This window comes from Nothobranchius furzeri, chromosome 3 (genome assembly GCF_043380555.1).
Source record: "Nothobranchius furzeri strain GRZ-AD chromosome 3, NfurGRZ-RIMD1, whole genome shotgun sequence".
Lineage (NCBI taxonomy): Eukaryota > Metazoa > Chordata > Actinopteri > Cyprinodontiformes > Nothobranchiidae > Nothobranchius > Nothobranchius furzeri.
In genome coordinates, this window is record NC_091743.1 from 88,093,679 (window position 1) to 88,351,457 (window position 257,779).

Here is a 257,779-nt window from a genome sequence, read left to right on the forward strand (position 1 = left end):
ATGTCATTCAAATCCCAGGTTAAACAGGTTTGTAGGATTTCCTTTTTCCACCTTCGGAATATTGCTAAGATTAGAAGCATCCTTTCCAGGAGTGATGCTGAAAAACTAGTTCATGCATTTATTACATCAAGACTGGATTACTGTAATTCATTACTCTCAGGAAGTCCACAGAATGTGGTTAAAAGTCTTCAGCTTGTCCAAAATGCTGCCGCTAGAGTTCTGATGAGAATTAAAAAGAGAGATCATATCTCTCTTGTCTTAGCTTCCCTACATTGGCTGCCTGTTAAATTCAGAATAGATTTTAAGATCCTACATATTATGGTGATCCTTGGGTCGTGATTAGGGCTGCAGCTATCGAATATTTTTGTAATCGAGTACTCTATCGAATCTTTTTTTCGATTAATCGAGTACTCTAATAAATTACCCTTTTGTGTTTGTAAACCTTTATATCATATATTGATGAGCCAAGATGGCGCCGAGTATGGCTGCCTCGTCGCGAGCTCCACCAAGTTCCAACATTACACGCTCCATACTGTACATTAATGCCACTGTTTTGCACATACCAACCTCTGTACATTTTATATCTCTTATCTTATTGTTTACTTTATTCATTTGTATACTTAGATTAGCCATTTTTATATTTTACTTGTTTTTACATTACTGTATTTTTGCACAACTCTGTTGCTGTGAAGCTCGCACACAAGAATTTCACTCGCATGTACTGTACCAGTGTACCTGCACATGTGACGTGACAATAAAAGTGATTTGATTTGATATCAAATAGCATGTTATAATTATGAAAGACCTCTTAAAATGAGCAAGCAATTGCCAGTTATTCAAGTTTTATTCAAAATTAGTTTGCATAACTTCAGCACTTCAACTTTACTTCACAGTAAACAAATGCCTGTGCAAAAAATAAGCAAACCTGAGCCGATTTTCCCCTTGTGCGAGAATCTGCTAGCCTGCAAGTCAGACAAAAACTAGGAGGATAACGCTGCGAGCGGCTGCGGCCCAAACAGAACCAGAACCGCTCACGGCGCAAACAGCTCGCCGGCTGTTTCCCTATTAACACACGTCCGTTTTAATTTCCACACTTTTTTTCTCACACTAACAAGGATTGCCAAAAGCATGTTTGCTGTGGTTTTGTCAAATTATACTGATCACAAAACATTTATTTACTTTCTTTCGTTTTCCTCCGCCACTCATAAATACCCGTGTCCTCCTGCAGAAACCCCGAGGGACAACAGACATCAATAACACAATAAAAAGTCCAACGTGTTGTGTAAAAACTGCTATTTTTAGCACATTTTAAGCCCGACGTGTTGCTACCAGATGTACGGTGTGAGCTGAAACTGAGCGCTACAAACGAAAAAGTCGCAGAGTCCGCAGAATATATAGAAAAACAGGCTAAAATGCATTATCTTGTAGAGGCTCCGAGTCCGCTTGCAGAAGTGACATTTACAGGTGCTGCAGCACGGAGGATGTGGTGTTGTGCTAGGCTAAATCCATTTTACTGTATTTATACTGGACTACGTTTTCCACCTTACGACGTGAAAAATGGTTCCACAACTTTGACATTTTCTGTCTTTTTCGCACTCCACCGGGGTTCAAGTTGTCCGCCATGGCTTAAGAGAAAGTTAAGTTATATTCGCCACTCGCGTGTGCATTCAGTCCAGTGGGCATGTGCGTCACTTATTTCGGTCCGGGTGAAACATGACCCCGGGCGATTGCAAAGCCATGAATTAATTAAATATGAATTAAACGAATCCTCGAGGCAGAGAATTTGACTCGAGGATTTTTTGTACTCGAATTATTCGAGGTACTCGAGGAATCGTTTCAGCTCTAGTCGTGATGATGGGGCCCTTTAATACTGTTGCCCAGGGTACAACAAAGTGTTAATCTGGCCCTGACCATAAACAATGTGAGAGTTGCTGCCTTCCATCAGTGAGGTGCTCATTTAAAACTTTTGAGTTCAACAGTCTTTCCCTATGCCTCTGCCAAATTTCATTTATGTCTGACAGTTTGCTGTTGCTGCTGCTTGCTTGGTGGAGGCTCAACACAATTTTCATACATGACTTACCTTTTACCAGGATCTGAGTGCCAAGCACATTCGATGTTGTAGCACAATGCGAACCAATCGTATTGGTTTTCCAAAAACTCTGCTAAATGACCTGCAGCAAAATAGGTAAAAATGGCGTCATCATAGAGCCGTTGGGCTAAGCTGGCCAAATTCTTTAAAAATCATACAAGGGGGTTTCTTTTACATTCTTATAATAATTACAGATCTATGTAATGTTTGGACCAATGGAACAACATGCAAAATTGTTGGCTGCCAAATACTGTTTTGCCCTTCACTGGCCTGGCAAGTCTGTATGAGAATAGTCTGGCCATGGTCCATTGATGGCTCTCAGTCATAGGGCAGGATCTACAGTTGTCTTTCAAACTGCCTCTGCGTGCTATTGTATAACAAAACATGACTCACTCACTGCTAGATGAGGCTAGTCAGTCAACGGGGCAGTCCGCTGTGCTTTGTCAACGAAGATGCAAATACATCCTTTTTCTAAATAAACTTAAGTACCTCTATCTGCTCTTGACTCAAAGAAAAGTTGAAGTCTAAATAGTCCAAAGTTGATGCAAAAACCGTTTCAAATGAGCTGTCGCCATCTTTGTTTTTTCAGTAACATTCTGCCCACCAACACAGTGCTGTGATTGGCCCTCTAAGTCCGTAAAGCGCCGTCATTGGACTGCTATGGATGTCAGCGAACAGGGCAGTCTGCCATTATATCATGGAAGAAGCAGGGTAGAAGACAAAAATAATAATCGTCTTTCTAAATAAATGATGCAATTGGCCCGCCACAATACTGGTGGCGGTTCCATGGAGCGTTGCTACACCGACTTGCAAAGCTAAATTATTTAGCTTCATCAAATGATGGTCTAGATTCCAGGCTACCACCACTGATGTTGGTGATATTGATCCAAACAGCCCACATCCTAATGATGCATCTTCTGTGTTTGGTGTTTTTCAGATTGTCAACCTCATTGAGGAGACTGGCCATTTTCACATCACAAACACAACGTTTGACTTTGATCTTTGCTCCTTGGACAGAAGCACTGTTCGAAAGCTCCAGAGTTACCTGGAAACCTCTGGACTATCCTGAGGCTCGCCTCAGCTGTTCCTCTCGATCTCTGGTTTCTTTTTTACTTTTAAATAAATATGCCAAGACTGGAATGAAAAGCCTCTGCTGTGTGTCTGGTCTGTTGGTTGGACCAGGCTCCCTGAGTGAAGAGGTGGTACTGCTGCACAAACCAGAGCCAGGTCTTGTGTAAAATTAGACCTGTTATCAGGAGATTACCTGGAAAACCTTGAAATTTCACATTGATTTTAAAAGGAGTGGTTGCTTTGCTGCTCTTTATGAATCTGCATATGTTATCATGTATGTTCTTTTGTTTAGTGTGAAAAATACATGGTAAACATTTCCCTACAGCATTCTAAGTCTCATTTATTGGATTTGTTTACAGGTGTTTGAAATCAAAGTAAAACTTGGTAGACGGAAACATTTTAGACCTCTTAGATTTGGGGTGTTTTCTGATCACTGTTGGAGTCAGAAGACTGACTAGTTTTACTGCTGTAAGGGAAGAAAAGTCTGCCTAGGTACGTTTGGGGTTAGTTTTCTATTTCAGTATGTTTTAGTCTAGGCCAGCTTTGCAGGAATCCTCTTGGATGGTGAAGGCGACTATTCAAATCTGGTGTAAAACTCAAAGATATCTGATGAGGCTGTTGTGAGTTCATCACAGCCAGTGTGTGTTCAGATTGGATTCAAACAAGGCCGACTAGTAAACCCTTTAATTCAACACACACAGATCATTGTCTACCATGTCTTAACGCAACCGCATTGGGTAGTTTTTAGTTTCAGCTTTAAGCTTTTAGACTTTTTATTTTTGAACAATTAGTTACAAAACCAAAACATCAGAGGTCATCCGTCTCACAAGATTATAGGGGTGGGCGATATAACCTAAAATCTATATTGCGACATAATTTGAAAAATGTGCGGTAACGGTATATATTGCGATATATGACTTTCTTTTGTACATGTGTCAAAAATGACTGTTTCTAAACATACTCACATACCAGATACATTGCAGCAGCAGAAAAAACACACTTCAAACAGTATAAAATGCCATTTTAAGAAAATTTATTGCGCAAATATCTAAAAGCTTTACGAGTAATATTTAAGATGTGCAACAGATCTTTTTCCAAAAAATGGAATGCACCATTCTTTAATAAAAAATAAAATTTTGGATATTTTAAATAAAAATACAAGTAAAAGTTAGCTAAACACAAAAGTTTTTAAAATAAAGTGAAAAATGTCTTACCGCTCGACTGACTGGGCGTTTGTTGAGGACGCAGTTTTTGGCTTTCTTCGTATTCCACAACGTGCTTCGTTTTGACGTGGTAAAACATGTATTCCCTCTATTCGCTAATACTTTCTTCTGGCATACTATGCAGATTATATTGTTCTGCTCCACATCCGACTCTTTAAAGCCAAACCAAGTCCAAATGATCGATGTTGCACCGGTCTTCTTTACGAGAACCTCCTCCTCCTCCACCACAGGCTCCATGCTTTCAGCCTCAACAGACGCCGCTTGATGACATCATCAACATGCGCTACCGCGATAGGCCGATATAGTCAATATCTCTACCGTTGGCCAAATTAATATCATTTCTACCGTATACCGTTTATACCGCCCACCCCTACAAGATTATATCTATTCTTTTTAAGGAAAGCCAAGTAGTCATGATGTGGTGCAGCACATACCGCCCTAAATCATGCTAAACCCATACATACATTCAAAAGTGGGTGTAAAGGACAGCTTTGGGTTTTTTAATAGTGATAAAGGTTGTTGGGGAAATTCCTTTAATGAGGAAAATTTTTGCTGCATTTCTGGGGTTTTTGAGGAAATATTTTTGTGGAAGTGACGAGTCAGAGGGGTCAGGAACTGTTTGGATGTAAAAAGTTTTTTATTATTTATTTTTACAGTTTCTGTAAAAGCCAGTTGCTAGACGGAGTGGCTGGAGTGGGGATGGTGGTTTTCTACGTGTTCTTAAAGGGTTTCCCTTGTCCTGTTCTGTCTTTGTGTCTTTTGTGTTTTTGGAGAAAACTGAATAAATGTTCTGTATGATGTACACATCAGTCATCTTTTTATTGGGTGTCTTTTTTCCCCACACCTGCATAGATCATTCATCCTAAAACTTCTGCAGACACAGAACATCTAGCATGGGACAGCAGCAGCTCAGGAGGTGGAGTGGGTGGTCCAGTAATCAGAAGGTTGCAGGTTTGATCCCAGCTCTGACCAGAGAATGCTGCTGTTGTGTCCTTGGGCAAGACACTTAACCCATCTTGCCTGCTGGTGGTGGTCGGGGGACCGGTGGTGCCAGTGCTTGGCAGGCCTTGCCTGTGCCAGGGCAGCTGGGGCTCGTGGCTCATCACCAGCGTGTGAATAGTTCAGTTACTAATAGCTAGTAGTGAGGTCCTTATTCTGTATCACAGCAACTGGTCAATGCACAGTTTCTATGGTGCTCCTGACTTTAAAACCACATCTACATTGTTGTTGACAGCTTGGGGTGTCAAACACACCATACCAAAAACTTGGTTCCATCTATGACCTGAATCGGCTGCAGGTCGTCCAGAACGCTGCTGCCAGGTTCTTTACGAGTACACACCGATGTAGCCATATTACCCCTGTCCTGTAACATCTTCACTGGCTCCCTGTCATTTTCAGAGTACAGTTTAAGTTACAGACTTTTGTATTTAAATCACTCAACGACCTGGCACATCCCCATCTCTCTGACCTGCTCACTCCATATGTACCCACGCGCACGATGAGGTCAGCTGACCTTTTGCTGCTGTGTACGCCGCGGATGCGATACAAGTCGCGGGGTGAACGAGCATTTGTGCATGCTGCCCCAAAGCTGTGGAACTCGTTGCCCATTGGAGTTTGGCAGCCTCCATCACTGGTGGTTTTTAAATCTCGTTTAAAGACCCACTTTTACGATTTGGCTTTTAGACAGTGACTCGTTTGAGTGTTTTATTGTGTCATTGTTTTAATGTGTTCTTAGGATTCATCATGTTTTATCTGCTTTTGACTGGTATTTTTATCTTGCTTTAGTTCCTTAGAATGGTCACATTTTGTTTTAGCCTGTGCAGCACTTTGGGCAGCTCCCATGCTGCATTTTAAACGTGCTATACAAATAAACTATGGTATGGTATCCTAAATTAGTCATTTTATAATGGCCACTTGGTTACTTGTGAGAAAAGTCATCAGCTTAGACCTGCCACCTTTTTTTTTTTTTTTTTTTTTTTTACCGTGTCCTGTCTGGCTGTGAAGCAAGCAGAATTGATGTCTGAATGCTGGTAACAAGCCTTACAGATTTATTCTCAGGTGGAGTATCAAAGCGTCCGCTTTTAATGTCACGCCTAATACTTAAAACTTTATTGTTATTGTTTTTGAATGCTTTGTAATTCCGACCAGACACGGAGACAGAGGTGAAAGAGAAAGGAAAAGAAAAGGTGGGGAGAGAGGGGGGGTGGGGTGGGGGGGTTCCACAAAAATAAACAATAATGAACAAGAGTCTGCTTCTAGACCTGCAGAAAAAGACAAAAAAACGCAAAAGGGCAAAAAAAGGGACACAACAACAGACACGCCACCTTAATGTCCCAACTGTGTGTGTGTGTGTGTGTGTGTGTGTGTGTGTGTGTGTGTGTGTGTGTGTGTGTTCTTCAGAGTTCAGGCAGACCAGCAGGACTTCCTGTTTTAGCTTTCAAACACCATTTCCTCCAATAAAGGGGAAACCTTCAAAAGTAATCCTTCACAGAAGAGATGCAGAGGCATTGATTGTCACCCTGGCACAAGGCCAAGGCTAAACACACACACACACACACCACCCTGAGCCTCAGGACCACAGTCAAGCAGCTCTCTGAGGACGTCATTAAAGCTCAAGGTTGGCGAGTTTCTCCTGCCTTCATCTTAGTTTTCAGATCCATCAAAAGGCAAACATGTTTAATGTGAAAGTGTACGGCGCATGATGGATCTGTCCTTCAATCCTAAATCCAAAAAGATCAGGACATTATGGAACAAATGAAGTAAGTTAGCTTTACAATGACATGAACTTTGGTTCCATAGAAGATATCAGAATGTTGGCTAGTAGTGGCACACGGTGTCACGTTGCAGGGATGTTTAGGACCCAAATATGCAGATTACCCATGACTCAAGGCAGAAGTTGGTAAAAGTAAAAATCCTTTTATTTAGAACAAAAATAAATCCAAAATGGCAGCGGTGGCAGCGGGCCAAAAGTCCTGGAGAACAGGACACCCAAAGCTCTCTTAGAGCACCAACAACCTGGAGACCAAAAGCTCACTAAGAGCACGAACAAACGCTGACAAATACACAATGGACCGACAACCACACAGAGACAAGACAGGGCTTAGACTGGGAAGATGAGAGGGAGATGAATTACAGGTGTGTGGGGAGAGGGACCAGGTGAACACAATTACTAAATCAGGGAGGAGGAAGAAAACACTGGTGGGAAAAACACACTAAATACTGAAAGTCTGTAACAAAGGAAAATGACCTAAGAGAGAAACAAAAGACCAGAAGGCATGCACCATAACTAATATTCTAAGGGGAAGCTGACACTAAAGGAAAACACTACAGAAAGAAACTACAGGGGCGTGGCTAAGAGGGGGCCAAGAGGGCACAGGACCTGGGAGAGGGAAGTCTGAGGGGGGAAACCTAGAGGGCAAATGGGGATCGCCAGGAGACACACGAGGAAGACGCAGACATGACACGTGAGGGCGCTAGAAGACACAAAAGGAGCACCTAGAGACGAATGAGGACAAAAGGAGACACATGAGGTGAGACGCAGACACAGACCATGACACACGGCTTCTATCTAACAAGTGTGGCTACATGAGCTGCAGATAGGCCACAGCTGCGTTGACTCTACAGGACTGGCTGGTCTCTAATAAGTTTATATCTTTACATAAACCTCAGCTACATCAGCTTGTTGCTGTTTTGACCGCTAAACGAATGATAGAAGAAAGAAGACCAGTTCAGGTCCCTGAGCACTTGGCTGCTGTCGTCACGTTTGTGCAGATCTGCAGTAATTCAGACGTGTTTGTTTTGATTGCTTGTGCAGTTTCCCCACCTAGGCCCTGTCCACACGTAGCCGGGGATCTGCCAAAACGTAGATATTTTTCTACGTTTTGGCCTGTCATCCACACGAAAACGGATCATTTCAAAAACTCCGGCCAACGTGAAGATCTGCGTTTTCTCCGTTTTGGGTGTCTGCGTGTGGACAGACACAACTGGAGTTTTAAGGTCCGCAACGTCACTTTCCGCCACAAAAAAATGCTGACATCACGTGTGCGACCTGTGTTTACACTAGCCGACAGCATGGATGCCCTCAGAGCTGCGCTCGCTTTATCAATTGTCCAAGCGCTCTTTGCTTGTTTGTTTTTGCAAGCGGAATTACTGCTCCTTGCGGAAGACCACAGACGAAGGACGAGGTTAAGAACGGGGGAAGTACTGCCGCCTACAGGTCTGGCATGTCCTTAACAACGTATTCATCCGGGTACGTGTGGACAGAGTTTTTTAAATGAGGTGATGTGGATGCAAGTTTTTGGAGGGGCGGATATTCGTTTAAAAAAAAACCCGGCTACGTGTGGACTAGGCCATAGTTAGACTCAGCTCCCCTGTGGAACTCTGGGAAACCAACTCATCTGCCAGCTTTCCTTTAACACCCCCCAGACATCAGATAAAGTGATGTAAAGGCTAAAGCAAGCAGATGTGTGGCTGCTTTACAAGCAGCCGAGGCCTCACTGACACTCTGCTGCATTTGACTGTTTTTAACTCTACCCCTCTCCGCCTCCTGCTGCACCCAGACGCCCTGCACCACCTAAACGGGTCCAGTCTTTTCGAGCAAATCCCAAACCTGGTCTTTGATTTCTGCATGAGTGACGTTTCTCCTCTACTAGCTGCTTTGTTCCTCCTGATGGAGCTGAGAGGGCTAGCGAACCGTGACCCCTGGCAGCCCTCCCCATCTGTGTGAGGCAACACACACACACACACACACACACACACGCAATACCAAGCTGCTACAGAACTTAGTAAGAAAGAAAGGGGAAACAAATGTCAACAACTGTTCCTTAAAGCCTCATTTACACAACGTCTCATCCCTGACAGAGATTACAGGATCGGAGAGGGCTGCTTGTTGTGTGTGTTCTGATGAGTCGGCCATGTGTGATGGCTGAGGAGGGGAAGTCTGGACTGCTGCCTGTTCAGCTGTACTGAACCACCTGCTGCCAGATGGACCTGAATGTAAGCTTCAGCAGGAGACTTCCGTTCCCAGGCTTCCCAGTGACTCCTTCTTCCCAACTGTTGACAAACGTAGCATCCTGATATTGGAGGAGCAATACTTATTTAAATATGTTATAACATGCTTAATTAGTTAAAGATCATCATTTCAATGCATTCAATGTAGGAACAATGTGTGACATTAAAATTCTTTATTTGTTTCCTTTCCACGTGTAAAATATAGATACAGATTTAGATTAATTTATAGTTTTAGATATAGGTATATCATAAAATAATTTAAATAAGAATTATTGAAAATATCAGCCATAACAGCTAATTTAATATCGTAGCAGCACAAATTTCCAATATTGTGCATCCCTGCTGTTTGGCAACAAATCAGTCTGTTTAGTATTTCTCTACCTCTTCATGCACATTAAACACATATTAATGGTTTATAAAGTGTTAATAACATGTCAAAAGTGTATTTGTTAGTCATTTGTTAAGAGAGCCTTATTAAATGATCTAAGGTTACCTGTGAAGATGAACTATAGTTGTACTGTAATTAAATGCAGTTTTCAGAACTGACTGATGAAGCTTCTGTATCTGATGAGGCCGCCTCTTCCTGTTGAGGAGAACAGAGTTCAGGAGATACCTACAAGCACATGGAGAGTGTAGCTGGACATTTGTTCATTGCCTTGATTTGAGGAAAGAAAATATGTGACTGTTCTGTATTGCGGAACATTTTCCGAATGTTCATTTGAATGCTGCCCCCCCCCCCCCCCCCCCCATAAGTGTTCTGCTGGTTCTTTTAAATGTCTATTCGTATGATGGTTTGTGTGTCATTTGACAACAAAATCACATTGTGAGGAGAAATAACATTGTTTTGAATGTGAAGTTTCATTTTGCAGATTAATTGAGGGGTTTTGCCCATTGTGTGTGTTTTTTGGATTTGTGTGTAGAGTTCTGAGAATATGAGGCATGCTTTCAGAAAATGTGTGTAAACAATTGAGAAAAACTGTAAGACCCAGGGTTAAAACAAGGTCCAGAGTGTGTCCCCTGGTGTGTGTGTGTGGGCCAGAAACATGCTGTGTAAAGCTGAAGGAGTCCATGAGGCTGGAGAAGGTCGTGGCAAAGTGGGATCATCAACGTGGATGTTAAAGTCAGCAACAATCACCAGTCTGGACAGCTTCACAGTGGAGGATAAACCACAGCACAGTAAAACGGGTCATTATATACGGAAGCACCAAATCACCTTGTTCTCTGATGATATTATGATATACCTTCCTCTTCTCTAGAGCTCATTACTACGTTATGGGAAGACGGATATTTGTCAGGATTTATACTCAGAAATCCCAAATTTTGATATTCATTTACTGTCCCAACCTACCGATTAAGGAAGAATTTAAGGTGAGTTGGGGAGCGAAATGCATTTACAGTTTTTCCTCAATTGTTTACACTTTTGTTTAAATTAAATCCTTACAACACACACAAACCATCATATGAAAAGACATTCATAAGAACCAGCCGAACACTTATGTGCTCAATGCAAAACAGTATGATGAGTGGAAAACACTTCTTCTCCATTCATCATAATGACTTAAGCCTTTGTGATTCAGTGTTACACTTACTTTAGACAGTATATACATACTTTGACTCTTTCTGAATTGCGTTCAAACGGCACCCTGTAGACCTGCTTCATCCTGAGATGATATCTGCGCAAGACATGGTCCAGTGTTGATAGGCTGACTCTACCAATACTTTGAAACGTGTCATTGTTTTCTATTACCTTTCTTTGTATTTGCCGTAATGTTATGGCATTGTTTTCTAGGACCATGTTCATGATCTCAGTTTCCTGTTCAGGAGACAGAAGACGTTCCCGACCACCTCGTTTTGGTAATCTTTCATCCATCCATTTTCTGAACCCGCTTGTCCACGTAGGGTCGGGGGTAGGGTTATTTCCTAAATACTGGAAACATACTTTACAGTATTTTTACTGTCCAACTAAACCATCCACAGGCAATACTACTACTATACTCATTGAATACTGATTGTATTGATATGCAGTACTGCCATTTTCTGGTGAGAGAAGATTTCTTACCTATTCTCATTTCGGAAGGTCCGGATGATGGATGGTACAGTGTACCTGCTCAAATGTGGCTGTACTCTTTGCCCAGCCTCCCTCATTGTAAGACCATAGTTGACCACATGATCAACCAAAGTGGCTCGGATCTCATCAGAGATCGCGGTCCTTGTCCCCGTCCTCCTCCTCTTATACTCTCACTCCTCTGGATCTGCCTCTGTTTCCAATGTTGGCATCCATTGCAGCAAAACAGAAGAGCTCACCTGTTGCCCTTTTATGCTAAAGCTCTGATTGCTGATTGTAAAACTGTGTGGCGGGTGTTTGCCCTTGTGATGAGTCAGTGTGCATATATTTGAATAGCAGTGTCTTCGTTGTGAAAATGTGGCAAGGTGGAGAAACGAGGGCTCGGGCGGGATTCAATCCCCACACTCCTGGGTGAGAGTCACGCGTGCTAACCAGTCAGCCAAAGGGACATCCCCTTGGCCAAGTAGCCAGGGCGCATGATCAATCGGGACATTGTGACAGGACGCTCACACTGTCACAAAAACAAGATATTTTCTGCATGAAAAGTGTGCCAACAGCAGAGAATTTTGTAGTATTTTGAAATAAGTGTGTTTAAGATTTGCAATTTGAGTGCAATGCAGGAATTGTGCTTGTAGTTTAGCAGAATTTAAGGGGGTTGGTGAATTGGTTACATTTTGTGGTCATTTTGTCTCAAGTACCAGAAAATGTGTGTAAACAATTGAGAAAAACTGCAATAGCTAGAAGTTAGGATCTCAAAAAGTTTTATTCACAATTGTAGCAGAAAATTATGACCCCCTTAATCTCCACAATCAACTCAGACCTAAGCAGAGGTAATCTAGTGACCCATTACAAAATTGGATAGAGGGTGGAAGCTAAAGAAATGAACATGCTACCTAGACTGCCACATCGGTTTCAGAACATATAGAGCTCCCCAAAAAACATTCCAAGAAGTAGATAATTTGATTTCATGTTTCAAGTCTGCTTTAAGGCACTCCAATGAACAAAAAAAAAAATAAAGTGGGCCTCTGTATCCCAAATCTGCAGAATTACTATCACGCTGTACGAATAAGTCGTAAATGCCTGTATTTGATTATGGGTGACATCAATCCTTTGTATGATGCAAAGTGGAAATCTCATTTGAAGCTATTATAGGGCTGAACATCTGAAGATGGAGAAAAAAAAAACCCTCTTGAATGCCACAAGATGAGGATCAAATGGAGATCCACCCATTTTCCTCCACTCATGCAGTCGGGTTGCAGGGGCGGCAGCCCAAGTCAAGACGCCCAGACTTCCCTCTCACAGCCACTTGGGCCAGCTCCTCCAGGGGAATCCCAAGGCATTCCCTGGCCAGTTGAGAGCCATAGTCTCTCCCAATGTGTCCTGGGTCTTCCTTTAGGTCTCCTCCCGGTTGGACATGCCCGGAAAACCTCACCAGGGAGACATCCAGGAGGCATCCTGACCAGATGCCTGAGCCACCTCAACTGGCTCCTTCTCGATGGAGAGGTTTCAGATTTCCTACCAAACTAGATAGATCTCAAAAGTAGACCAAGAACAATCTTTTTAAGGGAAGCTCAATATAAACCTGTCATGATCTTAAGGTCAGTTTGCACTTGTATTTACTCATTTTCTTTCCATTAAAGTTTAAATAAACCACAGAAGAACTAAATTCTTTGATAAGGGCAACAGCAACATTAAAGCCTATTTAAAAGGTTTAAGTACATTTTTTTAGCCAAAATGTGACTCATTTTCCTTCAACCATCTTAATCTCTTCGGCTGTATGTATTTTACAAACCACTCTGGTGTGCCACAAGCAGCAACAAAAAGCTGATGTCACAAAATGTTTGCTTTGAACAGGTTTGTATGCTTAAATTTGGGTATTTATCAATTAAATTTATTTTAAAGTCACTTCGTGCTTTACCACAAAAGCTACCCCTTTTTAATTAAGTTAGGAAATCAGAATTCACTTTTTACCAAATCTTTTGTCAGAATCAACCCCATGTCTAAAAAAAAAAATAAATAAATAAATTAAAAAAAAAGCACAACTTCCTGATCCTCAGCTCGTGATCTTGTCATGCCCTCTAGTGGAGAGCCAAGCCGGCCTGGAAAATAGATTTTTGATGGGACTATGCAACACACACACACAATTTCATTTGAAACACAAGAACTTTAAAAATTACACATAACTGCGGTTGGGTCAAAAAGAAAGGAAAAAGGCTTTATTAAAACACCACTTTAAAATGGGAATGCCACAAAAGCTGTATTTAAACACAAACTGCAGCACCAGAAGGGAAAAAAAATAAAGCTTCTTTGAAGCCACATACAAAAAAAATAATCAAACAGGTGAGTAAATGCAAGCTCTGCCATCAAAATCCTAAATGTGTTTGAATCTAAAACATTTAACCACCTAATGCAGACTTCAATCCTGAGACAACACACACAACACTTCCACTTTATACAGTTTTCTGTTGGCCCTTCTTTCCAATCAAAGACTTGTGGATGTGAGGAATGACACCTGGAAAACAAAGAAAACGTTAAAAACCTCGAGCAGCTTTACAGCGCGCAAACACAGGTGGAGAACCATTTCTTTACCTCCACCAGCGATCGTGGCTTTGATGAGAGAATCCAGCTCTTCGTCTCCCCTGATGGCAAGCTGCAAGTGGCGGGGGGTAATTCGTTTCACTTTAAGGTCTTTTGATGCGTTTCCAGCCAACTCAAGAACCTGACAGAAAGTCGAACTTTAGCTCTGTGCACAAGGCCAGATGTCGCAAGCCATGGTCAAAGTTAAATGAGCGTTACCTCGGCAGTGAGGTACTCCAGGATAGCGGCGCTGTACACGGCGGCCGTGGCTCCTACTCTGCCGTGGCTGGTGGTTCTGGACTTGAGGTGTCTGTGGATTCGGCCCACCGGGAACTGAAGAGAGATCCAAGTTAGCAAACACGGCACATGGGAGAACCAACGAGAGGGCTCCCATCTTAACAACACTAGATACGTGCAGCAGGGATGCTAGCTCAATGAATGAGAACTGGACAGACCTGAAGCCCTGCTCTCTGAGAGCGCGAAATAGCCTTTGTCTTGGTCTTCCCGGAGTCTTTCCCAGCCTTCCCACCAGCCTGAAAAACAAATTCGGTTAGTTACCAGCATCCTGATCACCGAGTACCGTTCGCTTACGTGCACAAAGAAAATAACAAAAGTGCTCACTTCTTCCAGACATGCGACAACTGCTATCTGAGCGCGCCCATCGTGTTAGCTAGCATGCTAAGCTAAGTAGGAGGCTAATACGAACGGCTAACAGATAACACAAAATAAACCCTACAACTAGGGTTTATTAAATGCCCTGAATCAACATCCCGTAGTTGTGTGGTTGACATAACACGTTCCACAATATATAAAACCCACCATTTTAAATTCTTCTCAATTAGTTTCTTCGCCGCGAAACACTAATGGCCTTCTTAGCTGCCGTAGTTACTTTCACTACGCCGCTTTCTTGAACGTTTCTCAAACCGTCTTTATCCGGGTAACGGATATGAGCCAATCATACGTCATTACAACTTTCAGCCAATAAACGCCAATATCCATTTCCGCAAACAGGGGCTGAGCTCGCTGCAGACCCGCTACTGCCATCTTGGATCGGTCGAGCCCTTTGACAGAGGCATGGAAGTGTGAGCATGTTAAATCAACCATAACTCCTTGAATTCTCAACCAATTTTGATGCATTTTTTCCCCTGCAAACATCACACATGCGGCTTTGATACAGGACACATGTTTTAACGTTTTTAATCATAGTGGGTTTGCTGTGGGTACATATGTGACTCTTGTCCAGGCTTATAGAAAAAGAGGATCAATCACTTTAAATCAAACAATTTCAATTCAATTCAATAATTTATTTCACTCAAAGTTTAAATATACAAACTTCAAATTAGAATATAAGCATTCAAGTGAAATAGGGGAGGAAGAAGAAAAAATCTTATATGACCTACCCCCTTTAACTAAGACAAGATAAATAACAAAGAGTACAAAATAGCCTTATACACAAAAAATAAACCGCTCTCTTACTTCCACAAATAATATCACTACTAAAAAATTAATCCTCCATCCTCAACTCACCAAATCATACGATTTTAGCATTTTATCTTCATACATTTTTTTAAATTGATCAGTAGTTGTACATTTTTTTAATTCATCATCCAGGTTATTCCATAATTGCACACCATATATTGAAATACACATTTGCTTTAATGTAGTACAAACAAATATCCTTTTAAACTCTGGTTTCTATCTACTCTTATCATTTTTTGGGATCAAAACAAAGAACCTTTGTAGATTAGTTGGCAGTAAATTATTTCTAGCCTTAAACATAATTAGTAAAATTTTCAAGTTAACTAAGTCTTTGAATTTCATAATTTTAGACAGAACAAAATATTTGTTAGTATGTTCTCTCGGATTTGCTTTATATAGAATTCGCAAAACTTTCGTCTGTAACAGAAACAAAGGATTAGTGTTTGTTTTATACTTATTTCCCCAAACCTCAATACAATAAGTTAAGTATGGTAAGATAAATGAATAATATAATGTCTGAAGCGTTGAAATTTCTAGAAAACAATGAGAATCTAAATAATTTTAAAACGTTCATACAACAAGTGTCTGACATCTATGGCAGTATTTAAAAAAAACACACTTAATATATGATGGAGAGACAGAGAATTCTACTTAGCCAATTTAATAAACAATATAATATAGATAACAATAGAAGTGTTCATATACATATAGTGTCAATATAATTCAAAGACAGGGTGACAGAGAACAACTAGAAGAAAATCTGGATGACAAGAACACTGTAGCACCTACAAACACAACTAACCATCCATCAGAACTGACTGTTAGGGATGTTCTGGTTCTGTTTGATTTTTGTCTTCCTCCCTTTCTGCAGATCTAGAAGCTGCTTCTTGTTCATCCTTTGTTTATTTTTGTGAACTCTCCCTTTCCTCTCCTCCATTCTCTTTCATTTCCATCTCCGCGTCCTTTGGGATTAAAAACAATCAAAAGCATATCTAATTACGTTAAGACCCCCTTAATCTTAAACCACCTGACCTGGGAGCCGCGAACACTCAGGCAGACCAAGGCACCACACTCACCACCAAATGTGGCAGGGGGAGGGCAGGCGAAGATGTGTAGTAGCACAAGAAGTCCCAGGAGAGGGGAGGAGTCAAGATCCCACCTGACATGTACAGACACAGTCAGACACTCCCTTCCTCATGCTCACACATACACATACAACCTAAGACGTACAAAAATGAACCCTAGACACCCACTCATGCTCCCCATACACACCCTATTCACTCTGGTCCTGGTACTGCTGCACATGGGGTACAACCATCACCGGTTCCCAGAGTTTGCCCCTTTCTGCTGGGGTGATGATGAACAGGCACCCCGCCCAACTCAGAGCAAAGCATCCCACCACCCCAGACAGCCAGCTTCCCCTCCTAGTCTCCAGCCCCGGGAAGCCAAGCGATAACAGAGGTGTGCTAAGACCCTTAGTCTCCTTCCGCCTGCTCCAATACAGTGTTAGTGCATGTTGATGAGGTGTATTCTATGGCTGTGGTAAGCAGGCAGTGCAGGCATAATCTGGCCTATGCCAGCTAATGCCACCACACAGCCCCACTTCGCCCCACAGCCCTCTGTGTCTAAGTGACTGTACTGGAATGTTTACTATGTGAAGTGCCTTGAGACAACTCTTGTCGTGATTTGGCGCTTTATAAATAAAGTTGAACTGAATTGAATTGAACCACCAGTAGTCCACCCCCCGAGGCAACCCAAGCACCTCCAGAGCGGGGCAGCAGCCCCCTAGCCCCAGACCCCCCCCCCCCCCCCCCCCCCATTGAACCCACCTCCAGGGAACATCTGGATACTCCAAACTCAGACCCTCCACCTCATCACCCAAATCATCCCGCAGGACAATATCAATGACCCCCCATCATCGCTATGTGGCAGAACCGATCAAAGGAGCCCAAAGAGAATGACTTGAAGTGGAAGCAGAGGCTGTATCAAGTGTAATATGATCTAACAAAAGATTTCTATACTGGTTCATGCAAAGAGTATCTCTATTTTTCCAATTCATGAGGAGAGTTTTCTTTGTGATGCATATGGCAGTCAGAACCAAATGAATCAAAGGTGTTTCAATCGGGACATCATCCAGGTTTCCCAGTAACACACACACACACACACACACACACACACACACACACACACACACACACACACACACACACACACACACACACGCACACACACACACACACACACACACACACACAACATAAATACCAAGTAGTGTTTCTATGGTTACGTTGTCATTTCTTAGTAAATATTCTATTTAGAGTCCCGGAGTTCAGCTGCGTATTAGCAGTGGCTGTTTACATAGCTCCTAGCTCCAACGCTAACAACAATGAAGTGCTCTGCCCCCTTCAGGAGGCTATCAGTGAGCTCCTGACAAAATACCCAGACAGCTTTGTGTTGGTTGCAGGGAACTTCAACCACACCTGTTTAAAGACTACCGGTATGTTTCTCAGTGTGACAGTGTGAGCGTCCTGTCACAGTGTTCCGATTGATCATGCGCCCTGGCTACTTGGCCAAGGGGATGTCCCTTTGGCTGACTGGTTAGCGCGCGTGACTCTCACACGGGAGTCTGGCGATCGCATCCCGCCCGGGCCCTTGTTTCTCTACCTTGCCACACCAGCTTCAAGCAACATGTGAACTTTAAGACTAGAGGAGAAAACGTGTTGGATCTGGTCTACTCTAACACAGCAGAGGCATATAAAGCCATCTCTCAACCCCGTCTCGGCCTGTCAGATCATAAATCTGTGATGCTTGTTCCAGCATATTAACCCATGCTGAGGAGGGCCAGGGCAACCCGGATACACACCAGAGTGTGGCCAGAGGGGGCCGCTTCTGCGCTGCAGGACTGTTTTAGTTGCACTGATTGGGGGATTTTTAAAACAGCCGCAGCCAAGGGTGGGCACCCTTTTATTGAGGAATATGTGGAAACGGTGATGAGCTACATTGCAAAGTGCACAGGGGATGTTACTGTATTACAAACGTATACAGTACGGAACAACCAAAAATCTTGGGTGACTGCAGAGGTCTGTCAGCTGTTAAAGGCCAGAGACACTGCCTTTAGAGGTGGGGACAAGGCTGCTCTCCGCTCAGCTAGAACAGAGCTCTCTAGAGGTATTAGGGCAGCAAAGAGAAGGCATGCTGAGAAAATCCAGGAGAATGTCTGCCACACGGGGGACACCAGGCAAATGTGGAAGAGGATCCGACAATTGACACAGTATAAGAACAGGCAGGGAATTGAGGACAGCGATGCTTCTCTCCCAGACAGACTCAACAAGTTCTTTGCCCGATTTGAAGAAAGGGGGGAGGCACCAGGAGGGGAGAGTAGACCCCCCCCCCCCTTTCAACCTGATCGGCCCCCAGTGGTCATCAGCCGAACAAAAACCAGGAATGTCTTGGCAGGGGTTAACCCAAGGAAAGCGGACGGCCCAGACAGCATACCGGGGCGGACGCTTAAAGAATGTGCAGATGAGCTGGCAGATGTCCTGACAGACATTTTTAACATCTCTCTCTGTTAGTCCATGGTTCCAACCTGCTTCAAGACATCTGTCATTGTTCCTGTGGCTAAGAAGTCTGTTTTGTCTTGTCTTAATGACAATCGTCCTCTAGCACTGACCTCTACAGTCATGAAGTGGTCTGAACGGTTAGTCAAACCACTTATCACATCCAACTTACCTGCTCCACTGGATCCACAACAGCTTGCTTACCACTCAAACCGTTCCACCGAGGATGCTATATCCCTCACCTTGCACACAGTACTCACCCACCTGGAGCAGAGGAACTCCAATGCTAGGATTTTGTACGTTGATTTTAGTTCTGCTTTTAACACCATCAAACCACAGAAATTGCTGGAAAAACTTCTCCTTCTGGAACTTGACCACACCCTCTGTCACTGGATACTGGACTTTCTGACTGAGAGACCGCAGACAGTTTGTGTTGGAAATAAGACCTCCAAATCCATCATACTGAGCACAGGTGCCCCCCAAGGATGTGTGCTCAGCCCACTGCTTTATACTCTGTTGACCCACGACTGTGTGCCAAGACATAAGAACAATCTGATCATCAAATTTGCTGATGACACCACAGTTGTGGGTCTGATTCACAGGAATGATTAATCCGGTTACAGAGAGGAGGTCAAGCTGTTTGAGAGCTGGTGCAGAGCTAATAATCTGGCGCTCAACGTGGACAAGACCAAGGAAATGATTGTTGATTTTAGGAAATCCCAAACAAAGCACACTTCCCTCTACGTAAATGAATGTGAAGTTGAAAGTGTGGAGAACATCAAGTTCCTGGGCATACAGATCTCTGACAACCTCAGCTGGGCAAAGAACACCTCAGGTCTAGTAAAGCGAGCTCGTCAGAGACTGTACTTCCTAAGGAATCTTATACAGGCCTCACTTCACTCCACTATCCTGACCTCATTCTACAGGGGGGCAGTGGAGAGTGTGCTGACCTATGCAATCTCAACTTGCAATATGACGGACAAAAGGGCCCTCCAGAGAGTGGTGAGATCAGCAGAAAGGGTTGTGGGAATCTCCCTCCCCTCTGTCCAGGATCTGTTCCTGTGCCGCTGCAGAGGCAGGGCCCTGAACATTGTGAAGGACCTCACACATCCCCTGAACTGCTTCTTTCAGCTTTTACCCTCCCGGAAGCGTTGTCGCAGCATAAGATGCTCCACTACGAGGTTATTGAACAGCTTCCTGTCTCAGGCTGTACGGCTGCTAAATACAACTGGACTGTGAGCAGGAGATACTAGCACTTTAAAAAATCCCGCAAAGTCCAGTGGGACTTGTTTTCGTTGTGTTTGTACTCTGTTATGAACATAATGACAATAAACCTGATTTGATTTGATTGATTTGACAAAGAGAGGGGAAAATTGGGATATGACATTTCAGACACTTCGACAGGTCTTCACACACTCTACCCCAAAATTCCTGGACAGGTGGACAGGACCACAGTGCGTCATTGTCATTGTCAGTGTCATTGTCAGGAATGTTCCTTGTGCAGTGTCAGACGACACAAACCCCGTCCTGAACATCCGATGACCTGTATAGTGTACTCCGTGCAGAATTTTGTACTGAATTAATTGTAAATTGGGGGTGTCTGATCATTTTAAAAGTTTTTAAACTAGTTTGGGACCAGAAGTTCTTCTGGAAAAATGAAAAGGTGTTTTTGCTTTGACCAATATTTAAGATGGTTTTATTCAAATGTTTGGTTTCTTTTGCATCACAGTCTAATTAATCTAACCTAGTACATCTGTGACATGTCCCCTGGCGGTAGCATGTCCCTTGTCTGCACTGCAGCACGCCTAGCCACTGGAAGAGAAATTACCAGAAAAGATAAAAATCGGAGTAGCATTCTTTGTTCAAATCATGTGTCAGAGAGTTAGTGCATAACCAGCTCCAGTCATTGTGTGTGTGTGTGGAAACTTGATAAGACAGTCCATGTGTGTCTGAGACAACACACAGCTGGTGGAAGGCTAGTCCAGTTTAAATCACATACCAGTCATTCCAAGTTACACTCCCTTTTCTTTGGTCACTCACTCCACCTCTCCTCTGGCCTCTGCCGCATTCAATAATTTGGCTCTCCCTCCGTCACCTCCACAAGGTTAACTTTAGTGTTAAATGTAGTGCTTTTTCAAGAAATAGAGATAAAACATTTAGAATTTTTGGACATTAACAGAAGTGTTATTGAAAAGTTGGCACAGATAAAGGGAAATGACCTTTTATTATACATCTTCTAGTGAGTCACCTGTTTGACAGCTCATCAAGCTCTACAGAAGCCTGTAATAACCTAAAATCAGGTGTGTTGAGCAGAGAAACAACTAAAACATGCTGGATAGCAGCCCTCGAGGACCAGGATTGTGCACCCCTTTTCAATACAGTGTTACTAACTGCCTCTGATAGAAAGTAGCTGAAACTGACCCAGAAACACACACTGATTTGCAAATTAAAGATTTCTTCAAATTCTTCTATATTCCCAACATGGAAAAAGGCAAGGAATTAATATATAGGTGTGTGTGTGTGTGTGTGTGTGTGTGTGTGTGTGTGTGTGTGTGTGTGTGTGTGTGTGTGTGTGTGTGTGTGTGTGTGTGTGTGTGTGTGTGTGTACAGTGGAAGCGTCAGATTTGGCAAAAACCACACTTTTAATCAGTCAGAAGACCAGTTTTGGCCATTTTGGGGTTAATTAGGATGATTCAAATGACTCAGTGTGCTTTGATGTAAAGATTAAATTTTTTATAAGCTTAAGTAAAAGTAAGGCTGATTTTATGTGGTGATCCAAAAAAGCTCAGAAACATTGAACATAGTCAGACCTCCTGCTCTCTTCGTGCTCATATACACTGATTTGAGCACTTTTAACAGCATTTGAATGATTGGTAGAACGTTTTTCTCATCATTTTTTTGCTCCTCCATTGCATTTTCTCTTCATCCACAACTGCAGAGGACAAAGAGCATGGGAAGCCATTATGTCAGTCAATCTACTGGGACACTGGTAGGACGAAAATAAGACTAAGGGTTTGTGGGAAAAAGTTGTGTGTGACACACTGAAGACTAGATATATGTGATCTTTTCTCAAATATCTCAGTCAAACACACAAATACATTGACCTAATGAGTTTGAATCTGAATCAACAACTGTAAGTTTTTACCAGGTTTTACTGATAGGTTTTATAGCACAGGGTCAATGAGGAGCATCAGTATTCAACCACCTTAGTAAAACGCTCAGAGCAGTGGTTCTCAGTCCTGGTCCTGGATGGCTGGTATCCAGCGTGTTTTAGTGGTTTCTCTGGTCCAACACACTTGATTCAGTGGTTGAATCACTTATGCAGCAGCTCATCAGGCTCTGCAGAAGCCAGTTAATCACCTACTGATTGAAATCAGTTGAACTGAAGCAAGAGTTAAAATTAAAATGTGTTTGATTCTGGCCCTCCAGAGCCAGAACTGAGTACCACTGGCCTACCAGCTTACTTACTTTGCTACGGCAAAGGGAAGCCAAGACACAAGGTCAGAGGGGAGTTAACATCAGCTCCCCATCTAGAGATTGGGTACGAAGCCCCAGTAAGTGAAACAACGCTGAACAAGGCAGCAACTGACCTGAGAGACAGATAATGGCACAAACAAACAATAGGCAATCTTGAGACCAGCTACAATGGCTAAGTGAAGTACCATCAGAAATCCTCGAAGAAGTGAATGCAGCATTGAGAACGATTTCTACAACCACCATCACTGACACCAATGAGCTGATATGAGCTTTAGCAGCAGTGATCCTTGAGCTGCTTGGCTATAGGGACAAGAGCAACCATATACAATACCCTCCATGGAAGAGAAGGTTGGAGGCCAAAATCAAGGCAGCACAGAGAGAAGTGAGCCAACTATCAGAGCTCCAGAAAGGCACTTCTTCCGGCTCTTGGAGAGTACAGATGCTTTTTTCTCTCCTCTCCCTCCCTGCTCCTCCCAAGGCTCTCTGTCCTGTCTGCCTGTGCACTGTGCGTCTCTGCATTTTTTCTGGAAACTGGAAATTACTAAACATGGATCTGGTCAGTTGGTCTCGCAACGTGATTGACAAAATTTTTTCAACAATGAGAACGGGAGAAGGGGCTCCTGGATGCCCCTCTGGGATAGAGCCAGCTGGGTATATCATGGACTCCTGGAAACAGTGGAACTTGATCTGCCTCTCTCAACTGTTGGTAGAGGATTCTGAAGATGTTTGGATATTTGTCGTTTTGGTGTCGGGATTCCTGCTGTTTGGCCTTAGTGGTTACACCGGAAAATTAATGAGCTTTCGAGGAATATTGGCTTAATCCCGGATCTCAGGGCTGGAATGCATCGTGCTGTAAACTCACAGACTCATATGATTGTCGAGATGAGTCGTAAGCTTGGAACTTTGGCTGAGATTCAGACTCTGGCACAGAAGGTTGATTCGATCAAGGAGAGAGTTGACGGATCAGCACGGATTGGAATAGTTTGATAATGCCATTGTTGGATCTAGAGGGGTTGAAGACCAACAGAACTCTAAGGCAGAGAGGAAATTATCTCTGCCTGTACCCAAAACAATTCTTGTTATCTGAATCTGGTGCCCTTGAAGCCTGTGAGGCTGAAGTGAAACTCCCCTCAGAAGAAATGTGGAATGCTGCTGTCGCAATGGAAACTCTTACTCCCTATCCCAGCCTGGGCGGGACTGTGACCGGTGAAGGCTGTGGAACCGTATCTAGTAGTCAATGTGCTCTCTAACCCATTATCTCCCTCCCCTGTCCAAACGGAGGTGATGAGCGCTGCTCTTGCGGTGAAGTGAGGAGAGTCCCAACCCTACCTCCCCACCTAGTGGACACTAAAGCTTGGTATGTGCTTGACGCATTCACTTTCCACGCGGTGATGCGGCTCGCGGATGGAACGCGCTTCACAACTTGCAGCTTTTATAGTTCATGCAGCTTGTCTCTGCGGTGAGCCAATATTCTCCCAGACTGAACGGGGCAGCATGGAGCCCTACGGCATGCACCCAACACTACACCATGGTAGAAGTAGAAATTACTGTTTACAACATGGCATTTCAGCATTTTTAACAGCGTCCTCGTCTTTTCTGACAGTGCGAGCTATTTTTCTCCAAGAATTATTAACTACATGTTGATCACGGTGATCTCTGAGAGCTGAATCATACAAATGTCTGTATTTACGAACCTCTGCCATACTAGTTCTTGCCGGTCCGCCATGTTTTTCCGCGTCCGTCCGTCCGCGTGGTTAGAAATTTTCCGAGGTGCGCGTTGCGGAAATTCTGGGCCGTGCGGAGACGCGGTGGAGGGGCGTGGTTGTTAAAATGACGCAACTTTTCCGCGCGGACCTCGCGGACGCGTCAGGCATAAACCATCCTTTATGTTGTGTATCGTCTGAAGTCTGTGTGCATATCTGTCTGAGGTGTTTTTTTTGCATAGCAAAGCTATCCTCTCTGTCGGGGGTAACTCTGAAGTGCCTTTTTTTCCCCTCCCCCGACTATGCTCATATCAACCCTCTTGGTCTATAACGGTAGCGCGATTCATGTTGCAAATGACCACAGTCACCAATTCTTGTCATGTGTCTATGCATGTATATCTGATCTTGGAATTGTCTGTACTGAAACAATTGAATTTCCCTCTGTGATTAATAAAGTATTTTTGAATTTGAATTTGAAGAGCTACAGCCGTAAGCCCTTACCTGAAGCACTGGAAACTGCCAAACAAAGGCTCCAAGCCTTGGCCAGCTGCCTAAAGAGATGCACCAGAGAAAGTGAAGCCAGACGAACAAACCAGCTCTTCTCGACCCAACCAGCTAAAGTGTAGTCTCAGTGGCAGGGTAATAACAGCAGAGTAGACCCACCAAGGCTGGAGACTGACCACAGCAACCGCCCTGAGCAGACGTCAGTTTCCATCACTGTGGCAAACATCCAAGAAAGAGTCTCAGGTATAACAAAGTGGATAGCACCGGGACCTGACATAACCCACACCTACTGGTTTAAGATTAGGCTTGATTTGTTTTAAGATTTTACTTCATTTGGTGCTATATAAATAAACTTGAACTGAATTGAATTAAGAAGCTCACTGCCCTCCATGAATGCCTGGCAGCACAAATGAACCAGCTGCTAAAGGATGGGACTCACCCTGAATGGCTAACTGAAGGATGCACAATCCTGACCATGAGGGAACCCTCCAAGGGTACAGTCCCATCCAACTATCGGGCAATAACCTGTCTCTCTACAACATGGAGGCTCATGTCAGGCATCATAGTGGGCACATGGATCAATACATGAGCACAGCACAGAAGGGCATCAGCAAAGATACCAGAGGAGCCATACACCAAATGCAGATAGACTGAACAATTGCCCAAGACTGCAAAGCCTGACACACCAAGCTGTGTATGGCCTGAATTGATTACAAGAAAGCCTATGACTCAATGCCGCACTCATGGATCACTGGATGCTTAGAGTTGTACAACACCAACAGGAGGTTGAGAGCCTTCATTGTAAATTTGATGGGGCTGTGGAAAAGCTGTGGAAAAGCACCCTTGAGGCCAATTGCCAGCCAGCTGCAGAAGTCTCCATCAAATCTACCGTATACCAAGGAGACGCCCTGTCCCCACTGCTGTTCTGCATCTGAACCCCCCTCAGCCAAATAATCAACAAGACTGGCGATGGATACCGACTCAAGAATGAAAGCAAAACCAAACACCTCCTCTAGGTAGATGGCATAAAGCTGTACACTAAGTGCGAGCGAGGCATCAACTCACTGATCCACACCACCAGGATCTACAGCACTGATATTGGAATGTCATTCGGACTTGAGAAGTGTGGTCAAATGGTGACAAAGAAAGGGAAGGTAGTCCACACAGAAGGGGTCTCACTCCCAGAAGGAACAATAGCCAACACAGGACAGCTACAAGTACCTTGGTGTCCCACATGGAAATGGCAACCTTGATGAAGCCACAAGGAAATGAGCCACAACCAAATACCTACAACAAGTGAGGCAGGTCCAAAGAAGTCAGCTCAATAGCAAGAACAAGGTCTGGGCAATAAAGAGCTACGCCCTGCCAGTAATCAGATACCCTGCAGGAATAATAAGCTGGCCAATGGAAGAAAATCAGACCATAGATGTTAGGACATGGAAGCTCCTAACTAGGGCTGCCACAAACGACTATTTTAGTAGTTGACTAATCTCCAGTTTTGTTGACGATTAGTCGACTAATCATGTCATTCATAATAGCTTAGCTTATTGCACCAGGATGATATATATATATATATATATATATATATATATATATATATATATATATATATATATATATATATACATATATATATATATACATATATATATACATGTATATATATGTATATATATATATATACATATATATATATATATATATATATATATATATATATATATATACATATATATATATATATATATATATATATATATATATATATATATATATATATATAAACAAACTACCAGTCAGAGGTTTCTTTCTGTTAAATGGGAGTTTTCCTCTCCGCCATCGCTACATGCTTGGAGGATTGCTGTAAATTCTCGGACTCAAAGATTCAAAAATTCTTTATTCAAAAATACTTTATTAATCCCAGAGGGAAATTTATTAAGTGAGTTGAATAAATTTACTGTGTTCCTCATACAGGACACTTCTATCTAACTGGCATAATGAACTGAATACGAACGTTAACTTTGTGATGCAATGCCTTGAGATGACTCTTGTTGTGATTTGGCCCTATATAAGTAAACTGAAACTGAAATTAATTGTCTGATCTATCGTGTGAGCCCCAAATAAAAGTAGAAGTTTGGTCAGCTTGCTTCTCTGAAGCGTTTCTGTGTTTGTGATTAGAAGAGAAAACGAGGATATTGATTTTAAACAGGCAACTGTAGCTGCTTATCAAGCTAAATGGCTAATCTGTACCTGTACCTTCAGATAAGCGGTTCCCAGAGAAATAATTTAGAAACAGGGCTGCATTTCAAATTCTAAATAGTTGAAAGTAATAAACAGATTGTCCATCATAGTACATTTATTAACCCTCTCAGGCTCTAAATAAGTTTTGATAAAAAGATGAACAACTAAGTCCTTTAGGGGTACTTCTGAGTAAAAATATGCTCGTGAAATACATACGTGGAGTAACCAGGTAGGCGGTACACACACACACACACACACACACACAAAGAATTTGACAGATGGTCCAGTGGGGGTGGGGCGTTGAGAATGAATGGTAGGGAATGATGCAAAGTGCATAATGTGGTGGACTTTCATTTTGTTTGTGTAGCTCCTCAGTCACCCAGTGCATGATAATATTGAAGGTTTAGTTGGAAACAATGGTAACTTTCTTATTTACGTTGAAGATATTTCGCCTCTTCGGCTCTGAACTCAACAATAGTACTATTAGTTTGTCCGTTTTTTATTAAAGGTGTGGAACACTGAAAAAACATTTTTAAGGATTATTTCTGATCCTATCAGGTCACTCTGAGGTTTTCATGCAGACTGAACATGATAATAGTCTCCTACACCTATCTCCTGCATTAGCTTCTGAAAATAAATGATGAAATGCTAGAATTTGAAAAGCCTGTCAGCTCTACGTCACACTTAACGTTCACTCATTTTGACTCAAGACTGTTGCTGTTTAAACGCCCAGGAAACATCAGACATCGTCCCAACAGGTAAAAGCTGACCGTTAGCATTTGCAACACCCCCACACAGAAAAACTCCTCCAGGCTTGTGTTATTTGTGGAGACAAAGCATCCACGTTGCATGTCAGCGGTAGAGTCATGCTGCTGTTATCCAATCTGAGGCAAGATGACAAATATCGGGAAAATAAGCCACTCTTTGCGGAAGCAGACTTGTCTGTGCTGATCTGAGCAATTCTGGGCTTTTTTGCCCTGAGTACGGCTTGCATGGCATTAATTCCTACCAAAAACCACTGCAAACATACTGATTAAATGAGTTTCCCACACCTTTAAGTCTTACCTGTTTATGTAGACCAGGGCTATTCATTTCCGGACCTTAAAGGCCAGTGTCCAGCACATTTTGGTTTTAACTCTGCTTCAACACACCTGAGGAATTAGTAGGGGATTAACAGGCTTCTGCAGAGGCTGATAAGCTGCTGCACAGGTGATTCAACCACTGAATCAAGAGTGTTGGACCAGAGAAACCACTAAAACATGCTGATACCGTCCCTCGAGGCCCAGAATTGAATAGCCCTGCCAGATGAATTTGTGGAGATTGTTTCTCAGGGCTGGATTCTGATTGCAGGGACCAATGCTGGCTCCACCCAATCTGTTGCCATGGGCAAGATTACTCCCCCACTTTGTGGAAATTCAAAGTCTGATGATAGCTCTGTGAACGAACCACTGTCATTTTACTAGACAGGGATGGTCAGTCAGCAGGGTCAAAACAGTATTGACTTGAGACACTCGTCATGAACTTCAGGATGTATTGACAGGGTGTTGGCGTCCTCATGCTAAGCTACCGTTACATTATTTGAACCGTGGTAGCTGGCAGCTAGCTACTGAGCTAAATGAAACATCTACACAAACATCATTAAAAAGGTCACATGAATGAGCAGTCAGCACCTTTTTTTTTATCATACTATTACATTATTGTTAAAGTTTTTTATTTAGAACACAAAAGGGGTGCCGCAGTGGCCTCATTATTACTAGTTTACTAGTCAAGTGAAACACTTGTTTTCTTCCTCCATTTGTGGCACCCCCATGATGGATGACCCCCTTAGAAAGAAAAAAGTAAGAAAGAAGAAAACTATCTTTTAAATAGCGTCTCTCAAGACAAATATGAGGCGCTTCACAAATACACAAGATGTAAAATAAAATAAAAAATGTTTTTAATTGTTAAAAATTTGTTTCAAATGACTACAAATGAAAATTGTGATAAAAATTTAAGGAAAAGAAGAAAGAAAGGCGGAATAAGTAGAAAGAGCAGAATGAGGAGAGGGAGGTGATGAAGGCCCCACCAAAGCTTGAACAGGTGAGTTTAAAGGAGACCACTGAGTCCACTGATCTCAGGCTCAGGGGGAGAGAGGTCCAGAGTCTGTGGGCCACAGCAGAAGATGATCTGTCACCTTTGACCTTTAGCCTGGTGCTGCACAACCAGTAGGCTTTGATCACTGGACCCCAGGGACCTGCTGGGGGTGTAGGGACTAAGAAGATCACCAATGTAAGATGGTGCTTGTCCATGTAAGGCCCTATAGACCAGAACCAGGATCTTGAAATGAACCCTGAAGTTGACTGGCAGCCAGTGAAGCTGGAGGAGAAGCGGGGTGATGTGGGTGTGTTTGGAGGACTTGGTCAGAAGCCGAGCACAGGCATTCTGAACCACCTGTAGACGGTTCAGGGAGGTTCTGCTCAGACACGTGAAAAGAGAGTTACAGTAGTCTAAGCGTGAGGAGATGAAGGTGTGGAGAACTGTCTCAAGTTCAGAGCGGGACAGAATGGGACTCAGCTTAGCAACGTTCCTGAGATGGAAGAAGGAAGAGCGAACAAGAGAACTGACATGAGAATCCAGGGTGAGAGCTGGGTCAAAGGTCATGCCAAGATTCCTGACAGAGGGTTTGGTGTGAGAAGCAAGCTGACCAAGAGTCTTTGACTTTGGGAACCAGCTTGTCTGGGGCACAGATGAGGATCTCAGTCTTATCTTCATTCAGCTGAAGAAAGCTCCCACCATCCAGGTTTTGATAGAGTCTAAGCAGGTGTGTAACAGCTGCAGCTTAGACATCTCATGGGGCTTAAAGCAGATGTATAGTTGGATGTCATCTGCATAAAGATGGTAGGAGATTCCTTTGAAGGAGCTCAGGATGTGCTGAAGAGGAAGCAGATAGGAGGAGGAAGAGTAGAGGCCCCAGCACAGAACCTTGTGGGACACCAAGGGTGAGGGAGGTGGTGGAGGACCTAAACTTGGAGATGGCCCCAGAGAAAGACAAGAGGAGAACCACTTCAGAGCAGTTCCTGATAAGCCTACCCAGCCTCTGAGCATATCCAGTAGTAGGTGATGGTCAACAGTGTCAGAGGCTGCAGTCAGGAGCCCTTGGGCACAAAGACTTTAAAGGAACTGAGTTTTCAAGTGTTTTGGCAATAGGTCATGCCATCTGAACTGAATCAAATACGCAAATATTACACGCTAATAAGTTATTGCTTTATATTGTTAAAAAGGTATAGAGGGGATGAATCCACCACACATTTTCTTTTCAAGAACTTGGTTTTGTTTTCTTGTTTTTATTTGACTAGTTGCCAATCATCTCTGTCTCTCATCTTCCTGGCTTGTTAAATAGATTTGGTATAAGAGCTTTAATGTTGAAACCTTCAATGACAACACTGTAATGTCCACAGTCTTCTGAAGACACGGGAACAAAATCTTATCACCTTTCTGTTTGTTATTTGGTTTGGATTTTTGTAGCGATAGCTAGCAACCAAAGATCCTTGTGAGTGCTGACAGCGGCTTGCTGGACTGCTCACACCAAAGTCCTTTTGGGACTGGGATTTAGGGCCAGGGTTTATTTCAAGTTACACTTGATAAGATGAGGTAGCACATGGGTTTGACACACAGTTGTGGTGGTTATTATAGGATGTAGAATGGATTGTGCATTTAGATAACAATACAATACCCTCTTTAAAAATGATTTAGTTTTCTTTCATTAAGTGTCATTTAAAAATAATTGTACCAACTGGACCAAACATGTTTTAATACGTGGTTTGTAACGGTGTTATAAAAGTGTAATAAAAACAACAAGCACTGAAAATAATAGTCTCGTCATAGGTTCGATCCACAGACCACGCCCACTTCCCGTCGAACCCTCGCGCAGGCTGCACCCTTCCGAAACCTAAATGTAGCGGACTGACATGTAGCTGAGATTAGTTTCCGGTTGTTTCTACCAAAATAAAACAGAAATAAAGCGCCTCGAGTTCTAATCCAGAGAAAAACTATAAAATCATACACATTAATAAAGGACTGCATTATCTTGCCTTGATGTGGGCAGTTGGTATTACTGTCTGTTACTTTGAAAATAAACAATTTACCTCAGGGGATTAATGAACAATACTTCCCTCCTAAAGTTACTTTATAATGCTGATAGTCAGATTTTTTAAAGATTTCAAAATTTGTCTTTGTTGTTTCTAAAGCGGTAGGGACAACGATAGTTCAGGAAGTAGAGAGGGTTATTATAATTGGAAGGCTGCAGGTCCAATCCCGGCTCCCGCCAGAGAATTCTGCTGTTGTGTCCTTGGGCAAGACAATGAACCCGACTTGCCTGCTGATGGTGGCTGGATGGACAAGTGGCACCAGGCAGGCCTCGGTCACCTTTGAGAGCTGTGGCTACATTATAGCTCATCCCCACCTGTGTGTGAATGTGTGTGTGAATGGGTGGATGACTGATTATGTTGTGAAGCACCTTGGTGATTGTAGAACCCTAAGAAGGTGCTTTAAAAATGCAGGCCATTCAAGTACTTATCACGTACAACATATGTTCAAAATGCCATGCTGAAATTATTAGCTTCCTTTCATGTTTGTGAAAATTTTCATCTATTTTCTTGAAACAATGTTAAGTAAAGTGAAGTAAAACCTATAGTGTGTGGACAGCGATGAAGCAGATTCAAATCAGGAAAAGAAACGCATCTTTTTGTGAAACTTTTATTTTGAAGGCACAGAAAGTCTTGAAACGGATGTTTTTGCTCAGCTTCGCTAGCTTGGAACAACTTCCTGAAAGACTGACAGTTCCTTCGTTTGGTTCGCTGTTGTATGAAGGAAGAGAACAAAACCCACCATTAGGCGATTCTTAGTTCATCTATTTTTGTACTTTTAAGTAGGTTTAAATCAGGAAGAGGGACTTTGGGCGGATTTACGGACCTACTGGGGATGAAAGTGGAGCGGACGCAGCAAACTAAGTAGAAGAGGAGGTAGACCTGTCCGTTTGATGGCTGCTGGTGATGGAGCCCAGCTGCCGGCCACAGTAGCGGCCAGCCGGAGCGTGGAGAAGGCTCTGGAGGAAGCTGCAGCGAGCGGGGCTCTCAACCTGTCCAACAGAAAGCTGAAGGAGTTTCCTCGCAGCGCCAGGAACTACGACCTGTCGGACATCACGCACGCAGGTCGGCTAGCTTTGCGTTTCCTCTAACTTGCTGAGCTCGCTGCTGCGAGAACAGTCTTTTGTTTTATCGCCACCTGCTTCTTCTAACGGGAAGGAACATCCTTTCGGATTACACAACAACCAAACAAGCTGTTCGTTCTTCCTGTTTTATTGTTAAACCGTTCACTCGTCTCGCGCCACAGCTCTGTCGTCGCGCGATGCTGTCGTGCGCAGTTAGCTGTTTCTGTGTCAAGTTTTCTCCTGTTAGATGAACTACTTTCGGTTTAATTTAAACACACACACACACACACACACACACACACACACACACACACACACACACTAGTGATGGGAATTCCGGCTCTTTTTAGAGAGCCGGTTCTTTTGGCTCAGCTCACCAAAAAGAGCCGGCACTTTCGGCTCCCAAGTGGCTCCTCAGATTTTCTGTTGCGTAGAGTCCATTTATAACCAAAATAATGCAAAACTATATGTAAAATGATTTACTAATCTAAAAAAAATGCAATATTTCAAATATTTATCAGTTCTATGGATTTAATAACTGATCACTTTGAGAAATGTCCACTTTCCGACTGCTGGCGCTCTCACCGCCTTCGTCACACACACACTCTCTCTCTCTCTCTCTCTCTCTCTCTCGCTCGCTCGCTCGCTCGCTCGCTTGCTCGCTCGCCTTTTTCCTCCTCCTCATTCCCTCTAGTCTCCCTCCACCCGCATGTGCTCTGCTGTGTGTCTGACTCTGATCCTCCCACTTCCCTGCCCCTACTGCTCTGTGTGTGGACAGTCTGGACACGCAGTTACACATGTTGACCAATCACCTGTAGCTTTCACCAAAGCAAGAGGGGAGGGGGGAGGGAAGGGGACGGCTCCCAATGACGAGCCGGCTCCCATCGTTCACTTCAAAGAGCCGGTTCTTAGAGCCGGTTCGTTCGTGACGGACACATCACTAACACACACACACCTCAGACATTGAATGGTAAATGACCTGTATTTATATAGCACCTTCTAGGGTTCTACAACCTCCTTAAGGTGCTTTACAACACAGTCATCCACTCATTTACACAGACATTCACACGCTGGTGGTGATGAGCTACAATGTAGCCACAGCTACCATGGGCCGGACTGACAAAGGCGCCACCGGTCCCTCTGACCACCACCATCAGGCTTAAGTGTCTTGCACAAGGACACAACAGCAGAGTCCTCTGGCTGGAGCCAGGCTCGAGCCTACAAGCTTCCGATAACTGGAAAACCTGCTCTATCTCCCGAGCTACCGTTTCCCTAAATACAGCAGAGTCCTAGCCTAGCGAACTAGACCAAATTCTTGCTTTGCAAAGTTTGGTCTAGGCTCGCTCCATTGGAACCTCCGCAGCTCCTACCAGGACTCTGGCTGGCCAATCACAGCTCTCTAGAGGGGTTTCAAATGCATAAAGATAAAGAGCTGTGATTGGTCCATAATGGTGGGCCAATCATAGTGCTCTATCTGCTTAGTGAACAAATCACAGAGCTTTATCCGCTTTGTGGGCCAATCAGGGCACTCTATATGCCTGGTGGGTGGGATGAGGCAACAGAGTGAAACAAGAGTATGTCACATTCATTGTCCAGTAGCATGCAGAGATCATTTGAAAGACAACGGTAGAACCCGCCCCCACAACCGAGAGCCATCAATGGAGCGTGGCCAGACTAAATAATACATTTATTATTGGGGCAGCAGTAGCTCAACAGGTTGAGCGGGTTGTCCAGTAATTGGAAGGTTGCAGGTTCGATCCCGGCTCCGGACAGAGAATTCTGCTGTTGTGTCCTTGGGCAAGACACTTAACCCCCCTTGCCTGCTGGTGGTGGCGCCTGTGCTCGGCAGCCTCGCCTCTGTCAGTGCGCCCCAGGGCAGCTGTGGCTACATCGTAGCTCATCACCATCAGTGTGTGAATGTGTGTGTGAATGGATGAATGATACGCTGTAGTGTAAAGCACTTTGGAGTCCTTACTCTGAGAGGCGCTATACAAGTGCGGGTCATTTATCATTTTAGTCTGGCTTGCCAGGCTAACGGAGTATTTCTTCACCAGAGGAAAGGGGAACTGAGGGAGGATTAACGGTGGAGGAGAGAGGCTCTGAGCCGTATCGCGGCATCCGGAGGCGTGGCCGAGACTCTGCTCTAGTCCAGTGCAGCTAGGCCAGAAAACTGGCTAACATAGGTGATACCAGCTTAGCCAATAGTGATAACTGATTCAGAACAAATGTGGAACGCACTTTTAAGCTGAAGAGGGTGCAACACTGACCGTTTTAGGCAGAATATTCATTTTGCAAAAAGATGCACTGAAATGCCAAAATAATGAGTCCACATGTCTACAGCACTAATAGACACTCATTTATACACATTTTCAGCAAAAAATAAGTTGCTGTACTTTGGGTTGTCACGGTGTGAAAATGTAACCTCACGGTTATTGAGACCAAAATTATCACGGTTTTCGGTATTACTGCGGTATTTTTTTAAACGTGTTACATTTTCAGACCGCAAAATAAACCCTGTATATCAGGAAAATATTGTCCTCAGTTTGTGTCTAAATTTTGCCTAAAATCTGTTATTTTGTAATTATGTTGTTTATTTGATTACATTTTTCCCCTTTAGTCTTTAAAATACCAATATTTGCCCATAACTTCTTATTTTTTGTCTGTTTGATGTCATCATTTTAAAAACATTAGATTAGATGATAATAAGTACTCAAGTAGCCTTCTAATCAGATACTTTTTTACCCTTACTTGAGTAATAAACCCTATATCAGGAAAATATTGTCCTCGGTTTGTGTCCTTCCAGTGAGCTTTGCAGATGTGGGAAAATGTCATCAGGCAGTAATCGTTGTTAAATTCATAATTATTCTCGGAGAGAGACCAACTCTTATCTGCCCCTGGGAGCCCCGTAATGCATAGCGTCATTTCAACATGGGGGTGTCCGCGACACGGTTTATATGCAGGTAGCGGCGCTGCGGCTGCTTTATATAGCGACTCGTTGCTTTCTCCCTTAACCTAAATCCTCGGATCACGCATTTTAGCTAAAACGCTAACGTTAGCTTGCCTTGCGTTGACTGTAGAGTTGTGGGTGATGGTCACGCAGATGTGTCATGAGATTTGAAGCGTTGCTGCCTTTCACAGACACTTTTTCTGCACGTGCTGCAAACAGGATAGCAGCCTTCTATAAACTGTCCCTCGGCATTCTTCAAATATCCAAAAATGCCCGTACTTCCCACTTTGTCTTCTTTGAGGGATAATAAATGTCCTGAGCGCTGCCGTCTCCTCCTTTGGCCATTATTTCAGCTTTAGCTTCAAGAAAGTTTTGGTCGTAAACAACAAAGTGCTTCATGTGCCGCCGGCAACTTCAGCAGATGATACGGTGGCTGGTAAGGGTCACCATGCCTACACCGCAGCCACGTAAACCCACCGAGATTATATATTATTTTAAATAAACAAGACGGTTATTGTTATTGTCAACTTCTTTACCGGGGTTTACCGCTACACCGGTTACCGTGACAACCCTAGCTGTACTGAACGATGCACATTCCTGTAACACAGCTGGCTCCTTATTCTCTTCACAACATCTGTAGGGCTGCGAGTGTAAAATAGTGGCAAGAACAAAAATTATACCACGGCTGCAGGAAACTGAAAAACCGGACATGTTTGCATCCATAGACAGTCATCTAGTGCGATGAAGACTGCTATCTTGGCTGTGACCTTTTTGGTGTGCGTAGGCAATCTCTCTTTGTTTTTTCACATACCTCTCAGTGTTGGCTGGCTCCACGTTTTTACGAGTTACTGCCGTAAACAGAGCAGGGTAGGGCTGCTCAATTAATCGAATTTTAATCACGATTACGATCTGAGTTTTGAACGATTATAAAAAACTAAACAAGCCGATTATTTGCTCCTCCCACTTGCACTGCCCTGAGTTGCAAATGAAGCGCTCCTCCCACAGTGTTGCCAACTTAGCGACTTTGACCCTATTTCCAACAGCTTTTCAGACCCCCTTCTTGACTTTTTAAATCTTAAAAGTACCTAGCGAACACCTCAGAAACATCTCTGGTAACCCTTAGCTACTTTCTGGATAACTGTCATCGACGTTTCCTGCAGGTTAGCTAAACACTCCGCCTGCGCTCCGGACCGTTCTTCAGGACATTAGGAAAGGGAATGATGTAGTGATGTGTCAGTCGCTAAAGAAACAGTTATATGGCTCACTGTTGGATTAACCAGAGTGAGTGACACACACACCGTACCTGCGGACTCCTGAGCCGCTAAAAACGGCTAAATGTGCGTGTGCGGCGTGCTAAACACACGTGCAGCTTGCCCCTGATTGCTGTGAGACTGGGGTGGGGGGTGGGGGGTGCAGCTGTGGTTGGGACAATTATTACATTAACTGATGGACTTGTAAATAAATAGTTTATAAATAGGTAGAAATAAGTTCCTCACGCTGATAAATAATAACTAATCTCTCTGAGGACACGGTGCTAGTGCACTCTCCTACAGCACCTTGACACGACTCAATAAATGTTATGCAACATTTTGTGAACATCAATTTATTTGCATTTATTTGTTATAAATGCTACTGTATAATTCTTGCTGTCAGTATTTGCAAGATATTGGTATTTGGGTCTGTACTGGTTAGACTTAAACCAAGGTCTATAGCCCTTGGGTCATAAACTATGAGCTGTAAGTATACTGGTTTTTTTATACTGGGAATCAGGAGTTATTTTAGTGATCATCTTGTTTCTTATTTATTTTTGTCCTGATTGTGCCCTGAGCAATTTTATGACTGAATAAAAACAAATAAAATCAGCATAAATAGAAAAATCGTCCTAAATAATCGTGATCTCAATTTCAGTCACCATAATCATGATTATTATTTTTGCCATAATCGAGCAGCCCTAGAGCAGGGTTTAGGGTGATGGACTAGCACTAAACGGAGACAGGTGATTCGCTGTGGGGAAAGCTGAAAGAGAATGAGAAAGTTTGTTTTTAAGGCAGAATATCAAATTCATATAATTAACTGCAGTTCTGTTTTTTCCACCTCATGAAATACCCAAATTACAAGTTTCTGTTGCGCTGCCTTCACTCGTGAAAATCCCTATTTCAGGATGAGTTTAAAAGGTCTTTGCTCTTTCTGCTAAATCAATCTTAAAATGTATGAGATTTTTTGCAGAAATTTGTTCATTCACAGCAATCTTGATCTACAATGGGCCCGATACTCTGGAACTACCCAGTGTTTCCCCTACATTGTCGCAGCGCCACGCCTGAAATTGTAGAGCCACGGCTATGAAATCAACCCCCCACCACACGACACCGAAACGTTCCGCTCGCTGTTACCCCTTCCACGCTCTCATGGGCAACGCACGGCACAGAAACAGTCTGAATGTACTCTCTCTATTAATTTGCTTTTGCAGCCCGCCGTTGTTTGTTTTTTGTCAAATTTATAGAATAAAAACATCGCCACACGGGTGAGGTACTGGAACCTTTTTGGGACTATTTCTTCCACCTCTCTGTGCTGCAACATCTTGTTTAAGTCACACTGAGTTTGTTTAGGTCTGGGAGGGGAGGGCTTGGTGACGGAGCGTTGTTGGATCTGTCATTTTCATTCGTTGGGTGTAGGGTCGTCACGGTGTGAAAATGTAACCTCACGGTTATTGTGACCAAAATTATCACGGTTTTCGGTATTATTGTGGTATTTTTTTTAAACGTGTTACATTTTCAGACAATTAAATAAACCCTGTATGTCAGGAAAATATCATCCTCGGTTTGTGTCCTTCCAGTGAGCTTTGCAGATGTGGGAAAATGTCATCAGGCAGTAATCATTGTTAAATTCATAATTATTCTCGGAGAGAGACCAACTCTTATCTGCCCCTGGGAGCCCCGTAATGCATAGCGTCATTTCAACATGGCGGTGTCCGCGACACGGTTTATATGCAGGTAGCGGCGCTGCGGCTGCTTTATATAGCGACTCGTTGCGTTCTCCCTCAACCCAAATCCTCGGATCACGCATTTTAGCTAAAACGCTAATGTTAGCTTGCCTTGCGTTGACTGAAGAGTTGTGGGTGATGGTCACGCAGATGTGTCATGAGATTTGAAGCGTTGCTGCCTTTCACAGACACTTTTTCTGCTCGTGCTGCAAACAGGATAGCCGTCTTCTATCAGCTGTCCCTCGGCATTCTTCACATATCCAAAAGATGCCCGTACTTCCCACTTTGTCTTCTTTGAGGGATAATAAATGTCCTGAGCGCTGCCGTCTCCTCCTTTGGCCATTATTTCAGCTTTAGCTTCAAGAAAGTTTTGGTTGTAAACAACAAAGTGCGCATGTGCCGCCGGCAACTTCAGCAGATGATACGGTGGCTGGTAAGGGTCACCGCGCCTACACCGCAGCCACGCTAATCCACCGAGTTTATTACATTTTTTTTTAAAACAAGATGGTTCTTATTATTGTCAACTTTTTTACCGGGGTTTACCGCTACACCGGTTACCGTGACAACCCTAATTGGGACTTTAAAAGTGTAATTTTTACAGATATAATCTTGGTAACCTCAATCTCAGTACAGAGAAAATTATGGGGACTCCTTGCAACTCTGTGGGGCCCCCCTTAGGGGGTCACAGACCACGGGTTGGTAACCACTAATCTAGAATGTAATATGGAGTCACATCATAAATAATCGGTGTGTCCTTATGAGGCATGTCAAGACAAATTTTACTCATATTTAATAAAAAAAATCAAATGAACACACACACACACACACAACAACAACAACGTGTGGTGCTCCACCTCCTGTGTTTCCTGGTTGCTTAGGGAAGAGGAGAACAAAGCTCAGCCACTGTATGTTATGTGCATATTATGGACCTAGGGCAGACTGGTGTTTGGTGAACGTTCCAGCCCCCCTGGGGACAAAGGCTTTGATTGCTTACGCTGTGTGGATTTAGAGGGATCTGTAAGTAAAACTTTAAAAGTAGTGCTGATGTAGAAGCAGTTTGTGTCTGTAAATCTGACTTCATTCATAAAAATGGAAACACAACTATAAATTAATTTGTAGATTCAGGCTAGAAGGGCTTGTGGTAATCGTGTTTGGGTTAAAAGGAGGGTTTAGTGTTAAGTTCCACAAATGTGGAATGACCTTCCAATCACCACCAGAACAGCGGCTTCCTTTTCAATTTTCAAGAAACTCCTGAAGACCCTGCTCTTCAGAGAGCATCTTCTAAACTAGCACCCTCCCTGCACCCGTCCCCCCTCTCTACCGTCCACTCCTTGCTCCCTCCTCTGATTGATGTCAAGTTGTTGTTGTTATTGTTGTTGTTAGCCTCAAGGGCAACATGCCGATAATCACTTGTAAGTCGCTTTGGACAAAAGCGTCTGTTAAATACATAAACATAAGTTCCAAACATGATTTAAAACAAGCAAACACACATTGATTAATGCAGTGTAATTATAGTGATAGGATTTTTTCATATTGCCCAGCCTAAATGTAATTCAGTAAATCATAGTTGTTCTGACACGAAACATGTATCTGGTGTAAATGATTGAGGATTTATTTAGAAATTTTTTACATTACACACACACACACACACACACACACACACACACACACACACACACACACACACACACACACACACGCACCCTGACCTACGTGTGTCTTGCTCCTTGCTGCACTTTAGCATTTTACTGTTAGCATTTAGCTTGTGCTAGCCATCGTAGTAGTTTCACAGATTTGTTAACATGCACGTTTGATGCTTAGTTTAATTGATTTCCTTTGCTCTCGTTAGTTTTAATATTTGGAGGAATAACAAGTGAGACATCCCGTCTATCAATGTTCTTACGACCTCTTTAATGTTTTATCGTGTAAGACATTTACGCATTGTATTAGGTAGTGATACTTGATAGTGATGCAGTAAATATATCCCACCCATTCGTTTAGGTTGTTGCAAAAGCCGGTGGTCAGAGGAAATATCTAAGCTCTTCTGTGCAGCTGATGGTGTTTATGTGTTTAGTTTGAAGTCAGCATATGGCGGTAGACTTTTCCGTTAGATGTTGACATCTGTTCCTTGTCGTGTGTGTATGCGTGTGCTGGTGCTGTGTGTGAGCATGCGTGTATGCTCGTGGGAGGCTATTTCCCCACATGTTTAATTTCCTCTGTGCTGCGGATGTGGGCTGTCTCTTTACACAGTATTTACTTCTTCTTTGGTTGTTCTTTGTACATTCGCACTACTTTGCCTCTCTCTTTACCCCACATCTGAAAGTCTCTGTGTTTTAATGCATTACCAGATGATTATTTCAGGCTTTTTCCTGCTTATATCAAGGAACACGTAGCTCTTCATTATAAGACAAGAGAAAATGAATGCATTCCTCCAAACAATAGTAAGAACTTGTGGGGTCAGTCATGGCTCAAAGGCTCGCTTAAAAAAGCTCACTAATGTTTTTCAACACATTTGCTGTGCTCTGTCGTCTTGTATTTTTTTGCATTTTGAGTTGATGTGTGTGAGGAAAAATAAGCATCGTCACTCCTGTTTCAGGAAGTAGATTTAGCGGCAGCGGAAAACGGCAAGATTTGGAGTCTTACTCATTATTTTATGACATTCAAACATCTCATTTCTGGTCAGCAAAATGGCTCCACCACTCACGATCCATGTTTTATCTCCACAAATAGCACAAGACTAAAGAAGTTCTGCCATGTTGTGGAGTTGCTAATGCTAACTGTTAGCCTCTACTTGTCGAGGTTTCCTGCTTTCTCCTGGATGCTAAACCAACAACAACATTCCTCATCATGAGCCACGGTGGTTTAGTCCACCTGATCCACCAGTGTTAGTGTTACGTAGATCTGTGTGGCTTTTTCTGGCCTTAGCGTTATCCCATATTTTTTCTATCTGCAGGAAATAAGGGTGGAAGACCGTTTTTACATTCAGCCTGCATGAGTGCCAATCATATTTTAAAGTAAACAGGTAACAAAGGTTTCTCAGTGAACTTGCTCTTTAGTCTCGCCCCCAATAAACTTAAAAACTGCACAGCTTAGTGTAGGGCAGAACAATACTGCAGATATTTTATTTTAAAGGGACATTATGGAAGTTTGACGGCCAAAAACATGTATAGAAATAATAAATGTCTTCTTCATTCATTCTCCTGCAATGCCCTGGTCCTGTAGAATGAGCCGTGGCATTTTTACTATGATTGCCTGTTTTTCTGTAAAATCACAGAAAAAGAGAGATGCTCGGGTCGAGCAGGCTGCTTCATGCACGTTCACGCTCAGGCATCGCCCGTAGCATTTGCTATCCGTAGCTTTAGCAGCAGAGAGAGAGGCAGTGCCACTTTGTCGCTGTTCCTAACGCCTAGTGACAAAGCTAGCTACATTTCTGAGGACCCTTAGCTACTTTCTGTAGAACTTTCTTCTAGATATTTCCTGCAAATTAGCAACAAAATAGCCATTTTGCACTCCGAACCGTTCTTTGAACGTTGTTTCAGCTGTCATCAAGGATATAAATGTTACAGATACCAAAAACCTCACTGGCACTTTAGCTCACCTAGTAAGACGTCGGACTCTCGTGAGAAGACCTGGGTTTGATTCTGGATGTGAACTTAGTTCATTTAGAGTTTATTTTTACATTAATGGTATATTTTTACAGTAAGATGCACAAATTTTTATTTGAGACTCGCTGAACAGCATTGAATTCACAGATAAAAAAGATGTGGGTTCAACTTTCATTTTGGAACAATTTTTCAAGCAAGGGAAGGGAATGATCTGAGCATGCAGGAGGACTGACCCATCATAAACCTTTGTCGGCTGTGCTGAAGAGAAAGGTACAGAACCACATTATTTAATTAATTAGCTGTGCGTTCTCCTGTCCTCTGTCCTCCGACACACACACACACACACACACACACACACACACACACACACACACACACACACACACACACACACACACACACCCCCACCACACACACACACACACACACACACACACACACAAGGGACTGTCTCAGCTGTTATTTTCCTTAAGGAGTGTGCACGTACAGCATGCGCGCCTCGTGCACGAGCCTACTATTGAAGCTGCCGTTACGCTTTTGGCCTGAGGGGGCGATCACGAGCATAAAAATTCAAAACTCCGTAAAGTCCCTTTTAAGTAGAAAAAATGTGATGACCACTCGCAATCAGAGAAACTTCTTAGATGGTGAAGAAACAAGCTAGCAGAAACCAGAAAATGGAAAGATTCACCCTTTTCTGGTAAAGCTCTTCACACCAGGGATGAGGTGGGGTTGCAGTAATGGACAGCTTCATCAAGTCCACCTATCTGGTTCCTGTGAACTTTATTTTCTATGGGTAGGGCTGGTACTACGGACCAAAACTTATCACCCTTATCTTTTGGTTAAAGTCTGGTATGATGTATATCTCAATGTCTCAGTGTTCTTCGTCTTCGTCTTCGTCTTCTTCCGCTTATCCGGGTCCGGGTCGCGGGGGCAGCATCCCAATTAGGGAGCTCCAGGCCGTCCTCTCCCCGGCCTTGTCCACCAGCTCCTCCGGCAGGACTCCAAGGCGTTCCCGGACCATATTGGAGATGTAACCTCTCCAACGTGTCCTGGGTCGACCCGGGGGCCTTCTGCCGGCAGGACATGCCCGAAACACCTCCCCGGGGAGGCGTCCAGGAGGCATCCTGACCAGATGCCCAAACCACCTCAACTGGCTCCTTTCGATCTGGAGGAGCAGCGGTTCTACTCCGAGTCCCTCCCGAATGTCCGAGCTCCTCACCCTATCTCTAAGGCTGAGCCCGGCCACCCTACGGAGGAAACTCATTTCGGCCGCTTGTATCCGCAATCTCGTTCTTTCGGTCATTACCCAAAGCTCATGACCATAGGTGAGGATTGGGACGTAGATCGACCGGTAAATCGAGAGCCTGGCTTTCTGGCTCAGCTCCCTCTTCCCCACGACAGATCGGCTCAGCGTCCGCATCACTGCAGACGCCGAACCAATCCGCCTGTCGATCTCCCGATCCCTCCTACCCTCACTCGTGAACAAGACCCCGAGATACTTAAACTCCTCTACTTGAGGTAGGACCTCTCCCCCGACCCGGAGGTGGCAAGCCACCCTTTTCCGGTCGAGAACCATGGTCTCAGATTTGGAGGTGCTGATCCTCATCCCAGCCGCTTCACATTCGGCCGCGAACCTACCCAGCAAGAGCTGAAGGTCAGAGCTGGATGAAGCTAGGAGGACCACATCATCCACAAAAAGCAGAGACGAGATTCTCCTGCCACCAAACTCGACACACTCCACACCACGGCTGCGTCTAGAAATTCTGTCCATAAAAGTGATGAACAGAACCGGTGACAAAGGGCAGCCCTGGCGGAGTCCAACCCTCACTGGGAACAGGTCCGACTTACTACCGGCTATGCGGACCAAACTCACGCTCCTCTGGTAAAGGGACTGAATGGCCCTTAACAGAAAGCCACCCACCCCATACTCCTGGAGCGTCCCCCACAGGGTGCCCCTGGGGACACGGTCATAAGCCTTCTCCAAATCCACAAAGCACATGTGGATTGGTTGGGCAAACTCCCATGCCCCCTCCATCACCCTTGCAAGGGTATAGAGCTGGTCCACAGTTCCACGGCCAGGACGAAAACCACATTGCTCCTCCTCTATCTGAGATTCAACTATCGATCGGACCCTCCTCTCCAGTACCTTGGCGTAGACCTTTCCAGGGAGGCTGAGGAGTGTGATCCCCCTATAGTTGGAACACACCCTCAGGTCACCCTTCTTAAAGATGGGGACCACCACCCCGGTCTGCCACTCCCTAGGAACTGCCCCTGATGACCACGCAATGTTGTAGAGACGTGTCAACCATGACAGCCCTACAACATCCATAGCCTTGAGATACCCAGGACGAACCTCATCCGCCCCCGGGGCTCCGCCGCTGTGTAGTTGTTTGACTACCTCAGCAACTTCTGCCCCCGAGATCGGACAGTCCATCCCCAGGCCTCCCAGCTCTGGTTCCTCCTCGGAATGCGCATTGGTGGGATTGAGGAGCTCCTCAAAGTATTCCTTCCACCGTCCGACTATAGCCTCAGTTGACGTCAGCAGCTCCCCATCCCCACTGTAAACAGTGTGAGCGAGTTGCTGTCTTCCTCTCCTGAGGCGCCGGACAGTTTGCCAGAACCTCTTTGGAGCCGATCGATAGTCTTTCTCCATGGCCTCACCAAACTCCTCCCACGCCCGAGATTTTGCCTCGGCAACTGCCACTGCTGCACCCCGCTTGGCTATCCGGTACCTGTCTGCTGCCTCCGGAGACCCACAGACCAGCCACGCCCTGTAGGCCTCCTTCTTCAGCCTGACGGCTCCCCGAACCTCTGGTGTCCACCAGCGGGTACGGGGGTTGCCACCACGACCGGCACCGGCCACCTTACGACCACAGCTAGCAACAGCCGCCTCGACAATCGCAGAGTGGAACAAGGCCCACTCGGACTCAATGTCCCCCACTGCTCTCGGGACGTGGTCAAAGCTCTGCCGGAGGTGGGAGTTGAAGACCGTCTTGACAGGTTCTTCTGCCAGGCATTCCCAGCAGACCCTCACTATGCGTTTGGGTCTGCCAGGTCTACGCGGCATGTTCCCTTGCCATCTGATCCAACTCACCACCAGGTGGTGATCAGTTGACAGCTCCGCCCCTCTCTTCACTCGGGTGTCCAAAACATACGGCCGCAGGTCAGATGATACGACTACAAAATCTATCATCGACCTGTGACCTAGGCTGCCCTGGTACCAAGTGTACCGGTGGGCATCCTTATGTTCGAACATGGTGTTCGTTATGGCCAAACTGCGGCTTGCACAGAAGTCCAATAACAAAACACTGGTCGAGTTCAGATTAGGTGGGCCGTTCCTCCCAATCACACCCCTCCAGGTCAAGCTGTCATTGCCCACGTGAGCATTGAAGTCCCCCAGCAGGACAATGGAGTCCCCTGATGGAGCACTATCTAGCACTCGTCCCAGGGACTCCAAAAAGGGTGGGTACTCTGAACTGATATTTGGCCCATAAGCACAAACAACAGTCAGGACCCGTTCCCCGACCCGAAGGCGCAAGGAAGCTACCCTCTTGTCCCCCGGGGTAAACCCCAACACACAGGCAGAGAGTCTCGGGGCTAACAAAAAGCCAACCCCAGCCCTCCGCCTCTCACCCGGAGCAACTCCAGCAAAGTAGAGTGTCCAACCCCTCTCCAGGTCTCGGGTTCCAGAGCCAATGCAATGTGTCGAGGTGAGTCCGACTATATCTAGCCGGTACCGCTCAACCTCTGCCACAAGCTCCGGCTCCTTCCCCGCCAGCGAGGTGACGTTCCATGTCCCAAAAACTAGTTTTCTTGTCCGGGGATTGGACCGCCAAGGCTCCCGCCTTGGTCTGCCACCCGATTCGCATTGCACCGGACCCTTCATGTTCCTCCTGCGGGTGGTGGGTCCACAGTTGGACGAGCCCATGTATCCGGTTCGGGCTGGGCCCGGCCGGGCCTCATGGGCGAAAGCCCGGCCACCAGGCGCTCGCTCACGGGCCCCAACCCCAGGCCTGGCTCCAGGGTGGGACCCCGGTAACCCTCCGGGCCGGGTACTCCGACTCTTCGTTTTAACCGCCATGAAAGATCCTTCGAACCGTTCTTTGTCTCACCCTTCACCTAAGACCAATTTGTCATGGGAGACCCTACCAGGGGCACCAAGTGCCCCAGACAACATAGCTCCTAGGATCATTAGGGCACTCAAACTCCTGTCTCAGTGTTACATTTCCAAATCATCTTAAGAATCCTAAAAGGATTTGTTTCTGTGATTGTTCTTTATTTCCCACTAAAGGTGTAAAGGATTGGTCTTAGACTGGCATTCATTTTACTTTCAGATCTGTCGAGGAATCACCTGTGTGAGCTTCCAGACGAGCTTTGTCACTTCATCTCTCTGGAGACACTGAGCCTGTACCACAATGGAATGCGCTCATTGTCTTCCAGCCTGGGCAACCTTCAGGCCCTCACCTACCTCAACCTCAGGTAAGTCAACATGTCTAATTTCACCACGAAACACAAAGTAGTTATTGCTGCTGGTGGATAAGTTAACGAGCTCATTGTTTCTATAATTAGTATTTATTTACGTTTATTTTGTGTTGTACAGTTGAAGTTGCACTAATTGTCCAGGTCAGGTTAGCACTTTAAATTCACTGGTGGGTTTATGTCTCATTCAGTATCTTTCATGGAGGGTTCCTACTATCATTTAAAGCTGCAAAAGTAAATTTGGAAAACGAATTAGCTTCAAACTTTTATTTCATTAGTCAAATGACATCAAAATTCACTTATTTTGTCCATTAGGAAATTTGTTTGTAGATAAAATGTCAGCACAGGCCATAAAGCAATATCAAAACATGCACGTGTGTACAGTTGATTAAAAGGAATACTAAAATACTTTAGTCTTCACTATAATTTTAGTCTGATCCACAGTCACTTGGACTGTGGTTTAGCATTTAACAGGCAATGAGTAGGAAACACGTTCCGTAAAGTTTATGAACGTGATGTCATCACGTGACAGCGCAAATGAGAAAAATGGCCGACTTGGTTATTAACCCTTGGAGTTTCTTTAAAAAAGCTGCACTGGGGACCCTTGCACAGAAAAATGCATTTTGGCAAAAGGTTCAATAAAAATTCTATATTAGAAATTTTCTAATATAGATTATAGAAATAGAAAGAAGAAGAAGAAAATATCGTTTCTATAGCGCCTCTCAAGATAAAAATCAAGAGTCGCTTCACAAAAACAAAAACTGTAAAAATATAAAAAAGCATTTAGAAAATGTTTAAAAATATATTAAAATGAGCAAAAATAGACAATTGGAATTAAAAAAATGTGTTAAAGAGAGAGAGTGAACAGGAAAGAGGGAAACCAGTGGATCCTGAGGAAGGTGGAATAGGTGGGGAGAGCAGAATAAAGAGAGAGAGGTGAAGAAGGTCATACAAAAGCCAGCTTGAACAAGTGAGTCTTCAGCTGCTTTTTAAAGGAGACCACTGAGTCCACTGATCTCAGGCTCAGGGGGAGAGAGGTCCAGAGTCTGGGGGCCACAGCAGCAGATGATCTGTCACCTTTGACCTTTAGCCTGGTGCTGCACAACCAGTAGGCTTTGATCACTGGACCTCAGGGACCTGCTGGGGGTGTAGGGACTAAGAAGATCACCAATGTAAGATGGTGCTTGTCCATGTAAGGCCCTATAGACCAGAACCAGGATCTTGAAATGAACCCTGAAGTTGACTGGCAGCCAGTGAAGCTGGAGGAGAAGCAGGGTGATGTGGGTGTGTTTGGAGGACTTGGTCAGAAGCCGAGCACAAGAATAGATTTTATTGATACCACAGTGAGGAAATTCACTTAGTTCAAATGTCAAATTTTTTTTTACACAAATCCCATCTATAGCTTCGGTCCTCACCAAACAAAGTAAAATATGTGTGTTTTTGAGATTCAACACCTTTAGCAGCATGTTTTGTCCCAAAATAAATTAACATTATAAAAACTAAATAATTTTTTGTGCGTTATGTCCAGAGGACTTCTTTTGGGGGTGAATTGTGAGGGCTCTAGAGTCTTGGAAGTCACAAATGAGCATAAAAATATTTTTGTTTACGCCGTATTTGTTGTGTTTTTCAGGCAAAAAATATTTTTATAAGCTGCATTTTTTAAAAGTTGTTAATATTATGTGTGTCATGTTGCTATTGTTTAGTGATCGTGTTTGTTATTCAGTTTCTGAACGATGGAGGTCCAAACTAACACTTGAGGCTTACTTTATCATTTTTAAATCAGTCCCGGTAATACCGTACTCTATGAATGCACGATATTAGGACAACCTTGCGATATGTGATAACAGTGATTAATATTGCAGTGACGATATTACTCGCGATAAATAAAAGCTTAACTCAGGAACAAAAATAATCAAAAACAAAGACATAAGAAAATGACAAAAAAATCATCAAAGTGAGGAAAGCAAAAGATGTGAGGAAAGGGAAAAAGCAATCGAACAGGGAAAGGCAATCAGTGGATCCCGGGAAAAGCAGAATCAGCAGAACAAAGCTAACTCAGGTGTTTTTGCTAACCATCAAAATTCTGTGCCGTCCGCCTCGGGGGTGGGCATCTAACTAATGAGAACCCACCCAATTGGCCAAATGGGTGAAGAGCATCATGCTTCCGTTGTTGACAGAATGAATTATGTGTAGCAAACATTTGAGCTGACCATTCATTGCAATATTTATCTGTTCTTTGCGATATGCATATTGTGCATGCTGATATCGCGATAACGATATATTTGCGATATATTGTGCAGCCCTACCTTACACTGTGGTAATACGTGGAGGAGGTTGGACAATATTAACATTTGGATACCACCCAACCCTATTAACAGCAATGTGATATATTGTGCAAATTCTACATTTTGGCACTTTTTATTACGTTTTATTGTTATTTCCCACAAAGCGGGTTTTGACTTCACACATGCAGTTTTCTCTCAGCTGCTGCTTCCCTTCAACTCTGCAGATTTTTGCAAAACTATTGGAGATGGCTGAAATTATTATTGCTTCGTCAACATTGCAATGCTCCTCCCCATACAGGGAGTCTGGAGTCTGGGTCCTTCCTCACCTAAACTGTAAACACACACACACACACACACACACACACACACACACACAGTCTTTCTGTGTAGCTAGTGGGGAGTTCTTTTTCTCCATCATTTTGAAGAAGGCAAGGCAAGGTAGCTTTATTTCTAGAGCACATTTCAAACACAGAGGCAATTCACTGTGCTATGCAACTTTCAGGACATGATATGACAACACATAAAAACACAAATTAAGGCCTAGACCACACGTAGCCGGGGTTTTTTAAAAACGAATATCCGCCCCTCCAAAAACTTGCATCCACACCACCTCGTTTAAAAACAAAACTCTGTCCACACGTACCCGGATAAATACGTTGTTAAGGACATGCCAGACCTGTAGGCGGCAGTACTTCCCCCGTTCTTAACCTCGTCCTTCGTCTGTGGTCTTCCACAAGGAGCAGTAATTTCGCTTGTAAAAACAAACAAGCAAAAAGCGCTTGGACGATTGATAAAGCGAGCGCAGCTCTGAGGGCATCCATGCTGTCGGCCAGTTTCCCCCCCCCCCCCCCCCCTGAACTTTCCTCATGTAACACCCTTTTCATCTAACTATTAAGGTAGCGCGACTCATGTTGCGAATGACCGCAGTCACCAATTCTTGTTATGTGTCTTACCCACGTATGTCTGATCTTTGAATTGTGTGTGCTGAAACTGAATTTCATTTCTCTGTATGTCCTGCACATGTGGAGAATATGACAATAAATGACTTTGACTTTGACTTTTGACACGTGGTGTCAGCATTTGTTTGTCGCGGAAAGTGACGTTGCGGACCTTAAAACTCCGGTTTTGTCTGTCCACACGCAGACACCCAAAACGGAGAAAACGCAGATCTTCACTTTGGCCGGAGTTTTTAAAAAGATCCGTTTTCATGTGAAAAAACTCCGTTTTCGTGTGGATGACAGGCCAAAACGTAGAAAAATATCTACGTTTTGGCAGATCCCCGGCTACGTGTGGACAGGGCCTCAAATACACACAAATGGAATTACAGTTTAGAGCTAAAGGAGAAGACAAAGTTGCAGCGCAGATTACAGTGGAGACGATTAGAGCCCTGCACTGGAGCCCTAGGCCCGGGGGTCAGCCCAGCTCGACGGCCCGAGGGCCGGGCTTCGGGCCAATGACTGTGTAATTACCTCAGACACGGGCCGGGCCGGGCGCCTTCATTTTTAATCAAATTCATTAATAAAACAGAAACACTTGAACGCAGCAGCGCCTGCCTGCTTCTCACGCACCGTTAGCTCAGTTAAGGTGTGTGTGGTTTATAAACGCGCCGATATAAACAAATTCTCAAACTGCTGATTGAAACATGTGCCCCTGTTCTAATACGCCATTTTATGTCCACTTTGATGTCAGAAACATTCGTTCATTCTCATGAAAACGGCAGCATTCTATTTTTCTGTGAATAAATTCGCTCTGCAGTAAAAATAATTACAGCATTCATTGCTGTTTTTTTTTTCTAACTGGAGAGCGCATTTTCAGAGCGGCAGATTAAATTTACAAACGCGATATTAACTGGGGGCGTTTATTTAATCTGCCGCTCTGCAGTTAGAAAATTAGAATGCTGCTTTTTTTTCTAATTGCACAAGAGCGCGTTTTCAGAGCAGATTAAATTTACAAACGCATCCAATTAATATAGTGTTCGTAAATTTCATCTGCCGCTCGGAAAATACGCTCTGTTAGAAAAAAAAGCTGCATTGATGCTGTTTTTCTTTCTTTTCTTTTTCTTTTTATTTTACTGCAGAACGCTTCCCACAGATAATTAGAATGCTGAGCGTTCTATCACGCTAAAACATTATGAAAGGTTAACAAAAAAAGTCGGGCTCGGGTCGGGCCAGAGAATCCTGAGAACCTTTTCGCACCGGGTCGGGCTGGGGCTCCACCCCCTCGGGCCGGGCCGGACACGGGCTCAGATTTTAGGTCTGTGCGCGGCTCTAGAGATGATGCCTTCAGTGAAAATGAGTTTTAGACCATTTCTAGGCGTAGCAGCTTTAAGTCAGCTGTTAAGCATGTTGCTTTGACTCTTGTTTGTCAGGAGATTTTTTTATTTTAGTTCACTTATTTTATGTTTTAATTTGAGCAATTATGTGGCTATACCTCTTTAAACCAATCGAGTAACATCAGTTTTTTTGTGGTGGTGTGTGTGTTTGTGTGTCCACAGCCGTAATCTCCTGTCCAGCTTACCCCCATCGGTGTTTCAGCTTCCCCTCCTGCGAGTACTCGTCGTATCCAACAACAAGCTCTCTTCGCTACCCTCGTCCGTATATTCCCTCACACGCCTCCGACAGCTGGTATGGACTCACTCACTCACTCCCTATTCCACATAGGTCATTCTCGCTGTATATGTGTAATGAGTTACTGGTGAGACATGTCCGTAGTGTCGGGCTGATCGTGGCGCCTTCTGTTTGTTCTCTCTCAGGATGTCAGCTGTAATGAGCTGCAGCTTCTACCAGGAGAACTCGGTCAGCTCGAGTGTCTGAGGGACCTAAACCTGAGGAGGAACCGGATCACCACTTTGCCTGAAGGTACTGACACGCTTGACCTTTGACCTCTCGTCTTTTTCAGCGAATACACCTAGAAGAAGTCTTTGGTAAATAAGACGATCGTGTCTTTAAGCTGCGATAGCAAATCTGGAGAACAGTTGAGCTTAAATCCTTTTTTCATGCATTAACTCCGTTCTAGCATAACGTAGCTATAACTAGAGGTCCACTATGTTGTGGAGATAAGAAATTATTCATAAAGTGGTTCTCTCACATTTGTCTAAAACTCTCTGCCGTTAACACGGTTGGGACCAAAAGCAACTGTTGGACCATCCGGTTGTCGGTCTCGCAGAACCCCCTCGCTACCCTGGGTCCTCCACTCATTGAGTGTGTTTACATGCAGCCAGTAACCCTTTTAAAAACCCGAATATTCACAATAACCCGGTTCCGCAGGTCCATGTAAACACCGCCAAAACCCCGGATATGCTCATATGCGCAGGAAATGTCGACGACAGTTATCCAGAAAGTAGCTAAGGGTTACCAGAGATGTTTCTGAGATGTTCGTTAGGTACTTTTAAGATTTAAAAAGTCAAGAAGGGGGTCTGAAAAGCTGCTAGAAATAGCGTCAAAGTCGCCAAGTTGGCAACACTGTGGGAGGAGCGCTTCATTTGCAACTCAGGGCAGCGCAAGCGGGAGGAGCAAATAATCAGCTTGTTTTGTTTTTATAATCGTTCAAAACTCAGATCGTAATTGTGATTAAAATTCGATTAATTGAGCAGCCCTAGTTTTGGGTGTCTTTCAACCGGAGCAAACAGGACAGAGAGGCAGAAAGTCGTTGGCCAGCTATTAACTGGTTCACACCGTAGGTTCACACACACACACACACACGTACAAACACACACACAAACAGCAAGGGGGAGGGGGGCGTCGAGGAAAAGAGCAGAGAAAAGACGGAGAGGAAATGGAGGACACCAAGTGGTTAAAAGAAAAACTACGAGGTGCGCCGGATATGCTCATAACCGGGTTTTTAAAGACCCGGTTACTACACCTGGGGTAACCCTTTTCTAACCCGAATGTTTGGTCGTGTAAACGCATACCGGGATACCCCCATCAAAGCGTGTGTTCTGCACTTGCTCTGTTCGCAAGGAATCTTGGTCTTTTGAGTAGCGAGACGTCTTGTATGCGCCAGAACACCAGAAGTAAACAACAAGTTGGGAGCAACATGGCGAGTCGCGGCACTGCACCACACTTTCGGAGTGATGAAGAAACTAAAGCGCAAACAAATGCGGTCGCTATCTCTTCCGAACTGGGAAACATGTTGTTGTTTTCATGGATACCGGAACAAGAAGAACCGGAAATGACGCATATTGCGTCTGGACGTAGTCCATACGTCCTGACGCTACCCCAACGTCCGCATTTACATCGGGTTATACAAGTTAGGGGTAACTCTTTCTATTTGTGCTTGTAAACGGGTTATTCTGATCACCTCAGAAACCCGAATACCGACCTTAACCCGATCATAACCCGGATATTGGCTGCATGTAAACCTAGTCATTACATACTTGAGTATTTAGCAGCAGAACACCACCGGTGTGAGAGGTTCTCCGCTCAGTAACATCAGAGACAACCAGCTGCTACCTTTGGTCGATTCTGTGGCTCTCTACTTTTTTACGTTTAAAATGTAAAATGGATTTTCAGAAACCAAATTTAAAAAATGATGATGACCTCACTGTGAAAAGAAAAAGTACTAAATCATGGTTGAGACTGAAGCACCTCACCATCTGTAAACTTCCTTCTCTGTTTCTGATCCAGAAATATCTGAACTTCCACTTGTTCGTCTTGACGTGTCCTGCAACCGAATTTCCCACGTCCCCCTGTGCTTCCGTCGCCTCCGCCACCTACAGATCATCGCTCTGGACAACAATCCCCTTCAAATGCCACCCGCACAGATCTGCTCCAAAGGCAAATATCATATCTTTAAGTACCTGAACATGGAGGCCTGTAGGAGTCATGAAGAACTGGAGAAGCATCTGAAGCTGAGGCCATCTGGATTTAAAAGCTGGTGAGGGAAACTGTGAAAATCCAAAAGATGAAATTAGAAATTAATTTATTCATTCAATACAAAATTTTTTTACTCAATAATTTTAAATAAATGTAATTGAAAGAAAACAAATAAAAAACAGAATTTATTATAGCAGTCTAAATGTTCAGTGATCACATGATTCGAGGGGACGTTATTACCTCTTTAGTTCACCAAAACATATCTGTTACTAATGACTAACGCCGGGGACACACCGGCCGCCGAAGCGCCGCGACAAGGGGACCGCCTTCATTCGGCGCCCTTGTTATCCTACTCTATAGACCACATGGGCCGCCGAAGCGCCGCACGCCGGTGCTCCAGCCCGCGCCTTGCAGCGATCGTTTCGGCGTCTGCTCTATTTCTTTTGCGAGCCGCGGGTGAACCGCATCAATTCTGGTAGGAAGTCAAACCTAGACATAAGAGGCAGGACGGTAAATTTAACAAAATAAAGCATTTCAAAATAAAATTCCACCATAGTCAAATGTGTTCTTAAACAGACTTCGCATAAAAACCACACACACACACACACACACACACAGCGAACTTGTGTGTGTGTGACCACGTGAAGGGGGTGTGGTTTTGGGTGTCTTTCAACCGGAGCAAACAGGGCAGAGGCAGAAAGTCGTAGGACAGCTATTAACAACTGGTTCACACCATAGGTTCACACACACACGCGTACAAACACACACACAAACAGCAAGGGGGAGGGGGGTGTCGAGGAAAAGAGCAGAGAAAAGGCAGAGAGGAAATGGAGGCCACCAAGTGGTTAAAAGAAAAACTACGAGGCGCGCCTCGACCGGAGGGGAGAAACAAGCGTCTGGTCTGAACTGAGGAGCAGCGGCCGAACTTCGCGAGCGATTCGCCTCCCGGCGCTTCGGCGGCCGGTGTGTCCCCGGCTTAACGGGTTTCTGATTAAAACTGTATTTCCGTGAATTCATTCTTTACATAAAGACTAGCGGCTGATGTTTTCTGAACACGAGGACTGGAGAGGAAACATCAATATAGACTACTGGTGGCGCTCTGTGTGTCTCACCTTGTAAGCGTCTTTGCAGAAGTCTTCTTCTGAGATGAAATTATGATCGTTTTACCAACATTCACAGGTTCTTTTTTAAGGAATCGCAAGTTCTGTGTTTCCAACATGAATGACATTTCAGCCACGATGACAAACTCAACCGTATCAGACGGAATGCCGGATCCTGGGAAGTGTTCACCCTGTGTCGTCAGAAGACTAGCGCCCACTTCTGCTCTGGTTGATATGGTCATGTTGCATCCATACGATCGTTGGTCTGAGAGGTTGATTGGGTGGATGTCGTCTGTAAGCCCGATGACGAGATAGGCAGCTCATTCAACTTACCACGATCCCCAGTATTTCTTTCCAAGACGTTTCCTTAAAATGTTGCCTCGGAGATACTAATCCAGTGGTGGATTCGATGATGGCAGCAGTTTGCATCCTCAACAGAGCTTTTAGGTCTGTGAAGTGACCAAAGCCGTGCAACAGGAAAGTGGATCCCGCAGGTTCCACTTTCCCTGAGGGAAAGCCGCGCTCGGGAACCATTTGGTAGTTTAACCCCCCAGTCAAACCCCTTAATGCTGAGTGTCAAGCAGGAACCGTGGATTTGAACGTGTGATCTCCGAGTCTCAGGGCCGACACTAATACCTCTAGGCCACTGAGCTGGTAGAAGATATGGTACACCACAGGTAGCTAACAAAGTTAAGGCTGGAGAATATGAAAAGAATGGAAAATTAGATATTCCCAAATTAAAAAAGGTGTGCCATGGTCTTTCAAACAGTCCATATAAACCTACTTTTTTGTTGGTCTATGTGTGGAGAGGCAGGAGCAAGTGGGGTTGGTCACAGATAATGCAGGGGCATAAGAGGGTAGTAATCAGAAACCCAAAGAGAGTGGATGGGGGGGCTGGATTATAATGAATAGTCCTGCCAGGACTCTAGTGAGCACCGGCTGATGGTATGGTTGTCTGCACAGCACTGTTCGAAGTTTCATTCTCTGCCTAAACTTTTCTATTAGTCTTATAAAAACAGAGCTGAGTTTTTGGAAAGCGCCACATTAGCCATCTTGTCCTGACTGAGACTTGGTCTGGAGTTTTTTCATCAGTCTTGAAATTGGACAGGAAAGATATTCTGCAACAGCCTACGTTGGCAAGACCTCAGTAATAAAATCAAAAGTTTGCATTAAATGATGTTTGAACGCTTTAATAGCTGAGATGAGCTCCATGCTCCAACCCTAACCCTCTAACACTCCCTGCTTCACTGCCACCTGGTTCTTCCTTGAGCCTTTCAGTCAAGAAACCACAGAATCCGGACCTCAAACTAAGAGCTGTGCTCATCTTTGACATGTTGACACCACTACAGATGTTAGACACATGTTGAGGTTAAGGAACTAATTTAACTTTGCACAGAGCAAGCTGCTCGTCCTGCTTTCAGCTAACCACAGGAAACTCCGCCTCCCAGGCAGACAGAGATTGATCTCATGTGACAAAATGTAGACTTTTTTTTCTTATTGAGGCATTAAAATGTTCTGTTACATTAGAGAATAATTATTACATTAAAAGAACGCAATGTTTTTTATTGTTGTTTAAACTAACTATGGGCATGTCTTGTTTAAGTCGTTCCTTTAGTTATGGGGGTGGTGTGAGGTGTCCATTATAGGTGTGGGCATGTACGATCGTCACTCGACAGGATAAGAGTTGCAAAAACTCATAATGGTGGGAAATAAACAGAAGCAGCATTTTTCAAATCTGCACAAACCTAAGGGGACGTGATTCAGCTGCTTACTGAATTATGTCCCCAAATCAAAGATTTAACACCTTAAAGATGGAATATCTGATCGAATCTGAGCTGAAGAAGGTGATACTAGACTAGAACAGAAACAAAAAACTCCCAGTGTTTACCAGTACTATATAATTACAGCCCAACATGTGTTTGACACCCTTTCTTGTAGCCTGTCGGACCAGGAGCTGTTCTCCGGTCAGTTTGGAGGGCTAGACTCTGGCTTTAATAGTGTGGACAGTGGCAACAAGCGATGGTCTGGGAATGAGGTAAGGAATGATTGTATGTATATGGATATGTATGTAGATATGTGACATACATGTATAGTTTATTTATTTGTATCCATCTTCCTCCACTTATCCGGGTTTGGGTCGGGGTACGGTTGGGCATCGAGCATCGATTGGAACCGGTACAAATTTTCAGATTTTCTCAGAAATGTTTTATTTCTGATTTCCAGTCCACCAACTGCAAGACCATGCAGCCAAATACCAACGAAGAAGAATCCACCAGAAGTGTTTGCGTTACTGTGAAATCATGGAAAATGTTTGAAGGCGTTCTAAAGTGTGGTTTCTAGGAATATTTTGATTGATCGGCCGATCCGTGTGAAAAAAACTTGATCTCCAAATACTGATCAACACCTCTCAAAGATGATTGCACCAGCCAATCAGCGTGGCTCATCCTTTGTAGCTGGCAGAGACCAGCATCACGTCCCTCCTCATCCCCAAGAGGGTCTGGCTGCAGACATCAAGATGGCGGGCTCACCTCCACCGGGAGAACCTCGATCGGAAGTAGTTTGTAACCACGGACTTGCAGGCTCTTGCTCTTTATTTAGAAAATATTTAAGTGATTTTAACAGGTAAAACATTCTTTAAAACCTACATTTAAGTCTTACATTAAAATAAAAAATACTTTTATTGTCCCTCAGATGGGATGTTTAGTTTAACAGTAGCAAAACAAAATGGATTCACCTCAATAACTAAACAATGTACAGTGAATAAAAATGCACGTGTGAAGTTTTTAATTAGCAACAAATAAGTTAGCAATATTAAATATGGATGCACCGATCAGGTTTTTTGCTGCCGATCACCGATACCGATCACGTGGATTGGCCAGAAATTTTCTACAACATTATAACGAGTGGTACAAGCTACATAATCTGGGAATAAAGGAAATGTAACCTAATCTGAAATGGTCTGTGTTAGGGTCGTCATGGTGTGAAAATTTAACCTCACGGTTATTGTGACCAAAATTAACACGGTTTTCGGTATCGCGGTATTTTTTTTAAACGTGTTACATTTTCACACAATTAAATAAGCCCTGTATGTCAGGAAATATTGTCCTCAGTTTGTGTCTAAATGTTGCCTAAAATGTGTTATTTTGTAATTATGTTGTTTATTTGTTTACATTTTGCCCCTTTAGTCTTTAAAATGCCAATATTTGCCCATAACTTCTTATTTTTTGTCTGTTTGATGTCATTTAAAAATATTAGATCAGATGATACTCAGTACTCAAGTAGCCTTCTAATCAGATACTTTTTTACCCTTACTTGAGTAATAAACCCTATATCAGGAAAATATTGTCCTCGGTTTGTGTCCTTCCAGTGAGCTTTGCAGATGTGGGAAAATGTCATCAGGCAGTAATCGTTGTTAAATTCATAATTATTCTCGGAGAGAGACCAACTCTTATCTGCCCCTGGGAGCCCGTAATGCATAGCGTCATTTCAACATGGGGGTGTCCACGACACGGTTTATATGCAGGTAGCGGCGCTGCGGCTGCTTTATATAGCGACTCGTTGCGTTCTCCCTCAACCCAAATCCTCGGATCATGCTTTTTAGCTAAAACGCTAACGTTAGCTTGCCTTGCGTTGACTGTAGAGTTGTGGGTGATGGTCACGCAGATGTGTCATGAGATTTGAAGCGTTGCTGCCTTTCACAGACACTTTTTCTGCACGTGCTGCAAACAGGATAGCCGTCTTCACTAAAATGTCCCTCAGCATTCTTCAAATATCCAAAACATGCCCGTACTTCCCACTTTGTCTTCTTTGAGGGATAATAAATGTCCTGAGCGCTGCCGTCTCCTCCTTTGGCCATTATTTCAGCTTTAGCTTCAAGAAAGTTTTGGTTGTAAACAACAAAGTGCACATGTGCCGCCGGCAACTTCAGCAGATGATACGGTGGCTGGTAAGGGTCACCGCGCCTACACCGCAGCCACGGTAAACCCACCAAGATAATATAGTGTTTTAAAAACAAGACGTTATTATTGTCAACTTTTTTTACCGGGGTTTACCGCTACACCGGTTACCGTGACAACCCTACGGCTGATTGGTCTGCTTTGATCTATTTTGAAAATTCCGATCTAAACCGATAGGGGCGCTATCGGCCGATTACGATCAAATGCCGATCCATCGGTGCATCCCTAATATTAAACAATGAATTTTCAAAGTAGTGCATAAAACTGCACGTGTTAAATATTCAGTTTAGCCTATTTAAGTTGAAAGCGTGTGCCGTAGGTAAGACGTACAGTTTTGTCTCGCGCTAATTGTAAGAGTCGACTTACTGAGACAACACAGTGGAAGCAAACATTTGCACAGGACTCCTGCTCCCTCGCTTGCATTAAAAGCAGTTAGAAAAGATACGCAACACTGCCCTATACGTGCATAATGGCTCAGCGAAACTGAATTTAACTATTACAGCTGCAAACTATGCATCATCCTTTGAAGTGGAACACAGTAAAGACATTCATGAGTATAAAATCCTTTCAGCAAGCATTTCAGTTTTTTGCAGAAACAAATGATCATAATAATAATAATCATCCCCTCAAAGCTCTGCAAGACTTTGTCACCTGAAAAACCATCCGCACAAGGATGAATTCACACAACGCCAGGAAGGAATGCTCACTTTTGTAGTCTCCTTTTCTAGAGGCTTTACAAAGCTAACAGAGTCACTCTGTACGAGTAATATCAATTACACAAGACATCAGCACACGTGTCACAGGTTACGTGTTTTTGACACTAAAATAATTTTCGTCTAATAAGCATCACAGGTAAAATATAGATGGATTTCTTCGCCTGCCGACAGTTTCAGCTTCTTGCTTGAAGCCTTCATCGTCTGATGGAGCAACGACGTAGCTTTTATCTGGTATCCCCTGTGCGCACTACGTGGGAGTGGCCAATGGAGCTGTCAGGTCCACGGGCACTTCTCCTGATAATAACTTTTTGCTTTCCTTGACGTTGGACGTGTTACTGCTAGTTTACCCGTTTAATTAGAGATTCACTAGGATAAATACAATAAAGTTGATCTCACCAAACAGAATATTTACTAAGACATCACAATAGAACTATAGACACATTATTGTGTGTGTGTGTGTGTGTGCGTGTGTGTGTGTGTGTGTGTGTGTGTGTGTGTGTGTGTGTGCGTGCGTGCGTGCGTGCGTGCGTGCGTGCGTGCGTGCGCGCACTCTGTCTTCTCGATCCCCAGTGAGTCGTGGAGGATGGCTGCTTATACTGAGCCAGGATTCTCTGGAGGTTTCTTCCTGTTAAAAGGGAGTTTTCCTCTCCACTGTCGCTGCATGCTTGCTTAGTATGAGGATTGCTGTATAGTCACTGACACTAGTCAGTGACTTGATGCAATTTGCTGGGTTCCTTATATAGGAAACAATATTTCTGATTGGCTTAATGAACTGACCTGACTGGAATGTTTATTATGTGAAGTGCCCTGAGACGACTCTTGTCATGATTTGGCGCTTTATAAATAAACTTGAATTGAATTGAATTGAATTGAATTGACTTGAACTTCCACGTGCACTTCTTGCAAGGCCGGATTATCCAGTGAGCACAGGCCTAGGGGCTAGGCTCACTAGGGGGCCCATGTGAGCAGCTCAAGGAAGGGGAATAAAACGGTCTTGACAGAAAAACATCAGGCAGACGTTCATCGTACAGTAACTAACTCAGCTTTTGAGCTCCACACACAACGCTGAGACGATCAATTAAAAACTTTATTTCACATGTGGAGTTGCGCCACCCTTTTTTTTCAAGTCTGTGCACCTCTCTCACGCTCGCTTCTGCATCTCCTCAAGTATGGAGAGCGCTGAGTATTCATGCGCTCCAGAGCTTCTTGCAGACCTGCTCACAGCCTCAGCAACATTCTCAATGTGGCGCCATCATAATGCGGCCTTGGCTTGCTGGCATCCTCTTGATGAGTGGTTCCTGAGTTTGTGGAAGTCAGTAAGGCCCCTCGTCTCGGGTGATGGTCGTCGTTCAGTGTTCTCTGGTTTAGATTACTTCCCTTATCCATCTTTTGTATCTGTTGCTTTTTCTCCCTACGATGCGTGTGTTGTTGCGTCTGCAGTGATCATTTATGGCTGATTTCACTGTTTCTGTTTTTCTGCTGTGTCCTTCTTGTGTCTGGTTCATCTGTTCTGTGTTTTTTTACTCTGCAGCCTAGCGGAGGCCCAGATTTTCCTCTCCCTAGCCACATGGGCCTCTGGGGGGAGTCTGTGGCATCAGGCCAGCTGAGGAACAGCCCTTATAGAGTCTCCCTTTAGGCCTCTTCCTGGCTGGACGTGCCCTGAAAACTTCACTTGGGAGCAGTCTACGAGGCATCCTAACCAGAAGTCTGAGCCACCCCAACTGGCTCCTTTCAGTGTGGAGTAGCTCTACTCTGAGCCCCTCCTGGATGACCGAGCTTTTCTCCATTTCTCTAAGGCAGAGCCCAGACACCCTGCGGACAAATCAAATTTCTGCCACTTCTATCCACAATTTTGTTCTTTAGGTCGCCACCCAAAGCTTGTGACTATAGGTAGGAACGTATATCGATCAGTAAATAAAGAGCTTCATCTTTTGACTCGGCTCTCTCTTCGCCACGACAGACCGGTACAACGCCCGCATCACTGCAGATGCAGCACCAATCCACCTATCGATTTCTCGCTCCATTTCTCCATTAGTGAACAAAACCCCACGATACTTTTAACTCCCCACTTGGGACAGGACCTCATCCCTGACCTGGAGAAGGCATTCTACCCTTTTCCGACTCAAGACCATGGTCTTGGATTTAGAGGAGCTGATTCTCATCCCAGCTGCTTCACTGTTGGCTGTGAACCGCTCCAACCAAAGCCGAAGATCAAGGTCTGATGAAGCCAACAGGACCACATCACCTGCAAAAAGCAGAGACCTGATTCTTAGGCCTCTGAAACTGTTCCCTCCAGCTCCTTGGTGGAGCCTTGAACTCCTGTCATGAACAGCATAGATGACAACGGGCAACTTTGGCGGAGTCCAATAGGACTTCCGCACTAGCATCGGCTCTACCTTGCCTAGACTGCGTAGAGAGTGTTCACACCCGCATAGCCTGGATTCTTTTGCAGGCAACCTGTGTTTTTTTTAGCCCTCTTCCCAAGGTGGTCTGCTTTGTGCTGAACTGGTCCAACACACTCACTGCCGACTGATTGGCCAGCTCACATTCAAGCTACCATTAAGGGGAGGAATCCAGCGGGGGCTTCCTGCATGCATGCACAATTCATTATCATTCTTGTTTCTGAGGAGAAAACATGCCTCTGACTGAAGCCGTCTCTTTTTCTCTCTTTGTGCTGTGAGCGCACGCACACACACACAGCACTGTGAGGCTTGAACTGACCCACAGGAGGACAGATACAGCGGAGCAGCGCTGCTCGCGGCTGCCGCCGACTTCTGCGTGCGTCTTTTGCCTCGCCTACATTCTCATGACATCTTTGCGCCAATTTTGGAGACCGCCCATATGCTCAGTCACAACTGCATTCCTAAGGATGTGTGTAATAAACCCGGTCAGGCTAAGTCAAGCTGGGGCTGACCTTGCAGAGTGGGGTGGGGCTTAACTCTCACCAGGAACCAGCCCAACTTATGGGCCATTCCCACCTGTACCGGGTCGGCCCGGGCCGGGTAGCCCCAGTCGGCCCCAGCCTGGCCCGGTTGATTCCACACATCCTTGTCTTAAGCCCATGTGGGCTGATTCTACCCACCAATCAGAGGCTTGCTCTAATGGAAGGTGTGAATTTGCTGTCAGCAGTGGGTGTGTTGGCCCTGGTCGGCCTGAAGCAGACCCCCTCGAGAAGAGGGCTGAGAATGAGCCTTGGTTGGCCCGGAAAAATACCAGGCCACCCAGATATGTAAACAACCTACGCTACCCGGCCCGGGCCGACCCGGTACAGATGGGAATGGTCCATTACTGCCAGAAATGCAAACCCAGCTCTGACACAGATTGCTTGGGGACCTAATAGCTTGTACCAAGGGGCCTGGCACAGCTCCTGGAGCACCCCCTACAGGTCGAGCACCTTCTCCAAATCAATAAAACACTCGGTCGGGTGGGCGACCTCCCACACACCCTCCAGGACCCTGTTATGTGTGTAGAGCTGGTTTAGTGTTCGTTGGCCAGGGCAAAGACCCCATTGCTCCTCCCCAATCCAAGTTTTGATTATCTGGCGAACCCTCTTGTTCTTAAAAGAGCAGATGTTGTTTTTATCTTCATTCATATTCAGTCTTCACTTGGAACAAATATCATTCTTGTGTCATACATCAAGTTCGACGGTGGCACAGGAGTTAAGAGCTCGCCCCGTAATTGTAAGGTTGCAGGTTCGAGCCCCGCTCAGTCTGTCGTTGTCGTTGTGTCCTTGGGCAAGACACTTAACCCATGTTGCCTGCTGGTGGTGGTCGGAGGGACCGGTGGCACCAGTGCTCGGCAGCCTTGCCTCTGTCAGTGCGCCCCAGTGTGTGAATGTGTGTGTGAATGTGTGTGTGAATGGGTGAATGACTGATTGTGTTGTAAAGCGCCTTGAGGGGTTCCAGGACTCTAGAAGGCGCTATATCAAATACAGGCCATTTACCATTTACCTTTTCTTTATTTTTTAAGGAATATTTAACAAAGTTTGAGACTGGATCAGAATAAAGTTGTGTTTTATGTCCTGATGAATAAGGTGACTACTCACTGATCCAGAAACGAAACCATTAAGTAGAAGTAGGGCTGGGCGATATGGCCTAAAATCAATAGTATATAATAGATTTCAGCTCGATAACAATAAACGGACGATAACTACAGGTTATCACGTTGTCCACTAGAGGGGGCTGTCGCATGTAATACGTTGAGTCACTTTGTCACGTGGTGTGGTACAGCTTCTTAAAGGGACATGAACATCGCCGACCTACACACATCTTCATTTCTGTTATAATTAACATGGGAAAATCTATCGACTAGAGTCAGAAATTTTGATAACAATACATTTTTTATTTATTGCCAAGCCCTAAATAGAATCAAAGGAATAAAGGAGTAATTGTATATTTATTCAGTCAACAGATGACTTCTCCGAGCGTTCTCTCCGACTGGCTGAAGTCAGCAGGGACCAGAGAAACCTGGAGAAGGATCGATCTCAGGAAGTAAATAATGGTGAGTGAGGGCTTACTCTAAATTATTGTCGTTGTAAACATTTAATGTTGTTTTCATATCTATGTGGAAAAATTAATCAATTTAAAAGGTTTTTTCTTTTTCAGTAAATGGAGAGGCAGACCAGGATGACTTCATTGAGAATAGCGTGATCGAGGAAGGAGAGGAGATCAGAATACATCCAGCCACTTCTCCTCTGGTACAGTCCTCCACATCCTTATGTGTTCTTCCATATGTTGTTTTCAACCACGTGGTTCCAGTGGAGGCTTAGGCCTAGTCCACACGTAGCCGGGTTTTTTTAAAACGAATATCCGCCCCTCCAAAAACTTGCATCCACACCACCTCGTTTAAAAAAAAACTCTGTCCACACGTACCCGGATAAATACGTTGTTAAGGACATGCCAGACCTGTAGGCGGCAGTACTTCCCCCGTTCTTAACCTCGTCCTTCGTCTGTGGTCTTCCACAAGGAGCAGTAATTCCGCTTGCAAAAACAAACAAGCAAAAAGCGCTTGGACAATTGATAAAGCGAGCGCAGCTCTGAGGGCATCCATGCTGTCGGCTAGTGTAAACACAGGTCGCACACGTGATGTCAGCATTTTTTTGTCGCGGAAAGTGACGTTGCGGACCTTAAAACTCCGGTTTTGTCTGTCCACACGCAGACACCCAAAACAGAGAAAACGCAGATCTTCACTTTGGCCGGAGGTTTTAAAAAGATCCGTTTTCGTGTGAAAAAACTCCGTTTTCGTGTGGATGACAGGCCAAAACGTAGAAAAATATCTACGTTTTGGCAGATCCCCGGCTACGTGTGGACAGGGCCTTATTCTCCTCCAGTTCATTGGTTTTATTTTCTGTCCCAACCACCAAAGCTCTTCCATTCATTTACATGAAAACTAATGATAATTATTTATCAGTGTCTTAATAAAAATACAGTGCTTGTTTTTCAGGAGCAGGAGGCACCTTCACCTTCCCAAAGCAAAGACGAAACACCACACAGGTGTGTTTAAGTTGCTCATTCATGTCCATTAACAACTTTAATATAACACAGTTTAAAGTTAAAGTCCCATTAGTCATCACACACGGGTGAAATTCAGCTCCACATCCGACCCATCCTCGTGGGGAGTGGTGAGCTGCGGCTGAGGCGTTGGGTCCCATTTTATAATCTTTGGTGTGACCCAGCTGGGTTTTGAACCCCGATCTCCCAGTCCCAGGGCAGACACTCACCACTAGGCCACGGAGAAGTTTAGTTCTCCAAATCAGTTTTGAGATGAACATTTTTAGAATTACAGATTCAAACTGATTTTGGTCCAGGGTGTCATCAGTCATCAGTGGTCATTGTTGAGATTGAGTTTGTTTACTAACGTTCATGAGAGGATCCACATAAATCTGAGTAAAAGGGGCAGCAGAGACGGACAAATGTTATAAATAGTAGCTGACAGCTTTCAGGAGAAAAGTCGAGGGGAAACGCTGCCTCTCACATGTTGACGACATCTGTGTGTGAGGGGAGCACCAGTTTATTTTAAAAGTATGAAAATAGAAAATATCTCCTCCTCTTTCTCTTGCTGAACCTTCAGCAGGCTTGTCAGCACTGGGACGCTAGCACAGGAAAGTGTATTTTGACCATGGATCATAGATTTGTCACTAGGACTGCATGTTTTCCAAAATTTCTTTAACCCACTATTGACACGCTTAGCAGTTAATTAACGTATTACGAAAGTGTATTTTGTACTTTGCCAGTGTAGGGGTATGTCCCTGCCTTGTCCTAAATGTGTTTGTTGAGATAGAGCAAAACATTAACTGCTGTTTGTTAGACAGCAGGGACGGTAGCTGACTAGATAACAACACGAGTCGTTTTCATGTTGATTTGCCTGCTGACGTCACACAGTAGACCGGGTTGGACCTGTTCAGGTTTACGCAGACAATCTTTACATTTAGAATTAGCATACAGATGTAAACTTTATGCAGTCAAATATAAAGCATTTTATTTAAATATCCATTCATTATTTTACAAGCACAGAGAGCCGCATCAGATGGATGGAAGAGCCGCATGCGGCTCCAGAGCCGCGGATTGCCGACCCCTGAGCAAGGGCATGTGCGGAGAACACACACACACACACACACACACACACACACACACACACACAAGCAAAATATACTTGTTTTCAATTACGTTTACTGGGCCCACCCACAAATTAGTTTCTGGCTACGCTAATGGTGACTTTTGACAGAAGTCTGTGAGCTCCGTAGCCATTACACTTTTCACCTCGCTCACCCCCTAGCGGCAGCTCGTGCGTGCACCACACGTTGGGAGTCCCTGATTTAGAGGAATGATAGAAATGGCCAGAGTGAGAGAGAGAGAGAGGGAGAGGGGGAGAGAGAGAGAGAGAGAGGGAGAGGGAGAGGGAGAGAGAGAGAGAGAGAGACTAAAATTCTGTCAATTATCAATGTAGACCCCGTTGTTTTGTTTTGAGGACACCACTAGACAACCAGTGCTTGAGGGACAGCATCTGTCTAAACATGTCCGACCAGGCAGGGGACCAGAGAAAATTAGGGAGTGTGACGTCTTTTTGATAACTTCTATACCTGTCCAGGATTATTCCATAAATAAATAATCTGAAGATCCTATTTTAATCCTGAATGCTACAATAGTTATAAAGGTTATTATTAGAAAGATGTCTCAGTAATGGGATTACTGGCAGAGGAATTATATCCTGGCAGGTGAAGCCTCTATGAAAACGTGTGAGTTGAATATTCAGATGGTCTTTCAGGAGACCCAGGCAGAAACCGAACAGGCTGCTTTCTGTTGACGTTTCAACCTTCGGTGTTGAGATCCAGTGTCCCTTCAGGCCCATTCCAGCCGTATGAACATGCAATGGACTCTATTGTTCCAAATGTTCCACCTTTATTAGCTGAATTAGGTCACATATTCATGGCTGTTTAGTTCCCAGCCTCTTTGTGATTGGTCACCAGGCTGAAGAAGCGTTGAACAGAGTGCAGCTCCATCTAACAGATGCTCTGGACTTTGGCCCCTAACGCTTCCTCTGGGACGTCTAAAAATAAAATATTGGCAGCTCCGAGCGCTTCTGTGTAAAGGAACTAGGGCTGTGCAATTTGTGAGGAAGTTATGGGACTGACTTTACAATAAAATGTTTTTTCATCTCCTCTAAACAATCAAAGAGATGAAGGTCTGTACACAGCATCGACCCGACGAGCTGGTTGTTGAGTGTCCTTTAGTCGTGGCAGCTGAGGCCCCTCCTTGTCACTTAGACATTTCCTGACTTTCTATCAAACCACTACAATTTAAGGGAAAATACCTACAATATGGGACTGAGCGCAACACACACACACACACACACACACACACACATTTGTTGATCATTACGGTGATTTAAAAGTTTCTCTCATTGACACAAGGAGGTGTGTTGAGATTTACTAGCTGGAATGTGAAGGGGTTAAACTCTCCAGTAAAGCGGAAGAAAGTAATTTTAATCATCTAAAGCAATTAAATGCTAAGATTGTGTTCATACAAGAAACCCGGTCACTCAGAGAGACTTGTCACTTAGAAAATGTTCCCTGATTATGAAACTTTGGCTGAATAGCGCTTGTTCCTGTCTCCAATGTGCGACACATCCAGGAGCCGTCTGAGGAGAATCCCAGAATCTCACATCCTCGTCAGCTCAGAAAGCGCCGATATGATTACACACAAGCATGACCCATCAACCCGGTCACAGTAAGACTGGGTTGGACCTGTTCAGGTTTACGCAGACAATCTTCACATAGAATTGACTTACAGATATAAAATTAATTCAGTAAAATATAAAGCATTTTATTTAAATATCCATTCATTATTTTACAAGCTCAGATAGCCGCATCAGATGGATGGAAGAGCCGCGGGTTGCCAATCCCTGCTCTAGTTCAAGATATCATTAAAATTCCAAAAGTGCTGAAAAGATTAAAAATGGGGCTTTGCGTGCATATACAATACATTACGGTAGCCACCGGGATCCCCTGTCTTGAGCGCAACGAATCACAACACAGATTCAGAGACGTGCTGAGTTTGTCATCCAAAATGCTCCGTTTATAACTTTTGACTGGCTGATCAGATTGAAATAATTCCAACGGTTCCTAAAAGTACATAAAAGCAGCTTTCCAACGATCTATAGCATGAAGCAATCAGAGTTAGAGAAAATATCGCTACGAGGGGAAATCCTGCTGTACAGCCTGATTGAAACGGAGCGTAGCGCTGCGGTGAAAGCGGATAACCTATAAAATGACATGTTGAGGACGCAAACTCAATACATCTCTTTTATTGTGAGGTAATAATTTCTCCGAGTTTTGCGGTTGCGGGCGGGAGTAGACATGCACGCTGCAGGTGGGGTGGGAGTGTAACACACACGTTGCGGTTGCAGGCGGTAATGGTCAGAAATTCAGCGGGAGCGGGCAGGAGCAGGATGAAGAAAACAGTCCCGCGCAGGGCTCTACTGCTGCGTTTAAGTGTTTCAATTTTTTTAATGAATTTGATTAAAAATAAAGGCGCCCGGCCCGGCCCGTGTCCGAGGTAATTGCACAGTCGTTGGCCTGAAGTCCGGCCCGAGGGCCGGGCCGACCCAAAGGCCTCGGGCTTCAGTGCAGGGCTCTAATGAGGGTACCCATGAGTTTAACCATGAGAGTACCCATGAGGGTGACCGTAAGAGTGACCGTGAAGGAAATCATGAGGGCAACCATGTGGGTACCCATGAAGGTGACTGTGAGAATGACCGTGAAGGCAACCATGAGGGTGACCATGAGGGCAACCGTGAGGGCAACCATGTGGGTACCCATGAGGGTGGCCATGAGGGCAACCGTGAGGGCAACCATGTGGGTACCCATGAAGGTGACTGTGAGAATGACCGTGAAGGCAACCATGAGGGTGACCATGAGGGTGATCATGAGGATAACCATGAGGGTGACCAAGTCATATTCAAAAAATGTTGTCATTAAAAACTGTTAAAAATGTGGTCCCAAGGGAAGCAGCACATTGGGTTTGAATATATACCCCTCCATTCGCCATTTTATTTAAACCCTTTATTTCCCCCATCACTCACAGATAAAACTTTTGCATCATGGAAGAGTCGGGGACTTGTTTCTGTGAGGGACTTTTTTGAGGGTGGAACTTTAGTTTCATTTACTCAGATATCGGAAAATGTTAATTTGTCTAACGCTCACTTTTTTTTTATATTTACAAGCTAGAGACTTTATTAGCAGACACTTTCCAAACTTTCCTAATGCCCCAGAAAACACTATGATTGATATTTTAATGGAAATTAAGCCTCATCAGAAATGGGTTATATCCAAAATGTACAACTTTTTTCTCTCTATATGCTCTGTAACATCCGATCGTTCTTGTGTGGCTTGGTCCAAAGAGCTTGGTGTAGAAATTAGCAGTGATCATTGGCAGTCTATTTTGAAGCGTAGTCATTTTTCATCCATCTGCGCCAGACCTTGTATTATCCAGTGCAAAGTGGTACATCATAGAGTACACTGGTCTAGGAGTAGTATGGCTCGGGTTTTCTCCAGCGCTAAATCTAACTGTGCAAGATGTAACTTAGGTCCAGCTAATCTTACCCACTATCTGTATCTGTTCAACCATATAAATGATCTGTATCTGTACTCGGGAGTGGGCGTGGCCTAACTCGGAAGTGGGTGTGGTTTAACCGGAAGTGGGTGTGGTTTACATCAATATGTTATTTTAAGTCTGATCAGAAGTTGCTGTGTGTATTGTTTATTTGAAAACTATTTACAGAGCAGCCTCAGAGTTGAGATGAAATGTTTTTGATCACAATAGTAAAGGAACTATTACAGAACAAGTTTTTCAATAAAATCAGAACATTAATGTTTAAGTGCATGGATTAAGAGAGAGAGAGAAGGAAAGATCTTTTCTATAGCGCCTCTCAAGATAAAAATCACGGGGCGCTTCACAAAAACAAAACATGTAAAATAGAAAAAAGAATTTAGAAAATGATTAAAATATATTTAAAATGAGCAAAAAATAGACAATTGTGATTAAAAATGTAAAGAAATAGAGAGAGTGAACAGGAAAGAGGGAGTGGATCCTGAGGAAGAGGAGCGAGAGAGAGGGAAAAAAAACCCGACCGGAGCGGAGGCAGTGACTGACGCAGCACGAGCCGTTTTCAGCTCTGTCTCGTCAAATGCACCACGTACGTTATGACAAAAGTAACTTTAAAGTTACTTTAAAGTAACTTTAAAGTAACTTTAAAAAGAAGCAAACTGAAGAAAACATAGGGAGTACTGAAGAAACGTGAACAGTGAAGCAAGCACAGAGAGCCGTTACTGTCTGTGTGTGTGTGTGTGTGTGTGTGTGTGTGTGTGTGTGTGTGTGTGTGTGTGTGTGTGTGTGTGTGTGTGCGTGTGTGTGTGTGTGCGTGCGTGCGTGCGTGTGTGGATGGACCGGACGCGGACTGAGCTGTGAGCTCCCGGCTGCAGAGTTTTGTGTGTAGGGAGGGGCGGGCGCTTATTTGACTGGCCAATCACAGAGCGTGAAGACAGTCAGTTACCCAATGAGGATTTCCCTTCAGCACGATTACAGATATTTACCAGTTTTACTCGTTTCACGCTCGTACTCGTCAAAAATGCTTTATCCGGCTCATCCCTAATAATTTGTATTGACTATATCACCTGATGTATTTCAGAATGATGAAAATGTACCCTCATACTCTGCCGGAATTGTTATAGTAGCGCTTTTAGTTTATTGGTTTATTATTTATTCATTTATGGCTTGGTTGTTTTGGGATTTAGGTAGTTATTATTGTTATAGTTATTATGACTGTAACTACTAATAGTGTTATTATTTTCAAACACCTTATGGTTGTGTACTTAGGGTTAATTATTCACCAGGGTTGCTTATATCTGGTTTTTTATTATTATTATAAATAAATCATATATAATAAAGTTCTCTCTTCCTCAGTCTTTCGCCCATATCCAGTATGCACATGGAGTTGAGCTCCCATTCGCCCGCATCATCACCATCCAGCCCCACCCTGGAGGAGCGGAGGAGGCCTGGCACCCTGTTCATCTGGCAGGAGAGAGAGCGCCTGCAACAGCAGAGGGAGAATGCAAGGTAGGCAGAAGGAAGGCTGAATGGCTCTTTTATCCCAATGATCTAGAAGAGCCATTGAACCAGGCATCACAGGTTTTCTGCCTTGCTTGTGAATTTTATTTTTAAGAGTAAAACAGAACTTCTTGCTTATTTGGGAGACCGATAAAAGGCACGGTTCTCTGAACAGTACCAGTACGTGTCGCCGGGTGTGAATGCTAAGGCTACTGTCCTGTCTCTTTCACTGCTTACGTTTTCTTGGCATTCACAATTTTTCAGTCTGCTGAAGCCGTCCTCCAAAACAGGAAGTAATGCTCGCGCCACCTCATCACAGGCTGGAAGTAGTTCCTGGTAAGTACTTCTAGAACGTTTAGGGCTTTAGCAAAAGCAGCAGTGACCCACATCAAATTCACTTTTGCTGTTTATACTGTTAACTTTTGCATTTTCACAGTCCTGTCAAAATAAAGCTGTAGAAATGCTGAAATTGTAAGTTTTTTATGAGTGAAGAGTGGTGTCTGTCCCTCCCTAGTGGTGCTTCACCTGAAAATGGAACGTCCCTCTCAGGCCTGCGGCTGAGATGTGCGGTAAGTTTCTGTCTTCCAGGTCAGCAGAAGTGGGACAAATAAAGAGGTGCATTACTGAAAAGTTTCTAATTGTTGTGATTCTGGCCTGTTTTGGTTGATCAGAGTGCTGACCAGATGACCACGGCGTCTCCTTCAGTCCTGCACCGCTCTAGCAGCAGAACAGGTACAGGTTAATAGTAATTATTGTTTATGATAATCAGTAATGTGTGATCAGTAACCAGAAGGTCATTTGCACGTGTACACACCGTGCAGAGGGGCTGAACCAGGGTAAAAGTTAACCACCTCACATGCCTTTACATGTCGCTACAAAACTAATAATAAAAATGCTTTTAGTTTGAAATATTTTACAATTAAACATTCCCTATAAAAATTTCATCTCATTAATATCACATTTAACCAGTTTTTCTATAAAACCTTTTTAAGGTTTGGGCTAATTAGCCTAGCCTCTCTGCTGCCTACTAACACATGACCTGAATGTTTACGTCAGATGTGCCGTCCTCCCCAAAGACATCCTCTCCACCTGGTCAGACTCAAAGACCCAACAGCTTCCTGTTTCGCTCTTCGTCCCGCAGCAAACCCACAGGTAGGGTCACACAGTCACACCTCCCCTGCGGCTGCCGCCTCATTCAGATCAGCCTAGTTTGTGTTTCTGAGGTATAAATGAGGGCAACTAGAATTCTTCGATACGTTATCATTTCACTTGTGATCAAACGAGCTTTTGCCGCAGTTCCTTTTAGTACCTGCTCATTACAGCTGGACTTGATTCAACTCCACTCGACACAAGGGTGTGATCATTAGCGGGAGACTGGCGGTGGCCCCCACGAGCACGCGGTGATCTGTACCCAGCACAAAAGTCATACAAGGTGATCTGTATGTCACACAAAAACAACAATGGTGGACATGGTTGTCGTTGTCGTCTTCCTCCGCTTATCCGGGTCCGGGCCGTGGGGGCAGCATCCCAACTAGGGAGCTCCAGACCGTCCTCTCCCCTGCCACCTCCACCAGCTCCTCCGGCAGGACCCCAAGGCGTTCCCGGACCAGATTGGAGATGTAACCTCTCCAACGTGTCCTGGGTCGACCCGGGGGCCTCCTGCCAGCAGGACATGCCCGAAACACCTCCCCAGGGAGGCGTCCAGGAGGCATCCTGACCAGATGCCCAAACCACCTCAACTGACTCCTTTCGATCCGGAGGAGCAGCGGTTCTACTCCGAGTCCCTCCCGAATGTCCGAGCTCCTCACCCGATCTCTAAGGCTGAGCCCGGCCACCCTACGGAGGAGACTCATTTGGGCCGCTTGTATCCGCGACCTCATTCTTTCGGTCATTACCCAAAGCTCATGACCATAGGTGAGGATTGGGACGTAGATCGACCGGTAGATCGAGAGCCTGGCTTTCTGGCTCAGCTCCCTCTTCCCCACGACAGATCGGCTCAGCGTCCGCATCACTGCAGACGCCGAACCAATCCGCCTGTCGATCTCCCGATCCCTCCTACCCTCACTCGTAAACAAGACCCCGAGATACTTAAACTCCTCCACTTGAGGTAGGACCTCTCTCCCGACCCGGAGTTGGCAGGCCACCCTTTTCTGGTTGAAAACCATGGTCTCAGATTTGGAGGTGGACATGGTTGTGATGTTGAAAATTCTGTTCAGTCATTGGCTTTTTGTTAGACTATGAACCCGGAAACGCCAGTGAGGCAGCAGGCAGAAAACTCAGGTGACTCCATCCCCTATCAATCAGTCACTGATCATTGCTGACGTTGGGTTTTCGACGTGGTTTGGTACTCTTGGAACTTCATCAGTGCAGGTACTAAAATGTTTGTGGCAACCTGGTACCTGTTACAGATGGAAATCACGTCCGACCGAACCAAATCAGCTCTGGTCTCGCTGAGTAGGTACTGATGGGATTGTGGCATTTTTCAGTTCTAGTTGGAATCTGCAAGTTTATCTTAAATACTGAAGCGAGCTGTTGTGTCTTAACTGAACTTGCATTTGGATGCTCTTCCCTACCTCTGGGACTTTCCCTAAACCAGAGGAGTAAGGGAAGCCATCTAGGTCAAACAGAAAAACCTACATAAAAACAGAGGAGGAGGCCTCTGGTCTCACCTTTCAAATCCCTCCACTGCATCTCTGAACCTAGTTTCAGTGTGCTTCACACCTTCCTACATCTGACCCAAACACTGCACAGTCCAGCACAATAGGGCCTAAGGAGATCGACTCCTCTGGGAGGCACAAGTTCAGCTAGTGACTGATTTAAGATGGTGTCCCAGCATTTTCCATCCAGAATTAACAAAGCTCCTGAGATGCAAAGTGAAACCAACAAAGTCCAGTAGATGACCCTAACTGAGAACCTTCACCAGCGCCTTGTTTATGTTCATCAGGAAGCATCTTCACTCTGGGAGAATCTGGAAGGAGTGAGTCTAGCACCACTTTACGTTCTCCAAAAGAAGAGAGATCAGACATTTTACAGCTACGCAAGGTGAACAGTCACGTCTGTGTTTCTGTGCAAATGTGCAAAGACCTGGATAATCTTGTGTTGTGATAAATCATCATGCAAAACATCACTCCTCAGACTCTGGAGTCAACGTTGAAGATGACTCTACCAGAGGATCTTGGAGACGCTCTGTCCAACGGTACCGTCCTCTGCCAGCTGGTCAATCACATTCGACCACGCTCCGTCTCCATCATCCACGTTCCTTCACCTGCAGTGGTGAGTGCTGGGAGCGACACGGTATAGATTCTCAGTCATCCAAATCATTACGAGCCTCGTGAGCTGAATCAGAGGTCCCTTCTGAAAGCTTTGTAAGCTTGTATGCATTTATTACATAATTGATGACGTGATTACGTTCCTGTAGTCCTTTTTAAGTCCGTTACGATGGAAGCCAAAGAAGGAAGTACATATAAGTAAATATAGTTGGACCAGAATCCACCAGAAGGATGTACTACCAAATCAATCAATCAATCAAATCAAAGATACTTTATTAATCCCAGAGGGAAATTAGAGTTTCCGTACACGCAATTCAGAGATCAGACATGCATGGGCAAGACACATGACAAGAATTGGTGACTGTGGTCATTCGCAACCCGAGTCGCGCTACCTTAATAGAGATCAGAGGGTTACATGAGGATTGGTTCAGGTGGAGGGAAAAAACGGCACTTCAGAGTTACCCTCCCACCAGGAGGGCAGCTTTGCTCTGCAAAAAAACACCTCAGACTGATATGCAACAGACTTCAGACAACACAACATAAGTGTCCACTAGGTGGGGTGGTGGGTTGGGACTATCCACACTTCAGTTCCTGCAGCCACTACCAGCAGCGCATGTCACCTCAGTGTGGATAGGGGGAGGAGCATTGAGGGTTGGAGGGTTGCAGTGACCCTGGAACGTTTCAGCGGCCTTCCCACAGTCCCGCCCAGGCTGCGAAAGGAGACAGTTGAGTTGCCATAGCGACCATACCAAACATTAACCCAACACGTTTTAACAAGTTCAGAGGTCAGCCTTTGGGAGAATAGAAAGAAAAGCTTTTAAATGAGCAAGATTCCTGCTGAGAGCAATAAGTTTCTCATTAGAATGTAGTGTTGGAGTTATTAGGTGAACGGATAATTTGTAAGCTTTACTTACTTTTTGGATTCTTCAATAAATTCTGTAAATATGGAAATATTTACCGATTTATTAATTAATTAAGATATCCTTAGATATCTACGGGGCACCATCCCCTTTAATGGAGAAAAATGAATCCAAAACCTCTGGTTAGTCTGTCTGAAGTTCGTAAAATCCGTTTAGGAGCAGAGATTTTCAGCCAACACACAAAATCCAATCTGAGACACAAATCTTAATTGGCTATACATTTATTAACTAATATCATCCTTCAGCTCCTTCTGAAATGTTAATCAATCAATATCAACCAATTGATTTTATCAAATGAATAACAACAGTGAAATGATACTGTAAAACAAGGAGACCCCAATGGATGGGTTTGTTTTAGTCGTGAGTCCCCCCCAAATGCTAAAAACAAGTGTGTGTGTGTGTGTGTGTGTGTGTGTGTGTGTGTGTGTGTGTGTGTGTGTGTGCGTGCGTGCGTGCGTGCGTGCGTGCGTGCGTGCGTGCGTGCGTGTGTGTGTGTGTGCGTGCGCGCTCTCTTTCAGCCAAAGCTGAGTGCAGCAAAGTCTCGACTCAACGTTGAAAACTTCCTCTCTGCTTGTCGAAGGCTGGGAGTTCCTGAGGTACGGACACGCCGTCAGTCGTGTGTTTACTGTGATAGACACAAAGATGAAGCATCAGGCATAAGGAGAGTTTCACACACTTACAGCAACACAACCTGGCTGTCAGGGTTGGACTGATGGTACCGGCGTGTTTTGGATTTGAGGAAAGTTTTCCTGAAACGTGCACGTCAGTCCAGGCCTAACTGCTTTACTGCTACTTGTGTTTTTGTCCCATGTTGTCCCACTTTTAACATTATTTGTGTTTTTCTTCTGTGTGTGTGCGTTTGGTGTCCAGACCAAGGTGTGTGTGTGCTCTGATGTGCTTCTTTGTAAGCTGCCCGCTGTGCTACGCTGTGTGAAGGCCCTGTTGGCCATGGAGGTGGCAGAGCACCACCCCCGTCCCCGTTCGTCGTCTGCATCCTTACCGCCACCCTCCTCTCCCACCTCGCTGCTGTCCAAAGACTTCCTGCTCTTTTACTGTGTCACCATGATGCTTCTCCACGTCATCTACTGCTACCTGGTCACTTAGAGCAGCTGCACAGTCCTCGACAGCAAAAAGCAACTAAACACACACAAAGTGACACGCAGCTGTCATTTAAACTGTGTGTGTGTGTGTGTGCTTGTGTGTTTAAACACTGGTCTCATGATATCCTGCACTCTCCCTGGATGTTGGGTAAAACTAAGCACGAGAACACACCACAGATGACCCTCGTGCGAACGTGGGAAGGCGGCCTTAAACCTTGCTGAGCCTCGACTCTGAAGGACGCCATGTTTGTAAAAGCTGAAGTAGTTTCAGACACACACACACACATTAGATGGGCGGGACAGACACGTCCTCACAGATGGACCTTTATTCACACATCTTTTTTTTTTTAGAGCAGCTAAAATTCATGCTTTTGTGAACTCAGCTTACAAGTTTAAAAAAATGCTAATTCAGATATTTTTACACTTTCCTGCTGCACTTTATTTATATTTTCATTGGAAACAAGGTAGGTTGTTTACAGTGTTTGTCATAAAGCACCAAGTTAGACCGGGACTCCTGTCGGGTGGATGACATCGTCCTTCACCTACGATCAGGCGAGGTCGGAGCGGCAGCAGATCATTTCCACCAGAGCGTTTCTGCAGCCAATTATTATTATTGTGGATAAAGTCACTAGCGTCTAGTCCCACCTCTGATTTTTTAGTTCAGGTCACCAAGTTAGACTTGTTTTTGGTTCAAGTATCACCAGAACTACACCATCTCTCTCTCTCTCTCACACACACACACACACACACACACACACAGTCTTCAGGTTATTGGATGTTGATGGTGTTTGGTGAAAACGCCCTTTGTACTTGATGAACTACAGCTGTTGGTTGGACAGCAACATCTGAGCCGTTCTAACGAGTCAGCCGACCTTATTTGGACGTCCTGTTGGCGTAACGCTCAGCTTATGCCGGTAACGTCACACCGACGTCATAACGCCCCCTACCCAGACTCGAATCTGACCTGGAAACGCTGCAAGTGTCAGAAACCAGCCGCTGGTCCTCAGACCGGTTACTGGGACAAATCTGTAACACTTTCATGTCGTTTAAGCGACACTTTCTAATGAACGTATGAAAATGTTCAAAGCCGTCAGTAGATTGTTGTAGTGGTAGAAGATGAAAAGGTTTAACAGCGATGGTGTTCCCATGAGTCCCGGCAGCAGGAAACAGAACCACACCGTGTTCTAGTAGGTCCTCAACCTTGGGTGTGTCACCAGACCATCCACCGAGATCGCGCAGGCTTTAAATGAAACGTTCAGACTCAAAAGATGCTCCGAGACTCTCGGGAGACGTTTGATCTGCTCGTGTTCTACCGGTGAGGTTCGGCATCTGTTGAACGCCGAAGCTGTTTGGATTCGTTATAAAATGCACTCTGCTGTGTTTCATCCCACCATGTTTAAAGTCCACCACGGCGAGGGTTTGCGGCACCAGAGGAGCCCTGACTGATGTTTTCTCATCCTGTGAAACCGAAGCGGTTGTTTTTCCCTGACTGAAGCGTGAATGTGATTCTCGGTTCCGGTGTTCGTTAACTATCCGCGAATGAATGCAAGCGAAAGCTGGGCCATGTGTTTTACCGCCTGGCAGCAGCAGGGGGCGACGTTGCCGCACCAGCCTTCTAACTAAAGGTACAACTCCTCCGGGAGACGAGCCGACTCCGCCTGTATACATGTAAACACGTATCTATTATTTATTTCAGATTATGCTTTTGTGTGCAGTGAATTTTAAACGTACACAATTAGATTCGTGTGTCATCTAGAGCCTGTGAAGTGTCACCAGTCGGTTTTGTCTTTCAGCTGATCTGGGGTCCGTTAGTTTCGCTCAGCTGCGCCGTTCTGATATGAAACCTGGAAGCTAATATCAGCAAATATGTATTCTTTAGGTTTTATTTGTACACGTTCAGCGTCTCTAGCAGAGGAACATCTGCATGAAAGACAAACAATCCAGTTTAATTATTTAAAGGGTTTGTTTGTAAACTGCTGGAGATGGGCTCCAGCCCCCTCCCACCCCCCCAGGTCACAGTGAACGTGACTGAGAAGTACCATGTGTCCATGTCTATGCTTCATGAAACCACACAACAGATGTTCCCGATGAACGTGGTTCTTATTAGAGTCCAGCTGCTGCTATCACTGTTATTGCTGCTAAAAGTTCTGTTTGACACGAAAACAAGACCCTGCCTGAAGCTGCGTGGACATGATGTTTAGTAAGAACACGCCTGATGGCGTCAGACACTTGAGAGGTATGAACTAGTCACTAAAGAGCAAAAAGAACTCCACGGTTACGTACTTTTACATGTTTTTATTGAGTTTTAGTAACGGACACGTTTAGAGATTATATCACGCCAGCAGCACTAGGTCCAACTAGAATTAGAAATGTCATCGAATAACCCTCATGAAGTAAAAATGGCTCCACCTGAAGGTCCGCCAGTGGGAACGCTCGCTGGTCTGCATACATTTGTTGGTGAAACTGATTCAGACAGCTATATTAGAACATAATCACTATTCTATATTTATATAAATTTGTTATTGAGGATATTTTTGATCTTTATATAAATTTCTCTGTTTCCTCTTTGCTGTAAAGAATTAATTACAAATAAACTTTTACTCTGCTTTTCGTGTGCCAGCTTGCTGTCGTGCTTTTGCTTCATCAGCTGACGGATGTCTGCAGTGAGCCTGAGCTTCCATCTCCAGCAGGTCCGGCGGTGATCTCACGGAAGTGGGGCTAGTTCTTTTTTACATTCATGTAAAACTTAATTGTGACAACCAAGAATCCTGCTGATCGATAAGGACCCCCCCCCCCCCCCACCCACCCCCCGATCTCACTGTGGAGTGAATCCTCTGAGCTGTTCTTTGTCACTTTGTTCTAAACACCGTGGGATCTTCAACCAGCTGAGCAGGTAAAGCAGGTTGCTGAGTTCAGCCTGGAAGTTTATGCTGCACACCTGGTGGGTGAGCTGCTGCTGTCTGCAAGTGTCTCGCCTGCTTCAAACACACACACACACACACACATCATGGCAAAGACTGAAGAGCTTCAGGTAACTTAGGTGAAAATAGTTTTCCAAGTCCATGATTTCTTCCGGACGTCTGCTACGCTAACTTTCTTCCGCACACATTTCCTCTTGAAAATGATTTTCTATTAGAGAACAGGTGAGTGAGCATGTTTTCTACTGGCTGCCTGTTCCAGAGCAGAGGGGAGTCAGGTCAGGGCTGCAGGTAAATGTTGACAGGTGATGTTTTCATACGGGACACCACTGAGCTTTAAAGGAGCAGGTTTACCATCCAATTCATCTACATAGGTATCTACATTTGGTAATCACTAGCCATTGAGTCACTCACCTTCTCTACAAAGAGCTTTTGGTCTCAGCCTGCTGCCTGGTGGCTCATTGTCACTCTGCTTAAACATCTGACAGGAACAGTTGTCCCAGTTCTGTCTCCTCCTCAGTAAATGTCTCTAAACCATTCAACAAAACTGGTCTCACCAACATCACACCTGACTTTCCACCCATTCTGACTTGCTCTTTGGGTCTAAGTCCTTCCAAGTCCTCCATCTTCTCTACAACTCATCACATCATGAGGTGATGCAGCCACTATGCAGCCAATGACCTTCTCTGCAGAGAAGGTCATTGGCTGCAAAACTCCCCTCCATTCAAGATCTGTACACCTCTAGGACATAGAGGCGTGCAGGTCGGATAATAGCTGACTCGTCTCACCCTGGACACAGTCTCTTCGACTCACTCCCATCTGACAGAAAGCTCAGATCCGTTCGGACCAGAACCTCTCGCCACAAAAACAGTTTCTTCCCCTCTGCAGTTGGACTTTTGAAAGAAAATCCTAGGGCAGCCCGCTCAAGTTGATTGGTCCCAGTCACGTGACCCGATGCTGTGCTTGAACCATTCAACAAACACTCAGATTAGTACCTACACGGAGTAGATAGCTGCTTCTCTAATTCCTGCCACTTTTTACATTAATAATTTTATGAGTGTTTTATTAGTTCTTATATTTGCTTATCTCTTAATTATTATTTTTTTCTATTTTACCTTCTGCACCAAAATACCGCAGGCAATTTCCTAATGTTGTGACTTGTCACACATATGGCAATAAAAACTTCTGATTCTGATTCTGATCAACATTTCTTTTGCGTACCTGTATATCAATGTCACTATTTTTTTAAAGACATTTTACCAGAAAAAAACATCTGTGTGAGAAATCGTAACACCACAGCTGGATGGACGCAAAATGAGCAGAGCTGTAGGGTAAAGATGTGAAAAAATGACCGAACAAGGGCTTTTCGCCCTCGCTAACCAGTCAGTGACCCTCAAACCTTGGAAAACAGCTGACGACGCACTGTGTCTGCATGTCCTGGCTAATTAACAATGGAGAAATGTTTGATTTTGTCCAATTCTTCAAGCTAAAGCAGCCGCTGTTGGAAGTATGAAAGTCCTCTTGAGTCTGGCTTTATCCAGAATGATGAAGTAGTAGTGTAGCCTAGTGAACTAGACCAAATTCTTGCTTTGCAAAGAATGGTCTAGGCACGCTCCACTGAAACCTCCGCAGCTCCTACCAGGACTCTGGCTAGCCAATCACAACTCTCTAGAGGGATTTCAAACGCATAAAGAGCTCTGATTGGTCCATAATGGTGGGCCAATCATTGTGCTCTATCTGCTTAGTGAACAAATCACAGGGCTTTATCCGCTTTGTGGGCTAATCAGGGCACTCTATATGCCTGGTGGGTGGGATGATGCAACAGAGTGAAACAAGAGTATGTCACATTCATTGTCCAGTGGAATGCGGAGATCATTTGAAAGACAACGGTAGAACCCGCCCCACGACCGAGAGCCGTCAATGGAGCGTGGCCAGACTAAATAATACATTTATTTAGTCTGGCTTGCCAGGCTAGTAGTAGTACACTGTAGCATCGCATCCCCAAGCACCCTGGACATTAACCATCTACACTGAAAAGATTCCATGAGAAGACCCTGAACCTATGTTTATTTTTCCTCCCCTGTAGGAGTCCATGTGTTCTGCCCAGCTCATCATGGAGGAGGAGGGTCTGAGCACGCTAGCCCAAACAGTCCAGGTCCTTGCTGAACTGACAGATGGGTCCAAGCAGGGGTCTAAACAGGAGAAATTGTCCACCGCTGGCTGTTAGCTAGCAGAAAAAGGGCTTTCTCAGAGAGGATGTGTTGATAGCGTTTGTCCAGACCAGGGCTATTCGTTTCTGGGCCTGGGGGACCGGTATCCAGCACGTTTTAGTGGTCTCTCTGCTTCAACACACCTGATTTCAATCAGCAAGTGATTAACAGGCTTCTGCAGAGCCCGATGAGCTGCTGAACTGATGATTCAACCACTGAATCTAAAAGCAAATCGAGCTGGATACCGGCCCTCCAGGACCAGGATTGAATAGCCCTGGTCTAGAGCAGGCGTGGGTAACCCTGGTCCTCGGGGGCCGGTATCCTGCATGTCTCTGCTCCAACACTTCTGATTCAGCTCATCAGGCTCTGCAGAAGCCTGTTAATCACCTGCTGGATGAATTCAGGTGTGTTGAAGCAGGTTGAAACTGAAATATGCTGGATAGTGGCCCTTGATGGACCAGGGTTCCCCACCCCTGGTCTAGAGTGTGCTTCAAGCATCCACAGTCGGATCTAAAAACTCAGAACATCATGAAGTCATTTCAAACATCATTAATAAAGAATGAGAAAATGCACGGCTAGTTTTACCGACCTTTACCAATGTTGATTCAAATGACAGCATTGTCACACGGAAAACATCTTTTTTTTTACTTCCTTTCGTTTTTACACCATGTGACACCTGTAATTTTGACAGAATAATCATTAAAATATTTTAAGCGCTCCAACATGTCGTTTCATCCATTTGTTTTTCATGAATAGTTTTTTGTGGTGCTTTGTTGAAATTTCCTGGAAAGGTCAAACCCTTCGTAGAAACTGTAATGCTGTTGATGTTTCATGCTGTCACGTTTCGGGGATGTTTAGGACCCAAATATGCAGAAGCCCAGGATGACAAGAGGCAGGAGATGATGTAAAGTAAAATCCTTTATTTTTGAAGGATGAAACGAAGAATAAATCCAGGGGCAGGGAGCCAAAGTCCAAACATGTCCAAAATCCAAAATAAACTAGAGATCCAACTGAGACACGAGAAACACTAGAGACTAGGAACAAGAGACTGACAGCATTACCAAAAACAGCAACAATGGACCGACAAGACACAAAGACAAGACAGGGCTTAAATACACTGGGGCATAATGGGAGGAAGATGAGCTGCAGGTGTGTGGGGGGAGGACCAGGTGAAAGCAATGACTAATCAGGGAAGAAACTAACATGACCTAAGAGTGAACCTAAAAACAGAAAAGCAACATTTAACAAAAATTCTAAAGGGAAGGAGAACTACAAAGACCGGTGGGAAAAAACATACTAAAGAGACTAATAGAATGAACAGCTGTAACTGTAAAAACTGCCGAGGGGTGACTGGGGACGACTAAAGGGACACAGGACCTGAGAGAGATATCTAGAGAGCTGCAAAAAATGGAGACACATGAGGGCGCTATGAGACACAAAAGGGAATCTAGAGAGGGATGGAGAACACCAGGAGGCACATGAAGCAAGGGGCAGACGCAGACATGACACATGCAGTCAGAACAAATCTGGAAACTTCATGTTAATTCTGGTGTGGGCTTGATGTTGTCCAACACAGACGTCTCCTTTTGAGTAAAATCTTCTCTCTAAGTAAACTAAGGGTCCTACGGAAATCCATACGACAGTAATTTTCTAATCCCGTTTGATTGTGCCATGGACTTCACGAATGATGTCTGTGAATGTTAAAGACACATGCCAAGGAAGCACTTCTCAACACATGACGGAAAAAGTTATTTTAGGTTTTGTGTGAAAAGACTAATGGGACTACAAATATCATTTTCACTAAATTACCGTCGTCGAAATAGACACGGAAACGAGAAGATTTTATCGAACTCAGAATCCTTGTTCCAGGATGAGCGAAGAAGAAAACCACTATACACCTGGGCATGGGGTAAGTAGCAGCTACTCGCTGAGTCGAGAAGAGATCATGTGATGACGTCATTTAAGCGACAGCTGAATTTAGTCATGATGTTAAATTTTTATTTGTTAATGAATGTGTATGTGTATTTTATATTTGTCGTTAAAAGTATGCCTACAGATACATGGGCCACACCAAGTGTTATTATCATTATTATTAATATAATTATCATTATTTTATTTCTCTTAGTTTGTTATGGTTTAACGACTTTGCCTTCTTATTATTTACTTGTTGTATGGTAGGAGGACCTGCTCGAAAACGAGATGCCACATCTCAAGCAGTTTATCCTTCTGGAAAGAAAAATTATAGTTAAATAAATAAAATATATTTAGTACGATTTAAATTTTAGACGGGCAGAATTACAATCTTTCCACAAACAAGTAACTTCTTGCTGTCTGTTTTGACATTATTGATGTTCTTGATTCATTCCTCCTATCCACGAGACCCTGAAACTGTAATCAACAAGTTTCTACTAAGGACTTTTTTACTATCATAATGTCCATGACAGGGGCTGCAAACCCAATGCGCGTGAATGGGAAACGTGACGTTATTTGTACTTTTCAGATATCAGAGATGTTCATTCTGGATATAAGAGTGTTGTTATGGATATCTGGGGTTTCAATTTTTAAAAGGAACAATAGATTTATGCATGTCATACGTCTCCAGTCTGCTCAATACATGTTAAATAAAAAATAAATAAATGTCAAAACAGCTGCAACACCCATAGCGGTCAGTGTTGGTGTGGGTGTGTGGGGCTTCCGTAGAGGTGCGGTGTTCACTGCGTTAGCAGCCCTGCTAACTAATGAGCTGAATTCAGTGCTGTTTAGAAATGGTTGCCTTGAAAAGTGCCTTTACTGAAATGAAAATAATAATTTCTTGTTTTTGTAATTGTACGTTTTTGATAAGAGGTGTAAATACCTCTGAATCGTTTTTAACTGCATTTGTAATTGAATCAAGTTGTTTCTGTGTTTAATTAAATAAAGCTTTGTTCAGAAAAAGCTCAGGGAGCCGTCTGCGCATGTGCGGACTGTCATGGTGGGACCGGCTACATGTTGTGGCGGTTTATCTATCTTGTAATGACAGACGCTGATTAACTGTTTTGTTTTCAGTCCACATCTCTTCACATAGATCCTTTGAGATTGGAGCCGAAGGGAGAAGATGACTGCTAACGAAGACCAGGAGGTAAAAGGATGGAACTAGCCGTGGCTAGCAGCTAGCATGGCAGTGGACATCTTCAGACAGCGAACAGACGAACAGAAAGCTACGTCTCTCAGATCAGGCTGAAGTTAGCCGACTCGGATGTTTCCGTGTTGACCAGCAGCTAGTTCAAAATGACCACGAGAAGAATCTTTTAAATAATAATTGTGATTTGTGGAAGTTGACACATTTTAGTTCTGTGTTGTTGTATCTGAACACCACAGCGGAACTGCTCCAGTTTCCCGTGTGTTTTGGTTCCGTCTACTGTGTGTTCTCTGCGTTGTTGTGATGATAGCTTTTGGTTTTAGAACCGCAGCTGTTCTGATCTGGTCCGGATTCAAGTAAAGCACCGAATGTGTTTTTGACTGTTCACATATTCTAACTGTGCTCTTAAACGGTCAGCTTGTTCCACATAGGAACTTCATTTACATGTGAACATAGGAACTTCATTTACATGTGAACATTTTAGGTGGTGCAGCTTTTGATTTAGTTCTGATCAAAGGCGGTTCAAGAGCGCCACAGTGTTGCAGTTTGTTTGTTAGCAGCAGTCTGACAGATTTCTGTGACGCAACCATCGCAGATGGAGCTAGAAGCCCTTCGCTCCATTTATGAAGGGGATGAATGTTTTAAGGAAATCAGTCCAGTTTCCTTCCAGTTTCGGGTAAGTACCACCCTACAGCCACTAGCCGCTACCTCGTTGCAGAGCTTTCACAAATGTAGTTTTCTCATCGTACATTTTATTTGACAGGTCGGTGACCTTGAAGACATTAAAGCCTTCATCCTGGACATTGCGTGGCCAGAGACCTACCCAGAGACGGCCCCACAGATCTCTCTAGATGCTTTTTTTAACAACAGGATGTAAGTTTGTCAAATCGATAGTTTTATTACTCTGTTTAGTCTAAGGAGCTTTGAAAGAAAAGCGTCTGGACTTCTTTGGGTTGCTTGAAGACGTTTCACCTCTCATCCGAGAGGCTTCTTCAGTTCTAAGGTCAAATGGTGGAGAGTCCCAGATTTAAACCCAGTGGGAGTTTCCCCCAGAAGAGGGAACAAAAGACCCCCTGATGATCTTCTACATACATTGACCTTAGAACTGAAGAAGCCTCTCGGATTCAATTCAATTCAAGTTTATTTATAAAGCGCCAAATCACGACAAGAGTCGTCTCAAGGCACTTCACATAATAAACATTCCAATTCAGGTCAGTTCATTAAGCCAATCAGAAATAATGTTTCCTATATAAGGAACCCAGCAAATTGCATCAAGTCACTGACGAGTGTCAGTGACTATACAGCAATCCTCATACTAAGGATAAGAGGTGAAACGTCTTCAAGCAACTCAAAGAAGTCCAGACGCTTTTCTTACAAAGACTACAATGACCTGGATGACTGAGAACCTTCACAGACATAAGGCCTAGTCCACACGTAGCCGGGTTTTTTTTTTAAAAAACGAATATCCGCCCCTCCAAAAACTTGCATCCACACCACCTCGTTTAAAAAAACAACTCTGTCCACACGTACCCGGATAAATACGTTGTTAAGGACATGCCAGACCTGTAGGCGGCAGTACTTCCCCCGTTCTTAACCTCGTCCTTCGTCTGTGGTCTTCCGCAAGGAGCAGTAATTCCGCTTGCAAAAACAAACAAGCAGAAAGCGCTTGGAAAATTGATGGATCGGGTAGTGACAGAGCGCAGCTCTGAGGGCATCCATGCTGTCGGCTAGTGTAAACACAGGTCGCACACGTGATGTCAGCACTTTTTTGTCGCGGAAAGTGACGTTGCGGACCTTAAAACTCCGGTTTTGTCCGTCCACACGCAGACACCCAAAACGGAGAAAACGCAGATCTTCACTTTGGCCGGAGTTTTTAAAAAGATCCGTTTTCGTGTGAAAAAACTCAGTTTTCGTGTGGACGACAGGCCAAAACGTAGAAAAATATCTACGTTTTGGCAGATCCCCGGCTACGTGTGGACAGGGCCTGAGTCTGTTTAGTTCAGCCATGACAGATAACACTCCACAAGCTGTTACTGCACCGGGCAAACGGCAAGAACAGACCAGTTACTTCCTCCGGTGAGCAGAGCGGTTTCTGGAGTTTCGGCTTGTCTTGCATTCGCACGTCTGTTTAGAAAACATTGTAGATTGCATTAACTGTATTTTAAAATTCGTAGTCACTGAAAGCTCTTAAAGCTGGACTCACCTAATGTACGGCTGAAGTCATCGCTATCACAACTGCTCAGTTTTTGTGTGACTGGAAGGTCTTCTGGCTAGTCTGTTGGCTGGCATCCCCTTTCTCTTGTCTACAAGCACTTTATTGTGTACAGGTAAAGAACGCTCCCTGTTGTCGTAAAGTGATTCCACTCGTCGTACGTAATACTCAAACTGAAGAAAAGGATCCACTATGAAATGTTTGCTGTTTATTTAGTCTTGAGACGCTCTAAGGTAACGTGTTTTCTGAGCTTCATCGTTATTGTTCTGCGTGAGTTGACTTCTCCGCTGTGCTGGTTTGAGAACAGCTCTGCAGAGACGAAGGAGCTGATCCTGTCGAAGCTGGAGCAGCAGGTGGAAGCTAACCTGGGCACTGCTATGATGTATACTCTGTTTGAGTGGGCAAAGGAGCACCAGGAGGTGCTGATGGAGAACCACAGGCCCGTAGTGACCTCTGTGGTAAGCGCACTACTACTTATTCTCACCAGTTCCCACATCTGGTTTGTGGCCTCTTCGTCCTGCTGGGGCTGTTGTGTGTTTTTGGTATTTTCCACCTTTCAGAGTTGGATAAACGTTTATCGTTGCAAGTTATAGTCTCCAGTTAACTCGGCCAGGAGCTCTGTGGACAATAACAGGTGAATGTTTGTCCGTGCATCAGATGGTGACGGCTAGCAGTGAGCTAACCGCTCCCTCGTCCACAGCCAAGAGGAAGGAGAAGAAGGAGCAGCTGACCAAAGCTCAGAAGAGAAGGATGGTCAACAGAACAGGTAGATGATCACCTGCTTTAGTTCAGACTTGTCTTAAACAAGTCTGGTCATACACCTTCACTTCATGCTGAAACAGTTCATGCAAAATAATAATAATAAAATAAAACCCGTTGTCAGATGCCGGGAGTCTTTTCTAGAGATTTTTCATCTGAGGTCCAGTGGCGTGTCTAGATCTATTAAAATGGGGTGGCCCAGGTGAGGCACAACTTTGTGCATGGGTGGCACCAGTGGTTATGCTTTATTGTTTTACCCTCAAGCCTTTTGTGGACAATGAAAAGCCTTTTTAAAGGTAAATTTGTGTGGTGGCACCTTGGGTGGCCAATCAGATTTCAAGGGTGGCATGTGCCACCCCAAGCCACTCCCTGGACACGCCCCTGCTGAGGTCGTTTAGTCTGATGTCTTGTTTGCAGAAGAAGCTCCTGAAAGCCACGTGTCCGGCAGGACGTGTGGCTTTTGTCCCCAGGGTGCAGCAAGGACACCTCTAGGTCCAGTAACCTTCAACCGCGTCAGAACTCAAAAACAAATCCGTTTTCTTTCATGAGCAACGAGGCTACTTTTTCTGCCTCCGTTCCTACAAACCTCCCCTCCCCAAAGCAGAATAGCTTTTATTTGCCTCGGGGCCAGAGCACACTCGGACTGCTGACCTGTTGGTTGGTTTTATGCTTCTGCTTTGATCAGTCGTCGTCTAACATAACTGTCATGATTTCAGACCATAAAGGAGAACTGCCCAGAGGCTGGAACTGGGTGGATGTGATCAAGGTAGCTGCAGTCTCACCTTTCTCCACAAGATGGTGGAATAGATTCTCTCTGACGGGTTGCTCACTTTTCCTTTTCTTTGTGTCCCACATGACTCCTGCTCCGGACCCGACTCCAGCATGTAAGTCTAAAGCAGTTAGATCATCGTTTGTTTCCTGTCGCTCCTGCGGTCTGAGCACACTTCCTGCGCTTGGTGTTTTCTGTGTGTCTACTCTAGCTAAGTCAGACAGGAGGAAAGGATGAAGACTAGACCAGAGCATGGTGAAGCCCCCCCCCCCCCCCCCCCCCCCCACAGATGCCTTCGCATGCATCCAGAGCCACGTGTTTACACCAGAGCAGGCTGGGTAGCTGTGGCTACGTACCCGCAGCTAGTGGGTAACACCATTACGGTCATGTGTTAGTGGCGTTGGAGCTCAGATCCACCTCTGTGTCCCGCACCTGGGTGGAGTTGATCCCGGACGTCCCTGCCGTCACTGCCATGTTGTCACTGAGGAGCTGTTGCTGTTGGCTCACGACTCTGTTATTTTAAAGTACATGTGACTTTATCAAAGCAAACACTTGTTACCACAGAAAAATAGATTGTTTTATGTTAACTCTTCTCTTTAAACTATACATTTGAAAATGTTTATATAATAAAATATCAGCTGCTTTGTCCAGTGTCGTTTATTGCATGTAAAGAGATAAAGCTGTATTAAGTCTGGTGATTAAAAATGTGTCCTTACAGGTAGATAAGGGTAAAAGTACTACATTTAGAGCTCTCTCTAACATGTGGGGTCTTGTCATTGACTTCCATTCATTTTAGTGGTTGAGTTATGTCAAACCGTAAGCAATATCAATCTATACCTAAGCCTGACTAAAAGTTACGTCACACCATACCTCAAACCAAGCTTTAGGGGTTTTCCCATTGTGGGGACCACCCAGATGTCCCCATGCTGCAGGTTAAACCTGTAAACAGTCCCCAGAATGTAGTACAAAGTACACACACCAAGTTAAAGGACGGTGCGTTTTACCTGTTGGCTTCTGGAACGTTACCTGCCCCTGCAACCCTAAGCATTATGGGCCATTCCCATCTGTACCGGGTCGTCCCGGCCGGGTAGCGTAGGTTGTTTACATATCTGGGTGTCCTGGAATTTTTCCGGGCCAACCAAGGCTCATTCTCAGCCCTCTTCTCGAGGGGGTCTGCTTCAGGCCGACCAGGGCCAACACACCCACTGCTGACAGCAAATTCACACCTTCCATTAGAGCAAGCCTCTGATTGGTGGGTAGAATCAGCCCACATGGGCTTAAGACAAGGATGTGTGGAATCAACCGGGCCAGGCTGGGGCCGACTGGGGCTACCCGGCCCGGGCCGACCCGGTACAGGTGGGAATGGCCCATTAGTGTACAAACGGTCTTTCTGTTTAATGTGAAGATGGTTTTCCTTTCACACTTTCAATCTGGTCAGTGTCCTAAAATAGATTGAAGTCTACTGAGGAAGAATCATCTGATGGGTCACACGTAGAAAATGATAAATCCCAAAACACCTAACAGGTGAGCCTGGAGAAATGCAAGAACCATGCTAGCACATGGCCGATGTGGGACCGTGGTGCTAGCACAAGGCCGATGTGGGACCGTGGTGCTAGCACATGGCCGATGTGGGACCGTGGTGCTAGCACATGGCCGATGTGGGACCGTGGCGCTAGCACACGGCCGATGTGGGACCGTGGTGCTAGCACATGGCCGATGTGGGACCGTGGTGCTCTCATATGGCCGATGTGGGACCGTGGTGCTAGCACATGGCCGATGTGGGACCGTGGTGCTAGCACATGGCCGATGTGGGACCGTGGTGCTCTCATATGGCCGATGTGGGACCGTGGTGCTAGCACATGGCCGATGTGGGACCGTGGTGCTAGCACACGGCCGATGTGGGACCGTGGCGCTAGCACACGGCCGATGTGGGACCGTGGTGCTAGCACATGGCCGATGTGGGACCGTGGTGCTCTCATATGGCCGATGTGGGACCGTGGTGCTCGCACACGGCCGATGTGGGACCGTGGCGCTAGCACACGGCCGATGTGGGACCGTGGCGCTAGCACACGGCCGATGTGGGACCGTGGCGCTAGCACATGGCCGATGTGGGACCGTGGCGCTAGCACACGGCCGATGTGGGACCGTGGTGCTCGCTCATGGCCGATGTGGGACCGTGGTGCTAGCACATGGCCAATGTGGGACCGTGGTGCTCGCTCATGGCCGATGTGGGACCGTGGTGCTCTCATATGGCCGATGTGGGACCGTGGCGCTCGCACACGGCCGATGTGGGACCGTGGCGCTCGCACACGGCCGATGTGGGACCGTGGCGCTCGCACACGGCCGATGTGGGACCGTGGCGCTCGCACACGGCCGATGTGGGACCGTGGCGCTCGCACACGGCCGATGTGGGACCGTGGCGCTCGCACACGGCCGATGTGGGACCGTGGCGCTAGCACACGGCCGATGTGGGACCGTGGCGCTAGCACACGGCCGATGTGGGACCGTGGTGCTAGCACACGGCCGATGTGGGACCGTGGTGCTCGCTCATGGCCGATGTGGGACCGTGGTGCTAGCACAAGGCCGATGTGGGACCGTGGTGCTCGCACACGGCCGATGTGGGACCGTGGTGCTAGCACACGGCCGATGTGGGACCGTGGTGCTAGCACACGGCCGATGTGGGACCGTGGTGCTAGCACACGGCCGATGTGGGACCGTGGTGCTCGCTCATGGCCGATGTGGGACCGTGGTGCTAGCACATGGCCAATGTGGGACCGTGGTGCTCTCATATGGCCGATGTGGGACCGTGGTGCTCGCACACGGCCGATGTGGGACCGTGGCGCTCGCACACGGCCGATGTGGGACCGTGGCGCTCGCACACGGCCGATGTGGGACCGTGGCGCTCGCACACGGCCGATGTGGGACCGTGGTGCTCGCACAAGGCCGATGTGGGACCGTGGTGATCGCACACGGCCGATGTGGGACCGTGGCGCTCGCACACGGCCGATGTGGGACCGTGGCGCTCGCACACGGCCGATGTGGGACCGTGGCGCTCGCACACGGCCGATGTGGGACCGTGGCGCTCGCACACGGCCGATGTGGGACCGTGGTGCTCGCACATGGCTGATGTGGGACCGTGGTGCTAGCACACGGCCGATGTGGGACCGTGGTGCTAGCACACGGCCGATGTGGGACCGTGGTGCTCGCACATGGCCGATGGGCAAAAACTGTTCATACATTTTCTGTTTCTTAAACAAGTGAAGATTACACCGGGGGAGTCGAGGTGTGAACTGTTGAGGATTGTCTGTATTGTGCAGTGAGACCAGTGTTGATGTGAATGCTCCAGCGCGTACAGAGATCATTCACCGTTGCACGTTAAGAGCAAATTGCAGGTTAAATTTTTTTCTAATTCATATAAAATGCTGTCCAAAAATACTGTTTAAAAAGCTTATTGTGGATATTTGGTTTTAAAATACATAACAGCAGTTTTTCTAGTAGAAAGTGGCCTTTCTCAGCAATGCTTGTTTCTAAATGTGAACCTCTGACGTAACCAAAGGGAGTTAGAAGCACGGCGCTGCCTCAGCAGATAGAGGTCATGTTATCCAGCCAGTGTGTGTGTGTTTACTAGTGTTGGATTGTGTTCATGTTGATAAACTATAGTTTGTGAACGCTGTACCAACTCCAGCCTGTCTGGACATCGAGTCCCCGGGTTTCCAGATAACAGAAACAACGCCACTATCTCCGTGCCTGAGGGCATTTTGTGCAGCTGAAAAGCCAGGCTCTCGATTTACCGGTCGATCTACGTCCCAATCCTCACCTATGGTCATGAGCTTTGGGTAATGACCGAAAGAACGAGATCGCGGATACAAGCGGCCGAAATGAGTTTCCTCCGTAGGGTGGCCGGGCTCAGCCTTAGAGATAGGGTGAGGAGCTCGGACATTCGGGAGGGACTCGGAGAAGAACCGCTGCTCCTCCGGATCGAGAGGAGTCAGCTGAGGTGGTTTGGGCATCTGGTCAGGATACCTCCTGGATGCCTCCCTGGGGAGGTGTTTCGGCATGTCCTGCCGGCAGGAGGCCCCGGGTCGAGGGACACGTTGGAGAGGTTACATCTCCAATCTGCTCCGGGAACGCCTTGGGGTCCTGCTGGAGGAGCTGGTGGAGGTGGCCGGGGAGAGGATGGTCTGGAGCTCCCTAGTTGGGATGCTGCCCCCGCGACCCGGACCCGGATAAGCGGAGGAAGACAACGACATTTAAAGTTTCCTCTGCGTCAGCGCCGGCATTAGAATCTATATTTTTCACTGGATTAAGCCAACAGGACTCCCTCAGATGACGTCACTTAGTTTGGCCAACAACAAAAAAAACTCACAAAAAAGACTCTAAAAGCCTAAATAATTTATGATTGTGTAAAAAAAATGTTTAAAACGGGTTTCTATTATGTTTCTCTAAACATTGGTTCATGGGAGTCTCTAACCTGCAATTTGCTCTTTAAGCTAACTTCCAGGAACGCTCTAAAGTGGGTTTGGTGCAAATGAAACCGAAAGGCCATTTTTAGGCATTAGATCTGTACACTGCTGCTGAAAAGTGTAACCACTTCACACCGAACAAGAACAAAGGGAACTGACTGATTTAATGAATATAAAAAGTGTTGCTACAGTGAAAACTAAATGATCACACCTCATCTTCTAAATTAAATAGGAGTCCGTTACTCCTCGTGACGAGTACAAACCTTCAAACGCTCATTCAAGTTATTGAGACTCCTGCAAGTTAAGACAAAACAAAATGTTTGGAGCATTAGTAAGAAGAAGTCCCCAAGAGCATCAGGTGGCCAGCGGCTCCTCCTGGACCACAGAAACACCAATGCCTTGGTCCTGGATCGTGGTTAAGGTCCGTAACGCAACATTCACTTTTAGATCGACAGGAGAACTTTTCTTTACAGCACCTGACGGTCCCAACCTTCAAGCTGAATAAAGTTTTTAAAGTCACTACCTGGACCGGCGGTCTTTTTTGTTCTTGTCCAAACTTTTGTCCATCGTCTTTTCATTGTCTCCTCTACATTTGGGACAGTACCACTTTCCCTTGGGTTTGTAGGTGAGTCCCACACAGGAGAAGTGGAACCACTCGATGGGGCACTGGTCATTGTCACAGCCAATCATCTCCCCATAGGACACCTGCTCACACAGACAGTAGGTGGGCTCGTTGGGGTCAATGGGAAAGTCAACAGGAGAGGTGTCTCGCTCCTGTTTAGCCTTGCGCTTCTTCTTCTTCGAAGACTTTGACTTCTTTTCTCGAGATGGAGGCAGAGACAGATCATCCACAGGGTCATCCACCAGTGACCCATTGGCAGATGGATGGGTGGAGTCGCGACTCTCACTGTTTCGCTGGCGGCGAGGGCGACGAGTAGAGGTGCGCTCAGTAGCTGGGGACTCCTGGATGCTGGAGCGCCGCTCCATGTTGAGTCGCTCAGCTTCACTGGGCTCCTGGAGGCAGAGAGAGTGGGAGTCCATTTGACGGGAACGGTTTTCCACCAGTTCTGTCATTTGGGTCACCACGTGGATCTTCTCATCGCCCAACTCCTGGCTGATGATGAGGGCTCTCTGCAGCTGGATCTCCAGCCGCTTTCTTTGAGCTGCATCTTGTTCATCTTTATACTTCTCAAACACTTCGTCCACCTCTTTCAGCACCTCTGCAACAGACAGGGAACACCGCTCATTTGTTGCACAAACTTTTGGGATTTTAAAATTCTCAGCCCATATGTGCAAGAAAAGTTCATGGTTTTCATTTTTTAAACATTTTGGACATTTCCTCACAACTGCTTGTTTTCATTGTTTTTCACCCCATGACTGCAAAGACCATCAACTACCACACCAAAAGGTACGTAAAGGTTGGTTTATGCTTGACTCATTTACTTTCCGCTTGGTGATGCGGCTCGCGGATGGAACGCGCTTCACAACTCGCAGCGTTTATGGTTCATGCGGCTCGTCTCTGCGGTGAGCCAATATTCTCCCAAACTGTAGGGGGCAGCATGGAGCTCTACGGCATGCATCCAACGCTACACCATAGTGGAAGTAAAAGTTACTGTTGTTTACAACATGGCATTCCAGCATTTTTAACAGCGTTCTCGTCTTTTCCGACAGTGCGAGCTATTTCTCTCTAAGAATTATTAACAACATGTTGATCACGGTGATCTCTGAGAGCTGAATCATACAAATGTCTGTATTTACGAACCTCTGCCATACTAGTTCTTGCCGGTCCGCCATGTTTTTCCGCGTCCGACCGTCCGTGTGGTTAGAAATTTTCCAAGGTGCGCGTTGCGGAAATTCTGGGCCGTGCGGAGGCGCGGTGGAGGGGCGTGGTTGTTAAAATGACGCAAAATGACGCAACTTTTCCGCACGGAGCCGTGCGGACCTCGCGGACGCGTCAAGCATAAACCAACCTTAAGGCTGCACAACCGTACGCCTGAGGTGGTTGTGTGCAGTACCGGAGCTCCACAGGGTACAGTAAGCTCTCCTTTTCTCTTCACCTACAACACCAGCAGCTGCCACCTCCAGAGGTTCTCTGATGACTCGGCCATTGTCGGCGGTGTGTCTGAGGGGAATGACCTGGAGTACAGGTCAGTCATCATGGACTTTGTTGACTGGTGTGAGCGTAACCACGTTCGCTTGAACCCCAGTAAGACAAAGGAAATGGTGATTGACTTCAAGAGAAACACTCTTCCTCACTCACCAGTAAACATCCAGGGAGCAGACATTGAGGTGGTGGATACCTTTAAGTACCCGAGTGTTCACCTCCACAGCAAACTGAACTGGTCCAACAACACAGATGCTGTATAAGAAGGGCCAAAGCCGCCTCCACCTCCTGAGGAGGCTGAGGTCCTTCTGAGTTAATTCTGCTGCTAAAGTCCTTTTATCACTCCGTTGTTGGCTCTGTTATCTGCTCTGCTGTGGGCTTTTGGGGTGCAGGCAGCTCTGACTGAGACAGCAAGAGACTGAACAAGCTAATTAAAGCTAGCTCGGTTCTGGAATGCCCACTGGATTCAGTTGAGGAGGAGATGTGTGAAAGGAGGATGCTGGTGAAGACGACCTCCATCTTCAAAATTCCCTCCCACCCACTGCATTCCACTGTGGAGACCATGGACAGCTCCTTCAGAGGCAGAGAGAGTCATCCCAGATGTAAAACAGAAAGCTACCGTAGGTCATTCATCCCCTCTGCAGTAAGAGTGTAGACCTCCTCAGTTTAAGCTGTACTGGCCTTATCCTGGTACACAATAACACCAATGCAATACTCAGTATGCGTTCAATACTCGTTCAATACCAGATTTACATAGTAGGTCTGTGTCTCTTACAGTATGCTGCATTGTTCTGAAACCCAAGTTCTTCATTTTTTATTTGTGGTTTTTACTGGCTGAAGGTTACAATACTAGCTTACTACCTATGTGTATATGCATGTACTTTAGTTGTTATTCTCTTAAGTGTTGGTGCTGCTGTAACAAGTGAATTTCCCCACAGTGGGATTCTATTCCGTACAGCTGAAAGGTTCATCATTTAGGCCTGGACCCAAGTGGCAGCACCAGAGTATTTTACATTTTACACATTCCAGTGGCACTGCCTGACCCAATCATGTTCAAGCCCACAAACAGACTTAGACTGGATCTTAAAAAGTCTAAAACACCCAATCAGATCGATAGCAGACAAGGCCCACCTCAGGTCCAGTATCTTGTGCACATCTACCCCTTCCAAAGTCTAGTAGGGCTCTCCAGCCGGAGAGAGTGCTAGGCTAAAGTCATGTGCATCTTTTGCTGGTGTTTCACGACAAGAACAAGGGAAGTTCTGTATGAAAAGTAGGCTCCCATTACCATCTGTTTATTTAGCTGATAGTACAGCTCTCCATTTAACCTTTATCAGAACTCTGGCAGCAGCATTCTGGATAAAGTGGAGGCTTTTATAGGCCTTTTTACTTTAGTTAATTATCGTTTCAGTCCCTAGATCAACACTGAACTTTCAGAAATGATTCATCTCAATCTTGGCAAAGAGCAAAGACATCCAACAATATCGGCGACTGGCAATCCTCCGTTTCTGATGAGTAGTTCTGACCCCAAAAAGTTCTGGCAGACTTTCCAGACTACGGAAAATACCAACAAATCCCACATTTTCCAAATGCAATCAAACCGTTCAGAAACGGAATAACAAACACTATTACTAAAACAATAACACACATAATATTAACTCATTTTTAAAAAGCAGCTTATAAAAAGATTTTTCTCCTGAAACTCCAGCATGTTTACTGGTGTCGTGCCAATGTAGTTGCCCCCACCAAAATTTGTTTTTCCTGCGTTGGGCACCGGTGTTGTCTATTTGAGTTCCCCCTCTCACAAAAAAATAACCCTCACCCTGACACCTACTCTAAACATAACCACTCCATAACCAAATGTGAATGGCTTTGCACAATTATAATTCATGAAAGTACTCTGCGTGGGATGAATTTTATGTTTGTTATAGGGTTATGGTTTGGGTTAGGACACGCATTATTTGGCTGGTTGTTGCTGAAACAGATCTCGAACTAACTGAATTTGACATAGCACCTGTACTCACTCCCAACGCAGGGGAAACAAACTCTGGCGGGGATAACTACATTGGCACGACACTGGCGGGGAGTTGAGTCTTTTGCGGTCATCTTTGTTTACAAATGACCACATCAGTCTTTACCGGTCTCCCTTTTTATCTTCGCTTCAAACCAGAAATGCTCCCAAACTACAGAAGTTGTGTTCTTTTTCAGCTGGTGCGCAAGCTGCCATTTTTCTCTCAGGGCGCCATCTTGACACTGTCACGTGATGACATCATGTTCATAAACTTATGGAACATCTATTTAAAGAGCAAGTCACCCCCTGCCAGATTCCTACTCAACTCCCACTTCCTGTTTGAAAAATGCAACAAATGCTGTTGCCTAGCAGACCAAGAGGGCGGAGCCCCTAACAAATACACACACTCACGACATTGTGACATCATAATGTACCATCTAACATCACAGTGTACCTCTTAGCCAATAGCGATGGCAGATTTAAATGCAAATGCTGTGCAGAGTTTTTACCTGACAACGGCACAACACTGACCGTTTTAGGCAGAATATTTAAATTTTAACTAAGAAGAACTAAAATGCCAAATTATTGACTACATTTGCCAACAGCACGATCAGACACTCATTTATATAGTTTATCAGCAAAAAAATGTTGATTTGGAGTGACTTGCTCTTTAAGTAAAACTGAAAATTCAGCCACGCTTCTGTTTTATACATCAAATGACATTTATTTCTCTTTTTTTTTATTTTCATTTTTTAAATCCTTGTCTCTACCTACACTGTTTTTTCATGACAGTATTGGAAAAGACACCGTTGCTAATTTATAACACCGGCTGTATACGGTAATACCGTAAAACCGCCCAAGCCTAGTGGCTGTGTTTGTTGACTTGGCTAAAGCCTTTGACTCTGTAGACCAAAACATCTTACTTAGCAGGCTCAAACGTACAGGACTTTCTCAGGCATCAGTGGCATGGTTCAGAAGTTATATCTTAGAACGTACGCGAGTGAGAACTGAGGGTTACCAATATGCTCCTCTACCTTCATCTATGGGCATTCCTCAAGGGTCGATACTGGGCCCAGCTTTATTCAGAATCTATATTAATAACATTGTTTATGCTGTTGACAGTTCTCATATAAATTTATATGCAGACGACACAATTTTATATGCATGCAGTTCTTCCTTGAATGCAGCTTTGTCCTTCTTGCAGCACAACCTTAATTATCTTCAACGTGCCTTCTCCAGCCTTCATCTTCATTTAAACACAAGTAAAACGAAGTTCATGATCTTCAACCGTAACTTACCACAATCAACTTTCCACCCTAGTGTTGTTTCCCTGGATGATACAGAACCACAGCTTGTCAGTTCCTATTCTTCTTCCGGCTCTAGGAGTACAGACGCTTTTTTCTCCTCTCCCTCCCTGCTCCTCCCAAGGTTCTCTGTCCTGTCTGCCTATGCACTGCACTTCTCTGCATTTTTTCTGGAAACTGGAAATTATTAAACATGGATCTGGTCAGTTGGTCTCTCAACGTGATTGACAAAATCTCTTCAATGATGAGAACGGGAGAAGGGGCTCCTGGGACAGAGCCAGCTGGGTATATCATGGACTCCTGGAAACAGTGGAACTTGATCTGCCTCTCTCAACTGTCGGTAGAGGATTCTGAAGATGTTTGGAAATTTGTCGTTTTGGTGTCAGGATTCTTGCTGTTTGGCCTGAGCGGTTACCTGGTGTACCGGAAAATTAATAAGCTTTCGAGGAATATTGGCTTAATCCCGGAGCTCAGGGATGGAATGCATCGTGCTGTAAACTCACAGACTCATATGATTGTCGAGATGAGTCGTAAGCTTGGAACTTTGGCTGGTAAGCTTCAGACTCTGGCACAGAAGGTTGATTCGATCAAGGAGATATTTGACAGATCAGCATGGATTGGAACAGTTTGATAATGCCATTATTGGATCTAGAGGGGTTGTAGACTGACAGAACACTAAGGCAGAGAGGAAAATATCTCTGCCTGTACCCAAAACAATTCTTGTTATCTGAATCTTGAAGCCCTTGAAGCCTGTGAGGCTGAAGTGAAACTCCCCTTAGAAGAAATGTGGAATGCTGCTGTCGCTATGGAAACTCTTACTCCCTATCCCAGCCTGGGCGGGACTGTGACCGGTGAAGGCCGTGGAACCGTATCTAGGATCCAATGTGCTCTCTAACCCATTCTCTCCCTCCCCTGTCCAAACGGAGGTGATGAGTGCTGCTCTTGCGGCTGCACGCTCTGAAGTGAGGAGAGTCCCAACCCTACCTCCCCACCTAGTGGACACTTATGTTGTGTATCGTTTGAAGTCTGTGCATATCTGTCTGAGGTGTTTTTTTGCATAGCAAAGCTATCCTCTCTGTCGGGGGTAAAGCCTGGTTTATGCTTCTCCGTCAGCTCCGCAAGGGACAGACACGCACGGATTGACGGAAGCGTTTTGCTCTCATACTTCTCCGTCTCCTGGAGAGCGTTGCAAAGCAATTCCCCGGCAGGACACCAGAGGGCGTAGCGCTGTTCTGTGGTATCCTGTCATGTATCGGTCCAAGATAGTGTGTTTATATTGCGTTTTTTGTGTATATAAGAGACTTTTAACACGGACATATTTGTCTCTCATTCTCCCACCTCTTCATGCACTCCCCACCTCTAAACCCACGTTTCCTATCATTTCTGTCCATAAATAAAATGCTTGCTGCGCATCTTCTCACTCATCCAGTCACGGGAGAATGAAACATTCATGTTTTTAGAGTTTTTTTCGCATGGTATTCTTCAAGCTGCTCCGTGTCTGCCGCTAGTTATCCTCGGCTCTCTTTGCAATGGCGGTGCTGTGAACAATAGTGGCATCCTGACCAATCACAAGCTTGCGTAATCCGTCTCGTTCGACGGATGTTTAAAAAAGTGGGCTCGACTCCGTATGTACTTGCGTGCCTGCCGGAGCCCTACGCAAGGACGGATAATGGCGTTGCGTGTCTCCGCACTGACGCAGACGGAGAAGCATGAATCAGGCTTAACTCTGAAGTGCCTTTTTTCCCCTCCCCCGACTATCCTCATATAAACCCTCTTGATCTATAACGGTAACACAACTCGTGTTGCGAATAACCACAGTCACCAATTCTTGTCATGCGTCTATGTATGTATGTCTGATCTTGGAATTGTCTGTACTGAAACAGTTGAATTTCCCCCTGGGATTAATAAAGTATTTTTGAATTGACTTTATTTGAATAAGTATCTGGGTATCTGGCTTGACAGCACACTGTCATCTGACATTCACATGAACTCATTACTTTTTAAAGTCAAGTCAAGAATTGGGTTTCTACACCCCAACAGGTCATCCTTTACTCCTTCTGCAAAGCAAAGCTAACATGACAATCCTTTCAATCTTAGGTTACGGGGACATCATTTATCGGACCGTTTCCAAAAAAGTTCTTCATAAACTCAATGTCATTTGTCTCTCAGCAACAACTTTAATACATTAAAGGAAGAAGGCAGTCCCACAGGTCCTGTACAGCACACCAAGATTCCTCACATTAGCGCCACAGTCCAAGTTAAATTATTCAATCTAGAAGGGTTTCTCTACCCTAATCCTCAGTGCACCCCCCCCCCCCCCCATGTTCTGCTTGTTTTCCATGTCTCTGCTACAGCACACCTGGTTCACATATTTGCATTGCCTCCTAAGGAGGACATCAGGTGTTGCAGAAGCCTGTTAATCACTCATTCATTTAAGTCCGCTGTGTTGCAGCAGAGAAACAACGTTGTTGGAAACGGCAACATAGAAAACATGCAGGAAGGGGGGTGGTGAGCGACCAGGGTTGAGAAACACTGATTTATGTTCCCAAGAAGCTCAACCCTCTGTCTGGTCTTTAAAATTCACAAACATCTCGTGTTTAATCTATGGCACATCTACAACTGGATCAGAAAATATATGGCTCCTAGACTCCGATTAATTTTCTGACAGTAGGGTGCCCATGGACCGGAAGTAGGTGGGCGTGACTTAGGCTGGCCATAGTAGAGGACTCATCTGTAAAGGCAGCTCCTATTATCTGGTGTGGGCTCTCTTGTCTAATGTCTAGAGCTCTGAGTAACATTATGGTCAACAACAACGAGGCTCGCAGCAACAAGAGGGAGAGGTTTTCTAGCAGCCTAACCAGACCAGTTCATTTTAACAACATGTGAGCCTAACGAACCAGGACAGACACTCCCATCACCCCTTACGTCAGAGAAGAAGCATTCCCCATAGCCGAGGTCCACGCTGAAATACACGGACCTTAAGTACAGCTGCTGCACCTTGTGCATTACTAGTTTGGACACCAAAGCAACGTTTAACTCCGTTTATGCTGGAGTTTAGTTTCTGGGCTGCATGCAGCAAGCTGGCCCCACCGGAACAGCGACGCTCCGCTGCGGTGTGAACCAGCAGCTTTACGCTCGTCCTTCTCTAACGCTGTAGCTGCTAAAAGAAGCGTTTTCACTCATTAGCCTGCACATGTAATCATGTAGACACGAATAAAGACGCTTCAATGGTGTAACTATGTCACTGAGTCTGGGTTAAGGGCGTAACTGATGTAGTTTAAATCATCTATGCAACACACACACACACACACACACACACACACACACACACACACACACACAATAACATCAGTGTTTATCAAGAAGGGACACAAACTAGTAGCACCTTTCAAAATGGAACACACGGTTTGCGCTTACTCCATTTCACCAGAACACACACACACACACACACACACACACACACACACACACACACACACACACACACACACACACACACACACACACACACACACACACACACACACAGCTCTAATAAAACAAGGTAACACCATACCTTGATACTTAGCATCAATTTCTCGGAGCACAGAAACGTTTCTTTGTATGTCCAGAGGCAGCGACTCCACACATTCCAGGTAATCCTCCACGTAGCTGACTAGTTGCTGCGTCTTATCGACGTTCTGGTAATGATGACCTAACATTGTTCTACATGAATCAAATCCCAGAGAAGAACCGGATCAAATGTGCAGCTTAAATTAAATGACTGGCGACTTTGCAGCTTGTAGGGCAGTTCCAGCACTTCAAACAAAACTCACGCTACTGCGCATGCGAGAGTATTTTCCTTTTATGGTGCTGTGCAATCTCCCGGTTCCTCCTCGTGTTGTCGTCATGAAAGGCGGGGCCTGTGCAGACAGTTCCTTGTTGCGAGAAAAAAAGGAGAAAACAAATCAGTATTTGTTTACTTAGTGTTGTTGCTTACCCTGAGTAAAATGCTCTACATGTCTTTCAATTACTATACCCTGTTCCCTTTAAAACTTCACATTTGTCCAACTATATATACATATATAGTTGGACAAATATGAAGTATGCATATATAAATAAATAAATAAATAAATAAATAAATATATATATATATATATATATATATATATATATATATATATATATGCATACTTCATATTTGTCCAACTATATATGTATATATAGTCGATGCTGGGGAGCGTGGGAGTATATTGCGTTAGATAGGAGGCTTTTTAAGGGGTAGGACAATCCAGGGGAGGGTGGGTTCCACACTTTCTAAGTCAGTTGGGGTGGACAACGGAGTACCGCAAGGCAGTGTCATTAGCCCTGTAATATTTAATGTCTTGGTTAATGGGATGTTCGTCTCCCTGGGTGGAGGCTTCGGTAGGTCTCTGTTTGCCGATGATGGCGCTTTCTGGAAGCGTGGTCGGAACCTTCGTTTTGTTTTTCACAAGGTTCAGGAGGGGTTGGATGGTGTGGTGGCCTGGGCTAGGAGGTGGGGATTTCGGTTGTCCTCGTTCAAGACCTAATTTCTGGTTTTTGGTTTTAAGAGGAAGGTACCTTGTGAGGGTTTGTTGTTAGGCGGACAAATGTTGGAGCAGATGTCATCCTTTAGGTATTTGGGCCTGTGGTTGGATGACAAGCACACATGGGGGAAGCATGTGCGCTGTTTGGTAGCCAGATGTTGTCGTGTGCTGAATGTCTTGCATTGTCTGGCTGGTACTGATTGGGGGCATCCAGGGACACTTTGCTACAGGTGTATTGGGGCATGATTAAATCAACCTTGGACTATGAGTGTTTTTTGTATGGATCGGCGGCACCTACTATACCCTGAAGCTGCTTGATGTGCTGCAGGCAGCTGCCTTGTGGATGTGTAGTGGGGCATTTCGGTTTACCCCTGTGGCTGCCCTCCTCGTTGAGGTGGGTGAGAAGCCGTTGAAGTTCCTTCGCACTAAACTGGGGCTTTGCTATCTGTTGAAGGTTAAGGGTATGGGTACAGATAGCTTCTGAGTTGTTGGTCAGTCACTGGGAAATTGAAAAAGGGGGGGCGAGTGGCTGGGGGTGGTTTTCCTGAACGGCTGAGGAAACAGGCGGTGGGGCAGGGCTTCTTCGAATGGTCTGTTTGCTCCCATTTAGTTTGGCCTGAGGTTTCGCCTTGGCTACAGCCGGTCCCTGAAGTGGACTTTTCTTTTATGACTCAAGGAAGGGGTGGCAGGGAGGCAGGGGCTTTTATGGATTTTAAGGGGGTAGCGTGGGGTTTGTCTTTGCACCTCTATACTGATGGCTCCAAGGACCCTGAGAGTGGTGGAGTGGCAGTGGGGTTGGGAGTCTCTCTTTTGGGGTTTAGCATGGGTCATCGCATTACAGACTGTTGCTCCGTTTTTGCGGTGGAGTTGGTGGCAATTTTGTGGGCCTTGCAGTGGGTGGCGGAGCATTGACCGTCAAGGTCTGTAGTTTGCTCTGATTTTGCTGCCGTTCTTGAGGCACTGGTGGGAGAATATTCCAGGTCTCAGCCTGATTTGCTGGTTGGGATCAGGATGATAATGCACGAGGTGGTTGCACTGGGGTGTGAGATTTGTTTTGTGTGGGTTCCTGCTCATGTGGGGGTGGAGGGTAATGAGAGGGCCGATACTGTGGCTAAGGGGGCACTGTCAAGATGTGAGGTAGACATGGAGGTGGGGTTGGGATACGACCTGTGGCAGGCCTCATGGGACGTTGGGGTAACTGGAAGGGCTTTTTATGGTCTGCAGCGTCGAGTGGGGGTTCTTGGGGTTGCCCTTCCTAGCAGGACCCTGGGCAACAATGTTAAAGGGCCCTATCATCATGACCCAAAGATCACCATAATATGGTCACATACAGAATATTTTACTGTAATATGCAGTAAATATATATACTCAGTACTTGAATGCCTGACATCACATAACCCGCTCAGGGTAACCTTTGACCCACCTCGTGGACTGACCAATGAGGAGAGGGTCTTAACTTGAGGCCCTCTCTTCATTGGTCGGTCTGCATGAGACTGACTCAACTGACGTTCAAAGTCATAGGCAGCGAAGCATCTCTGTGCAGCGCAAAAGCCCGGGTGGACAGTTTGTTTAATGTAGGGTGACCATATTTCCATTTCCAAAAAAGAGGACAGGGGATCTGTGCCTATGACGTCACACTATGGCAACGCCACACAAACCACGTTGGGACCCATTTTTTGTAAGAACTAAATTAATATCAGATTCTGCCAATAAAAGGGCTCTAAAACAAGTCATATGTAAATAATAATTTACATATTTATAGCAAAATCGCATTTTTCTGCTTTAGTGCTGCAACAAGGTTTTATTAATAATAAATTATTATGCCTTTTGTTTTACTACAGCATCGGTAAGCTTCCTGTGCACAGATTATTAAGGATGCTTGTTTCAGCTGTGAGATTAGATGATAGGATCAATAAAAAAATAAGTTGTCACACACTCCATGGAAACTTTCAGAGAATCCACAAATAGTGGCTTTCAAATGGTTTTGTTACTTTTTGCAAGTTTATAAAAGAAGCAGATGAGACAGCAGGTCTGATAATTTAGTTTTTCATCTGATAATATTAGAACATGTCAGTAATGTCTGAGGGGCTTTTATAAACACCATATAACTAACACTACTGGAGAGGGTATGGATTACACAGAGGCTTCTGGGGAGCCCAGTTATTGGGGGGGGGGGGGGGTGTTATCATCTTGCCTTGGCCCCCAAAATGCCTTGAAACGGCCCTGGATGTGTGACTGAGTTGTGAAGGTGATCTGAATTGTATCAGATGTATAAATATTACATGTGTATAACTTATTGTTTTATAGGTAAAAACGTGTCGTTGAGATAAATCTACCTACATTTTACTTTTCAACACGTTGTTTTGTTTTCTTGTTTTTACTGAACTATTTCCTGTCCTGTCTGTCTCTCATCTTCCTGCATCTCCTCTAAACTCTCCAGAAAATCTGCTGCCTGGATTCTTACTTTTTCACCTCATCAGTTACTTTTAATCAGATCAAAGGGATCTCCTGACCGTAAAGCGCAGAGCGCGTTTCGATGCTGCGTCAGTGAGGTGAAATCACCGCAGCACAGGTGATGAGCTCCGCAGTAGCAGAGCGCTTCAGGCGCAAATAAGACAGAAAGTAGAGAACATGAGCAGACATGAACGATCGTGTGCTAATTATAGTTTTTTGTTTGCGCCACTTTGAGAATGGACCGTGCGCTGGAAGCAGTAGCCTGGAGCGCATCAACGATCAGCGTTCTGCCGCTCTCTGTGCTCTCTGCTCAGAAGAGTCCATAAATGATGTAATATAGGTAGAAAACTTTCTTCTGGCTCCCCTGGATGTGTAGGATATCTAACTTCCCCATCCCTGCTCCTGGATGAAAAGCCAGACATTTTCATCAATACAAGAACCCCCAGTCCGGACGCCCCGGACAGAGAGTGAAAAGTGGACATGTCCGGGGAAAACAGGACGTACGGTCACCCCAGTTTAATATAAAGCGGGAGATTACAGATACAGTATTTTGCTCGTGCCCTTGCTGCCCTGGGCCCTTTAGAGTTCGTGGGCCCTGGGCAATTGCCCAGTTGCCCATATGGTTAATCTGGCCTTGATCCCCATAAATGTATTTTCTTAAAATACACCGAATGAGTCTACTTGTTGAATTTAAGAAGTATTTATTTATCAGTATAGTCACACAGTTATATTGGTATATTATTATGAATAATATTATAATAATATATATAATATATAATAATAATATTTCACATATTTAATTTGCATTAATGTTTGACACTTTTACTTTACATTAAATAACCTCTTCTAAGTGTTTGAGGAAGGAGTGATGTCTGAGGGATTTTGATAACGCCCACTATTACACGTTCAAGATTCTGGTTTTGTTACGACCTGAGGTGAGCTGATTTTGCAGGAGGGTGGTGCCGGAGAGCGACCAACAAGGGGCTACATTCACACCCAGAGACAGGATGTGATATGTGTGGGAGGAGACGTGTTTTGTATGCCCTTTGTGTGTTGTGATTTGTGGCACGTAGTGATGGTATTTATGTCTCTATCATGGGAGCCATTCATTAGTCGGTCGTTTACCTCCAAGAGCCGTTCAAAAGACTGGCTCCTTTGAATGAAGTGAAGCCAAGAGAGCAGGGTGTGTGTGTGTGTGTGTGTGTGTGTGTGTGTGTGTGTGTGTGTGTGTGTGTGTGTGTGTGTGTGTGTGTGTGTGTGGTGGTGGTGGTGGTGGGCAAGCCCGCACAAAACGGCTCTAAAATTGGTCTCAGCCCGGAAGTACCAAAAATTGCAGTTCCACCCTCATCCACCAGGGGCTGGTGTCAGAAGCGAGCAAATCCTCATTGACTCCCATGTTAAAAATACCAATTTCACAGCAGAAATAAACATGTTTACAGCCTGGTACCAAAACATGTTTTTGGTTTAAATGATCTAGTTTACACTCATGACAACTCTGAGGGGGGTGAATGTTTTTCTCACTCTTCTGTTTAAGTGTATTAAAAGCCTAAAATTATGTATAATTAATGAGCATCCGACCCACGTGACCACAGAGCTAGCTCCGTGGAAAGGCGTCAGTAGAGCCTCGGTCTGGCTTGGAAACTGTTCATGGATTTTGAGTCTCTGTGTTTGTGTATTCTGTTTTGGATATTATTTGTGCAATTGTTGGACAAAATGACTTGCTGTGGCATTAATTGCACTAATAGAGCGTCCAAGGAGTCTCCACTTCATTTTTTTCGGTAAGTAAAATTATATTTATGTATTTTAGGTCACTAAGAGACCTCTGTGTTCCACCCGGTTTGACCCAGCGGTCAGCCCGGCGTATCTCTGACTCAGAAGCTCTGGTGTTGTGCACAGTTAACTCCGGTTGTAGCTAGGTTGCTACCTCCGTTAACTTAGCTCCCACCTCCGCGTTAGCTTGTAGCTAGTTCGACCGGGTGTCGTCAGTTGATCCCAGCCTTACAGCCCCACCCTCAGCTCCACCTCTCTTCCCTTTTGTGGAATTGTCTGGGCTTGACGGAACCCGTGACACGGTCAAAATGGCGGTGGTGGCCACCTCCCATTTTAGCACAAAAACGTGATATTGGAGTCTATGGAAACCCATTGTCCATATATGTATGACAATGGTGGTGGTGGTGGTGGGGGGGGGGGGGGGGGGGGGCTACTAAGAGCAACGTGTTCCTGCGTTGTCCATAAGGGCGCACGGGGTTGGTTAGCGTTCCTCCTACATCCATCACAGTGGTGGTTTGAGTGGTTGAGTGGTGGTTTGAGCGGGTGCGCTTGACCGACTTCCGGGGAGGTTTAGATGAACGGCTCTCTACAGGGACTCGGCTCTCACCATTCACTTTGAAAACCCATTCAAAAGACTCGATTTGTTCGTGAACGTCACATCACTAGTGGCGCGGACTCATTTGAATGAGTGAATAAAGGATGTGAGCAGAACTACCTCGTGTCATCCATTGCGTTCCTCCACAATAGTGCTTTTATGAGTTTCTCAGAACTTTCTTTGAAAGCAAATCGTCCAGCCTTTCACCAGTTCCGTTACTTTCAGGTTCATCATTGCATCTCTGCTCGCTTTGCTTCATATCCTTCCCTCCCATTCACTCAAGCATGGAAAGAATTGTTATCTCTTATGTCATGATTCTCGTGCCGAGGTGAGTGCTCCTCCTCAATTAATCACCTTTGAGGTTGTGTTTTCCACAGGTGAGGAGCAGAGGGATACCAGCTGTGCCGAATAAGTCATTAGGAGCTCGGGTTTAAAAGGAGGATGGAGACACCACTCTAAGCCGGATGATTACTCCAGTTTTTGGTAACGCCGCCACTTGTACTCGTTTGACTCCTAGTAGTTTAGCTCTCTCGTATTTTGGATTATTGGATTTTGACCTTGGACTGTTTTTGCATTCCGACTTTGAACTTGCTCCTGAACTCCTGTCTGTTTGCCCCGTCTAGGATTATCACCACTACCTTCACCTACTCTGCTACGAACCACGGATCTTCATACTACATCCCATCCTCCTCCACGGCTCCTGTATCTCCCCTCTCCGCTTCCTCACCTCCCGCCCGGCTGGGTCTCCGCACTCGTTCACCTCGGCCCACCACTTCCCCCACAGCTCGCTGAGCTAGGACTCTAAACACCGCCTCACGGCTTCAATCACTGGATTTCCAGTGCTCCTTTGGTTTCCGTTTTTGCTAATAAAAGACTTTAATTTCTTACCTCCTGACTCCCGTGTTGATTCTGCATGTCTTGGGTTAGACGCCTTCCTCAAGTCATGACACTCTTATATCCAATAAAAAAATCGATTATATCCCTGATATATAAACAGTTTGTGGACTCGGATGCGCATTCGGTGGTTGCAGTTAGACAAGTTTGGGAACAAGAGTTAGGTGTAACGTTTTCAGATTGACGATGGGAACCCGGCTGTGTCCAACATCCATTGTAGTGTGTCGTGTGCTAGGTTACAACTTATTCAGTTTAAGGTTCTTTATAGAGCTCACTATTCAAAATCTTGCTTGTCTAAAATTTATCCACATGTGGTGGATTAGTGTGAAAGGTCTCAAACTACTCCTTGTGATCTGGGTTGCATGTTCTATTCATGTCCTGAACTCCACTGTGTCTGGAACCGGTTTTCTACTGTGCTTTCTGGGGCTCCCGGGACCCAGGTTAGCATGAACCATCTTTGGGCTCCTGGTTGATGCCGTCTTGACTGATCCCGCTCATTCTAGAACGGGGTGGGGAACCCTGGTCCATCGAGGGACGCTATCCAGCATATTTTAGTTTCAACCCTGCTTCAACACACCTGATTTCAATCAGCAGGTGATTAACAGACTTCTGCAGAGCTTGATGAGCTGCTGAACAGGTGAATCAACCACTGAATCAGAAGTGTTGGAGCGGAGACATGCAGGATACCGGCTCTCAAGGACCAGGGTTCCCCACACCTGTTCTAGAATATTGGCTTTGCATCATTTTTGACCAGGCGCTGTTTGTTTGCTCCAGTGGAAGTCTCCTGAGCCTCCTTCTATTTCCTTTTGGTTTCAGTCTGTCTTGTAGTTTCTTAAGTTGGAGAAAGTAGGCCGCAAGGGGTGTTTCTGAAAAGTTTGTTTGTGCGTGGGTCCCCTTCATGGATTTTGGCAGGTCACTGAAGCCCCTTTTAGAGGACACACACCGCCGGCAAATTAGCGTAATACTGGCACCACGTCTTATGAACGCGCCGTGGCAGCATGGCAAAGCGGGAATTTTATGGCATTCGTGCCGCCACGCTTGCTACCATACTACCGCAGCGCCGGACTTGTGAATGCATTTCACGCCTTCGCGCAACAGTGGGGGGATCAAGTGGGGAGTTGCTGCCAAGCTCCAGAAGGGAAACATATTAAAAATGAAAGTAAAACGGGTTGTAACTATTGCTTTTGTAATCAGAATCAGCCGAGAGGGCAAACTGGAGCAAAACAGCGCTCCTAGAGCTTTTCTCCGTTATAGCTAGCTCAGACCACCAGATACTGCACAGGACAGACAACTTTAAGAGCTGTTTGCTAAAAAAAACTTGATGAGCGCAGCTTCAATCACAATAAAGAGCAAAATATGTCTAAGATAAACGGAAGTCTGCGGCAGCACAGATACCGCCCATTACCCCCCTGTACCCATCTGATCTTTTGTAAAAGGACGCGATTGCGCAACATTATGTCACGATCTGTGTACTTATAAACAACCTCAGGCTCTCTGATGCCACCATGGCGTTGCGGCAAATTGGTGGCATTGTTTCCAAAAATAGGCTTATATGTTGTGTCAATCTCCCGTCTGAGGAGTTAGTGGTGGATTGAGCAAATAATTAATCAATTTCCCTCTGGGATTAATAAAGTATTTTTGAATTAAATTGAATTGAATTAATGATTGATTGATCTAAAAAGGATGGTTCTTTAAGCCGCTAAAATTATTCCACCGACAACTCTGGTTTGATTCCCCATTTGGTTATTTAGCGTGAAAGAAAGAGAAAGAAAACAATCTTTTATATATCGCCTGTCAAGATAAAAATCTCGAGGCGCTTCAAAAATAAATAAATAAATGTGTGCATAAAAGATTTCAAAAAATGATTACAAATATGTTTGAAATTAGAGAAAAATAACTAAAATTGTGATAAAAAAAATAATATAAGGAAAGGGAGAGAAATAATGAATAGGAAAGAGGGATATCAGTGGATCGCGGGAAAAGGTGAAATAAGTAGAAAGAACAGGCCGAGGCTCTACTGAGGCCTTTCCACGGAGCTCTGCGGTCACGTGGGTCTGATGCTCATTAATTATACAGATTTTTAGGCTTTTAATTCACTTAAACAGAAGAGTAAGACAAAATTCACACCCCTCAGAGTTGTCATGAGTGTAAACTAGATGATTTAAACCAAAAACATGTTTTGGTACCAGGCTGTAAACATGTTTATTTCTGCTGTGAAATTGGTATTTTTAACATGGGAGTCAATGAGGATTTGCTCGCTTCTGACACCAGCCCCTAGCGGATGAGGGTGGAACTGCAATTTTTGGTACTTCCGGGTTGGCCTCAATTTTTAGCCCCATTCCCACCTGTACCGGGTCGGCCCGGGCCGGGTAGCATAGGTTGTTTACATATCTGGGTGGCCTGGAATTTTCCCGGGCCAACCAAGGCTCATTCTCGGCCCTCTTCCCGAGGGGTACTGCTTCAGGCCGACCAGGGCCAACACGCCCACTGCTGACAGCAAATTCACACCTTCCATTAGAGCAAGCCTCTGATTGGTGGGTAGAATCAGCCCATTCACACCTTCCATTAGAGCAAGCCTCTGATTGGTGGGTAGAATCAGCCCACATGGGCTTAAGGCAAGGATGTGTGGAATCAACCGGGCCAGGCTGGGGCCGACTGGGGCTACCCGGCCCGGGCCGACCCGGTACAGGTGGGAATGGGGCTTTTGATCCGCTTTGTGGGGGCCTGGTTTTCACTCAGCTGAGCTCACTGCCCGTGCAGCTTCGTGCGGTAGAGCCGCAGAAAAATCACTCAAATGGTGAATTAGGCACAAACGTTTAAACCATCTGGTTGATTTCTGGTATCGAACCAGGATTATTTAGTTTATCCGTCTTCCTGTTGTAGATTTGCTGCTTTGGAAACAACTCACACTGATGGTGAAGAAATATAATTTCTATAGCGCTGCGCATCTCAAGATAAAAATCACGAGGCGCTTCACAAAAACAAAAAATGTAAAAAATAAAAAAAGAATTTAGAAAATGGTTAAAAATATTTTTAAAATGAGCAAAAAATAGACAACTGTGATTAAAAATGTAAAGAAAGAAAGAGTGAACAGGAAAGAGGGAAACCAGTGGATCCTGAGGAAGGTGGAATAGGTGGGGAGAGCAGAATAAAGAGAGAGAGGTGAAGAAGGTCATACAAAAGCCAGCTTGAACAAGTGAGTCTTCAGTTGCTTTTTAAAGGAGACCACTGAGTCCACTGATCTCAGGCTCAGGGGGAGAGAGGTCCAGAGTCTGGGGGCCACAGCAGCAAATGATCTGTCCCCTTTGACCTTTAGCCTGGTGCTGCACAACCAGTAGGCTTTGATCACTGGACCTCAGGGACCTGCTGGGGGTGTAGGGACTAAGAAGATCACCAATGTAAGATGGTGCTTGTCCATGTAAGGCCCTATAGACCAGAACCAGGATCTTGAAATGAACCCTGAAGTTGACTGGCAGCCAGTGAAGCTGGAGGAGAAGCGGGGTGATGTGGGTGTGTTTGGAGGACTTGGTCAGAAGCCGAGCACAGGCATTCTGAACCACCTGTAGACGGTTCAGGGAGGTTCTGCTCAGACACGTGAAAAGAGAGTTACAGTAGTCTAAGCGTGAGGAGATGAAGGTGTGGAGAACTGTCTCAAGTTCAGAGCGGGACAGAACTCGCCTGGCCTGCCAGACTCGTCCTTTGTTTAATTCTGCACAGATGAAGAGTCAGGTGACTCGCAGGCAGAGAGACACTTGAGGGGCGGGACTAGCCAGCTCAAAAGCAACCAATCAGAAAAAAGACAGAAACGCCGACTGTACCACGCGATGCTGTAGTTTTTTTGCTGTAATCAAAAATGGCGTCTGGCGACAGCGCAAACATCTTTCTTTACAATTAATGCTTTTAGCGCTTCTACTTCTTGTGGTTTTAAAGACGTGTCCAAGTCATTTGGACCAGAGGAAAGAGCCACAGCGAACTCCGCTTCAGTCACCATGTTCTTTTAAAAAAATTGTTTTGTAAATATATTTATTGACTTTACAAATCCAAAAAGTACAGGTGATACAGAAAGGTTACTTTTTGCCCCATACCTCTTCCCCTCCCTTTAACAGATTAGTACCACCCCCCGCCCAAGCCGACCCGTTACATATTTGGTAGCAGACACAGAACTAACATTTATACAGTGTAATGAGTAGTGCTCTAAGGTTAGTGAACCAGATGCTTTAAGAAAAAAAATAGTAATTAACTCTTTACGGTGTCCTCTCTCTGTACCTGCAATTGGATTATGAGATTATGTTAATATACCTGTACACAGACATACAACCATACACATGCACACACCCGAAGAAAAGAAAGAACAAAAAAGGACATGAATAATTAGGGGGGGAGGCCCATCTGTGGGCCAAAAGAGGTATTTACTTCTTTTCCAACGTCTTTAGAGCTCGCATGTATTCTAGTGTTGGGTTCCAAATAGTCTCAAAGGTCTCATGGGATCTTCTTAAATTATATTTAATTTTTTCTATGTTAATAAACATCATAAGGTCCATGCAGAAGCCGAGGTGATTTCCAGCCTAGTAATATTATTCTCCGCGCTAGTAAAGATGTAAAGGCAACAACGTGTCTTGTTGACTTGCTGAAGTTATCATGACTCGGCAGTAGCCCAAAAACCCGATCATCGCTTTTGGCAGCAATGTGAGATTGAGAAACCGGGACATGTGATTGAAAATGTTTTTCCAGGAGTCAGAAAGGCGAGGACAAGACCAAATCATGTGTGTCATGTTTGCGGGAGATAAGTTACATCTGTTACATGTATCACAGACATTAGCATATATTTTGGAGAGTTAGAGTTGGTAAAATAAATGCGGTGAATTACTATAAATTGTATTAAGCTCGATCTTACAAGATGTGCTCCGATTTACTCTGGTGAGTGCTTCCTGCCACTCATCATCAGCCAACAGGCTACCCAATTCATCCTCCCAGTCCCTTTTAATCTTGTCTAATGTGGTCTCTGAGAGTTGGAATATGGAAATATATATTCTGGAAATTAGACCTTTTTGGAGACCAGGGATATCCAAGATCGAGTCAATCGCTGTAACTCGAGGGGGATTTGGAAAAATGGGATTATTCAGCTTGGCATAGTTACGAATCTGGAAATAGCGAAACAAATGCGACAGCGGGAGGCCAAACCTTTTACAGAGATCAGCAAAGCTACTAAAGGTAGTCGTTGTATTGATCTCTTAAGTTTTTAAGGCCCAGCCTATACGCCTCGTGGAGAAGGTGTGTCTACCCCTGAGGGTGTAAAGAGATGATTATTACAAATGGGACTAAGATTGGAGGCCTTCAGTCGCCATGTTCAACAAACTCGGTGTTATGGTGTGTGACGTACGCTACTCAGCGCTGATTGGCTTGGTTAGAATTCTCAGGGGGTGGGGCTATTTGAATAGGAGAGTTCCCAGACCCTTTCTCTGTGCAGAATTAACCAAAGGAGGAGTCTGGCAGGCTAAGGCAGAATGGGACTCAGCTTAGCAACGTTCCTGAGATGGAAGAAGGAAGAGCGAACAAGAAAACTGACATGAGAATCCAGGGTGAGAGCTGGGTCAAAGGTCACACCAAGATTCCTGACAGAGGGTGGTGTGAGAAACAAGCTGATCAAGAGAGCCTCTGACTTTAGAAACCAGGAAAACTTGTTTTCAGGAACTCGTGCTGATCCACCGCTTGCCCTGTGGGCCTAGTTCTTTTTCCTGCTTGTTTTCTATCGTTTAGGAATATCATTTATAGCCTTTCCCTTTGACATCCCTTTGTGATTGTAAAGCACCCTGTTATCTGCATCTTGAAAGGCACTATATAAATAAACTTTTATTCCGTACTTACTTATTTTCAAGCATAAACAATAGGTTGCTGGTTGTTATTGCTGAAAGAAAAGAGGGACATCACATGAACTGTTGTCCAGACTGAGTTCAGTTTCATTTCATGGTTGCACCGAGAGACCAATTCTGGTTTCGTTTCCTGATCTGTTGACCAAATTCAAACCGTTGCTGAATGCTTCAACAATAAAACATGGTTCCTTCAAGTACTTTCAGAATAAAGTTCCTAAAGACTGTGTCCCGAAGTGACGTGATTAGAAATGCCTTCCTGTAAAACTTGGGTTTTCTAAACTTTTCATTAGAATCAGTAGATGTGTGTGAGGCCAGTTTAGATTAGTATAGTTGATGCAAACGCACACAGACCAAGAACTTTGCACAGAATCCTTGCTAAAAGCCTACTTAAAGGGGCAATATGAAAGGATGAAGTAAGAATGACTTCCTGTGATCAGATTAGGCTACTACAGCCCATTTTCTAAACAAAACAAGTGACTGTCTGACTACCGTACTGAGTTAATGGCTGTTGCCAGTTACGGCTCAGCACCAGAAGATTCTAAATGACAAAGACGAGTCATACACAGTAAGTTGATGAGTCAAAGCATTTTACTGTAATATGTAGTTGCTGGTAATTGAAACTATAGCTTGAGGAATTTTTAGACCTTTGTTTCTAATTCACCGTTAGCATTGTTAGCTCAATGTTAGCTCAACGTTAGCCTCCAGCCTTCTTCACCAGATATTAGAGTGAAACAAAAAGATGCCGTGGCTTCTTAGGGCTTCAAAAAAAATGACATCTGGGCTGCCCTGGTTTGATGGCTTTGGTTCTTCATACAACTCTGTAGCTTTTTGCCGGCTGGTGTTGAATTACAAATGCCGGTGCTGCAGCGTTAGCTTGACGCAAACTCAGATTGTAAATAGTGAGTATGTCCTGAGAAGGAAATCTGTTTCAATGTAACCAACTGAAATGGTTTTCCAACAGTCTTGAAGGTCTTGAAGCTCATTGAGAGAACAGCAAGAGTGTGCAAAGCAGTAATCAGAGCAAAGGGCGTGAAGAAAATATAATATAAAGCATGTTTTCAGTTATTTCACCTGTTTTGGTTAAGTACATAACTCCACATGTGTTCATTCATAGTTTTGATGCCTTCAGTGAGAGAATCTCTCAAAGTAAATGATCATGAAGATAAACACGCTGAATGAGACTGTATCCTTGCATGCATGCATGCATATCAACAGTCATCCATTGTCTGATTTGACACAACACAGTTAATGTAAACCAAACCAGAAACTTTATTGGTTTATATTAAATAAGGAGCCACTGAGAACTGTGCCGATCCGACACAGCCGCAGCTTTTGACCACTCTCCTGCAGGCAGGTTGATGTTCGTTTGATAAAACGAAAAATATACGACACTTCCTACCTGTAGCCCCTTTGGGTTAAATTAAATGTTTTCATTAATGTTCCCCTTAGATCTGGAATATCTCAGCACTCCCTAAACACCATGATGCCAAAGCCGATTTGAATGGCACCGTTAAAAAACTAACATGAAACCATCTCCGTCCATCTCCCCTCCATTCTACCATCACTAAACATCGATGCATGTGAAAGTGAAACTGCTGTTTGTGTGTGTGTGTGTGTGTGTGCGTGCGTGCGTGCGTGCATGTGTGTGAGTGTGTGTGTGTGTGTGTGTGTTTTAAACTTTCATGTTAAAATGCCTTACTGGTGCTTTTATTTTTGAAACGCTGTTTGCACTTCCTCTTCTACTGCGCTGACTTGACACAGGCATGTATTTATTTTGAGGAGGTGAATCACTTTTGTTTCACTTTAGTCCAGTCAGTGTAAGGTGCAGTGAACTGAGAAGTGAACTGAGACTTGCCACCATGCAGAGAGCTGTTGTGTTGATCTTTATGGCCTGCTGTGCTCTTTCAGGTAAGAAGCGGTCTTCTTCAACCACTCAGTTAACCAAAAAGTACCAACAACTGTACACAGTTAGTGGTCAGTCATTACAATTATAGGTTGTACATGTATTGTTCAAGTTTTATTGTGTAAAAACTGTATTATAATTAATTTTATAGATGTTTGTGTAATATGTATGTAGGTGTAGTAACATAATGTGATTTGAAATGTTCTCAGTCAAACATACCATGACTTCCTGGATTGTTTAAACAAACATCTGCTGCCTTTCGATAGTCTCACCCGTCTGAGTCACATGACTGGTGAGGTAGATAAGAGCTGTTTTTTTTAGAGGACCAGTAAGCTTTGGCACTTGTACTGAAGAACAGTATTATTACACTCTAAAAATTTATGGTACATCTGTTAGTCATGTCAGGTTCACTTAAATTCAGCTAAGTCGTGCTTTTAAATGATTTGGTGTTATACTTTAATTCATCTTTTAAATAATTATTTTGCAAAGTTTTGTTCATCAGTTTTAATTCATGGTTTAGTTAATTATTCTGCATATTCACAAACAAAAAGGTCTCTAAGCCCGATTTAATCTAGTTCACTCTAAAACATCTGTTATTTTCTCTTTAACCCACTTTGCTTCTGCATCATCCAGCCAACAGGCTCAGCTAACTAGTTAGGTCTGATGACTGCAAAACTGAAAGAATCTCAAATGACCCATGTTGCAATGACATCTTGATTTCACAGCTCACAACTTGATAATGAGTGAGTAAAAGCATGAATGCTACTAATGTTTTCTGTTTATCTTTTTCATTGAAGCCCTCTCATTGGCCAAAGAGAAATACAAACCTTCTTCATCTATGGCACCAGCACATGGATTCACAAACGTACCTACCACCACTAAAATCCCAAAGCCACCCACCACCACCACTACAACTGCAACTACCCCCCCAAAAAGTACAAAGGCAACCACCACCACGGCTACAACCGTAACTACCACCCCTAAAACTACAAACGCAACCACCACCACGGCTACAACCATAACTACCACCCCTACAACTACAAACGCAACCACCACCACGGCTACAACCATAACTACCACCCCTATATCAACCACCACAGCTCCTACTCCAACCCCCCCCACCAATGTGACTGTGGGAAACTACACTGTACTGACCAGCGATGGCAAGCTCTGCTTGATGGCTACCATGGCAATACAGATACAACTTGTTTCACAGAAGGTACGTACCACTAAATCAAAAACAAACCCATTCAGAATATTTATGAGCTAAATTCTATTATAACAGTTAGATTTAAGTATTCTTGTGCACAGCCATTGATCTTTAACTTTGTAAACGTGGATTTCTAAATGCATTTCAGCACTGAGCGCTGAAAAAGTAAATTGACAGGTTTGTGTTTTATGAGGGTTAAATTTCTGTTTCCATGACAGCTAACTGTTTGTTCCATCCTTGTGTGAGTGATAAATGCTGATTCTGCATGGAAAAAGAGGCAAGCTTTTAAAAAAAACACCATTTTGTCTGTTTTATGTTTTAGGCCACTGGTAACTTCACCATTCAACCAAAGCAGACCAGTGCATCTGGACACTGTTCCAATTCCAAACCCAATGCCGACCTCACCCTTACCTTCAAACAGGGCTCAATCACCTTCCACTTCAACAAGGTTTCTTTTAATTCCTTTTCAGAGACATGTGCTTGTCCATGGTGTGGGTGATGGGGGTATCAGCCAGTGTTTCTATGATGATCAAGCAGCGAAAGGGAGTGACATCCCGGTAGCAACAGTTCAGTGTCTCAATGACAGATAATGATGTGCTTAGCTGATGATTTCGTAGAAACTAGAGTTTAAGAAAGAGAACATCACTAGGAAAAGTGTCATGAGCTGGTGTGTCATTGTTTCCAGATATGTGCTTTTATGCATGTGAGCAGATGACCAGTAACACCTCGACTGAACGTTAATAATCAGTGTTACCAGCTCACCAGCAGTTCACCGTTGCAGATTAGTTAAGGTACAATAGTTGAAGACTCCTCTAATATTTAAACTCTTCACTGTTCCAATGATCACAAGATAATCACGGGGTAGATGTAAGTTTTTTCACTGTGTTGGATGAGCAGTCTAAACACATACTGGTGAAACTGGACAGGCAGGCTTTCTTCCATCATAAACTTCTATACTAGTAGTCGTAGAACCTGTTTGGCTGTGCTAAATAAAATACTTTAGTTTTCTAAAAAAACAAAAACAATCATTTACTAAGAGTGACTGATTAAACCGTTTTTGTTTTTGAGTACAAGTGGATGAGCGGTGGTTTCTTTTGCTTTCTGCTCCTCAGAGCGTTGCTGATGGCACGGTCTTTGTTGATTCTCTCTCCTTCAGCGTGAATTACCCTTTAACGAATGCCGGTAAGTCTGAAACTCATGTAGTGATACATCTTTGGGCTCTTCTTCAGTGTTAATGCACCAATATTTTCATATGGGGTTCGTCAAGTTAGACACTTGGGAAACTGGGACAGGACGGGGTAGGCCATTACTTCTGCCAGCCCACTTTTCAAATGCCCCTTGGGTTGATTTACAAACCGTTCCATTGGAAATTTTATGTTTTTAACATGTTGTTTCCAGTATTTGATGTGATTACATGTAATATGTTCAACATTGAATAAATAAAGACAAAAGTAACAAAAGGGTTTTTAAAGCTCATAGCTTCCTAGTTTGAGAGGACATGTTCATCTATTTATAGACACAACCTGTAAGGATTCTTGTAAACCAGTGATGCCAGTAACAACCAGTCCAGCTTCAGAGCAATGCAGTCTAACACGTTTAGCTCCATGTGATCACATCTCATGACAATTTTAAGTTTAATCAATGCTTTGCTTACACTGTTGCAGGAATCAGTGCAGGCCATACACCATACACCGCCAGCAACAGCTCGCTCCATCTGTTCTCCGCAAAGATTGGGCATTCCTACTCCTGCAAGACTGAATCAATCTACATGGGAAATAACTTGTACCTCAGCGTTGAGAAGAACAAGATGCAAGCATTCAACTTCTCTAGCAATGATTTTGGCAAGCGTAAGTGATCTGGAGCCAGTGGTGGTGGCATTTGATGTTCACAGTTCATACACCAAACTAAACAAGAGTTGAAAGTGTTGCAGGATTTGAGGCAGCAGCTGCATTGGAGCCCTCTATGGCTTCTAGTGATTTTATGATGTTTTACTTTAAAGGAGTCAAAGTCATTTTCATGGGGACCAAATGTGGTCCTTAAAGGCAAGTTCAACACAGAAACGTGGAGCTTTGCAAAGCCACATATCAGAACAGCCACGATTAGCTTATTATTATTTCAAGATCAAATAAGATTCCAATGAAATTAATTTGATTTAAGTCAACTTCCTCAACACTTTTACTGAACATTTCTAATTTTAAATACTCCTGAGAAACCTGAAACTGATAAATATGACTTGTGGCTCTGGTAAGCCCAACAAGCCACATATCTGACATCTGCTACTTCCAGTTCTTCTCTATCCGGGCTCAGGCTGTTAGAGAAACAACTCGTGTGTCTGAATCGTTTCATCACAGAGCATGTTCATGTGCTTCTTCTCTGATGAACTCAGAGAAACATCTGATGGAGAACTGGAGCTGAGAGCCTGCATCTGCTTTTCTCTCGTCAGCATCAATCTTACTGAGAAATAAAAATGTTATTTTCCATGCTTGCATCTTGGTGCCTGTACGTTGGGGTTTACCCCAGTGAATGAGAGGGTAGCCTCCCTCTGCCTACGTGTGGAGGGACGGGTTCTGACTGTGGTCTGTGCTTATGCACCAAACTACAGTTCAGACTACCCACCCTTTTTGGAGATCTTAGAGGGGGTGCTGGAAAGCGCTCCTTCCGGTGACTCCCTCGTTCTGCTGGGGGACTTTAACGCTCACGTGGGCAATGACAGTGAGACCTGGAGAGGTGTGGTTGGGAGGAACAGCCCCCTGATCTGAATTCGAGTGGTGTTTTGTTATTGGACTTCTGTGCCAGTCGTGGATTGTCCATAATGAACACCATGTTCAGACATAAAGGTGTCCACATGTGCTCTTGGCACCAGGATACCTTAGGCCGCAGCTCGATGATCGACTTTGTTGTTTCATCTGACCTGCGGCCGCATGTCTTGGACACTCGGGTGAAGAGAGGGGCAGAGCTGTCAACTGACCACTACCTGGTGGTGAGTTGGCTCAGATGGTGGGGGAGGATGCCGGTCAGACCAGGCAGGCCCAAACACATTGTGAGGGTCTGCTGGGAACGTCTGGCAGAGTCTCCTGTCAGAAAGATCTTCAATTCCCACCTCTAACAGAACTTCCAAATGTTCCAGGGTAGGCAGGGGACATTGAGTCTGAATGGACCCTGTTCCGTGCCTCCATTGTTGAGGCGGCCGACCGAAGCTGTGGTCGCAGGATCGTCGGTGCCTGTCGTGGTGGCAATCCCCGAGCCCGCTGGTGGACACCGGCAGTTAGGGATGCTGTCAAGCTGAAGAAAGAGTCCTATCAGGTCTTTTTGGCCTGTGGGACTCCAGAGGCAGCTGACGGGTACCGGCAGTCCAAACGGAACGTGGCTCGGGTGGTTGCCAAGGCAAAAACCCGGGCATGGGAGGAGTTCGGTGAGACCATGGAGCAAGACTTCCGTACGGCTTCGAGGAGATTCTGGTCCACCATCCGGCGCCTCAGGGGGTGAAAGCAGTACACTACCAACACTATCTATAGTGGGGACGGTGTGTTGCTGACCGCTACTCAGGACTTTGTGGATCGGTGGACAGAACACTTCAATGACCTCCTCAATCCCACCGACACGTCTTCCTGTGAGGAAGCAGAGTCTGGGGACTTTGGGTTGGCCTCTCAAATCTCTGGTGCTGAGGTCACTGAGGTGGTTAAAAAGCTCCTCTGTGGCAAGGCTCCAGGAGTGGATGAGATCCACCCGGAGTTCCTTAAGGCTCTGGATGTTGTGGGGCTGTGTTGGCTGACGCGGCTCTGCAATATTGCGTGGACATCAGGGGCAGTCCCATTGGACTGGCAGACCGGGGTGGTGGTCCCCTTATTTAAAAAGGGGGACTGCAGGGTGTGTTCCAACTACAGGGGGATCACACTCCTGAGCCTTCCTGGTAAGGTCTATTCAGGGGTTCTGGAGAGGAGGGTCCATCAGATTGTTGAACCTCAGATTCAGGAAGAGCAATGTGGTTTTCATCCTGGTCGTGGAACACTGGACCAGCTCTATAGCCTTAGGGGAATCCTGGAGGGTGCATGGGACTTTGCCCAACCAGTCTACATGTGTTTTATGGATTTGGAGAAGGAGTTTGACCGCGTCCCTCGGGGGGTCCTGTAGGGGGCCCTGTGGGGGTACTCCGGGAGTATGGGGTACCAGGCCCTCTGATACAGGCTGTTAGGTCCCGTATGACCGGTGTCAGAGCTTGGTCCGCATTGCCGGCAGTAAGTCGGGCTCGTTCCCAGTGAGAGTTGGACTTCACCAAGGCTGCCCTTTGTCACCAATTCTGTTCATAACCTTAATGGACAGGATTTCTAGGCGCAGCCAAGGTGTGGATGGCATCCGTTTTGGTGGCCTGAGGATCAGGTCTCTGCTTTTTGCAAATGATGTGGTCCCGTTGGCTTAATCAGAACGTGATCTTCAGCTTTCGCTGGAGCAGTTCACAGCCGAGTGTGAAGCAGCTGGGATGAGAATCAGCTCCTCTAAATCTGAGACCATGGTCTTGATTCGGAAAAGGGTAGAATGCCTTCTCCGGGTCAGGGATGAGGTCCTGCCCCAAGTGGAGGAGTTTAAGTATCTCGGGGTCTTGTTCAGGAGTGAGGGAAAACTGGAGCGTGAGATCGATAGGTGGATTGGTGCTGCATCTGCAGTGATGCAGGCGTTGTACCGGTCTGTCGTGGTGAAGAGAGAGCTGAGTCAGAAGGCAAAGCTCTCGCTTTACCGGTCGATCTACGTTCCTACCCTCACCTATGGTCATGAGCTTTGGGTAGTGACAGAAACAACGAGATCACAGATACAAGCGGCCGAAATAAGTTTTCTCCAAAGAGTGGCTGGGCTCTCCCTTAGAGATAGGGTGAGAAGCTCGGTCATTCGGGAGGGGCTCGGAGTAGACCCGCTGCTCCTCCACATCGAGAGGAGCCAGTTGAGGTGCCTCGGGCTTCTGGTCAGGATGCCTCCTGGATGCCTCCCTGGGGAGGTTTTCTGGGCACGTCCAACCGGGATGAGACCTAAAGAAAGACCCAGGACATGGTGGAGGGACTATGTCTCTCACCTGGCCAGGGAACGCCTTGGGATTCCCCCGGAGGAGCTGGCCCAAGTGGCTGGGGAGAGGGAAGTCTGGGCCTCTCACCTTAGGCTGCTGCCCCCGCAACCCGACTCCGGATAATCGGATAAAAATGGATAGATGGATGGATGCTTTTTTTCAAAAGCATTCTTTTCTGTTGTGGTGAAAAAAGAGCAGGGCCAGAAAGTCGATCTACGCTCCTACCCTCAACTATGGTCATGAGCTTTGGGTAGTGACCAAAAGAACGAGATCGCGGGTAAACGCGGCCGAAATGAGTTTTCGCCGCAGGGTGGCTGGGCTCTCTCTTAGAGAAAGGGTGAGAAGATTGGTCATTCAGGAGGGGCTCGGAGTAGACCCGCTGCTCCTCCACGTCGAGAGGAGCCAGTTGAGGTGGCTCGGGCATCTGGTCAGGTTGCTTCCTTGACATCTCCCTGGTGGCGTTTTTCTGTGCATGTCCAACCAGGAGGAGACCTAAAAGGAGACTCAGGACATGTTGGGGGGTCTATGTCCTTGGCGAGGGAACGCCTTGGGATTCCCCGGAAGAGCTGGCTCAGGTGGCTGGGGAGAGAGGAGACTGGGCCTCTTGACTTAGGCTGCTGACCATGCGACCCGACTCCACATAAGTGGAAGAAAATGGATGGATACATTTTTCAAATTTTTTCAAATTATTCTTTTTTTTTGATGGTCAAAACATTTAATTTACTGGTAGCCATCAGCGTTTGAAGAACATTTCAGGCAACATGGCTAACATGCTTCTGCTTCTTCTACTCTCAATAATCTTTCTCAGCTGTTGGACCAGAAGATACGATGATAAGTGATGAAGATCTTATGGTGGGGCCAGGGCTGTGAACAGCATGTGTGCAACTCTGTTTCCTTGTAATCTGCATGAGTTGTTATTTCTTAAATTATGAATATGATTTTAAAAAGTAGAAAATAACGCCTCTAACTGGTTTCAGAGCCATGGACGTAATTATCACTTTAGAAGTGGGGGGACACGGGGGGGGGGTCTTTACAGTATGTTCTAATGGGAAACAGGCTTCAACACAAACAGTTGTTTTCCGCTTGGTCCTAGAGCTCAACCAGTGTCAATTTAATATAGCGTAATATTGTTTTTGGATGGTAAAAAGTGCAGGGGTCAAACCTTGACTTTGGAAAAAGTGGGGGGGCCATGTCCCCCCTGCCCCCCCCCCCCCCAAATTACATCCATGTCCACAGTTGTCAGCTGGAGATGAGAATATGTATGAGAATAAATTACAAACGGAGACAACTGTGAAGTGAAAGGCTGGGTGTAAGAGTGGTTCCCACTGGAGACCCAGAATTCTTTCATGTATCAGTCTTCATAAAACGGTTGTGTCCAAACAGTCCACTTACTTGTGTACTCCTTGTTTTCCAGCTGACCCCTGTCCTGCAGATCGCTCTGATTACAGTGTCGCCATCGCGGTGGGAGTGACCCTGCTGGTGCTCATTGTTATTGTGTTGGTGGTGTACCTGCTGGGCCGCAGAAGAAGAGCGGCTGGTTACCAGTCTCTGTGAGGAAGGTCAACTAAAGGTCTGGGAAATTTATGGGGCTAAGGAACTTCCACTGAGGTCTTCCCTGACAGGTTTCTGGTGTTGTTTTTGTCATTTACTGATGCTAAACTTGTTTAATACCAGGGCATTTGTTGGACTTCCAACTACAAGTAACATTAAATTTATTTTTAAATTTTTAGATATTTTTCAAATTGTTGAGATCAAACTCTGTAAAGACTCAGAAAATAAATGTTCAGAGACATTCGGTCCAGTTTTTGTGCACACTCAGGCACAATACTGAATATATAGAAGTCTATCCATTAATATCGTCGGATTAGGCCTGTAGTCAGCTTTATAAATCGACACTGATCCATCAAAACTGAATGGGAAAAAACCTGGTACATATTATTATCGTTCTCTATTCACCCAAAGACAAACACCGACTACCCATCCAAATGGTTTATACGAATTAGGAAGGTCAGGCTGAGGTGATCAGGATCAGCCCATGTCAACAGATTACAACGTGTGCATATTAGTCATTAATAGTAACGAGAACAGTGACTCGTGTGAATAACATTGAGTGGATCTTTGTCTCCTTAAACTTATTTTTATTTTAAACAATTCACAAAGAAAACTGCCAAAAAGAAGAGATCCAGATGCTGTTGAGCCCTGTGGCGTCTGACGTGGGTCTCCTCCGTGTCTGTTGGTGTCTCAGTTGCTGCAAACATCCAGAGGTTAGGCGAAGTTAGAGACGAGCCTTTGGTTCAAGGGCCATTTCTGAATTAGATTTCAGATTTCAGATTTATTGGCCAAGTATAAGTACATTTACAAGGAATTTGTCTTCGGTAGAGGTTCGCTCTCTAAAACATACAACAACCACAATAAACGAGAATAAAAATACCTAAAAACACATAAGAACATGTACACCCACACACATGTTCATTTACACACACACACATATATACATATATACATATATACATATATACATACCCACACACGCACGCACGCACCCACGCACGCACACACACACACACACACACACACACACACACACACACACACAGCCTGTGGCCACCTGGTTTTAAATTCATATTCTCAAAGGCGTTGAAAGGTGAGTTACTGTATTTTTATTGTTGAAGTTTGTTTCTCCCAAAGAAAATAAACACTTCGTAGTGATCAGGTAACATTTTACTCTGTTTTTAGTTAAGAAAACATGTATAATGCAGACACATTTTCACCTTTTGATATGATCTGGCCTTAGCCCACATCAGGCTGACGTGTATGTGGTCCAACAGACAAATCCAGTACCATAGATTTAAATGTCTCTTTAGTCAGGGTGTGTTTTGGTGTTGTTCACTTTTGCACTAACAGTACGAGTGATTTACCTTGATTGTGTTTGTAATCAACTTAAAGGGATAATGAAGAGATTTGGAAGTGATTATTGATTAATATTCATTAACTGCACTGATGACTATTGTTTTTGTTTATCTCTTAGCTTGATGATGCTGTTCTCTGGTACCTCTGTGGCATCACTGTCTGTTTCTCATGAAGGAAAAGTTACTGAAGACTACATATAATGACTAAATACAACCATAGTAACCGCATTCTGTCTGTGCTTATTGAGTCAGGTCATTTTCTCCAAAAAGGACTTTTCCATTCACAGTTTAGCCTGGTCTCACCTTCACATGGTGTCCATCATGTAGCAGTACCAACAAGAGGGACAGAAGCTTGTTATTAGCTGTTTTGGCAAATAAAATCTAATGTTTCTAAATGTTGTTGTGTTTATTTGTTGTGTTAAGGTCTGTGTGATGTTTTTATGACACTAATATAATAATTATATTGTTGTGATTTAATTATTATTATAGAATAATAATCACGGAGGACAAGGTTTTGAAATTAGCCAGACATCCATTTATATGATGTAATGATAAATGACCCGCACTTGTATAGCGCCTCTCAGAGTCAGGACTCCAGAGCGCTTTACACTACAGTGTATCATTCATCCATTCACACACACATTCACACACTGATGTGAGGAGCTACGATGTAGCCACAGCTGCCCTGGGGCGTGCTGACAGAGGCGAGGCTGCCGAGCACAGGCACCACCGGTCCCTCCGACCACCACCAGCAGGCAAGGTGGGTTAAGTGTCTTGCCCAAGGACACAACAGCAGAATTCTCTGTCCGGAGCCGGGATCGAACCTGCAACCTTCCGATTACTGGACAACCCGCTCTACCTGTTGAGCTACTGCTGCCCCATATTAAAGTTATTATGCAAACAGTCAAGCAGAGGAAGATTAGCTGTCTGCCTATCTATCTATCTATCTATCTATCTATCTATCTATCTATCTATCTATCTATCTATCTATCTATCTATCTATCTATCTATCTATCTATCTATCTATCTATCTATCTATCTATCTATCTATCTATCTACCTACCTATCTATCTATCTATCTACCTACCTACCTATCTACCTACCTACCTACCTACCTACCTACCTACCTACCTACCTACCTATCATTTAATCGGTTTAATCGGTTATTGCCAAAACACGATTAAACACCATCAGAGGAATTTTAAGGCAGTTAACTTCTTCAGCTGGATGCTAACCACTTTTTGCCAAGAAAAAAAAATCCACAGTGTTATTTTTTATTAGGGAAAACTTACCAAAAGATTTCAAGCAAAATGTACAAAAAATAATCTATTATACTTTTTCCTCCATACATTTTACATTTATCTGTATCGCAGGTAAGGATGTAGCATACTGTACAGGTGGCCAGCTCTTCCCCCCAAAATGTTTTGTTGCTATTGTTATCATGATTAATTATATTATATATTACACACACACACACACACACACACACACACACACACATACACACACACACACACACACACACACACACACACACACACACACACACACACACACACACACACACACACACACACAACAAAAGAACGTGTGTTTAACGGGAATATTTGTAATTTTCCTTTGATTTGATGCCGCAACCACTTTCATTCTCAGGGGCACTTGATGACGTAACGCGCCTGCGCGGAAGAGGCGTCCGGGATCCTCGTATCCAGTAAATGATTAGTAAAGTTTGCAGCCGGAGTTTGACTCTGGAATTGTCTTCCTCGGGAACAACCACACGTCCGCTGCTGATACCTAATAATGGCAGGTAATAAAAAAGGCAGAGACTGCAGGTGAGAGTTGTCGGTTAAACGCTGAGGAAGTTAGGACGTTGTCTTCTACTCGCACCGAGGAGTCCTTATTGTCGCTAAAACGAACGGTGTTGCGCCGAAAAGAGCATTTTGGGCTAGATGTCCATAACGGGGCAGCTGTTTAGTAAATAAGTACTATTAACATGTTTCTTATCCATGTGCTTCATACAAATGATGGTTTATAAAACGATGGTATATAATAGGTTTTATTCAAAACATTAATAATAAAGCTATGAGTCACATTCCTGTTTTTTAAACCAAAAGCAAAATACTTCAAGCAAGTAAAAAAAATTATGTAAGAAAATACTCACTAAAACATCATTCTCAAATATGTTCAAATAACTTGTCAAAAACTTAAATTATTTAATCATTTCATAATAATTTCTTATTTCTAGTAAAAAAAAAAAAAACTTTTTCAGGACAAATACGGATTACACAGCTATTTCAGCATGCTCAAAATAACTGTCAGAGTTGATTTCAACACTTTTAAAGTGTCTATATGGGTCCACCCCAGTAAGTGTTGATTTAACACTTTTTGAAGAGTTGGTACTTTAACTCTGATTTAGTGTTAGATATTTAACTCTAGAGGAGTTGGTTTTTAACACTAAAGTAGCCTACCAATTCTTCAAAAAGTGTTAAATCAACACTTACTGGGGTGCAGGGCCAGATTAACACTTTGTTGTACCCTGGGCAACAATATTCAAGGGCCCCATCATCACGACCCAAGGATCACCGTAATATGGTCACATACAGAATATTTTACTGTATGTAAATGTACTCAATACTTGAATGCCTGACATCACGTAACCCGCTCAGAGTAACCTTTGACCCACCTCGTGTGGACTGACCAATGAGGAGAGGGTCTTAACTTGAGGCCCTTTCTTCATTGGTCAGTCTGCATGAGACTGACTCTCAACCGCTCTCAAATGACGTTCAAGAATGTCTTGAAACAGCCGTGGGTGTGTGACTGAGTTTTGACGGTGATCTGAATTGTATCAGATGTATAAATATGACATGTGTATAGCTTATTGTTTTATACAGGTAAAAACGTGTAGTGGAGATAAATCTACCTACATTTTACTTTACAGACAGAGAGTGAAAAGTGGACATGTCCGGGGAAAACAGGACGTACGGTCACCCTGGTTTAATATAAAGCGGGAGATTACAGATACAGTATTTTGCTCGTGCCCTTGCTGCCCTGGGCCCTTTAGAGTTCGTGGGCCCTGGGCAATTGCCCAGTTGCCCATATGGTTAATCCGGACCCATATAGACACTTTAAAGGTGTTGAAATCAACTCTTGAGTTATTTTGAGCATGTTGAATTTGTTGTGTACACTACAACCAGTGTTAGTTTTCAGACTGTTTACGTTTATTTATGTTTATTTATTTGGCAGACGCTTTTATCCAAAGCAACTTACAATGTATGGCCTATGGGGCATGTTGTGATCTGTGTGTGTGTGTGTGGGGGGGGGGGGGTACCCGGGGGGGGGGGGGGGGGGGGACCCACGCATGCATGGGGGGAACACGCAACTCCACGCAGAAAGACCACAGCCGAGTTTTGAACCTGCAACCTTCGTGCTGCGCGGCAACGGTGCTGGCCACTGCGCCACCCATCGACATACATACGCCACCATGCAGCCCAACTTCTCTCAAGCGCTTCTCCTCTCACTACTTCTCTTATCCTCTACTGCCCCCTAGTGGTAGACACAGCAGGCAGGGCACTCATCAGGCATGCTCTCTTCAGCACAACTGTTACATCACATTAAATCTGCCTCCTACCAGTGTCACTGAATCAGCAGAGGCTAGCCTAGTTTATATCTTAAGCCTAATCTATACTTCTACGTCGGGATGGAGTCGAGCTCTAAACAGCTGTCTGACGAGACGGAAAACGCAAGCTTGTGATTGGTCAGGACGTCACTCTCGTCAACAGCACTGCCATTGTGCCCTCAAAAACATAAAGAGAGCCGAAGATATCTAGTGGTAGACACGGAGCAGCTTGAAGAATCCTTGGACCTAGCCCACCCACTTAAATATTGGTTAAATATTGTTGCTTTTAAGCTTAATATATTACCTTTACTTATGACCAATAAGCTGGGATATTCTATATAAATGTAGAGTGTCACTCTGATTGGTCTTTGAATGTTTCATCAGAAGATTCTAGGATTCGTTGCTTTTTCAGGGATCAAACACACTTCGTCTCAATTCAGACAGTCAGGTTTATAAAAGTTAAGAATTTATTTTCCAAACAATTAAAAACACGACAAGTTAACTAAGACTACTGTGATGGATGAATCTAAGTGGATGGGATGTGATGTATGGTGACTGAATGGTGCGTGTATATCAGAACCTTGTATCTAGAAGAACTGAGTTCTGGGTGTAAAAAAGGAATTTGGTTTGCATTAAACTATGAAGTTGATTCTTATCAAAACCACATCAGATGCAATTCATGCTGTCTCTACCTCGCCCTTTTTGGAGACCCTCTTCGCAGATCCGGAGGTCAGGAAGGTCAGATGACCTCTGGGCACCGAGATCCAGTAGATTAACCGCAGCACCGACTCTCCAGTCCAGAGATGTCGCCAGCCACAACAGGTTGGAACTATTTTGCGTCTAGAAGGACTCTTAGGGAGTCGGAACTGTATCAGCTTTGTTCTGCAGGAACCGTTTGCTGTGTCAGCTTCAGCGTGTAGCAGGTTTTTGACAGCTGGTCAGAAGATGCTCTGGGATAAAGAGGTTTTGCTCCCGATGGCCGGTCTGTAGCTTTCTCTAGAACTGAATCAACCCGGGGAGATTCTATTTTAATGATTCTCTATTATGATTTGTGTGGCCAATCGGAACGTGCCATGTTAAGAGGTGTTAACAATCAACCCTCAGAACATCAGATGGAAGAGCTCTGATTTGTGGATCAGGAAATCTCCATGTGTCATGACGTTTAACTTAACCTCGTGTCAGGAAGACATGCATGTGTGAGTGTAGATCACGATTACCTTGTCACATCAAACAATACTGATCATCATATAGAAATCTTTCAATGTAATAATAATCTTCATTTCAACTTCAGTAATTCAAGCACAGATTAATCAACCTTATTAATTTAAGCACAGATGAATCAAAACATTATTATTATTCATCAACCATATGATTATTTACATATTTCATTGCATCATATTCTCCAGTATAACGGTTCAGTCCATATTCTGTGCAGGACAGCCTAGATAAGCAGACAGGCTTGGCAGAGAAGAACCTTGAGAAGGGAACATGATGTTGACAATCTTGAGTGTAAACACGCAGTGTCGAATCTTTTCATGCAGCTTGGAAGATTAAGAGATGCACAGAGGCAGATTCATGTCTGTAGATGACAGGTCACAGAAAAGGTCAAGCTGTAGGTGAAACTAACCATTCCTGGATGTTACCCCCCCCCCCCCCCCCCCCCCCCACACACACCCCCACCCCAGCCCCCTCACTCGCTCTTAGTGCCAGCCCCTAACGGATGAGGGTGGAACTGCCATTTTTAGCACTTCCATGTTGGGAGCAATGCTGGGTGTCCGGGAGCAACATACATACACAACATATATACCAAGTAGCATTTCTATGGCTACATTGTGATTTCTTAGGAAATATTCTATTTAGTGAGAGATAAACTTTTTTTTCTTTGTATTTGTGAATCTTAATTAAACAGGTAAACTGGTAGTAGCACATTCCATGTCAAAGAAATATAATGTTATTATCAGGAGAGGGAGAATGTTAAGTGGTTAGCAGCAGTGTGCTAGCCGACGGCCCCCTCCGTGAGGCTACCACAGCTCAGCAGAACATCATTGTAGCTTCTTCTTTAGATGGAGGCATGCTGGAGGCAGGGCAAGGGAGAGCTTCCTGTCTTTACCAACTGTATTCCCCGCTGTAAACTTCACCTCCCTCTACTCCCCCACTCGTTCAGATCTGGGCTAACATCAGATTTTAACCATAGGCCCTGTCAAATAAAAATGTTTTAAGCCTAGTCTTAAAAGTAGACAAAGTGTCTGCCTCACGGACTAAAGCTGGGAGCTGGTTCCACAGGAGAGGAGCCTGATAGGTAAAAGATCTGCCTCCCATCCTAATTTTAGATATTCTGGGAACCACCAGTAGACCTGCAGTCTGAGAGCGAAGTGCTCGGTTAGGAACGTATGGAACAATCAGATCACTGATGTATGATGGAGCTTGATTATATGTGAGATGAAGGATCTTAAAATCTATTCTGAATTTAACGGGTAGCCAATGTAGGGAAGCTAAGACAGGAGAGATATGATCTCTCTTTTTAATTCTCATCAGAACTCTAGCTGCAGCATTTTGGACAAGCTGAAGACTTTTAACTACATTCTGTGGACTTCCTGAGAGTAATGAATTACAGTAATCCAGTCTTGATGTAATAAATGCACGAACTAGTTTTTCAGCACCACTCCTGGAAAGTATGCTTCTAATCTTAGCAATATTTCGAAGGTGGAAAAAGGAAATCCTACAAACCTGCTTAAAGTGGGATTTGAATGACATGTTCTGGTCAAAGATAACATTTTGAACTTTTGAATACCTCAATTATTTTTGAAGAAGTAATTAGTAATTATAACTAGTTTATATATATATATATATATATATATATATATATATATATATATATATATATATATATTAGTATAATTTACTGACATTTGTTGGCCTGAATCTGGATTAGTTGCCTTGTACATTGCTTTGGGACAGCTGGTGTCAGGACCTGAGAGCTTTGGGAACAAACTGCATTGAGTAAAATGAACAGTCGGGTTACACCTGTCAGGTCACCAGTCCTTCACAGAGACATGCACACAAAACAGGCCCTCCTTTTCCTTCCTGTGTTGCCCGATATTAAAAGTACCCACACAATATTCCTGACTGTGAAATGCTGCTAGTTTCAGATGAAGAAGCAGTCATGGAGGAAAGCATCATCCCAGCACAGAGCCCTCTGGTTTCAGTCACGTTTCAGAGAAATGCTCGCAGGAAGGAGAAGTTCCTGGAAGCAGAACCCAAAGCTCTTGGGGTACGCTAAATGTGTAGAGGAACTTTTTCGGTGCACTCATGCTGCCGCCTTAATCCAACACGTAGTTTCTTTGTTTTTCAGATAGCTGAGATTGGCCTCAGTTTGTACACCATCATCTGTTTGGGGGTACTTCAGAGTAAAGGACTGAGTGACCCATCTAGTGGCATTCCAATTTTTATTGCATCACTGCTGGTAAGCACTATACTTTTAATAGTAGCATGTTGTTATTAACTTAGTAAATTTGTGGACTGGGACAATATGTCAGGCCTGGAGTTTGAAACCACATCAGGCCCCAACCACCACTACCCAATTAACGGAAAAAAGCTAAAAGTGATTGGACGCCTACTGATGAAAAAACAGTAAAACAACAAAATTAAGGCTTCACTTGCACCCTGTTTCTTTCCCATCCATCCATTGTCTTCCGCTTATCCGGAGTCGGGTCGCAGGGGCAGCAGCCTAAATCGAGAGGCTCAAAAGTCCCTCTACCCAGCCACTTGGGCCAGCTCTTCTGGAGGAATCCCTAGGTGTTCCCTGGCCAGGTGGGAGACATGGTCCTCCCAACGTGTCCTGGGTCTTCCTTTAGGCCTCCTCCCAGTTGGACGTGTCTGGAAAACCTCACCAGGGAGGCGTCCAGGAGGCATCCTAATCAGATGCCCGAGCCACCTCAACTGGCTCCTCTCGATGTGGAGGAGCAGCAGATCTACTCCGAGCCCCTCCCGGATGACTGAGCTTCTCACCCTATCTCTAAGGAAGAGCCCAGCCACTCTGTGGAGAAAACTCATTTCGGCCGCTTGTATCTGTGATCTCGTTCTTTCGGTCACCACTCAAAGCTCATGACCATAGGTGAGGGTAGGAACGTAGATCGACCGGTAAATCGAGAGCTTCACCTTCTGACTCAGCTCTCTCTTCACCACGACAGACCGGTACAACGCCCGCATCACTGCAGATGCAGCACCGATCCACCTATCAATCTCACGCTCCATCTTTCCCTCACTAAAGAACAAGATCTTGAGATACTTAAACTCCTACACTTGGGGCAGGACCTCATCCCTGACCCTGGAGAAGGTATTTTACCTTTTTCCGACTCAAGACCATGGTCTCAGATTTAGAGAAGCTGATTCTCATCCCAGCTGCTTCACACTCGGCTGCAAACCGCTCCAGTGAGAGCTGGAGATCATGTTCCGATGAAGCCGACAGGACCACATCATCTGCAAACACTGTTCATTTCCCCAACAATATAAATACACATTTACCAGTGTAGTCGGTGAAATAGAATAGACACCATCATCCACCTGAACAGGTACCAGACTAGTTATAAATGCCACTACTGGCTCAAATACAGAATAACACAACAAGCAGAGGCATACAATAAATGTTGGGGGGGACGTGATTTTCTGCTTTCTGGTGCATTTTAACAAGTTTTAGAATGATAATAATATGGTTTTTAAATTAACTCATGAGATACGTCAGATAAATTATCCCTGAAATAACACCAATAAATTACAGGAAATGTAAAATGTGGCCTATAGATGTTTTAACTCGAAACTCTATCAGATTTTCAGATAATTCTAAAACAAGGTCAAAATGCAGAAAAGCATCTCCAAGCCAACAGTAGTGTTTAAAACAATAGCTCAAAAGGTAGAGCATGTGGTCCAGTAGGGCTGGGCAATAAATCAAAAATTTATCGTTATCGAAATTTCTGACTCTTATCGGGATAATTTTTCCCATGTCAATAAATCTGATAATAAAAAATGAAAAGGAGTGTGTAGGTTGGCAGCGTTCATGCCCTTTAAGAAGCTGTACCTCCTTGAGTCACGTAAAAATGTGACTCAACGTAATTCATGTGACAGCCCCATCTAATGGACAACTTTTGATTCTGCGCATACCTGTAATTGTCGTCCATTTATGGTTATCGAGGTGAAATCCTCAATATATCGTGATACTGATTTTAGGCCGTATCACCCAGCCCTATGGTCCAATAATGGATGGGTTGGCTGTCCATGGTGGATCGATCCCAGCTCCTGTTGTGTCCTTGGGCAAGACACTTTAACTTGCCTATTGTAGCTAGCGTTGGGTACCGAATTCGGTACTTTTTAAGGTACCGACCGAATTCCATAGTACCGACCGAGCACCGATTCACGTCATTTGAAACGGTGCCTCGTTTCGGTACCCGTCCTTCATAACGAGAACTTGCCTAGACAGCTGCACATGTGCAAGAGCGTTATGTCGTCGGTCGCTGTGAGCCAGTTGTAAACAGAGCAGCATGGTAGAAAGAACGCACGCTAAAGCTTGGGTCCACTTCACTAAATGTGATGGGTAACTGGGTGATGATGAAACCAGCGACAACGATCTAAGTGAGACATCCTCATCTTAATCTGCTCCGGTAGCTAAATAAAATGTTTAAGATAACGTTAGCTTGATATGTTAGCTTCCGTTCCGCTAATGGTGCGTTCGCTTTCTCCTCGGCACTCCGAATTTCCGACTAGAAGAACATGAACGCGCTCTAAAGTTTGGCTTCACTTTACTAAATGCGACGGGTGATTGGGTGAAGATGAAACCAGCGACAACGATCTAAGTGTGAGGCATCATCGTTTTAATCTGCTCCAGCAGCTAAATAAACTGTTTAAGATAACGTTAGCTTGATATGTTAGCTTCCATTGCCACCATTGTTATCAGCTAATGGTGCGTTCGCTTTCTCCTCGGAAATTCTAACTTCCCAGTAGGAAAAATCAAAGTAAAAAGGACGGCAAAAGGAATGAAGATACACAGTAAATTTAGTTCACAGTAAAGATGTTTGCTTCAGTTTAATTATCAGCTTATAAAACTACAAGGACGATGTTAAAATACAAACAGTTGTATGTTATTTATCGTGATATTTATCAAATATGGTTTTAAATTGAGAAAATTATACATTTAATTATAAAAGAGAATTAAAATATTAAACACTCAAAAGTATCTAAAATTGGTACCGTTAAGTACCGGTATCGATTCCTAGGTACCGGGAATTAGTACCGAATCGATTCAAATGTCAAAGGTACCCATCCCTAAGTAGCGGTGGTGAAAAATGGCAGCCTCGCCTTCCCAAGGAAGGTCCTGCCTTTCTCGCCTCTGACTGGCTAGAAGGGCTCTTCTGTGATTGGCTGTTTCATGTAACCTTCCCTTGCAGTAGGGTTTTCATGTCTGCAGCCAGATCTTGAGGAGTCTTTTGAAGAAAATGTGAACTTAGCACTATAATAACCATTCTGTTTGTTGCAGCTTATTTTTTTATAAAAGAACCTGAAAAATGTCAAACGTGTACTTGTAATGACTCTTGTTGCATTTGATCACACTGTTAGACTGACCTTAAATCTGTTGGCTGCTAAGCGTTGGGGTTATATTTTACTATAGGCTATCTTATGTCTTCACATTCATAGGTTAAGGCTGTTTGCATGAATTAGACCTACTTTCACCACTTTTCACTGTTCTAGAAGAGAAACAGCCCTGCTGCACAATGCTGGGTAAAATATGTCAGTTTTATTATATTTCATACCCAGGTAAGGCACACGTTTATCCTATGTTCTCTGCTTTAATAAGATGACCTCAGTGCTCGAGAGCTAACAGATATAAAGTAAGTCCAACAGTGTGATTTATTATATGTTCACATTTTTACGTTTTTCTGTTTTTTAAATATAACAAACAGAAAATTTTTTTTAAACCGGACAAAACAGTTATCATAGAGCTGAGTTCACATTTTTTGTTGGTGGCAGGAGGACAGTCTGCACTTATCGAGAAATGACTGTTTGTTGCTAAATGAAATAGCCAATTGTACCTTTGCTGTTTTATCTAAAGTAGTTTAAATATATATATATATATATATATTTATGTGTGTGTGTGTGTGTGTGTGTGTGTGTGTGTGTGTATATATATAAATATATATATATACACACACACACACACATATATATATATATGTGTGTGTGTGTGTATATATATATATACACACACACACACACACATATATATATATATATATATGTATATATATATATATATATATATATATATATATATATATATATACATATATATATATGTGTGTGTGTGTGTGTGTGTGTATATATATATACACACACACACACACACACACATATATATATATATGTGTGTGTGTGTGTGTGTGTGTGTGTGTGTGTGTGTGTGTGTGTGTGTATATATACGTCCTTGAACCGTCACCTTATCGTGGTGGAGGAGTTTGAGTGCCCTAATGATCCTAGGAGCTATGTTGTCTGGGGCACTTAGTGCCCCTGGTAGGGTCTCCCATGACAAATTGGTCTTAGGTGAAGGGTGAGACAAAGAACGGTTCGAAGGATCTTTCATGGCGGTTAAAATGAAGAGTCGGAGTACCCGGCCCGGAGGGTTACCGGGGTCCCACCCTGGAGCCAGGCCTGGGGTTGGGGCCCGTGAGCGAGCGCCTGGTGGCCGGGCTTTCGCCCATGGGGCCCGGCCGGGCCCAGCCCGAACCGGATACATGGGCTCGTCCAACTGTGGACCCACCACCCGCAGGAGGAACATGAAGGGTCCGGTGCAATGCGAATCGGGTGGCAGACCAACGCGGGAGCCTTGGCGGTCCAATCCCCGGACAAGAAAACTAGTTTTTGGGACATGGAACGTCACCTCGCTGGCGGGGAAGGAGCCGGAGCTTGTGGCAGAGGTTGAGCGGTACCGGCTAGATATAGTCGGACTCACCTCGACACATTGCATTGGCTCTGGAACCCGAGACCTGGAGAGGGGTTGGACACTCTACTTTGCTGGAGTTGCTCCGGGTGAGAGGCGGAGGGCTGGGGTTGGCTTTTTGTTAGCTCCGAGACTCTCTGCCTGTGTGTTGGGGTTTACCCCGGGGGACAAGAGGGTAGCTTCCTTGCGCCTTCGGGTCGGGGAACGGGTCCTGACTGTTGTTTGTGCTTATGGGCCAAATATCAGTTCAGAGTACCCACCCTTTTTGGAGTCCCTGGGACGAGTGCTAGATAGTGCTCCATCAGGGGACTCCATTGTCCTGCTGGGGGACTTCAATGCTCACGTGGGCAATGACAGCTTGACCTGGAGGGGTGTGATTGGGAGGAACGGCCCACCTAATCTGAACTCGAGCGGTGTTTTGTTATTGGACTTCTGTGCAAGCCGCAGTTTGGCCATAACGAACACCATGTTCGAACATAAGGATGCCCACCGGTACACTTGGTACCAGGGCAGCCTAGGTCACAGGTCGATGATAGATTTTGTAGTCGTATCATCTGACCTGCGGCCGTATGTTTTGGACACCCGAGTGAAGAGAGGGGCGGAGCTGTCAACTGATCACCACCTGGTGGTGAGTTGGATCAGATGGCAAGGGAACATGCCGCGTAGACCTGGCAGACCCAAACGCATAGTGAGGGTCTGCTGGGAACGCCTGGCAGAAGAACCTGTCAAGACGGTCTTCAACTCCCACCTCCGGCAGAGCTTTGACCACGTCCCGAGAGCAGTGGGGGACATTGAGTCCGAGTGGGCCTTGTTCCACTCTGCGATTGTCGAGGCGGCTGTTGCTAGCTGTGGCCGTAAGGTGGCCGGTGCCAGTCGTGGTGGCAACCCCCGTACCCGCTGGTGGACACCAGAGGTTCGGGGAGCCGTCAGGCTGAAGAAGGAGGCCTACAGGGCGTGGCTGGTCTGTGGGTCTCCGGAGGCAGCAGACAGGTACCGGATAGCCAAGCGGGGTGCAGCAGTGGCAGTTGCCGAGGCAAAATCTCGGGCGTGGGAGGAGTTTGGTGAGGCCATGGAGAAAGACTATCGATCGGCTCCAAAGAGGTTCTGGCAAACTGTCCGGCGCCTCAGGAGAGGAAGGCAGCAACTCGCTCACACTGTTTACAGTGGGGATGGGGAGCTGCTGACGTCAACTGAGGCTATAGTCGGACGGTGGAAGGAATACTTTGAGGAGCTCCTCAATCCCACCAATGCGCATTCCGAGGAGGAACCAGAGCTGGGAGGCCTGGGGAGGGACTGTCCGATCTCGGGGGCAGAAGTTGCTGAGGTAGTCAAACAACTACACAGCGGCGGAGCCCCGGGGGCGGATGAGGTTCGTCCTGGGTATCTCAAGGCTATGGATGTTGTAGGGCTGTCATGGTTGACACGTCTCTACAACATTGCGTGGTCATCAGGGGCAGTTCCTAGGGAGTGGCAGACCGGGGTGGTGGTCCCCATCTTTAAGAAGGGTGACCTGAGGGTGTGTTCCAACTATAGGGGGATCACACTCCTCAGCCTCCCTGGAAAGGTCTACGCCAAGGTACTGGAGAGGAGGGTCCGATCGATAGTTGAATCTCAGATAGAGGAGGAGCAATGTGGTTTTCGTCCTGGCCGTGGAACTGTGGACCAGCTCTATACCCTTGCAAGGGTGATGGAGGGGGCATGGGAGTTTGCCCAACCAATCCACATGTGTTTTGTGGATTTGGAGAAGGCTTATGACCGTGTCCCCAGGGGCACCCTGTGGGGGACGCTCCAGGAGTATGGGGTGGGTGGCTTTCTGTTAAGGGCCATTCAGTCCCTTTACCAGAGGAGCGTGAGTTTAGTCCGCATAGCCGGTAGTAAGTCGGACCTGTTCCCAGTGAGGGTTGGACTCCGCCAGGGCTGCCCTTTGTCACCGGTTCTGTTCATCACTTTTATGGACAGAATTTCTAGACGCAGCCGTGGTGTGGAGTGTGTCGAGTTTGGTGGCAGGAGAATCTCGTCTCTGCTTTTTGCGGATGATGTGGTCCTCCTAGCTTCATCCAGCTCTGACCTTCAGCTCTTGCTGGGTAGGTTCGCGGCCGAATGTGAAGCGGCTGGGATGAGGATCAGCACCTCCAAATCTGAGACCATGGTTCTCGACCGGAAAAGGGTGGCTTGCCACCTCCGGGTCGGGGGAGAGGTCCTACCTCAAGTGGAGGAGTTTAAGTATCTCGGGGTCTTGTTCACGAGTGAGGGTAGGAGGGATCGGGAGATCGACAGGCGGATTGGTTCGGCGTCTGCAGTGATGCGGACGCTGAGCCGATCTGTCGTGGGGAAGAGGGAGCTGAGCCAGAAAGCCAGGCTCTCGATTTACCGGTCGATCTACGTCCCAATCCTCACCTATGGTCATGAGCTTTGGGTAATGACCGAAAGAACGAGATCGCGGATACAAGCGGCCGAAATGAGTTTCCTCCGTAGGGTGGCCGGGCTCAGCCTTAGAGATAGGGTGAGGAGCTCGGACATTCGGGAGGGACTCGGAGTAGAACCACTGCTCCTCCGGATCGAAAGGAGCCAGTTGAGGTGGTTTGGGCATCTGGTCAGGATGCCTCCTGGACGCCTCCCCGGGGAGGTGTTTCGGGCATGTCCTGCCGGCAGAAGGCCCCCGGGTCGACCCAGGACACGTTGGAGAGGTTACATCTCCAATCTGGTCCGGGAACGCCTTGGGGTCCTGCCAGAGGAGCTGGTGGACAAGGCCGGGGAGAGGACGGCCTGGAGCTCCCTAGTTGGGATGCTGCCCCCGCGACCCGGACCCGGATAAGCGGAGGAAGACGAGACGACGAGACGAGACGAGATGTGTGTGTGTGTATATATATATATATATACACACACACACACACACACACACACACACACACATATATATATATATATATATATATATATATATATATATATATATATATATATATGTGTGTGTGTGTGTGTGTGTGTGTATATATATATATATACACACACACACACACACACACACTTATATATATATATGTGTGTGTGTGTGTGTATATATATATATATATATACACACACACACACACACACACACATATATATGTGTGTGTGTGTGTGTGTGTGTGTGTGTATATATGTATATATAAGTGCTTAAATGCTTGGTTTTTATTTTCATAATCCAAGAAAAGTGGTTTAGCAGTTAAGCTGTAAGGTTCCAGAGTTATTCTTGATTTCCTGTTTTTATTATAGATTGTAATAGCAGGGAATGTGGCTGTAGCAGCGCAGAACCTCCATCTGCCAACAGTAAGACACACACACACACACACACACACACACACACACACACACACACACACACACACACACACACACACACACACACACACACACACACTGTACTGTCAATACCACCTATCATCTGGCTTCAGAGCTAAAATCACAGAGGAACAAGGCTGTTGGTCGGTGGACTTGTTCCTCTAACTGAGAGGACTGGTCATAAGCAGCAGGTGCACATTGTGCAACAGGAGCTCATGTGCTCAGGATGTAGAGCTGCAGTAAACCAGCAAACTGGTTCCTGCCTATCAGGAACCAGCTGCTGAGGGAAAAGAGAAGTGAAATTCATTTCTTTATTTCAGACTCTGAATTAAAGTCCCATTAGTTGTCACACACACCGATGTGTGCTAAATTTGTTCTCTGCATTTGACCCATCCCCTGGGGGAGCAGTGAGCTGCAGACACGGCCGCGCTCGGGAACTGTTTGGTGGTTTACCCCCCAATCCAACCACTTAATGCTGAGTGCCAAGCAGGGAGGTACTGGGTCCCATTTTTTTGAAGTCTTTGGTATGACCCGACCAGGAATCGAACCCTGATCTCCCAGTCTCAGGGCAGACACTCTACCACTAGGTCACTGTGGTAGAGTGACCTAGTGGTCAGCTGGTAAATGAAATGTGCCTTGTGACTCTCTTACGTGTATTGTGTGAATGTTTCATAAATGATTGTTTTTGTCTACTGAAGAGAATTTCCTGTTTCTTACAGCTGAGGGCATGTTTGGGGATGCAGATTTTGGCGTGTGGTGCCTCCATCGTCAACATTATCTGCACTTTGGTCAAAATGGGAGATTGGTCACACCACTGCTGGTATTTACATGCAGACAAATATCAGGAAGTCTGTCATCAGATTGAGGTACCGCTTCATTCTCTTTGTATGAATCATAGGGGGCTGTAGTGGTCTGGCAAGCCATCCTACGTGTGTAAATTATAGTCTGGCCACACCCCATAGACAGATCTCAGTTGTGGGGCGGAAACGTCAATGACTTGCAACTTGAATCGACTTGCATGTGTTGACTTGATGATGACTTGTGCATATTTGATATTTTAGCACAAAAGTGGCACGACATGGACAAAAACATTACTGATCCATCATCATATCCATTGTCACTGCTGCTACAGGGCACTCACCTTACCAGCTGGTGGCAGTGATGTTAATCAATGTTCATCCACCGCTATTAATAGTAAAGCAGAAGAAGAAGAAAAACCATTCAAGTTACAGCAGCAATGTACAAACAAGCAACTTGAAATTGGCGAGTGCCAGTTGATAGAACGATACCAAAGGTAATTTCGTTTGCACGCACAAACTACCACGTGGATCACAAAAAGTGAACTGCAGTATGTAAAACGTGTGTGGGTCAAAAATTACGGACGGAAAGGGAACAACATCAAACTGTTCAACATTTGAAGTTGCATAAAGAAAGAAGTCAAGGCTGACACACTCATGTAGTTAACGTAAAGCTAGCGATGGGTACCGAATTCTGTACTTTTTAAGGTACCAACCGAATTCCATAGTACCGACTGAGCACCGATTCACGTCATTCGAAACGGTGCCTCGTTTTGGTACCCGTCCTTCATAACGAGAACTTGCCTAGACAGCTGCACATGTGCAAGAGCGTTATGTCGTCGGTCGTTGCGAGCCAGTTGTAAACAGAGCAGCATGGTAGAAAGAACGCACGCTAACGCTTGGGTCCACTTCACTAAATGTGATGGGCAACTGGGTGATGATGAAACCAGCGACAACGATCTAAGTGAGACATCCTCATCTTAATTTGCTCCGGTAGGTAAATAAAATGTTTAAGATAACGTTAGCTTGATATGTTAGCTTCCGTTTCGCTAATGGTGCGTTCGCTTTCTCCTCGGAACTCCGAATTTCCGACAAGAAGAACATGAACGCGCTCTAAAGTTTGGCATCACTTTACTAAATGCGACGGGTGATTGGGTGAAGATGAAACCAGCAACAATGATCTAAGTGTGAGGCATCATCGTTTTAATCTGCTCCAGCAGCTAAATAAACTGTTTACGATTACGTTAGCTTGATATGTTAGCTTCCATTGCCACCATTGTTATCAGCTAATGGTGCGTTCGTGTTCTCCTCGGAAATTCTAACTTCCCACTAGGAAAAATCAAATGAAAAAGGACGGCAAAAGGAATGAAGATACACAGTAAATTTAGTTCACAGTAAAGATGTTTGCTTCAGTTTAATTATCAGCTTATAAAACTACAAGGACGATGTTAAAATACAAACAGTTGTGTGTTATTTATCGTGATATTTATCAAATATGGTTATATATTGAGAAAAATATATTTTATTATAAAAGAGAATTAAAATATTAAACACTCAAAAGTATCTAAAATTGGTACCGTTAAGTACCGGTATCGATTCCTAGGTACCGGGAATTAGTACCGAATCGATTCAAATGTCAAAGGTACCCATCCCTATAAGTTTTATCGCTTGCTAGCTAAATCTTGGAGGCTGAAAGCTCATTTACACACGACCAACGTTGCAGAATCACTCAGAAATTCTAACCTGAAAATAATATGACAAAAGCTTAAATCAGATCACCACCGCTGCGATATGCTAACATTGCAGCGGTGAAAGTACAGTAACATACCGGTTATGTGCAGTTCAGTTTCACAGATTTAGCTTGGTTCTGAAAAACGTCAGTGCCTTAATATGCATGATACGCCGATGTCAGTCTCGTAATATCTCATAAAACCAACTTCGATCATTCAAATGGCATGGATATGCAAATGGACTAGATATATGTGTGTGTACGAACATAATTTAAGGATTTATTGTAAAGGCAGGTTGGACTGTTGCAGTAGACTAACGTGAACAGCAGAAATGAAATGTAGTAAAAAACATTTATAGATGTAGAGAGGGTAATTATTGTATTATCTAGATGCTTTTAAAGCTTTGCCAACGTGATGTGATTTTCCATATAAATATGGAAATCCAGTCTTATTGGTCTTTAATGTTTAACCAGAAGATTTAGAATTCTTTGTTTATTCAGGGATTGTATAACACTTTGTATTGATTCAAGAAGAGAGTCAGGTTTATTAAAAGTAAAAATTTATTTTCCAAACAATTAAACTAAGATTTACTGTGATGGATGAATCTAGGTGGATGGAATAAGATGTATGAACGAAAACCTCATCGCTCTCGGCCGCACTAATATTACCATGAAATATGGTGAAACTTGGTTACTGCAACCTCTTTAAACAACTTTAGAGCTTGTTGCTTTTTTTAGGAATTTTATAAATTGTCTGCTCTGCAATAACAGCTTGCAGCAGCAAGACAATGACTGACATGGACAGAGTCTGGGTTCAAACAGACAACCCATTGGGCAAACTCCAAACGCAAGCCGTCATCACCCCCGATCTCCCAACTATAGGATGATAAATTGGTCAAAGCTCTGCACGTGAGGCAGGCCCTGTCGCCAGCTCCTTTCAAATCTACTTTTAAGGCCCATGACTAGGGATGTACAATATATAGGCATCAGTATCGGTATCGGCCAACATTAGTCATTTTTTAACAAATTGGCATCGGTCCGATAAACTAAACTGGGCCGATATTTACAACCGATATTTTTTCATCTTGTTTCCATTTGTGTGTGTGGGGGGGGGGGATTTGTATTTGGGGAGTGTATTTGTTTAGTCATGTGACAGTGATCGTAATCATCTCAGAGGCATAAATGTGTGTGGTACATAATAACGTAAATTCAGCTGTAATCATTTTCGTTCTACACTAAATCTGCTTCTTTTAGAAACATTAATGTTAGCATATCGGTAAATGCAAATATCAGTTATCGGCCATAACAGTGATATTAATATCGGTCCAAATATTTCATAGCAGTGCATCACTACCATGACCTTTATCTTTTTGAATGCTGATTTGAGCTCTTTATATCTCACCGTCTGTCTTTTTTATGCAGTTTTTGTTATTGTTGTATTTTGTATGTTTGTTCAGCTGTCGTGCAGTTTTAAAATGTGCTGTAGAAATAAACGTGGTAAAGCGATATGTCTGAGTCACTGATGTTTGGACTTGAGAGTGGACGAATCAGCACGGATTGGGATAGATTAATGTCCATTATTGGGATTTTGAGAGGTTGAGGACCAACAAACTGTAAGACAGAGAGGAAATTATCTCTGTCTGGCCCCAAAACAATTTCTAATCGGAATCTGGCGTCCTTGAGCCTGCAAGGCTACAACGAAAACTCCCTCCTCAGAAGATATGTGGAATGTGCCGTCACTATGGCAACTTAACTCTGTCTCCATTCCCAGCCTGGGCGGGACTGCGGGAAGGCCGCTGAAACGTTCCAGGGTCACTGCAACCCTCCAACCCCTATCCACACTGAGGTGACATGCGCTGCTTATCGTGGCTGCAGGAACTGAAGTGGGGATAGTCCCAACCCACCACCCCACCTAGTGGACACTTATGTTGTGTTGTCTGAAGTCTGTTGCATATCTGTCTGAGGTGTTTGTTTTTTTGTTTTTTTTTTGCAAAGCAAAGCTGCCCTCCTGGTGGGAGGGTACCTCTGAAGTGCCTTTTTTCCCTCCACCTGAACCAATCCTCATGTAAACCTCTTATCTCTATTAAGGTAGCGCGACTCAGGGTTGCGAATGACCACAGTCACCAATTCTTGTCATGTGTCTTGCCATGTATGTCTGATCTCTGAATTGTGTGTACTGAAACTCTAATTTCCCTCTGGGATTAATAAAGTATCTTTGATTTGATTGATTGATGGGTCAGCATTTACTCACAATTTGTCCCACCTACAGTTCATCTTCTTCAACTTTTATGGCGGGGGTGTTCTGGTCCAGGCTACTGTGCTGGCTATCTCCGCCTCTCTGATGGCTTACTGCTGCAAGGTGGTCAACTGTTGTGGACCCGCTCCCAAAATGGTGAGAATAAACTCATGGTTGTCTGGAGCTTTTGTTTGTAACAAGATGTTTCAGGTCAGGACTGTAGACTACTCTCTGCTTTGTTACACTGTCAGAAAAACAGACGTCTCCCACAGATCTGAGGCCGTTTTTAACTCAACCTGAAATCCGGAGCTTTGTTTGGTACAGCAGTGATTTACAGCTGCTCTGTTTTATTATTATTTAACCTTTAATGAAAGAAAGGATTGATTTTCAGATAGATGATTGTTGATTGTTCCTAACAAAAACAGGAAGGGAAAATATGATTGCATTTTGAGACAAACAGAAAAATAAACAGGATTAACTACTGAAATTTCTGTCTGTAGATCCATGATATCATCTAGAATCTAGATTATGTAGCGTTATGACCTTGCCTTCGGCAACCTATCGGAATCGGGAGAACACTGGACTCGTACTATGACACAGCATGCAATCGCCGATGTCGGTCACATCCTTAAACAGGCACTTAAATTCACAGTTTCTAACAGTGAACTTTCCGGTACCAGGAGAAGACCAAAGCGTTTCCTGGACGGACTTTTCTCAATTGGAAATGTAATTGGCAATCTCTTAAATCTCGCATTCTCCGCAGTCAACTCGATTGAGATTCACGCAGTTTGTCAACATGTTGATGAGCTTAGCATAGAATACCCCGAGCTGCGTAAGCAGGTCCTGCAGCAGCGGCGTGCCCTGAGACAGCTGGGCATGTCGGAGAAACAAACTATGGTGGTACTCAACACTCACAGTAACATTTTGCGTAAAACAACATCCGCTGTGAATGAGTTGCGTTCATTTGTAGAGGTTGATTATGGTCATACGCAGATGCTGACTGCTTGCCTGGCCGACTATGGTCGGGACGTGAGCGCCTCCATCGACCTTCTCATGGGGAGGATCCCTCCGTACCTCGTGTCCCAGGACATGGTCCGGGCTGCGATTGCTAGGGTGACCTCGGAGACCCCAATTACACTACAGGTTCACCTAGGTTTCTCGTTGGGCAGTGCTATTCCGTTAGGCGTCGTTCCAGATGCTGGAGAGCTAGCCTTCCTCATCAACTTACCCGTGGTGTCTCCGAAGAACATATATAGATTGAAAGATGTGGTGAATGTGGGTAACTGGGTTCGCGACTCTCATGTCAAGTTGCATACGCCTCCGGTCATTGCGTATCATGACCGCGCACCGCATGCCAGGTTAGTCCCGGACTTGAGCGCGTGTTCTCTCACCCGTGGTCTGCACTTTATGTGTCCAGGCACACCTTATTCCTTATTTTTCAGTTTAGAACATCTTTAGTAAACGGAAGAGTGTAGCTTCCCTTTTTGTTGGTATTAAAGAAAAGTGGGATGTTAATGCCTCGGAGCAGTCTGCAGCCACGAGTGACCCTCTCTGCAGTCAGATTCATCTGACTGGTAAGAAAACTCAGTCTTGTCTCATCTCTTCTGCCTCCACAGCCTGTGATCATGGTACAAACGCCTCCACGGCCCGAGAGCAGCAGTGTGAGGAACGACCAGACAAGCACTCAACAGTCATGAGGAGCAACGAAAGACTTTTACAGAGTTAAAACTCACTAGATCGGTTTTATTCATAAAACACATTTAAACAACCAGAATTGATCAAAAAAATGCTGCAAAAAATAAATAAATGACTGATTATCAAAAATAATCAAACCATAAATTACAATAGAGGAAATGACTGCTGTAGAAACCTGGGTAGCCCACTACCCAAAAACATAAACACGCATCATTAGAAGGTAACAGGACCAACAGTAGCCACATTATTAGCTTTGCTTTGTTTCTAATCACACCACTTAATGCCTCTAATACATAAATACGTATAATCATGTAGCCAGGCTTTCACAGACGCTTTAACTCTTCATTAGAATTCATATTAGTGAAATTGTTCTTTACAGTATTCTACATAGTTATGTACACATATGTATGTATATCATACACTGTGCGTGTTAAAATATGTATTCACCTAAATGGTTTACATCTGCAGACCTCTGGTTCTGCTTCGTGCACGTGGAATGTTCCGGCATCACCAAAGCATCTCAGTGGGGTTCTGATCTGGACCCTGGACCTTTGCATCACCTTGATTCTGTGGTAGATCTGCTGCTGTGTTTGGATCATGGTTCTGTCCTGTGACCTGGCCCAAATCATCAGCCCCACCTCTGTGCTGACAGTACCAAAGCTGTTTTAGACGATATTACACAAGAACTTTGCCTGTCAGCCATCATGCTTTCTTTGGAGCTTTGACTTTTAATCAGGTTAAAATATTTTTTTTTGCTTTCTGTCAAGACAAAAAAAAATTTCAAATGTGTTTGAAATAAAGTGCCACAGAAAATGATCCATTAAATTTTGTTTTGTTAAACTTTTAAGTGTCTAAAATTGTCCCTCACTAGGAGCAACATTTTACTAACAATCACAAATTAATAATTTAACAAATTCTACACAAGAAATAACGAAAAGATGAGCATCAACGTTTCATCTTCGTAGCAAAATCCTATTTCACCCAAAAGGCTTTGATGCGGCTCATAGCTGGCATGTTCTTCACAGCTCCAGCTCATCGGCCCAGTGGCTCTGTGGGAGAAGAAGGTAGTAACGTTAGTCTAATCTAGGACAGCTCAAGGACACGACGCTGCGGTTTTGTTTTAGGCCAGAGGACCGGCCCACCTTGGCCCTATTGAGATGTGATTGTTTATGAAATTGAGTTTTTTCCTCGGCCTTTCCGTCTACCCAGAAACAAAACGCTCAGATCTGATGATTGTCCCGGCCCACCCACCCAACTTTATAACTGTTCAGCTAGCATTTTGGTTGTACTCCCCACACTGACCTAGCCATCGAGGGTTTTTTATCATTGGAATGGTGCCAGTTTGAAGAAGTAATCCATAAACCCACCCCGGTACTGGTGGTTATGGATGCAACGATACCACTTTTTTCCAAACCGATACGATATCGATACTCTGATCTGAGTACTCGCCGATACCGATTACCGATACCGATACTTCTGCCACACAAGAAAATGCAATGATTTGGAATACAGATTTTATTTTCTTCTCTGCTTTCAACAGGAAAAGACTGAGGTAGATAAAAAGTTAAATATATGAATAGAAATCATCACAAAACTAAAATGACAAGTTACAGGGAAGCCATTTTCAAGCAACTGCATCGGTATCGGTTCCTGGTATCGGTTAACTTTTACCGATACCAGTATCGTATCGGTGCATCCCTACTGGTGGTGGTTTAACCCTTCATAGGACACTCATTGAAGAAGAAACATGTTTAATTTCAACCACAGGGTGTTATTGTGGTAAATACCCAAAGTGCATTTTTGTTGTAACAATTATCAAAAAAAATTTATTTTCATGCAGCAAATCAGAGAAACCAAAGTGATCAAAATATGGACGTTGGCCCTGTTCTGGTAAAAGAAAACAACATGAGCAAGTTAAATAAACATTATTTTTCAATATTATAGATGATCATGCGTGTAGGTTAGCATACGTATGTATTTTGGGTGCTTTTTAAGCTCAATATACTACACTACATTTGGCCAATAAGATGTGATTTTCTATATAAATATGGAAATCCAGTCCGATTGGTCTTTGAATGTTTAACCAGAAGATTTAGAATTCTGTTTATTCAGGGATCGTAAGACACTTCGTATTAATTCAAAAGAGAGTCAAGTTTATAAAAAGTAAGACATTTATTTTCTGAACAATTAAAAACATGACAACTAGGAACACTTTATGTGATGAATGACTAAGTGGATGGAATGTGAGATGTGATGATGTGTGAATGTGATGTTATCAGAACTCTCGTATCTGGAGAAACTGGGTTCTGAGTGGGAGTGAATTTGTTCTGCTATAAACTATCAGTGATGGTTTATAACACCACATCAGACTCAATCTGTCGAGTCTACGTACCCTTCGTCGGAGACCCCCGTTGTAGTTCCGGACTGTCAAGAAGTCGGATGGACCCCAAAAGGTACCGAAGTCCGTCGGAGAAACCGCAGTACGAACAGACCGGTCTCGAGATGTCTCCAGGTCACCACAGTGGTTTGCGTCTTAGGAACAACTCTTAAGGAGTTGAAGTTGGTTCAGCTTGGTACTGAAGGAACCGTTTGCCAAGATCCATTCATCACCCAGTGTTTAAAGTTAGTCTAGTTTTAATTTGTTTAGTAATTAATCTTTAAACTTTTAAAACTTGACTCTCTTTCTTTTGTCTCCGAGTTAATACGAAGTTGTTACATAATCCCTGCAATAAAAAGTTCCAATCTTCTGGTTTAAATTATCCAAAGATCCATAAGTTTGATTTCATATTTCCTATGGAATCTCACATTTTATGGTTCATTAAATAACATGTAAACTTAATCGTTACACCATCAAAATCTTAGTTTAAAACTGCTAAATATATTCAGTATCATAATTGGTATTGTTATCATGAATATGAAGATTATGTCTAAAAAACAACAGATTTTACCTACAAATATTCATCATTTCATTTCCTTGTTCAGGGCGTATGTTCAAGATTTGATTTTCATGCCAAGATTTCACCAACTTTAAACATTTACACCACACGTATCCTTATTTAGCACAACTAGTCAACCTGGTGATGTGAGTTTCCTAAACCTAGCCTTGTTGGTTTTAGAGATCTGACCGTAAACACGAGAGGAGACAGAGCAGTTTTCTGGCTCTGCAGATACCAGTATTTGGTGAGTTACAGCCCTGCACTGATTGGTCGAATGGTGCCATGTGTGACCAGCTTGATCTCTGATGATTGGTTGGGTGAAATCCCGTAATTCCAAGAGTTTGTGAAAGGGCACACCGACATCATTTATGATGTGAATGGAAGTGTGGAGATATAGACATTGGCCCTAGAGGGTAATAAGCAGTCTGACGTCATGGAGCTGAAGATAAAGTCCAACCATTTCTGCAGATTAAACCCTTCTTCAGGAAGACCGGACGGGAATCCTCTCACTGACTTGGGTTTTTTGGGTTCTAGGCATTATTTAAAGTGGGGACTAGATCATAGATTAAACTCCCTGCTAGCTACACAAAGAGCATCTGTGCGTTAATGTTTACAGTCCAGAGGAAAAGGCATTCAGATTCAACAACACCTGGATGGGGAGAGCCAGTCTTTTGCAATAGTTCACCAGAGCTGAAGGGCAGAAGCAGCTAAACGTTCCTGCATGAAGCCAAAATTCACTTTGGAGTGTTTTTCATGAGGAAATTACAGTAAAAACTTGGTCAACAGCTCCAGGAAGGGGATTTAGCATGATATAAAACCTGTAATAAGCGTTTTTACTTCTCTTGTGTTTTAAAGCGGAGCCAAACATAAGACCGGTTGGTCTGAACGCATTCACGATGCAATACGTGACTCCGAAACTACACCCAGATATTTAAACCTTTCCACTTTTTGGATTTCTCTGACCAATGACAGAAGCCAAACAGTCATCCACCTCAGAGGTGTGACAGGTGTCTCAGCCTGCTTTTAGCCCAGCTCACCTGAGAGCCACATGGTGTGATCTCCAGGTCGCCAAAGCAGCCAAGTTTGTAACGGATGAGGCTCCCCCACAGCACTGAGCGGTGGCAGGATGGACAGTCTCCCTCCACAGGAAGCAGGTGGGATGGATCATGCCTGAGGAAATATCTAGCAAGGCAGCTTAAATGACTGCTCATCCTACAAGACGGGTGAACGCAGTTCAGCTTCTCGGAGCCCTGAGGAGACGAGACACAACAACCAACCATTAATGAACTGGAGCCACATTTCTAAAGCTTAATGCTCTCTCACACACACACACTTTGAGCAAATGTGTCAGAAAAATGTTTAGCAAACCCTCACCCTGGTGTATGGAACTTGGCAGTGGAGCTAGTGAGATGGTAAAAGTCAATTTAAAGGCACAACGTGTAAGAATTTTACAGAGAAATAATCAGAAAACAGCCTGATGTCTCAATCATGTTGGAAGGAAATAGATTTCATGCTCAGCTGGATGGGCTGGGGGTCCGCCTGATTTCCTTTCAAAATGGTGAAACAGGGAAGTAGCCATTGGCCCAATCCCAATACTCCCACTTACTCACTGCCACGGCCAGAGGTGCGCAGGTTGTCCCGATTCTCGAGTGCAGAAGCTGATCACACCCTTTTTGCACCCTTGATCCGCACTTCACCCAAGTCTGCATCAATACACACTTGGGTGAAGTGTATTACCCACAATCCATCGCTGCAGGATGTGTATTTTCTAATGAAAGAAGTGAATTTTACAATAATTGATGCTCTGAAACTTTTAGACAAAGCAGCAGTGAATGTAAATTTAGTTCAAATTATTGTTTGGTTATTTATTTGAAAATTGTTAATAAAGGTTTTTCAAAAAAGTTTCACAGTGGCCAGCATCCCAGCATGCTTTGCGGTCAATGAAGCAATTCAGAAATTATTTGCATACTTGTGTGCCACGCACGTCTCCAAGTGCCCTTTGCTGAAGATCGCAGGGTGCAGTGCGAGTATTTGGCCTTTGTTCACACCCCGAGTCCTCAGCATTCTGTGCGAGCTAACGCTGCACTGCCAGCATTTAAGTAAGTAAAATTATATTCCTGTACTTTATTTTGCTGGTTGACTGGTGGAAATGCTGCCATTTAACTGCCTGGTCAAACACGTTAGTGGAGCTGCATAAGAAACTCGAGCGGATGCTCCCGTCTCCCGCCTGAGAACAGCAGGCGGCTGGTTGTTCCCGTCTCCCGGAGCAGCCGGGAAGCACGGACCGGCTCCGACATGAGGCTGTAGTCATGCTGGTCCTTGTGTATCTCTGACAGAGACCACGGAAACGCCGCAGCTCTTTTAGTTGACACTGCATCACTTTTGAGTCGCTCAGCCGCATTTTTCTCGTTGATAGTTTGGTGGTTGGACGGAGGAAAAGTCTACGCGTTTACCATAACACCGCTTGGCCTAAGACGGGTTGAAATATAACGTGTTAGTGTGGCTGCCGGGTAACAAAACTAGAGCTACATATCTGACCGTGGATAGCGGAGGCCATTGGGCTTCGCTGTTCCACTGTGGTGAAAGATTCGCTAGTCCGCCGTTGTCGACGCTCCCGGCTCTGGGAGTGTCGACGTGGCTCCCGGGCGGCTCGGTGTTGACACAACGTTGGTAGCCCAGACAACGCTCCCAGAGCCGTGTGCGTCGACAGCGGCGGATGGGCTGATCTTTGGCTGCGGTGGAGCAGCGAAGCCCGATACCCTTGGTCAGCTTACCTAGTTGTGACTTGTTACTAAGCAGGCCGGTCGTGCCTTCATTTTGGAGTCTCTCTACCGCTGTTTTTCTAGCTTCAGGTTAGGATGTAGCCAATGTCCCGCTGATCTCTAACTGTGGAGCATGAGCTGACGTAAAAGGCCATGGCACCTGGCTATGATCGCAGCGGTCTGAGGGTCTGCTTGTAATTTCAACAGCCCGGGTTCATATTAGATCTCCACAGGAGACCAGCGTGACTACAGCCTCACACGGGAGCCAGTCAGCCATGTGGGTGGGCTACCCCGGTCCCCGGAGCACTTCCTAGCTTCTTGGGTTATCTAGTAGCCACATTGGATCATTTGTTCCAACCCGGTTCCAAACATAACAGCCGCACCCTCAGCTCCGCCCGTTTTCCCATTTTTGGATTGTCTTGGTGTGACGAGACGTGTGACATGGTAAGAACATCAGTGGTGGGAACCTCCCATTTTTGGCTTCTACCTGCCCCCTGCGAAGCAATGGGCGGTCTAGGTCCATATTGTTTACGTGTCGATGGTTAAAATCCATCAAAGATATCAGAACACCAGTTCAGTCATGTTAAGGCCAGCTGCCCATGACCCGTTTAAACTCTGAACAATGTTTCTGCTGTGAACTCTCCTGCAGGGGGCGGAGCTTACAGTCACAATAAGAGTAAAGGGCACAAACACTCGTTGAGGACAAAGCAAACATGTGATCACTAAAAGGGGAAACAGAACTTTTAAGTGTCTCTTACTTTTATCAGCTGCTTGCAGAGAAAACACATGGCTGTGTCTTCTTCTGGGTCAGAGGACATCGGCAACCTCTTTTTGGCCCTCACACAACCAAAAGCTAGAGGGATGTGCAGGGGCGGCTGCAGACTGGGCTGAAAGTCCATGCTGTACTCTTGTTTGAGCCAACGGACGGTCAGCGGTAGCCTGCACCACGGAGCGACCCTTAGCATGTGGGAAACCACACGCCAGTGGAACTGCAGGCTCGACTCTTTTTTGGTACGTCGGGATACGTGGGAGAGCCTTCGAGAAGAATGGGGATGCTGCCACGCCCACTCAAACTGGAACAAACACACCAGAAAACTACTTCAGGCTTTATTAATCAAAACTTACACATCTCAGCAGGATATTTAGGAAATGTTTGGCTCTGAAGTAAAAATCTAAATAATTTGCTATTTAATACACAGAGAAATACCCGCTGCATCGTGTTAAAAAGTGCAATACTTCCTTCTTTTTTTCCTTCTTTTTTATTTAATATTTTTCTACAGTTTACTTTTGCTAACCTGCAGTTTTTTATTTTCATCGTGGGCTTCTGTGTTGAGGCCTGTGCTCAGAAGGCATCTGCACTCACTGAATGACGATCTGATTTCAGAAAGATGGCGCTCAAACTAACTAGAATAAAAAAAAATGTCTGTTTGATGTAAAGGCACCGAGTAAAGATAAGATCATTGTTGCTGCCCCTTGGCATCCAAAAGAAATAAGGAGGAGAGCTTCAACGGGTGCAACTTTTCATGCATACATCTCATTCCCAGAATCCTACCGAGCACCTGGTGCCAATCACTGAGCAAACACCGTGAAAACTGAAAATACATAATTTACAAATTAAATACAATCGATGACAAATATCAGGAGCAACAAACAGAAACAAATACCTTGCTCCTCTTGCCATGGGGTGCAATCAAAGTAATGTCACGCAGAGGCTTGGCACGGCAAGACCATAGACTAAACGTACAAGCGTTTGTTTGGGGCGACACGTTCTTATTTAATCAATTTTAGTCAAAATACCCTCACTTACGTGGAAGTTTGGTCTGCAGCAACACGCCAAGCCAGGTGGGATGCCAACGCCACGCCCACATCCGGGTTAACGCCCACCTACATGCAATTGAATGAGTGACGCTGACAATCCACCTGCTGGCAGCCATTTACACTCCCACCAAATCATGATTCTTGCAAAAAAAAACTTCACATGACTTTAACGTAGACAAACGGCAGTTAACAGTATTGTATTTTACTTCCTAATTAAAGACAGAGCAAAAACTCTCAAATAACACAGCCCGTTTTTGTACAGGACGTTCAAGAACGGACACACGGTTCTGTCTATCATTCAGACCTCTGCTTCCCATCTGAACCGCAACTCTTCGGACCATTCCGTCTCTTCCCTCTGCAGTGGCAATCACATTGAAAACTTGCTCCTCTTGCCATGGGGTGCAATCAAAGTAATGTCACGCAGAGGCTTGGCACAGCAAGACCACAGAGTGGAAGTTTGGTCAGCAGCAACACGCCAAGCCAGGTGGGATGCCAACGCCACGTCCACATCCGGGTTAACGCCCACTTATATGCAAATGAACGAGTGACGTTGACAATCCACCTGCTGGCAGCCATTTACACTCATCATGAAAAGAAAACAACTTAAATGAAGAGTGACTATAACTTATTTATAGACTATGCTGAGTGGGAAATAGATTGGAAACGCATGTTTCTGTCCAGTTGAAGGTATTTACAAACTAGGTGACTAATCAAGCTTTTCTGTAATATATATGTTGTTAAGAGGCGGTGTAACAACAAAGAAATACTCAAACTGTTTCACTTGTGCCAAGTTTGTACATTGGCAATGATAGAAAAGGCTTTTTACTATACTTTTTGGACTAGTCCGGGCATCGTTAGGCACCGTCATGAGGGTTCCTAATGAACCTTTCTGACTGCTGAAGCTGTAAAACAATAAATCATTTTAGGAGACTCACTCTTAGAGCAGCGATGTCTGAGGGGAAGCCATGGATGATGAGGACCATCTCCCTGTCCAAGACAGAATGATGTTACAGCTAAAAGCATTTAGACTGGCCGCAGGGTCAGACGTGAGGAGCTTTACTCACCAGGGTCCTCTCCCACTGGTCCTCTTGGCACCTCCTCTGTGTCTCCCAGCATTGTGCTGTCCAATCCGCCGCTCGGGGTTTACGGTGAAGCCGACGTAGATACGACCTTTGAACTTTGGATTCGTACAGTAGAGCATGTACACACCGAAGAAGCGTTCTACCTCTACCACCATCGTAAACAAACGGAAGAAAACACGGCACGTCGCGCGCTAACTGAGGCTAGCCTGTGAGGCTAAACAGTACGATAAAAGTCCGACTAAAATCCTTAAACTCTGTCATTTATGTCACAATTTAACTTCGACATTATTTCAAAAACCACACCAAGACGCGCATGCGCAAGAGCTTCCCAATTCAACACGTTAGATCGGGGCTTCAGAGACGAGTAAAGCTTGATGAACAAGACACGAATAATAATTGTGCTGTCATGTTTTGTTTTATTTACCAATCCTGCAGCCGAGCAGATCCTGTACCGACACCGACACAGGCGTTTTCCATCAATAAGAACTTGTATCACGTGGTTTAGTAGGCCACAAAACTGCCTAATCAATTAAGTTCAAACGAAAACACTTTTGTAAAAATTAAAGCTCGGATTTTACAGAAAATAAACATTACAACGTACCTTTTCTGTTTGACAAAATATCACCTCCAAATGTTGTGATAAATCAACTGCTGAATAACTTTGTTTGGCTCTCTTTTCTTGGCTCTCTGCGCAGCCTCCTATTCGCCTGGCGTTTCCGGGTTGTGCTGTTCTGTGATTGGCCAGTGATTAAATTTCCTTTGTAGTAATTCAATTCAACACAGTTGGACTCTAGGACGTTTGTTCTCTAATGCCTACAATACAATAACTAAAAGCAACTGAACGCTTGAAAGGTAGGGTTTTAAAGTGTTAAACTTAGAAACCACCAGCCATTAAAATCTATAAGCTGGTGATGATGGTCTGCTGCTTGTTTCGTAGCTAAGAGAGATAACAAACGTGGATGGATTTACATGTTTATGTGTTTCCGGCAGAAATGGCTATATCAGCTGATCACCTTAGGGATAAACTCACCAAGGAGCTGGCGGCAGTGCACGTGGTACGTTTCTACTGGCTGTTGTTTGGTTTTCACCATCGACATATACATGGTTTTCACTCAGCTGAGCTCACACCCCGTGCAGCTTCGTGCGGTAGAGCCGCAGAAAAATCACTCAAATGGTGAATTAAGCTCAAACGTTTAAACCATCTGGTTGATTTCTGGTATCGAACCAGGATTATTTAGTTTATCCGTCTTCCTGTTGTAGATTTGCTGCTTTGCTAGGGAAACAACTCACACTGATGGTGAAGAAATATGATTTCTATAGCGCCTCTCAAGATAAAAATCACGAGGCGCTTCACAAAAACAAAAAAGTATAAATATAAAAAAGAATTTAGAAAATGTTTAAAAATATATTTTAAATGAGCAAAAATAGACAACTGTGATTAAAAATGTTAAGAAAGAGAGAGAGTGAACAGGAAAGAGGGAAACCAGTGGATCCTGAGGAAGGTGGAATAGGTGGGGAGAGCAGAATAAAGAGAGAGAGGTGAAGAAGGTCATACAAAAGCCAGCTTGAACAAGTGAGTCTTCAGCTGCTTTTTAAAGGAGACCACTGAGTCCACTGATCTCAGGCTCAGGGGGAGAGAGGTCCAGAGTGTGGGGGCCACAGCAGCAAATGATCTGTCACCTTTGACCTTTAGCCTGGTGCTGCACAACCAATAGGCTTTGATCACTGGACCTCAGGGACCTGCTGGGGGTGTAGGGACTAAGAAGATCACCAATGTAAGATGGTGCTTGTCCATGTAAGGCCCTATAGACCAGAACCAGGATCTTGAAATGAACCCTGAAGTTGACCGGCAGCCAGTGAAGCTGGAGGAGAAGCGGGGTGATGTGGGTGTGTTTGGAGGACTTGGTCAGAAGCCGAGCAGAGGCGTTCTGAACCACCTGTAGACGGTTCAGGGAGGTTCTGCTCAGACACGTGAAAAGAGAGTTACAGTAGTCTAAGCGTGAGGAGATGAAGGTGTGGAGAACTGTCTCAAGTTCAGAGCGGGACAGAATGGGACTCAGCTTAGCAACGTTCCTGAGATGGAAGAAGGAAGAGCGAACAAGAGAACTGACATGAGAATCCAGGGTGAGAGCTGGGTCAAAGGTCACGCCAAGATTCCTGACAGAAGGTTTGGTGAGAGAAGCAAGCTGACCAAGAGAGTCTCTGACTTTGGGAACCAGCTTGTCTGGGGCACAGATGAGGTGTTTCCCCTACAGGATTGGGCTGATTTTTTTGTTTACATAAATGTGGACTGAGCTCAGGTGAGTCCTCAGAAAACAGTTCTACTTCTTTTCTACTCCTGCATTAACAATGTTTTCATTTTTACTTCTGTTACCTTTCCCCCAGTTGTAATAAAGTAGCTCTCATCTGTAGAAAGACCCGCTAAGCTCATTAATATCCCTGATTTGTTATTTTGTAGCAGAAAGCAATCAGAACATATTTTGTGATCACGCAGCAGCTTTCTTCTCACAGGTCTGTGCTAGCATTAGTAACCTCATACCTGCTTCTCAGGATGTGGAGGATACCTCCTCCAACAGATGTGCTACCAGCTTCAAAGTCCTGATCGTGTCATCCCAGTTCGAGGGGAAACCACTGCTGCAGAGACACAGGTACCACAAACACAGGACGTCTGCTCACCCGTCTCTTCACGATCACCGTGTCCACTCACAGAACGTGTCTGCAAATGAGAGTCAGCTGAAGTGCAACGCCTACTGTAACATAAATCACCACCAGTCCTGTCAAGAGTTTCAGACAAAGGTCATCTAAGGTTGAGAAGTGACAGAGTTATGGTTCAAAGGGTTCGGGTTAGGCGAGTCAGTCACACACACACACACACACACACACACACACACACACACACACACACACACGTGGTGTAGCCACAGCTGCCCTGGGACACGCTGACAGAGTCTAAGCTGGGCGCTACCGCTCCGTCAGATCTTGGTGTGTGTGATGATTTAGCTGCTAACACATCCAGCTTATTGCCTGTACACAGACACGTGTGTTAAAGTTGATTAGCTGTAGCAACCATTTAGAACTGGGTTAACAACGGTGAATTTCTCCTGTGGTTCAGGAGATAATCAGTTAAACATGCGAATACATGAAACACGTGTCTCCCTTCAACATCTTCGGCCTCTCAATTCAATTCAAGTTTATTTATAAAGCGCCAAATCACGACAAGAGTCGTCTCAAGGCACTTCACATAATAAACATTCCAATTCACAGTTCATTAAGCCAATCAGAAATAATGTTTCCTATATAAGGAACCCAGCAAATTGCATCGAGTCACTGACTAGTGTCAGTGACTTTACAGCAATCCTCATACTAAGCAAGCATGCAGCGACAGTGGAGAGGAAAACTCCCTTTTAACAGGAAGAAACCTCCAGAGAATCCTGGCTCAGTATAAGCAGCCATCCTCCACGACTCACTGGGGATGGAGAAGACAGAGCAGACACACACCTTCTCAGAGGAAGGAGTGGCAGTGTAAATTGGGAGTGATGTGACTTGTGTTTAAAATCAGAGTTTTATTCAATAAGTTTAAGCTAAAACCGGGGTTCAAACCAGCGAACCACTGATCACAGGGTCACTAAGCTCATCAGCAACATAATCATGCAGGCTAACTCCGAAGAACACCCACGATATAATACGTTGTTTGTCTTCACGTGCCTGCCGGTTGTGTTCAAAGGTTGTGTCGTCTGTTGGCAGGATGGTGAATGAGTGTCTCAGTGAGGAGCTGAAGGAGATCCATGCTTTTGAACAGAAGACCCTCACACCGGAACAGTGGGAGAACCAGAAGTCCTCGTGACGCATGCATACACACACACTCTGAGTCTGTGTTACTCCTACTGCTGGCCTTACAGTGTCTGTGTTCACTAATCAGTAACTCACCAAAATGGGTCAAATATGTATAAACATTCATTGTTTTTATTGTCAAAAATAAAACCTGTTGCTCTGGAGTGAGTCACTTGAGTTGGAATGAATTCTTGCTTGTGCCCAAATGACTATTCCCTTTAATAATGCGCTGTACCTCTAAATCCTTGTCTGACGTCTTTTTGTGCTGCCATGTTGGTCTCTCCCGTCTCCAAATGTGAAATAAACAGGCCGTCCTTTCTTACCAGCTGCTACCCTGAGACCGACTCTGCAGGGTAAGCAGAGCTAATGGATCAGCTTCCTGTACAGTAGCGATGCCGCTGACCTCGTCTGTTTTGTTGAACTGAAACTTCAGCTCTGGATCTACTGGTCTGTCCAAAATCCAAACTTAATCTATAGTCATGAGATCTGGCTCATGGCCAAAAGAGTCTGGATCCAGGGATCTGACTGAAATGATCTCCTGTAGAGGGCTGAGTTCGCGTCTGGGAGTAGGTTTCCCTCCTGGATCTCCACGTTTAAGTTTAAGAAAATGGAGGAACGGAGGTCCACTTTTAGGTTTCATGTGAATATTTTACTATATTTTGGTGAACAGATCCAATACTTCTCATGGACCTCTTGGTAAGAGATAATTCATCCTTTGATGCAGTAGAAGAAGAAAATATCATTTCTATAGAGCCTCTCAAGATAAAAATCACGAGGCGCTTCACAAAAACAAAAAATGTAAAAATATTAAAAAAAAGAATTTAGAAAATGTTTAAAAATATATTAAAAAGAGCAAAAATTGGCAATTGTGATTAAAAAATGTTAAGAGAGAGAGAGTGAATAAGAAAGAGGGAAATCAGTGGATCCTGAGGAAGGTGGAATAGGTGGGGAGAGCAGAATAAAGAGAGAGAGGTGAAGAAGGTCATACAAAAGCCAGCTTGAACAAGTGAGTCTTCAGCTGCTTTTTAAAGGAGACCACTGAGTCCACTGATCTCAGACTCAGGGGGAGAGAGTTCCAGAGTCTGGGGGCCACAGCAGCAGATGATCTGTCACCTTTGACCTTTAGCCTGGTGCTGCACAACCAGTAGGCTTTGATCACTGGACCTCAGGGACCTGCTGGGGGTGTAGGGACTAAGAAGATCACCAATGTAAGATGGTGCTTGTCCATGTAAGGCCCTATAGACCAGAACCAGGATCTTGAAATGAACCCTGAAGTTGACTGGCAGCCAGTGAAGCTGGAGGAGAAGCGGGGTGATGTGGGTGTGTTTGGAGGACTTGGTCAGAAGCCGAGCACAGGCGTTCTGAACCGCCTGTAGACGGTTCAGGGAGGTTCTGCTCAGACACGTGAAAAGAGAGTTACAGTAGTCTAAGCGTGAGGAAATGTATGGAGCTAGGATTGTATGGAGCTAGGATTGGGACAATATTCAGCGTAACTTGTACCAAGTTTTGTAACTTCGAACATGTTTCATCACATGTAACTTTGGATTCGACTGACTTACGGCGCTGTGAGATGTTTGGAACTGAGAGCTCCATGAACCACGTGGCCGCGAGTTCAAAGAGTGTCGTAACTCTCTTTCTACAGCTCTGACAGAACCCTGCCCTCCTCTCCCAATGATTGGACAGGAATTCGAGAAACGTGATTGGTAGCTAAGACTCGTGCCCTCATTGGTTCCACCCAAGTTCCTCCCACTGACGCTAGAATTGAGACGAAATGAGCCGTAACTGTAGATTTGAGGTTTGTACCTGTACAATGAAATATGTGTTTTGAGAGTTTTGATTTCAAACTTGTACATTGATTTTTTTATTTTGGAAGTCTGCTAGGTAAAAACCGAAAGTTTCATGTTTCTGAATGAATGTTTGATGTTACAAAATGAGTAGTAAATGTAGAAAATAAAAGTTTGATTTTACAAAATAAAAAATACATGTACAAAATGAAAATTTCCTGTTACAAAACAAGAAATACAAGTACAAATTGAGAATTACAAGTTAGAAAACTAAAGTTACAAGTTACGAATCCAAAGTGACGTGTCATGAAATGTTCCAAGTTACAAAACTTGGTACAAGTTACACTGAATATTGTCCCAATCCTAGCTCCATATGCAAGGTGTATCCGTGTGTGTGTGTGTGAAACTAAGCTAAAGGCCTGTTACCTTCTCTTATCATGTTTGTGTGTGTATGTGTGTCCAGGCAGCCGTCTAGCCCCCTGAACTGTGATGTCGTAAATTAGTGATGTGCTTTCACTCTGCTGATATGGTCAAACGATTCATGTTGTGGATATAACCTGTTCTGACCTGAACAGATGTTGGGCGTAAGCATGTATGTTATCTTTTATCCTCTGTGGAGTTGGTCAAGATGCTATAAACATATAAATAAGACATCTTGTCCAGCTAATGCTGGAGATGACCATTTGATCCTGGGCAGAAGAAAAGGAAAGGGTAACTGCACGTCTCCCTCTGCTGACCAATGGCTACGAGAGGAGGTGATGTAATCCCAAAGGAGAAGAGGGGAAAGCCTGCAGGAGGCGCTGAGAAGAAGAAACAAGTGAACGGATGAAGACTGGGAGAAGAAAAGGTGACATCATGACATCCAAGATTTATGGTCTCTTCGGGGCCGCTGGAGAAGTAACAAGAAGAGGAAGAACACGTGACCAGGAAGTCTGAAGCAGCAAACAAAGAAATGACTGTGAGGGAGGGGGGGACAGAGTGAATAAAAGGTAAATATTGGGTCTGTTCAAAGATGAGCTTGATGGGATGAGTGAGTCAGTCAGTCAAGGACTGAGCTTTTTGGAGAAAGGCTTTTGAGAGTTTTTAGGAGAGAGGGCCTTTTGGATGGGAAGAGTGTGTGAGGTACAGAGCTGGAAAGAAGAAAGCTTTTGCTTTGAGCTTTTTGTCTGTGATAATCTGACCTAGTGTCATTTTTGGAGAGCCTATTCAGCTCAACTTTGCCATAACTCGGTTTATTGGCAAAGAGTTGTTTCACTTTTTAAACCGCGTTGTCGGGGTTTCGTTTGGATTATTATTCTTTTTTCATCTGTGTGAAATAAAACCTAGTTCCTCGGATTCGTGGAATGAAAAAAGGATTTACGAGTGGGGTCTCCTCCTGTTGGTAACCGAGCAAAGGTGAGATGCTGGTTGTAAATGCCATCCCAAGATGTTATTGATATAAGTCGTTTCCTCCATCCTAGGCTACAGGTAAAGTCAGTTGTCTCCTCAGCTGGAAAGGGTCTTAACCTGAAGTGTACATATTCTTCATGGACTGGGGGTGTGTGTAGGTGTGTTTGCGCCTCCTCTTTGTCTGCTTGAACTAATTTTGGTCAGAATTAGAAGCTCTGGGCAATGTGGTGATTGCTAATCAACTCTCTACAGAGTAAGAGTGTTTGTTAGTAAACTAGCATGCCACGCCCACCACACCGATTACAAGCAAAAACCCTGAGAAATTAGTAAAATCTAGAAGAGTGGAGGTAGCCCGGTAAATTGGCTTGTAACAAAACTGAAGACAAATAATTACTGGATGTTTGTTGAGTTTGACCGAGCTGCAGAAACGACGCAGCAAACACACTCATCAGGTTTATTTACTGAACTAAATAAAAGACTGACAGTTAAATGAGCTCCACATAAGTCAGACAGGCATGTGCAGGCAGCAGGAGAGCAGGATGATACAGTTACAGTACATCAATGAAGTTACAGTACACGTTAATCTATGTTTCACACAGAATACACACGTGTTCCCCTTCACCAGCCGTGTTTCAGGCCCTCTCGTTTTCTAACACGCATCACTTTCAGGAAAAGACAAAAACACGAAGCTCACAAACATGCTGAGATTACAACAACAACTCCATCTGTGATGGCGTGCTCCTCTATCATTATATTAAAGCTAATATTAGAACAAAATACATTCAGCTAACACCATAAAACACATCTCAGTCAAAATAAATATTAATATAAATATCGATGCTCTAGAAACATGGAAAAGTGTCTTCCTTCAGAGCGACGCGGCCACATCCTCGGTCCCTTCTCATGGAACCACAGCGCTCAGGTTAATCTGCGTTCTGATGGATTCTTGTTATGGTTCAAGTTTGGTTAGAGACTAATCAAGAAGTCCATCTTTATCAGTTAAATGTAATATTTTTAATCCACTATGCTTAAAACATCTAGGACTCAATAAATGCTTTCATTCAGTAAAACATTGTCTCAAAAGACAAAAACTCTGCATGGATTCAAAATAGGCAAGAGTGCGAAAACTGAAGTACGTATTTCCAATCCCAGTAAGTGCAAAATGAAGAAGAAGAGAAGGCTAAAGCCACAGTGCAAAGTGAGGAGCTACAGGGCTGGTCTGCAGGCTGGAGCGTGTTGTGAAGGAAGCAGTGGTCGTTCTTTAGCGAGGATCGTCTGGGGCGGCAATCTTCTCCAAACTGGGTTCAATCCCCCAGATCTCCCTGGCATACTGGGAAATGGTGCGATCACTGGAGAACTTACCACAGCCAGCGATGTTACGGATCACCTTCTTGGTCCACTCTTTGGGGTTCTGTTAACAAAGTGGAGAGGGCCCACATCAGAAGATGTCATAAGTTTGGTTTGAAAATAAGATTGATGACCTTAAACAGATTTAAACTCACGTTGTTTTTGTAAGGGTTAAGTTAAAATCCCATTAGTCGTCACACACTTCCCCATCCCCTGGGGAGCAGAGAGCTGCAGCAGCTGCTGCCCTCAGGAACCATTTGGTGGTTTAAACCCCAATCCAACCCCTCAATACTGACCGTCAAGCAGGAAGCCGTTGGTACCCGTTTGGTATGACCCGGCCGTGGATTTGAACCCCGATCTCCCAGTCTCAGAGTGGACTCTCATACCATTAGGCCACTGAGCTGGTTACTAAAGCCCAGTGGTTCCCAACCCTGGTCCTCAGGGACCACTGTCCTGCATGTTTTCCACGTCTCTGCATCAGCACACCTGATTTACATTGGCTCCTCAGGAGGACATCAAGTGCTGCAGATGCCTCATTCAAGTAGGTCAGGTGTGTGGCAGCAGGGAAACCCTGGAGACCAGGTTTTGCTATTGAATCCTGTTGTGGGTTCTTCTCTGTCTCCAAAGTTCGAGGGTCCTTTTGAGATTCTCTCCAGGCAAAACGAATGCAACTATGTGATCAGGACTCCTCTAATGAGGAAGAAAACCATGACTTGCCGTGTAAATCGTTTAAAGCTATTTCATGAACGTGATAACACTGTGACTCAGCCTTGTTTAGTCTCTGCAGAGGTTCCTACCCCGCTGCCTGATACAGATACATAAAAGAGTGGGGGCTCGTCCGGGATTTATTGTTATTTATAACATCTACAACCCGTTTTTACATTTACCACTTGTACTGTGTTTGACACAAACTTTTTTTATTATTCTCTTAGAGGCGAAACAGAGGCTATGTCGTCCTTTGACGTACAGGCATTTGTGGAGGCTCCATCGCGCCGGCTGCTGGAGAGTTGTAGGAAATCCGACCTGCAGCAGGTTGCCGCCCACTTCAGTCTGCTCGTCCCCAAGCAGCTGACCAAAGACGCCTTACGTCAATTCGTCCTGGATTACCTGGTTTCCCAGGAGATACTTCCGCCGCCTTCAGAACCTGTGTCACGCCCACCGTCACCGCCGGTGACCCACAAAGAAGAAGAGAGAATGGAGAAGCCAAAAGAAGCCTGCTCCTCGGGGTCCTCTTCGCCTCATCAGAGCCCTTCGTCTTCTCCACTAACCGGCGCTCGCCTGAAGCTTAGACTGGCTCGTTTACGCATCGAGGCCGAGGAACGTGCTCTAGAGAGAAAACTTCGACATGAGCTGGAAATTAAAAGATTGGACGCTGACATCAGACTTCGAGAACTTGAACTCACTCTACAGAGCAGGAAAATCGATCCTGCCGCTGTTCGGACGTTTCAACCAGCCGAGGGCTCAGACGCCGCCATTTTGCCGCCCCTTGGGGATGACCGACCGGAACCAGAGACTCAGCTTGGTTCTACGTTTACTACACCCCACTTTGACATCAGCAAATGCCTCACGCTCCTGCCCCCATTCCGAGAGACATCAGTTGGGCGTTGGCACGGAGGTGTTAACTCTCCTCTCTCTCCTTGTTCAAGACGTTAAAGTCTCGTGTGTTACCCGAGTGGTACTTCCAGTTTCATTACCTGAGTGGTATTTGTCTGCTTTGACACCTGAGTGGTAATTTTGTTTACATTGATAATAGTAGACAGTGTGTCCTCATTTAATGAGAGACTTTGCTCACCCTTTTGGTGTTGATTTTGTGTTATTTCGTGTAGCTTTATTCCAGCCCTTTAGCGCTGCGCTTTTGTTTATCTTGTGATGTATCAGGCAGCGGGGGAGGAACCTCTGCAGGGACTAAACAAGGCTGAGTCACAGTGTTGTCACGTTCATGAAATAGCTTTAATGGTCTTTAACAGGGCAACATGGAGAACATGCAGGACGTGTGAGGACCAGGGTTGGGAAACTCTGCTAACTGACCCTTTGTACCAACGTCACCTAATCACGTGGGTCCACCATGGTGGACGGCAAAAGCATGTAAACAGTGAGCGACACGAGTACTAAACAAAGGGAAAAGTAGAGCCTGAAATTGTTTTTGCGATCAAAACAGAAACAAAACTTCTCCAGCATTCCTTCAACTAGTTCATGCCCAGTTCAGTTATCAGAAGAAGTAGCGCATCTAGCGGGGGGCTCATAGAGAGCGGTATGCTAACTAGCTTACCAACGTTAGCTTACGTTCTCTCTGCAGCTGTTCACCGATGTAAACATGTTGCTGACTTTGCCTAAATTCACCCCTCTGGATTTATAACTTTATGTTGTAAACAGCGTTTCACTTTACACCAAAGCTGATTGTTAAAAAGTCCGGATCCCTACCAGCTTCTGTTTCTGGTGGTGTTACCGGGTTCAGCTGCTGCTCTCACACCGGAATGAGAAGATCTCTGAACGCCGACGCTCATATAAATAAATAACGTAATTTTAACACACGTAATCGTACATCGGAGCTTTAATATTGTTAATAATTGTCTCGCTTTACACTACAGTGTACGGCTCACAGCCTCCGTGGTGAAATACCCGTCCATCAGGATTATCAATAACTAGCATAAACACATCACATTTATCCCTGTCCCTGTCTTCCTCGTGAAATAAATGAGCGTTAATCTTACCCGGTAAAAACATGCTCGCTGCAAATCTGAGGGCTGCTAGTCCGCTTCATTGATCGCTGCAGTTCATCTCCGTCCTCAGTCTCCATCAAAGTTATTAAAAACAAAACGAGCTGAGTTTATGTCCTCGTCTGTTAGTGCAGCCGACCACGCAGCAAGCTAAACCCATTTTACTGTCAAATCAGCTAATAAAAGGGATGAAAGGCTACAAACTGGCTTGTTTTTACTACCTTCACTGGAGTTTCTACGGGTGTAAACTGTCTTTTTGCCGTCCATCATGGGGAAGGGGGTGGCCACGAGTGGCGTGACGTCACGTGCAAATGGTCATTAACCTACTGGACGGCTTTTCCTCCACATCACAAGCTAAGCCTCCTTCAGATAATGAAGTTACCTTTATCTTTAGAAAACAAGCCGATTGTGTCGCAGCATCTGGCTCCATCTCTGAGAGGAGTGATGGACGACCTGCAGCATGGCTGGTCTGGTTTCTGATGAGGAACCTTTTATTTAACGGAATTTAAACAACTTTAAGTAAAACAAAAACCCCGTAAGACCAAATCCACCCACCCACCCGCTGGGTCACGTTTACTTTAATGTCACTGTGATCCGTGTGTGTGTGTGTGTGTGTGTGTTTAGTTACAGATGAGGACGAAACATAATCGGCCTGCCCGAGGGCCACTGAAGCTGGCTTCCTGTTGACCTACTGACCTTGTAGAGAGCGCTGACTTTCTCTTGACATTTGATGTAGTCTTCATAGTCTGCAAACACTTTGAACCTGCAGAGCAGATGCACAGTAGCTGTTTAACAGGACGGATGCGTGTCAACACAGGCTCTGGACTCTGAGCAGGCTCTGACCTGTCATGGTGCATCAGCATGTTGACCAGGTCTTTGAAAAGGCCCGGCTGAGCTGGGCTGAAGAAACCTCCGGATATCTGATCTATGGCCTGCTTCAGCTCTGGGAGTCGGTTGTAGTACGACACTGCATCATAGCTGAGGACAGCAGAGCGGTTGTGTAGCCATTCAGTCAATCAACTAAACCAGCACACATATTCTCCTGTAAGCAGTCACCTGTGGGTGATGTACCTCTGAGGACCTAGGTCAGACCGACTTTGGTGATTTCATCTCTATGATACAATTCAATTCAATTCAATTCAAAAATACTTTATTAATCCCAGAGGGAAACTGATTGCTGTAGTAGCTCAGAATAATAATAATAATCAAGTCATCAAAGAGTTGTTGTATATTACAATGGCTGTTGGCAGGAAGGATCTCCAGTAGCGGTCAGTGTTGCAGCCAAACTGAAGAAGCCTCTGACTGAAGACACTCTTCCGTTGTCGGACAGTCTTGTGAAGAGAACGCTCAGGGTTGTCCATCATCTTCTTGATTCTCTGGAGAATCCTTCTTTGCATTATCTCTTCCAGCGGTTCCGAAACTGCCGAAACTCTGGCTGAGTCCTTGAAAGGGCTTGGAGTTCCTCCATCTTGTTGGCCAGTGATCTCACATTGCCCATTATGATCGATGGAAGAGATGGTTTGAATTTCCTCTTTCTCTGTCTCCGTTTTGCTCCCGCTCTGCACCCTCGCTTCTTGTGTTTTAGCTCATTTGGGATTTGTGGCTTCAGTTGAGGTTTTATTTCAGCCTTTCCAATGTTAATCAGCTGCTCCCGATTGTAAACCAGCTTGTTGCCATGGTTACGCATCATAACAAATGCTCAAAAAGTGAGAAAAGCTAAAAAATAGCAGTAAAAATCCTCCGAGCTTCACAGCACCAGAAACAGAAAAGTAAAGTGTCCAAAAAAAAATACAGTTTTTCTTGAGAAACTAGAAGCAAATATGCCCAAGAAAAGGCTAAACTTACATGAAGTCAGCAGATCTACTCCAACATGCAGCCGCCCAGAGCAGCGCAGTTTCGGAAAATACTCACCCTTTCTTATCCAGAGCATCCACATCTTCCACCCTCATGCCAAATATGAACATGTTTTCCTCTCCAGCCTCTTCTGCCATCTCCACATTGGCTCCATCCATGGTGCCGATGGTGAGGGCCCCGTTCAGCATGAATTTCATGTTTCCAGTGCCAGAAGCCTCGGTGCCAGCGGTGGAGATCTGCTCAGACAGGTCTGATGCAGGAATAACTGCACAGAAAAAGAAACCTTAGCTTTGGATACGATATGAGGCTTGAACTGTCCAACACTAGCAGCTCCACCAGCATAAACGATTACCTTTCTCAGCCAGAGTGACTCTGTAGTTCTCCAGGAAGATGACCTTAAGGCGATCTCCCACCACAGGGTCATTGTTTACAATATCACCGATGGATGTGATCAGCTTGATGATCATTTTGGCTGTGTGGTAACCCGGAGCAGCCTGGAAACCGACAGGGCCCACATGTTGGAAAAGACCAGCAGCTATAGGACTGTGCTAACGTAGCATCAGGTGTGCATGTTAGTTAAACATCCAATCACAGAAAGGATTGAACAAAACTAGACGCCACCACTGGAGAAGTAAGATGGCTGCCATGGCTAATCACTAATGTGTGCACCGAGTCAAGGTTTGGCGTGTTTGAGATCCGGGCTTCACTTGGTTCAGCTCCATGTCAGGGTTGCTTCTGGACCCTCAGAAATATCAGTGACGTAAATCTGCTTCCTCGCGGTAACATCTAGTCTCGCGTGTGTGGAGCTCACCTTTCCTCCAATCATGATGGTTCGAGGGGTCCACAGCTTGTTGGGTTCCTTCTTGATGCCTAATTTAGGAAGAAAGACATCCCATGTTGTCATGGAAACAAATCTGATTGCTCATTCTTCGGCAGCACTCACGGTTGTACAGTGTGATGATGTGCAGGCAGTTCAGCAGCTGCCTTTTATACTCGTGGATCCTCTTCACCTGGAGATCAAACATGGAGTTGGGGTTGATCTTCACCTTGTAGTGTTCCTCCAGGTGGGCAGCAAACTTCAGCTTATTCTCCTTTAAAGTTGAGCAGAAGGACAAAGGATATCAAAAAGGACAATAAGTTTCACTTTGTAACAGAATGAAATGAGTGTTTTCCATCAAAAGTCATCTCCCCCTCTCCTCTGAGACAGAACTAGTCTGCATGAGATATGGCCTCAAGGTCTCATGCATTTGTTCTAAACTGCTTCTTTCCAGCCCAACAGAAGAATGAAGAAAGGACTCACTCCTTTTAATTAATCAAAGAACTCTATTTTAATAAAGCTAATCAAACAAAGTGTTAGTCAATAATAAGATGTGACCAATCTGTGAAATGAAAATATTAATTACTTTATTATAATCCTATAGAATATAATAATATGACTTTAAATGTTTCCACTAGGACTGATCTCATGTAGCATTAAAACATGACACATTGCTTTACTGATGCAATCAGAATCTGCCAGATCTGATGGAGGCATGGTTTTGGTGGTGTTTGGTAAATCTGTCATCTTTTCATTCGACCATAAACCAAAACATCCGAAGTATAAAACTATGCCCACGTCATCTCTAACGCCAGTTCAAAGCGTTCTAGAGAAGTTGTCGGAGTGGCCAATCCGTAACTTTCCTCTTCAGCCAAAACAACCAACGACAAGCTGGATAAAATCTGTTGCTGTTCCACCTGCTGCAACGGTTCCTTTCAGAATAAAAGCTGAACCAACACGACCCAGGTTTGGATCTCGCTAGATGCCAACAAAACTGTCGTGACCCGTAAGTATCTCAAGACTGGTGGTCGGCAACCGTTGCTTTTCCTACCGGCTCCAGTTCCAGAGAAAGTCAAGCTGGACCTCGACATTCCTGATCTAACGGGGACTTCTGCTAAGGGTATGTAGGCCAACAGAATGGCGTTGAATGTGTTTATGAATCTCCTAACCAAAGCTTAGCGCGAAGACATCACCTTCAATGCCCATCAGAACTAATCGCTTCTTCAGATTTGCTGGTTCTGAGCAACATTCCACATCACACCATCCTTCGTCTCATCCACCTTAGTTACACCATACATTTAGTGTTAAAGTTAGTCTAGTTTAATTGGTTTAGTAATAAATCTTTAAACTTTTAAACTCGACTCTCTCTTCTGTTGTCTCTGAGTGAATACGAGGCTGTTATCTAATCCCTGCAATAAAAAGTTCCAATCTTCTGGTTTAAAATAACCTCACAGATCCATAAGGGTGATTTCATATTTACTATGGAATCTTATGTCTTATGGCTCATTAAATAACATGTAAATTAACTCATTACAACTTCCACTGAAACAAAAACACTCACTTGCTTGATCTTTGCCACATCTCTGATGAAGGCATCATCATCTACAAAGTCCAAAAGCTTCTTCAGCTGGTCCAGGTCACGGATGTAGTTCTCTCCAATCCTCTGAAAGGGAAAGAGGCCGACAGGTTTCAGTTTGCTTATTTTATTTGCAAATATTCAAGTTTTCATCTCTATTCTGCTGAGCTTTCCTCAGAAAATCATCTCAGTGGAAAAAACACCAAAGAGCCCATTTGTGAAACTTCTGCTTTGAACCAAAACAGCAGTTTCACTTGATTCTAAGTATTCTAGTTGCTATGTATTATGCAGAGGTGTGTGTGTGTCTTTTTATTTATTTTTGTTTTGATTGCATCGAGACACAGACCGCTGTTTAAAGGGACTTTACGGAGTTTTGAATTTTTATGCTCGTGATCGCCCCCTCAGGCCAAAAGCGTAACGGCAGCTTCAATAGTAGGCTCGTGCACGAGGCGCGCATGCTGTACGTGCACACTCCTTAATGAAAATAACAGCTGAGACAGTCCCGTGTGTGTGTGTGTGTGTGTGTGTGTGTGCGTGCGTGCGTGCGTGCGTGCGTGCGTGCGTGTGTGTGTGTGTGTGTGTGGCCCGGAGGACAGAGGACAGGAGAACTCGCAGCTAATTAATTAAATAATTTGGTTCTGTAGCTTTCTCTTCAGCACAGCCGACAAAGGTTTATGATGGGTCAGTCCTCCTGCATGCTCAGATCATTCCCTTCCCTTGCTTGAAAAATTGTTCCAAAATGAAAGTTGAACCCACATCTTTTTTATCTGTGAATTCAATGCCGTTTGGCGAGTCTCAAATAAAAATTTGGGCATCTTACTGTAAAAAAATATACCATTAATGTAAAAAAGAAACTTTAAATAAACTATGTTCACATCCAGAATCAAACCCAGGTCTCCTGCATGAGAGTCAGACATCTTACTAGGTGAGCTAAAGCGCCAGTGACATCTAATTGTATCTGTAACATTTATATCCTTGATGACAGCTGAAACAACGTTCAAAGAACGGTTCGGAGTGAAAATGGCTATTTTGTTGCTAATTTGCAGGAAATATCTAGAAGAAAGTTCTACAGAAAGTAGCTAAGGGTCCTCAGAAATGTAGCTAGCTTTGTCACTAGGCGTTAGGAACAGCGACAAAGTGGCACTGCCTCTCTCTCTGCTGCTAAAGCTACGGATAGCAAATGCTACGGGCGATGCCTGAGCGTGAACGCGCATGAAGCAGCCTGCTCGACCCGAGCATCTCTCTTTTTCTGTGATTTTACAGAAAAACAGGCAATCACAGTAAAAATGCCAGGGCTCATTCTACAGGACCAGGGCATTGCAGGAGAATGTATGAAGAAGACATTTATTATTTCTATACATGTTTTGGCTGTCACACTTCCATAATGTCCCTTTAAAGCCCCTCTGTTTTCATGTTTCAGCCTCTTTGGTGGTGTCATCCGTAAGCCTACAGAGCTGCTGAATCTACAGGCGCAGCCAGCGAAGAGCAGAGTACACATGCCTGTGCTCGGTGTGATGGAGCATTATCGGTTAAAGGCAGACAAGGATCGGGAAACAGAATGCTGACGTAGATCGTCCAGATGGGAAATGAAGCAAACTGAGTCCTACGGCTTCACTCTGAAGGGTGAAACTCAGACATGATGAAAAAGTTCATTCATTTCAGTAATTCAACTTAAAAGAATAAAACTAAAATATGAGATGGACTCATTATATGCATATCCAGATATTTCAAGCCTTTACTTGTTATAATTGTGATGATTGTGGCTTAGAGCTTACGAAAACCCCACATTCAACATCTCAAACAGTTAGAACGGGGGTGCCCAGGCCTGGTCCTGGAGGGCTAGTATCCATTAGTTTTAGTGGTTTCTCTGCTCCAACACACTTGAGCAGCAGCTCACCAGGCTCTGCAGAAGCCGGTTAATCACCTGCTGATTGAAGCAGGGTTAAAACTAAAACCTGTTGGATACCGGCCCTCCAGGACCAGGACTGAGCGCCCCTGAATTAGAATATTGTGAAAAGGTTCGATATTCTAGGCTGAAAGTGTCACACTCTAATCAGCTAACGGATTTACAACACCTGCAAAGGGTTCCTGAGCCTTTAGATGGTCTCTCAGTCTAAGTAGAACTAAATTAAACAGACTTTTGCACCTTAAACTTATTTTTCCAGTTTCACTTGTAAATATATCCACATTTCAGCCTCATCGTTTCTGAACTGTTGCAAACTTAGTCTGGGAAATAATGACCTAAAGCTTGGATCTCTAGCAGCCTATGCAGAGAGGCACAGACTTCCCTCTCCCCAGCTACTTGGGCCAGCTCCTCCGGGGGAATCCAAAGGTGTTCCCTGGCCAGCTGAGAGACGTAGTCCCTCCAGTGTGTCCTGGGTCCTCCCTTAGATCTTCTCCCAGTTGAACGTGCCCAGAAGACCACACCAGGGAGGCGTCCAGGAGCCGTAGGGATGGGTACCGAATTCGGTACTTTTTAAGGTACCGACCGAGCACCATTTCACGTCATTTGAAACGGTGCCTCGTTTCGGTACCCGTCCTTCATAACGAGAACTTGCCTAGACAGCTGCGCATGCGCAAGAGCGTTATGTCGTCGGTCGCTGCGAGCCAGTTGTAAACAGAGCAGCATGGTAGAAAGAACGCACGCTAAAGCTTGGGTCCACTTCACTAAATGTGATGGGTAACTGGGTGATGATGAAACCAGCGACAACGATCTAAGTGAGACATCCTCATCTTAATCTGCTCCGGTAGGTAAATAAAATGTTTAAGATAACGTTAGCTTGATATGTTAGCTTCTGTTTCACTAATGGTGCGTTTGCTTTCTCCTCGGAACTCCGAATTTCCGACAAGAAGAACATGAACGCGCTCTAGTTTGGCTTCACTTCACTAAATGCGACGGGTGATTGGGTGAAGATGAAACCAGTGACAACGATCTAAGTGTGAGGCATCATCGTTTTAATCTGCTCCAGCAGCTAAATAAACTGTTTACGATAACGTTAGCTTGATATGTTAGCTTCCATTGCCGCCATTGTTATCAGCTAATGGTGCGTTCACTTTCACCTCGGAAATTCTAACTTCCCAGTAGAAAAAATCAAAGTAAAAAGGACGGCAAAAGGAATGAAGATACACAGTAAATTTAGTTCACAGTAAAGATGTTTGCTTCAGTTTAATTATCAGCTTATAAAACTACAAGGACGATGTTAAAATACAAACAGTTGTATGTTATTTATCCTGATATTTATCAAACATGGTTATAAATTGAGAAAAATATATATTTAATTATAAAAGAGAATTAAAATATTAAACACTCAAAAGTATCTAAAATTGGTACCGTTATGTACCGGTATCGATTCCTAGGTACCGGGAATTAGTACCGAATCGATTCAAATGTCAAAGGTACCCATCCCTACCAGGAGGCATCCTCACCTCACAACGATATCATTAAGTTATTGTGTTTAAAGCAGAACACACCTCAGCAATGACCTCAGCAAGGCCGGGGTTGCACATGACCAGCCACCTCCTGGGTGTGATACCGTTGGTCTTGTTCTGAAACTTCTGAGGGTCGATATCGTAGAAATCTTTGAACCTGCAGAAGAAGGGTTGTTCTGGTCAGAACATAAACACTAAAAACACAAACATCTTCATTTGGGTTTTAATCTTTTACACGGTGTTCTTGATGATTTCTGAGTGGATGCGGGCCACTCCATTAACGGCATGGGACCCCACAATACACAGGTGAGCCATGTTGATTTTCTTGATGTCCCCTTCTTCGATCAGGGACATCCTGCGGAGACGGTCAAAGTCTCCGGGATAAAGTTTGCCGATGCGCTGGAGGGTCAAAGAGCAACACACACAGACCATTAAACAACCCTTAGAGAAAATTCAGTTCATCAAACAGTAGAAAGAACAAAAGTAGTTCAGTAACTGAACATTTCTGCTGTCTAAAGGTTTTCCTGCTCCCATGGAAACCACTTGATCATACAGTGTTGCGCCTCTTTCCAGGCCAGGAGATCGGGAAGAGGGCAACACAAAGTTAACACACCACACCTTAATGAAAAGCAGGCGTAGCCTCTGGTTAGAAAACGGGTTATTAACATAAAGAGCCCCTCTACAAAAGGTAGAGGGCAAAACCTAAACTAAAGATCAGGAATCCAACTAAAAGAGGTTGCTATAAAACACAACGGAGTAGAAACGAGGGTAGAATTAAAAGCTAGACTGAGGAAGCCAACAGGAAATAACCAGTTAAGGCCAAAAGCAGTTAGTGCTCATAAAAACTTCTAAGAGCAAACAAAAGTCTCATAAAGAGCTTCTAAAGCTCAGTGTAGTTCGGTAGAGCTTGACACAAAAGAAATTGCACCCACAAACAAAGTCTCTAGGGACAAAAAGAGCTCTAACGCTCTGAGTAGCTCTTTGAGCTTACTACAAAAGGGAATGTAACCCACTAAGTCTCTTAAGGACCAGACGAGCTCTAACGCTCTGTGTCTACGTGGAGAGCACCAGTCTGTATCTGACACCCTCCTCGAACGGGTGACAAGCACCAGTATTTAAAAGCTGTTCATTAAGCGCAGATCCGCTCCGGCGAGGATCCACCGCGTGCCGCTCTCCACGGTCCTGAACCAGCCGAGCGTGGCTGAAATGCTGCTCTCCAGGGTGCTGATTCTCCGTGCCGTAAAAACAGAAGACTTAAAAGACCGTGGGGCCGCTGGACCTCCGCAGGACGGGACTGCTAGACCCAGGGATCACATACAGAAGATCTAACAAGGTGCTCAAAGGCAGCATCTTATGGAGCCAGGATATACGGCAGTCACTGAATGCAACACAGAAGATCCTCCATGTTATGTCAGTTTTGTTTTACAAATGATTGATACTTAGTTTTTTTTTTTAACAAAATGACTTTTACTCCAGGCAACATATTTTTCATTCAAGTTTATAAATTAATTCAGTAAAACCTGAGTTTTGTTCTGGCTAGTTCATTCTAGCAGAGAACTGTGTAGTTCCTCTGCATCTGACCGTCCACGAGGAGAACCGAGCTCCACGAGGACCACCATCAGGGTTCAGAGTCGGCCCGCCGGGATCAATTCAATTCAATTCAAGTTTATTTATAAAGCACCAAATCACGACAAGAGTCGTCTCAAGGCACTTCACATAATAAACATTCCAATCCAGGTCAGTTCATTAAGCCAATCAGAAATAATGTTTCCTATATAAGGAACCCAGCAGGTTGCATCGAGTTGCTGACTAGTGTCAGAGTCTTTACAGCAATCCTCATACTAAGCAAGCATATAGCGACAGTGGAGAGGAAAACTCCCTTTTAACAGGAAGAAACCTCCAGAGAATCCTGGCTCAGTATAAGCAGCCATCCTCCACGACTCACTGGGGATCCAGAAGACAGAACACACACACGCACACGCACGCACGCACGTGCGCGCACGCACACACACACACACACACACACACACACACACACACACACACACACACACACACACACACACACACACACACACACACACACACACACGTATACCAAGTAGTGTTTCTATGGTTACATTGTGATTTCTTAGTAAATATTCTGTTTGGCGAGAGATAAACTTTATTGTATTTATCCTAGTGAATCTATAATTAAACGGGTAAACTAGTAGTAGCACATCCAACGTCAAGGAAAGTAAAGTTATTATCAGGAGAGAGAGAATGTATTAGTGGTTAGCTGCAGTGTGCTAGTCGATGGCCCCCTCCATGAGGGGCTTTAGCTAGAACCTCCTCTTTCCCCCGCCTCCATCAACAGTTATCTAACTACGATGACTGTGTCTGCAGAGGTGTGACCAAGTCACTGCTTTGCAAGTCGCAAGTCTTTCCAGTCAAGTCTCGAGTCAAGTCCAAGTCAAAGACAGACAAATCAAGTCCAAAGTCAATGATGTGGAAGTCCAAGTCCTTAACTTTGAATTTTCAAGTCATAATCAAGTCATCTGTCCAACTTCTATTTAATGATGATGATAATAAATAAATTCCAGAAATAAAGTTTCATTTGAATAAAAGTGAATCCTCAAACAGCAGAAACTAAACAAAGCGCTGCTGCAGAACAACATCACACCCAGAACGAAGAATGATTTATGACTTTTGTCCATGTCGGGCCACTTTTGTGCTAAAATATCAAATATGCTCAAGTCACCGAGTGAACAGATGCAAGTCGATTCAAGTCGCAAGTCATTGGCGTTCAAGTCCGAGTCAAGTCCTAAGTCTTTATAGATTTTATCAAGTCAAGTCAGAAGTCAATAAAGTAATGACTCGAGTCTGACTCGATTCCAAGCCATGCGACTCGAGACCACACCTCTGTGTGTATCTGCTCACCAGTTTAACCAGTGTAGAGTCAAATAATTCATGTGACAGGTTCTCGTTAATACCTCCAGATGCCGCCTGTTGATCTCGTAGATGATCTCCAGGTGTCGCGGCAGCAGGTTTCGGAACAGGTCAACCGGCCAGCGCTCCAGAGCCTCGGGCAGGACGGTGTGGTTGGTGTAGGCACAGGTACGAACCACGATGTCCCAGGCCTGGACACAGAGCAAGCAGCGGCTAAACGCTAGCATAGCTTTTACTTTAACTGACAATAAACCGATGTACCCCGGCTCTTTCATTCCACATTTTTATTACGACCTTGTGCTACATAAGAAATCCTTTCTTCTTCTTCTTCGTCTTTACTGTAGTCACGAATACACTCCAAAAACAACGTTGATTCAGTAGCTTTGGTTAACTTGATTTATATATATATATATATATATATATATATATATATATATATATATATCTATATATATATATATATAGATATATATATATATATATATATTAAAAAAACTGAGAAAATGATACAGATAAACACACCTGGACCTCTTGAAGCCACCCATGTGGTGGACATTCAAAACAAGCCTGGAGCCTGAGCTCAGCCTCCCACCAAGAGGACTTTACACGCCTCTCAGTGGATCAGATTCTGTGCGTTGAGACAGGCAGGAGCTAGCGTCTCATTCTAAGGTGAAAAGATGTAAATCTCGTTGGGTGCTTGTGCCTAATCTGATTGCGAGTAAACAAACAATTCCGTCGTCATTCGATGGACAGATGGTCCTCGTGGTCCGACAGAAAGCTGAGGGCCAAGTGAAGTGGCCCAGATCAGCAATCAGAGACTAATCCATGGAAAAAGTAAGTGTGACTACCTCCATAAACCTTCAAAACCTGGAAGGTCATCTACCTTTTCCCATGAGAGCTTTTCAGTGTCCACAAGGAGCCTCATCAGTTCTGGGATGGCGAGAGCAGGATGAGTGTCGTTCAGCTGGATGGCAACCTGCAGGAAATCAGCACACAACAAAATATCACCTAAACACGTTTAGTGCAACATTTACACAGAACTCCAACAGGTGCCGAGGGTTTTAGAGGCCAACTTAACGCGTTTGGTCAACGCATTTGCAGTGGCCTTTAGTATAAATGAATGCCTCGTTAGTCGATCTCTGTGGGGAAAAAAAGCTCTGGCGCTCCTGTTTCAGGAACTAGAAGTGAGCCGGATCAGAGTTGAGCTAAACACGGCAGGCTTTAGAGTCCTCGCCTCTGATTGGCTAACAGCAACATGACTCTACCACTGACTCTGTAAGCTTCTCAACGTTGATGTTTTGTCTCCACCAAACAAACAAGTCTGAAGGTGTTCTGCCATGTTGTGGAGTTGCTAATGCTAACGGTTAGCTTTTACTAGCCAAGATGTGCTCTGCTCTCTCCTGGACATTAAATGAACAACAGCCTTCCCCGTCAAGAGCCAGGACGGGTGAGTACATGAATGCAAATTGTTCAATGTGACGCGTAACGGCTTTTCTAATCTGAACATTGCCCCATTTATTGTCTATGGGTGGCTAATTCAGGAAATAAGGGTAGAAGACACTTTTCATGTTAGGCCAGTAATGTTAAACTAAGAGTGAGGATCATGTGGAAAAGATGTTAGTCTGTGTGTGAAGGGTCAGATCATCTGCACCAAGCAGAGAAAATATCGAAGGAGATGCAGAAACGACTAAAACCGGGTTTAGACGTTTATTAAAACTGGTCTGATGAGTCCAGATGGACCCTGTTCCAGAGTGATGGTGCATCAGGGTAAGAAGAGAGGCAGATGAAGTGAAGCACCCATCATGCCTAGTGCCTACTGTACAAGCCTGTGGGGGCAGTGCTATGATCTGGGCTTGCTGCAGGTGGTCAGGTCTAGGTTCAGCAACAGGATGTGCTCCAAGGACGAGGTCAGCTGACTACCTGTATGACCAGGTTATTCCATCTTCCCTGACGGCACTGCCATATTCCGAGATGACAATGCCAGGATCCATTGGGATAGTGAGAGAGTGGTTCAGGGAACACGAGACATCATTTTTTATACGTGGATTGGCCACCAGAGTCCAGACCTTAACCCCATTGAGAATCTTTGGGATGTGCTGGAGAAGGTTTTGTGCAGCGGTCAGACTCTACCATCATCAGTGCTAGATCTTGGTGGAACGTTAATGATGGAATTAAATCTGGTGACATTGCAGAAACGTATGGAAACAACGCTACAATAAAATAAACGCTAAAGGTGGTCCAACGAAAGAATAGAGTGTGATGGTTTTTTAGTGGCAACTTAATTTTGGCCAGGTAGTGTACCGGTAAATGCAACGTCTGATTTGTTGTCATTTTAGTTACAAAGTTTTATAAGCTAATAAATTTCTAAGTGGATGACAGACAAACACGCATCATCAGCATTTAAACTGAAGTACCACATATGTGCGATTCAGGGCGAAAGGTAACGCAGATTATTATGGTCCAATTGTTCCAGAGACCCACGAGGCGACCGGAAGGAGAGGAGACTCTGGTCAAAACCTAAAATCCCACCATGTGTGATCTGAAGTCTCGGTGGTTTAATGACTCTCAGCTCCCAACATCTATTTTAAACAGACTGACTAGCCATGGTTACTAGTCGAGTTGAGTGGTGTCATTAAAAGCCGTCCAGCGGTTCAGGAGCTAGTTAACTAACAGACAGACAATGTTAGGACACCTCTGAAGGCAACTGTAACAGAATGAAATGAGTGTTTTCCACCAAAAGTCATTTTCCCCTCTCCTCTGACACAGAACTAGTCTGCATGAGATACGGCCTCAAGGTCTCATGCATTTGTTATAAACTGCTTCTTTCCAGCTCAAGAGAAGAATGAAGAATGGACTCTTTTCTTTTAATTAATCAAAGAACTCTATTTTAATAAGCTAATCAAACAAAGTGTTAGTCAATAATAAGATGTGACCAACCTGTGAAATCAAAATATTAATGACTTTATTATAATCCTATAGAATATAATAAGTAATATGACTTTAAATGTTTCCACTAGAACTGATCTCACGTAGCGTTAAGACATGACACGTTGATTTACTGATCCAATCAGAATCTGCCAGATCTGACGGAGGCCTGGTTTTGGTGGTGTTTGGTAAATCTGTCATCTTTTCATTCGACCATAAACCAAAACATCCGAAGTATAAAGCTATGCCCACGCCATCTTTAACGCCAGTTCAAAGCGTTCTAGAGAAGTTGTCGGAGTGGCCAATCCGTAACTTTCCTCTTCAGCCAAAAGAACCAACGACAAGCTGGATAAAATCTGTTGCTGTTCCACCTGCTGCTACGGTTCCTTTCAGAATAAAAGCTGACTCATCACGACCCAGGTTTGGGTCTCACTAGATGCCAACAAATGGTCGTGACCCGGAAGTATCTCAAGACTGGTCTGGTCGGCTGCCGCGGCTGTTTCTACAGGCTCCGGCTCCATAAGGTCAAGCTGGACCTTTACACCTCCTGATCTAACGGGGACTTCCACTAAGGGTATGCAGACCGACAAATGGCATCGAATGTGTTTATGAATCTCCAAATCAAAGCTTAGCGCGAAGACCTCACCTTCATTTCCCATCAGAACTAATCGCTTCTTCGGATTTGCTGGTTCTGAACAACATTCCACACTACACCATTCTCCGTCTCATTCACCTTAGTTACACCATACATTTAGTGTTAAAGTTAGTCTAGTTTAATTTGTTTAGTAATAAATCTTTAAACGTTTAAACTCGACTCTCTCTTCTGTTGTCTCGGAGTTCATACGAAGCTGTTATCTAATCCCTGCAATAAAAAGTTCCAATCTTCTGGTTAAACAGTACCCACAGATCCATAAGGGTGATTTCATATTTACTATGGAATCTTATGTCTCATGGCTCATTAAATAACATGTAATTTAAATCATTACACAACTATGGAAGCAGGTAAGTGATGAAACAATCACCTTGTCTGGCATCGTAGAAAGGTCCAACCGGACAAATTCTGTGGAGCCAAACTTGGAGGCTTTGAATCGTCGGATGATGTCCTGAAGAGTTGCTGCTACAACGAAGTACTCCTGCTTCAGGCGCAGCTCCTTTCCCTCAAAAAACTGAAGAACATAGAACATAGGAGCTTCAGCCAACTGGGGGCAGCAGAGCTCCACAGCCAGATGAGGATGATGAAGGTGAATCCAGACTACACAGAGGACCTAACAGACAGCTGGTGGGGGCAGTGGCGTGTCCAGATCTTTTAGAATGGGGTGGCCCAGGTGAGACTCTACTCTGTGCATATGTGGCACCAGTGGTTATGCTTTTTTGTTTTACCTCAAGCCTTTTGTGGACAATGAAAAGCCTATTTAAAGGAAATTCAGTGTGGTGACACCTGGGGTGGCCAATCAGATTCCAAGGGTGGCATGTGCTACCCCAGGCCACTCCCTGGACACGCCCCTGGGTGGGGGTCACTTCCTGGTTTCAAACTCAGATAAACTAAAGGTGAGGAGATTAGAGAAGTCTGTCTAAAACACTCACGTTGTCGTTTGGGTAGAGAACTCTGGAGATGTTCTCAGCCAGGTTCCGATCCAACACCGCCTGGATGTAGCCGCCAACATTAACTGAAGGACAACAGCGGGTGAGCTGCTTATGTTCAGAGCCAAAGGCAAACATCTGCAGCAACACTCACAGTCCTTGAGGTTGAAGTCACAGGGAGCCTTTGCAGACCACAGCCTCATGGTGTTCACAATGTTGTTTCTGTAACCAGGAACCGGGGTGTCGTAGGGGAGGGCCAGAACCATCTGGTGTAGAACAATCAAACACACACCGGCTCATTCCTGGCTGGTAATCTCCGGAATATCGGCTTTCCAGCTGAACAAGATTCTAGTCTCAACTAAATAAAGTCAGTTAAAGACAAACTGGGGTGAAGAACTCTTATTGTGATGACTAGATTCTAAATGTTGACTCTGTCCTTGCTCAAGGGCACTTCAGCACTCTCACAGGACCAGGCATCAAACTGCTGACCTTACAGATGATCCAGCTGTGGGAGTCTTGCTCCGACTGACCTGTGTGTCGACCCATTCCACTCCTTCAGCCGTGTGTTCCACTCGGCCGTAGAAGTGGACCGGGCGCATGTACTCGGGCCGGGCTTTCTCCCAGGGGTTTCCGTATCGGAGCCAGTCATCCGCCTCTTCCACCTGTTGGGAAACCAGCAGCTCCAGATGTTTTAGTTTAACCAGTTAGTTCCACGCTGCCGTTGTGTGACTTGTTCTGACTTTAGAGTGGTTTGGTTGATTTTGTAATGGAACTCCGACTCTGACTTGTGATTTCTGGTTTTCTGGCCGGGATTTAGGAAGTGTTGGTTGGATTCGGAAGTTTGGAAAATCCTGACTCATCTTAAGCCAACTAAATCCAGATTACTGCTGCCGTGTGACCCGGTCTCTGTCCTTACCAAGTTCTAGTCACACTAAACAAGTAGTTTATTCCCATGTTACACAAATTACAGATGTCCACTGGAGAAATGTTTCTCTGAAATTAAATCATCTGTAGACCCGTGTCTTTGGGTAAGGAACCCAGATGAACTTTGACCTCTGAGGAGATTCACCAAATTAGGACAGAAGTGGTGTTTTTATGGAGTGGTTCATTTGAGCCGTCAAAAGCCTGCCAGTCTGGTGGATACGTGCAGAAATTAACTGGAATTTGAATAAAGATCCCAGTTTGGACCATCACAGAGCGCTGGTCCTGGTAAGGGGATGAAGGACGGGCTGCCTGGTAAAATTACTTTGCTAATATTGTCGTCTTCCTCCGCTTATCCGGGTCCGGGTCGCGGGGGCAGCATCCCAACTAGGGAGCTCCAGACCGTCCTCTCCCCGGCCACCTCCACCAGCTCCTCCGGCAGGACCCCAAGGTGTTTCCGGAACCTGATTGGAGATGTAACCTCTCCAACGTGTCCTGGGTCGACCCGGGGGCCTCCTGCCGGCAGGACATGCCCGAAACACCTCCCCAGGGAGGCGTCCAGGAGGCATCCTGACCAGATGCCCAAACCACCTCAACTGGCTCCTTTCGATCCGGAGGAGCAGCGGTTCTACTCCGAGTCCCTCCAGAATGTCCGAGCTCCTCACCCTATCTCTAAGGCTGAGCCCGGCCACCCAACGGAGGAAACTCATTTCGGCCGCTTGTATCTGCGATCTCGTTCTTTCGGTCATTACCCAAAGCTCATGACCATAGGTGAGGATTGGGACGTAGATCGACCGGTAAATTGAGAGCCTGGCTTTCTGGCTCAGCTCCCTCTTCACCACGACAGATCGGCTCAGCGTCCGCATCACTGCAGACGCCGAACCAATCCGCCTGTCGATCTCCCGATCCCTCCTACCCTCACTCGTGAACAAGACCCCGAGATACTTAAACTCCTCCACTTGAGGTAGGACCTCTCCCCCGACCCGGAGTTGGCAAGCCACCCTTTTCCGGTCGAGAAAATTTGCTAATATCATTACATTTAACTATGCTAACCACTGCTTGCTCTTGATGCTGTTCTCCTACTGTCTCTGCTTCTGATTTCATCCCTGGACATTCAGAACGAGTCGCTATAATTGTTGTCTGAATAAGTTGATCATATCAGATATTGTTTCATTTCCTGTTCTCGTCATCCCCCTCTCAGTAGTTTCCTGTCTTGTGGCGTTCAACCACTTTGAGCAAGTGTCCCTAAAACATCTGTGGGTAGCATGGAACCCTCGGGCTCCCCTGCTGACCGGATGCCCCTGCATATCCTCGCTGATGTCTTCTCAGCACTTGGTCCTTCTGTCCTTATTAGATGTAGCTTAGCTTCGGCTGTCGTGCCCCATACAAGCTCCTGAAAAACCCGGCCATGACAGCCGTTTTATCTTATCGTTGCCCCATCTCTAAGCTGCCATTTTTATCTAAAGCCTTGGAGAAAACAACAAGCTGCAGCACCTTGAAGGAAGTACTGTTAAGGATGTTTTTCATTCTGGGCTCAGGCATCAGCAGCACTGAATCTGACCATCCTGAGGAGACGTTCCCTATGGCGCGGTATGGGGGCCAAAATTAAGACTACTGCCCAGCAGCAGGGGGCTATGTAAATTCTGAAGCAAACTACTGATCTGATTAATGATAAGCTGGCGCCGGTAACTGAGAGGCTGGCGCTGCTTACTGAGAAATAGCACCTTTACCGGCGTTACTACTAGGTACGCTAGGGACTAGCAGCCCTCAGCTGGTCACTGACTGGTTCACACACTCCCTCTGCTGTCTATTAGCATGGATAGGCTAGCATTAGCCTGGATGGGCTGGTGTTAGCATTGGAGAGGCTAGCCATTAACGTGCCTAGGCATGCCACTAGCTGGATTTCCTACCCCCTTGACGGACCATTAGCATGGATAGGCTAGTGTTAGCATCGGAGAGGCTAGCCATTAGCGTGACTAGGCATGCCACTAGCTGGATTTCCTACCCCCTTGACGGACCATTAGCATGGATAGGCTGGCGTTAGCATCGCAGAGGCTAGCCATTAGCATGTCTAGGCTGGCCACTAGCCGACTAGTGGCTCTCCAGCGCCAGTCTCTCAGTTACCGGCAACAGCTTATCATTAATCAGATCAGTAGTTTGCTTCGGAATTTATATAGCCCCCTGCTGCTGGGCAGTAGTCTTAATTTTGGCCCCCATACCACGCCATAGTTTTCCTTCCACTGGACTCTGGTCACTATGAGCCTCTTTCTCACTGACCCGTCTGCTGCCTTTGATACGGTCAGCCATAGCGCAGCATAGCATTAACCTATTGTATGCTTGTATACACCCTTGTATTCATTGTTAATGATGTGTTTCTCTGAATGCATTCTTGCTTTGATGTCTCTCTGTATGTTACTTTGCTGGGTTCAAATGTCACCAGTAAAGTGCTTTGTGAATAATATGATGTGGTGGACTGCTACAGAAATAAAACATGAAGCACAAAGAGAAGCCAAGAACAGATTAAATAGTAGGGATGTAAGAAAATGTCGATTATGGCAATATATCGTGATATTTTCCCCAGCGATATTATATCGATATTAAAAGCTGTGTATCAAAAAATATCGATATCGCAATATATCATGATATTTATTTCTTGCACAAATCCATCAATATTGAAAAGTCGTGTATCTAATTTTTGGAAGAATTTACATGGAAACATTTGTGTATTTTCTTTTCTTGTGGTGCAATTCAAACGCTGACCACTAGTTGGCAGCAGTGTGTAATGGGTTTTGTTTCTACCATTGAAATGTAAATCCCTCTGTTACGGTTAAACATGTTAAGTATCAGTTTGGACTGTTTATTGAATTTTCCTATAATAAATTTAGTCTAAAAAATCGCCAATATCGTCTGACTGAATGTATCGCAATATATCGTGATATACTGTATCGTCTCCCCTGTATCGTAATACGTATTTTACCGCCAGAATTTCACCAATACACATCCCTATTAAATACATATAAGAATAAACGTTTTTGGGGAGACAACTGAAAGCTGTGGAATTACGTGTTTTTCCAGCCCCAGTGTTAGCAGAGGAAAACCATCATTAGGTGTCACGTGCCTGCCAGCCATTGAGAATCTTCTGATTGAAGATGCCGAATTCGTAGCGAATGCCGTAGCCGTAGGCAGCCATCCCCAGGGAGGCCATGGAGTCCAGAAAGCAGGCTGCGGGAACAACAGGAGCAGGGCCGTGAAGTGAGGCGGTGGATGGGGGGGGGGGGGGGGGGGGCTAGAACTCACCAGCAAGACGACCCAGTCCACCGTTACCCAAACCCGCATCTTCCTCAATGTCCTGCAGCTCCTCCATGTCCAGACCCAACTGCACAACAACAGAACATGATCCCACACTCAGAGCTGTGAGCAGTCACGTAGCGCTCCTCGTTGCCTACATGCTGGACACAAGTCTCAGATCACGTTTACAAACGGTAAATGAGTGAATGTGTCTGGAATCATTCAAGCTTTTTCGTGTAAAACGTTCAGACAAAGCTCAGGAGCCAGCAGCAAACCTCCGTCTTTACCTGATAGGTGGCTTCATCACAGGCATTTTCCAGGCCCAGGTTCACCATGGTGTTCTGCAGAGTCCTGCCCATGTAGAACTCCAGGGAGAGGTAGTAGACACGCTGCAGGAGATCAGAGAAGACCAGTCAGAGCTTCCGTCAGCTGTTCGAGACTGATGGAACTTCCTGTAATACGTGGTTAAATATACAGTGGGGCAAAAAAGTATTTAGTCAGCCACCGATTGTGCAAGTTCTCCCACTTAAAATGATGACAGAGGTCAGTAATTTACATCATAGGTACACTTCAACTGTGAGAGACAGAATGTGAAAAAAATCCATGAATTCACATGGCAGGATTTTTAAAGAATTCATTTGTAAATCAGGGTGGAAAATAAGTATTTGGTCAATAACAAAAATTCAACTCACTACTTTGTAACATAACCTTTGTTGGCAATAACAGAGGTCAAACGATTACTATAGGTCTTTACCAGGTTTGCACACACAGTAGCTGGTATTTTGGCCCATTCCTCCATGCAGATCTTCTCGAGAGCAGTGATGTTTTGGGGCTGTCGCCGAGCAACACAGACTTTCAACTCCCTCCACAGATTTTCTATGGGGTTGAGGTCTGGAGACTGGCTAGGCCACTCCAGGACTTTCAAATGCTTCTTACGGAGCCACTCCTTTGTTGCCCGGGCGGTGTGTTTGAGATCATTGTCGTGTTGGAAGACCCAGCCACGTTTCATCTTCAAAGCTCTCACTGATGGAAGGAGGTTTTGGCTCAGAATCTCACGATACATGGCCCCATTCATTCTTTCCTTACCACGGATCAGTCGTCCTGTCTCCTTAGCAGAAAAACAGCCCCAAAGCATGATGTTCCCACCCCCATGCTTCACAGTAGGTATGGTGTTCTTGGGATGCAACTCAGTATTCTTCTTCCTCCAAACACGACGAGTTGAGTTCATACCAAAAAGTTCTACTTTGGTTTCATCTGACCACATGACATTCTCCCAATCCTCTGCTGTATCATCCATGTGCTCTCTGGCAAACTTCAGACGGGCCTGGACATGCACTGGCTTCAGCAGCGGAACACGTCTGGCACTGCAGGATTTGGTTCCCTGCCGTTGTAGTGTGTTACCCCCAAATTCCACTACCTCCGCTCCGGTCCGCCCCCGCCTTCCGCAGCCGCTCGCTTCCGAACTCAATTTTTACTGGTACCCGCTCTACAACGGCTCTGCTCCGGTACGGAGACCTGAGGTGCGCAAACAGGCATGCGCGGGATTTTCGAGATCTTGCAATACAGTCCGAGCAATAAACGCGGAAGTTAGATCCAAACACCCGTTGTGTGGGAGAAGCATCGGAATGAACTGTTTAATCTGCCCTTCATTTGTGTTGAGAGATCAGCAGTGTTTGGATCAACAAAGTGTGACTACTTTGATAGTGGAAACCGTATTTATGGCTTACTTTTGTGCATTTAAACTTCAGCCGCCATTGATAGTTGTTAAAAGTTGTTAAACCTGTGCAAATGAAACAAAAAACGCCTTTTGTTTATCGATTTATTGTGAAAAACGGAAATTGTGCTTGCTCCTTTTCCTGTTGGGCGGTTGTGATTTCTGTCCATTTACTGCGGAGGTGCTCTGGCGTCCGGCAAAAATAGGATAGATTCTATTTTTGCCGGACGTCGGAACAGAGGGCGGCGCACTGCGCCGCACTGCCGGAGCATGACCGCAATAGTGGAATTGCTCTGATTGACTACAACGGGACCGATTTTGCTCCGGCGTTCGTGTCGGAGCGGAGCGAAGTGGAGGTAGTGGAATTTGGGGGTTACTGATGGTGACCTTTGTTACTGTGGTCCCAGCTCTCTGCAGGTCATTCACCAGGTCCCCCCGTGTGGTTCTGGGATTCTTGCTCACTGTTCTCATGATCATTTTGACCCCAAGGGATGAGATTTTGCGTGGAGCCCCAGATCGAGGGAGATTATCAGTGGTCTTGTATGTCTTCCATTTTCTGATAATTGCTCCCACAGTTGATTTTTTCACACCAAGCTGCTTGCCTATTGTAGATTCACTCTTCCCAGTCTGGTGCAGGTCTACAATTCTTTTCCTGGTGTCCTTCGAAAGCTCTTTGGTCTTGGCCATAGTGGAGTTTGGAGTCTGACTGTTTGAGGCTGTGGACAGGTGTCTTTTATACAGATAATGAGTTCAAACAGGTGCCATTAATACAGGTAACGAGTGGAGGACAGAAAAGCTTCTTAAAGAAGACGTTACAGGTCTGTGAGAGCCAGAGATTTTCCTTGTTTGAAGTGACCAAATACTTATTTTCCACCCTGATTTACAAATAAATTCTTTAAAAATCCTGCCATGTGAATTCATGGATTTTTTTTTCACATTCTGTCTCTCACAGTTGAAGTGTACCTATGATGAAAATTACTGACCTCTGTCATCATTTTAAGTGGGAGAACTTGCACAATCGGTGGCTGACTAAATACTTTTTTGCCCCACTGTATCAGTTTTATCTAAAGTTAACACAGAACTGATGTACTGAAATCCAACAGCAGTTAGGGGGACGAGGAAAACTCAGGTATTCCCAACTATGCGCTGGCCTTCCTGGTCTCCTGTTCTAGCAGCTGAACGACGGTGGGGGTCATAGAAAGAAAAAAGAAAGCAAGGAATAAGAAAACACCTCCATTTACTGACGGAGCAAATATTTGTCCCATCTGGTTTGTACCCGGCCAGCACCGAACCTCCAGCGGAACCTTTCCAAACGATTTAATCAAACTCACTTCAGAGGCAGATTCGTCTACACTGAAGGCTGCTGGACTGTTGGCAGGTTGTAATTCTGTTCAAGTTCACTATAAAGCACCAAATCAGGACCAGAGCCATCTCAAGGACCTTCACAAGGTCCTTGAGATGGCTCTGGTCCTGATTAGGTGCTATATAACATTCCAATACAGGTCAGGTCATTAAGCCAATCAGTAAAAAGTTTCCTATATAAGGAAATCAGCAGGTTGCATCGAGTCACTGACTAGTGTCAGAGTCTTTACAGCAATCCTCATACTAAGCAAGCATGTAGCGACAGTGGAGAGGAAAACTCCCTTTTAACAGGAAGAAACCTCCAGAGGATCCTGGCTCAGTATAAGCAGCCATCCTCCACGACTCACTGGGGATGGAGAAGACAGAACACACACACACACACACACACACACACACACACACACACACACACACACACACACACACACACACACACACACACACACACACACACACACACGTAAATGGTATGGGGCCTGTATTTGTAAAGCACCTCCTTAAGGTTCTACAACCCCCCAAGGTGCTTCACAACACAATCATTCACACACCCTTTCACATGCTGGTGGTGATGAGCTACAATGTAGTCACAGCTGGCCTGGGGCGCACTGACTGAAGCAAGACTGCTGAACACTGGCACCACTGGTTCCTCTGACCACCAGCAGCGGGCAAGGCCGGTTGGACACAACGGCAGCATTCTCTGGCGGCGGCCAGGATCCAACCCGAAGCCTTACGGTTACTAGACCTGCTCCACCGCCTGAGCCACCGCCGTCCTAGCAGAGACTCTGTTTAGGAGATCAACTCTATTGTCTGAGTGAGTCTATAAACAATTCAACAGATGAACTGAGGTCAAGTACGCATCTGGTCACAAAGCTTACATGGATGGACTACAATGGACACAAACGTGTATTTGCAGAAAAACGCTGCAGGCAGGAATCAAACCGGCAACCTTTCGGTAGCAGTGCTGACCATGCAGCTAAATCCTGATTACATCAAATATGTTAAGTCAAAGTGAGCCTTTAGCTCTTAGCCAGCACAACATTAGTTTTTCTGAAGCTGCTATAACTAAAGATACTGCCAGTGGCTCATTAGGGTCACCATGGTAACCACACAGCTCCCTGACTCCAATATTAATCCCTTTAAATGTATATCTTTAATACTGCGCCTTTCTGTGACCCTTGAACCCTGTATTCCTACTATGAAGTCTACCTGAGCTCAGAGGGGGCGGGGCTTTCTCACCTGGTTTACCTGTTGCACTGTGGGAAGTTTTTGGCTCTTTTTGTCCCAGCTGTGTGACATGTCTAGAGGTTATAGCCCACTACTCCACTGCTTGGTGTTATTTTTAATTGCTGCTTTACTACAAACATAAATCCTGGTTAGTTTGTCAGTAGAGGCTCTTCTGTATGGATCCCGATCAGCTGATCGGCACAGGCCCTTTACCACGTGACCTATTTACGGGGGACGGGGTCCTATCGACGAGTGAACGCATGGAAACAATTTGATCTCCAACAGTCCTTCAAACGGCTCGTGGCCATTTTGCGATGCGGCCCTAACGGAGAGGATGGCGGGAGGCCATTACGCACGTCACGCTCCAACTACCGGTTGCGTCTCCACTCACCTCCGGTCCTCACGGCACCGGAACTCGCGGCTGTTTTGCAGCACGGGGTCAGGTGAAGGTCACACCTGACTCTCACTAACAACACGCGTCCGGGGGAAGCTGCAGCCTGACTATATATGGGTATGAAGAGAAGCAGAGGCGCGCGCCAGGACAATCAGCTGTCGATGGTGCCACTGCAGCACTCCGGCGGCGCGCACGCGCCTCTCCTGATCAGGTGTTCGTGCTGCTTACCTTCGGATCCTTCTCGTAATAATGCTGCTGAGTCCGGATCCAGCGGCCCACCAGGTGGTCCCGAACCGTGTTGGCCAGGGCGAAGTAGTAGTCCCGTTTGGTTGCAACATTCCGGTCCTTGACGAGGGTGAAGTGAAGGTGTCTGTTGAAGTTGGTCTTCAGGTCGGACACGTTTTCCACCCCGGCCAGTCCTCGGACGGAGATCTGCTTCCGCTTGTCCTGGTCCGTGAGCGGCTTGGCCATGATCAGGGTGAAGGTTGCGGCTCCTCTCCTTCCTCAGTCTTCTGTCACTACAACACGCCTACTGCCGCGGCGGAAAGGAAAACCAACGTTTCCGGCAACCTTTCAAAATAAAACACACTTGCGGACGCGTGATGTGTGCGTAGTGCGTGGAAAGAAAACGGGCTGTGAACAAGAGAAACTGCATACGTGTCATTATTCTGCTGTTTGATTCGGTAAGAGCATCTTTGTGCTCTGGTGGCGTTTTCACCAACATCACCACACTTTAAATTCATCAACATGCTCGAACACCTGCAGCCTTCATTAGTGTTGGTAAAGGCTCAAGTGTGTATGGAGAAGGACAAGAGACAGAAGACAGCTGGACAACAGTTTGTTCTGGGGACCAGTGGCGTGTCCAGATCTTTTAAAATGGGGTGGCCCAGGTGAGGCACAACTTTGTGCATGGGTGGCACCAATGGTTATGCTTTTATTGTTTTACCTCCAAGCCTTTTGTGGACAATGAAAAGCCTATTTAAAGGTAAATTAGTGTGGTGGCACCTGGGGTGGCCAATCAGATTCCAAGGGTGGCATGTGCTACCCCAGGGAACTCCCTGGACACGCCCCTGCTGGGGACTGAGCTGGAGCCTCTCATTAAAACCAGCAGGATGCTGCCAGAAATGAACAGGACAGTGTTTGGTTTAAGGAATCATGTGCCTAAAACAAGTAGTTGCAAAAAGTCCCTTTTTGTGACGTCACAATCTGGGTAATTCCTGATGAAGGTCTCTGACCGAAAGCTTGACCAATAAACTCCTGCATCGCAGATTGAAGTGTACGGATTCTTCTTTTATTTACAACCTGGGTAATTAAAATAGAACCACCTCTCACTTGCAAGAGAGCTGCTGCTAGAGGCATACCTGTTGAAGCAGGTGCGTCCAATATGCGGCCCAGGGACCTGCTGCAGTCCTCAGAGTGATTTTGCGTGGCTCTCACTAGAGTTTTTAGGATTGTGGAATGAAGTATCTCTTGGAGGCTGTTGGTATAAATTCACATTTCTTAATATTTTATGTTCATTTACTACTATATATTCAGGGTGGGTTAGGGTTAGTTTTACATTTTATTACGGTGTACGGTATAAATGGCCCACCCTGTAGTTTAGATGTTTTTGAGCAGAACAAATGAAAACTATAAAGTTTGCATTCTTAAAAAAAAAATTCTTTTTGTGGCCCATGAGAAGTTTCAACTTAATGATTTTGGCCCCCGTCTAGAAAAGTTTGGACATCCCTGCATTAAAGGAACACTCTGCAGATTTGGGTTACTTTTAGCCCTCCCTAGAGTCCATTCATAAAACTGAAACTTCTCACTATGCCGTCGTATTTTAACACCTTAATCTAACAGCTGAAATGTCTCCTCAAACTTCATTAGTTTCTACAGGAGCGGTTCATCACTAAATCAAACAACTCCGCTGTGTTCACAATCTAAAACATGCAGGAATTATGCTGGAAGCATACTCCAAAACTAGCATGTTGGCTAGCCACTTTACTATTGACTAACAGAGTTCCTAGTAAATAATGTGACTGTAGCGTGTCTGGTAACGCACATTCTAGTGGCTAGCCAACAGGAGTTGCTCAGCAGCAGCCCGGGTCCACGCGGCACACTCAGAATAGGATGGTGTGTGTGTGTGTGGGGGGGGGGGGATACAAAGATCTGAGATAGAAATAATAAAGCATCAACGACTGAGCATTTGTGACACAATGGTACGGGATGTGATCACTACCGCCTGTACGTATCTAGAAATATTAACAAACCCGAAGAAAGCTAAAACACGCACAAACAAAACATAATCAAGTTGCACTTAAAGTGCAAAAGGATGATCATTCATTGTGCATCCTTATCTGCCTCCGACCTCGTGATTCAGAAAACCCCCGACGTGGACTCTCGTTTGACTCCTATTGTGGTTGGGTGTTATTTTCTTTCTAGCCGTATGAGATGTTTCTTTGTCTTTTGAGGCTCCATCATGATAAACAAATGCTAACCAGGTATAGGGTGTCTGTCCTGAAGTCTGAACAGATTGTCGTCAAGCGTGAGACTCCAGTGGTCCGGATACTCGGGTATTCTGGCCACAGGGGGCTGAATGACTTCATTAACCCAGGAAAGGCTCATTTTAGCAAATACTGGCTCAAGAAAATGATTAAAAAATATGGTAAATTTACATTTTCCCTTTAAGTCTGTTTTGTTTAGGAAGCTCCTGGTAAAGTTTTACCCTTCCTCCATCCTATTCCCATTGGTCTTTTCCTGGAATTTTTCCAGAACGTTTGATGGCAAAGGCAAAAAACATTCCATTTTTGAAAGTTGCAGGACCGCATAACCCTAATCTCTTCCCTGCTGAGGCGGGATGCAGAAACAGTCATTTGGAATATCTAACAATCCTGAGGGTTACACAACAAAAAAATAAATCCCCAGCACTCAGCCGAAGGAAGACACCGGCCGGTCCTCAACCCAACTTAAAGCCGTTACTGCTGCCCCGTAAATATCAGATGGCATCTGAGACGATCAGTCCTAAAGACAGACGAAAGACAAAAACTAACAAACCAATAGTATGAAAGAAAAAAAAAAGGTTTATTTTTGCAGAAGCAACAAACACACTGCAGGCAGTGTCTAACATACAAAAGACGACGAGATTATTCTCAGCAGGGTTGTGGGTGAGCAGAAGTTAGCAGGTTGCTACATCAAACCACCTTAAAACTGAGATGCAGGCTAGGAAAAAACCTCAAAGTATGTTTTAACCAATTTTAGAACTAACACACACGACTTCATACAAAAATATTTCTTAGTCAGCTCAAAACCAAGACACCAAACAGTATAAATTTGTCACATCAACCACCCAAAAGAAATCTGAGGCATACATGTGTATCATGCAAGGTGAGCATACACTGAATAAACCCAATTAACGTTAATCATTTGGGTCTGATTGGTGAGATTTTTTTAAACAGAAACCAAAATCAGGGATCAATGTTTCAGTGACTTCTTTATTTTCCATGACAAATAATCGCAATTCTGACACAAACACCCAAGTTGTGTTTAACCCACAAAGATGTGTTTATAAAACTTATAACTAGGGAAAACTAAAATACACAACTTCACAATCTGAACTAACAGAGCCTTGTTTCTTATTTTCAGCGAGGTTGTAGCTAGAAGAGAAACCAACGTAATGAAAGGACTGCTCATGTCCGCCTCCAGCGAGTACACGAACACGCTTGTGTGTAGCATCAGGTAGCTGGTGTACAATGTTCTGTAGGGCGCGAAAACCATTCCCGTCGGACAGGATTAATTCTGTGGGGGAGGTGGAGGGGGGGCGGGAGGTATGCCGAACGGTGGCATGGCAGGTACTCCCATCCCCATCATGGTAACAAAATTAGAATGGTCCATGGGTGGTGGGGGAGGGGGAGGGGCATACATCATGCCAGCTGATCCAGGAGGTGGAGGTGGTGGAGGAGGAGGGGCACCCGGAGGCAGAGGGGGTTGTACACCAGGGGGAGGTGGCACCATGGATGGGGATCCCATGGGTAGTGGTGGCTGGGCTGCTGCGGTTGCCGGCTGCTGTGGCTGCTGCCACGGAGGCAGGGTCCCGGTTCCAGGGCTGGATGTGGTGGTGGTGTCTGCAGAGAGGTTGGAAGGTTATCAGGGTTCAAACAACCGCTGCATGCTAGCAAGGCTCCAATCCAACCACATGATCAGAAATCAGGCCCCATCACATGATTTTAAAAGGATCGGGAGGAAACAATCGGATTTAACCTTTTAAAACGCGACTTTTTCAAATTCATCATGAGACGACCAACGAGTTCCCCTACATCTATATTGTTAGTTTCATGTGCGAAAACAACACAAACGTCACACGATTAACCCTAACCCTGCAACAACATTTATTCGGATCGTCAATGAATCGGAATAAACGGGAACATTTTTAATCAAATCAAACTTTTTTATAAAATGCTTTTCATACGAAAAATGTAACTCAAAGTGCTTTACTGATTAAAATACCCCACAAATGTCATTAACTAAATTACTTAATTAAAACTGCCAGGGAAACTTACTTTACTTTATTTAACAACAAAACAAGATTAGAAAAAAAACGTGCGTAAAACAACAACATGCTATCACCCAAATGTGTCCGTAAATAAACAACGATCAGTAAAATTTTATGTATTTCATTAACATGTTCAGTAGAAGCTACTGGAAATGCTAATAACATTTAATCACTATTGCTAAAAATGTAATGGTGACATATTTATTAAATGATTTGGCAATAATCCAGTTTAAAGGGACTTTACGGAGTTTTGAATTTTCATACTCGCGATTGCCCCCTCAGGCCAAAAATGTAATGGCAGCTTCAATAGTAGGCTCGTGCACGAGGCGCGCATGCTGTATGTGCACACTCCTTAACGAAAATACAGCTGAGACAGTCAGCTCTGTGTGTGTCCGTGTCCCGGAAGACAGAGGACAGGAGAACGCGCAGCTAATTAATTAAATAATGTGGTTCTGTACCTTTCTCTTCAGCACAGCCGACAAAGGTTTATGATGGGTCAGTCCTCCTGCATGCTCAGATCATTCCCTTCCCTTGCTTGAAAAATTGTTCCAAAATGAAAGTTGAACCCACATCTTTTTTATCTGTGAATTCAATGCCGTTCAGCGAGTCTCAAATAAAAATTTGGGCATCTTACTGTAAAAAATATAACATTACATCAAGAACCCGGATCTTCTGCACGAGAGTCCAACGACTAACTAGGTGAGCTACAGCGCCAGTGACGTCTTTCGTATCTGTAACATTTATATCCTTGATGACAGCTGAAACAACGTTCAAAGAACGGTTCGGAGTGAAAATGGCTATTTTGTTGCTAATTTGCAGGAAATATCTAGAAGAAAGTTCTACAGAAAGTAGCTAAGGGTCCTCAGAAATGTAGCTAGCTTTGTCACTAGGCGTTAGGAACAGCGACAAAGTGGCACTGCCTCTCTCTCTGCTGCTAAAGCTACGGATAGCAAATGCTACGGGCGATGCCTGAGCGTGAACGCGCATGAAGCAGCCTGCTCGACCCGAGCATCTCTCTTTTTCTGTGATTTTACAGAAAAACAGGCAATCACAGTAAAAATGCCAGGGCTCATTCTACAGGACCAGGGCATTGCAGGAGAACGTATGAAGAAGACATTTATTATTTCTATACATGTTTTGGCTGTCAAACTTCCATAATGTCCCTTTAAATTATGTTTATAGATAAACGTGTTTGTGAATTACATGCTACAGTCAGGGTATCTGCAGGTTTAAAGGAGCCAAATTTAAGACTTTTAAGACCTTTTTTAAGGCCACTTTGACCAAATTTAAGCTATTTTTAAAATTAAATTTAAGCTATAATTTCCAGCTATAGCCTGGAACCGGTGCTAACCACGTCGCGAACGTGGGATTAGCCATCCAGTTACCATTTAACTACCCCATGGCGCAAGCTCCCACTAGCTTAATCAGCTAATGTGCTCATCTAAAAATAGCCCCCTTTCACAACCAACTGAATGTGTACGGTTCCGCTTACGCCAACATCGTACACAAAAAATGCTGAGGACTAACTAGAAATTCATGAAAATTTTATAGAAATAAAATAATCTTGTTTTTTGGGTCTTAGAAAATTTAAGACCTTTGGAAACTGTATTTAAGGATTATTTGTAATTTTTAAGGATTTGTAAGGCCTTAAACTTGGAAAAGCTAATTTAAGACTTTTTAAGGACCCGCAGATACCCTGAACAGTGGCTTTCCATAATCCTGCTGCGGTGTTTAGCAGAGCAGACTGGAACCTGACAGCTGCAGTTCTGCTCCACAGCGCTGCAGACAGCCAAGAATAAACAGGATGGTTAGGGCTTTTCTCCTGCTTGTAGAGTTTAGATCAGCGGTCCCTGAACCCATCTAGTTCTGGTCCATTTTGTGATCCCGCGTTTGTGAATTACATGCTACAATGGCTTGACACTGCACTTAATCATGAGCGTGCTACGCGCTAGCTTAGCATAAGCTAATCTTCCCGTAGTTTAACTCTTGATCCCAAACTTTGGACCGTTTCTGCCTTTTACAATGGTTTCTGTCTGTTGGTCTCTCCATTTTCCTCCACAGCACCCAGATCACCACGTAGTGCACCAGTAACGTGTGTTCAGACTGGTGCGCACATTTAACGAAGCTCCAAATCAATAAAATAAATAAGCATCGAGGAATTTAATGCATAAAACTATTCAAATTCTTCGATGATTTGTTTCAGCTCTACTTAGAACTAGTTTTGGGCGGTACACCGGTTCATACTAAAAACCGGTGTTTATTTCGGTTACGATATGAATTTTTCACATACTGCTATACCGGTGAATGGCCTAGACAGGGTATCTGCAGGTTTAAGGGAGCCAAATTTAAGACTTTTCAAGACCTTTTATAAGGCCACTTTGACCAAATTTAAGCTATTTTTTCTAATTACATTTAAGCTATAATTTCCAGCTATTGCCTGATTAGCCATCCAGTTACCATTAAACTTGCACTTCCCCATGGCGCAAGCTCCCACTAGCTTAACCAGCTAATGTGCTCATCTAAAAATAGCCCCCTTTCACAACCAACTGAATGTGTACGGTTCCACTTACGCCAACATCGTACACAAAAAATGCTGAACACTAACTAGAAATTCACTAACATTTTATAGAAATAAAAGTATCTTGTTTATTGGGTCTTTGGTCATTTAAGACGTTTGGAAACTGGATTTAAGGATTATTTGTCATTTTTAAGGCCTTAAATTTGGAAAAGCAAATTTAAGACTTTTTAAGGACCCGCAGATACCCTGCTAGGCAACGTAAAGAACGTTCGTAGTAGGAAAGTGTTTCAGCGGGGACTCGTTTCACTGCTACACACAAACACCACAGCATGGTGAAACCAAGAATGGCGGCTGGCGGGAGCTGTCACGGCGACATCGAAACTTCGAACGCAGAAGAACTTAATCCAAAAAGAGGAGCCTCATTGGCTGTTTGGAGGTATTTCGGGTTTAAAAGTTCGGACGTGGAGCAAACAACTTTTATATGCAAATGCTGTCGAGCAACGGTGGCAGCCGGCGGGGGTAACACCAGCAACTTGCTTCATCACCTCAGCCGAAAACACGTCTTGGAATACCAAGAATGTCTGAAGCTTCGATCTGCACCCTCCACCTCCGAGGCTAAAACGGCTAGCAGTCAGAGTCAGACATCTATTAAAGACGCGTTCGCTAAAGGGACTGTTTATTAAAAAGAGCAAGCGGTGGGTCGAGATAACCAACGCAATAACGTTGGATGTGAAATCATAAAGATGGTTAACTGCACAGATTATATGCAAAATGTGTTCAATAAAAATAGTTGATTTTGACTGCAATATTTTATCTTTCTAGTGTTTTTTCTTAACTGTTTTCTTTTGACAAGGGTACTTTGAGGGGGTTTCTGCGTTTACCTACCTGTGACTGGACATGGAAAAACTGGTATTCTGCACATGAAGGTAAAACGGGCTATTTAAGGCCAATCTAGTACAGCAATTATTTTCTTATAAAAATAATCGGGGTAATCACGGCCTTGAGATAAAAAAACGTCAAATACCGTAAAACCGATATAATTAAAAAAAATACCGTGATATGACATTTTTACCGCCCAGGCCTACTTAGAACCATAAAGAACTTGATTTTGTGTTACAGAGGAACATTTTGTTTGGATGATGTGTTCCATGGTTCTAACACAGAATGCTGATGTTGGGCTCTTACTTTGTTGCCACGGTAGTGGGGTACTTGTTGCCATGCTGCTGGTAGGAGGTGGGGGTGGAGCCTGTTGTTGCCATGGTGGCAGTGGAGCAGAAGGTGGAGGAGGGGGCTGGCTGCTGGGGGGAGGAGGTGGAGGTGGCATCATGCTCATTGGAGGTGGCATCAGACCTTAACAGAGAAGAAAAAGTCCCTTTTAACCAAGTCCACCACTCGGATTCAATAACCGTCCTCTGTAGGAAGCTTGTCCACGGCCGGTTTCACCAGCGGTGCCGTATCATTAATCCTAATCGACTTCACAACAAAGCCTACTGCTGCAGCTGTGGGTGGGATTAATGAACTGGGTTAGTCTGCTTGAAGAAGACAACAGTTTCTTACTCATTGGATGTCCATGAGGTCCAGGTCCCTGGCCCATTGGAGGTGGAGGGGGCTGCATCCAAGGTGGAGGTAAGCCATTAGGGTTTGGGGGCATGGGTGGTCCACCCATGTTGGGCATAGGGGGAGGGAAGTTGTGGGGACCTCCAGGCCCAGTTGGCCCTCCATGCATCCCTTGAAAGTTCCTGTTATCTGTAGGACCAGATGTCATCCAGGGAGGTCGGCTCTGTAAACAGACCACAGGTAAACTCAGACACGTCTTTGTTAACGAGTGCGAAGATGTTCATTCCAAACTGACCGGAGGTTGTTGGTTATTATTGGGGCCAGATGCTCGAGGAGCCCCGCCCTGAGTGCTAGTGTGTCCTCCAGAGGTGGGCACTGGGGCTTCCCCCAGCTCAGCCATGAGAGACAGGTACTCCTTGTCCATTCGAGCTTTGTCCTGGGCTGACTGAGGGGGCTCCCCACCTGCTGCCCTCTGGCCAGCAAATGTGCTGCTCAACACAAAAGGTAGACTTTGTTCTAAGACCTGTAACAACTCACACAACACACACACACACAACTCATTATTCAGGTCTCACCTGGTGTATTTGCAGTCTGAGGAGATGTGGCCTGCTCCACCACACTTGGTACAGAGGGTGGTGTTGGTGATGCTGCGTGGCTCAGAGTTCTGCCAAGGACGGAGGATCCTGCGAACACAAACGTTTGGTCTTCAGCTGAGTTCTGCTCTTGTAAAGCCGGGCGGACACCGTGCGACTTTCACTTTTTTGAGCTGATTTTCCAGTCGTGCGAGAATCCACCAGATCGGGGCGAGTTTTGCGCCGAGCGTCGTGTAGTGTACAGGGGGTTACGAGAGGCGATTAACACCACGTGACCAGCTACCGATCAGCAGTCGTGAGCTCGCACGGACTTCTGGCGTGTTTAAAATTTCGCTCGTCCCTCGTGAGGGTATCGCACTGTTGAAGCGGCGCTGCGAGCAGCTGCGACCCAAAAAGTACCAGAACCGCTCACGGCGAATGCGCAATCCTGCATCAACGCCGCTCGCCCGCCATTTCCCTAATAACACACGTTGTTCGTTTTTATTTCTACACGTTTTTTTACTCACAAAGATTGTCAAGAAAGCGTGTTTGTCGTGTTCATGTCAAATTAAACTGATCACTAAACACAGATTTACTTTCTTTATTTCATTTTCCTCATCCAACCCCCATAAATCCCTGTGTGTCCTCCTGCAGCACTCCCGAAGGACAACAGGTAAGACAAAAAGTCTGACGTGTTGAGTAAAAACTGCTATTTTTAGCACATTTTTAGGGCCGACGTGTTGCTACCAGACGTACAGTGTGAGCAGTCAGGTCGCATGCGAGAACTGGGTCGTGCAGTGTGAGCACCTGGCTCGTGAGATCTGCCCTGCGAGGAAGTCGTACAGTTTGAGCTGAAGCTGAGTGCTACGAGTGAAAAAGTCGCACAGTGTCCGCCCGGCTTTAACCATGTGTATTGCATCTTTCAACAAACGTCCTTTCTTTAGATATCCTACATGAAACATAAAGCACAGCAGCAAAAAGGGTTCAACCAGCACAAACACCTGTTATCATCTTCTCTCAGGGTTCCGTTGAGCCTGGCCAGCTCTCTCAGCTGCATCTTCCGAAGGTCGTTCTGATCCTCGGGCGTCTCAATGCCCTGCTTCAGAATGTTGCGAATCTGACGAAAGATGTATTTGTTTAAATAGATGAAACATTTAGGAAGGTCAGATACCAGCATGGGTCTGTTCATCAGCACATCAACAAGACCGTGAGAGCTGACCTGTTCCACGGCCTTCTTAACGTTCTCCATCGTGTTTGCGGTGACCAGAGCGTGCAGAGGCTCGTCCTCTCCCGGCAGCATCTGTCCATCCTTTCGGCCAACCTTCCCTTCTTTCACGGAACCTTTTCCTCTGATCATGATCTTAGCACAGCATTCCTTCTCAATGTTCTTTAACGTATTACCACTGAAACAAACACAAGGATCTAAACTCCATGTCTGTTACTCACAAAAACGCGAGTGTGTCAATGTGTGTAAAACACATCATCATCGTTCAGTCTGGCTTACCGAGGTCCAATCAGCAGACCTACAAAGTTGATTTCTGGGTATTCGTCTTGAGGAATCATCACTTTGTCACTGACTCTGGTAGCTGGTGGCCTGCGAGACAAACAAACACGTCTCAAAACAACAAAAACACTAGCGGATAAACTAACTTGTTAAGCATTGACTTGACTTTCTAAATATGAAGTTTCAAACATGTTACTCAACTGGAACTGAACTAGCAACAATCCCCTCATTGGACCACCAGTCTACATCTGGGTGTTTTCCACTGGAGTGGTTCCACCAGTACTGGACCAAAGACACGACTCCTAAAGCTTGGTTTATGCTTGACGCGTCCGCGAGGTCCGCACGGCTCCGCGCGGAAAGAGTTGCGTCATTTTAACAACCACGCCCCTCCACCGCGCCTCCGCACGGCCCAAAATTTCCACACCTAGGAAATTTTCTAACCACGCGGACGGACGGACGCAGAAAAACATGGCGGACTGGCAAGAACTAGTATGGCAGATGTTCGTAAATACAGACATTTGTATGATTCAGCTCTCAGAGATCACCGTGATCAACATGTTGTTAATAATTCTTGGAGAGAAATAGCTCGCACTGTCGGAAAAGACGAGGACGCTGTTAAAACTGCTGGAATGCCATGTTGTAAACAGTAATTTCTACTTCTACTATGGTGTAGTGTTGGATGCATGCCGTAGAGCTCCATGCTGCCCCCTACAGTTTAGGAGAATATTGGCTCACCGCAGAGACAAGCCGCATGAACCATAAACGCTGCGAGTTGTGAAGCGCGTTCCAGCCGCGAGCCGCATCACCAAGCGGAACGTAAATGCGTCAAGCATAAACCAAGCTTTACGGTTTGTCTCCCAGTTGGAGAAGAGATACTTGTGCCCCAGCTCCAACAGTGTGCCCTGCACCCACCACCACACATGGGTGTTTATTAGACAATAACACCCAGAAGGCTGGTCATGGAGTCCTTCCTCACCAACTTTATCACCACACGGCCCTCTAGGGCTGCTCGATTATGGCAAAAATAATAATCACGATTATGGTGACTGAAATTGAGATCACGATTATTTAGGACGATTTTTCAATTTATGTTGATTTTATTTGTTTTTATTCAGTCATAAAATTGCTCAGGGCACAATCAGGACAAAAATAAGAAACAAGATGATCACTAAAAGAACTCCTGATTCCCAGTATAAAAAGACCAATATACTTATAGCTCATAGTTTATGACCCAAGGGCTGTAGACTAGGGATGAGCGAGTACACCACTATCTGTATCTGTTCAACCAACTAAATTATCTGTATCTGTACTCAGAATGGGCGTGGCATAACCCGGAAGTGGGCGTGGTTTAACCAGAAGTGGGTGTGGTTTACATCAATATATTATTTTAAGTCTGAAATTGATATGGATTGATCAGATGTTGCTATGTGTATTGTTTATTTGAAAACTATTTACAGAGCAGCCTCAGAATTGAGATTAAATATTTTTGATCACAATAGTAAAGAAACTATTACATAACAAGTTTTTCAATAAAATCAGAACATTAATATTTAAGTGCATGGATTAATACATCTGAACCCATGCAGTAGGAACTAGGGAATATGAAATACTAGAACCAGACACAACTTTATGTATATATTTTTTTATTTTAATTTGATTAAACAGATTTTTTTCTTAACGTTCTTGGAATTTTCCCACACAAAGTTAAACAAAGAAATGATGATTAATGTGTGTGTGTGTGTGTGTGTGTGTGTGTGTGTGTGTGTGTGAGAGTGAGAGTGAGAGAGTGAGAGAGTGAGAGAGAGAGTGAGAGTGAGAGTGAGAGTGAGAGTGAGAGTGAGAGAGAGAGAGAGAGAGAGAGAGAGAGAGAGAGAGAGAGAGAGAGAGAGAGAGCTCTGTCTTGTCAAATGCACCATGTCAGTTACGAAAAAAGTAACCTTAAATATTCAACCGAAAAAGAGGCGAGCTGAAGAAAACCTAGGGAAAACTGAAGAAACGTGAGCAACAGTGAAGCAATCACAGCGCGATCCGTTACTGTCTGTGTGTGTGCGTGGATGACTGCGCTCCCGGTCGGCTAGAGAGTTTTGTAAGTAGGGAGGGGCGGGCGCTCTATGTGACTGGCCAATCACAGAGCGTGAAGACAGTCAGTTACCCAATGAAGATTTTCCTTCAGCACGATTACAGATAATGACTCGTTTTATGCTCGTATTCGTCAAAAATGCGTTATCCGTACCGGATACTCGTCTGAAACGAGTATCCGGCTCATCCCTACTATAGACCTTGGTTTAACTCATTTAAGTCTAACCAGTACAGACCCAAATACCAATATCTTGCAAATACTGACAGCAAGAATTATACAGTGGCATTTATAACAAATACATGCAAATAAATTGATGTTCACAAAATGTTGCATAACATTTATTGAGTCATGTCAAGGTGCTGTAGGAGAGTGCACTAGCACCGTGTCCTCAGAGAGATTAGTTATTATTTATCAGCGTGAGGAACTTATTTCTACCTTATTTATAAACTATTTATTTACAAGTCCATCAGTTAATGCAATAATTGTCCCAACCACAGCTGCACCCCCCATCCCCCAACCCGGTCTCACAGCAATCGGGGCAAGCTGCACGTGTGTTTAGCGTGCCGCACGCGCACATTTAGCCGTTTTTAGCGGCTCAGGAGCCTGCAGGTTCGGTGTGTGTGTCACTCACTCTGGTTACTCCAACAGGGAGCCGGCTCCGAGAGCTGTTTCTTTAGCGACTGACACATCACTACATCATTCCCTTTCCTAATGTTGTGAAGAACGGTCCGGAGCGCAGGCGGAGTGTTTAGCTAACCTGCAGGAAACGTCGACGACAGTTATCCAGAAAGTAGCTAAGGGTTACCAGAGATGTTTCTCAGGTGTTCGTTTGGTACTTTTAAGTTAAAAAGTCAAGAAGGGGGTCTGAAAAGCTGCTAGAAATAGCGTCACAGTCATTAAGTTGGCAACACTGTGGGAGGAGCGCTTCATTTGCAACTCAGGGCAGCGCAGGTGGGAGGAGCAAATAATCGGCTTGTTTTGTTTTTTATAATCGCTCAAAACTCAGATCGTAATCGTGATTAAAATTCGATTAATTGAGCAGCCCTACGGACCTCTGCCACCTCTTAAGGACAGCAGCAGATTACAGCGCGTCAACTGTTCGATGGAGGAGACCAGCTGAAATCTGAAAACACTCCATGACCTTCAGACACCCAAGTCCCAGAAGAAGTGAGCAGGTAATAGTGGATCCCTCCCAACACAAACCGTTCAGAGTCCACCAGACCCAATGTTAACCCCGTTGACCAAATATTTGTCTTTTTTGTGACAAATATACTCTTGTGGACAAAAGGGAAACAAAAATGAAAAACGTTGCCGAAGAAAGCAGGAAAGACGTGAGGAACAGACAAAAGAACCAATCAGCAAATAGAACAGGTAGAACTAGTTGATTAAAGAACCAATCAGAGTCCAGAGCGAGTTGCTTTTGAACAAGCTGAATAATTTACCACGACTGGGAGGAAAAGCATTACATAAGTATTTGCTTAGGAAGTACACATCTGGGGTTCCCCAGGTTCTGAAAGTATTACACGCACCTTAAACCACTTAACCTACTTGGAGTAAAACCTAAAACTCTCATTAGCGATTTAACCTAGCTTGTGTGTGGACTAGCTTACTTGTAGTCTGCAGGAGGCTTGAAGTCGGGGTTGAGACCGATCATTTCGGTGATAAGGGAGTGACGCTCCTCTTCAACCTTCTTCCGGGTGCGATACTCACGAGTGTTTAGCCTTTTACCCTCGCTGTTATAGATGGGCTCTGGAGAGGGAGACCTGAGCAGCAGACAAAATACAAGACACACAACATGGATACCTTTCCATACGAAGCCTTCATAAACAAACATCAGTCTCCCTACAGCTGACTAACACTTGGAGAGGATAAATTAATGTATTTGTCTACAGTGGGATCATTAAATAGGACTGACTGAACCTGTAGCCAGTACAAGAGCCAAAAACTAAAGAAACAAGCTATGCCCAAACGTTTCCGTACTGTTGGAGTTACGGGGCAACAGAAACTTTTGAAGGCAGTTAGAGGGGTATCAACCACAAGGAACAAACAAACAGCCAAAATAGATTAAACACACACGCAGTTCCTGTCAAACGTTCGGACACAAACCCATCAAAATGAATGGAAAGTGTGTTCAAACGTTTGACTGGAACTGCATATAATATATATGAGTCAGGCCATAGCTACACCTGCATACAGGACTGTTGGCCCACACAGAATACAGTTGGAGGTCACAAATCAATGCAAAATTTGCAGTCCTAAGCAGAGGCGTTGGCTTTGAGAGATGCTTGGTGAAGACGTGGCGGTAGAGGTCCATACCTCCCCTTGGATGCTGAAAACCTGCGTTGATGTGTTAAAAAGGCTCTGTGCTTGAAAAATGGTTAGGTTGACGTGGGGTAATTTGGGTTAGAGAAGAGGAATTAAGATTAGATATCAACCTTTTCCTAAGCTCCTTTAGAGAGCCACTTTTGTGAGCGGGAAACAAACAAAACGTTTCCACTTTAAGCTTCAAACTTCCAGCGGTGACAACCTGAAACACCTCCAAAGTTGGTTTGGTCATTTTATGTGGGGGAATGGTTTAGGAAAGTGCCCCGGCTCTGCTTAAGTTTCAGATGATAAAGAAATGTCTGAAAAACACTGTACAAGTCAAGGGGGTTTATCTAGCAGAGGTCAAGTGGACACACTCTGGAGGGCAAGTCCCTTCCTGTAGCAGCAGATCCTTATGACGCCAAGTTACAGGCTGACCGCTTTTCCCCCAAATCAAGAGTCCAGAGGGAAAACTGGAATGCAGCCCACTTCACCCTGGCGGGCATGTTTAAAGCTGCATAGTGAAAAAACCTGAGATGACCAATAAATCAAGAGAAGAGAGAGCCTATGAATAACTGGTGTGTGATAAACCGGGCTATTGTCATGAGCACATCAACCACAGGCAACTATTAACCAAATAAAAACATTTAAAAGGTTTAAAAATAGTTCATCTGGGCAACAAAAGATGTTCAAATGGTGCAAAAAAAAAAAGTCAAGCCGTGTTCAGAGGAGCGTAATGACACCTCCTGTATGGTACGGTGTCACGCCCGTTTCCACGGAGCTACGCAGCAGCCACACCGTCATGGTGCACGCCTAATAATCTGAATTAGACAGAAACATAATCTGAGGTGGGTAAAACTATCCAAGACTATGCTACGATTATAATGACCTGGCTGATTACCAACACCCACAATAAAACAGATTATTTTACCCAAGACTCAAACAGTTTAATCACTTTTACGCTTCCAACCAGTTCTCACCGTCTCTTTGCTCCTAGAGCCTGATTTATACTTCTCCATCAGCTCGAGTGTGGAGTCACACACTCGTATTGATGATGTTTTGTCTTCAGACTTGTCTGTCAGCTGGAGAGTAGCAAAGCAATTCCCAGCCAGGACAACAGGGGGCGTAGCGCAGTGCTGGGGTGTCCTGGCACCACCAGAGTCAAGTATCCGATGCATTCACTACGGAGTTTATATTGTTTCATGTACTTCATAGACGTTTTAACACGAACCGATTTGTCGCCGTTCTCCTCCACCTCTTCACGCCATCGGCACCTTTAAACGCACGTTTCTCTTCGTTTCCATCCACAAATAAGAAAAACGATTGCTTCGTATTTTTGTACTTCAGTCACGGGTGACAAAAATCTTGTATTTTCATCTTCTGCACGGCCTTCAATCTGTTCTGTGTCAGCAGCTAAATAGCTTATTTTTTGAGGGGGCAATGGCGGTGCTGTTGACAACCTAAAAGGAAACAGCATCCCGACCAATCACAAGCTTGCAGCTTCAGTCACTTTTGATGGATAGTTAAAAAGTCGGGCATGTCTCCGTCAGCCTCGGCGAGCCTGCTGAAGAGACCTTGCGACGCACAATGGCGTTGCGTGTCGCCGCACCGATGCAGAGAGAAGAATAAATCAGGCTGTAGGGAGAACCAGGCTCTAACTGAGCAGGAGTAGAAATCCACGTTTGTGTTGTTTTAGTCATTGTCGTTTGACTTGAACCAGTCTTCTGTTTTCAGTGAGAAATCATTGTTGGTGATTTCAGCTGAACAATGTCTGGTTAGACTACAGCTTATTCTAAACTTTACAGCTTACATAAAAGATAAAAGATGTTTATTTCAATGTAACTGAACTGTTGTCTTGGATAAAAATGTGGTGTGTGTGTAAATAAAGGCTGATCGCCCTTGAACCAGATGGAAGGATTTTAGTTGCATTACTGGTTTGATGTTTACTTCTCCCTTGCCTTCTAAAGTTTTCTTAAAGTATGTTAATATGTGGCAAAAAGATCCCCACGCTAACGTCACCCACGCTTCCTGTTTGAAAAATGCCCCACAAGGAGGCCGAGAGGGTGGCACTGCGGCGGCGACTTAACCATTGGTGTTCCAAGTGTTTCTCCTTCATGTCGACTATTTTCTCACCTTTCTATGATGTCACATTTTTATTTGATCACATTGCTGTTAACTGGAGGCTTAACTAAATGTGATCTGAAGCTGCAAAAGGAAACAAAGCAAATAAAGCTAAACCTGATGAGTTCTGCATCAACGGCCTGCAGCCTCAGGCTGCATCGATCCAATCTCTACGGTTTATTTGTTGTATTTATGGAAACACAACAGTTAATTATTTAAGCATAAGTTAATTTAACCATTAGAAAGCTTTACTTTATACATCAAACATATTTTGACACCCATTCATTTCCATACTGACTAAAATCCTTACAAAAAGAACCACAGATAAACAAATTATATCTTTCTGAAGCTAGCAACTCTAGGAACTGTGGTGCTGTAGTGAGTAATAGTTCTAGCAAAGTGAGGACATCGAGGTGCCCTCAAACTTTTCACTAAACATGACATTTAAACTAACCACACTCAAATACAAGTCAATGTTTGCTTTCCAAATAGTCAAGAAGGTAGAGAAAGTGTTACTGTTTGAGGGTTTAATCTTTTTCCGACCTGTCCTCAGGGTTAACAGGGATTCCCAGGTCTCCTGTACGCAGTTTACGAGTCAGGTCTTCAATCTGCAGTTGGACTGGAAGAATTCAGGTTAGGAAAGAAAAACAAGGATGGAGAGAAATGTGGTTACCACAACAATATCAGAGAGACAACGCTCTGCACTTCAGAGCAATGTCTCAGTCATTACTGCTTTAAACATATTTGGTGAATCTGCCAAATAAAAAGGAAGTTCAAACAAACATCTGATAAAACTCAAGCATGAAACCAATTACTGGTTTTGGTGAGACCACACTATCAAAATGTTTATAAAGTCATTCAAATTGGCGTTAGAAGAGAAAAACTTGCTCTTCGATCATGATTAAGCATGACGACATGTCAAATGATGAAACCATGACTCCTAAACAGCCAGCCATATCATTACGTCTACAAACAAGGCCGAGGTACTTCTATGAATATGGGACGGCTCTCTGGGATTCTGAGGACGCATGTTTGTCCATTTGTTTTGCAGATTTGAACAACAAAACTGGCGATAAGCCACTTTTTGCACTCCACAGGTCTAACACTGAGGGGTTGCTGTGACACAGAAACAAGTCTTGCATTTAGAAGACAATGAAGAAATAAAATAGATCAGTCATTTCATGCACATTATGGAAGTTGTGAAGAAGAATCCCCTTGAACACAGATTCAGTGATCACTGAAACAATTACTCTGGGTTATTCAGATGAATACAGGCCTGATGCTCACATCTTAAAACTCTTGTTTTAGGGGATCTACTGAACGAGCAAAAGAAGCTAGAAGTGTGACAGAAGGTGAGCACAAATGAATGTTTACATACCAAGGAAAAGCAACCATTACCAATGAGAGACTAGTTAAAGGCAATTATTTCCTTTAAAAGAGGATGTTTGAGCAATACTGCTTCTAGAAGACTAGATCCCTCTTCTTTCTGGGAAGAGGCAACGATAAACTCTGTGCAACCTCGGATTAGTGGCTTATTGGTGAGTTGAGATTTTGTTTGTTCTTCGGCCCCCAAAAACAGACTAATCTAAACAGTTTCTGTTACCTACAGGTTTCAATGTGAAACTGAATTATTTTCCATTGGTTCAATTTCATATCTAGGTCCACCTCAAACGGCCCTAACCCAAAAATCTGTGGGTTTTTTTTGGGTCAGCAGCTGTAATGCTGTCGGTCCTGCCTAAAAGATACAAATCTTAGTCTTTTATGAATAAAGTTTGATATTGGTCTATATTCTACTAGTCTAATTATTTTAGCATTGGTTCTCTTCTGCAACAGGAAGAATCTGTGTAAACCCAACTGAAGCAGCATTGCCCACATTCAGGCCAATTATCCTCTACCACGCAGAGTAATGAGGATGTGTTGAACGAGCGGCAGCGTGGCGGTTTTCAGCAAACAGACGTTTGATCAACTATCACCAACTCTTGTTAATGGCTGCCCAATGGTATGCAAACTGGGGGACTACAAAACAGCAGAAACACTCAAAGGGAAATGAACAGAAACCTCACAACAGCATTATTATTATTATATTGCTTAGTAAGAATGATTATTTTGTCTCAACAGTTGGAGCAAAATAAGACATTTCCACCTTTTAGCAAGAAGAACAGTGAAAAGAACTTTATCTGACTTTGAATTAGCATTGCCTTAGAAAGCTCAAACTGTTGGGAATTCAGGAAAAAGGAAATAGCCTAGATGCTGGTACCATAAGAGAAAACTAGAACCTTCAACAAAACAGTAACATCCAGTAACTGACATGGTAAACTTTGGTAAAGACGAACATCATTTACCTATATACGCCCTCTCCTGATCTCGCGTGAGTCCAGGGGGAATAACAGTGGGCATCCCCGGTATAACAGTCTTCTGATCAGGGGTCTCACTGCTCCATCGACTCCTCTTCCTAGTTTTCTTCTGGCCGAAATCTAAACAAGAAAAATTAACCCATGAATTTTACTTTACCCCTTTATGAGAAGCGTTATTCAAATTCTACATCAAATGTCAGAGAAAAGAAGATGCTATCTGATGTAGCCTCTGGCTAGGGCAGTAGCGAAGCCTCGACGACGTCGACGGCTCGATTCTAAAAATTTGTCGACGTCAGATCCGGAAGTCGATGCACCGCGCCCACTTGTTGCATCCCCAGGAGTTTGTGGAATCTGCCTGTTTTTCCTCCTCTAGTTCGCCCTCTTCTCCGCCTTCACTAACATCTCCGCCAAATACCGAAGACCTGGAACAATGTCCGTCCACAACTAGATTATTTTCCTGTTTTGCCCGCCTTCGTCTCCCGGCAACGGACAACAACTTCCGGGGTCAGATGCGCTGCTTCGTCTCTACCGCAGATGTAGAAAATCACCGGGAGCGTTTCTCCCTTCATAAAGGAGCTTCTTTCAGACATTAGGAGAGCTGTGCTGGTGGTAGCAGTCTCTCCTCCGTGCTGGTCTGTTTGCTGCTGGGTGTTTTTGGTTTATTTAAACTTGGTGACTTGAACTTAACGTTGGTAAAGCTACTGTTAGCATCTTCGCTAACAGCTTCTTGCGTTTGGATAAGCTGTTACGTTTTGGTTTAGAGTTCATCTTTTTTGTGGTGCAGATCTCCCTTTTATTACATTTAGAGTGTTGTGGGTTTTCGGTTTAGTTTAAAATATCACCTTGAGTTTGGTTTCACCGCCCAGTTTAGAGTTGGACCTTTGGAGATCCTTATTTTGGTCCAGAACCCTGTAATCTTTGCCCAGTGGGACATCCCCACTTATTTGTACTTTTGTTTTAATTCCACACAGGCAGAATTAGTTTTATTATTCCCAACCTGCGGATGGAAAGATTTATGTTTTTTTGTAGTTGTAAACAAACCTGATCATCATTTTAACTTTTAAATCCCGTTATTGTCCCTTCCTTTTTGCACACGAGCCAAACTCCCCAGGAAGGGTCGTAACACCACTCGCCTCACGCACATAAGTGACCAAAACAAAGCAGCATGGAGACACTCCGTCTCCAACCACCTCTCAGGCAGCAGCCTGCACTCCCAAGATCTACACGTCACCAGAACATAACCAACCAACACAATAAAAGCAGTGTTGTACAAAATGGAAGGCCTGTAGTGTTTATTCTCTTACAGTAACAATTGATCAATGTTTTTGAGGAATTTATTTGAGATTTTCTGGTTTTTGTTAATTGTGCAATAGAAAAATAATCATTAGACTAATTTTCTAAATACTCATTAGAATAGTCGACTATTTGATAAAATAATCGTCAGAATAGGGCTGGGCGATATATCGATATTCTTTAAATATCGGTATAATTTTTAAACAAGATATAAGATGACTATATCTTTATATCGATATAACTGGCCAAACTGCTATGCTAGCGATTAGCCGCTATGCTAGCGACATGTTGCTCCGTCTCTAAGCAGCCATTACGTATATTCTCACAAGTTTGCTCAGTCTGAGAGCCTCTGGGTAAATGTGCTGCTCTAAACTTTGCATTTGGCCTCCTGGTTTTTAATTATTTGGGGACGTTCAATGCCAACGGTTTTCCATCCTGCTTGTGCAGAGAGACGAGCCAAACCCCTCCCTCCCCTGTGTAATGAGGAAACGGCTACGGAAAGCCGGAGTGGCCAAATGACCTGAAACATATTTAAGGGTTTGAATAGTAAACTATAGGGTTACCGTTTTATTTTGAAGGCGAACTCAACGGGTGAGAAATGTTGTTCCGGTTCCGTTTTTTTCCGTTCTGGTTTGCTATGCTAGTAAATACTCCGTTACGAGTGACTCTGATGAAAAAGTTGAGTTTGTAAGGTGTGGGTTATGGCGACAGTAGCCCGAAAATAACACTCATAAAAGCAACCAGAGACTCTGAATCATTACAGTATAATCGCTGATATGAGCCAACACTGCTAACTAATAACTAACGACTAGTTAATAACTAGTTTTTCTAATAACTAATAACTCCATGGTGCATGACCCATGTGATCTTCAGTAGATGCAATTACATCATCGTACATTTAGCTTAACATGATGGATTTTTTTTCTCTGGACAAGATCTATACAATATGGGCCACCTCTAGATGAAATTTAAATAATTTCACATTAATTATAAATATATAATTAAAAAGTGCCTGTGGGACATTTGATACACCTCTGGCTCTCAACTGTGTGTGTGTGTGTGTGTGTGTGTGTGTGTGTGTGTGTTAGCAGACATCTGTACCTGTGTTACTAAAGCTCAGACTGGTAGAGAATAGGCACTACGGTTAAAGTTTGACCAGAATCAATACATTTTTATGCATTTAACCTACTGATTTATGTATATAATTTCTCAAGAGCTTGAAGTGAGTTAACTTGTCAACAGTTTACAGGAGGAAAAATATCGAGATATATATCGTATATCGGAATTCAGCTTAAAGATATCGAGATATAAGTTTTGGTCCATATCGCCCAGCCCTACGTTAGAATAATCGTTTTAAAAATAATCGTTTTCCCCCAGCCCTACCGCTGACTGGTGTCAAATGCCTAAGTACAAAGTTGAAAGGAAAACAATGTCCAAACTATTTCTATTAATTGGGAAAATGGCTTTTGTCACAACTGGTAAAGAACGCAGGAAAGCACACGCCAACCAAAACAATGGGAGCGGAAGCAGTCCTGTCATGTTAGAAAATTGTAAACACCTCAAGCAGAGGCCCAACTTGAGCTGATTAAATTTATATCTGTAATAATGCATTCGTGATTAAAACATTGGCAGCAGATGTCATTGCTTTTAAACTAGTGTATTCAAGACAAAAGCTTTAGTTAACCCAGAATTCAACATAGCAGTAGGGTTGTCACGGTGTGAAAATTTAACCTCACGGTTATTGTGACCAAAATTACCACGGTTTTCGGTATTATCACGGAAGTTTTTTTAAACGTGTTACATTTTCACACAATTAAATAAACCCTGTATGTCAGGAAATATTGTCCTCAGTTTGTGTCTAAATTTTGCCTAAAATGTGTTATTTTGTAATTATGTTGTTTATTTGTTTATATTTTTCCCTTTAGTCTTTAAAATACCAATATTTGCCCATAACTTCTTATTTTGTCTGTTTGATGTCATCATTTAAAAATATTAGACCAGATGATACTCAGTACTCAAGTAGCCTTCTAATCAGATACTTTTTTACCCTTACTTGAGTAATAAACCCTATATCAGGAAAATATCGTCCTCGGTTTGTGTCCTTCCAGTGAGCTTTGCAGATGTGGGAAAATGTCATCAGGCAGTAATCATTGTTAAATTCATAATTATTCTCAGAGAGAGACCAACTCTTATCCGCCCCTGGGAGCCCCGTAATGCATAGCGTCATTTCAACATGGGGGGTGTCCGCGACACGGTTTATATGCAGGTAGCGGCGCTGCAGCTGCTTTATATAGCGACTCGTTGCGTTCTCCCTCAACCCAAATCCTCGGATCACGCATTTTAGCTAAAACGCTAACGTTAGCTTGCCTTGCGTTGACTGTAGAGTTGTGGGTGATGGTCACGCAGATGTGTCATGAGATTTGAAGCGTTGCTGCCTTTCACAGACACTTTTTCTGCACGTGCTGCAAACAGGATAGCAGTCTTCTATCAACTGTCCCTCGGCATTCTTCAGATATCGAAAACATGCCCGTACTTCCCACTTTGTCTTCTTTGAGGGATAATAAATGTCCTCCTGAGCGCTGCCGTCTCCTCCTTTGGCCATTATTTCAGCTTTAGCTTCAAGGCTATTAAAAGGCTGTTTTACTATCTAACGCTGTAAAACGCCTCACAACGCATTTTTATCAAAATAAATGATCACTGTATATTGTTAATTCAAATAATATAATATTGATTTAGTGTTGTAGTGTGTGTGCTGCTTTATTTTATATGTGTACTTATTTCAGTCTATTTGTGTTTCTTATGCAGAAAAAAACAAGCAACGATGGACAACTACATGGGGAACAAGACACTCACCCCCCCCCAGCAATGCATACCACTTACAAACTCTATTCTAGATTCTACATAATTTTTCATGGAATTTACCGCTTATATTTTGATGCCAAAAAATTATTCAGGACTGATATTTTTCACTGTTTAGCTTATTTTACACCGCTGACTGTGTTCATGTGCAATAAAATCGATTGCAGTCAACTGCATAATTCTCCTATGTTTTTCTTTTTCTTAACTGAAATGTATTCATCACTTGTATAGGTTAAATAGCTAAACAATAACAAACCGATTAATCGATAAAAATTATCGACAGATTAATCAATTATGAAAAATAATCGTTAGTTGCAGCCCTAATAGTATCGTTTACCAGATTAGATTTTGCTGAATCACATAGTTGAGTGAGTAAACAGATACATTTACACAAAATTAATTGCACAACCGCCCGTTTCAACGCGACAGAAGATCTCTTCAGTAATAACATTGCCTGAAGAAACCGCAGATTAGGGAAGGGGGACCATACGTCCTCTTTTGCCCCTGAGAAAGATCTGCTCCACAGCATAGAAGATGAAGACAATAAACAGGATGAAAAAAACTATGGACTTTTGATGTTAATTGTTTTTTTCAAATGACTACTGCTTTTTATTATTAAGTGGAGAAGAAACAATAGAAAATGCATTTAGTAAAATATTTCTGGAGTTTGCTCATACATCCTGTAGAACTATTGTTTGGTTACAAGTACATTTTCTTATGGATTACGCTTTATCGTTATTTATTGCAAGAGGTTTATGAGAAATTTAGTATACTTGTTCACTTGTGAAAGCCTGTCTGACGTCTGACATTTATTTCACCACACAGAGAAGGCGTGCCTTATCTTAAAAGTTTTCTTATCGTTATATTAAAGTTTGTCATGATCTAGCCATGTGTCCTCTTTTTGGGAAATCAAAATATGGTCATCCTAGATTAGGGGGGAAAGATGAGAAACACCGACAAGTAAAACAAAACCCTGCATTACGTTAACGCGCTACTTTTGACTTGGTTGTTAAAACATGCAAGATATTGTCAACTTAAACGATAGAAGCAAATGTATTGTTGTGTTCACGTTTTTATGGCTGTTTTGTCGCTACCCGCAGGAATGGGGACTCCATTTCGCGTCGAGAGTTCCATGCAGGCCCACAACCTGACGCTAACGCGTGTTGAGCTAGCGCCGTTAGCGGATGTTTGACTAACTTACCCGCAGACATTCCGGATCCTACAACTGACTGCTGTTGAACCAGGGTCGAATAACCTGCCCCTGGGTTGAACTGATGTGGTTGAGGAAATGGTGTGGTTGGCATGGAAGGTTGGTAACCCTGCAGAGACGGAAACGATCCGGGCGGTCCAGGAGTCGGCATCAGCCCGTTGCCCGCACCAGGCCCGGCGTCAAAGCCTCGCTTAGCACCGATGCTAGGGTGAAGCTTACCAAGGGGGGTTGCGTTTGCTCCAGTCGCCATTTTCAATAAACTGAAATGGCTTTTGCCACGCGAACGTTATATCAACGAGTTTTTATTTAAATGTAATTAATCTGTCAGAGAAAAGTCACCGCAGCTTGTTTTCTGAAACTTCTCCCAAAATGGCGCCCAACAGAAACGACAAAGGTTGAGCATTGAGGCTTCTGATGTCACGTTCAAGTAACATGTCTTCCTATTGGCTCAAGTGCTAAATCACCTTCCGAAATGGATCAAATGGATTGGTCCAACTGGCTTCCAGTTCGTTGTATTTTAACCAATCTATAATCAGGAAACGGCTTTACCCTCCCCCTGTGTGAAATCAGCAATGCTGAAATCGAGAACAATCTACGAACACTTTCCTCTACTTCAAGACAAGGACAAAGAACTATGCTACAACTTAGTCCTCTGTCTTGTGTTCATACATAAACAAAGAATACATAATGTATCCCCTAACTTTAACGTGTTCATATCCGACTTAGGTATCTATAATCCCTTCAATTTATTAAAGATAATTACTGAGTTTATATATGAAGTACTGTGTAATCTTCCTAGCAATGTACAATAACCCCTAGGTTAACAAATCTCAATGTTATATTTTTCTTTGTTTCGTGTTATTTTGTTTACCTGCTCTGATGTCAATTGAACTGAATTACGTTTGCCTTTGTTGTTCTGTACATGAAATGACAAAAAAAAAAAGTTCCTCTTGACAATCTACAGGTGCTGGCCAGTAAATTAGAATATCATCAAAAGGTTGAAAATATTTCAGTAATTCCATTCAAAACGTGAAACTTGTACATTATATTCATGCAATGCACACAGACCAATGTATTTCCAATGTTCATTACATTTAAATTTGATATTCATAAGTGACAACTAATGAAAACTCCAAATTTGGTATCTCAAAAAATTAGAATATTCTGAAAAGGCTGAATATAGAAGACACCTGCTGCCACTCTAATCAGCTGATTTACTCAAAACACCTGCAAAGGCCTTTAAAAGGTCCCTCAGTCTTGTTTTGAAGGCACCACAATCATGGGGAAGACTTCTGACTTAACAGCTGTCCAAAAGACAATCATTGACACCTTGCACAAGGAGGGCAAGACACAAAAGGTGATTGCTAAAGAAGCTGGCTGTTCGCAGAGCTCTGTGTCCAAGCACATTAACAGACAGGCGAAGGGACGGAAAAAATGTGGTAGAAAAAAGTGTACAAGCTCTAGGGATAACCGCACCCTGCAGAGAATTGTGACGACAAACCCATTCAAAAATGTGGGGGAGATCCACAAAGAGTGGACTGCAGCTGGAGTCAGCGCTTCAAGAACCACCACGAGGAGACTCATGAAAGACATGGGATTCAGGTGTCGCATTCCGTGTGTCAAGCCACTCTTGAACATGAAACAGCGCAAGAAGCGTCTCGCCTGGGCCAAGGACAAAAAGGACTGGACTGATGCTGAGTGGTCCAAAGTTATGTTTTCTGATGAAAGCAAGTTCTGCATTTCCTTTGGAAATCAAGGACCCAGAGTCTGGAGGAAGAGCGGAGAAGCACAGAATCCACGTTGCATGAGGTCCAGTGTAAAGTTTCCACCGTCAGTGATGGTGTGGGGTGCCATGTCATCTGCCGGTGTTGGCCCACTCTGTTTCCTGAGGTCCAGGGTCAATGCAGCCGTCTACCAGGAAGTTTTAGAGCACTTCATGCTTCCTGCTGCTGACCAACTTTATGGGAATGCAGACTTCACCTTTCAACAGGACTTGGCACCTGCACACAGTGCCAAAACCACCAGCACCTGGTTCAAGGACCATGGTATCCCTGTCCTTGATTGGCCAGCAAACTCGCCTGACCTTAACCCCATAGAAAATCTATGGGGTATTGTGAAGCGGAGGATGCAATACGCTAGACCCAACAATGCAGAGGAGCTGAAGACGACTATCAGAGCAACCTGGGCTCTCATAACACCTGAGCAGTGCCACAGACTGATCGAGTCCATGCCACGCCGCATTACTGCAGTTATTGAGGCAAAAGGAGCCCCGACTAAGTATTGAGTGCTATACATGCACATTCTTTTCATGTTCATTCTTTTCAGTTGGCCAACATTAGAGAAACAAACATTTTTTCATTGGCCTTTAGAATATTCTAATTTTCTGAGATACCAGATTTGATGTTTTCATTGGTTGTCACCTATAAATATCAAAATTAAACGTAATAAACATCGGAAATACATTGGTCTGTGTGCATTGCATGAATATAATGTACAAGTTTCACGTTTTGAATGGAATTACTGAAATATTTTCAACCTTTTGATGATATTCTAATTTACTGGCCAGCACCTGTAGATGGTAGTAATCAGATATTATTGTATGTAAAAAATTTACTGTTATTAAAAACTTCACTTTTATTATTTAAACCTATCTGAGCTAAAGCCTGGGAGCTTTTCAGTTTTATTCTTTAAATAATTTTGAACCCATTTATTTATCAGACTGGTGAAATATGGCTTTCACTCCTACTTTCAGAATGCTGTAAAAATGTAAACTGCTCCATCAAATTACGTGCAGGCACCTCTTCTAGATTTAACTTGGTTTAACACCAAACCCTCTGTCAGGAATCTTGGTGTGACCTTTGACCCAGCTCTCACCCTGGATTCTCAAGTCAGTTCTCTTGGTCGCTCTTCCTTCTTCCATCTCAGGAACGTTGCTAATCACCCCGCTTCTCCTCCAGCTTCATTGGCTGCCAGTCAACTTCAGGGTTAATTTCAAGATCCTGGTTCTGGTCTTTAAGGCCTTACATGGACAAGCACCATCATATATTGGTGATCTTCTCAGTCCCTACACCCCCAGCAGGTCCCTGAGGTCCAGTGACCAAAGCCTACTGGTTGTGCAGCACCAGGCTAAAGACCAAAGGTGACAGATCATCTGCTGCTGTGTCCCCCAGACTCTGAGATCAGTGGACTCAGTGGTCTCCTTTATGATGCAGCTGAAGGCTCACCTGTTCAAGCTGTGGTCTGACCTTCATCACCCTCTACTTATTCTGCTCTTGTTCCGCCTTTTCTGGGATCCACCGAGTTGTTCCTTTCCTTACATTTTTTAAATCAGTTTTTAATTTTTTTCTCACTTTAAACATATTTATAACCCTCCCACTGTCCTATTGGGTGACCCCGCCAGGAAAGTTGACTGTTGAGCAGGATTGAGTTTATCCCTTGAGGTCCATGTGGCAGGGGTGAGGTGTATCATCAGCAAACAAAATAAACTGTAATATTTAGGACACTAATATACAAATTAAAGAGCCGAGGTCCCAACACAGAACCCTGTGGGACTCCATATGTAATAAGTTGAATCTGAAATTTCATCTTCTAACTGTACAAACTGATTTCTTTTAGTCAGTTAACTACTTAACCAATCATGAGCTTTCTCTCGTATCCCGTAATTCTTTAACTTAGAAAGTAACAAACCATGGTCCATGGTATCAAATGCTTTTCTTAAATCATTAAACAGACCTGCTGTGTATTGCTTCCTTTCTATTGCTGCTGTAATTTCTTCATTTAACTAGTAATGCCAAGGATGTAGATTTATTTGATCAAAATCCATACTGATTGTCACTCAGCAGTTTGTTGTTTTCAGTAAAGTTGTCTAGTTTCTGAGTGAACCATTTTTCAAGCACTTTAGAAAACCGGGGAAGCACTGAGATTGGTCTGTAATTATCAAAGCTATGTCCATCACCGTTTTTAAATATCAGAATTACTTTAGCGATTTAATTTTTTTCTGGAAATATACCATTCTGAACAGACAAATTACAAACATAAGTAAGTGGTTTAACAACATACTCAATTGCTTTCTTTACTATAGTCATGTCAATCCCATGACAATCAATAGATGTTTTAGTTTTACTTTTCTTTACTATTGTCAATATTTCATTTTCACTTACATCTCCCAAAAATATAGACTGTAGAATTCCACTCCCTCCTTGTATTTTTACACCTTCCTTAATTTTTGTTTCCATAGATTAGGCCAGACTTGGCTCTATGTTTACAAAAAATGAACTAAATTCATTCACCACCTCACTTTTATCCCTCAGAATGTCATCTCCTTTAATAAAGTAATCAGGACAATTGGCGTGAAAAGACCTAGGTCTTACAACGCTATTCAAGATTCTCCATGTTCTTTTCATATCACCTGTACTTTCCTTCAACCTTAAATTATAATAATCTTTTTTTGCTTGCCTTATCATAGTTGTCAATTTATTTTTATAAGTCTTATACTTCATTTCTGTGCTTTTAAATAGAAGTCTGACAAAATCTCTATATAATTTATTTTTTTTCCTACAGGATTTTATTAGTCCCTCTGTTAACCAAGGCTTTACATCAACATTTTTCTTTTTTTACATGTCAGTATTGGGCAATTCTTATCATAAAGGGTTGTATACGTTTTTAAAAATGTATCCTAGGCTATGTTCACATCCTTAACATAAACCCCTCCAGGTCATTACAAAATGTTGTTATTGCTTCCTCCGACCTTATTCTAATATGCTTTATCTGTTCAACATCTTTGGTTTTTTTTTTTTTTTTTTTGACTGATGTATCATGAATATCGGTAGGTGATCGCTTATATCACTTATTAAAAGACCACTATTAACTGCCTTATGTATTTCATTTGTATAAATATCGTCAATTAGTGTAGCACAGGTACTGGTAACTCTGGTTGGCTTAGTAGTCACAGGATATAAACTCCTACTGGACATTGCATCTACAAAATCTGTAGTGGTTTTGTGGTTTTCTTGGTTAAGTAAATAAATATTGAAATCTCCACATATTAACCAGGTTTTCTTGTCATTTAATCCACCTATAAGACTTTCACACCTTTCTCTGAAACATTCAAATTTAGAACCTGGTGTTCTATAAACACAAGCTACTATAATATTTCTTGTTTTTTCCATCTCGATTTCAACAGCTACACACAGGGTATCTGCAGGTTTAAGGGAGCCAAATTTAAGACTTTTAAGACCTTTTTAAGGCCACTTGGACCAAATTTAAGCAATTTTTAAAATTATATTTAAGCTATAATTTCCAACTATTGCCTGGAACCGGTGCTAACCACGTCGCGAATGTGGGATTAGCCAACCAGTTACCATTAAACTTGCACTTCCCCATGGCGCAAGCTCCCACTAGTTTAACCAGCTAATGTGCTCATCTAAAAATAGCCCCCTTTCACAACCAACTGCATGCGTACGGTTCCGCTTACGCCAACATCGTACACAAAAAATGCTGAACACTAACTAGAAATTCACGAAAATTTTATAGAAAAAAAAAAGAATCTTGTTTTTTGGGTCTTTGGTAATTGAAGACATTTGGAAACTGTATTTATGGATTATTTGTCATTTTTAAGGATTTTTAAGGCCTTAAATTTGGAAAAGCTCATTTAAGACTTTTTAAGGACCCGCGGATACCCTGTGACACATTCCATCGCATCTTCTAAGGCTACTGACATACACTCTACTATTTTACAACTCAAGGAAATTTTAGCATGCAATGCAACCCCTCCACCTTTTTTCTTAACTCTATTTTTATAATACAAATCATACCCTTCTATAACAAAACCAATACCCTTTTCTTCATTTAACCATGTTTCAGATAAAGCAAAATGTTTTCAAGTAATCATTCATCTTATCAAAGGTTGCATAAAGACTTCCACAATTAAAATGGATAAGTGAAAAATTATCTAGATCAATAGAATCATTAAACTGATCATTTGTATAATATGTACAATTGTCATTAATTGCATTTAGTAGATTACTATCTGGATCAATATTGGTTTCATAATCAAGTGTTTTATATTCTGCAGCTTTAAATCTTTTCAAGGATTTTTCAGATGATTTTTCCAAAAGTACCTCATCTCTTGTGTATCTCAAGAGACCTTGACTCCATCAGTTCATGGCCGGGAATTCTTCTCCTTCAACTTCCATCCTGTGCTCCTCATTACTGATTCCAGATCTTCCCTTTCTTCTGGAATATTCATCTTTACTCCAAACTCACTTGATCCAATTGCAGCAGCCTGGGGATCATTATGTTGTCACACTTTCCCGTCCTCATAGAAGATCTTTAGTCTAGCTGGAAACAGAATCTGTGACTTAATTTTCCTTTCACTGAGTATTTTACGCACTTCCTTGTATTTTGCACGCTGCTTAAACACAGCTCTTGTAAAGTCCTCATCGAAGTAAATCTTTTGGTCCTTCACTTGTATATTTCTTTTTCACCAAGCAGCTTCTAGTACTTTCCGTTTCATAGCATATGATTGGAACCGAACCAGAATCGCTCTGGGGCGCTCCTTTCGTCCTGTCTTCAGCCCAACTCTCAATATGCAGTCCATCAGCCACTTCCAGCTTTTCCCGAGCCAACTAGATTACAAAATCAATGATGTCATTTCCTTCACAATCTTCTGGTACCGAGTAGGTTCTTATATTTTTTCTGCGGGTTTGGCTTTCAAGTTCTTCACATTTTATTTCTAATTGTTTTTGCACTTGAAGCGTTTTGCACTTTAGAGGTTTTCATTGCATGATCTTCATTCTCAGCAGTTCTCTGTTCAGCTTCCTCCATTCTTTTTAAACGTTCATGAAATCTACTCGTAGCTCGTTCATTTCGGCTTTCAATGCTCCAAAACTGATGTTTCAGTTTGAAATTCCTTCAGTTCTTTAAAGAGCAAGTCACCCCCAAATAAACTTTTTTTTGCTAATAAACTAAATAAACGAGTGTCTAATCATGCTGCAGACACGTGTCGTCAATAATTTGGCATCTAAAGCCCTTTTCAGACAGACATTCTGGAACATTTGTGGACAATTCAATCCGGTTTTTAACCGGAACTGTGTTTTCAGACACACCACTTTTGTACCGGAACTTGTCCTTTCGGCTGCGTTCACACAGCAGGGAAAAGTTCCAGATGTCTGACGGCGGCGGCGGCGGGGGGGAGAATCGGACTCATGTTAAAAAGAAGAAGAAAATATCATTTCTATAGCGCCTCTCAAGATAAAAATCACGAGGCGCTTAAGCATAATTCTGCGCACACGAAGACGCATAAGAGACCTGGATGATGAAGCTCAGTGGTTAAAGGAATCACTGAAGCGGTGTGAAGTGCTCCGTCGCGCGTCTAGGCGGTACCGTAGGAGGTGAGCTGCCGTGGTTCGCCGCATGCTACAGCAGCGGGCTATATAGGTGCGCACAGAGTCCCCCGTTCTCCTCCTCCCCCTCCCCCTTGTCCGGAACTTTACCTCACCAGTCTGAAGCAGCCACCCTGTCCGTAACAAGTCCGGACCTGTTACTAGGGGCGTCGTCCAGATAAATTCCGGAACACGTTATCCAGATGTTTGTATTCAGACACAAAGGTCTTACGGACAGAGTCCTGAACATTTCCGTTTTTCATGGCCTGTCTGAAGGGGGCTTTAGTTAAAATTTAAATATTCTGCCTAAAACTGGCAGTGTTGTGCCGTTGTCAGGTAAAAACTCTGCACTGTATTTTAATTTAAATCTGCCACCGCTATTGGCTAAGAAGTATGCTATGATGTAAACTGGTACATTATGATGTCACAATGCTGTCGTGAGCCTGAGTGTGTGTGTGTATTTGTTAGCGGCTCCGCCCTCTCGGTCTGCCAGGCAACAGCATTTGTTGCATTTTTCAAACATGAAGTGGGAGTGGAGTTAGACTCTGGTAGGGGTTGACTTGCTCTTTAAGTATTTCAGCCAAACCTGATGATTTGGCCGGTGACACGTCCTCAGTCATCTTCTTCCTTTCTTTGTATAAACATAATTAACTTGCTTACACCAGTGGCTTACACAAAACAAAGCTTCTAAATTTTAGAAGAAATCCTAAATTTTTCTAATGCATGATTTTCTTTTCGATGATTTATGAATGAAACCAGACAGTTTAAGACTAAACAGCGTTCTTATAAAGTGAAAGCTGTTAAAACTATAAATCTATGCTTCTAATTGCATCCTGTGTGTTTAACTCTTGGTTTTTTTGTATTGCTTATTATATTTTATCTTCTATATTATTTATGATACTCAAAACCCTAAACGTTTTAGAAATCTTTTCCCATGACTACCTTTGTATACGGCTGCAGCATAAAGTAAACAATTTACTGCTAAATGCAATACTGATGTGAAAGACAGAAGACGGGAGTTGCCGGATTCTGATGATGTGGTGATTGGACGCCGGCTGGTCCTTGTTACGGGTAATGAGGCCGGAGAGAACAAAAGGGTGGCAGATCTACCAAGGTGGTGTGTGTGGTCGACCTGTCATTGTGGCACCGGATCCTGGGGGGTGGGGTCGCTCGCAGTCGTTTAGGGCTGCCGGCGACGAAGATAGTTGAGCAGGTGGGCAGTGTTCCAGCGATAGGAGGGAAGGCTTGACGCCTTCTTTAGGTAGCGAGGGCTGGGAGTAGTTGGGTGCCGAGACCACGCCGACATCTGCCGCCGCAGACTCTGGCAGCCAGACTTAAGTTGTGGATTTAACCGCCGTCCTCGCAAGCTGCACCCCGGGACGTTGGACGGTGTCGGAAGCTCAGACCCCGGGGAGGGGGGTCGCATCAACTGGGACAGCTGAGTACCGCTGCTTGTTTAGATATATGCCGATCAGCTGGCTTTTAGTGTTTAGGACTAGTGATTTATTGTTGCTTGTGATTGTTTTATTATTGTCGTTGTAAATAAAGCCTCTTTTGGATAAGTTGTTGCCTACTGGTGCTGTTTTTGGGTTCTGGCTGGAGGGCGAGATATTCTGCCCGTGCTCCTAACTTATATTACACAGCTTTAGGCTGTCAGGTTGTTGAGTTAGTCTAAAGTTTTGAGTCTGCATGGTGGTCCGCCTGGGCCAGAGGAGTAGAAATTATTCTGAATGAAACTGCCAGTGAATCAGTGCTATATCCTACTGACTATTTATTTTATGCTGTCATTCTGTAACACCGTGTTGAATACTACTAATCTTAAAAAGGGATGGATTCAACTAGGGCTGCACAATATATCGTAACTATATCATTATCGCGATATCAGCATACACAATATGCATATCGCAAAGAACAGATAAATATCGCAATGAATCGCTCAAGTGTTTGCTACACATGATGCATTCTGTCAAACGGAAGCATGACGGTTTTTTAACAAATCAAATAGAGCTCTTCACCCATTCGGCCAACTGGGTGGGTTCTCATAGGTTAGAGTCCCGCCCCCGAGGTGGATGGCACTTCATTTTGATGGTTAGCAAACACCTGAGTTAGCTTTGTTCTGCTCTTTTTGCTGATTCTGCTTTTCCCGGGATCCACTGATTGCCTTTTCGTGTTCCTTTCCTCCCATCATTTGCTTTTCTCATTTTTATGATTTTTTTTATTTCCTTGTTTTTGATTATTTTTGTTCCTGAGTTAAGTTTTTATTTATCGCGCAAGTAATATCGTCATCGCAATATTAATCATTATCGAATATCGCAGGTTTTCCTAATATCGTGCAGCCCTAGATTCAACCAATGTTTCACCAAACAGTTTTTTAAATTGCTTTAAATATAAACAAAAAATAAAGTACAACTGCTGCCAGTTTATTCAGCCCAATATTCAAACTGGCCCGCCAACGTCAGTACCGGTGATCATTCAGCGGGTCTCTGTAGTCTACAGGGGCAGATGAAGTGAGTAATGGGAGCGTGTCCAGCGCCTCAAAGGTTTGCACACCCTGCCAATCACAGGCAGTTTGTGAGTGTAAACACGTGGTAGAACCACGGGAGGCGGCGGCGTTGGGACAAAAATGGTCTGAAAAGGGCGACGGCCTTGGCACCGTCGACCCATTTGCCGTCCACCAATGACAAAGGAAAATGTTGGGGGTCCACTGTGAGGCGAGGTGAAACGAGCCTTAGGGAAAACATCACGGGACAGACCTATGGAACGCTGGCCTGAACGCGATGAGGAAGCTCTGGAGCGCTGCATGGAGGAGCGAGCCAAGGACCTAAAGTAAAAGAAAAAAAAAAAAAAAGGGTGTCAGCAACTTTAGTCACTGCTGAGGGAAAATAAACCAAGTTAAACTTTAGTTGTGCTTTTACCTCACTGATCCTGTGGCCGCAAGGCTAGGTGGGGGTGGATCAGTGCGGGGGCTCCCATCCTGTCTGGGGCTGATGTTGAGGTTGGCGGTCAGCTGTGGCATTTTGCGAGTCGTATCGGGGTTGGAGACATGGCCGAGTGGTTCCTTCCGGGTTTCTCTAAAATGGGACGGAGTACAGGGAGAGAAGCCGCCAAAGCTCTGTTCTGTGCTAAACCTGACGGCAAGGCTGTCTCCAAAAAACGAGTACAGCTCGGAATACATAGCAGGGAGAGGAACTGGGGACCACTCCTCCCACTGACAGCCGGCCCCACCTGCCTGGAGGTGGCTTGCAATTCCAAGGCCAGCTTCCGCTAGAGGCTCTGGAGGGGGGCTGAGACCTGGAGAGCTTACTCTATAGCCCATTGGGCCTGCTAGGCAACCCGGCTGAGAGCTTGAACACCCCTCTGCTGGCTGAGGCAGAGACAGAGCCTTCATCTTCAGAAGACGCTCCACCGCCACCTGCAGAACAAATGGGAGAACTTCAATCCAGCATGTGATTCCCTAAAGACGTTCTAGTGCAGGGATGTTAAACCTCAGTCCTTAAGAGCCCCCGTCCACCATCATATAAACATATCCCTGCTCCAACACGCCTGATTCAATGGCTCCTTTTAGCAGAGGTGTGACCAAGTCACTGCTTTGCAAGTCTCGAGTCAAAGACAACCAAGTCAACGTCGAGTCCAAAGTCAATGACGTAGAAGTCCAAGTCAAGTCCAAGTCCTTAACTTTGAATTTTCAAGTCATAATCAAGTCATCTGTCCAGCTTCTATTTAATGACAATGATAATAAATGAATTCCAGAAATAAAATGTATTCAAGCTTCATTTATTTGCTGAAACAGCAGAAAGTTCAGCTGAAGCTGATTACGAACAAAGCTGCTGCATTCAGCAGAACATCATCAGACCCAAAACGAAGAATGTCCATGACGGGCCACTTTTGTGCTAAAATATCAAATATGCCAAAGTCATCATCAAGTCAACAGATGCAAGTCGATTCAAGTCGCAAGTCATTGGCGTTCAAGTCAGAGTCAAGTCGTAAGTCTTTATAGATTTTATCAAGTCAAGTCAGAAGTCATTAAAATAATGACTCGAGTCCAAGTCACATGACTCGAGTCCACACCTCTGCCATTAGGGTTCAGCAAATTGACAGCTTGATTAGAGACGATGTACAGTCAGGCCCATCCACAGATGTCCAGATAGAAAGTCCCATTATCCAGTCTCACAAATGACGGGTTTGTTGCTGTGATGCTGGTTAAAGCCCAAACCTAAAGTTTCATTATTAGTAAAAAACAAAATGACTAAATGCACTTTAGATGTTGCTAGTGTGTTTCAGCTCTATTGTCATTTTTATATCTACAGTCCTCAGTTTTTTTAAAAACAAGACGGTTATTATTATTGTTAACTTTTTTACCGGGGTTTACCGTGACACCGGTTACCGTGACAACCCTAAAACGCAGCTTTACTGTAATAATCGATAGCGATAGTACTAACCAAGATGGCTCCATAAACCTTGTGTCCATCTGCTTTAACCTGAGCATTAGACACAGAGTAATCATCCAGCACGGCCTGGAGGTTGGCCCAGTAGGCAGGAAGGTGTGGAAAGAGCACTCTCTCAACAGCCTGCCACCAACAAACACAAGAGTTACATCAGATAAAATCCAAGTTACATTCACAAACGTGAAAGGAAGCAGAGCCTTTCATTTCATATGAATTCACGTATGATTTTTACGATAACCCAGAACTGAGTTCGCAGTTTAATACGAACAGAAAACAAGTAAATAAAGGCAGTTTTACAAGCAAGTGGTCAGAATCAAACATCTGTCAACCTAAAACTGCACTAGAATTATAAAACGGTATTCGGAACCACATTTCTGCTGAGTCACTCTTACAGACTGACAGACAACAAGAGTCAATTCATGGTTGAGATGAGTGACCATACCTTCCATCCCAGAGCATGAAGGCCAACCACAGCTCCATAGTGGGAACAGAGTGGCCTCACCGGGTCAGACAGAACCTTCTGCAGGGAAAGCAGGATCTGGCGGTAGAGACCACTCACTAGATCACCATGAGTCCTGAAGAAAAGTCCAACACAGGGAACCTATAAACCTTAATAATCAAGCAAACACCAGCATACTGGGACAACTGGATCCAACGGGACAGAAGACTAAATCAGATTCAAACTGTCAGGAACTTTCACACCAGAATATGTGACTGAGGAGCAGGGCAGCGTAGTCCCGGAGGGTCCAGTGGTCATTGAGGGGGTTGATGGAGGCAGCCAGTGGCTCCAGGATGCAGTACATAACACTGGAGACGAGGCTGCGCACATATGAGCCCAGGTACAGGTAGGGGTTCTGAACCAGGCTCTTCACCATGTGCAGCAGTCTGTTGAGTTGCTCCAGGTCATGGCTTACCGACTTCACCTGGAACACAAGACCCCACAGAGGGTAAACCAGTCTGTCACTGGTCCGAGAATAGAAAAAGACCAGAAAAAACTTTATTGATCAACAGCACTCTAGCGGAAGTTATCAGCATCAGTATGAAGTACAGCCTGGTTCTACTTACCCCACTAATGACATAAACAAAGTACGGCAGCAGGGCAGCAATCTTTGAGTTCGACTGAAGGTCCTGGAGAGCAACCTGTAACACACACACACACACACACACACACACACACACACACACACACACACACACACACACACACACACACACACACACACACACACACACACACACACACACACACACACACACACACACGCCACGTATTTAATTCTGTCTGAGCTTGTAGAACATGTGCTCAGAGGATGCTGACCTTCATGAGATGGGGGTCCTCTCCAAGGATGGCCCGTGTGATCTGCTGATAGTACTTGAGGAGGTCATCTGAGAGAGACTGTACTGCAGCGGGAACTGAACAGGGGGCAACAACAGAAGAAAGTAAAGTACTGAGCATCATTTTGAGGCAGGTCTGAAACGATGCTGTAAACAAAGAATGCTTTAATGAGCAAGTCACCCCCAAATCAGCTTTTTTTCCCCTGATAAACTATATAAATGTGTGTCTAATCGTGCTGCAGACACGTGTAGTCAATAGTTTAGCACTTTAGTGCATTTTAGTTAAAATTTAAATTTTCTGCCTAAAACTGTCTGTTGTGCCGTTGTCAGGTAAAAACTCAGCACTGCAGTTGAATTTAAATCTACCACCGCTATTGGCTAAGAGGTATGCTATGATGTAAACTGGTACATTATGATGTCACAATGCCATTGTGAGCCTGTGTGTGTGTATTTGTTAGTGGCTCCGCCCTCTTGGTCTGCTAGGCAACATCATCTGTTGCATTTTTTTAAACATGAAGAGGGAGTGAAGTAAGTTTCTTGTAGGGGGTGACTTGCTCTTTAATGAATGGAAGTGTTTATCATTAAAGGTGTGGAACACTGAAAAACCATTTTTAAATCTTATTCTGATTATGACGTCATCCGGTTAAATAAAGGATAAATAGACAAATAGCCAGTCACTCTGAGTTTTTCATGCAGGCAGAACATGAAAATAGTCTCCTACACCTATCTCCTGCATAATCTTCTGACAGAAAACAGACGGTGAAACTCAGGGATTAGAAAATCCTGACAGATCTACGTCACACTGTCACGTTCCACTGGGCATAAGCGTCCATCTAAGTGTTGTACAAACAGAAAATGCAATAAAACTACTGCGACAGGGCATACCTACAAACAAGATCATATAAAACCACTGTGGGCGGAGGGACCAGTGGCGCCAGTGCACGGCAGCCTCGCCTCTGTCAGTGCGCCCCAGGGCAGCTGTGGCTACATCGTAGCTCATCCCCACCTGTGTGTGAATGGGTGAATGACTGTGTTGTAAAGCGCCTTGGGGGGGTTCCAGGACTCTAGAAGGCGCTATATCAAATACAGGCCATTTACCATTTACCATTTATGAACGGTGCTCTACCACAGTGCGAGAGCTCCAGATCTCCACAGAGCTAAAGCCTTAGCTAAAGCATCCTGTTAACCATACAGTTTATAAAATGTAGACCACGAAAACGCGACTATCATACACAGTAGCGATCGGCGTGGCGTCTACTTCTACTCTTCTATGTCTATGTCGTTGAGGACGGACCTGTAATGAACAAATCTACACCAATTAGAATAAAAGAAAAAGCTTTTCTTTTTATTACAATGACAAAAATGTCTGAAGATATTTCAGCATCAGCTTTATTGTCAAGTACGTGAGTGAGTCTCACTCACGCTAGCGGGAGTCTGCTCTGGTGGTTGTTATCGTGTTGTAATTACATGCACTACTGGTGATGGTCAGTGTGTTTAAGTAATTATATGAGGCTAAATTTAGACACAAACTGAGGACAATACACCAAACTGCTAAACTGTACATGCATGCACTGATCTTTCCCCACTTATCATACTGCATTACATCATGGTCACAGGCTTCATCCACCACTCTAAAACCTATAGTCTTAATATACAAGCAAGCAATAAAAATTATGGACCAGAAACCATTGAAATGGCATCATTGCCACATTTTAAGGAAACATAATCTTCTCACTTTTGAAAATTTTATTAATTTTAGCACTCTAAGATTCTTTTTCAATTGTCTAAATGATAAATTGTCTAAACTGTTCTCTACTGTGGCCGTCAGACGTCAGAGCTCTCTTAGAACGATCACTCGAGCCTCCACCTGCGGCGATTGTCTCGTCCCGCGGTGCAAGACTTCTTTAGGTCAGTCTGCTCTTTCCGTAAAGGGGGCCAAACTTTGGAACTCTCTACCTGTTGACCTAAAACTAGAAACGGACAGTAACGTTTTTAACAAAGAGCTCAAAAAATGGTTAAAGTCTAAACAACAGTGTCTACATGAATAGTTTTAAAGTCTTGCATTGCTGCTCAAATTGCCTTGTTTTCTTCTTTTTTATTGAAAATTGTTTGCAATTTTAATCTGTTTTCTCTTTGATTTATTGTTGATTTCTTTGTATTTTATTTAACTGTAGTCGACTTTTTAGAAAGGTTCTATGGACAAGTGTTGCAAATTAGCACGTGTGCTAACACACTAAACAATGCATCTGGTTCGTCCAATGTAATTGCTGTGTCCATGTCAAATAAACATCACTCACTCACAATATTTCCTGATATACAGGGTTTATTTAGTTGTCTGAAAATGTAACACGATTTACCGCGATAACACCGAAAACCATGGTAATTTTGGTCACAATAACCGTGAGGTTAGATTTTCACACCGTGACAACACTAGATGAGACTGGGTCTTACCCGTCCCTTGAGGTCCTACGTTGCCTTTACCATCAAGGTACGCCACATTGGCTGACAGGAAAAGGAAACATAGTTAGTTTATGAAGTCTAGGACTTGGAAAACCAAGTCTGTATCCATTACATTGGATTGTGAAAGAGTGAATACAACATACCTCGCACCATTGTTTCAGCACAACCTTTAGGAATATTGGTGGCCAGAGCAAGCTCAATTAGGTTGATATCTCGATCTTCAACAAAGAAAAGCTCTCCTTCTTTTACTGAGCGGAAAAGCATTGCATCCTGAGCCCCGTAGCCACAGATAGCCTGGTGAGCAAGCAGGTCAAAGTCACCGAAACATCAGACTACAGTCACAGTCACACCCCACTGACTGTAGACGTGTGGACGACCGGGAACGCATTAAGGTCACGATTAAAACTCACCTCTACATTGCTCCAACGCAGGGCTTTGTTAAAGTCGTCCACTGTCAGCTTCTTCCGTTTAGCGTGCCTCATGAACTGAGCACTGCTCTGTTTGGGGCCGAAACAAAACTGTCAATTATAATAATAATAATACATTTTATTTAAAAGCGCCTTTCAGAGCACCCGAGGTCACTTGACAGAAATTACGTTCAGAAAATACTTTAAAACAGCAACAAAACGCAAAGAAGAAAAAACAAAGAGAAAAACAGTTCAATAAGATCAGAGGTCATAGGCAGATTTAAACATGTGTGTTTTGAGTTGAAAAGGGTAAAACTGTCGATGTTCCTGATGTCTGGGGGGAGTGAGTTCCAGAGACGGGGAGCAGAGCGGCTGAAAGCTCTGCTCCCCAGGGTAGTGAGACGGGCAGAAGGAACAGCAAGATGGATGGAGGAAGAAGATCTGAGTGAACGGGACGGGGTGTGAATACTTATAAGGTCTGAGATATATGGAGGAGAGAGGTTGTGGATGGCTTTGAAGGTATGGAGGAGAATTTTGAAGATGGACCTGAATTTAACTGGGAGCCAGTGAAGCTGCTGGAGAACCGGGGTGATGTGGTGAAAGGAAGGGGTTCTGGTGATAATACAGGCTGCTGAATTCTGGACCAGTTGCAGTTTATGAAGGAGTTTGTTGGGGAGACCATAAAGAAGTGAATTGCAGTAATCGAGACGGGAGTCCTACCTCAAGTGGAGGAGTTTAAGTATCTCGGGGTCTTGTTCACGAGTGAGGGTAGGAGGTATCGGGAGATCGACAGGCGGATTGGTTCGGCGTCTGCAGTGATGCGGACGCTGAGCCGATCTGTCGTGGGGAAGAGGGAGCTGAGCCAGAAAGCCAGGCTCTCGATTTACCGGTCGATCTACGTCCCAATCCTCACCTATGGTCATGAGCTTTGGGTAATGACCGAAAGAACGAGATCTCGGATACAAGCGGCCGAAATGAGTCTCCTCCGTAGGGTGGCCGGGCTCAGCCTTAGAGATAGGGTGAGGAGCTCGGACATTCGGGAGGGACTCGGAGTAGAACCGCTGCTCCTCCGGATCGAAAGGAGTCAGTTGAGGTGGTTTGGGCATCTGGTCAGGATGCCTCCTGGACGCCTCCCTGGGGAGTTGTTTCGGGCATGTCCTGCCGGCAGAAGGCCCCCGGGTCGACCCAGGACACGTTGGAGAGGTTACATCTCCAATCTGGTCCGGGAACGCTTTGGGGTCCTGCCGGAGGAGCTGGTGGAGGTGGCCGGGGAGAGGACGGTCTGGAGCTCCCTAGTTGGGATGCTGCCCCCGCGACCTGGACCCGGATAAGCGGAGGAAGACGACGACGATGAGACGGGAGGTGACGAGGCTGTGGACGGGAATGGCGGCAGTGTGGGGGTAAGGGAGGGGCGGAGATGGTTTATGGAACGAAGATGGAAGTATGCTGACCGAATTATGTTATTAATGTGAGCTTGAAAAGAAAGTGAGCTGTTGAGGATGACACCCAGACTCTTGACCTGAGGGGAGAGGGAGACTGTGGCGCTGTCAGTAGTTAAGGAAAAGCTGTCAGATTTGGAGATGGTGGATTTAGTACAATGCACAATGGCAGAGGTCCAGATCGTCACTGGAAGTGTGTGTGTGTGTGTGTGTGTGTGTATTTATAGGTTTATGTGGACAACTTTTAACTTTTAACCTGAAGTGTGGGGACATCTGGCTGGCCCACACAATGATAAAATACCCTGAAACGTGGCTTTAGAGATGTGGTGTGGATTAACTTCAGCTTAGGTTAGGGTTAGGAACAGAACAGCACTGGTTCTGGTTAGAATGGGGTGGGTTAGGCATAGTGGTCACACACAAATGAATGGAAGTCGAAGGAGGGTCCACACAAAGTGTCTGACCTGCGCTGCTTCTCTCAACCGGTAACAGACGTCCTCGGCGAGCAGCGCGGCCACCTCGTCCCCGAGCTCCAGGCCCGCACTCTCGGCCATGAGTTTCACGGAGTCCCGGGAAACCTCTGCGAAGCGGCGCTCCTCCCGGTCTGCCGCCATGGTAACGGATCCACTTAAAAACTGTAAAAACACCAGTTAGGACTCACGAATCGTTGAAATTAGATGAAACAACCGACATTCTGTATTTTCTGCCAAATTTGATGCAAATTAATGTCTAAACGGATGCCGGTGTGCACATAAGACGCTAATGTCAAGACAAAAAGAGGCAAAACGACATGAATGAAGCAGACTGACTTTACCACGGAAGAAACTCAGCAGAGGATTCGAGCTCTTCTTCTTCTTCTAATACATTTCCGGCAGGCTTTACGCTGGAATGCGCAATGCTGCCCTCCACAGTTACATTACTGCTACTATATCCTCGAATGAATGCCAGTGTGATGAAGGAATTGAAAAATCATTGGGAATTTGCACTAACCGAAAAAAAATGACTCGAAGGAAAAAGGATTCAAGCTCCTACAAAAGTCGACATGTGTACACGCAGCATCGGCGCATGAATATGACGTCAGAAAACACGACGGAATCGGAGGTTTTTCAAACATGTTTTACTTTGGTAACATTTTTATTAGATTTTACTACCAATTATGATCTGCAAATAAATAACAAAGAATTTCAAAAAATTACTAAGGCATTCTATGTACAGCATATAATCTTTTTCAAACCCTGACTATAGATCCCCTGATCTCCCTGAACTGTTGGTAAATGGGCATAACATAACAGCTAACAGTTTAAAAAAACCCCATATTAGGGAATTATTTACTAATGTTTTTTTCCCTTATATATCCAATCCAAATTCCATCTCACATCTGTTCTCCGGTGATCAAAAGAAAGAGATAAAAAAAAAATTACCTAAAACTTCCCATTCCTCCCAAAGCTAAGGAGGTCCACTACAAAATCCTCTCTGGTGTTTACCCTTCCAAAGAATTTCTCAGACGTCGCTTCCGTATTGATGATAATTGTTGCTCTTTCTGTAACGGGGATATTGAATCAACAGAACATTTATTTTATGACTGCATATTCTGTAAAGCCCTGCGGAACGATGTGCTCTACTGGCTCTTCCCTAAGATCCCAAACTTACTTGAATTTTCTAAAAATGATATTATGTTTGGTTCTCTAAGAAAAGAAAAGAAGCTTGGAAATGTTTAAAATGTAATAATTATTATGGGCAAATTCTTCCTTCACAAATGTCGTTTTCTGAAAACAAAGCCGTCTTTTTTACTTTTCACAAAGAACTCTGCCTCTTTTTCTCGTCTGTTAAATTTGTGGACAAAAAACAAGCTCTGGATTTGAATCATATGATTGTTGAACTAGATCTGTTAGAAAGCCTGTTCTGATACTATCTCATGTTGGTAAAACTGAATCTTTGTAGAGATTGCCATAATTGTTGTACATTTTATTTTGTGCAAAAATAAATAAATAAATAAAAACTTTGTACAAACATAGAAGGTCATTTAATTTACTTGTATGCTGCTTTATGTTATTTTTGACCTATACTGCTCTTTTCTGTTGTTCTGTGTTCGATGGATGCTTTGTTCTTAACCACATGTACTTATTCATATCTTGTTGATTTGTAAGATATGTGCTGTATTTGTGAATTTGTATAATAAAAAAGAAACTTTGAACAAACATCAGTGATGGTTTCTTTAGGAATAGCTTTAATACTCCGATGAACTGAGTTTTATGTTCATGACAGAAATCACATCTAAACCCAGTTCCACCAGGCTCAGGCAGAGATTTGTGTACAATTCTGTTAATTATTCATCTAGTTTTTACATGAAAATGTATTCATTTTTCTTGTCAACGTCTTTAAAAACATTTTGTGAAAAATAAAAGCAGACACTATCACAACTTGAACTTTAGGCCAACATGGATTCAATGTGAACCTTTCAGATTCGACAGCACTGTTTTATTCCCTCTAATTCAATTCAGTTCAAAGATACTTTATTAATCCCAGAGGGAAATTAGAGTTTCAGTACACACAATTCTGAGATCACACATACATACATAGACACAGACACATGACAAGAATTGGTGACTGTGGTCATTCGCAACCCGAGTCGCGCTACCTTAATAGAGATCTGAGGGTTTACATGAGGACCGAGTCAGGTGGAGGAAAAAAGGCACTTCAGAGTTACCCTCCACAGGGAGGGCAGCTTTGCTCTGCAAAAAACACCTCAGACAGATATGCAACAGACTTCAGACAACACAACATAAGTGTCCACTAGGTGGGGTGGTGGGTTGGGGACTCTCCACACATCAGTGCATGCAGCCGCGATAAGCAGCACTCGTCACCTCCGTTTGGACAGGGGAGGGAGGAAATTGAATTAGACAGCACAGTGACTCCTGGAAACGGTTCCATGGCCTTCACCGGTCACAGTCCCGCCCAGGCTGGGATAGGGAGACAGAGTTGCCATGGCGACGGCAGCATTCCACATTTCTTCTGAGCGGGAGTAATCACTTCAGCCTCACAGGCTCAAGGGCACCAGATTCAGATAAGAACTTGTTTTGGGGCCAGACAGAGACAATTTCCTCCCTCTCTTAAAGTTCTGTTGGTCTCCAACCCCTCTGAATCCAATAATGGCGTAAATTAATCTATTCCCAACCGTGCTGTCCCGTCAACTGGCTCCTTGATCGAATCAACCTGGCAACCAGGAGCCCCTTCTCATCGTTGAAAAAATCTTGTCAATCGCGTTGAGAGACCAACTGACCAGGTCCATTTTTAATCATTTCCAGAAAAAAATGCAGAAGCACTGTACACCCAAAGACAGTCAAAGAGCCTTGGGGATAAGATGGGGAGGAGAGGAGGAAAAAAGTGTCTGTACTCTCCAAGAGCTGGAAGAAGTACATTTAAAGAGCAAGTCACCCCCCAAATCAACTTTTTTCTGATAAACTATATAAATGCATGTCTAATTGTGTTGCAGACACGTGTAGTCAATTTAGCACTTTAGTGCATTTTAGTTAAAATTTTAATTTTCTGCCTAAAACTGTCAGTGTTGTGCCATTGTCAGGTAAAAACTCTGCACTGCATTTGAATTTAAATCTGCCATCGCTATTGGCTAAGAGGTACCCTAGAACATTAGCTGGTACTAGAGCCCTGCACTGAAGCCCTCGGGTCGGCTCGGCTCGACGGCCCGAGGGCCGGGCTTCGGGCCAACGACTGTGTAATTACCTCGGACACGGGCCGGGCGCCTTTATTTTTAATCGAATTCATAAAAAACTGAAACACTTGAACGCAGCAGCACCTGCCTGCTTCTCGCGCACCGGCACCCGTTAGCTCAGTTAAGGTGTGTGTGGTTTATAAACGTGCCGATATAAACAAATTCTCAAACTGCTGATTGAAACGTGTGCCCCTATTCTAATACGCCATTTTATGTCCACTTTGATGTCAGAAACCATTCGTTTATTCTCATGAAAACGGCAGCATTCTGTTTTTCTGTGAATAAATTCGCTCTGCAGTTAAATAAATACAGCATTCATTGCTGGGTTTTTCTAACTGGAGAGCGCATTTTCAGAGCGGCAGATTAAATTTACAAACGCATCCATTAATATAGTGTTCGTAAATTTTATCTGCCGCTCGGAAAATACGCTCTGTTAGAAAAAAAAGCTGCATTGATGCTGGTTTTCTTTTCTTTTTTTTTTTTACTGCAGAACGCTTCTCACAGATAATTATAACGCTGAGCATTCTATCACGCTAAAACGTTATGAAAGGTTAAAAAAAAAGTCGGGCTCGGGTCGGGCCAGAGAATCCTGAGAACCTTTTCGGACAGGGTCGGGCTGGGGCTCCACCCCCTCGGGCCGGGCCGGACACGGGCTCAGATTTTAGGCCCGTGCAGGGCTTTAGCTGGTACCATGATGTCACAATGTTGTGAGTGTGTGTGCTTGTTAGCGGCTCCGCCCTCTCGATCTGCTAGGCAACAGCATTTGTTGCATTTTTCAAACAGGAAGTGGGAGTGGAGCAATATTCTGGTATCAGATTCTTAATGCTGTTGCCTAGCAGACCGAGAGGGCGGAGCCGCTAACAAATACACACAGGCTCACAACGACATTGTGACAAACCCGCTAACACTCTAGGGTACCTCTTAGCCAATAGCGGTGGCAGATTTATTTCAACTGCAGCAAGGGCGTCAGTTTGTTTTCAGAATTGCTGGGGACAATAACCATGCAATTGAGTGGGGTTTAAAAATTGCTGGGAACAATAAAGTAGGCTAGCACAGGGGTCGGCACCCCGCGGCTCTGGAGCCGCATGCGGCTCTTCCATCCATCTGATGCGGCTCTCTGTGCTTGTAAACAAACATCAGAGCTTTATACTGGACACTGTGTTCAGCGCGGCTCGGAGCGCCCACGGTGGACATTGGGCTGAAGATCTGTAGAGGGGTTCGCAGTGCAGAACCACGGTGCATGTGATAAGATTTCCTCCCACTGAAGCAGTCTGGAAACCCGGTCTCTCTGAGGGATGTGTCCCCTGGAAAAATGTTCCCTGATTATGAAACTTTGGCTGAACAGCGCTTGTTCCCGTCTCTAATATGGAGACGCATGACGCATCCAGTCTGAGGCAGAATAGCCTCTTCAGCTCAGAAAGCACCTGTAGAGACATTTGATCACGCACAAAGTTCATGTGGAGCAGAAGCGGTCGGGCCACGGCAGGTGAAACGTTCCTAGCCTACATGAAGTGTAATTGTTTAATTGTAACATTAATGTGTTACTGGACACGCTGGTCTGGTTGGTTAGACCAGTGTTTGAAGTGGAAAACACACACACACACACACACACACACACACACACACCAATTAAAATAATGCTGATAGCATGGACTAGAAGACAGGTGATGGTTTACGTATTTAAATGATCAGGCTGATGTAAAATGTAATCTCCATCCACATCCAGGCAGAATTATCCTCTATTCTTTCTCTATTTGCTCTGCTCTTGTCTGGGCTGACATAGCTGACGGTGCGTGCGGCACGTGTAGTGGCTGTGATGCACATTTTACGCATTTGGAGAGGTGGGGATGCTTTGCTTTTACTGGAAGATGGTCCACTTAACGCACGGGTGTAGACTACATATTAATGACAAATGAATGAAAATTAAATTGGGAGTTTTTACTTCATATTTTAGAAATAAAAATGACGGAGGAAAACATTTATGACGTCTTTTTTAAACGAAATTTTCTAGCGCGACCTGCCTGCTTCAGTTAAGTCGCTGCTTATTAAGGTCCGTCCAGAATTACCGTGGCCCACCCAAAAATGAAAACCTGGCGCCGCGCCTGTTATAAACCTCTGCAAATTGTTGTTCTTCACTTTATCAAACTCAGACTTTGTACAGCTAATGTCAAGATGTAAAATTATGAATTCAGTCGAGCTCTTCCGTCCCTCCCTCTCCTGCTCTCCTGGAAACCCGACATCGGCTGTCAGAAGCGGGAGGTGAAGAAGGAGATGAGGCAAACAGAGTGAGTGCGACGTAAAGAAACCAGACTGGTGTGGAGGTGAGCAAAACAGCTGGAAAAGTGTGGGTGTTGCATCCCCCCATGAGATCTGAGCTGGTAAAACAAAAATCCTCATCAGCAGGCTTTTTTGAAAGTGGGGGGGACACAGCTGCCCATCACAAATTTTGCCGGGGACATGTCCCCGGCTAAAATGACGCCTATGAACTGCAGTGCAGAGTTTTTACCTGACAACGGCATAAGTTTTAGGAACATTTTATTTTAATTGTGGCAAGGTGGATAAACGAGGGCCCGAACGGGATTCGATCTCCAGACTCCTGGGTGAGAGTCATACGCACTAACCAGTCAGCCAAAGGAACATCCCCTTGGCCGTGTAGCCAGGGCGCATCATCGGGACACTGTGACAGGACGCTCACACTGTCACAATTAAAATGCACTGAAGTGCAAAGCTATTGACGATATGTGCCTGCAGCACGATTAGACACGCATTTATATAATTTATCAGAAAATAAGTTGATTTGGGGGTGACTTGCTCTTTAACTTGGCATAGTTTTTTGTTGAGCAGCATGCAAAGAGGGTAGTACTGCTTCACAGAGTAGGTTGCAGGTTCAAATCCTAGCTTTGCATACTCCATGCATGTGAGAGTTTACTACAGGTACTCTGGTTTATTTCCAACTAGAATCATGCATGCTAGATTTTAATCGATTTATCCCCAGATATGTAAACTGACTGGAGTAATAAACCCAGATACAAGTCCAAACCAGATCTTGTAAGCCCTGGTCAGAGTTCACTTTTGTATGGATTTGGTTTTTGTAAATCTAAATACATTTTATTCTTTTTTTTTTTAAATTAACTGCCTCAACAGGTTTTTGGGATTTTGTAAAAACCTTTTCAGGGAACTTTTAATAAGAGTCCAGACACGTCACACATACCAGAATGACACCATCTGAGGGAACAGCAGCATTTTTAGTCCAGCTGTTCCCAAAATGATGTTTCACTTTGATCACCTGTGGACTGCAGCACACAAACACACCTTGAACTAAATGGTCTATTTACTGTTGATTACTTAAAAGTTATAATTGCACCTTTCAAGGATCTAGTCTTTAGAAAGCCAGTTGAAATGCTGCAAGCGTAGATCCGCTTCGTGCCCTTCCATCACACTACCCCCTTACACCCAGTGGTCTTCATCCACCCAACCTTTAAACAGGTTTTACTGCAGGACCTTTTAATGGATCACCTTCTGCAGTTCGTGTCACATTCAGCATCATTCAAGATGAAAAACCTTTTCAAACCAAATTACTTAAAAACAATTTATTAATGCAATCAATTTACAGCTTATTGTTGCAATTCAGTTTAAAAATAAAAATAAAACCTCCAGCTAAGAGTTAACACTCCAGTTGGGTTTGACCCGCTTTCAGACAAGTCAAAGTTAAAAAAAAAATTATTTACATCAATAAATGAATTAAAAATAGTGGCACATAGTCCCAAGTTACTTCTCATCAGCACCAAGGTCAGAGTGCCCTGCTGTCCCAAGGGTCCTTGACCTTCCTGCTCTCCTGCAGCTGCTGCAGATTGAGGGCCAGAGGAAGCAGCAGGTCACTCAGATGATGGCTGGAAAAGGTAAAGGCATTGTGGACCATCATATCTGGGGATGAGGTGGCAAGAGGCGGAGTTGAGGGAGGAGATGAGGAGGTTGACGTATTTGATGATGTGCTGGAAGGTAAACCCAAGCGGTCTGGGAACACCCCAATTTGCTTATGGCTCCAGGGTTTAGTTTTACTGGAGAGGCGATGCTGAAAGTGACAACATGTCCCATAAAGACAGAAACCAAAAGTAGTGAAGGTGGGACACAGTTCTCCTTGGGGCTTCCACTCCTTGGACTGCGGCAGAATCGGAGTAGTGGCAGACTCTTCCTCACCCAGACCACTGTCCAAATCTCCATCAATGTGCAGGAAATGGCAGCGTGTGCCATAGGGACAGACACCAAGGGATTGGAACGTGCGACAGGGGATGCTCCTGCGGCGCTCTTTGACATGACGTAGCTCTGAAGGGCTGTGGACAAACAGGCAGCGGCTGCCATAGTGGCAGAAGCCAGTAGTGTGGTAGTTACGACACAACTCCGTCTTGTACCTTGGGTGACGGAAGGGAATGTGGAGTTCTCGGAGGCCATGAGCAAACTGGCAGCGTTCAGCATACTTGCAGGAGCCAGTGGCAGCATATCTGGTGCAGAGCTCTGTTTTGTAGCGGGTAGAGAAGACCCAGGGGTCAAGGGGAGGAGCTGGGTTCTCCACAAGAGGGAGAAGGGCCTCAGTCAGGGAAAGTCCACTTTCACTGTTGTCCTCCAAATCCTCGCTGCACAACAGGTTGTCCACCAGCTCCTCATCCTGACAGGATGGAAGGAAAAAGTCATCATTCCCAATCTGGAAAATAGGTGGTGGTGGGGTGGGGGTGGTATATCCCTTCTAACCTATGGCTCAGAGGCACAGATAAGACCAGAGACTGGTGATCCTGATCCTCTTTGAGACCAGAATCCTATTTAGGATCTAGACAAAATAAACTATCCAGGGATCAGGTTCTTTATAGCTTTCCAGGTTTATGAGTCATTTTGTTTGTACTCAAGGCCGACATCACCGCTCCCCTACAGGCTGCGGTTACCCCTCCCACACGTAGACGTTTAACCTAAAGTACTAGATTAACAGAAATGTAAATAACGCAACTACTGCATCAAGTCATTCTAAAAGGTGCTCCCTGAATAACCGCTCTAGCTTGACAGATTTGTGTTTATAAATAACGTTCTGATCAGAAACCACAAGAGTCGAATCTACACTAACTTACTAAGTGGATTTGTTAGAAGACTCCAGAACTACCGTAAATACTGAACAAGAACTACCGTAAATACTGAACAAAAACTACCGTAAATACTGAACAAAAACTACCGTAAATACTGAACAAGAACTACCGTAAATACTGAACAAGAACTACCGTAAATACTGAACAAGAACTACCGTAAATACTGAACAAGAACTACCGTAAATACTGAACAAGAACTACCGTAAATACTGAACAAGAACTACCGTAAATACTGAACAAGAACTACCGTAAATACTGAACAAGAACTACCGTAAATACTGAACAAGAACTACCGTAAATACTGAACAAGAACTACCGTAAATACTGAACAAGAACTACCGTAAATACTGAACAAGAACTACCGTAAATACTGAACAAGAACTACCGTAAATACTGAACAAGAACTACCGTAAATACTGAACAAGAACTACCGTAAATACTGAACAAGAACTACCGTAAATACTGAACGGTTGAGAGGGAACGAGGTCATTAGGCTAAAGAAAAACAAACGACACCCAAAACAATTAAATCCCTTTGTTCTAGAAAAAAACTCATTTTAAGGTAAAATTCAGTCCGACTTCACGAGGCTGGCTGCTCTTACCTCCAACATGACGGTGAACCGAGCGGAACTTCCGTTTGGCGTTTACAGGACGTTAACGACGGTTCCTCCGGTTGCCAGACAGAAGAAAACAGCGTGTTGGCCATTTTAAACCTGCGGCTGTCTTCTTCAGGAATTAACATCAGGTGTGTTCAAGCTAAAGCGACCAGTCACGTCTACGCTCGCGCACATTAACGGGCCAATCAGGTTAGCAGCTTAGAGACGCGCCTTGATGAGAGTGAAACATCCGGGTATTTCTCCTTGAAACACATCTCTGTAAACAGCGCAGAGTTCATTTGAAGGCTGAACCTCTGTGGCTCCTTTTCTTATGGCGTGTTTCTAAAGAGAAGGCACGTCTAAAACGCTATTTTGTCACCATTGATGAAGTTTACCTAATAGTCCACACATACACAGAAGATCTATATAATCAACCTGATTATTATTATTTTACATCAATCAATCAATCAATCAAAGATACTTTATTAATCCCAGAGGGAAATTAGAGTTTCAGTAAACACAATTCAGAGATCAGACATACATTGGCAAGACCATGGACGTAATTTTTTTACATCCCCCCCCCCCCCCCCCCACTTTTTCCAAAGTCAAGTTTTGACCCCTGCACTTTTTACCATCCCAAAACAATATTACGCTATATTAAATTGACACTGGTTGAGCTCTAGGACCAAGCAGAAAACAACCGTTTGTGTTGAAGCCTGTTTCCCATTAGAGCATACTGTAAAGATCCCCCCCCCCACACACACACACATACACACTTCTAGAGTGAAAATTACATCCATGGGCAAGACACATGACAAGAATTGGTGACTGTGGTCCTTTGCAACCCTGAGTCGCGCTACCTTAATAGAGATAAGGGGGTTACATGAGGATTGGTTCAGGTGGAGGGAAAAAAGAGGCACTTCAGAGCTACCCTCCACCAGGAGGGCAGCTTTGCTCTGCAAAAAAAAAAAAAAAAAAAAACCCCACCTCAGACAGATATGCAACAGACTTCAGACAACACAACATAAGTGTCCACTAGGTGGGGTGGTGGGTTGGGACTATCCCAGCTTCAGTTCCTGCAGCCACGATAAGCAGCACGTCACCCCAGTGTGGATAGGGGGAGGAGCATTGAGGGTTGCAGTGACCCTGGAAGGCGTCCTTGGAGCCTTGCTGGCTCAAGGACGCCAGATTCCAATTAGAAATTGTTTTGAGGCCAGACAGAGATAATTTCCTCTCTGTCTTACAGTTTGTTGGTCCTCAACCTCTCAGAATCCCAATAATGGACATTAATCTATCCCAATCTGTGCTGATTCGTCCACTCTCTCCTTGATCAAATCAAATCAAAGCTTTATTTATAAAGCGCCTTCCGCAACCCCGTCAGGAAGCCCAAGGCGCATCCATTGATGGCATCCATCTTTTGTGCCAATAATGAATCTCGGCCAAAGTCCCAAGCTTACGATTCATCTAGACAATTATATGAGTCAGTGAATTCACAGCGCGGTGCAAACCATCTCTGAGCTCGGGAGCAAGCCAATATTCCTGGACAGCTCGTTAATTTTCCGGTAAGCCTGGTAGCCTCCAAGGCCAATGAGCAGGAAACCTGACACCAACACCACGAATATCCACACATCTTCAGAGCCCTCCACAGACAGCTGAGAAAGACAGATCAAGTTCCACTGTTTCCAGGAGTCCATGATGTGTCGGAGCCCCTTCTCCCGTTCTCATCGTTGAAAAAATTTTATCAATCGCGTTGAGACCAGCTAACGAGATCCTATACATAGTTGTAAACCAGGCTTGGGTTGATTTATAATGAGGTTTAGTAATGCTGGTTGATTTAAAAATGCTGAAACTGCTTGAACCCTGGAGCGAAGAAGCTGCATGTGAGCTGGAGATCAGTCAGTGGAAGAACAAACCAGAAGAATATCATCAGCATAAGAAAACAGTGGAAGAGGAGTGGAACGGGAATCTAACAGAAGGTCTGATATGAAGAAATCAGCAGAAAAGTGGCAGAAGATCTGCTCAAAAGAACACAAATGAATTGATCCGACTTCTCTATGAGGGTGATTGTGAAGGAACAGTGATGCGTAGCCACAACAGACACATTTCCTAAGAGGGGACACAATCTGTGTATTTTCATACGTTTTTTTCAAGTGTTTAAGTTAAGTGTAGGCCTTACCCTTTGTTGAATATTTTGAAAGATATAAACTCAAGACTCCAATAAGTCACAGCTGGATCGAGAACCTGAATGTTTTGATATGACATTTGTTGAAATAGGAATGAAAGACACTGAAAACATTAAATCAGAGGTTTCATATTCTATAAAATTCTTATATTATTCTTTTCTTTTGGCTGGATTACAAAAATGACCTTGTGAACGTGTTGCCAAATTTCAGAAACAAAAGTACTTAGGCACACAAACAGCTCCAGCAAAACACAAGTTAACTAGATCTTAGAATATTTAGAAGAACTTTGGACATGTAGACCCCATGACTGACATGTCCAAAGTGTCCGTCACCTCTCATTCAGTGACCGAAGGGAGACTGGGCAGCTTCACACCAGCACATGTTCCAGGATCATGCCTGAGTACCTGGAAGTTGTTATTCGATGGTCTACCAATCAGGTTTACATGTTGGCTGTGTAGAGAGAAACGCGTCTGGAACATTTAAGAGTGACAATCAGGGCCGTGTCTAGAAAAACCTTTCTAGACCTTTCCAGGGGGGCTGGCACGGCAGGGGCACACATATGAACGAGGGTGGCACATGTAAATGGCCTATACCTTAAAAAAAATCCATTTTTAAAACAGAACTACAAGCATTAATCCTAATAACTAATACTAATGGTAAACTTTTATTAATAATTATGTATGACATTGTTCAAATTTATTATAAGAAAACTGGGATATTGTCTGACATTGTAAGTTCAGGGCTGTCAGAAGCAGCGTGCCCCCCCTGGACACACCCCTGGTGACTCGTGTTCTCACCAGAGAAACAAGCATGGCTTCACTGATGAAAACATGGACATCCTCAGGAACCATCTTTAACGTTCTAGTGAAGCGGGCTGCTGACAGAAACGCTAATCACCACCAGGCTACGGCTGACTAAAGCGTCTAGCTCAGAAGTACGGTGAAGACAACAACAAGATGGAGCCTTTTTGACCACAAAGAAAAGGAAAAACTTTATTTTTATCAAGATGCATTTGGGGATACAGACAAAAAAAAAACAAAACAAAAAAAAAAACAAAGAAGACTTGAGAAAAGTTTCAATAGTAGAATGTTAGTGGATGCCTTTACAAAAACCCTCCCGTTGGCTCTTCTGGATGTCACTCATTACTTAAAACGACCCCCCCACCCCCTGTTTGTGCCTGTTACAGCCACCCCCACGCTCGTGGAGCACAATTACGTTTCACATGTGATTACAAAAATGTCCGCTTTACACCACTTTGTGTAAGCTACCTGCCACACTTCTCTCTTTAAGAAAACTGGGTCCACATTGGGACAAAGGTTTGTGTAAAACCGAAACCACGTCTCTGAATATTCACAAGATATTCAATCCTCTAACAGTTCCTTTAAACCATTTTCTAACGGTACAAACAGTACTTATAAAATAGAACAGTGTACACATGTACCGGATGTTTTATTTTATCAGCTGGCGGCTTCAACCACTAGCACTCCTTTTTGATTGTTCTGGTCTCGTTTTGGACTTTTGGTGCACATACGGTGCAAACGACTTAAACGCTAATCGTATAGGTTTGCCTGAAAAAGGTGCAGTTTGGGTGAGGATGGGACTGCGGTTCTCTCTCCAGCTGAACGCTTCCTGACACAGACGACTTGGAGCCCTTTCTTTAAACAATGTAGTTCCTTTTTCGGCCGAAGCTCTCTGAGTGCATCTTCGTGTTTTGACATTGCATCTGTTTTCACGTGACGGAGGAGGTGAATAGGCACAAACAGAACTCTGGTGATGAGGCAGGCTCAAACGAAACATCTCCACGCCTCGTCCAGCCGCCGCCGCCGCTGCCCCGGCAGCTGGCGGCGGTGGCTGGAACTGAGTGGCGTCGGCCTGCTGCAGCCGCCACACAAACATTACCGCTTTTACTCTGCAAACATTTACACACAGATCAGAAACATGGAATAAAACAGAGTGTGCTTTGTCACCATCGTTTTGGGATGAGAAATACCAGCATTTAAATTACGATAAAATAAAGAGTGGTATTAAAATAACGCTAAAATAAACCAGGACCTGCAGTAGACTCCACACATCCCAGGGTTTTGCTTTGATGTCAATCATCTTGAATTCAAATGAGGTGTGTGTGTGTGTGTGTGTGTGTGTGTTGGACAAGCTGACAAGGGAATGAAACAAGGACTAAAGAAATGTGACACAGAAAACAGGGAAATCAAAGTCCTGTATGGCGTTCTGTGCTGCCTGTTTGGCAGGACCAGAGCTTAGACCCGCCCCACCCCCCACCCCACCTCCCCAAACCCCTTCAGTCCTCCAGAACAATGGGCTCACTGGTGCTGGAGGGGACCAAGGGCACGGCCAGGGAGCGGGGCGGCGGTGGCAGCTTGATCCGGACCAGGAGGTGAGGTTTCCTTGCTGCCCGGCGCATCTCGGACTGGGTTAGATGTTTCCTCAGAGCCCTGACGGAACAAAATGTAAACATTAGCTACAAAACAGGACAAGAACTTTGTAGAATTTTTGCTACTTTCTGCTCCTTCTGACACGATGACCTTGTCTTCCCCGCAGTCTGGCTCAGAGTGTGAAGTGCTTGTGCTCACTGGGTAGTTTTAAAGCTATGGGTCTATAGACAGTCCTCCCAGGGTTCATCAGAGCAGCTGGTGCACCAAACGTTTGGACCCTTCATAGTGCAGACAGCACCACCAGAATCCACTAATTTAGGGTCAGCCTGCTTAAGCGACCACTAGGTGGTGGTAGTACGCCAAGAAAAGCTTCTTAATCCAGCATCATGCGGTACTGCTGTTGTAGCTTCATTTGGAAAGGATTAGAGAGATGACTTTAGGCATGGATGACTGAACCTTTACCAGCAGTGTCAGCTCAACTCGTCAGGTGAAAACGAAGCGACGCTAAAACCCAACCAGCCTGATCATGAGGGACGCCACCGCGACAGGGACGAACGTCCCGGATCCTAAAACAGCGGCAGTTAGCTCGTCCTAGGGTTGTCACGGTGTGAAGATTTAACCTGACGGTTATTGTGACCAAAACTATCATGGTTTTCGGTATTATCGCGGTATTTTTTTAAACGTGCTACATTTTCAGACATCTACATAAACCCTGTATGTCAGGAAATATTGTCCTCAGTTTGTGTCTAAATTTAGTCTAAAATGTGTTATTTTGTAATTATGTTGTTTATTTGTTTACATTTTCCCCCTTTAGTCTTTAAAATACAATATTTGCCCATAACTTCTTATTTTATGTCTGTTTGATGTCATCATTTTAAAAATATTAGACCAGATGATACTCAGTACTCAAGTAGCCTTGTAATCAGATACTTTTTTACCCTTACTTGAGTAATAAACCCTATATCAGGAAATTATCGTCCTCGGTTTGTGTCCTTCCAGTGAGCTTTGCAGATGTGGGAAAATGTCATCAGACAGTAATCGTTGTTAAATTCATAATTATTCTCGGAGAGAGACCAACTCTTATCTGCCCCTGGGAGCCCCGTAATGCATAGCGTCATTTCAACATGGCGGTGTCCGCGACACGGTTTATATGCAGGTAGCGGCGCTGCGGCTGCTTTATATAGCGACTCGTTGCGTTCTCCCTCAACCCAAATCCTCGGATCACGCATTTTAGCTAAAACGCTAACGTTAGCTTGCCTTGCGTTGACTGCAGAGTTGTGGGAGATGGTCACGCAGATGTGTCATGAGATTTGAAGCATTGCTGCCTTTCACAGACACTTTTTCTGCACGTGCTGCAAACAGGATAGCCGTCTTCTATCAGCTGTCCCTCGGCATTCTTCACATATCCAAAAAATGCCCGTACTTCCCACTTTGTCTTCTTTGAGGGATAATAAATGTCCTGAGCGCTGCCGTCTCCTCCTTTGGCCGTTATTTCAGCTTTAGCTTCAAGAAAGTTTTGGTTGTAAACAACAAAGCGCGCATGTGCCGCCGGCAACTTCAGCAGATGATACGGTGGCTGGTAAGGGTCACCGCGCCTACACCGCAGCCACGGTAATCCACCGAGATTATATATATTTAAAAAAAAAACAAGACGGTTATTATTATTGTCAACTTTTTACCGGGGTTTACCGCTACACCAGTTACCGTGACAACCCTAGCTCGTCCACGTGAAATAAAATCACAAGGATTTCATAGTGACCTCGTTCAGCTCGGGCCCGTTCTTGTGCTCGCACGTTGATGAGACGGTGGTTTGTCAAATCTGATGAGTCGACTTGCAAAAAAATGGCCGTCACTACTTCTAAGAGCTCAAATTTTCTTCACCTGAGAAGATTAAACTAAAAGATTCCCTGAGGAGAGGATCTTCATCAGATCTGGTCCTCTTCTGTGGGTTTTAGCTGCTGGTTCAGGGACATGTACCTGGTGTCTTTTGTGGCTACAAACACCACTGGGTTCGGAGCTTCTCCCTGGCTGACCTTCTGCCTCTTGATGACTGACTGGGAGGTGGTCCTCATGCCTGAAGTATACGGCCTCCCGTTGGTCGGGTAGGGGACCCCTGAGGCCTGTGAACCAATGAGAACACCAGGGCTCAGTTATTACCCTCCCACGCCGTGGAAGCTAAGTGTCGTTCTGTGGAGGAGCACTGACAGTGTCGAAGCCTCGCTTTCCCAGCAGGCTTTGGGCCACCCGAGGCTGGCTGGCCTGGTTTCTGTTGATGGGTGTTGGGGGTCCTCTGGATGCCTTCAGTTTCAGAGGAGCTGAGATGGCTGCAGGAGCACAACAGGAAGGGTAGGAAGGACACCAGATCAAAGGTTAAAACCAGAAGTGAAAATCCCCGACACGATACCTCCGGGTTCGGATTAGACCAGGGGTGTCAAACATGTGGCCCACGGGCTGAATCCGGCCCGCAAACGGGATAAATCCGGCCCGCGAGATGGTTGTGTAAACTTTATTTTCATACTTTACAATGTAGAGTGAAAATAAACGTATGTTTGTGAGCAAGTTTCCTCTCTGAGTATAAATAAAACAAAGCTGCGCTCAAGGCTCACACAAGAACTTGAATCACATCCTGAAGTTGGCCGCCACTCAGGATGTGACTCCTGATGTTGATGTGCTGGTGAAAGCTAAAAGATGTAAAGTGAGTCAAATATACTTTAAGTGCTGCATGAAACTGATCTACCCACGTGATCTGTAAGCTGTTTGAATCACTAAGGATTGTTTATTTATTTATTTATTTATTTATTTTTCAAATTTTCAAGTACACTTCAGGTGTTGTACTTGTACTACACTGTCCTCAGGCTCCAGCCTTGTTTTATATCGATTGTATTAAAACAAAGAAAACAATCTGAAGTTGTTTTTAATTTACCGGTCCGGCCCACTTGGGACTAGATTTCCCTCGATGTGGCTCCTGAGCTAAAATGAGTTTGACACCCCTGGTTTAAAGGCTTCAGGGCTGAAGGAAGATGAAAACAACGAGCTAATGTTTGAGACGGTATCCCAGCTGTGTGTGTGTGTGTGTGTGTGTGTGTGTGTGACTGTCTTGTGCCAGAACAGGAAATGAGAAAACAGCGATACTAATGTGGGCCAGAATTAATTCTACAACCTTTTAGTTCCTGTTTCCTTCCTTTCAGTCATGATTTTATTTAACTGATGAGATTTTTATTTCCCATAATTAACATCAATCTGTTTTTATTCAGCAAAAAACGATGAAAATAAACCTTCCGGGGCCATTTTACATTTAGTGTCCCGGTCACGACTCACCTAGATCCTTCACGATGGCGGCCAGGGACTGTCGAGGCACCACTTTACACTTTAAAGGGGTTTTTGTGGCTTTGGGCAGCCTGATCATACCTGCAGAAACCAGCAGAGGTCAAAGGTCTCCATCTGGACCTCACCATGGCTCTTATCGTTACTCTGTGAGTATTTACACTCAGCCTTGACCGCGTTGGCGTTGATGGAGGCATAGGGTCTGCGTGCTGCACGTCGGGGCTGCAGGATGTCCTCACACACTCTTCGAGCCACTCGGGTCAACTTGGTAGTCTGCAGGATGAAGGTCTGGCGGTTTTTGGCCAGCAGCTTGGCTCGGCCTTCATTGCGGGTGAACGGCGACAGGCCCTGGACCTCCTGACGGGTCATATGAGCACGAGGCCCTGACTCCTGGACAGAATGCAGAGTTGAGCCATAATCAAGTGATGAACACTCAAATATAAAGAGCAGTGGTCGGTGTGCACTCACAGAACCAGGCCTAGCAGCTCCTTCTAGCTGTGTGGGGGTTTTCAGACCTCCGTATTTTTTCCAGTAGATCCAGCAAGAAGCGCAGAGTCTGCACTGCATGTTCGGAGGACCCCAGGCATACCACTGAGGCGACTGGGCCGCTGGGGGACAAAATTTACTGAGGTCAGGAGACGAGACAAACGGGTCGAAGCGTTCGTCTCTTTCAGTCTTCTGTTGAGTCGCAACAGAAACCAGATTTTCCATCAGTGGACGCAGATCTGTAGATGTTTAAAAGGCTAACGGTGACATCTGGTCACATTGTCTCCCAAGTATCCAGTCACATCGAGTAGGGTTGTCACGGTAACCGGTGAAGCGGTAAACCCCGATAAAAAAGTTAATAATAATAATAATAACCGTCTTGTTTTTTTTTAATATATTATCTCGGTGGATTACCATCTTGAAGCTAAAGCTGAAATAATGGTCAAAGGAGGAGACGGCAGCACTGAGGACATTTAGTATCCCTCAAAGAAGACAAAGTGGGAAGTACGGGCATCTTTTAGATATTTGAAGAATGCCGAGGGACAGTTGATAGAAGACGACTATCCTGTTTGCAGCACGAGCAGAAAAAGTGTCTGTGAAAGGCAGCAACGCTTCAAATCTCATGACACATCTGCGTGACCATCACCCACAACTCTACAGTCAACGCAAGGCAAGCTAACGTTAGCGTTTTAGCTAAAATGCGTGATCCGAGGATTTGGGTTGAGGGAGAATGCAACGAGTCGCTATATAAAGCAGCCGCAGCGCCGCTACCTGCATATAAACCGTGTCGCGGACACCCCCATGTTGAAATGACGCTATGCATTACGGGGCTCCCAGGGGCAGATAAGAGTTGGTCTCTCTCCGAGAATAATTATGAATTTAACAATGATTACTGCCTGATGACATTTTCCCACATCTGCAAAGCTCACTGGAAGGACACAAACCGAGGACGATATTTTCCTGATATAGGGTTTATTACTCAAGTAAGGGTAAAAAAAGTATCTGATTACAAGGCTACTTGAGTACTGAGTAACATCTGATGTAATATTTTTAAATGTTGACATCAAACAGACAAAAAATAAGAAGTTATGGGCAAATATTGGTATTTTAAAGACTAAAGGGGGGAAATGTAAACAAATAAACAACATAATTACAAAATAACACATTTTAGGCTAAATTTAGACACAAACTGAGGACAATATTTCCTGATATACAGGGCTTATTTTGAAAATGTAACACGTTTAAAACAGTACTGCGATAATACCGAAAACCGTGATAAATTTGGTCACAATAACCGTGAGGTTACATTTTCACACCGAGACACGTTAGAGGTCATGGTACTCACTGTGGCAGCTCTCACAGCTGAGTCCTTTCTGGAAGCCTGCTGCTCCGTTCATACCGGGCTTGCTGCCTGGTCCCATGATCTGATTCGGGTTGGGTTTGGTGCTGATGAAGGGAGGACAGCAGGCAGAGAGGAGGGAGTTAGTTTGAAAGCCTGCAGAGCAGCGAGCAGATCCCGAGTGTCAGCTGGTACTCACTAGGTGGGGATGTACACCTGCTTGAGCTTGCTGTCTGCTTCTGCTGCCTTTAGTCGTTTCTGAGTTAGAACAACAACGGCTTATAAAACATCGTATGGACAAAATGTATTTAGTCTTTTTAAGTGTCGAGCGGGTTGCCGTAGAACCTGTTGAATGTAGCGGTCAGTGGTCTTCCACATGTAGTAGAACTGGACCACACTGGCCAGAGACTTCCAGGGCAGCTGAAGGGCAGAAAAACAAAAATGAGGGTCCTGTTTCACGAGGATGGGTAGGTCAGTAGCTAGTAGGGCTGCAACGGATCATCACTAATTCGTCTCCGCACAGATCGCTCTCTCTACGGTTCGGCACGCACACGATCCGCGGATCGGTCACGAGAAGGGCCGAGGCACCACCTGTTCAACCCAAATGTGAAATGCACAGCAGTGATTGTGGAGGAAGAGGAGGAGAGGCGCTTGGAAAACCACCAGCGTCGTTGAAGTCGCGTGTACGGAAGCATGTTGGCTTCCCTGTAAAATACAATAAAGATACAAACGGGACGTTTGAGGGTGCAGGGGGGAGGAGGTGGCGCGGGCAAAAGGCCTGGGACAACCGTTACTGAGTCTGAAATATTGGAGGGCACAAATCTGTAAGAGGACAGAAATACAAGCAGCTTCAGGCGAGGAGATGAGTGAAAACAGGCTAGGGCAAGCCGTTTTCACATTTAATCAGCAATCAGACCTCTCTCTGTTATTCCCATTTCACATAGCAATACTTTCATTTATCCTAGTACTAATTGTATTTTTGTTAGTCAGAACTGCAAATGAAGACATCAACAGCTGTGTTGTTGCTATAGCAACTATAATGAGGGATATCCATAACAACAACGACACTAGTAGGAATTAAGTCTGAGATGACTCATAATCCTCAGAAACCTACGGTGGTCTTTTTGACATTTATTAGGCAGATATCTGTTATCGTCTATTGTTCCTAGTACAGATTAACATTACAGATTTCCATAACATTTGTACTGAAATATTAAATCTAAATAGCCAAAACAACACTGACATATATTATAGAACGTAACTGCGTTAAATGAGTCTTCAGTTAAATGTTGTTTGTATTTATGTTTATGTTTATGTATTTAGCAGACGCTTTTGTCCAAAGCGACTTACAAGTGATAATCGGCATGTTGTCCTTGAGGCTAACAACAACAACAACAACAACAACTTGACATCAATCATGGAGAGGAGGGAACAAGGAGCAGTGTTGGGAAAGTTACTTTAAAAAAGTAATTAGTTATAGTTACTGATTACTTTGTCAAAAAAGTAACTCAGTTACTAACTGAGTTACAAGATTATAAAAGTAACTAATTACCAAGAAAAATAACTACTAAGTTACTTTTTTCATTAAAACATGCAAAAATTACTACAATAGTGAAATATAAATGACTGGAACATAATAAAATGTCCAAATGTTTTTTTTATAAACCTGAATAATTTAAATAAATAAGTACTTAACAGGAGGAACTACTAACAGGAACATTACACTAATCTAGACTATTAAAAGGTCACTGTGTGATATTTAACAAGACCCCAATCAGCTAACATTTAAAACTGCAAGTAGAAACACCTGTAAGGGTTCACGAGCCTTTAAACAGTCTCTCAGTCTAGTTAAATTACAGAAATAAATGTAATTTTGGACAGTATTTTAATTTTTCCAGCTTCACATAATTGTGTGTTTTTAGCAGCATTTCTGTTGCTGCTAATCTAGTAACGGTTAAATAAATAATAAAATCCTTTAAAATGACACTAGAAGAGGCACAAGCCTGATGGAGGACTTACATTTACTAACGTGGGTCAGACCCAACCACAGAAGAGCTGAAGCTGGGTGGTAAACACACACAGGAAGTTGTGATAACACCTGAGCTCCATGACGTCTGAGACTGATGCATCAGTGTTACAGCGGGACTAAAGACATGATCAGAAACAGGTTACAGCTGGATGATCTAGGAAGGTAGAAGATCAGGACGTCTGAGCGGTGAACAGGTGAGCGGACCTTCAGAACGTCCCACTGTCACGCTAAGAAGGTCACGGCTGCAGATCCACACCTGCAGCCGTAGATATTCATCACGTCTTCCTCGTTCTTCACGGCCGTGATGCTCTTGGATGAAAACATCTGCCTCTTTAGCTCCTGATCAGCTGATGACAGCTTCAACACACCGCGCTGCTTAATGCACGCTTTTCCTTATCAGTAACAGAAACGAGGTTTTGTTAAAAGAAGACGTAATTAATTAGTTTGCTCGTTACTGAAAGAAATATTTTTTATTAACGCGGTTATTTTAAACGGCGTTATTCCCATCACTGCTCTGTTGCGTCTACAGCAGGCAGTGACTGAGACAGCGAGGATCTCCGCCCACCCGGCCAATCATCATGGTGTTTGTAAGCGCGTTACCGACACCTCTCTCTCCCTGGCTGCAGCTGAAGTGTGGCGGTCAGAAAGCCTCACACTGTTGCTCAACGTTCGACAAGCACATAGTAACGCACAACCTTCCGTCCCCGGTAACGGTAACGGCGTTACAACAGTGGGAAAAGTAATTAATTAGATTATTCCGTTACCTAAAAAAGAGCGCCGTTATACTTAAACGGCGTTACTCCCAACACTGACAAGGAGTGGACAGTAGAGAGGGGGACGGGTGCAGGAGGGTGCTAGTTTAGAAGATGCTCTCTGAAGAGCAGGGTCTTCAGGAGTTTCTTGAAAATTGAAAAGGAAGCCGCTGTTCTGGTAGTGCTTGGAAGGTCATTCCACATTTGTGGAACGATGCATGAGAAGAGTCTGGATTGTCCTGAGCGTGGTGTAGGCACTGCTGGCCAACCATCCTGTGATGACCGGAGCGGCCGGGCCGAGACGTAAGCCTTTGCAAGAGGATTCAGGTAGATGGGAGCCGTACCGTCTCGGACTTTGTATGCTAGTGTTAGCAGTTTGAATTTGATGCGTGCTGCTAGCAGTATTTAACGAGCACTGAGCAGAAAAAGCTGCACCAAGTATTTAACAGAATAAACAGAGAACAAATTTAGTTTTCTTTTTTGTTTCTTTCTACAAATCAGAAAATGATCCGACTCAAAACCGGGACGCGTTTCTTTGATCTGTTGCATCTCAAGTAGCTAGTTGGTCTCTTTGTGAAGAAAGGCATGTGATGTCTTGTTACACCCAGTAGAAAACTCCATCACACTCATCCAGTGACTGGAACTTAAACATTTGGTTTGAAAACACAACCAGAAGCAAACAAAATGATTTTATAACATGATGATGTGCTACCGCTCTCATCGGCAGGAAGATTTCCTTCCTTCAGGTGACAAAACACAACAGTGTCCACTTATCTGGCTTCTCTTCTTAGCATCATGCTAACGGAGATGCTTCTCCTGCTCCATCCTGTTTGTGATGTAGCTGCACATCATAGACAGGAGCTGAGGCTACAGCTAGCTTTCCAGGAGAACTACTACTATTTTCAGTCCCTGCTCCATTGAGGTACCTGACAAGGCTGAGTCGGGCCAGCATCGTGATTCTGGCTGCTGATTGGCTAGGGGTTAGGCACCGGTTGCTCCGGAGTTTTCTGCCTTCTGTTTCACCGCCTGCAGCCATTTCCTGGTTCAGAGTCTGACAAAAAGCCATAAAACTGAGCAAAATTTCCAGCAACACCACCATTTTTGTGCTGAGCAGTGCTTCTGTGGAGCAAACAGGTTACCTTACACTGTTCACTGACCCCCCCCCCCCCATGAGGGGCGTGCCCACTTTCTGTCGTGGAGCTGCACGACAACAAAATTACACTCGGATGGGCTGACTCAGACCGCGCTGTACAGAGCTGCTGTACAGAGCTGCTGTACGCTGAGCAGAGCTCCTGGAGAACTAGCTAAAGAGGTTCGCTGCTGCTAAATAACACATTTCTACATCAGCAGACGACAGACTTAACCCTTTAGGCGCCAGAGTGTTTTCCAGTAAAATATGAGTTTTTTTATATCACTATTTAAAGCGCTCGTAGCTTAAATCTGGTTAGAGACAGAGGAATATTGTACATTAGAAAAATCTTCAGTATGAGCCAAATTTTGTGATAGGAACAAATTCACTCACATAATTTGCATATTATGACGTCATCAGGTAGCAGCCATATTGGATTGCATCACATTTGCTGATTTATTTTTTTATGTTTTTGTCTTAATTTTTTACTGTTATTGATTATGATACATATATACATATTCCTATGTAGACATATACAACTATGTATGTATATATATATATAGATAATATTTATTACTTATGTATATAATTATATACATTTATAGACAGACAGGGGCTGAATTGATCACCAGCGGAGTTTTCACCGGCCCGATCACTGCCACCACATCCCCCCCTCCCCCCTGGCACGGTGGATCAAAGGATCAGACCCGGTACGAGCCCCCCCACCACGTCTCTTTGCCCGACGCAGAACATCAGAAGAGATACGGGCTGGATGGCCTGCTTGTGTAACCGTGTCGTTGCCTGACGGACTCCGTTGCTGCGCGCTGAAGCCACGCTTTCCGTCTCGCTAGAAGACGGCAGATCATCCTCGGACAGGAAATATTCGTCCTCCAAATCCGAATCTGCCAGTACTAGACGAAGAGCTTCGTCAGCACTGAACATTCCTCTCGGCATCGTGTTTTTTCCGCTACCGCTCGCTCGCTCTCACTGCTCTGACAAGCCCCGCGGCTCTGCGACTGGTGGGCGGGGATCAAATTCTAAATACTCGAAAAGTTTCAATAGTAACACACCCACAAATGCTGCTTGGATTGGAGTTACGGGTGTCTGCCACCCCGCAGTGTAACGTATTAACTGCATGAGGGCTCATTTCTGCTGCTGTGGCTTATTAAATCCAACATTGCTGCTCGTCGCAATTCTGCGACTTTGGCGCTTAAAGGGTTAATGGGTCTTTAAACACTTTATTAAAGCTAGATGGGACCTTCTGATATAAATGTGATAAAGAGACTCATCACCAGTAAATAATAAACCTGTTAACTGGTAGCTTCCAGAGCAACCTCCAGGAAAACAAGAGACTTCATCATCATCTGTGGGTCAAACAGCACATTACAGGAATATAAAACTAGAGTCTGACTCTGAACTAAGTCTGAATGTTCTGTTTGACACTTCTGGTGAGAAAAGGTGGATTTCCCAGAGCCCAGATGAACAGAACGATGCTGCTGGGTCTGTGTCTGAGCCGTAGAACCAAGAGCAGGGATGTGGGAGCTTTTCTACTGATGGATGGAACATTTAAACACGATGGGCATCGAACTGACAACTAAAGCTTACAAAGTCCTGGCGGATGTCATTGAAGTCTTTTCCGTATTTCTCCAGAGCCTCCTCAAACAGCATGGCCTCCGAGGCGCTCCACTCCTCCATCTCATCCCGACAGAGAACCGGGCCCCCCTGAGGAACCAGGGTGGACATGGCTTTGGCCAGGTCATAGCTGTTCTTCTGCAAGGTGTCCATGGCGTGGAACTGGGCCGAGACAAGACAACAAAATGTAATGACTAATCATAACCCAGTGTTTGCTTACTCTGTGTCCACAACAAGTTCGTTTTAATTCAGGCGATGCTTTTAAACTCTTAGAGGCTTCAGAACTTGTAAAGGGGGTGAAGACCCAGCGAGAGGCTCCGTCTCACCAGCGTTATGTCTCTGGAGGCTGCAGCTGCACTCATGTGAAGGCTGGGCTGGCGGATGGAGCTGCTGCAGTCCAAGGCCCGAGCAAACGTTCCCACAGCTCTGAAACGGGAGCGGTTAACGGTGTCACTCAGCTTTCATAAAACACGAAGCAGGCGTGTAAACACGTCTGACCCAGAGACCATCATGAGTGTTGGTGCCGCCCGAGTTTAGCTCTAACGCGACAGGCCAAGTTTCGGCCCATTCAAAACAAACAACCAGACAAACGTGTGATTAGTTTAGGG

General features: G+C 44.4%; 14 protein-coding genes across 25 annotated transcripts in view; 6 read left to right on the top strand and 8 right to left on the bottom strand.

The window, feature by feature from the left end:
• Positions 1-3,226, top strand: part of mllt3 (MLLT3 super elongation complex subunit) — an 81,333-nt gene extending 78,107 nt beyond the window's left edge. For all 5 annotated transcript variants that reach the window (XM_054733779.2, XM_054733775.2, XM_054733776.2 and 2 more), the window contains one exon: positions 3,027-3,226. In XM_054733779.2, coding sequence (XP_054589754.1) covers positions 3,027-3,158 — 132 coding nt within the window. In that variant the 3' untranslated portion in view covers positions 3,159-3,226. The remainder of the gene's footprint in view (positions 1-3,026) is intronic.
• Positions 3,227-13,652: 10,426 nt separating this feature from the next.
• Positions 13,653-14,992, bottom strand: LOC107384756 (histone H2A.Z). The gene is made up of 5 exons (XM_015958195.3): positions 14,855-14,992; positions 14,491-14,568; positions 14,255-14,368; positions 14,048-14,177; positions 13,653-13,970 (listed from the first exon to the last, which is right to left on the bottom strand). Exons 1-5 carry the CDS (start codon positions 14,855-14,857, stop codon positions 13,909-13,911), a joined length of 387 nt encoding a protein of 128 aa, XP_015813681.1. The 5' UTR covers positions 14,858-14,992; the 3' UTR covers positions 13,653-13,908.
• Positions 14,993-31,817: 16,825 nt separating this feature from the next.
• On the top strand, positions 31,818-81,249 carry lrch4 (leucine-rich repeats and calponin homology (CH) domain containing 4). 3 transcript variants are annotated; one of them, XM_015958198.3, is made up of 18 exons: positions 31,818-32,185; positions 46,051-46,195; positions 50,975-51,104; positions 51,233-51,338; positions 53,106-53,355; positions 56,333-56,429; positions 63,470-63,566; positions 63,671-63,762; positions 64,509-64,558; positions 70,526-70,678; positions 70,934-71,005; positions 71,184-71,238; positions 71,341-71,401; positions 71,726-71,821; positions 73,614-73,711; positions 73,805-73,942; positions 75,377-75,454; positions 80,963-81,249. In XM_015958198.3, the coding sequence occupies exons 1-18, from the start codon at positions 32,014-32,016 to the stop codon at positions 81,101-81,103; spliced, it is 2,031 nt and encodes a 676-aa protein (XP_015813684.1). In that variant the 5' UTR covers positions 31,818-32,013; the 3' UTR covers positions 81,104-81,249. The 3 variants fall into 3 exon arrangements, with proteins under 3 accessions (XP_015813684.1, XP_070405847.1, XP_015813682.1); XM_070549746.1 differs by lacking the exon at positions 80,963-81,249 and adding an exon at positions 78,579-78,763; XM_015958196.3 differs by lacking the exon at positions 80,963-81,249 and adding an exon at positions 75,729-76,251.
• Positions 81,250-83,990: 2,741 nt separating this feature from the next.
• Positions 83,991-88,213, top strand: rwdd (RWD domain containing 4). Of its 2 annotated transcripts, XM_054733769.2 has the most exons (8): positions 83,991-84,057; positions 84,132-84,204; positions 84,800-84,880; positions 84,968-85,077; positions 86,724-86,874; positions 87,074-87,182; positions 87,892-87,941; positions 88,057-88,213. In XM_054733769.2, the coding sequence occupies exons 2-8, from the start codon at positions 84,181-84,183 to the stop codon at positions 88,111-88,113; spliced, it is 582 nt and encodes a 193-aa protein (XP_054589744.1). In that variant the 5' UTR covers positions 83,991-84,057; positions 84,132-84,180; the 3' UTR covers positions 88,114-88,213. The 2 variants fall into 2 exon arrangements, with proteins under 2 accessions (XP_054589744.1, XP_070405850.1); XM_070549749.1 differs by having other exon boundaries at positions 84,032-84,204.
• Positions 88,214-92,780: 4,567 nt separating this feature from the next.
• On the bottom strand, positions 92,781-101,647 carry ing2 (inhibitor of growth family, member 2). Its single transcript, XM_015958203.3, has 2 exons — positions 101,380-101,647; positions 92,781-93,627 (listed from the first exon to the last, which is right to left on the bottom strand). The coding sequence occupies exons 1-2, from the start codon at positions 101,522-101,524 to the stop codon at positions 92,927-92,929; spliced, it is 846 nt and encodes a 281-aa protein (XP_015813689.1). The 5' UTR covers positions 101,525-101,647; the 3' UTR covers positions 92,781-92,926.
• A 14,054-nt stretch (positions 101,648-115,701) lies between these two features.
• On the top strand, positions 115,702-125,256 carry cd68 (CD68 molecule). 2 transcript variants are annotated; one of them, XM_054733753.2, is made up of 7 exons: positions 115,702-115,861; positions 116,654-117,075; positions 117,389-117,514; positions 118,179-118,248; positions 118,731-118,913; positions 123,534-123,689; positions 125,148-125,256. In XM_054733753.2, the coding sequence occupies exons 1-6, from the start codon at positions 115,813-115,815 to the stop codon at positions 123,671-123,673; spliced, it is 990 nt and encodes a 329-aa protein (XP_054589728.1). In that variant the 5' UTR covers positions 115,702-115,812; the 3' UTR covers positions 123,674-123,689; positions 125,148-125,256. The 2 variants fall into 2 exon arrangements, with proteins under 2 accessions (XP_054589728.1, XP_015813690.1); XM_015958204.3 differs by lacking the exon at positions 125,148-125,256 and having other exon boundaries at positions 123,534-123,911.
• A 1,445-nt stretch (positions 125,257-126,701) lies between these two features.
• Positions 126,702-146,535, top strand: LOC107384763 (membrane-spanning 4-domains subfamily A member 4A). 2 transcript variants are annotated; one of them, XM_054733733.2, is made up of 7 exons: positions 126,702-126,835; positions 131,788-131,915; positions 131,997-132,107; positions 139,884-139,937; positions 140,669-140,815; positions 144,745-144,867; positions 146,328-146,535. In XM_054733733.2, the coding sequence occupies exons 1-7, from the start codon at positions 126,829-126,831 to the stop codon at positions 146,406-146,408; spliced, it is 651 nt and encodes a 216-aa protein (XP_054589708.1). In that variant the 5' UTR covers positions 126,702-126,828; the 3' UTR covers positions 146,409-146,535. The 2 variants fall into 2 exon arrangements, with proteins under 2 accessions (XP_054589708.1, XP_054589713.1); XM_054733738.2 differs by having other exon boundaries at positions 126,706-126,835; positions 131,794-131,915.
• Positions 146,536-147,200: 665 nt separating this feature from the next.
• Positions 147,201-155,385, bottom strand: slx1b (SLX1 homolog B, structure-specific endonuclease subunit). The gene is made up of 5 exons (XM_015958205.3): positions 154,987-155,385; positions 154,858-154,909; positions 152,863-153,177; positions 150,380-150,592; positions 147,201-147,455 (listed from the first exon to the last, which is right to left on the bottom strand). Exons 1-5 carry the CDS (start codon positions 155,157-155,159, stop codon positions 147,426-147,428), a joined length of 783 nt encoding a protein of 260 aa, XP_015813691.1. The 5' UTR covers positions 155,160-155,385; the 3' UTR covers positions 147,201-147,425.
• A 337-nt stretch (positions 155,386-155,722) lies between these two features.
• On the top strand, positions 155,723-159,012 carry zgc:112271 (bolA-like protein 2). Its single transcript, XM_015958208.3, has 4 exons — positions 155,723-155,856; positions 155,995-156,059; positions 157,555-157,652; positions 158,749-159,012. Exons 2-4 carry the CDS (start codon positions 155,997-155,999, stop codon positions 158,846-158,848), a joined length of 261 nt encoding a protein of 86 aa, XP_015813694.1. The 5' UTR covers positions 155,723-155,856; positions 155,995-155,996; the 3' UTR covers positions 158,849-159,012.
• Positions 159,013-162,448: 3,436 nt separating this feature from the next.
• LOC107384765 (glycogen phosphorylase, muscle form) lies at positions 162,449-190,785 on the bottom strand. Its single transcript, XM_054733712.2, has 20 exons — positions 190,314-190,785; positions 185,679-185,780; positions 185,401-185,479; positions 185,222-185,325; positions 181,713-181,844; positions 181,337-181,448; positions 181,186-181,268; positions 180,624-180,767; positions 177,560-177,652; positions 176,721-176,867; positions 173,984-174,147; positions 173,791-173,905; positions 170,305-170,406; positions 168,870-169,017; positions 168,738-168,796; positions 168,279-168,420; positions 167,984-168,191; positions 166,916-167,050; positions 166,769-166,835; positions 162,449-163,419 (listed from the first exon to the last, which is right to left on the bottom strand). The coding sequence occupies exons 1-20, from the start codon at positions 190,554-190,556 to the stop codon at positions 163,270-163,272; spliced, it is 2,529 nt and encodes an 842-aa protein (XP_054589687.1). The 5' UTR covers positions 190,557-190,785; the 3' UTR covers positions 162,449-163,269.
• Positions 190,786-193,124: 2,339 nt separating this feature from the next.
• sf1 (splicing factor 1) lies at positions 193,125-215,423 on the bottom strand. Its single transcript, XM_015958211.3, has 12 exons — positions 214,980-215,423; positions 209,615-209,746; positions 207,816-207,891; positions 204,458-204,610; positions 200,768-200,857; positions 200,483-200,666; positions 200,265-200,380; positions 199,267-199,374; positions 198,987-199,179; positions 198,692-198,914; positions 198,320-198,484; positions 193,125-194,188 (listed from the first exon to the last, which is right to left on the bottom strand). Exons 1-12 carry the CDS (start codon positions 215,236-215,238, stop codon positions 193,857-193,859), a joined length of 2,031 nt encoding a protein of 676 aa, XP_015813697.1. The 5' UTR covers positions 215,239-215,423; the 3' UTR covers positions 193,125-193,856.
• Positions 215,424-224,769: 9,346 nt separating this feature from the next.
• taf6l (TAF6-like RNA polymerase II, p300/CBP-associated factor (PCAF)-associated factor) lies at positions 224,770-233,399 on the bottom strand. Of its 2 annotated transcripts, none has more exons than XM_015958213.2 (12): positions 233,268-233,399; positions 232,918-233,088; positions 231,021-231,107; positions 230,754-230,904; positions 230,602-230,652; positions 228,134-228,228; positions 227,881-227,955; positions 227,518-227,738; positions 227,258-227,390; positions 226,810-226,938; positions 225,286-225,782; positions 224,770-225,191 (listed from the first exon to the last, which is right to left on the bottom strand). In XM_015958213.2, the coding sequence occupies exons 2-12, from the start codon at positions 233,065-233,067 to the stop codon at positions 224,861-224,863; spliced, it is 1,920 nt and encodes a 639-aa protein (XP_015813699.1). In that variant the 5' UTR covers positions 233,068-233,088; positions 233,268-233,399; the 3' UTR covers positions 224,770-224,860. The 2 variants fall into 2 exon arrangements, with proteins under 2 accessions (XP_015813699.1, XP_015813698.1); XM_015958212.2 differs by having other exon boundaries at positions 233,263-233,384.
• A 6,359-nt stretch (positions 233,400-239,758) lies between these two features.
• cth1 (cysteine three histidine 1) lies at positions 239,759-242,055 on the bottom strand. Its single transcript, XM_054733704.2, has 2 exons — positions 241,914-242,055; positions 239,759-240,846 (listed from the first exon to the last, which is right to left on the bottom strand). Exons 1-2 carry the CDS (start codon positions 241,920-241,922, stop codon positions 239,974-239,976), a joined length of 882 nt encoding a protein of 293 aa, XP_054589679.1. The 5' UTR covers positions 241,923-242,055; the 3' UTR covers positions 239,759-239,973.
• A 4,272-nt stretch (positions 242,056-246,327) lies between these two features.
• Positions 246,328-257,779, bottom strand: part of mta2 (metastasis associated 1 family, member 2) — a 53,379-nt gene continuing 41,927 nt past the window's right edge. The window contains exons 8-18 of one of the 2 annotated variants that reach the window (XM_054733695.2): positions 257,498-257,597; positions 257,145-257,333; positions 251,975-252,049; positions 251,829-251,887; positions 251,636-251,736; positions 250,273-250,412; positions 249,966-250,194; positions 249,799-249,888; positions 248,686-248,804; positions 248,458-248,600; positions 246,328-246,540 (exon numbers count right to left, since the gene is read on the bottom strand). In XM_054733695.2, coding sequence (XP_054589670.1) covers positions 246,387-246,540; positions 248,458-248,600; positions 248,686-248,804; positions 249,799-249,888; positions 249,966-250,194; positions 250,273-250,412; positions 251,636-251,736; positions 251,829-251,887; positions 251,975-252,049; positions 257,145-257,333; positions 257,498-257,597 — 1,399 coding nt within the window. In that variant the 3' untranslated portion in view covers positions 246,328-246,386. The remainder of the gene's footprint in view (positions 246,541-248,457; positions 248,601-248,685; positions 248,805-249,798; positions 249,889-249,965; positions 250,195-250,272; positions 250,413-251,635; positions 251,737-251,828; positions 251,888-251,974; positions 252,050-257,144; positions 257,334-257,497; positions 257,598-257,779) is intronic. The other variant, XM_054733696.2, reaches the window with a different exon arrangement.

Bases quoted from the DNA above. Each gene is read 5' to 3' on its own strand.
- cd68 (XM_054733753.2), top strand. From the start codon at position 115,813: ATGCAGAGAGCTGTTGTGTTGATCTTTATGGCCTGCTGTGCTCTTTCA. The intron at 115,862-116,653 runs GTAAGAAGCGGT...TTTTCATTGAAG, and splicing joins GGCCTGCTGTGCTCTTTCAG to CCCTCTCATTGGCCAAAGAG. The intron at 118,249-118,730 runs GTAAGTCTGAAA...ACACTGTTGCAG, and splicing joins TTACCCTTTAACGAATGCCG to GAATCAGTGCAGGCCATACA.
- rwdd (XM_054733769.2), top strand. From the start codon at position 84,181: ATGACTGCTAACGAAGACCAGGAG. The intron at 84,881-84,967 runs GTAAGTACCACC...TTTATTTGACAG, and splicing joins CAGTTTCCTTCCAGTTTCGG to GTCGGTGACCTTGAAGACAT. The intron at 85,078-86,723 runs GTAAGTTTGTCA...GTTTGAGAACAG, and splicing joins GCTTTTTTTAACAACAGGAT to CTCTGCAGAGACGAAGGAGC.
- LOC107384763 (XM_054733733.2), top strand. The intron at 132,108-139,883 runs GTAAGCACTATA...TTTTTATTATAG, and splicing joins TTTTTATTGCATCACTGCTG to ATTGTAATAGCAGGGAATGT. The intron at 139,938-140,668 runs GTAAGACACACA...TGTTTCTTACAG, and splicing joins AGAACCTCCATCTGCCAACA to CTGAGGGCATGTTTGGGGAT.
- LOC107384756 (XM_015958195.3), bottom strand. The intron at 14,369-14,490 runs GTCTGTCCAGTT...ATCTCTCTTCAG, and splicing joins CTCAGAGAGCAGGGCTTCAG to TTCCCGGTGGGCCGAATCCA. The intron at 13,971-14,047 runs GTAAAGAAATGG...TTTGTTTTCCAG, and splicing joins AGCCACGATCGCTGGTGGAG to GTGTCATTCCTCACATCCAC.
- zgc:112271 (XM_015958208.3), top strand. From the start codon at position 155,997: ATGGCTATATCAGCTGATCACCTTAGGGATAAACTCACCAAGGAGCTG. The intron at 156,060-157,554 runs GTACGTTTCTAC...CCTGCTTCTCAG, and splicing joins AGCTGGCGGCAGTGCACGTG to GATGTGGAGGATACCTCCTC. The intron at 157,653-158,748 runs GTACCACAAACA...GTCTGTTGGCAG, and splicing joins CCACTGCTGCAGAGACACAG to GATGGTGAATGAGTGTCTCA.
- LOC107384765 (XM_054733712.2), bottom strand. From the start codon at position 190,556: ATGGCCAAGCCGCTCACGGACCAGGACAAGCGGAAGCAGATCTCCGTC. The intron at 177,653-180,623 runs GTGATTGTTTCA...GATTTCCTGCAG, and splicing joins TTTCTACGATGCCAGACAAG to GTTGCCATCCAGCTGAACGA. The intron at 168,797-168,869 runs GTGAGTGCTGCC...TTCCTAAATTAG, and splicing joins CATCATCACACTGTACAACC to GCATCAAGAAGGAACCCAAC.
- ing2 (XM_015958203.3), bottom strand. From the start codon at position 101,524: ATGTTAGGTCATCATTACCAGAACGTCGATAAGACGCAGCAACTAGTC. The intron at 93,628-101,379 runs GTATGGTGTTAC...TGTCTGTTGCAG, and splicing joins AATTGATGCTAAGTATCAAG to AGGTGCTGAAAGAGGTGGAC.
- lrch4 (XM_015958196.3), top strand. From the start codon at position 32,014: ATGGCTGCTGGTGATGGAGCCCAGCTGCCGGCCACAGTAGCGGCCAGC. The intron at 32,186-46,050 runs GTCGGCTAGCTT...TTTTACTTTCAG, and splicing joins GTCGGACATCACGCACGCAG to ATCTGTCGAGGAATCACCTG. The intron at 63,763-64,508 runs GTACAGTCCTCC...CTTGTTTTTCAG, and splicing joins ATCCAGCCACTTCTCCTCTG to GAGCAGGAGGCACCTTCACC.
- sf1 (XM_015958211.3), bottom strand. From the start codon at position 215,238: ATGGCGACTGGAGCAAACGCAACCCCCCTTGGTAAGCTTCACCCTAGC. The intron at 207,892-209,614 runs GTAAATGATGTT...GAATTCTTCCAG, and splicing joins TCAGGAGAGGGCGTATATAG to TCCAACTGCAGATTGAAGAC. The intron at 200,667-200,767 runs GTAAGCCAGACT...TGTTTGTTTCAG, and splicing joins GGTCTGCTGATTGGACCTCG to TGGTAATACGTTAAAGAACA.
- slx1b (XM_015958205.3), bottom strand. From the start codon at position 155,159: ATGGTGGTAGAGGTAGAACGCTTCTTCGGTGTGTACATGCTCTACTGT. The intron at 153,178-154,857 runs GTGAGTCTCCTA...TGTTTGTTCCAG, and splicing joins CAGACATCGCTGCTCTAAGA to TTTGAGTGGGCGTGGCAGCA. The intron at 147,456-150,379 runs GTGAGCTGGGCT...CTTCTCCCACAG, and splicing joins TCACACCATGTGGCTCTCAG to AGCCACTGGGCCGATGAGCT.
- taf6l (XM_015958213.2), bottom strand. From the start codon at position 233,067: ATGGCGGCAGACCGGGAGGAGCGCCGCTTCGCAGAGGTTTCCCGGGAC. The intron at 230,653-230,753 runs GTATGTTGTATT...TTTTCCTGTCAG, and splicing joins TGCTGAAACAATGGTGCGAG to CCAATGTGGCGTACCTTGAT. The intron at 225,783-226,809 runs GTTAGTACTATC...TTTGTTCTGCAG, and splicing joins AGGTTTATGGAGCCATCTTG to GTGGCGGTGGAGCGTCTTCT.